Here is a 283,317-nt window from a genome sequence, read left to right as displayed (position 1 = left end):
CATTGTGTTTTACTACTCGTATACAGACTGTATACCATTAATGGTCCTTAAATCTCCAGACTACAGACAGCACTGCTGCCTTAAATAGTCCTCATCAAAGGCTGGAAATGGAGATATGGGAGTTGTCAGTCCCACGCAGCTCTTCTGGTTGCTCCTAAAACCCAAACCCAAAAATCCAGTCACATTAAAAAACACTGCATGAACCTATTATTGTTTGGACCTTGGTCTCTGGGACTACATCACTGAGGCTAGCCACCTTGGTGACACGTACGCCTATCCTGGACTTTGCCAGCTGCTTTGTTACATACTCCTCTGCCCAAATCCAGGGGACTGGGCACCTTCTGCCAACAAACATTGAACCCTTGAGAGGACTTCAGCATTCCAGTGATCTTTACCGCGTCGATGCCCCACACAAAAGTTAAAATTCTGAACAGCCAGAAATCAATGGATTGCCCAGGCAATTTTCCCCTTTTTCTCTTGCATCTATTTTAACAGGGCATGGTCCGAAATCAACTTAAATTTAAAAACTAATAAGTTTTGATGTAAAGCATCTAGAGTCTATTTAATGGACAAGAATTCTTACTTCATGATATTCAAATTGCCTCTTCTGAGAAAAAGAGGACTTAAACTCTATAACGCCACCTGTTGGAAGTAGCGATCCTACAAGTCACAATCAACCCTTCAACGAGTCGTGCAATATGAATTAGGATAAAAGCCAAATCAGTATCTCAATTCGCAGACACGGTGTTTCGGGCTATATATCCTACAACAAACCATGGAGTAAACAGTCCCATAAGCTAGTAATAAAGCAATATATTTTATTAACAATCAGTTAGATCACAAAAATACATACAGACTAACATAACAAGGTCCAAACAGAGTACATGTACAGGGGACACAAACTATTGTAATAGCAATAGGAGCATAATGAGCAGATCACTAAATAGTGCATATAGCAGAGCAAACATAAAAAACGTGCCTAGTGCATAATAAAGTGCCAGAATACATGCAGATCAATCCCTTCAGATACGTCAATGACAGAGTGCTCCTCCCAGTTTACCTCCTGAGACATGACAGCGCTCAACCTGACATCCAACGCATCCATCTGGACTATAAACTCCTTGGAGAAATCCAATGCCACCAACACTAGCTGTCTACAGAGGACTAGTTTCAGCTGTTGAAAGGCTCCTTTAGCTTCTGGGGATCACTTAGCCATAGCCAACTTTGTATATTTTAAGAGGTCCACAAGAGGGGCTGCTATTAGGGCAAAGTTAAAGGAAAACCTATGGTAATAAGCCCATGATGCCAAGAAACACTCTGACCTGATTTTTGAGAGGGGTAGTGGCCAACTCTGTATCACCTCTATCTTATTTATATGTGGTGATATCTCACCTCTGCCTACCACATAACCAAGATACTTGGTCTACTCCATCCCCATGGCAAATTTCTTTAGGTTGATTGTAAATCTCACCTTCCTTAGCGCATCAAGTATCAACTGAACTATGATCAGATGATGTCCCCAATCTTGGCTGAATATTAAATGTTATCTAAGTAGTCAGCTGCATAGTTATGTGATGGGCTAGGACTTGATCCATGGCCCTCTAAAAAGTGGTTGGAGCCCCCTGTAACCTGAAAGGCATGATGATCTACTGGTAACAACTGTCTGGCATCGAGAAGGTCATCTTCTCCTTGGCCTCCTTGGATAAGGGTAATCTGGGAGTACTGTTTTGTGAGGTCTAGGGTGGTGATGTGACAAGCAGACCTCATTGAGCTTCCTGTAGTTGTTACAAAACAGTTGCTCCCCATCTGGCTTTGGCACCAACACTATGGGACTGGACCAGCCAATCTTAGATTCTTCAATGACTCCCAGGTTCAGCATCCATTTCACTTCTTTCAAGATCACCACTCTGCGTGCTTCTGGAATCTAGTGGATCTTCAAATTGACACGAACATGAGGCTCCATGAGAACCTTATTCTATGACCTTAGTGAGACCTGGTAATTCCCAGAATGGGTCTCTATTTTGCTGAAATAACTCCAGGCACTACTGCTTTTGGGAGCAAGATAAAGTTTCTGCCTCCTTGACATCTTAAACTTTGGCTTCGGAGTAGGACAAAAAGCAAAGAGCTTTGAGAGGTTCCCTATCCTGCCAAGGTTTGATCAGGTTGAAATGATAAACCTGGTAAGACTTCCTCTTTCCTGAGTGCTGAATTTTTATTATTGATCTCATCAACCCTTTCTACCACTTCATAGGACCTCTGCATCTAAGCCAGGAACTTCCTCGCTACTGTGGGTACCAGCACACGTATTCGACTTAACCATGTCCTACCTGGTTCTGCAACACTCTATATATTCAAATATTATATATGCCAGTAATATCACCCTCGAACAAGATGGCATTTCTTGTCTCATTCAACCTCACTAAGGATTTTGTGATGACATTCTACATCCCCTTACATTGATATGCGAGCACGGATATAGGCACAGCGATCTGAACCTCTTTCAGGATGGCGCAAGTGACTTCAAATGTCACTGTGCATTAACAAACGCACACTGTACACCTGCTTTGATACCTTGACATGCACAGTTGGACAATTAGGATGCCAAATTTGTCAGTTTTTGATCATATTTGTTCCTTTTATGTTAGAGGGTGAGTCATCTGCTTACAGTATATCTAATTATTGCCATTCTCACCTTGTATTTACTTGTGTAATTAAGCACTATGGCACTTTATATGCGATCTGACTGCACCTATTAACTAATTAAATGCCGCTGTCAAACTCTGACAGTGGCATTTAACAAGAACTTCCGACCATCCGTACGGAAATGCGCGCATCGGTGACCCCCTGTCACATGATCGGGCGTCATCGGTGCAATGGCATAGCAACCTGAGGTCTTCTTTTTGGTTGTTGATGCCAGATTGATATGAGCGCCACCCTGTGGTCGGCGCTCATAACAATGCTGTAATTCTATTACATAGGGGCGATCTGAGAATCGCCTCTATGTAGCAGACGCAAACGCCATGGAGGCTATTGAAGCATGCCAAAATTAAAAAAAAATGTTTTTAAAAATATGAAAAAAATAAAAAAATATATAAAAGTTTAAATCAGCCCCCTTTAGCCCCATTCAAAATAAAACAATAAAAAAAAATCAAACCTACACATATTTGGTATCACCGCGTTCAGAATCACCCGATCTATCAATAAAAAAAGGATTAACCTGATGGCTAAAAAAAGAAAAACGCCAGAATTACGTTTTTTTTGGATGCCGCGACATTGCATTAAAATGCAATAACGGTGATCAAAAGAACATATCTTCTCCAAAATAGTATCATTAAAAACATCAGCTCTGCACACAAAAAATAAGCCCTCACCCAACCCCAGATCATGAAAAATTAGGACGCTACAGGTATTGGAAAATTGCGCTTTTTTTTTTTTTTAGCAAAGTTTGTAATTTTCTTCACCACTTACAGTAGATAAGAAAAACCTACACATGTTTGGTGTCTATGAACTCATAATGACCTGGAGAATCATAATGGCAGGTCAGTTTTGGCATTTAACCCCTTAGCGATCGCCGATACGCCTTTTAACGGCGGCCGCTAAGGGTACTTAAACAACAGCGCCGTTAATTAACGGCGCTGTGGAAAAAGTGAATAGAGCCCCCCAGAGTCGGATTTTCTCCGGGGTCTCGGCTGCCGGGGGTAGCCGAGACCCCAGAGAACATGATTCGGGGGGTTTTGTACCGACCCCGCATTTGCGATCGCCGATAATTAACCGTTTACCGGCGATCGCAAAAAAAACAAAACGCGATCTCTTTTTAATTTCTCTGTCCTCCGATGTGATCGCACATCGGAGGACAGAGAAAAGGGGTCCCAGGTGGCCCCCCAATACTCACCTGTCTCCCCCGATGCTCCTTGTGGCTCCCGGTGGGCATTTTCAAAATGGCGGGCGCATGCGCAGTGCGCCCGCCGGCCGGCCCCGTGAGAATCTTTGGGGTCTCGGCTGCCGGGGGTAGCCGAGACCCCAAAAGAGCATGATCGGGGTCGGTTTTACCGACCCCTGTTTTGCGATCGCCGGTAATTAACTGTTTACCGGCGACCGCAAAAAAAAAAAAAAGTAAAGTGTAATTCTCTGTCCTCTGATGTGATCGCACATCAGAGGACAGAGAAATAGGGGGATTCGGGGACCCTACAATACTCACCTGTGTCCCTGGATCCTCTTCCTGCTCCTCCTGGTCGCCGGCAGAAGAAAATGGCGGGCGCATGCGCAGTGCGCCCGCCATCTGTCTCCATCTGCCGGCCGGCAGGAGAACAGCAGTTGGGGCTAAAAGTAGGGTTAGGGTTAGGGGTAGGGTTAGGGGTAGGGTTAGGGGTAGGGCTAGGGTTGGGGATAGGGTTAGGGGTAGGGTTAGGGGTAGGGTTAGGGGTAGGGTTAGGGGTAGGGCTAGGGTTAGGGGTAGGGTCAGGGGTAGGGGTAGGGTTAGGGGTAGGGTTAGGGGTAGGGGTAGGGGTAGGGTTAGGGGTAGGGCTAGGGTTAGGGGTAGGGCTAGGGTTAGGGGTAGGGTTAGGGCTAGGGTTAGGGGTAGGGGTAGGGCTAGGGTTAGGGTTAGGGCTAGGGTTAGGGCTAGGGTTAGGGCTAGGGTTAGGGCTAGGGTTAGGGCTAGGGTTGGGGCTAAATTTAGGGTTAGGGTTGGGGCTAAATTTAGGGTTAGGGTTGGGGCTAAATTTAGGGTTAGGCTTCTTTCACACTTACGTCGGTACGGGGCCGTCGCAATGCGTCGGCCCGACATACCGACGCACGTTGTGAAAATTGTGCACAACGTGGGCAGCAGCTGTAGTTTTTCAACGCATCCGCTGCCCAATCTATGTCCTGGGGAGGAGGGGGCGGAGTTACGGCCACGCATGCGCGGTCAGAAATGGCGGATGCGACGTACAAAAAAACGTTTCATTGAACGTTTTTTTGTGCCGACGGTCCGCCAAAACACAACTGATCCAGTGCACGACGGACGCGACGTGTGGCCATCCCTCACGATCCGTCGGCAATACAAGTCTATGGGCAAAAAACGCATCCTGCGGGCACATTTGCAGGATCCGTTTCTTGTCCAAAACGACGGATTGCGACGGAATGCCAAACGACGCAAGTGTGAAAGTAGCCTTAGGGCTAGGGTTAGGGTTGGGGCTAAAGTTAGGGCTAGGGTTGGGGCTAAAGTTAGGGTTAGAGTTGGAATTAGGGTTAGGGTTTGGATTAGGGTTTGTATTAGGGTTAGGGTTGGCATTAGGGTTACGCTTGGGATTAGGGTTAGGTTTGGGATTAGGGTTGAGATTAGGATTAGGGGTGTGTTGGATTTAGGGTTTTGATTAGGGTTATGGTTAGGGTTGACATTAGGGTTGTTTTGGGGTAAGGGTTGTGATTATGGTTAGGGTTAGTGATTAGGATTATGGATCAGGTTGGGATTAGGGTTAGGGGTGTGTTGGGGTTAGGGTTGGAGCTAGAATTGGGGGGTTTCCACTGTTTAGGTACATCAGGGGGTCTCCAAACACGACAGCCAATTTTGCGCTCAAAAAGTCAAATGGTGCTCCCTCCCTTCTGAGCTCTGCCGTGCGCCCAAACAGTGGGTTACCCCCACATATGGGGCATCAGCATACTTGGGATAAATTGGACAACAACTTCTGGGGTCCAATTTCTCTTGTTACCCTTGTGAAAATAAAAACTTGGGGGCTACAAAATCTTTTTTGTGGAAAAATATATATATATATTTTTTATGACTCTGCATTATAAACTTCTGTGAAGCACTTGGGCATTCAAAGTTCTCACCACACATCTATATAAGTTCCTTGGGGGGTCTAGTTTCCAAAACGGGGTCACTTGTGGGGGGTTACTACTGTTTAGGTACATCAGGGGCTCTGCAAACGCAACATAACGCCCACAGACCATTCTATCTAAGTCTGCATTCCAAAATGGCGCTCCTTCCCTTCCGAGCTCTGCCGTGCGCCCAAACAGTGGTTTACCCCCACATATAGGGCATCAGCATACTCAGGATAAATTGGATAACAACTTTAGTTGTCCAATTTCTCCTGTTACCCTTGTGAAAATAAAAACTTGGGGGCTACAATATCTTTTTTGTGAAAAAAAAAATATTTTTTATTTTCACGACTCTGCATTCTAAACTTCTGTGAAGCACTTGGGCATTCAAAGTTCTCACCACACATCTAGATAAGTTCCTTGGGGGGTCTAGTTTCCAAAATGGGGTCACTTGTGGGGGGTTACTACAGTTTAGGTACATCAGGGGCTCTGCAATCGCAACATAATGACCACAGACCATTCTATCAAAGTCTGCATTCCAAAAAGGCGCTCCTTCCCTTCCGAGCTCTGCCGTGCGCCCAAACAGTGGTTTACCCCCACATATGGCGCATCAGCGTACTCGGGATAAATTGGACAACAACTATTGCAGTCCAATTTCTCCTGTTACCCTTGTGAAAATAAAAACTTGGGGGCTACAATATCTTTTTTGTGGAAAAAAAAATATTTTTTATTTTCACGACTCTGCATTCTAAACTTCTGTGAAGCACTTGGGCATTCAAAGTTCTCACCACACATCTAGATAAGTTCCTTGGGGGGTCTAGTTTCCAAAATGGGGTCACTTGTGGAGGGTTTCTACTAGTTAGGTACATCAGGGGCTCTGCAAACGCAACATAATACCCGCAGACCATTCTATCAAAGTCTGCATTCCAAAAGGCGCTCCTTCCTTCTGAGCTCTGCCGTGCGCCCAAACAGTGGTTTACCCCCACATATGGGGTACCAGCATACTCAGGACAAATTGGACAACAACTTTTGGGGTACAATTTCTCTTGTTGCATTATAAACTTCTGTGAAGCACTTGGGCATTCAAGGTTCTCACCACACATCTAGATAAGTTCCATGGGGGGTCTAGTTTCCAAAATGGGGTCACTTGTGGGGGATTTCTACTGTTTAGGCACATCAGGGGCTCTCCAAATGCGACATGGCGTCCAATCTAAATTCCAGCCAATTCTACATTGAAAAAGTAAAACGGCACTCTTTCTCTTCCAAGCTCTGCGGTGCGCCCAAACAGTGGTTCACCCCCACATATTGGGTATCGACGTACTCAGAATAAATTGCACAACAACTTTAGTGGTCTAATTTCTCCTGTTACCCTTGTGAAAATAAAAATTTGTGGACAAAAAGATCATTTTTATAGAAAAAAATGCAATTTTTTTTTTCACGGCTCTACGTTATAAACTTCTGTGAAGCACATGGGGGTTCAAAGTGCTCGCCACACATCTAGATAAGTTCCTTAAGGGGTCTAGTTTCCAAAATGGTGTCACTTGTGGGGGGTTTCCACTGTTTAGGCACATCAGGGTCTCTCCAAACGCGACATGGCGTCCAATCTCAATTCCAGCCAATTCTACATTGAAAAAGTAAAACGGCACTCCTTCTCTTCCAAGCTCTGCGGTGCGCCCAAACAGTGGTTTACCCTCACATATGGGGTATCGACGTATTCAGGAGAAATCGCACAACAACTTTTGTGGTCTAATTTCTACTGTTACCCTTGTGAAAATAAGAATTTGTGGGCGAAAAGATCATTTTTGTGTAAACAAAAGCGATTTTTTATTTTCACGGCTCTACGTTATAAACTTCTGTGAAGCACTTGGGGGTTCAGAGTGCTCACCACACATCTAGATAAGTTCCTTAAGGGGTCTAGTTTCCAAAATGGTGTCACTTGAGGGGTTTCCACTGTTTAGGCACATCAGGGGCTCTCTAAACGTGACATGGCGTCCGATCTCAATTCCAGCCAATTCTGCATTGAAAAAGTCAAACGGCGCTCCTTCACATCTAAGTTCTGCGGTGCGCCCAAAAAATGTCATGTGGTCCCTAAAAAAAAATGGTGTTGTAAAAATGAGAAATTGCTGGTCAACTTTTAACCCTTATAACTCCCTAACAAAAAAAAATTTTGTTTCCAAAATTGTGCTGATGTAAAGTAGACATGTGGGAAATGTTATTTATTAACTATTTTTCGTGACATATCTCTCTGATTTAAGGGCATAAAAATACAAAGTTTGAAAATTGCAAAATTTTAAAAATTTTCGCCATATTTTCGTTTTTTTCATAAATAATCGCAAGTAATGTCGAAGAAATGTTACCACTAACATGAAGTACAATATGTCACGAAAAAACAAACTCAGAATCAGCGGGATCCGTTGAAGCGTTCCAGAGTTATAGCCTCATAAAGTGACAGTGGTCAGAATTGCAAAAATTGGCCTGGTCATTAAGTACCAAATTGGCTCTGTCACTAAGGGGTTAAGGAACCTAGCAAAAAAAACCAAACAAAAAAACAAGTTTGGGATTGCACTTTTTTGCAATTTCACAGCACTTGGAATGTTTTTCCCGTTTTCTAGTATATGATATGGTAAAACCAATGGTGTTGTTCAGAAGTACAATTTGTCACGCAAAAAATAAGCCCTCACATGGCCATATGGACAGAAAAATAAAAAAGTTATGGCTCTGGGAAGGAGGGGAAAAAGCAAAAACCGATAAAGTGGCGGTCATTAAGGGGTTAAGGTACTTTGTTGTATACACATAAACAGTGGAAACCCCCCACAAATGACCACATTTTGGAAACTACAACCCACAAGGATTTTATCCAGGAGTATAGTGAGCATTTTGAACCCACAGATACGACTCAGAATCTGATAACATTAGGTTGTCATATTGAAAACATTCATTTTTTTCACAATAATCTTTTTTAGCCACACATATCTCACTTTTTTCGGAGGTAACACCTTATAGTGGATTCCACAATTTCTTACCCACTTTCTTACTAGCGCAGTGATACCCCACATGTAGTCAAAAAGTTCTGTTTGGACAAATGACAGAGCTCGAAGCGGAAGAAGCAATATTTGAATTTTGGAACATAAATTTGGCTGAAAGACATGGGGGGTATTATGTCGCTTTTGCAGGGCCCCCAAAGTGCCTAAACAGCAGAAACCCTCCACAATTAACCTCATTTTGGAAACTAAACCCTTCAAGTATTTTATGCAAGGGTATGTTGAGTATTTTGAACTCACAGGTACGGCACAGAATTTGATAACATTAGGTCCTCAAAGTGAAAAAGTTCATTTTTTCCACAAAAATCTAGCTTTAGCCCCAAATTTCTCACTTTTGCCAGAACACCAAAAAGTGGACCCCACAATTTGTTACCCACTTTCTTAAAACCGCAGTGATACCCCACATGTAGTCAAACATTTCTGCTTGAACAAATGGCAGGGCTCGGAACAGAAGGGGCAAAAGTGTACATTGCAGCGAGAAGAATAAACTGTACTGGAATAAAGGGCAAAATGTGGAGGAAAATGCAGCCAACTATGAGTTCCAAAGATTAAAAAGCACCAGGTCTAGAATTACAGAGACTTTCAGAGTCTGCTCGTACAACGTCCGTTTAGCTCCATCAATCCCTATATGAGAGACGAATGTGCCAGTAGACGTGGTACACCATAACAGGCTCCCATCTACCAAGGTAGGAACCGCTTCCATGGAGGAAGAGTAGTTGTCACTTGCTGAAAACTTCAGAGGCAGATTAAATTTCACTGCCGGAGCAAAGCAGGCTGTACGCTTTATCGGCGCTGATTGTTCTGCTGGCCATTGCTTCATTTTATACATATACATTTATATACAACATTTATATAAGTTCTCCGGGGTCTCAGTTACCCCCAGAAGCCGAGACCCCAGAAATTTTCCATTAAAAAGCAGCGCTGAGGAATAAGGCCCTTTAACTGCTGCCATTAAAAGGCGTATCAGCAGTCACCGACTGACCATCTAGCAGGGCCTAATAGGATGATGTAGATGGCTGACCCAAAAAACATTGGCTTCCAACTGCCCTGATATGATTATCTCAATGGTGTACAGAGAAAGATTCCTCTGTTTGTCAACCATCTAGCTGTCACTGTTACTATTGATGCCAGATTCCGGAGAGTACGGTATCAGCTGTAATATACACCAAACTCGCACTCCATGTACAAACATTTATAGCGGATGTCGAACATGAATTAATAAGGACAACTCAGCTTTCCTGTCTAGTCTGTTTCCATAACTAGTTGTTTTCACCATGACATATCAATTCTAGAGTATTTACATTTGCATTAGACTGGTCTCCTAAATCTAAATGCATTTGCTAAGAACCATGTGCTTACCTGTGCGCGAAGAATAAAACACCACATTGCTGGATAATACAACACTATAATGTACTGTATAATACACCGTTATGCTGTGTAATATAATGCTATACTGTAAAATACACCACTCTACTGTAAAATATACTACTATACAGTGTCATTCACCGCTATACTGTTATACACTGCTATATGGTATAATGCACTGCTATACTGAAAAAACATTACTATATTGTATAATACACCGCTGTATAGTGTAAAACACAGCTATACAGTATAATACACTACTATACTGTATAATACACCGCTATATTGTATAATACACCGATATGCTGTACCATGGTGACTTGCTGGTGCCTGCGCAGAAGATCCTTGAATGCAGTGCCCATTGAATGGAGGAAGAGGTATGGATTTTTGAGGGAGTTCAGGGTAAAGGTGTGGGATTCCGGGGCCAAAGCTGACATGCATGTGATGAAGGTAGTATTACAATGAAGACAGGAGGCAGGGATTTCTTCCAGGCACTGCATGCATCATAGCCTGGAAGAAATCATTAGCACAAGGAAAGAATATAAGATTTCTCAACAACAAGACCGTTAATATGAGGCATAGAGGTAGGACTAGTTAAATATTTCTATTGCCTGTATGTCCATATTAATAGGTCATATATATCCCGGGGGTGGGGGTGGGGGTGACAGATTCCCTTTAAATTCAGTAACATTTGTGTAAAAAGTGCAAACAAAAATAGTACTTACGCTGGGAAGAGACTTCTGTAATCTACAGTTGATGCCTCCAATAAAAACCATGTTTGGCATTAATGTTTTCGGGTACTCAAAGTCATATCTTAGGAGCCAAATAGAAGTTCGGCTGAAAAGCTGAACAGGGGCAATATCATTTTTTAAGAGCTCTGTAGCTAATCGCACCCAAGAAGAATAAATAACGCCACAATAATATGGCTCCAGCAGCTTGATCATCAGATTTTTCACACGTTCGATAAACGTCATTTTGTCAGAGAACTTACTAAATAGTCTAGGCACATATGACAGTGGGGTTTCACACTGAGCACTGTCTTAGTCATAGCCACAGGGCAACCCCCTAAGGAAGTTCACATTCGGCAAGTCAAGATGTTCTGCTAGTATTACACCACACAGTAAAAATGGATCTATGAATACTGCGTCAAACTTCTCATCCCGAAGTTTTTGAATTAACTGCTGGTTGAGCTCTAAGCTCTCACATGTCTGTTAAAACATATTAAATACAACTATCATACTATAATTCCTTTAAAACACCCACGGATAAAGACAGGTATTTTGGAGAAGTTATAAAACGCTTTATTTTGGGAATAAATGCACCAAAAACTAAAAGAGCCACCTTGTTAGAATGCAGCATTACTGCTGCACAAGGTGGCTCTTTTAGTTTATAATGGCTGGAGGGGGTGACAGTGGCCCTTTAACTTTAAAAAACATTGATTTAACCAAATTCTCTCTTTACGTATTTTCAAGTTTTTTCATATTTCATCAAGTAGGTGGGGGTAAGCTACTTGTTGTTCCCATGGATGGAAGTCACTGGCTCAGCATGCGTCTTGTGGTAGAGAAACTCATGCGAAATGGACATGATGTTGTTGTCATAATGCCTGAAAGCAGTTTAACCATGGGTGGATCAGAAAAATACACTATACTGACCTTCCCTGTTCCATACACCAGATAAGTGCTTACTTTCAGAACCTTAGTAATGAGCATTTTACGCTGCCCTCGCATTTCCTCTGGATTGCATCTGCAATTCTAGATAGTATGATGGTTATAAACAGATTCCACTGATACATAGTAGTTAAATCATAAGCCCATAAAAAGGGTCAATATGGACAATCATTGAGGACACTCCAAAAATATAATTCCTATAAAACACCCACAGAGTAAACAGTCCAAAGCTCATGTGAGTAGAAACGTACAAAATTTAATTATTTACTACATGAAGACATATAATAGTCTACAGACCGAAAAGACAAGGTACATCCAAAGCTCATATGTGGAGGACAGACCACCATTGAAATAACAGTGTGGGACAGTCACAAACGCATGTATATGTTAATCCACCCGGTAAAGCTGTTATACAATAATATGTTTAAAGGTGCATAGTGCAGATCCAAAAAAGAACTGGGCCTAAATGGTTGTTAGAAGCTCTCAGTGTAATTATTAGCGCATTACAAGTACATACGCAACCAAAGAGAGCATTCAATACTAACATGCAGGTCTTACCCATCAATCACTGCCAAGGTCTGTCCAGAAAGCAGCCCTGATGTGCATTTCGCGTGGGCTTCCTCGGGGGGCTGTGACTGTGTGTGTCCTAGGGGATATATATGAGAGACTAGCAGCTGTGTGTAATGATCAGCGCCATAATTGGCGAATGCGCGACGCAATGCCGGGCATATACAGTGCATCAACCCCGGCGATCCCCGTGCATACAGCAGGTAGAGGAAAATCCTCTTGACGTCACTTCCTGCTATGTCACATCCGGATACCGGGAGGGATGAGCAACACACCCAGCTGTGGTGCGCATCCGCACGCGCTGTAAACTCCATTTTACATCAAGGAACAGAAAAGGGCAGCATGTACGCATAAAAAAAAGGGGGTATCTATGATCAAAAGTGACAGACCAACGCGACATAGTGCAACATGGAACAAAACGCAATCTCATATCTATTTTAAATGTAGAAGAGTCCAAAAAAGAGAGATGGGAAGAGGGCAGCAGATATCTGGTAAGTATAATATGGAGTGAAAAAAACATTCACTCAATGTAAATATAAGTGAGGTGAATTATTTTTTATGCGTACACGCTGGCCTTTTCTGTTCCCTGATGTAAAATGGAGTTTACAGCGCATGCGCATGCGCACCACAGCTGGGTGTGTTGCTCATCCCTCCTGGTATCCGGATGTGACATAGCAGGAAGTGACATCAAGAGGATTTTCCTCTACCTGCTGTATGCACAGGGATCGCCGGGGTTGATGCGCTGTATATGCCCGGTAAGGCGGCGCGCATGCGCCAATTATGGCGCTGATCATTACACACAGATGCTAGTCTCTCATATATATCCCCTAGGACACACACATAGTCACAGCCCCCCGAGGAAGCCCACGTAAAACGTGCGTCGGGGCTGCATTCTGGGCACACCTTTTTTCCGTGATTGATGGGTAAGACCTGCATGTTAGTATTGAATGCTCTCTTTGGTTGCGTATGTACTTGTAATGTGCTAATAATTACACTGAGAGCTTCTAACAACCATTTAGGCCCAGTTCTTTTTTGGATCTGCACTATGCACCTTTAAACATATTATTGTATAACAGCTTTACTGGGTGGATTAACATATACATGCGTTTGGGACTGTCCCACACTGTTATTTCAATGGTGGTCTGTCCTCCACATATGAGCTTTGGATGTATCTTGTCTTTTCTGTCTATAGACTATTATATGTCTTTATGTAGCAAATAATAAAATTTTGTATGTTTTTACTCACATGAGCTTTGGACTGTTTACTCTGTGAGTGTTTTATAGGAATTATATTTTTGGAGTGTCCTCAATGATTGTCCATATTGACCCTTTTTATGGGCTTATGATTTAACTACTATGTACAGTATCAGTGAAATCTTTTTATAACCATCATACTATCTAGCATTGCAGTAGCAATCCAGGGGAAATGTGAGGGCAGCGTAAAATGCTCCTTACTAAGTTTCTGAAAGTAAGCACTTATCTCTTGACTGGTGTATGGAACAGGGAAGGTCAGTATAGTGTATTTTTCTGATCCACCCATGGTAAACTGCATTATGACAACAACATCATGTCCATTTTGCATGAGTTTCTCTACCACAAGACGCATGCTGAGCCAGTGACTTCCATCCATGGGAACAACAAGTAGCTTACCCCCACCTACTTGATGAAATATGAAAAAACTTGAAAATACGTTAAGAGAGAATTTGGTTAAATCCATGTTTTCTAAAGTTAAAAGCCTTTTGGGGCAAAATCTGTTTTATATTCACTAATGACCAAGAAAACATGTACTTATCTATTATCTATTGGGCGTGCTTAAATGGTCAGCAGAAAAAAGTGCCAAAATACACTAACCTCATATATTGATCAACCAGATACTTAACCCCTTCACACTAAGCTTGTGTTCACCTGACCAGGCCAAATTTTACAATTCTGACCAGTGTCTCTGGAACCCTTCAAAATATCTCAGTGATTCTGAAACCGTTTTTCATGACATTTTGTACTTCATGTAAGTGGTAAATTTAGGTTGATTTATTGGGGCATGTTTTTTGAAAATATCAGACTTATGGCATTTTAAAAATGTAGCAATTTTCAAACTTTTAATTTTTATGCCCTTAAACCAGAAAGTTATATCACACAAAATAGTTATTAAACTTTCCAATAGGTGGCACTAAAGTTCAAGTCCTCTTTCTCTCTGAAGAGACAATTTGCATATTTAATTTCCCAGAGGAGCATGTATGGCGTTTAAGTCTCCTCATGCTAGTGTGTCAGACCTGGCATGTCACTCTCCACAAGGAGAAACCTTATTCCTTAGATCCCAGTCTTAGCCACTCGTCTAGCCAAATCAGGTCTCATACTTTGCACTGACAAGGTGCAATACCCCGAAACACCATGTCTGCAAATTGGGATTCTGATTTGGCTTTTATCCAAGTCTCGTTAAAGAGTCGATACTGACTTGCAGGATTGCTATTTCCAATAGCTGCCACTAGAGTTCAAATTCACTTTCTCTACATTTGAAGTGACTTTGAGGAGACTATATGACAGGAAAATACTGAAAAGTGACACCATTTTAAAAATTGCACCCCTCAAAGTACTCAAAACCTCATTCAGGAAGTTTATTAACCCTTCAAGAATTTGACAACAATTAAAGCACTGTGGAAGGAAAAAAATGAGCCCCAAATTTAGCATTTTCCCAAGGGTAACAGGAAGAAATGGGCCATGCAACTTGTTGTGCAATTTCTCCTGAGCTTGCTGATTCCCATATGTGGTGGAAAACTTCTGTTTGGTCGCACGACAAGGCTGAGAAGGGAAGGATCACAATTTGACTTCTGGAGTACAAAATTGATGGGAATCGATTGTGGATGCCATGTCATATTTGAAGAGCCCCTGACATACCAAAAGAGCAGAAACCCTGGCTAGTGACCCCATTTGGGAAATTACACCTTTTGAGCAATTCATCTAGGGGTGTAGTGAGTATTTTTAACCCTCAGTCAATTCACAGAATTGTATAACATTGGGCTGGGTAAACGAAAAAAATACAATTTTTCTTTTCCTCTAAAATGTTGCTTTGGCCCCAAATGTTTAATTTTAAAAAAGACTAAGTGAAGAAAACGAATGGTACAATTTGTTAAACAATTTGTCCTAAGTACACCAATAACCCAGTACTTTAGTGGTACAGGGCATAGCTCAGCAGGGTAGAAGTGCCAGATTGGAGCTCAGACTTTACCGGAATGGTTTGAGAGTGCTATGACCAACTGGAAGAGCCCCTAAGGTGCCAGAACAGCAGAATCCCCCGTAAGTGACCCATGTAAATACCCCATATGTGGCTGTACAGTACTGCTTAGCGAGACTCGTGAGGGACAGAGCGCTGCTGCTGGCTGTGCCAGCTTTCCTGTCTAGTCTGTTTCCATAAATAGTTGTTTTCACCATGACATATCAATTCTAGAGTAATTACATTTGCATTAGACTGGTCTCCTAAATCTAAATGCAATTGCTAAGAACCATGTGCTTACCTGTGGCCTTTTCTATTCCCTGATGTAAAATGGAGTTTACAGCACGTGCGCATGCGCACCACAGCTGGGTGTGTTGCTCATCCGTCCCAGTATCTGGATGTGACATAGCAGGAAGTGATGTCAAGAGCATTTTCCTCCACCTGCTGTATGCACAGGGATCACCAAGGTTGATGTGCTGTATATGCCCAGCAAGGCGGTGCGCATGCGCCAATTATGGCTCTGATCATTATACACAGCTGCTAGTCTCTCATATATATCCCCTAGGACACACACAGTCACAGCCCCCCGAGGAAGCCCACGCGAAATGCACATCAGGGCTGCTTTCTGGACAGACCTTGGCAGTGATTGATGGGTAAGACCTGTATGTTAGTATTGAATGCTCTCTTTGGTTGCGTATGTACTTGTAATGCGCTAATAATTACACTGAGAGCTTCTAACAACCATTTAGGCCCAGTTCTTTTTTGGATCTGCACTATGCACCTTTAACCCCTTGAGCCCCAAGGGTGGTTTGCACGTTAATGACCGTGCCAATTTTAACAATTCTGACCACTGTCCCTTTATGACGTTATAACTCTGGAATACTTCAACGGATCTTGGCGATTCTGACATTGTTTCTCATGACATATAGTACTTCCTGATATTGGTAAAATTTCTTCTATATAACTTGCGTTTATTTGTGAAAAAAATGGAAATTTTGCGAAAATTTTGAAAATTTTGCAATTTTCCAACTTTAAATTTTTATGCCCCTATATCACAGAGATACGTCATGTAAAATTATTAATAAGTAACATTTCCCACATGTCTACTTTACATCAGCACAATTTTGGAATCAAAAATTTTTTTTGGTTAGGGAGTTATAGGGGTTAAAAGTTGACCAGCAATTTCTCGTTTTTACAACACCAATATTTTTTAGGGACCACATCACATTTTAAGTCATTTTGAGGGGTCTATATGATAGAAAATAACCAAGTGTGACACCATTCTAAAAACTGCACCCCTCAAAGTGCTCAAAACCACATTCAAGAAGTTTATTAACCCTTCAGGTGCTTCACAGGAATTTTTAGAATGTTTAAAAAAAAATTAACATTTAACTTTTTTTCACAAAAAATTTACTTCAGCTCCAATTTGTTTTATTTTCCCAAGGGTAAGAGAAGAAATAGGACCCCAAATGTTGTTGTGCATTTGTTCTGAGTACGCCGATACCCCACATGTGGGAGTAAACCACTGTTTGGGTGCATGGCCGAGCTCAGAAGGGAAGGAGCACCGTTTGACTTTTCAATGCAAAATTGACTGGAATTGAGATGGGACGCCATGTTGCGTTTTGAGAGCCCCTGATGTGCCTAAACATGGAAACCCACCACAAGTGACACAATTTTGGAATGCAGACACCCTAAGGAACTTATCTAGATGTGTGGTGAGCACTTTAACCCACCAAGTGCTTCACAGAAGTTTATAATGCAGAGCCGTAAAAATAAAAAATCATATTTTTTCACAAATATGATCTTTTTGCCCCCAATTTTTTGTTTTCCAAAGGGTAAGAGAAGAAATTGGACCCTAAAAGTTGTTGTGCCATTTGTTCTGAGTATGCCAATACCCCACATGTGGGGGTAAACCACTGTTTGGGCACACGGCAGAGCTCGGAAGCGAAGGAGCGCCGTTTGACTTTTCAATGCAAAATTAACTGGAATTGAGATGGGACGCCATGTTGCGTTTGGAGAGCCACTGATGTGGCTAAACATTGAAACCCCCCACAAGTGACACCATTTTGGAAAGTAGACCCCCTAAGGAACTTATCTAGATGTGTGGTGAGCACTTTAACCCACCAAGTGCTTCACAGAAGTTTATAATGCAGAGCCGTAATAATAAAAAATCATATTTTTTCACAAATATGATCTTTTTGCCCCCAATTTTTTATTTTCCCAAGGGTAAGAGAAGAAATTGGACCCCAAAAGTTGTTGTGCCATTTGTTCTGAGTATGCCAATACCCCACATGTGGGGGTAAACCACTGTTTGGGTGCACGGCAGAGCTCGGAAGGGAAGGAGCGCCGTTTGACTTTTCAATGCAAAATTAACTGGAATTGAGATGGGACGCCATGTTGCGTTTGGAGAGCCACTGATGTGCCTAAACATTGAAACCCTCCACAAGTGACATCATTTTGGAAAGTAGACCCCCTAAGGAACTTATCTGGATGTGTGGTGAGTAGTGTTGAGCGATACCGTCCGATACTTGAAAGTATCGGTATCGGATAGTATCGGCCGATACCCGAAAAATATCGGATATCGCCGATACCGATATCCGATACCAATACAAGTCAATGGGACATCAAGTATCGGAATGTATCCTGATGGTTCCCAGGGTCTGAAGGAGAGGAAACTCTCCTTCAGGCCCTGGGATCCATAGTGAGGTGTAAAATAAAGAATTAAAATAAAAAATATTGATATATTCACCTCTCCGGCGGCCCCTGGACATCACGATGGTAACCGGCCGGCTTCTTTGTTTAAAATGAGCGCCTTTAGGACCTGCGAATGACGTTGCGGCTTCTGATTGGTCGCGTGCCGCTCATGTGATCGCCACGTGACCAATCAGAAGCCGCGACGTCATTCGCAGGTCCTCAATTCCTAGAATTAGGAGTTTAGTGAATGAGAATGACGTCGCGGCTTCTGATTGGTTGCGTGGCGGTCATATGGGCGGCACGCGACCAATCAGAAGCCGCGACGTCATTCTCAGGTCCTAAAGGCGCTCATTTTAAACAAAGAAGCCGGCCGGTTACCAGCGTGATGTCCAGGGGCCGCCGGAGAGGTGAATATATCAATATTTTTTATTTTAATTCTTTATTTTACACATCCCTATGGATCCGATACCGATACCTGATACCACAAAAGTATCGGATCTCGGTATCGGAATTCCGATACCGCAAGTATTGGCTGATACCCGATACTTGTGGTATCGGAATGCTCAACACTAGTGGTGAGCACTTTAACCCACCAAGTGCTTCACAGAAGTTTATAATGCAGAGCCGTAAAAATAAAAAATTATATTTTTTCACAAATATGATTTTTCGCCCCCAATTTTTTATTTTTCCAAGGGTAAGAGAAGAAATTGGACCCCAAAAGTTGCTTTACAGGAATTTTTGGAATATTTAAAAAAAAAAATTAACATTTAACTTTTTTTCACAAAAAATTTACTTCAGCTCCAATTTGTTTTATTTTCCCAAGGGTAAGAGAAGAAATAGGACCCCAAATGTTGTTGTGCCATTTGTTCTGAGTACGCCGATACCCCACATGTGGGGGTAAACCACTGTTTGGGTGCATGGCAGAGCTCGGAAGGGAAGGAGCACCGTTTGACTTTTCAGTGCAAAATTGACTGGAATTGAGATGGGATGCCATGTTGTGTTTTGAGAGACCCTGATGTGCCTAAACATGGAAATCCCCCACAAGTGACACCATTTTGGAAAGTAGACTCCCTAAGGAACTTATCTAGCTGTGTTTTGACAGCTTTGAACCCCCAAGTGTTTCACTACAGTTTATAATGCAGAGCCGTGAAAAAAAAAAAAAATTTTTTCACAAAAATTATTTTTTAGCCCCCAGTTTTGTATTTTCCCAAGGGTAACAGGAGAAATTCGACCCCAAACGTTGTTATCCAATTTTTCCTGAGTACGCTGATACCCCATATGTGGGGGGGAACCACCGTTTGTGCGCATGGCAGAGATCGGAAGGGAAGGAGCCCCATTTAGAATGCAGACTTAGATGGATTGGTCTGCAGGCATCACGTTGTATTTCCAAAGCCCCTGATGCACCTAAACAGTAGAAACCACCCAGAATTTACACCATTTTGGAAACTAGACCCCCCAAGGAACTTATCTAGATGTGTTGTGAGAACTTTGAACCCCCAAGTGTTTCACTACAGTTTTTAACGCAGAGCCGTGAAAATAAAAAATCATTTTTTTCCACAAAAATTATTTTTTAGCCCCAAGTTTTGTATTTTTCCAAGGGTAACAGGAGACATTGGACCCTAAAAGTTGTTGTCCAATTTGTCCTGAGTACGCTTATACTCCATAGGTGGGGGGGAACCACCGTTTGGGCGCATGGCAGAGCTCGGAAGGGAAGAAGCGCCATTTGGAATGCAGACTTAGATGGATTGGTCTGCAGGCGTCACGTAACATTTGCAGAGCCCCTGATGCACCTAAACAGTAGAAACCCCACACAAGTGACACCATTTTGGAAACTAGACCCCCCAAGGAACTTATCTAGATGTGTTTTGACAGCTTTGAACCCCCAAGTGTTTCACTATAGTTTATAATGCAGAGTCGTGAAAATAAAAACTAATTTTTCTCCCACAAAAATGTTTTTTTAGCCCCCAAATTTTTATTTTCCCAAGGGTAACAAGAGAAATTGGACCCCAATAGTTGTTGTCCAATTTGTCCTGAGTATGCTGATACCCCATATGTTGGGGTAAATGCCTGTTTGGGCACACGGGAGAGCTCGGAAGGGAAGGAGCACTGTTTTACTTTTTCAACGCAGAATTGGCTGGAATTGAGATTGGACGCCATGTTGCATTTGGAGAGCCCTGATGTGCCTAAACAGTGGAAACCCCCAATTCTAACTGAAACCCTATCCCAAACACACCCCTAACCCTAATCCCAACCATAACCCTAACCACACGCCTAACCCTGACACACCCCTAACCCTAATCCCAACTATAAATGTAATCCTAACCCTAACTTTAGCCCCCACCCTAACTTTAGCCCCAACCCTAACCCTAACTTTAGCCCCAACCCTAACTTTAGCCCCAACCTTAACTGTAGCCCCAACCCTAAGCCTAACTTTAGCCCCAACCCTAGCCCTAACCCTAGCCCCAACCCTAGCCCTAACCCTAGCCGTAGCCCTAACCCTAGCTCTAACCCTAACCATAGCCCTAACCCTAATGCGAAAATGGAAATAAATACATTTTTAAATTTTTTAATTTTTCCCAAACTAAGGGGGTGATTAAGGGGGTTTGATTTACTTTTATAGCAGGTTTTTTAGCGGATTTTTATGATTGGCAGCCATCACACACTAAAAGATGCTTTTTATTGCAAAAAATATTTTTTGCGTTACCACATTTTGAGACCTATAATTTTTCCATATTTTGGTCCACAGAGTCATGTGAGGTCTTGTTTTTTGCAGGACGAGTTTAAGTTTTTATTGGTAACATTTTCGGGCACGTGACATTTTTTAATCGCTTTTTATTCCGATTGTTGTGAGGCAGAATGACCAAAAAACAGCTATTCATGAGTTTCTTTTGGGGGAGGCGTTTATACCCTTCCGTGTTTGGTAAAATGGATAAAGCAGTTTCATTCTTCGGGTCAGTATGATTATAGCAATACCTCATTTACATCATTTTTTATGTTTTGGAGCTTTTTATACGATAAAAACTATTTTATAGAAAAAATAATTATTTTTGCATTGCTTTATTCTGAGGACTGTAACTTTTTTATTTTTTCGCTAATGATGCTGTATGGCGGCTCGTTTTTTGTGGGACAAGATGACGTTTTCAGCGGTACCATGGATATTTATATCTGTCTTTTTGATCGCGTGTTATTCCACTTTTTGTTCAGCGGTATGATAATAAAGCGTTTTTTTTGCCTTTTTTTTTTTTTTACGGTGTTCATTGAAGGGGTTAACTAGTGGGACAGTTATATAGGTCGGGTCGTTACGGATGCGGCGATACTAAATGTGTGTACTTTTATTGTTTTATTTATTTAGATAAAAAAATGTATTTATGGGAACAATATTTTTTTTTCTTTATTTAGGAATTTTTTTTTTTTTTTTTACACATCGAAAAAAATTTTTTTTTACTTTGTCCCAGGGGGGACATCACTGTATAGTGACAGATCGCTGATCTGACACTTTGCAGAGTACTGTGTCAGATCAGCGATCTGGCGTGCCATGCTCCTTGGTTACCAGAGCCTGATCTGGACCTGGAAGTAGTCCCTGCAGGACCCGGAAGTAGCCCTGTGGCCATTTTGGATCCGGGGCCTGCAGGGACGAGACGCACGGTACAAGGTGAGTACCTCACCTTGTATCGATCGTCTCAGGGAAGCACGCAGGGAGCCCCCTCCCTGCGCGATGTTTCCCTGTACCGCCGGAACACTGCGATCATGTTTGATCGCAGTGTGCCGGGGGTTAATGGGTTAATGTGCCGGGAGTCAGCTGACACCCGGCCGCGATCGGCCGCGCTCCCCCCGTGAGCGAGGCCGATCGCATATGACGTACTATCCCATCACTGGGAATTAAGTCCCAGGTCACCTTGACGGGATAGTACGTCATATGAGATTAAGGGGTTAAACATATTGTTGTATAACAGCTTTACTGGGTGGATTAACATATACATGCGTTTGGGACTGTCCCACACTGTTATTTCAATGGTGGTCTGTCCTCCACATATGAGCTTTGGATGTATCTTGTCTTTTCTGTCTATAGACTATTATTTGTCTTTATGTAGCAAATAATAAAATTTTGTATGTTTTTACTCACATGAGCTTTGGACTGTTTACTCCGTGGGTGTTTTATAGGAATTATATTTTTGGAGTGTCCTCAATGATTGTCCATATTGACCCTTTTTATGGGCTTATGATTTAAGTACTATGTATCAGTGAAATCTGTTTATAACCATCATACTATCTAGCATTGCAGTAGCAATCCAGGGGAAATGTGAGGGCAGCGTAAAATGCTCCTTACTAAGTTTCTGAAAGTAAGCACTTATCTCTTGACTGGTGTATGGAACAGGGAAGGTCAGTATAGTGTATTTTTCTGATCCACCCATGGTAAACTGCTTTTAGGCATTACGACAACAACATCATGTCCATTTTGCATGAGTTTCTCTACCACAAGACGCATGCTGAGCCAGTGACTTCCATCCATGGGAACAACAAGTAGCTTACCCCACCTACTTGATGAAATATGAAAAAACTTGAAAATACGTAAAGAGAGAATTTGGTTAAATCCATGTTTTCTAAAGTTAACAGCCTTTTGGGGCAAAATCTGTTTTATATTCACTAATGACCAAGAAAACATGTACTTATCTATTATCTATTGGGCGTGCTTAAATGGTCAGCAGAAAAAAGTGCCAAAATACACTAACCTCATATATTGATCAACCAGATATTTAACCCCTTCACACCAAGCTTGTGTTCACCTGACCAGGCCAAATTTTACAATTCTGACCAGTGTCTCTGGAACCCTTCAAAATATCTCAGTGACTCTGAAACTGTTTTTCATGACATTTTGTACTTCATGTAAGTGGTAAATTTAGGTTGACTTATTGGGTAATTTTTTTGTGAAAATATCAGACTTGTGGCATTTTGAAAATTTAGCAATTTTCAAACATTTAATTTTTATGCCCTTAAACCAGATAGTTATATCACACAAAATAGTTATTAAACAACTTTCCAACAGGTGGCACTAAAGTTCAAGTCCTCTTTCTCTCTGAAGAGACAATTTGCATATTTAATTTCCCAGAGGAGCATGTACGGCGTTTAAGTCTCCTCATGCTGGTGTGTCAGAACTGGCATGCCACTCTCCACAAGGAGAAACCTTATTCCTTAGATCCCAGTCTTAGCCACTCGCCTAGCCAAATCAGGTCTCATACTTTGCACTCACAAGGTGCAATACCCCGAAACACCGTGTCTGCAAATTGGGATTCTGATTTGGCTTTTATCCAAGTCTCGTTAAAGAGTCGATACTGACTTGTAGGATTGCTAATTCCAATAGCTGCCACTAGAGTTCAAATTCGCTTTCTCTACATTTGAAGTGACTTGAGGAGACTATATGATAGGAAAATACTGAAAAGTGACACCATTTTAAAAATTGCACCACTCAAAGTGCTCAAAACCTCATTCAGGAAGTTTATTAACCCTTCAAGAATTTCACAACAATTAAAGCACTGTGGAAGGAAAAAATGAGCCCCAAATTTAGCATTTTCCCAAGGGTAACAGGAAGAAATGGGCCATGCAACTTGTTGTGCAATTTCTCCTGAGCATGCTGATTCCCATATGTGGTGGAAAACTACTGTTTGGTTGCACGACAGGGCTGAGAAGGGAAGGAGTGCCATTTGACGTCTGGAGTACAAAATTGACGGGAATCGATTGTGGATGCCATGTCATATTTGAAGAGCCCCTGACATACCAAAAGAGCAGAAACCCCAACCAGTGACCCCATTTGGGAAATTACACCTTTTGACGAATTCATCTAGGGGTGTAGTAAGTATTTTTAACCCTCAGGTAATTCACAGAATTGTATAACATTAATTAAAAATAAAGATTATTATTATTATTATTATTATTATAACATTGGGCTGGGTAAACGAAAAAAAATACAATTGTTCTTTTCCTCTAAAATGTTGCTTTGGACCCAAATTTTTAATTTTAAAAAGACTAAGTGAAGAAAATGAAAGGTACAATTTGTTAAATAATTTGTCCTAAGTACACCAATAACCCAGTACTTTAGTGGTACAGGGCATAGCTCAGAAGGGTAGAAATGCCAGATTGGAGCTCAGACTTTACCGGAATGTTTGAGAGTGCCATGACCAACTGGAAGAGCCCCTGGAAGGTGCCAGAACAGCAGAAACCCCCCATAAGTGACCCATGTAAATACCCCATATGTGGCTGTACAGTACTGCTTAGCGAGACTCGTGAGGGACAGAGCGCTGCTGCTGGCTGTGCCAGTCATTTTAATTTTTATTGCATAAATCAATAATACACATGGACATATGAAACTTTGTATTATATCTTATAAAAAATAGCTTCAATCACCTTCACATCTGATCTTTCACTCTCAATTCGTGAGTAAAATCTGTAAATTCTGCATTGAATGAGAAACAGATTTTCCCATTACTGAGATAGATGACAGTTGGTTCTTTTAAGTTCTATGGAGAGGGGAGGGGGAGAAGCTAGAGGCAGGCACGGAGATTCTTCTGCAACAACAGTTCATAGAACTTTATAAGCACTAACTGTCATCTATCTCGCTAATGGTAACATCTGTCTTCACTGAAAACACAGTTTAAAAAATGAATGATCAGTTCAACAGGAGAAAAAAAACAGATGTCTCTGATGACATATATCGCAAAGATTCTTATATTCCCATCTCCAAGATCCTATCGCAATATGTAGTAGGTGTAATAATAATATTAACAAATACCTCCAATTAGAAATGTTTATAGTCCATGTATTAATATACTTACCCATTGCCGTCGACTTCTGTTCTCCTTTGCACCACATGACTGCCAATAATCCTCACCGGATCACACAGCATCTTCTGTGTAGTCCTAAAGTCATATTCTCAATGCGAAACTATGATAGCTTCAATGTGCATCCCATAGACTTTCACAGAGAAAGTGACTACCAGACAACACAAAAGCCGTTATTGCAGTCACACGGCGCAGAAGAGGTCAGGAATGTTGATGAGAAAAGAAGAATATGGCGATCAGTATACTAATCAATGTATTGTGTATATAATAAATAAGGCTAAGGTGCTAGAATGAAAAAAAACACACAAGTGATACTAGGGTCCACAATATATGTCATATTAAAATTTGGGATACCAATATAAACTATATCACTAATAATTTCTAATATGCCTTGAAATAAACATACACTTTAGGACATTAGAATAAAGCAGAAATAAAATTTGCAATTGGTAATTACTTATACAGTATATCATGATATCATTATAGTATACTGTCTGTAAACATACTTATGAACATTCCTTCAAATACTAGTCAATTATCTACTATAAGCCTTACTTTGGTTAGATGTTTTTTTGATTCACAGTTGATGCCTCCGACAAACACCATGTTGGGCATTATAGGTCTTGGAAATTCAAGGACAAAGTCATATCGATTGAGCCAGATGGAAGTTCTGCTGAGAAGCTGCACAATCGTGACCTCTTTCTTCAGAAAATTTGAAGCTATTTGCTGCATTTGCAAGTATGTAAGTCCACAATAGTAAGTCTCCAACATACTGACCAGTACGTTCTTCACACGCTGGGAAAATGTCATCTTGTCCGAGTACTGAGTAAAAATTCTAGGCACATACGAAAAAGGACTTGGACATTGTGCGCTTATATAATCAAGAGTACAAGGCATTCCCCTTACATAGTTCACCGTGGGCACATCAAGGTGTTCAGCCAGTATCATTCCACATAACAAAAATGAATCGGTGAGTAAAGCGTCAAACTTCTCATCCTTAAGACTCTGAATAAGTTCTGTGTTATCTAGTAAGGCCTTACAAATGTTGTCAAATACCTTATAAACGTCTTGCATAGCATTAAACATTGTAATAGCCACACCAGGGAAGTAAGATTGGTTAAAGTGATCATATCCATACTTTTTTAAGAGTAATGCTAAATCTTGATCGCTGTAAGGGACAGAGTAAGTCTTGGTTGTATAGAGATCAGATTCACCAATTCTTATGTTGCTTTCACCTGTTACAACCACAACTTCGTGTCCAAGCTGTGCCAGCTTCTCCACCAGAGGACGCATGCTGAGCCAGGGACTACCACCAATAGGAATTACAAGCAGCTTGCCTCCATTAGCTTGGCTAAAAACACAGAACTCGATCATTAGGGCTCCACACAGAGACAACAGTGATAGCTTCATTGCTGCAGAGGATCGTCCAGGAATTAATGTTTATTTGGGCCAATTCACCTTGAATGACTTGCTTTATACAGTGAGCAGGCTTGGAAATTTGTCAAACTTGTTGGTTAACTCCCTGCTTAGCATTTATGTTCTTTCCCCGAGTACAAAATGTACCATAAATCATTGTTATGAAGTGTAAAAATGCGTACAATAAATAATCCATTTGAATAAACATTTGAAGAGGATTTGTCAGGGGAGCAATGAAGTGCCAGCTTCTACCACAGGTACCGGTGCCAGTCCAGAAATTAAATCTCTAGGTCATTTAGTGAGTAGTATAAACCCTCTCACCTGCATTAGATGCACAAAGGGTTATACTGTATATTAATAATAGTGCATTCTGTGAGCAAGCATTTATAGGGGGCACACTCTTTGGTAGCAGCCTAGATCCACACAGTCACGGATTTGAGGTCTCAAAACGATATTGATAAAGATAATGTCTCTGATAAATTTGCAAAACAAGCTATGCAGCTTTTCTTCAGCCAAAATGTAAAACAAGAACAAACAGTCCTTTTAGGTTAGGGCAGGAACAGTACCTCAGCACAGGCATAAATGTTCCACTCACTCAAAATGTGGAGGAAAATGCAGCCAACTATGAGTTCCAAAGATTAAAAAGCACCAGCAGGTCTAGAATTACAGAGACTTTCAGAGTCTGCTCGTACAACGTCCGTTTAGTTCCATCAATCCCTATATGAGAGACGAATGTGCCAGTAGACGTGGTACACCATAACAGGCTCCCATCTACAAAGGTAGGAACCGCTTCCGTGGAGGAAGAGTAGTTGTCACTTGCTGAAAACTTCAGAGGCAGATTAAATTTCACTGCCGGAGCAAAGCAGGCTGTACGCTTTATCAGCGCTGATTGTTCTGCTGGCCATTGCTTCATTTTATACATATTCATTTATACAACATTTATATAAGTTCTCCGGGGTCTCAGTTACCCCCAGAAGCCGTGACCCCAGAAATTTTCCATTAAAAAGCAGCGCTCAGGAATAAGGCCCCTTAACTGCTGCCATTAAAAGGCGTATCAGCGGTCACCGACCAACCATCTAGCAGGGCCTAATAGGATGATGTAGATGGCTGACGCAAAAAAATTATTTGGCTTCCAACTGCCCTGATATGATGATCTCAATGGTGTACAGAGAAAGACCCCTCTGTTTGTCAACCACCTAGCTGTCACTGTCACTATTGATGCCAGATTCCGGAGAGTATCAGCTGTAATATACACCAAACTCGCACTCCATTCCCGCACTGAACATGTACATTGCAGCACCAAACATTTATAGCGGATGTCGAACATGAATTAATAAGGACAACTCAGCTTTCCTGTCTAGTCTGTTTCCATAACTAGTTGTTTTCACCATGACATATCAATTCTAGAGTATTTGCATTTGCATTAGACTGGTCTCCTAAATCTAAATGCATTTGCTAAGAACCATGTGCTTACCTGTAAAACACCACATTGCTGCATAATACACCACTATAATGTACTGTATAATACACCGTTATGCTGTGTAATATAATGCTATACTGTAAAATACACCACTCTCCTGTAAAATATACTACTATACTGTGTTATTCACCGCTATACTGTTATACACTGCTATATGGTATAATGCACTGCTATACTGAAAAAACATTACTATATTGTATAATACACCGCTGTATTGTATAAAACACAGCTAAACTGTGTAATACACTACTATACTGTATAATACACCGCTATATTGTATAATACACCGATATGCTGTACCATGGTGACTTGCTGGTGCCTGCGCAGAAGATCCTTGAATGCAGTGCCCATTGAATGGAGGAAGAGGTATGGATTTTTGAGGGAGTTTAGGGTAAAGGTGTGGGATTCCGGGGCCAAAGCTGACATGCATGTGAAGAAGGTAAGAGCCACAACTTCATGAGAAACATGCCCATATAACAATAATGACAACATAAAAGTAATGATAGGCCATAAAGGATAAACTATGGGATAATCGCTAACTGAAAATATACTACCATAGAAAAACAACGATCAAATACCCAAACACTATATAGTAGAAAAATTTTTACTTTATTAAATATACATAAAACAGGGTATTCAGGAAAAAGCCAGGGGGGAAAGAATGAAAACACTCAGGTCACATGTGCAACCAGAAGAAGGTAGTATGACAATGAAGACAGGAGGCAGGGATTTCTTCCAGGCACTGCATGCATCAGAGCCTAGAAGAAATCATTAGCACAGGGAAAGAATATAAGATTTCTCAACAACAAGACCGTTAATATGAGGCATAGAGGTAGGACTAGTTAAATATTTCTATTGCCTGTATGTCCATATTAATAGGTCATATACATCCCGGGGGGTGGGGAGATGACAGATTCTCTTTAAATTCAGTAACATTTGTGTAAAATGTGCAAACAAAAATAGTACTTACGTTGGGAAGAGACTTCTGTAGTCTACAGTTGATGCCTCCAATAAAAACCATGTTTGGCATTAATGTTTTTGGGTACTCAAAGACAAAGTCATATCTTAGAAGCCAAACAGAAGTTCGGCTGAAAAGCTGAACAGGGGCAATATCTTTTTTCAAGAGCTCTGTAGCTAATCGCATCCAAGAAGAATAAATAACTCCACAATAATATGGCTCCAGCAGCTTGATCATCAGATTTTTCACGCGTTCGATAAACGTCATTTTGTCAGAGAACTTACTAAATAGTCTAGGCACATATGACAGTGGTGTTTCACACTGAGCACTGTCATAGTCATAGCCACAGGGCAACCCCCTAAGGAAGTTCACATTTGGCAAGTCAAGATGTTCTGCTAGTATTACACCACACAGTAAAAATGGATCTGTGAATACTGCGTCAAACTTCTCATCCCGAAGTTTTTGAATTAACTGCTGGTTGAGTAATAAGCTCTCACATGTCTGATAAAACTTATTAAATACAACCATCATACTATCTAGCATTGCAGTAGCAATCCAGGGGAAATGCGAGGGCAGCGTAAAATGCTCCTTACTAAGTTTCTGAAAGTTAGCACTTATCTCTTGACTGGTGAATGGAACAGGGAAGGTCAGTATAGTGTATTTTTCTGATCCACCCATGGTTAAACTGCTTTCAGGCATTACGACAACAACATCATGTCCATTTTGCATGAGTTTCTCTACCACAAGACGCATGCTGAGCCAGTGACTTCCATCCATGGGAACAACAAGTAGTTTACCCCCACCTACTTGATAAAATATGAAAAAACTTGAAAATACGTAAAGAGAGAATTTGGTTAAATCCATGTTTTCTAAAGTTAAAAGCCTTTTGGGGCAAAATCAATCTGTTTTATATTCACTAATGACCAAGAAAACATGTACTTATCTATTATCTATTGGGCGTGCTTAAATGGTCAGCAGAAAAAAGTGCCAAAATACACTAACCTCATATATTGATCAACCAGATATTTAACCCTTTAAGCGCCGAGGGTGGTTTGCACGTTAATGACGTTTTACAATTCTGACCACTGTCCCTTTATGAGGTTAGAACTCTGGAACGCTTCAACGGATCTTGGCGATTCTGACATTGTTTTCTCGTGAGATATTGTACTTCATGTTAGTGGTAAAATTTATTCAATATAAATTGTGTTTATTTGAGAAAAAAACAGAAATTTGGCAAAAATTTTGAAAATTTCGCAATTTTCAAACTTTGAATTTTTATGCCCTTAAATCACAAAGATATGTCATGCAAAATACTTAATAAGTAACATTTCCCACATGTCTACTTTACATCAGCACAATTTTGGAACCAAATTTTTTTTTTGTTAGGGAGTTATAAGGGTTAAAAGTTGACCAGCAATTTCTCATTTTTACAACACTATTTTTTTTTAGGGACCACATCTCATTTGAAGTCATTTTGAGGGATCTATATGATAGAAAATACCCAAGTGTGACACCATTCTAAAAACTGCACCCCTCAAGGTGCTCAAAACCACAGTCAAGAAGTTTATTAACCCTTCAGGTGTTTTACAGGAATTTTTGGAATGTTTAAATAAAAATGAACATTTAACTTTTTTTCACACAAAATTTATTTCAGCTCCAATTTGTTTTATTTTACCAGGGGTAACAGGAGAAAATGGACCCCGAAAGTTGTTGTACAATTTGTCCTGAGTACGTTGATACCCCATATGTGGGGGTAAACCACTGTTTGGACGCATGGCAGAGCTCGGAAAGAAAGGAGCGTCATTTGACTTTTCAATTCAAAATTGACTGGAATTGAGATGGGACGCCATGTTGCGTTTGGAGAGCCCCTGATGTGCCTAAACATTGAAACCCCCCACAAGTGACACCATTTTGGAAAGTAGACCCCTTGAGGAACTTATCTAGATGTGTGGTGAGCACTTTGACCCACCAAGTGCTTCATAGAAGTTTATAATGCAGAGCCGTAAAAATAAAAAATCATATTTTTTCACAAAAATGATCTTTTTGCCCCCAATTTTTATTTTCCCAAGGGTAAGAGAAGAAATTATACCATAAAAGTTGTTGTGCAATTTGTCCTGAGTATGCTGATACCCCATATGTGGGTGTAAACCATTGTTTGGGCGCATGGCAGTGCTTGGAAGGGAAGGAGCGCCATTTGACTTTTCAATGCAAAAATTGACTGGAATTGAGATGGGACGCCATGTTGCGTTTGGAGAGCCCCTGATGTGCCTAAACATTGAAACCACCCACAAGTGACACCATTTTGGAAAGTAGACCCCCTAAGTAACTTATCTAGATGTGTTTTGAGAGCTTTGAACCCCCAAGTGTTTCACTACAGTTTATAACGCAGAGCCGTGAAAATAAAAATTCTTTTTTTTTTTTCACTAAAATGATTTTTTATTCCCCAGTTTTGTATTTTCACAAGGGTAACAGGATAAATTGGACCCCAAAAGTTGTTGTGCAATTTGTCCTAAGGAAGGAGCGCCATTTGGAATACAGACTTAGATGGATTGGTCTGCAGGCGTCACGTTGCATTTGCAGAGCCCCTGATGTACCCAAACAGTACAAACCCCCCACAAGTGACCCCATATTGGAAACTAGACCTCCCAAGGAACTTATCTAGATGTGTTGTGAGAACTTTGAACCCCAAAGTGTTTCACTGCAGTTTACAACGCAGAGCCGTGAAAATAAAAAACATCTTATTTTTACCACAAAAATGATTTTTAGCCCCCCAAATTTTTATTTTCCCAAGGATAACAAGAGAACTTGGACCCCAAAAGTTGTCCAATTTGTCCCGAGTACGCTGATACCCCATATGTTGGGGTAAACCCCTGTTTGGGCGCACTGGAGAGCTTGGAAGGGAAGGAGCACTGTTTTACTTTTTCAACGCAGAATTGGCTGGAATTGAGATCGGACGCCATGTCACGTTTGGAGAGCCCCTGATGTGCCTGAACAGTGGAAACTCCCCAATTCTACCTGAAACCCTAATCCAACAACACCCCTAACCCTAATCCCAATGGTAACCCTAACCACACCCCTAACCCTGACACACCCCTAATTCTAATCCCAACCGTAAATGTAATCCAAACCCTAACCCTAAGTTTAGCCCCAACCCTAACCCTAGCCCCAACCCTAACCCTAACTTTTGCCCCAACCATAACTCTAACTTTAGCTCCAACCCTAGCCCCAACCCCAACCCTAACTCTAGCCCTAACCCTAGCCCCAACCCTAACCCTAGCCCCAACCCTAGCCCCAACCCTAGCCCTAACCCTAGCCCTAATGGGAAAATGGAAATAAATACATTTTTTTAATTTTTTAATTTTTCCGTAACTAAGGGGTTGATGAAGGGGGGTTTGATTTACTTTTATAGCATTTTTTACATCGGATTTTTATGATTGGCAGCTGTCACACACTAAAAGACGCTTTTTTATAGCAAAAAAGTTTTTGCGTGTCCACATTTTGAGACCTAGAATTTTTCCATATTTTGGTCCACAGAGTCATCTGAGGTCTTTTTTTTTTCCGGGACGAGTTGACGTTTTTATTGGTAACATTTTTGGACACGTGACAGTTTTTGATCGCTTTTTATTCCGATTTTTGTGAGGCAGAATGACCAAAAACCAGCTATTCATGAATTTCTTTTGGGGGAGGCGTTTATACCGTTCCGCGTTTGGTAAAATTGATAAAGCAGTTTTATTCTTCGGGTCAGTACGATTACAGCGATATCTTATTTATATCACTTTTTTATGTTTTGGCGCTTTTATACGATAAAAGCTATTTTATAGAAAAAATAATTATTTTGGCATCACTTTATTCTGAGGACTATAACTTTTTTATTTTTTTGCTTATGATGCTTTGTGGCGGCTTGTTTTTTGTGGGACAAGATGACGTTTTCAGCGGTACCATGCTTATTTATATCCGTCTTTTTGATCGCATGTTATTCCATTTTTTGTTTGGCAGTATGATAGTAAAGCATTGTTTTTTGGCTCGTTTTTTTTTTTTTTCTCTTACGGTGTTCACTGAAGGGGTTAACTAGTGGGACAGTTTTATAGGTTGGGTCGTTATGGACGCGGCGATACTAAATATGTGTACTTTTATTGTTTTTTTTTTTCATAAAGAAATGTATTTATGGGAATAATATTTTTTATTTATTTATTTAGTAATTTTTTTTTTTTATTTTTTTTACACATGTGGAAATTTTTTTAAAAATTTTTTTACTTTGTCCCGGGGGGGACATCACAGATCGCCGATCTTACAGTTTGCATAGCACTCTGTAAGATCGGCGATCTCACTCACATCGCTGCAGGCTTACCAGCACCTGCAGTCGACCCGGAAGTACTCCCTGCAGGACCCGGATGTAGCCCCACGGCCATTTTGGATCCGGGGACTGCAGGGAGAAGACGCTCGATACAAGGTGAGCACATCACCTTGTACCGATCATCTCAGGGAAGCACGCAGGGAGCCCCCTCCCTGCGCGATGCTTCCCTGTACCGCCGGCACACCGTGCTCATGTTTGATCGCGGTGTGCCGGGGGTTAATGTGCCGGGAGTGGTCCGTGACCGCTCCTGGCACATAGTGCCGGATGGCAGCTGCGATAGTCAGCTGACACCCGGCCGCGATCGGCCGCGCTCCCCCCGTGAGCGCGGCCGATCGCTATGACGTACTATCCCGTCGGTGGGAATTAAGGCCCACCCCACCTCGACGGGATAGTATGTCATATGGGATTAAGGGGTTAACCCCTTCACACCAAGCTTGTGTTCACCTGACCAGGCCAAATTTTACAATTCTGACCAGTGTCTCTGGAACCCTTCAAAATATCTCAGTGATTCTGAAACAATTTTTCATGACATTTTGTACTTCATGTAAGTGGTAAATTTAGGTCGATTTATTGGGCCATTTTTTTGTGAAAATATCAGACTTATGGCATTTTGAAAATTTAGCAATTTTCAAACTTTTAATTTTTATGCCCTTAAACCAGATAGTTATATCACACAAAATAGCTATTAAACAACTTTCCAATAGGTGGCACTAAAGTTCAAGTCCTCTTTCTCTCTGAAGAGAAAATTTGCATATTTAATTTCCCAGAGGAGCATGCACGGCGTTTAAGTCTCCTCATGCTGGTGTGTCAGACTTGGCATGTCACTCTCCACAAGGACAAACCTTATTCCTTTGATCCCAGTCTTAGCCACTTGCCTAGCCAAATCAGGTCTCATACTTTGCACTGAAAAGGTGCAATACCCCGAAACACCGTGTCTGCAAATTGGGATTCTGATTTGGCTTTTATCCAAGTCTCGTTAAAGAGTCGATACTGACTTGTAGGATTGCTAATTCCAATAGCTGCCACTAGAGTTCAAATTCGCTTTCTCTACATTTGAAGTGACTTTGAGGTGCCTATATGACAGGAAAATACTGAAAAGTGACACCATTTTAAAAATTGCACCCCTCAAAGTGCTCAAAACCTCATTCAGGAAGTTTATTAACCCTTCAAGAACTTCACAGCGATTAAAGTACGGTGGAAGGAAAAAAAATGAGCCCCAAATTTCGCATTTTCCCAAGGGTAACAGGAAAAAATGGCCCATGCAACTTATTGTGCAATTTCTCCTGAGCATGATGATTCCGACATGTGGTGAAAAACTACTGTTTGGTCGCACGACAGGGCTGAGAAGGGAAGGAGCGCCATTTGACTTCTGGAGTGCAAAATTGGCAGGAATCGATTGTGGATGTCATGTCACATTTGACGAGCCCATGAGATACCAAAAGAGCAGAAACCCCAACCAGTGACCCCATTTGGGAAATTACACCTTTTGAGGAATTCATCTAGGGGTGTAGTAAGTATTTTTAACCCTCAAGCAATTCACAGAATTGTATAACATTGGGGTGGGTAAATGAAAAAATACAATTTTTCTTTTCCTCTAAAATGTTGCTTTGGCCCCAAATTTTTAATTTAAAAAAAGACTAAGTGAAGAAAATGAAAGTTATAATTTGTTAAACAATTTTTCCTAAGTACACTAATAACCCAGTACTTTAGTGGTACAGGGCATAGCTCAAAAGGGATGAAGTGCCAGATTGGAGCTCAGACTTTACCGGAATGGTTTGAGAGTGCCATGACCAACTGGAAGAGCCCCTAAGGTGCCAGAACAGCAGAATCCCCCATAAGTGACCCATGTAAATACCCCATATGTGGCTGTACAGTACTGCTTAGCGAGACTCGTGAGGGACAGAGCGCTGTTCCTGGCTGTGACAGTCATTTTAATTTTTATTTCATAAATCAATAAAATGCATGAAAATATTCAACTATGTATTATATCTTATAAAAAATAGCTTCAATCACCTTCACATCTGATCTTTCACTCTCAATTCGTGAGTAAAATCTGTAAATTCTGCATTGAATGAGAAACAGATTTTCCCATTACTGAGATAGATGACAGTTGGTTCTTTTAAGTTCTATGGAGAGGGGAGGGGGAGAAGCTAGAGGCAGGCACAGACATTCTTTTGCAACAACAGTTCATAGAACTTTATAAGCACTAACTGTCATCTATCTCGCTAATGGTAACATCTGTCTTCACTGAAAACACAGTTTAAAAAATGAATGATCAGTTCACCAGGAGAAAAAAAACAGATGTCCCTGATGACATATATTGCAAAGATTCTTCTATTCCCATCTCCAAGATCCTATCCCAATATGTAGTAGGTGTAATAATAATATTAACAAATACCTCCAATTAGAAATGTAGTATAGTTTTTCTGATTTGCTGTCTCTTTCCTCATGAGCAGGCATTGCAGGACCATAGGTATCTATGGTTACGACCACTGATTTAGTGATGGTTAGCAAGTTGCTAGTGGTCATAACCATGGATACCTAAGTTCCTGCAATGCCTGCACATGAGGAAAGAGATATAGCGAATCAGAAGAACTATACTACATTTCTAATTGGATGTATTGGATAATATTACTATTATTTCACCTACTACATATTGGGATAGGATCTTGGAAATGGGAATACTCCCTGAATTTCTGGAAATGAAAAAAGTTAAATGATAGTTATACTTGAACCCTTTGGATTCTACCATAGATAACATTATTTTGGACCTTAAGTCCACATTGATTTTGTAGCATTTTGACCCCTTGTCATCCCAAGGCTCATAACTTCCTCTCTTTCTGTCTTCAGAGCTATAAAATGCCATGCTTTAAAAAAAAAGTAGTTTGTTGAGGCTACTTTAATTTAAATGTGAAATTCAAGCTCATAATATCAATTGTTTAAAATTCAACTTAAAATGATCCTACATATGTGTATGATATACTCCTTAGGGCCACGCTAATTTTTCATTTTCAGCGTTGGCCTCATAGTGTTCTATTGGATGAAATTGTAAAAATTCATTTATATTATTAGCCTCTGTAGTTACTGTTGATTAATACACAGCTCCCTTTTGTCCATGAACCCTGCTCGAAAATTGCAGCTTCAGATGAAGGTGAATAGCACTGAACTGGAATAATAAACCCATATACCGTATTTTGGATTAATACTAGATCTTAAAATTATCAGGCTCCACTAATGAGTATGGCCAGGTTGGCACTATAGTAATTGGAACCCTAGAGTTATATTTTCTATAAATTCCTATAGCATTTTGGGTAGTAACACTGTATACAACAGTGTTGTGAATTCTGTTGTCGGGCTCCCTCCTGTGGTCATGAATGGTACTTCGGCTGGTTCTGTCCATGGACTTCCTCTGGTGGGTGTTTCTGAGTTTCACAGGTGACGAGGTTAATTCGTTAGCTGCTGCTCTATTTAACTCCACTTAGATCTTTGCTCCATGCCACCTGTCAATGTTCCAGTATTGGTCTGTTCACTCGTGGATCGTTCTTGTGACCTGTCTTCCCATCAGAAGCTAAGTTCCAGCTTGTATTTCTTCGGTTTGCTATTTTTCTGTCCAGCTTGCTATTTAATTTGTTGTCTTGCTTGCTGGAAGCTCTGGGACGCAGAGGGAGCACCTCCGAACCGTGAGTCGGTGCGGAGGGTCTTTTTGCGCCCTCTGCGTGGTCTTTTTGTAGGTTTTTGTGCTGACCGCAAAGTAACCTTTCCTATCCTCGGTCTGTTCAGTAAGTCGGGCCTCACTTTGCTAAATCTATTTCATCTCTGTGTTTGTATTTTCATCTTTACTCACAGTCATTATATGTGGGGGGCTGCCTTTTCCTTTGGGGAATTTCTCTGAGGCAAGGTAGGCTTTATTTTTCTATCTTCAGGGCTAGCTAGTTTCTTAGGCTGTGCCGAGTTGCATAGTGAGCGTTAGGCGCAATCCACGGCTATTTCTAGTGTGTTTGATAGGTTTAGGGATTGCGGTCAGCAGAGTTCCCACGTCCCAGAGCTCGTCCTTATTATCAGTAACTATCAGGTAATTCCGTGTGCTCTTAACCACCAGGTCCATTATTGTCCTGACCACCAGGTCATAACAGTACAGGTGGCCCAAAGTACTAATGCATCTCAATAGAGGGATAAGAGAAGTTCTGAGACCATTTTTTTTTCTTTGCAGTGTGTTTTGTCTCTATTTTCCCCTTTACCTCTGGGTGGTTGAGGACACTGGTGTAAACATGGACATTCAAGGTCTGTCCTCTTGGATGGATAATCTCACTACAAGGATACAAAACATTCAAGATTTTGTGGTTCAGAATCCGATGTCAGAGCCTAGGATTCCAATCCCTGATTTGTTTTTTGGTGATAGATCTAAGTTCTTGAATTTCAAAAATAATTGTAAATTGTTTCTTGCCTTGAAACCTTGCTCCTCAGGTGACCCTGTTCAACAAGTAAAGATCATTATTTCTTTGTTACGTGGTGACCCTCAAGACTGGGCATTTTCCCTTGCGCCAGGAGATCCGCATTGCGTGATGTTGATGCGTTTTTCCTGGCGCTTGGATTGCTTTATGACGAACCTAATTCAGTGGATCAGGCAGAGAAAATCTTGCTGGCTCTGTGTCAGGGTCAGGATGAAGCGGAGATATATTGTCAGAAGTTTAGAAAGTGGTCTGTGCTCACTCAGTGGAATGAATGTGCCCTGGCAGCAATCTTCAGAAAGGGTCTCTCTGAAGCCCTTAAGGATGTCATGGTGGGGTTTCCCATGCCTGCTGGTCTGAATGAGTCTATGTCCTTGGCCATTCAGATCGATCGATGCTTGCGTGAGCGTAAAGCTGTGCACCATTTGGCGGTACTATCTGAGCATGGGCCTGAGCCTATGCAATGTGATAGGACTTTGACCAGAGCTGAACAGCAAGAACACAGACGTCGGAATGGGCTATGTTTTTACTGTGGTGATTCCACTCATGCTATCTCCGATTGTCATAAGCGCACTAAGCGGTTCGCTAGGTCTGCCACCATTGGTACGGTACAGTCTAAATTTCTATTGTCTGTTACTCTGATTTGCTCTTTGTCATCCTATTCTGTTATGGCATTTGTGGATTCAGGCGCTGCCCTGAATTTGATGGACTTGGAGTATGCTAGGCGCTGTGGTTTTTTCTTGGAGCCCTTGCAGTATCCTATTCCATTGAGAGGAATTGATGCTACGCCTTTGGCCAAGAATAAGCCTCAGTATTGGACCCAATTGACCATGTGCATGGCTCCTGCACATCAGGAGGATATCCTCTTTCTGGTGTTGCATAATCTGCATGATGTGGTCGTTTTGGGGTTGCCATGGCTACAGGCTCATAATCCAGTATTGGACTGGAAATCTATGTCTGTGTCCAGCTGGGGTTGCCAGGGGGTACATGGTGATGTTCCATTTTTGTCTATTTCGTCTTCCACTCCTTCTGAAGTTCCAGAGTTTTTGTCGGATTATCGGGATGTATTTGATGAGCCCAAAGCCAGTGCCCTACCTCCTCATAGGGATTGCGATTGAGCAATTAATTTGATTCCTGGTAGTAAGTTTCCTAAGGGCCGATTGTTCAATTTATCTGTGCCAGAACACGCCGCTATGCGGAGTTATATAAAGGAATCCTTGGAGAAAGGCCATATTCGCCCGTCGTCATCACCGTTAGGAGCAGGGTTCTTTTTTGTGGCCAAGAAGGATGGTTCTTTGAGACCTTGTATTGATTACCGCTTTCTTAATAAAATTACAGTCAAATTTCAGTATCCTTTGCCGTTGCTGTCTGATTTGTTTGCTCGTATTAAAGGGGCTAGTTGGTTCACCAAGATAGATCTTCGAGGGGCGTATAATCTTGTGCGTATTAAACAAGGCGATGAATGGAAAACAGCATTTAATACGCCCGAGGGCCATTTTGAGTACCTGGCTATGCCATTCGGGCTTTCCAATGCTCTATCAATATTTCAGTCCTTTATGCATGACATCTTCCGAGAGTACCTGGATAAATTCCTGATTGTGTATTTGGATGATATTTTGGTCTTTTCGGATGATTGGGAGTCTCATGTGAAGCAGGTCAGAATGGTGTTCCAGGTCCTTTGTGCGAATTCCTTGTTTGTGAAGGGGTCAAAGTGTCTCTTTGGAGTTCAGAAGGTTTCATTTTTGGGGTTCATTTTTTCCCCTTCTACTATCGAGATGGACCCTGTTAAAGTCCAGGCCATTTACTATTGGACTCAGCCGACATCTGTGAAGAGCCTGCAAAAGTTCCTGGGCTTTGCTAATTTTTATCGGTGCTTCATCGCTAATTTTTCTACTGTTGCTAAACCGTTGACTGATTTGACCAAGAAGGGTGCTGATGTGGTCAATTGGTCTTCTGCGGCTGTAGAGGCTTTTCAGGAGTTGAAGCGTCGTTTTTCTTCTGCCCCTGTGTTGTGCCAGCCAGATGTTTCGCTTCCGTTTCAGGTTGAGGTTGATGCTTCTGAGATTGGAGGGGCTGTTTTGTCACAAAGAAGTTCTGAGGGCTCGGTGATGAAGCCATGTGCTTTCTTTTCTAGAAAGTTTTCGCCTGCTGAGCGTAACTATGATGTTGGTAATCGTGAATTGTTGGCCATGAAGTGGGCATTCGAGGAGTGGCGTCATTGGCTGGAAGGAGCCAAGCATCGTGTGGTGGTCTTGACAGATCACAAGAATTTGACTTATCTTGAGTCTGGCAAACGGTTGAATCCAAGACAGGCTCGATGGTCGTTATTTTTCTCCCGTTTTGATTTTGTGGTTTCGTACCTTCCGGGCTCTAAGAATGTGAAGGCTGATGCCCTGTCAAGGAGTTTTGTGCCTGACTCTCCGGGTGTTCCTGAGCCGGCGGGTATTCTCAAAGAGGGGGTAATTTTGTCTGCCATCTCCCCTGATTTGCGGCGGGTGCTGCAAAAATTTCAGGCTGATAGACCTGACCGTTGCCCAGCGGAGAAACTGTTTGTCCCTGATAGATGAACTAGTAGAGTTATCTCTGAGATTCATTGTTCAGTGTTGCCTGGGCATCCTGGAATCTTTGGTACCAGAGATTTGGTGGCTAGATCCTTCTGGTGGCTGTCTTTGTCGCGGGATGTGCGTTCTTTTGTGCAGTCCTGTGGGACTTGTGCTCGGGCTAAGCCCTGCTGTTCTCGTGCCAGTGGGTTGCTTTTGCCCTTGCCGGTCCTGAAGAGGCCCTGGACGCATATTTCTATGGATTTTATTTCGGATTTCCCCGTCTCTCAAAAGATGTCGGTCATTTGGGTTGTTTGTGATCGCTTCTCTAAGATGGTCCATTTGGTACCCTTGTCTAAATTGCCTTCCTCCTCTAATTTGGTGCCATTGTTCTTCCAGCATGTGGTTCGTTTACATAGCATTCCGGAGAACATTGTTTCTGACAGAGGTTCCCAGTTTGTTTCGAGGTTTTTGCGAGCCTTTTGTGCTAGGATGGGCATTGATTTGTCTTTTTCCTCGGCTTTCCATCCTCAGACAAATGGCCAGACTGAACGAACCAATCAGACCTTGGAAACATATCTGAGATGTTTTGTTTCTGCCGATCAGGATGATTGGGTGTCCTTTTTGCCTTTGGCTGAGTTCACCCTTAATAATCGGGCCAGCTCGGCTACTTTGGTTTCGCCGTTTTTCTGCAATTCTGGTTTCCATCCTCGTTTCTCTTCAGGGCAGGTTGAGTCTTCTGACTGTCCTGGTGTGGATACTGTGGTGGATAGGTTGCAGCAGATTTGGACTCATGTGGTGGACAATTTGACATTGTCTCAGGAGAAGGCTCAGCGTTTCGCTAACCGCAGGCGCTGTGTGGGTCCCCGACTTCGTGTTGGGGATTTGGTTTGGTTGTCATCTCTGTCATGATCCGTTCCGCAGTTTAGTTCTGTCTGCCTTTTCTCTGGGTGGATCATGTCAAGGGTTAACTTTGATCTGCCTCATTCTGGACTCGGGTTTGCTATTTAGCTCCCAGGTATCCTGAGGGTGGTGTCAGCTATAGCTCTGTCTTTGGCGTGTGAACCTGACTCTGGAAGCCCTTGGTTTGTCCTACTGAACCCTGACTTGTCCTGTGTCTGTTATCCCCCCGCCTGCCCTTTCCCAGTGTCTCTTTGTCTGTCTGTTTATCTGCTTGACTCCCTGGTTATGATATCTTGGCTTGGCTCTTTGACTCTGTTTCAGCTTATCCCTTTGGTACCGTATTTTGCCCTTCCTGGTTTATTGATCCCTTGCTATATCCTGACTATCCATTCTGTCTGAATCCGTTTGTACTGTTGTGCTCTGACTTGGTTTTCCTGACCTTGCTCTCGCCACTAGGTGGCGTCTGTCCAGTTGCTCTGTGTGTGCAGTCTGGCTTCACTACCAGGCTCCCCCTGGTGGAGGTTGCGCTGTTCTGCACTGCAGCTGCATGACAATCTCGTTATGTTCCTATGAAAGTTTCCTCTCCTAAGTTTAAGCCTCGTTTCATTGGTCCGTATAGGATTTCTGAGGTTCTTAATCCTGTGTCTTTTCGTTTGACCCTTCCAGCTTCTTTTTCCATCCATAACGTGTTCCATAGGTCATTGTTGCGGAGATACGTGGCACCTGTGGTTCCATCCGTTGATCCTCCTGCCCCGGTTTTGGTTGAGGGGGAGTTGGAGTATATAGTGGAGAAGATTTTGGATTCTCGTATTTCGAGACGGAAACTCCAGTACCTGGTTAAGTGGAAGGGTTATGGTCAGGAAGATAATTCCTGGGTCTTTGCCTCTGATGTTTATGCTGCCGATCTGGTTCGTGCCTTTCATTTGGCTCATCCTGGTCGGCCTGGGGGCTCTGGTGAGGGTTCGGTGACCCCTCCTCAAGGGGGGGTACTGTTGTGAATTCTGTTGTTGGGCTCCCTCCTGTGGTCATGAATGGTACTTCGGCTGGTTCTGTCCATGGACTTCCTCTGGTGGGTGTTTCTGCATTTCACAGGTGACGAGGTTAATTCGTTAGCTGCTGCTCTATTTAACTCCACTTAGATCTTTGCTCCATGCCACCTGTCAATGTTCCAGTATTGGTCTGTTCACTCCTGGATCGTTCTTGTGACCTGTCTTCCCATCAGAAGCTAAGTTCCAGCTTGTATTTCTTCGGTTTGCTATTTTTCTGTCCAGCTTGCTATTTAATTTGTTGTCTTGCTTGCTGGAAGCTCTGGGACGCAGAGGGAGCGCCTCCGCACCGTGAGTCGGTGCGGAGGGTCTTTTTGCGCCCACTGCGTGGTCTTTTTGTAGGTTTTTGTGCTGACCGCAAAGTAACCTTTCCTATCCTCGGTCTGTTCAGTAAGTCGGGCCTCACTTTGCTAAATCTATTTCATCTCTGTGTTTGTATTTTCATCTTTACTCACAGTCATTATATGTGGGGGGCTGCCTTTTCCTTTGGGGAATTTCTCTGAGGCAAGGTAGGCTTTATTTTTCTATCTTCAGGGCTAGCTAGTTTCTTAGGCTGTGCCGAGTTGCATATTGAGCGTTAGGCGCAATCCACGGCTATTTCTAGTGTGTTTGATAGGTTTAGGGATTGCGGTCAGCAGAGTTCCCACGTCCCAGAGCTCGTCCTTATTATCAGTAACTATCAGGTCATTCTGTGTGCTCTTAACCACCAGGTCCATTATTGTCCTGACCACCAGGTCATAACACAACAGTAATTTAATCCTCTGCAAGAATAAAGGCTTTGTTGGTGTAATTATTTCTACACATCTTGATATAGAGTTTCAGGTAACTTGGTCTGATGCCAGCTGTACAATGCTGAGTCATTTCTATGGTGTCACATCTCGTGGTAAGTCTTTATCTTATATTTAGTCCCACTAGTATTTACAAAATCTTAAACTTTGCCTTATTTACCGCTTCTAAAACATACATATTGGCAGTAGTTTTAAGAATGTCATTATATTTTAAAATTCCTAAATTTAAAGGGAACCTGTCACCCCGGTTTTTCAGTAGGAGATAAAAATACTGTTAAATAGGGCCTGAGCTGTGCGTTACTATAGTGTATTTTGTGTACCCTGATTCCACCCCTAAGCTGCCGAAATAACTTACCAAAGTTGCCGTTTTCACCTGTCAATCAGGCTGGTCAGGTCAGATGGGCGTGGCGACATCGCTGTATCTTCCCCCAGATCGTGCATGTATTTCCGTTGGTGGTGTAGTGGTTTGCGGCGGCCATTTTCCTGAAGCCGAGTTCGCATCTCAACTTCAGGAAAATGGCCGCCGCGATCTCCATCTGCGCACGCGCGGCATCCCGCGGCCATTTTCCTGAAGCCCCGGGCAGCAGAGGACTCCATATGCGCACGCGTGGCCTCAGGAAGATGGTCGCCCCCACAGATCACCGGCCTCAGGAAGATGGTCGCCCCCACAGATCACCAGGGAAATAGCGCCGATCGCGCTTTTTTTCTTCTCCTGCCCAGTGGATTCAGAAGATGGGCATGCGCAAACCACTACGCCACCAACGGAAATACATGCAAGATCTGGGGGAAGATACAGTGATGTCGCCACGCCCATCTGACCTGAGCAGCCTGATTGACAGGCGAAAACGGCGACTTTGGTAAGTTATTTCAGCAGCTTAGGGGTGGAATCAGGGTACACAAAATACACTATAGTAACGCACAGGCCCTATTTAACAGTATTTTTATCTTGTACTGAAAAACCGGGGTGACAGGTTCCCTTTAAAATGAAGGGATTGTCCATTTGAAAAAAAACATGACAGTTACAGTCAATGGCTATGTGCACACGTTCAGGATTTCTAGCAGAAAATTCCTGAGAAAAACCTGAAATTTTCTGCAAGAAATCTGCATGCGTTTTTTGCGTGTTTTACCGCTTTTTGGTGCGTTTTTTTTTGCGGATTTTTCTGGACATTTCCCAATGCATTATATAGTGGGAAATCCGCAAAAAAATCTGCAAAATTAATGAACATGCTGCATTTTTTTACCGCGATGCGTTTTTTTCTTATTTTTAGGGACTCTATAGCGACAGGGTCTGTTCTGCAGGATTGGCGCATAGCAAATGTGGTGCCAATATTCAAAAAGGGCTCTAAAAGTGAACCTGGAAATTATAGGCCAGTAAGTCTAACCTCTATTGTTGGTAAAATATTTGAAGGGTTTCTGAGGGATGTTATTCTGGATTATCTCAATGAGAATAACTGTTTAACTCCATATCAGCATGGGTTTATGAGAAATCGCTCCTGTCAAACCAATCTAATCAGTTTTTATGAAGAGGTAAGCTATAGGCTGGACCACGGTGAGTCATTGGACGTGGTATATCTCGATTTTTCCAAAGCGTTTGATACCGTGCCGCACAAGAGGTTGGTACACAAAATGAGAATGCTTGGTCTGGGGGAAATTGTGTGTAAATGGGTTAGTAACTGGCTTAGTGATAGAAAGCAGAGGGTGGTTATAAATGGTATAGTCTCTAACTGGGTCGCTGTGACCAGTGGGGTACCGCAGGGGTCAGTATTGGGACCTGTTCTCTTCAACATATTCATTAATGATCTGGTAGAAGGTTTACACAGTAAAATATCGATATTTACAGATGATACAAAACTATGTAAAGCAGTTAATACAAGAGAAGATAGTATTCTGCTACAGATGGATCTGGATAAGTTGGAAACTTGGGCTGAAAGGTGGCAGATGAGGTTTAACAATGATAAATGTAAGGTTATACACATGGGAAGAGGGAATCAATATCACCATTACACACTGAATGGGAAACCACTGGGTAAATCTGACAGGGAGAAGGACTTGGGGATCCTAGTTAATGATAAACTTACCTGGAGCAGCCAGTGCCAGGCAGCAGCTGCCAAGGCAAACAGGATCATGGGGTGCATTAAAAGAGGTCTGGATACACATGATGAGAGCATTATACTGCCTCTGTACAAATCCCTAGTTAGACCGCACATGGAGTACTGTGTCCAGTTTTGGGCACCGGTGCTCAGGAAGGATATAATGGAACTAGAGAGAGTACAAAGGAGGGCAACAAAATTAATAAAGGGGATGGGAGAACTACAATACCCAGATAGATTAGCGAAATTAGGATTATTTAGTCTAGAAAAAAGACGACTGAGGGGCGATCTAATAACCATGTATAAGTATATAAGGGGACAATACAAATATCTCGCTGAGGATCTGTTTATACCAAGGAAGGTGACGGGCACAAGGGGGCATTCTTTGCGTCTGGAGGAGAGAAGGTTTTTCCACCAACATAGAAGAGGATTCTTTACTGTTAGGGCAGTGAGAATCTGGAATTGCTTGCCTGAGGAGGTGGTGATGGCGAACTCAGTCGAGGGGTTCAAGAGAGGCCTGGATGTCTTCCTGGAGCAGAACAATATTGTATCATACAATTAGGTTCTGTAGAAGGACGTAGATCTGGGGATTTATTATGATGGAATATAGGCTGAACTGGATGGACAAATGTCTTTTTTTCGGCCTTACTAACTATGTTACTATGTTACTATGTGCACAAAAATTGCGGAATTCATTCTAAATGATGGGATGCATAATGTATGCTGATTGACTCCGAGAAATTGGCTGCCGGGGCGGTGCATGCGCAGATGGAGATCTCAGCACCAAGAACTCGGGAGATGATGCAGTAGGTCTAGGAGGTACTGGAGTACTGTGTAAAAATGATTGTTTAAAGCCTAAGTGCTATGCTCAAATGTATGCTATCCTGGTTAAATGTAAATAATACATATCTCCTGGACATGATGAATATAACCTCCCCAATCCAGTGAGGCTATTCTATTATTTTCTATAATTTTTTATAAATTTTCAGTTTTTTCTATAAATCTATTGAATGATATACGGTAAGTAGATTTTTCCATGTATTAGAGGACCCTTTACATTGTTCATTCTTGGATTAATTGGTGTTTTATATTAATACCATTTTACTTTTGCAGAAACAGACGTATCCTGAGAAAGGTAACATTACACCCAAACGTTGAATTGTACATGTCTGTATTCCTTTGGGTCGATCATCTGAAAAAATTATCTTTGCATCAATAAATTTGAGAAATTTTGAGTGCCGGAGTTTACCATTTTTATTATACTCCAATGTAAGTTTATAATCCGGACTTGCATCTAGTGCCATCACAAGTGTGTCATATATTTTTGGTAGACCGCTTAGTAGCAGTGTAGGAACATGGAAATCATTTAGATCTTCTCCAATGCCCCAAAGCACTCCACAATTTATAGAATATTTCTTATAGAAGCTTCATGTGATTCATGACGTTTTTCTCTCTCACAAGCTTGCCTTCCTCGGCCTCAGAGAAACATGGCTAACACCCTCTGACACCGCCTCCCCTGCTGCGTTGTTACGGCAGTCTCCATTTCACCCACACCCCTCACCCCAGCAACAGACATGGTGGAGGAGTGGGTCTTCTCCTTTCTTCTAACTGCACCATTAACCCAATCCCACCTCTACCCTCCATTATCCTCCCCTCTTTTGAAGTCCACTCTGTCCACATCTACTCTCCCTCCAACCTCCAAGTGGCCATCATATACCGACCTCCAGGCCAAGCTACTGCCTTTATTGACCAATTCTCTACCTGGCATCTTCACTTTCTTTCCACTGATATTCCCACTATCATCATGGGTGACTTCAACCTCCCCATTGATACCCTTCAGTCAACAGCCTCCAAACTCCTGTCCCTTACTTCATCTTTTGGACTTGCTCAGTGGTCTTCTTCAGCCACCCACACAGACGGACATACAATAGACCTGGTCTTCACCTGTCTCTGCTCTCTATCTAACTTCACCACTTCCCCTCTCCCTCTATCCGACCACCATCTACTCACTTTCTCATCCCTGTCCTCCACACCTGTCACCCATGTCCAGCAACATGCGCACGCCCGCAGAAACCTTGCACACCTAGACACCCACATGCTCTTTGTCTCTGTTCTACCACTGGCATCCATATACTCTCCATGACACAGACAGTGCTACTGCTTTCTACAATGCCACTCTCGCTTCAGCTATTGATGTGGTTCCCCCTCTCGTTTATGGCAGATGCGACATATCATTAGACAACCCTGGCACAATAACACCACTAAAAAGCTCCGGCAAGTGTCCAGGGTTGCAGAGCGGCGTTGGAAGAAAACACATTCGGAAGACGACTTCACAGCATTCAAACAGGCAACATTCGCTTTCAAATCTGCTCTCACCTCTGCTAAACAAGCCTACTTCACAACCCTCGTATCTTCCCTATCTTACAACCCCAAACAGTTATTCAAAACTTTCAACTCCCTTCTCCACCCCCCACTGCCCCCTCTCTCATCTCTGCTGAGGACTTTGCCACACACTTTAAAAATAAGATTGACCAAACAAGGCAAGTCTTCATTGTTCAACCACCACAACCCCTTTGTATACCAGTCCAATGCCCAAACCCCATAACCTCCCTATCCAACATAACTTCCCTATCCAACATAACTTCCCTATTCAGCATCACTGAAGGGGAGCTTAATTGTCTCCTCTCCAAATCGCACCTCACCACCTGTGCACTCGACCCCATCCCACCTCCTCCCCAACCTCACCGCCACTCTTATCCCATCCCTAACCCACCTTTTCAACCTATCACTAACTTCTGGTACCTTCCCTTCTGCTTTCAAACATGCCACAATCAAGCCTATCCTTAAAAAGCCAACCCTCGATCCAACTGCTATTTCCAGCTATCGCCTAATATCGCTGCTCCCATTCGTTTCCAAACTCCTGGAGCAGCACGTCCACGGTGAACTTTCCTTCCACCTCTCATCTAACTTGCTCTTTGACAATCTACAATCTGGTTTCCGCCCCCATCATTCAACTGAGACAGCCCTCACCAAAATTACTAACGACCTACTTACAGCCAAAGATAACGGACAATACTCTATACTCCTCCTTCTTGACCTGTCCTCTGCTTTCGACACAGTTGACCACTGCCTCCTACTACAGATCCTCTCCTCCTTTGGCATCAAAGACCTCACCCTATCCTGGATCTCCCCATACCTTTCCAACCACACATTCAGTGTCTCCAATTCCCACACTACCTCCTCATCCCACCCTCTCTCTGTTGGAGTCCCCCAAGGCTCTGTTCTAGGACCCTTACTCTTCTCAATCTATACACTTGGCCTGGGATAACTCAAAGTCCCAAGGATTTCAATACCACCTTTATGCTCATGACACTCAGATCTACCACTCTTGCACAGACGTCCCTCTCTGCTGTCCAGAATCCCGGAGTGTCAATCAGCCATATCCTCCTTCTTCTCCTCTCGCTTCCTCAAACTCAATGTGGACAAATCTGAACTCATCATCTTTCATCCATCTCAAAGATCTTCCTTAGCTGACCTATCTATTGCAATTAACATCATGCTTTCCCCGTACCAGAAATCTGTGGCCCCAGAGTAACCCTGAACTCTGCCCTGTCCTTCAAACTGCAAATCCAAGCTCTTTCCACCTCCTGTCGCCTCCAGCTCAAAAATATCTCCAGAACCTCTCCTTTCCTCAACCCCCAATCTACTAAAATGCTTGTGCATGCCCTCATCATCTCCCGCCTCGACTACTGCAACATCCTTTTCTTTGACCTCCCTAACATCCTTGCACCTCTCCAGTCCATCCTTAACTCTGCTTCCCAACTAATTCATCTCTCTCCTCGCTGCTCCTCCGCTTCCCCCTCTGCAAATCTCTTCACTGGCTCCCATTCTCTCAGTGTATCCAGTTCAAGTTACTAATACTGACCTACAAAACCAATCATACCCTGTCTCCTCCATATATCTCTGAACTGATCTCCCGATATCTTCCCTCACGTAATCTCCCGATATCTTCCCTCACGTAATCTCCAGTCCTCCCAAGACCTCCTTCTTTCGTCCACACTTATTCGCTCCTCACCCAACCACCTCCAAGACTTCTCCCGAATATCCCCCAGCCTCTGGAATTCTTTGCCCCAACACGTCTGACTATCAACCACATTCGTATTCTTGAGACAGAACCTGAAAACCCATCTCTTCAGGAAAGCTTACAGCCTGCACTGACCCCCCTGCCTCCTCACCACTACTGGAGCTACCGCCTCACCAACACCGGAGCTCCTGCAACCCTCAAACTATCGTCTTCTTCCCCACCATCCTGTAGAATGTAAGCCCACAAAGGCAGGGTCCTTGCTCCTCTGTATCAGTCTGTAATTGTTAGTTTGCTTACTGTTAAGTGATATCTGTAATTTGTATGTAACCCCTTCTCATGTACAGCACCATGGAATCAATGGTGCTATATAAATACATAAATAATAATGTAATTCTGCATATCTTGGTTCTTATTTAGCTGAGACTGATACAGCTTTCTCATTAAATAGTGCTTATTGCTGAGATTTATCCTTTCATGTATGTGAGGATCTGATGTTGCAGATTAGAAAAATCACATAGGCAGGTTAATGATGCAACTATTGGGGTGAGGAGGGACGCTGTAGTCTTCTTACGACTGTATCGCTACTTAGGTAATATGTACTGGTTACTTCTTCATGATTAGACACATGGTGTTTGCTTATAAGTTTTTTCAGTATGTCACTTGACTTGAATTATACCTGCTAAGATATTTTATATCTATATGCAATTTATTTCTAATATGTTGGACTATGCAGAACAACCCAGCGTCCCCCTTAGTTAGGGCGCTCTTGCTCCTTACCAAAAAAGTGCATTTTAATTATCATTAATAAAGCATTTATATTTTAGTCATTCTCTGGATCTCTTCGTTCGGCAACCTAGTGTGTGAGACCGAAAAATTGTGCTTATCCATGGTAGTAGAACAAATCCATGTAGAAGACCAACATACAATGTCCTCAGTCCAGAAGTTCCCAATCTGAGATCAGTAGTTCAATTGGCCCCATACCAGGCGATACCCACTGTCTTCCAACTTTTGGTTGGCCCAAAGCTTTTGGTTTCTCCAGTCGGTATAATGTGCAGTCACAGCCTATGTTCCTCCAGACGATATCATGACCGTAGCTCATGGAAACCCCTCCAGCCAACAATCAATCTCCCAAACTCCATAGATCCATCTATCCTAGCAAGGATCCTCTCCCATCTAAGTCACTCCAACAACTGCTTGATTCCACCCCCTCTGTCTTTTTCTCCCTCCCTTTACACATTTTCTTTAGCTCACAGAACAAAGCATATTGCATCACCTGGGAATGCATGTGAGACCCCTGTGGTGACGGCTCCCCTGGGTCTACTATCTCCATCCACACAATGGGCCTAGGCTGGTAGAACAATGGATTGATAGGATGATTGCTTTACATTTTACCTTAACCCCTTTCTGACCTCGGACTGGATAGTACATCCGAGGTCAGAAGCCCCGCTTTGATGCGGGCTCCGGCGGTGAGCCCGCACCAAAGCTGGGACATGTCAGCTGTTTTGAACAGCTGACATGTGCCCATAATAGGCGCGGGCAGAATCGCGATCTGCCCGCGCCTATTAACTAGTTAAATGCCGCTGTCAAACGCAGACAGCGGCATTTAACTACCGCATCCGGCCGGGCGGCCGGAAATGACGGCATCGCCGACCCCCGTCACATGATCGGAGGTCGGCGATGCTTGTATATTGTAACCATAGAGGTCCTTGGGACCTCTATGGTTACTGATCGCCGGTAGCTGTGAGCGCCACCCTGTGGTCGGCGCTCACAGCACACCCGCATTTCTGATACATAACAGCAGATCGCTGCTATGTAGCAGAGCCGATCGTGCTGTGCCTGCTTCTAGCCTCCCATGGAGGCTATTGAAGCATGGCAAAAGTTTAAAAAAAAGTTAAAAAAATGTGAAAAAAATAAAAAAAATATAAAAGTTTAAATCACCCCCCTTTCGCCCCAATCAAAATAAATCAATAAAAAAAATAAAATCTACACACATTTGGTATTGCCGCACTCAGAATCGCCCGATCTATCAATTTAAAAAAAGCATTAACCTGATCGCTAAACAGCGTAGCGAGAAAAAAATTCGAAACGCCAGAATTACGTTTTTTGGTCGCCACGACATTGCATTAAAATGTAATAACGGGCGATCAAAAGAACGTATCTGCACCAAAATGCTATCATTAAAAACGTCATCTCAGCACGCAAAAAATAAGCCCTCACCCGACCCCAGATCATGAAAAATGGAGACGCTACGAGTATCGGAAAATGGCGCCATTTTTTTTTTTTTTTTTTTAGCAAAGTTTGGAATTTTTTTTCACCACTTAGTTAAAAAATAACCTAGTCATGTTAGGTGTCTATGAACTCGTACTGACCTGCAGAATCATAATGTCAGGTCAGTTTTAGCATTTAGTGAACTTAGCAAAAAAGCCAAACAAAAAACAAGTGTGGGATTGCACTTTTTTTGCAATTTCACCGCACTTGGAATTTTTTTCCCGTTTTCTAGTACACGACATGCTAAAACCAATGATGTCGTTCAAAAGTACAACTCGTCCCGCAAAAAATAAGCCCTCACATGGCCAAATTGATGGAAAAATAAAAAAGTTATGGCTCTGGGAAGGAGGGGAGTGAAAAACGAACACGGAAAAACAAAAAATCCCAAGGTCATGAAGGGGTTAAGCCATCTACTGTCTGACCTTAAGGTACCGTCACATTAAGCGACGCTGCAGCGATATAGACAACGAGCCGATCGTTGCAGCGTCGCTGTTTAGGTCGCTATAGAGACGTCAAACATGACGAATCACGCCGACCTGACGACCAAATAAAGTTCTGGACTTTCAGCTACGACAAGCGATGTCACAGCAGGATCCAGATCGCTGCTGCGTGTCAAACACAACGAGATCGCTATCCAGGACGCTGCAACGTCACAGATCGCTGTCGTTCTCGTTGGAAAGTTGCTGAGTGTGAAGGTACCTTTAGGTTTACATAAGATCCAGCCTGCTTACTGTCTTCCTCTGCTTACTGTCACTGAATGGAAAAATTGATTCCAGAGGATGAACTGATGAGTAAGAAAATTACTAATAAAACTCAGCAAGAAAATATCTAATAAAACACAACAATATCGGCGCAACTGGTGCTCCGTGCTGGAAGAAGTTTATATCTCATAGGGCTGTGGACTCTGCTCTATGTCCATTTGTTCTATAGTCTTTAGTAAGTGGCCATATCCTCACAATGTACTTTCTGCAGCTGTTTCCACATTTATTTTGCAGTTTCACATTTACATACATGCACAATCTTTTCTTCATCTATACTGAGGGAGAGAGTGCTTTGTGCTTTTTGATCCTTCTCTACTCAGTCTTCTGGTAGTTGGTCATGTCTAGACTCCTGTGTGTATTTCCATGTACCTTCTCTTATCAGCAGCATCTTTACCTTGAATTTTCCAGGATTGGTAGTTCTGGTTAGTGAGATTTGGCACTGTGAACTTCACAAAGTTGCTGCTGGCAACCATCTCTGCTTCTTCTTCTTGGTACGCTGTTGTTCTCTCTCCTCTGGGCTGTACTCTGGGGGTTTCTGGGCTCATAACCTGTTGGCATACGATTAATCTTTGTACTGTCCTGACATTCAACAGTGAATATATATGTCACGGGGATCACCGCAACAGAGGGGAGCCAGAAGTGTGCAGCGTCTGATTGCTCTTACTCCTGCGCTGAAAAGGCACTTCACCTTCTTTTTAAATGGTGTTAATTTCTTTTGGCAGAACAGGGGTTATTCGGCCATGTTGGGAGCTCTGGAAGTCTGATCTCTCAGCTGTGCCCGGTTAGCCACTCCTATCCCCTATATAATCTGGGTCCTGACTGAAACACATTGTCAGAGCTAGCTTATGCTGCATGGCTTGAAGGAGAGGTGTTTTGATGGTTATATGAGTAGGAGTTTGGAGGAATTATCTGTGACTGTTGTGTGGGTTTGTAAATGTGATAATTCCCTCCCCTCCTCTAACTTTGTTTTTTCCTCATCCTCCACTCCTTGGTGCATTCCTCTGTTATACGTGAGTGAATATTTGTATGCCTGGTATTTTCAGTTGCCCTTGTTTGTGTTGCCTTGCCTTGGTGTACTGCGGTACACCGAAGCTCCCCAATTTCCTGGGTGGGGGAAAGGAACAGACGGAGGGCGTATTCAGGAGAAAAGGCAAGGGTGGAGGCCCTGGCATCTTCACCTTCATAAGTATCCCAGGGAATAGGGCTAGCTAGGGAGCCCCCTAGTGTTAGGGACAGAGAAGAAGTCCCTGGTCACCCAACAACAGAGTTGTGACAATATATTTATTCAGGAACAAAATTAACACAGCTTACAACTGGTATTTCTTATAGCTTAGGATATAAAAAAAAAACAAAAAACGAATAATATAGGGGTATACTTAATCTATAAACCAAAAAAGAACAACACCCTTAAAAATATCTTTAATTGACCATATTAAAAATAAGATATATAAATAACTAGCTGAAGAGCCCGACGTTGCCTGGGCATAGTAAATATCTGTGGTTAGTTATAGCACCTCACTTCTCTTATTTTCCCATCACGCCTCTCATTTTCCCCCACACATATCTCATTTTCTTCCGTTACACCTCTCATTTTCCCCCTCACTCCTCTCATTTTCCCCCTCACTCCTCTCATTCCCCCCTAACACTTGTCATTTCGACCTCGCATCTGTCATTTTCCGATCACTCCACTATTTTCCCTCACTCCTCTCATTTTGCACTCACACCTTTTCATTTTCACCTCACACCCCTCATTTTCCCCTCACACCTCTCATTTTCCCCTCAGTATATACATGTTTGTCATCTCCCTTATATATAGTATACACCTGTATGTCATCTCATCTCCTCTGTAAATAGTATATACCTACTGTATGTCATCTCCTCCTGTATATTGTATATACCTATGTGTCATCTTTTCCTGTATATAATATATACCTGTATGTCATCTCTTCTGTATATACTATATACCTGTATGTAATCTCCCCTGTATATAGTATATACCTGCTGTATGTCATCTCCTCCTCTATATACCTGTGTCATCTCCTCTTTTATATAGTATATACCTGAATGTCATCTCCTCCTGTATATAGTATATACGTGTGTCATATCCTCCTGTATATAGTATATACCTGTGTCATCTGCTCCTGTATATAGTATATACCTGTGTGTAATCTCCTCCTGTATATAGTATATACCTGTGTGTCATATCCCCTGTATATAGTATGTACCTGTATGTCATCTCCCCTGTATATAGTACATACCAGTGTGTCATCTCCTCCTGTATATAGTGTATACCTGTGTGTAATCTCCCCTGTATATAGTATATATGTGTGTGTCATCTCCTCCTGTATATAGTATATATCTGTGTGTCATCTCCCCTGTATATAGTATATACCTGTGTGTCATCTCCCCTGTATATAGTACCTGTATGTCATCTCCCCTGTATATAGTACATACCAGTGTGTCATCTCCTCCTGTATATAGTATATACCTGTGTGTCATCTCCCTGTATATAGTATATACCTGTGTGTCATCTCCTCCTGTATATAGTATATATCTGTGTGTCATCTCCTCCTGTATTAGACTTCGGTCACACATTATTTGCTCAGTATTTTTACCTCAGTATCTGTAAGCTAAATTGGCAGCCTGATAAATCTCCAGCCAACAGGAAGCCCTCCCCCTGGCAGTATATATTAGCTCACACATACACATAATAGACAGGTCATGGCGAGTTTTGCGCGTGGCGAGTTTTATGTGTGGTGCGTTTTGAGTATGTTTTGTGTGAGGCAACTTTTGCATGTGTTGCAACTTTTGTGCATGTGGCAATTTTTCTGCGTGTGGCGAGTTTTCCAAGAGGTGAGTTTTGCATGTGTGGCTAGTTTTGCGTGAGCCTAGTTTTGCACGTGGCGAGTTTTGAGCGGCTACTTTTGTTTCAACTTTTAAGTGGCAAGGTTGGTGTATGTGTGGTGAAATGTGTGCTGAGGGTGGTATATATGTTCAAGCACGTGGTAGTGTGTGGCGCATTTTGTATATGTGTTCATATCCCCATGTGTGGTGAGTATCCCATGTCAGGGCCCCACCTTAGCAACTGTACGGTATATACTCTTTGGCGCCATCGCTCTCACTCTTTAAGTCCCCCTTGTTCACATCTGGTAGCTGTCAATTTGCCTCCAACACTTTTCCTTTCACTTTTTCCCCATTATGTAGATAGGGGCAAAATTGTTTGGTGAATTGGAACGCGCGGGGTTAAAATTTTGCCTCAACACAGACGCTCTTGGGGTCCAGATGTGTGACTGTGCAAAATTTTGTGGCTGTAGCTGCGACGGTGCAGATGCCAATCCCAGACATACATACACACACACACACACATACTGTACATACACACACATTAAGCTTTATATATTAGATAACCAACACCAAAAACCAAGATCAGAGTGGGATATTAGTGCAGCAAAAAATAAGCCAGAAAGACCTAGTAGGGGAAGGCAGTCTTGACTTTATCCCTAATTTCTTCCTAATGGACTGTACCTTCCTGGCAGTGGAGGTTGGCACCCTAAGTTCGACATGGCGCCCCCACTCTGCGTCGGCTGTCCCTTCTGGCCCTAATTGGACCCTAACAACTACCCATGCCCAAATCGTAACACCATACACACAACCACAAACACTTGGTCAGGCTAAAAAAGACTAATTGCAATAAATATTGCACAAGATAAAGTGTAGAACTAGTAAACCTATTGCACTTATGTCCACTTAAAGTCCAAACCTGTTCCCTAGGCTCACCCTTTTAAATATCAGGATATATATATATATACTAGCTGAAGAGCCCGGCGTTGCCTGGGCATAGTAAATATCTGTGGTTAGTTATAGCACCTCACTTCTCTTATTTTCCCATCACGCCTCTCATTTTCCCCATCACATCTTTCATTTTCCCTCTCACAGCTCTCATTTTCTCCCTCACTCCTCTCATTCCCCCCTAACACTTGTCATTTCGACCTCACATCTGTCATTTTCCGATCACTCCACTATTTTCCCTCACTCCTCTCATTTTGCACTCACACCTTTTCATTTTCACCTCACACCACTCATTTTCACATCAGTATATACATGTTTGTCATCTCCCTTATATATAGTATACACCTGTATGTCATCTCCTGTATATAGTATATACCTGTATGTCATCTCCCCTGTATATAGTATATACCTGCTGTGTGTCATCTCCACTTTATATAGTATATACCTGTATGTCATCTCCTCCTATATTTAGTATATACCTGTGTGTCATCTCCCCTGTATATAGTATATATCTGTGTCATCTCCTCCTGTATATACCTGTATGTCATCTCCTCCTGTATATAATATATACCTGTAGGTCATCTGCTCCTGTATATAGTATATACCTGTGAGTCATCTCCTCCTGTATATAGTGTATACCTGTATATCATCTCCTCCTGTATATAGTATGTACCTGTATGTCATCTCCTCCTCTATATAGTATATACCTGTGTGTTATCTCCCCTGTACATAGTATATATCTGTATGTCATTTCCTCCTGTATTAGACCTCGTTCACACGTTATTTGGTCAATATTTTACCTCAGTATTTGTAAGCTAAATTGGCAGCCTGATAAATCCCCAGCCAACAGGAAGCCCTCCTCCCTGGCAGTATATATTAGCTCACACATACGCATAATAGACAGGTCATGTGACTGACAGCTGCCGGATTTCCTATATGGTACATTTGTTGCTCTTGTAGTTTGTCTGCTTATTAATCAGATTTTTATTTTTGAAGGATAATACCAGACTTGTGTGTGTTTTAGGGCGAGTTTCGTGTGTCAAGTTGTGTGTGTTGAGTTGCGTGTGGTGACATGCATTTAGCGACTTTTGTGAGATGAGTTTTGTGTGGCGACATGCGTGTAGCAATTTTTTGTGTGTCGAGTTGCATGTGACAGGTTAGTGTAGCAAGTTGTGTGCAGCAAATTTTGCGCATGGCGAGTTTTATGTGTGGTGCCTTTTGAGTATGTGCAAGTTTTGTGTGAGGCAACTTTTGCATGTGTTGCAACTTTTGTGCATGTGGCAATTTTTCCGCGGGTGCAAGTTTTGCGTGTGGCAAGTTTTCCCATGAGGTGAGTTTTGCACGTGTGGCGAGTTTTGCGTGAGCCTAGTTTTGCATGTGGTGAGTTTTGCGCGTGGCTTGTTTTGAGCGGCGAATTTTGTGTTTCGACTTTTATGTGGCGAGGTTGATGTATGTGTGGTGAAATGTGTGCTGAGGGTGGTATATGTGTTCAAGCACGTGGTAGTGTGTGGCGCATTTTGTGTGTGTTCATATCCCTGTGTGTGGTGAGTATCCCATGTCCGGGCCCCACCTTAGCAACTGTACGGTATATACTCTTTGGCGCTATCGCTCTCATTCTTTAACTCTCCCTTGTTCACATCTGGCAGCTGTCAATTTGCCTCCAACACTTTTCCTTTCACTTTTTCCCCATTATGTAGATAGGGGCAAAATTGTTTGGTGAATTGGAAAGCGCGGGGTTAAAATTTCACCTCACAACATAGCCTATAATGATCTCGGGGTCCAGACATGTGACTGTGCAAAATTTTGTGGCTGTAGCTGCGACGCCTCCAACACTTTTCCTTTCACTTTTTCCCCATTATGTAGATAGGGGCAAAATTGTTTGGTGAATTGGAAAGCGCGGGGTTAAAATTTCACCTCACAACATAGCCTATGACGCTCTCGGGTTCCAGACGTGTGACTGTGCAAAATTTTGTTGCTGTAGCTGCGACGGTGCAGATGCCAATCCCGGACATACATACACACACACACACACATTCAGCTTTATATATTAGATTGTAAGGGACAGAGATAGGGAGCAAAAAGGCCTCCAAAATTCATTTTTTTTGAGGGAAAAATAAAAATAAAGTGCTCTTGTGCTAATGGTCTATTTGCATTCTACTACCATAATTGGTTGCATAGCTAAGTCCCCACGACCAAGTCAGATACTTATAGCAAGCTATATGGAAACTTCACAAATATATGGTTTCACTGGTCTCTCATGGCCTCGGCACAACAAATCGTATTACACATGTTACCACCATAGACAACCACAAGCATGCTAAAAGAACCGTAATCAGTTACTTATCTGGATAAATAATATAACAGGATTTGTCCAGTGTCTCCGTCCTCATGGGTTTCGCCCCCTCCTAGTATAGGGGCTCATCAGGGGACCACGTTTAGGAGCAAGCCATAGTGGCACCATAGTAGGATGTTGCTCCACTAATACCCCGCTCTGATCTTGGTTTTTGGAGTTGGTTATTATTAATATATCTTATTTTTAATATGGTCAATTAAAGATATTTTTAAGGGTGTTGTTCGTTTTTGGTTTATAGCTTAGGATATTAGCATCTTGTCTTGTCAGCTTGCAAAGTGAACATAAAGTGTGATCCAGCTACACACACAGTGAGTGAACAGGAACTTCCTGTTGTTTTTTTATCAATTTATTTATTTGGTAATATAGCACTATTGCTGGAGACAGAAACGAATGCACTAGTAAGAAGTAGTAAGTAGTTGATGTAACATATAGAATAATAAGCATTATTCCAATAACTTATCTTAAGCGAGAATAAAATGATAAACCTCTGAAAATCAGCATGCCATATTCCTTCCTACCCTTGACATCTCCTGCCCAGAAAAAGTCAGGAGGCCACAATGCAGATTAGACTGTCGGATGATCATGCCTATTTCGGGGGAGTTCACCCGACATCCCGTATGAAGGCCATAACTATATGTAAATATAAAACTTTGTTTTTTTCATTTGAATCTTTTCCCCCCAAAAAATGCAAACTAAAGGGTAATGTACATGCAATATATTCTAGTATGGCAATTATAAGCACAACTTGTCCTGCAAAAAAAATCAATCTTACATGTTGAAAATAATTACCGTAAACAGTTAGGAGGCAAAATGTCAAACATATGCATGATCCAGGTCATCAAATCCAAAATTGACCAGGTTCACAAGGGTTTGGGATGTGCCAATAGTGTGGAATGGGTCAATGAGGACTTTCAACAGTCACTTATCAGAAAGCTAATATTGATTGGTGCAATGATTAACTTAGTACTCTTAAGGTGCTGTGTTTTTTAACCTAAAATCTGTATTTTACCATAAATATTAAAAAATGTTTGGTTTTTTACAGGGGCCACTAGGACAGTAGTATAAATTTCTTAAAAATACATCAAATTATAAAACAGAATATTAAAGTGTTGTTCCCATTATAGGGCACTTGTTGGAACAGCATAGGTAGCTGTTTGGGAGTTATGAAAATTGCCAAATGCACTAGTAGATATGAAAATCCGGGATAGGGAAATATCTTTAATGGATCAGATGACAGGTCAATGTTGAAAATGGTTCTAAGGCATTACTCCTGTGTATGCTAACAAGATTTATTGTCATATACAGATACAGCTGTGGCAAAAATTAGAGACCACTGCAAAATGTTCAGTTTGTCTGATTTTTCTCTTTATAGGTATATTTTGACTAAAATATAAATTGTTAATTTATTCTATAAACTTCTGAAAATACTGTCTCCGAATTTCCAAACAATTAATTTTGTGGGTTTTTTTCTGAAAAGGAGAAATGGTCAAAATTAAAAAAACAAAACAAAACAGTGCTTTCAGACCTCAAATAATGCAAAGAAAACAAGTTCAGAATAATTTAGAAACAACAATACTAATGCTTTAACTCAGGAAGAGTTCAGAAATCTAAATTTTGTGGAATAACCATGATTTTTAATGACAGCTTTCATGCGTCTTGGCATGCTTTCCACCACTGCTTCTGGCGCAAACATTTAGGGTATGTGCACACGTTGCGGATTTGGCTGCGGATCCGCAGCGGATTTGACGCTGCAAATCTGCAGCTCTTTTCCATGCGTTTTGCAGTAGCATGTAAAGCTATGGAAAACCTAATCCGCTGTGCACATGCTGTGGAAAATACCACGCAGAATTGCTACGGTTTATTTTCTGCAGCATGACAATTCTTTGTGCGGATTCCACAGCGTTTTACCCCTATTCCTTAATAGGATCCTTCAGGTGTAAAAACGCAGGTTAAATCAGCCCAAAAAAAAATGTGCTAAATCCGCAGGTAATCTGCAGGTAAAACGCAGGGCGATTTACCAGCGGATTTTTCTGAATCTGCGCGGAAAAATCCGCACACAAATCCGCAACACGTGCACATACCCTTAAGCAGTTCTTCTTTGTTTGATGGCTTGTGACTATCCATCATCCTCTTGATTACATTCCAGAGGTTTTCAATGGGGTTCAGGTCTGGAGATTGGGCTGCCCATGACAGGGTTTTGATGTGGTGGTCTCTTATTTTTTGCTAGAGCTGTATTTGCATTCAATGTAATGTTACATGCTAGAAGGTTACAGACGAACTAATGAGTCAATCATAGTTGTGAATAATCCGAAACAATGCTCAATCCATCATAAAGGTTAGTTGAATTAAACGTGACTGTCGTTAAAAAATGACATGTTATAGCGACCTGTTAGAACTTTTTATCTGGGGGGTCGGATGCTGAGACCTTCACCGACAGCTGAAATTAATAGGCAGAGCACTGCTCTCCTCTGAGGCTGAAGATGAGCTCAAAAATAACCCTGTGTAACAACTCTGCTGGCATCACAGCATGGCCTCACATCTCAACACACAATCTTATCCACTGCTCAAGGCCATGATGTGGTTTCTGTTTCATGCCAGCTCCATGTTCTGTGTCTCTGCTCTGTGCATGCTTCATGGCTATGTGTATAGGGGGCCGGCGCCTGAACTCTCTGGTTCTTATAGGAATCAGGTGCATCTGTCTAATCAGTTCCTGACCAATTATCAAGAGGCCTCCTGTATATAGTGCAGCTCCACCCTGTGGTCTGGGCCTGTGCAATGTGTTAGCTCAGTTAGTGTTTAGCTGCTGAGTTTGCCTGGCCTTGCTCTGAGTTACTCCCTCTCTGGAGGCTTTTCTCTGTGCTATTGCCTTGATCTTGTAGTCCGCCCTCCAGGAGGCAGAATATCCTGGTCCCTGTGTCTTTGTCCCTGTGTCTTGTTCCATTGCCTTGTCTGTACTTTGTCTTTTCTTGGTCTCCTTGTCTGTGGCTTCCTTCCCTGCTTTGTCTTTCCTTGTGTTCTCAGTCTGCTTTCACTCCGCACTCTTGCGGCTCTGCACTCAGACCTTGCTTTGCACTCTCTGGCTTTGCTCTGTGGCTCCGCTCTTTGCGGTTCTATCTGGCTCCGCTCTTTGCGGTTCTATCTGGCTCCGCCTCCTGTGTTTCTGCACTTGGCTCCGTCTCTGCTCTTGGCTCCGCCTCCAGCGTCTCTGCTCTTGGCGTTGCCTCCAGCGTCTCCGCTCTTGGCTCCGCCTCCAGCGTCTCCGCTCTTGGCTCCGCCTCCAGCGTCTCCGCTCTTGGCTCCGCCTCCACAGCGTCTCCGCTCTTGGCTCCGCCTCTTGCGGCTCCGCCCTTGGCTCTGCCTTCTCCTTCTCTTCTCTTAGTTCCACCTTCTACTCGTACTCAGCCTCCTGCGTTTCTGTTCTTGGTTCTAGCTCTTGTGCTTTCGCTCTGCATCTGCTTTTGCGGTCTTTCTCTACTTGTTACTTAGTCCTCCTGTCTGAACAGGTTCCAACCTGTTTCACATACCTGCCTGCAGACCGGTCCCTACCGGTTCTTCCTATGTTCCAGCCGTACCCGCCTGCCTACCAGAGAGCCAGCCGTGTCCGCCTGCCCGCCAGTGTCTCTGTTGTACCCGTCTGCCTGCCTGTGTCCCAGCCGTGTCAGCCAGAGTACCAGCCGTGCCCGCTCCGTTCCTTAGTGGGATCAGCAGCCCCAGCCAGACATCACCCTGGATTGGCACCTGGTAGCTTCCTATTGCACAAGTCTGACCTCACCATCAGAGGCTCCAGCGAACACCTAGGAAGCTACTTGGTTACGCCCCTTCCAGGGAAGTTTGGTCTGTGGTCCAGTGGGGCCACACCCCCGTATGCCCGAGCCCACCAGTCTGGGCGCGTGCGTGACAGTTTGCACAGGCCATGGCCTCCGCTGTATCCCATGTCCTACCGCTCTCTGAGCATGATGAACTTTCTCTCTACCAGTATGAGCAAGCTGAAGAATTTGTTCCGCCCTGTGTCGTTCCAATTGAGGAGACCTCGGGCCCAATCATAGTTTCAAATGCTCTCTACAACCAACTTCTGGCCTATGAGGAAGAGCACAACCCAGCAGACCCACCTAGGTTCTATGGGAATCCAGAGGAATGCCAAAGCTTCCTGGAACAGTGCTTGCGCTACATCCTGCAGAATGCAGCTTGTTTTCCCACTGACCGGATTAAGGTGGGCTATATCATGTCCTACCTAGCAGGAGATGCTTTATTATGGATTTGTCCCCTCTGGGAAGCAGGGGATCCTATCGTCATGAGTCTTGGGGCCTTCCTGGTGGCCTTCCGTAAAGTCTTTGACAAGCCTCGTCCTGCTGCTCCTGTGAAGTCTTCCCCATCTAGATCTGAGAGGCGGTCCAGACGGGCGAAACCCGTGAAGAAATCGTCACGTCTGACCAAGTCTGTCCAAGACCCACCTGTTCCTCTACCTGTCCCAGCAGCTACCCAAGCAAAACCCCAGAAGGCTGATAAAAGTGGGCTGGCAAAGCAGCAGCCCAAATCCAGCCGCAAGAAGGGAACGCGGTATCGCTGCGGTTGCAAGGAACATTCTGACGGTCTCTGCCCTGTAGATCTAAAACTCCAAAACCCTGGGCCAGCAGGAGAGGCTGCCCTAGGTGAGAGTTCTTCCTCTCCATTAAAATCAAAGACTGTGTCTCTGTTTTCCGGGAGCTTTGGTGTGGTAAAGTCGCCAACCATTCGGAGTCGGTGTGTGGTCTCTGTCATACAGCTCCAGAACCCGGTAAGGGCGTTGTCTGAAGTTGGTCAAGCCCTACTCAAGAGCAGTCTAGTCCTGCAAGGACAACTACAGCTCCAAGTTGGAGCCTTATACACAAAGAAGTTTGTCTACCGTATGCTGTCTGTTATGCCCATGGGTCATTCTGAGCCAAGGACTCTACCACCCGCTCTGGTCAAGAGTTCCAGTAAAGTGCTTCGTTTGAACTTACCCAGTCTTGAGAAGTGTCTGGTTCCCATGCGTCAAAGACACTCAGCAGTGTCATCTTCTTCAGCTGGTCTGCTAGTCGTCGAGTCAAGGTGTGCTGACGTCACCGAAGATGGGGAAACGGTGACGATGTCTCCACACATCTCCAGTGACTATACCAGTAAACAGATAGTCGTCGAGTCAAGGTGTGCTGACGTCACCGAAGATGGGGAAACGGTGACGATGTCTCCACACATCTCCAGCGACTATACCAGTAAACAGTTAGTCGTCAAGTCAAGGTGTGCTAACGTCACTGAAGATGGGGAGGCGGTGACTATCTCTCCACACATCTCCCACGACTATTCCTGTAATCTGTTCCTAGGAACATCCCCGCCGTTTGGACGATTTCTTCTGGATAACGGGCAGAAGATGGTTCCTATGTGGATACCTTCTGCGTCCTTGTGGCCGGCTGGTGAAGATTTCAAAACAGAAGTTTGTTCACCTCAATTTTTCTCTGACCCGGTGGAGCTGTTGTTCTCCTCTCTCATCTCTAATGACTTTTCTTGTGTTCCGTATCTAAGAACATCTCTGCTACCTGTCAGGCAAAAGTTGAATCCTATGAGAAGGCTTCCAGTTTCCATGTGTCCGGCTGGTGAAGATGTTAAGACAGCAGCATTCAATTCCCTGTTACCTGTCTACCTGAAGGAGGTGGTCCAGCTCATTGTGGAAGCTAACCCTGTTGAGCACCAAGAGACTTTGTTTTATGAGATTCCTGGTGACCCGCCTGCCTTATTCTACCCTGAAGATGTCATGTTGGCCTGGACTATGTGTGCTCCTATCCTTCTTCTACAAGTTATTCTGGCGGGCTTGAAGAAGAGGGGCCGTAAAGGGGGGGGGGGTACTGTAACAACTCTGCTGGCATCACAGCATGGCCTCACATCTCTCACACAATCTTACCCACTGCTCCAGGCCATGATGTGGTTTCTGTTTCATGCCAGCTCCATGTTCTGTGTCTCTGCTCTGTGCATGCTTCATGGCTATGTGTATAGGGGGCCGGCGCCTGAACTCTCTGGTTCTTATAGGAATCAGGTGCATCTGTCTAATCAGTTCCTGACCAATTATCAAGAGGCCTCCTGTATATAGTGCAGCTCCACCCTGTGGTCTGGGCCTGTGCAATGTGTTAGCTCAGTTAGTGTTTAGCTGCTGAGTTTGTCTGGCCTTGCTCTGAGTTACTCCCTCTCTGGAGGCTTTTCTCTGTGCTATTGCCTTGATCTTGTAGTCCGCCCTCCAGGAGGCAGAATATCCTGGTCCCTGTGTCTTTGTCCCTGTGTCTTGTTCCATTGCCTTGTCTGTACTTTGTCTTTTCTCGGTCTCCTTGTCTGTGGCTTCCTTCCCTGCTTTGTCTTTCCTTGTGTTCTGAGTTTGCTTTCACTCCGCACTCTTGCGGCTCTGCACTCAGACCTTGCTTCGCACTCTCTGGCTTTGCTCTGTGGCTCTGCTCTTTGCGGTTCTATCTGGCTCCGCTCTTTGCGGTTCTATCTGGCTCCGCCTCCTGTGTTTCTGCACTTGGCTCCGTCTCTGCTCTTGGCTCCGCCTCCAGCGTCTCCGCTCTTGGCGTTACCTCCAGCGTCTCCGCTCTTGGCTCCACCTCCAGCGTCTCCGCTCTTGGCTCCACCTCCAGCATCTCCGCTCTTGGCTCCGCCTCCAGCGTCTCCGCTCTTGGCTCCACCTCCAGCGTCTCCGCTCTTGGCTCCGCCTCCAGCATCTCCGCTCTTGGCTCCGCCTCCAGCATCTCCGCTCTTGGCTCCGCCTCCAGCGTCTCTGCACTTGGCTCCGCCTCTTGCGGCTCCGCCCTTGGCTCTGCCTTCTCCTTCTCTTCTCTTAGTTCCACCTTCTACTCGTACTCAGCCTCCTGCATTTCTGTTCTTGCTTCTAGCTCTTGTGCTTTCGCTCTGCATCCGCTCTTGCTGTCTTTCTCTACTTGTTACTTAGTCCTCCTGTCTGAATAGGTTCCAACCTGTTTCACATACCTGCCTGCAGACCGGTCCCTACCGGTTCTTCCTATGTTCCAGCCGTACCCGCCTGCCTACCAGAGAGCCAGCCGTGTCCGCCTGCCCGCCAGTGTCTCTGTTGTACCCGTCTGCCTGCCTGTGTCCCAGCCGTGTCAGCCAGAGTGCCAGCCGTGCCCGCTCCGTTCCTTAGTGGGATCAGCAGCCACAGCCAGACATCACCCTGGAGTGGCACCTGGTAGCTTCCTATTGCACAAGTCTGACCTCACCATCAGAGGCTCCAGCGAACACCTAGGAAGCTACTTAGTTACGCCCCTTCCAGGGAAGTTTGGTCTGTGGTCCAGTGGGGCCACACCCCCGTATGCCCGCGCCCACCAGTCTGGGCGCGTGCGTGACACCCTGTAAGTGCATTTTCAGTCTTGAAGGAATGCAGCGTTAAACTGAGCGCTTTTGCTCTTCAGTTCCAGCAATCGGTTGCTCTTTCAGTACCTGATTCCCCACTGATAACATTTTTTGACATGTCAAGGAAAAAACATGGATATTGAGAACCAGCACTTAGGTTAGGATCACATTACGTTATGTGACTCTGTTTAACGGACTACGTTACACCACGGCATAACGCGGTGTAACGTAGTCCGTTAAAGCCGCCGTTGCCTGTAATGGCGAACGCATCGCTAGCGCACGCCCACATTGGGCGTGCGCTAGCAATGTGCCGTCATTTGAGTGACGGACCGCGAACGCTAATTGCAGCGTTCGCGGTCCGTTCCTCGCTAGCGCATATCAGGGATCTGGGCTAGCGGGATCGGCAAACACGATCCCTTTTGGGACATTGCGTTAGCGCAGTCCATAGCGCTATGCGCTATACAGACTGCCCTAACGCAATGTGACCCTAGCCTAAGATAAATCCAACATGGATGGGTGCAGACATCCACAGGGTTAACCCAAGACCACAGGAAAGCAATGTATAAAAAGATAAAATGGAGCAACACTAAAAGACAAAAAAAAAAACACTAAAAGAAGTGGTTTGTTGCTTCCAAAACATGTGAGATGTTTCATCTTTTCTATACAGACATTTTCAAGCTATATAAACTATTGTCAGTGAAAACATATATCCACATTCAGTTAGGATAAATTACAGAGCAATCATAGCAAAATCCAGTAAAGAACGTGATATATTTAAAAAAAAAATTACAATATCATACATTATAGATGTAATCGAATATTCAACATTATTAAGATGCATAGTGATCACCAAAAGTGCACATAACCATAAAGAACATAATCAATAATTTTTAATAATGCACAATTGACACTCAATATTATAAAATTCATTGTAAAGAGAGACCACATCATCTTCGGCGTCACTTAGGCTATGTTCACACGTAGCGTCGGGTCCCTGCGGGTTCTCCCACAGCGGATTTGATAAATCTGCAGGGCAAAACCGCTGCGGTTATCCCTGCAGATTTATCGCGGTTTGTGTTGTGGGTTCCGCTGCGGGATTTACTCCTACTATTGATGCTGCATATGCAGCATCAATAGTAATGTTAAAAATAATAAAATAATTATATACTCACCCTCTGACGTCCCAATCTCCTCGGCGCTGCAGGCGGCGGTCCTGTTCCAAAGATGCTGTGCGAGAAGGACCTTCGTGACGTCACGGTCATGTGACCGCGACGTCACCGCAGGTCCTGGTCGCATAGCAAACCTGAGACCGGACGGCCGTGTGCAGCGCTGAGAGGTGAGTATAGCATTAATTTTTATTTTAATTCTTTTTTTTTGACACAAATATGGTTCCCGGGGCCTGGAGGAGAGTCTCCTCTCCTCCACCCCGGGTACCACCCGCACATTATCCGCTTACTTCCCGCATGTTGGGCACAGCTCCATGCGGGAAGTAAGCGGATCAATGCATTTCTATGGGTGCAGAACCGCCGCGATTATGCACAAAGAAGTGACATGCTGCGGGTTGTAAACCGCTGCGTTCCCGTGCGGTTTTTCCCGCAGCATGTGCACAGCGGTTTGCGGTTTCCATAGGGTTTACAGGTTACTGTAAACGCAATGGAAACTGCAGCGGACCCGCAGCTGCAAAATTGCCGCGGTTCCGCGGTAAAAACCGCAAAGTGTGAACATGGCCTTACAGTTAACACGCACATTGGTGCAACAAAACTCAACAGCTCAGCGGTCAATTACGCACAGCGTCAAAGTGAAAAGTACAGGATCATGTGATCTGTCATAGATTTAGTCACAAGTTTACTTTAGCTTAGACACATTGTGATGTGTACTACGTCATAAAGTAGCCGATCACTTAACAAAATCATAGATCATATGTTTTGTTGAATCTTCTAACCCATTAGCAATAGTTATTACAAGTTACGTCCATAGCCCATGCATAATTACTTACAATTTGCCATCTTCTGTTTTCAGCGCCTATCCAGTACTCTTTTGCACCATATGACTGTCAATAATCCTAACCGGGTCCCACAGCATCTTTTCTGTAGACTGTAAGTCCCATTCTCAATGCAAAACTATGAGAGTCTCAATGGAAGTCCCATAAACTTACACTGAGAAAGTCACTTCTAAGAGACATCATGGTGATAACATGGTGCAGAAGAGGACAGAAATGGAGAAGGGAAGAATATGTGAGCCCCATCGGGGACAGCGATGAGAATGTGTGCAAAACTATAAAGCGCTGCGGAATATGTTAGCGCTATATAAAAAATAAAGATTATTATAATATGGCGCAATCTGCACATAATAACTATGGCTAAGACAATAAAAAAAAAAGAAAATCGCTGAAGTGCTACTGTAAAGTCCAAAATACGGTAAATGTAATATTAGGTTTTAAGGTAACAATATAAAATGAACAGATTATTTCTCATTTATATTACCAATCATTTTAACATGCCTTGAATATGCAGATATTTAAGACATTAAACTAGCGCAAAAATAACATTTGCAAACTGTAATGACATTAGAAATAAATAATATTCCTCCTAATGCTAGTCATTTACCTATGACAAGCCTTACCTTGGTTAGATGTTTTCTTGGTTTACAGTTGATGCCTCCGATGAACACCATGTTGGGCATTATAGGTCTTGGAAATTCAAAGGCAAAATTATAACGCAAGAGCCAGATGGAAGTTCTGCTGAGAAGCTGCTCAATTGTGATCCCTTTCTTCAGGAATTCTGAAGACATTTGCTGCCATGGCAAGAGTGTAAGTCCACAATAGTAAGGCTCCAACATTCTGACCAGTACGTTCTTCACACGCTGGGAAAATGTCATCTTGTCTGAGTACTGAGTAAAAATTCTAGGCACATACGAAAAAGGACTTGGACATTGTGCGCTTATATAGTCAAGAGTACAAGGCATTCCTCGTAAAAAGTTTACATTGGGCACATCAAGGTGTTCAGCTAGTATCACGCCACAGAGCGAAAATGGATCAGTGAGTAAAGCATCAAACATCTCATCCTTGAGACTCTGAATAAGTTCTGTGCTATCTAATAAGGCCTTACAAATATTGCCAAATACCTTAGAAATTTCCTGAATACTATTAAACATTGTAATAGCCACACCAGGGAAGTAAGATTGGATAAAGTGATCATATCCATACCTTTCGACGATTAATGCTAAATCTTGATTGCTGTAAGGGATAGAATAAGTTTTGGTGGTATAGAGATCAGATTCACCAATAAGTAAGCTGCTTTCACCTGTTACAACCACAACCTTGTGCCCAATCTGTGCGAGCCTCTCCACCAGAGGACGCATGCTGAGCCAGTGACTGCCATCGGTAGGAATTACAAGCAGCTTGCCTCCATTAGCTTGGCTAAAAACACAAAACATGATCATCAGGGCTGCAGACAGAGACAACAGTGATAGCTTCATCGCTGCAGAGGATCGTCCAGAAATTAATGTTCAGTTAGGCAAATTCACATTAATGATCAGTTGTATACAGTGGGATGGCTTAGAAATTTGTCAAAGTTGTTGGTTAACTCATTGCACAAGTGAATTTTGACCAGTCGATTGCAGAGTATAACTAACAAAAAAAAAAATATATATATATATTTATATATATACAGTATATATATATATATATATATATATTATATATATAATGACTGTGCCACACAGCACAGTGAAATGGTAAGAACTTCTATTGTCTAGGACAGCAACAATAATTATAAAAACAAAGTCGAGATGGTCCCTCCTATTACAGTCAGACAATAGTCTGCAGCAATACAGTCTCCTGCAATCCACCACGTATCCTGGAAAAGTACAGTCTGTCTAGCCTTATGATTTCTTAATATACCATATTTATGTTTCTTCAAATAGTTTAATTTACCTATAATGAGCCTTACTTTGGTTAGAGGTTTTCTTGGTTTACGTTTGGTGCCTCCAATGAACAGCATACTGTATATCAAATTATGAGGTCAATTCATTAAAGCTTTTCTGGGGTAAAATCTTTGAAAATTCACAACATCGTTGCACAACATAGAGTTGTGAAAAAGTGGTGTTCGATAACGTCATCATTCAGCGGCCGGCTGTGTCAGAGGAAGGCGATGGAGATGCTGCGGCAGAGCGCGAGGAGAGGTGAGAAAGGTGTGTGTGTGTGCGTGGCGCACTGCAGGGAAGTGTGCAGAGAAGTAAGTGGTGTGTGTGTGTAGGGGGAGGAGAGGGCAATGATGGGGCTGACGGGGAGAGGGCAATGATGGGGCTGACGGGGAGAGGGCAATGATGGGGATGGTGGGGGAGGAGAGGGCAATTATGGGGCTGATGGGGAGAGGGCAATGATGGGGATGGTGGTGGAGGAGGAAATGATGGAAGCAGTAGAATGGGCAAGGATGGGGATGGTGGGGGAGGAGGAAACGATGGATGTGGTGGAAAGGGCAATGATGGGATTGGGGGAAGGAAATGCAGGAGGTGGTGAAATGGGCGATGGGCATGACGGAGAAGGCAATGGTGGAGGTGGTGAAGAGAGCAATGATGGGGTCGGGTAGAGGACAATAATATGTGTGTGGACAATTTGAGTGGGGATAGGGGGATTTATTATGTGTGGGGAGAATTTGGGGATGGGGGAATTTATTATGTGTGGGGTGAGATTTGGAGTGGGGATGGGGAATTTAATGTGTGGGGGAGATTTGAGGACCCAAAATGAAGAGCAAAAGGGGAGATGGGGGCATATATGAGGAAACAGTACAGGGTAATGGGCATGTATGAGGAAACAATATGGGGGAATTGGAGGCATGTATGAGGAAACAGTATTGGGGAATGAGGGCATGTATGAGGAAACAGTATGGGGGAATTGGGGGCATGTATGAGGAAACAGTTTGGGGGAATTGGGGGCATGTTTGAGGAAACAGTATGGGGGAATTGGGGGCATGTATGAGGAAACAGTATGGGGAATGGGGGGCATGTATGAGGAAACACTATAGGGGAATGGGGGGTATGTATGAGGGAACAGTATGGGAGAATGGGGGCATGTATGAGGAAACAGTATGAGAGAATGGGGGCATGTATGAGGAAACAATATGGGGGAATTGGGGGCATGTATGAGAAAACAGTATTGAGGAATGGGGGGCATGTATGAAGAAACAGTATGGGGGAATTGGGGGCATGTATGAGGAAACAGTACGGGGGAATTGGGGGCATGTATGAGGAAACAGTATGGAGGAATGGGGGGCATGTATGAGGAAACAGTATGGGGGAATTTGGGGCATGTTTGAGGAATCAGTATGGGGAATTGGGGGCATGTATGAGGAAACAGTATGAGGGAATGGGTGCATGTATGAGGAAACAATATGGGAGAATGAGGGCACAGTATAAGGAGTAATGTGAAAAATGTATGTGGACAGAGTATGGGGAGTGAGGGTGATGGGATGTGTGCAGACACAGTATGGGAAGTTAGGTGAGCAGGTAGTATAGAAAGTAAGGGGGTAAATATATGAGACAGTATGGTGAGCAGGGGGATGTGAGAGGAGACAGTATGAGGAGGGAGGGGAATAGTGTGAGGAGACAGTATGGGAGACAAAAATGAGTGGGCACAGAAAAGAAACTGAATAGTGGGGGTGTAGCATGGAGGGACAGTGTGAGGGCACAGCCAGGAGGGGACAAGGAGGGGGAGTGTGATGATAGAGTACAGTATAAATACTGGGCCCTATAAGGGGGACATAGTATGAGAGGACAGTGTGAAGAGGGGGCCGGTATGGAAAGGAGAGGTCAGTGTGAAGAGCATGTACCATAGGAGGACCAGTGTGGGGGTCATATTTTGTGCAGACAATATAATGAGGGGAAATTTTTTATTCAGGAGCATTTTAATGACACTTGTATCTTTAAGGGTATCATGTGGAAATTTTCAGCAAAAGAGCGGAGAAGATAAAAGTCTGCAGAGACGAGCTGTGGATGAGAAAACGCATCATGGGATCTGGACAAGATGAAGAAAAGAAGGAGAATGACTCCAGAGACGACGTAATCTATAAGGTACCTTGATGTAAATGTTATGTGTGATGCTAACTAACTCTCATGTTATTATTTATGTTAGGAGCTTTAAAGGGGATGTTCAGGTTTGTAATGAGTCTGCAGTTATTCTTTGTGACTGCAGACTTCTGACTTCTCACAGTGCGCCCTGCACGCTGTCAGGATTCTCTCGTGCTTGCGATTTAGATACATGCGGTCACATGCTGACTAGACATGTGTGGCCTCACTCAATGAAAATGAACTAGTGAGGCCGGGCACGTCTAGTCGGAATGTGGCCAGACGTATACAAATCGCATGCTTGTGCTGACATGACTGTCCACAGGCAAGGGAGAATCCTAAAAGTGTGCAATGCATTAGTTGTGAGAATTCAGAAGTCTGCAATGTCAGGAGTCAGCTCTGCAGGTTCCAGTAGTCGTCACATGGACACTTCACTCATATGCGACTTTCATACTTGTGGTCCTGTGACAATGAGCTTCTCTTCCTGCTTCTCTCAGTTTTTCACTGATCATTGAGAGCATTAGGCCGGCGTCACACTCAGCATATAAAAATACGGTCCGTATATTACGGCCGTAATACGCAGAAAAGTCCCCAAAATAGTGGTCCGTAGCTCCTCCGTAGGCAGGGTGTGTCAGCGTATTTTGCGCATGGCATCCTCCGTATGTAATCCGTATGGCATCCGTACTGCGTGTTTTTCTCGCAGGCTTGCAAAACCAACATACGGATTTACAATGGATCCATGGGCTCAAAAAATCATAAAAACATACATACTGTCTATATATATATATATATATATATATATATGTCAGTAGACACATATATGCATATATATTAATATTTAATCCAGCGCGAGATAGCTTTAAAGCCGGTAATTCAATTACCGGCTTTTGCTATCTCCTTCCTAAACCCGACAGGATATGAGACATGTTTTACATACAGTAAATCATCTCATATCCCCATTCTTTTTGCATATTCCACACTACTAATGTTAGTAGTGTGTATGTGCAAAATTTGGGCTCTCTAGCTATTAAATTAAAGGGTTAAATGGCGGAAAAAATTGGCGTGGTGATGCGCCCTCTGCTGGATGTCCCTCGAGCGTGGGAACTTTCCTGGAAAGCTCCCAGGCTCGAGTTCATATGAGGAAATCCAGCAGAGGGCGCATCACCACGAATGAAGGTAAATATAGGTCATTGACCTACATTACCTTCATTCCCCGGGGTTTTACAGCCACGAGCACAGCTGCATTAGCAGAGCTTCTGGCTGTAAAATATTTTAACCCCTTCAGATGGATTTACATCGTGGGACGTTACAGATCAACGGAAGGTATGTATATTGTTGGTTTATTATTTTTTCTTTGTTACAGAGCGAGGGTCTTCAGGTGGATTGAGAGAACAATAAAATATTAAAACAACCTTTGTTTTTATTTCATTAAAATATTTTTTAATAATGTGTGTGATTTTTAACCCTTTCATTTAATTGGATTAATAATGGATAGGTGTCATAATTGACGCCTCTCCATTATTAATCTGGCTTAATGTCACCTTACAATAGCAAGGTGACATTAACCCTTCATTACCCCATATCCCACCGCTACACGGGAATGGGAAGAGAGTGGCCAAGTGCCAGAATAGGCGCATCTTCCAGATGTGCCTTTTCTGGGGTGGCTGGGGGCAGATGTTTTTAGCCAGGGGGGGGCCATGGACCATCTCCAGGCTATTAATATCTGCCCTCAGTCACTGGCTTTACTACTCTGGTGGAGAAAATTGCGCGGGAGCCTGTTATGAACTGGTGGTTTAGGAGCAACATGGACGAGCTCTGAAGGAGGTGGTACCTGTACTGACCGCAGTCCCTAAGCTCAACACAACACTAGAAGTAGCCGTGGGATGCTCCTGTCACTCCCTAGGCACCTCGTCACAGCCTAAGAATTAACTACCCCTAAAGATAGAAACAGGAAAACTATCTTGCCTCAGAGAAAATCCCCAAAGGATAGATAGCCCCCCACAAGTAATGACTGTGAGTGGAGAGGGAAAAGACATACACAGAATGAAACCGGGATGTAGCACAGGAGGCCAGTCTAGCTAGATAGATAGGACAGGATAGAATACTGTGCGGTCAGTATTAAAAACTACAAAAATCCACACAGAGTTTACAAAAGTCTCCACACCTGACTAAAGGTGTGGAGGGTAAATCTGCTTCCCAGAGCTTCCAGCTTAACTGAATTAATCCATACTGACAAGCTGGACAAAACATAGAATGCACAGAACGAGTAAGTCCACAACATGTGGACAGAAAAGAGCAAAGCAAGGACTTAACTTTGCAGAACTGGTCAGGATATCAGGGAAATCCAACAGAGATGTGAATCCAACCAGGAACCATTGACAAGTTGCACTGGCTGAAGAGAAGAGCCAGGCATAAATAGCCGAGCAGAAAGACAATCAGTGGAAGCAGCTGCAGACAGCTAAATCCAAGGAGCAGCCATCCCACTTAAAACCACCGGAGGGAGCCCAAGAGCAGAACTCACAAAAGTGCCACTCACAACCACCGGAGGGAGCCCAAGAGCGGAATTCACAACAGGAGCCCACGCTAATTTTTTCGGCCATTTAACCCTTTAATTTAATAGCTAGAGAGCCCAAATTTTGCACATACACACTACTAACATTAGTAGTGTGGAATATGCAAAAAAAAATGGGGATATGAGATGGTTTACTGTATGTAAACCATGTCTCATAACATGTCAGGTTTAGGAAGGAGATAGCAAAAGCCGGCAATTGAATTATCGGCTTTAAATCTATCTAGCGCTGTATTAAATATTAATATATATACATATATGTGTCTAACTGACATATATATATATATATATATATATATATACCTATTCTATGTGTACACATTTATTTTAGCTATTCTATTGTAAGCTGTATGTGTGATTTTACTGTACACCGCACTGAATTGCCGGCTTTTCTCTCTAACACCGCTGCGTATTTCTCGCAAGTCACACTGCTGGTCCATGTGTAATCCGTATTTTTCTGGCCCCCATAGACTTTCATTGGCGTATTTTTTGCGCAATACGGTGACAAATGCAGCATGCTGCGATTTTCTACGGCCGTAGAAGACCGTATAATACGGATCAGTAAAATACGGCTGATAGGAGCAGGGGCATAGAGAATAATTGTACCGTATGCAATCCGTATTTTCTGCACCTCTCTTACATCCGTAAAACTCGCTAGTGTGAGGCCGGCCTTAGGGAGAGGAGCTCGTCGGTACATGACTAAGTGTGAAAATCATATGTCCTTGGTGGGGGGGGCGCCAAAATGAATTCTTGCCCCTGGTGCCAGAAAACCTAGATACACCTCTGCCATCACAGCTTAACCAGACAAAATTGAGACACCATTGAAGATGTGATAATTGCTCAAGGACATCCCTGGAATCCTTTAAAACTCCAGGAGTTCTTTGTACCAGGGGTTGTAAAAGAAAATCAAACCGCTCCCTCAAACATTCTGTGACAGACCCAATACCAGAGAAAATGGGTTTCATAGGGGGAAGGTCCACTGCTTTGTCTACCTTGGGTAGTCCATACATGGAGGGCAATGATAGATTTTCAACAATAAGATAGTCCTTCTGTCTGATGTTAGGACCCCCAGAGCAAAGAATTTTTGAATAATCAGGTGAGTTTCCTTGGATAAAGAAGGCAATAGGTTGGAGGAGATTTTCTGACAAGTAGAGAGATCCTCCAGCATTCAGACTGTTAGATATCATTATCCAGCGCAACAATTAAACCGCCTTTATCAGAAATTTTTATGACTATGTCTTCTCTTTTCTTCAATTCCATTAACGTGGGGTAGATTCCCTAGAGGAGAGATTAGAATATTTGTATCCATGACCAACTGAGGCATACAAGTTTCGGTATATGGAGTCTGTGCAAGACTGGACCAGTTAAAAAAATAAATTGCTAGTTTTGAACATGTTTGCCGGGTTAATGGATAGAGAGGCAGGAGGATCGTCCATGGTTTGTAGCTTCTGTAAATCAAGAAGTGCATGTTGCTCTGTAAAATTATGCAGGTGATATTAATATATTGCAGTTCATTGGTTTCTGTTTGGTCAGAGGAATCTTCATTGAAAAAAATGTGTAGTTTCAGAAGTAAATTTCTAACAAATCTGTTAATGTCTAATAAGGTTCTCTGATCTCCAGCTAAAACGGTTTCTTGTGTCGGGTTGTCATTCCTTGTATATTTGCGGTGCTTTCAGCCACTGCGTTTTTTGTGGTTTTTAAATGAGTGCCATATTGTCATAAGAAAAATCCTGAACAGAGTTGTTGGAATCAAGTTCATTAGTGTTGCTGTCAGATGTGTCTGGTTCTGATGTACTGAAACTGACATGAGGTTTAGATGGAACTCTGTCTCAAAAATTTGTTTTCTAGGATTTTTTTTTTCATTTATTTTCTTGCTTCATGGCGGTGTCTTCTATATATATTTTTTTTTTATTTCTGTATTTGTGGTTTCAGTCAATTAATTGTTCTTTCTGTATTTTATCCACATCTGATGATTATGTTGTTTTTAATTGATCATGTGATTTTCTATACCTGTATCTATTGGTGGATTACTACCGTAATTAAATATCTTTTGATCAGTTAGGCTGCCGTCACACTAGCAGTATTTGGTCAGTATTTTACATCAGTATTTGTAAGCCAAAACCAGGAGTGGAACAATTAGAGGAAAAGTATAACAGAAACATATGCACCACTTCTGCATTTATCACCCACTCCTGGTTTTGGCTTACAAATACTGATGTAAAATACTGACCAAACAATGCTAGTGTGACGGCAGCCTGTATGTGCACACGTAGAATGGTCCACTGTGGATTTTTCCGCAGCAGATTTGATAAATCCGCAGGGCAAAAACACTGCGCTTTTCCTGCGGATTTATCGCGGATTTACCGCGGTTTTTGTGCGGATTCCACCGCCGTTTTACATCTGCGGTTTTCTATTATAGAGCAGGTGTAAAACCGCTGCGCATTCCGCACAAAGAATTGACATGCTGCGGAATGTAAATCGCTGCGTTTCCGCGCTGTTTTTTCCGCAGCATGTGCACTGCGGATTGCGTTTCCCATAGGTTTACATTGTACTGTAACTACTGCGGATCCGCAGCTGCGGAAACGCTACGGATCCGCAGCAAAATCCGCAGCGTGTGAACATAGCCTAAGATTGCAGCTCTGACAAGGAACACCATGTGCGTTTGAAACATGCTGCTGCTATGCTGTCCTTTTACTAATTTTTGTACATAAGTTTTGTACCTTCTCCTATATAATACATTTTTTGCAAACAATTCTGGAAGCTGGATCAACCCCTCTTTTCATCCACGTGATTACACCTTGTCCTATGGATCTCGTGACTCAGACCCATTTATGTTTCCACCTTTATTTTCATATTACTGATTTTTCAGTTTGGTTTTTAAATGCCCTTTCACGGTGGTTTGCTGTGTGAATTTTTTTTTTGCTTCACATTATGGTTGATTTGAAGGCTGACTCTCCCTCGCACTCTGACAATGTATCCGTTGAATTAAACAAACAAAAGAAATTATCAATCTTGGAAACAAAGATTTGGTGGGATCACATAACCCTAGAAAGTTATATAAAAAAAAAAAGAATATGATACCAAGTGGGTTGCGGTTGAAAAAAATCCCAACTATTTACTCACCAGCGTTTGTTGAAAAATGGAACGACATTTTGTCCAAGTGTTCCCTAGATTTCCTGTAACTAATTATGGAAGAAGAAGAGTCTAAACTATCGCACAGTCATACAGACAGTAATTGCATTAAAGCGTCACTCACAACACAAATGGATATTGCTTAGTATGAAACATCTATGCAGCAGATACAGGTTTGTGTGTCCAAATTGGAGGATATTGCCGCAAGATAAAAAAAAAAGTAAATTCTTGCAGGACAGCAATGATTATAAACTGAACCAGGTTTATGAATGGGAAGATGGGAAAAAAACTTTTCAAACTCCCAGATTCATCTTAAAAAAAAACAACAAATTTTGGAGTTCCATCTAAACCTCATGTCAGTTTCAGTTCATCAGACCCAGACACATCTGACAGCAACACTAGAGTTTGATTTCAACAGCTCTGTTCAGGATTTTTTGTTATTATAGAAAGGTAAAAAAATGTTTAAAACCCAAAAAAAGCGGTGACAGAAAGCACTGCAAAGATGCAAGGAATGACAATCCGACGTAAGCAAACATTTTAGCTGGAGATCAGTGAGCTAATGTCCTCAACCTCTCCAAAATTTCTCTCACAGCTGAACAGGTTAGTGTTCCTTCATATGGACTTAATTTTGTGCCGGAGTTCAACTTTGACTTGTTTGGAACCTTATCAGACATTAACAGATTTGTCAGAAATTTAACTTTGAAACATTTTTTTTAATGAAGATTCCTCTGACCAAACAGAAACCAATGAACTCCAACATACTAATGAATATCACCTGCTTATTTTTACAAAGCCACGTGCACTTCTTCATTTACAGGAATTACAAACCATGGAGATCCTCCTGCCTCTCAATCCATTAACCAGGTAACCGTGTTCAAAACTAGAAATCATTTTTTTTTATCTGGTCCAGTCTCACAGACTCCATGGACTGTTCCAAGAAGTGAACCACAGGAATTAAAGGTCTTGTATGCCTCAGTTGGGTCTGGATGCAAATGTTCTAATCTATCCTCTAGGGAATCTACCGCGTTAATGGAATTGAAGAAAAGAAAAAAACAACGTCATAAAAATGTCTGTTAAAGGCGGTTTGGTTGTTGTGCAGGATACTGATGTCTACCAGTCTGAAATGGTTAAAATGCTGGAGGATCACCCCACTTATTAGAAAATCTCCTTTAACCCATTGCCTTCTTTAACCAAGAAATTCACTTGATTATTCAATAATTCTTTGCTCTGGGGGTCCTAACATCGAAACAGAGGGACTATCTGTGGAAAATCCATCATTGCCCTCCATGTATGGACTACCCAAGGTAGACAAAGTAGTGGACCTTCTCCTGTGAAACCCATTTTCTCTGTCATTGGGTCTGTCACAGAACGTTTGGGGGAGTAGCTTGATTTTCTTTTACAACCCCTGGTACAAAGAACTCCTGGATTTTTAAAGGATTAAAAGGATGTCCTTGATCAATTATCACATCTTCAATGGTGTCCCAATTTTGTCTGGTTACGCTGTGATGGCACAGCGCTATACACGTGTATTCCATATGAGATTGCTTTAAAGGCATTGGAATTTCACAAGTCTTATTTCAGCTCATATATACAGCATATATAATTTCTTACATTCTGCACATTACTCATTTTTTTATGAACAACTATATTTTTATATATGAGGGTAATTTCTTTCTTCAACGAAAAGGCATTTCTATGGGTGCGAAATTGCCCCCCTTCGCCAATCTTGTTATGTCTTCTTGGGAGACAAAATGGTTGTATTTCCCCTCTAGTCCATTCTTGTTGGATGTCTTCTGGTATGGCAGATACATCAATGACCTCCTGTTCATTTGGGGGAAGGGGGGGGGGCGCGATGTATCTACCATACTGGAATTTGTATCCTACATCAATGACAATTCACACGGTCTCAATTTTACCTCTGTTATTCATAAATTCTGCATTTCTTTTCTAGACCTCAAACTGGAGGGATCTATACATGGCATAGTTACTTACACCCTCTCCAAATCTCTTTCTGGGAATACTATTCTGCATGCCTCTAGCAGTCATCCCAGGCATACCATTAAGACTATTCCGGCTGGTGAGTTCCCCCGTATCAAAACGGAATTGCAGTGCAATCGCAAATTAGAAGGTAAATTACGGGCCTGCAGCACTAAATTAAAAAAAAGAGGATAATCTGGCTGGACTCTTGATAGAGCCAAAAGCATTGCTCAGACTAAACAGCGCTGAGATCTCATTTCTGGTGTTTTTAAAAATCAAAATCAAATGCAAGTCAATTCTAAGCTAGTGTTATCCATTTGCTACAGTTTCCAATTTAATGATATTAAGAACATTGTGCTACAATATCTTCCTTTACTCGAAGAGGATATCATTTTATCTAAAATTCTGGCCCCTGGGTTTTCAGTAGTTTCCCAAAGAGCCAAAACATTGGGAATCATCCTCTCCACAAATAATTTCAACATTGCCGACCCTCGGCAATCGTGTCTCCACTGCAGAGGTTTCTATAGATGTGGATTAAATAGATGCAGAATGTGCCATTATGCCATAATTACTAAACAATACCAGAATAGTGGTAAAACCATGCTGGACATGTTTATGCGATAGAAACGGGTTTTCTCCCCTGAAAGGCGGAGAAACATCAGAAGGAGGCTCCGGGATCGCGAGGCATACTAAGGTTGTACCATCTGGACACCTGCAGCCCCAAGGGTTTAAACACTCACAAAGAACTCATGTTCTAGCTAAGAAGGCTTCTGGAGACTGCCACACAATTTTGGCACAATCTATGCTGGAAGATCAGTTTCACACAGGACAAGTTCACTTTCAACAGCACCAGCTATAGCGCAGGAGATACCTCTCTGCACTGTGACACTGAGCAAATGGTGCCAGCAAAACAATATGTACGCTTTTTATATGGCCAGAGACATGTGACTTCTGCAAACAATCACAGAAGACCTTGTGTCATGACATTGTGGATGGTTTCTGCTCCCTGATTGTTTGCCGAAATCAACACACATAAATCTCTTCAGACGCTCCTTTAACCTCTCCACATAACCTCAACTCATCAAACACATCCTCCCATCCTCCCGCTCATCATACAGCAACACTATCCTAGCCAAAGTAATACAAAAGCATTAGTGGTAACGCAATGATTTACCAAATAGTGACCGACTTTTGCTGACTTTGAGTAAAAATGCTCGTGACAGCGAACACAAATCTGAATGTGCTACATTTGTGCAGAATTTGAGATTGGCAAACGTTTTCCGAACATGTTCGCTCATCTCTAGTACACAGTACACAGCAGGGGCACATTTATTAGATTATCTCAGCACAGGAACATTTTTTTTTAAACGCAACTAGTGATGAGCGAGTGTACTCGTTGCTCGGGTGACCTTCGAGTATTTATGACTGCTCGGAGATTTAGTTTTCATCCCGGCAGCTGAATGATTTAAAGCTATTAGCCAGGCTGAGTACATGTGGGGGTTACCTGGTTGCTAGAGAATCCCCACATGTCATAAAGCACGCTAGTAGCTGTAAATCATTCAGCTGCCAGGATGAAAACTAAATCTCCGAGCAGTCATAAATACTCGGACGTCACCCGAGCAACGAGTACACTCGCTCATCACTAAACACAACCAATAGTGGAATTTATTTTTATTCTATTAATTAAAATCAACTATAAAATTACCTTTGTTAGTGGGAAAACCCTTAAAGTGTACAATCAAAGCTTTTCTGTACTATAAAAAAAACATTTTAAACACTGCTTCACATCTGCACCAAAAATGCATAAAAAAAGAAAGAAAATGCATAAAAAAATGCAGCAAAAATGTAATAATCAGAGATGATTGTTATTATGTATTTTGGTGTGAACACCTGCAGAAAACAAAAAACACAGTATTTATTCTATAGATCCTGTGTAGACCTGAGGCTGTGGGTTCTAATAATCACTGAGGCAGGTTAACAATACAGCTATTTTTTATTCCTTATATTCATGGTCTTACAGCATTTTCCAGGTAGATGGTCACAATGCAATATCCCCAGTCCACAAGATATCATCCTGGGGCCAACAGTTCCATTGCCCCCATACCAGGCGATACCCACTGTCTCCCAACTTTTGGTTGGCCCACAGCTTTTGTATCTCCTGCCAGTAGAGTCTTTAGTCACAGTCCATGCTTCATACCAGGACTGTAGCAGATGTTTACTGCTCCTGGTGCCAACGACATTCCTTATGATAGTTCCTCACATACAGACTATAGATATCACGACCGTAGAACGTGTATCAAGCTCCAGGGCTGTTCCTGAAGAGGGTCTCTTTGCAGAGGGAGCCAAAGACTTTTTATATCCACAGCTCCCATTCATGACATTCTTCCACAGGATTGGAGGAAGGTGGATGGAGGTGATCCTTCATTGTTCGATTGTTCAAATAATCTGCATATTTATCCTAAGTTGGGTAGGTTAGTAAACTGCAGTGGTCTGATGCAATAATCAGCATGCACTCACAAATTAACATACAACAAGAGTCAAGGTACAGTCTCATATGAAACAATGGCTCAACTGAGGCCTCTGAGACACTATCGCCATCTTATGTCTTATATATACATAACATCCATCCTGCACATCTTCCTCTGCTTACTGTCACTGAATGGCAACATTGACTCCAGAGGCTGAACACTTTCCAGGTGAAATTAGTGCACTTGAACTGACAAGCAAGCAAATCTCTAATGAAACACAGCAAGCAAATCTCCACTAAAAAACAAGTTTGAAGTAACCGATGCCCTGAGCTGGAAAAAGTCTGCATCCCTTAGAGCCGTGGATTCTGCTCTACGTCCATTGGTCCAGTAGGCTTTAGAACAATGCCAGCTCCTCAAAAGGTCCCAACTAAAGATGATTATGTGATGCATAAACGACGTCGCCCCCTGCCCTGGCTAATAAAAAGCAGCATTGGGACAGCGGAAGGTAAGAGATTTGGGGGCCTCCTGCCCAGCGGCTAGATACCACTGACCTGCAGTCCTGGGTGTCTGCTGAATGTCCGTCAATGCCACCGCTCCTCTGGCATCTCCTCCTGCCAGGGAAGAAAGAAATGGTAAATGGATGTGACTATGGTGGTGAAAATTTGCTGCGGAGCGCCACATGGTTTGGCCACGTGCACACGATGAGTATTTGGTCAGTTTTTTTTTACCTCAGTATTTGTAAGCCAAAACAAGGAGTGGGTGAAAAATACAGAAGTAGTGACTAGTGATGAGCGAGTATGCTGATTACTCGAGTTTCTCCGAGCACGCTCGGGTGGTCTCCGAGTATTTCAGCGTGCTCGGAGATTTTTTTGTTGTTGACGCAGCTGCATGATGCTAGACAGCTTGAATACATGTGGGGGTTGCCTGTTTGTTAGGGAATCCCCACATGTATTCAAGCTGTCTAACAGCTGCAAATCATGCAGCTGCGTCGACAAAAACGAAATCTCCGAGCATGCTGAAATACTCAGAGACCACCCGCGCATGCTCAAAGAAACTCAAGTAACGAGCATACTCGCTGATCACTAGTGGTGACGTGTTTCTATTATACTTTTCCTCTGATTGTTCCACTCCTGATATTGGCTTACAAATACTGAGGTAAAAAACGCAACTACTCAATGTGTGCACATGGCCTAAGTCTTGGAAGACCAAGGAGGAAATTAAACCCAGAAGCCCCATAATCCTGTAACTGGCACTTTCCCAGTTCCTCATTGTAAGACACTGTAGTCAACCATTAGCAGACTAGCCTGTGCTTCTTCTCTTGCTGCCCCCTTATCTTTTACCATGCTGCCCAGCAAGTTATGAAGAGATTCTGCAGCCCCCTATAGCGGAGCAGTGATTGCCTTGTAGAGTTTCGTCCGTAGTTTATAAAGTTATTCAAAGCTCTCTGTGTATTTCCCAGAGCGGAGAGGAACGCACTGCATGCCGGTATTTGTAGTTAGTTCGGCCGCGTTTCTTACTATTATTCTCTCGGATAAGACTACATTTCCCAGCAGCGCTCTAAGACTGACAGCATATGCATCAAAGATGGCGGCTCCCAGGTAGCAGATCTTGTTCTGGGAATCATTGCAGTGCGCTTGGCCGAGTTGCTAGCAGGTAAACTATTCTGACAGCCCTCTGCAGCCGCGCATCAGCACTGTGCAGTGAGTGCCAGGATTATAAGCGCGTCCATGGAGGAGCTTGTAGTCCCTGCACTTCCTCTATGTCGGCAGCAGTGATCCTATCAGCATAACGTGACAGCTGATCGCTAGGCTGCTCCTTATTGCGGCACCTTCCTGCAGCATGTTCTATGTGTTTTCTTTCTCCCTTGTCCGTGCATTATATTCTGGAGCATTTCTGTTTGATTCTGGGGGCGATCCTCCTTATTGTAAGAGGATACTGGTGACAAGAGCTACGGCCCCCATAATGTTACCCCCACATGTAGCCAGTGAGAGATCTGAATGTGCTGGTGATCAGGGCATGGCTGGTGTGTTATATCTCACATAGTAGGGCATGAGGGGTCTCCTGGGAAGTGTAACCCACCATCCCCAGCCCTCAGAGGCAACACAGGAATATTGATGGAAGCTACATTAACAGCATAATGATTTGATAGAAATAAATGATGTAATTTGGTTAAGTTAATAAGATTCTGTACTAACTACAGCATACCTTTATTCTCTTGCCGCAAGTTTGCTCACACATACTCCCTTTTATAAAAGGTTATAACATTAAAAATTAACTAAACTTTTTTTCTATGTGATTTTTCATATTTATTAGGCACTTGAATTTCCTGCAGATTGGGTGAGGATCTAGGTCCTGAGACCCCTACCGATCGCACAATAGCCCCCTGAGAAGTGTGCAGCTCGGCAGACAGGAACGCACACACAGGTCCACATATAGATTCAATAGAAAGCATAGTTCTGTGTGCACGCTCCTGTCTGCTGAGCTGGACACTTGTGGGGGGGCTCAGGGCCTGGACCTCCATCAATCTGGCAGGTAATTCAAGTGTCTGCTTAATTTAAAAAATCAGTAAGTTTAGTTTTTCTTTAGGATGTCACTTAAAGAGGCCATTAATAATATCACCTACCCACAGGACAGATGGTAAATGTTTGATCGGCAGTGTTTTCAAATGCTGGGACCCCCATGAATACTGAGAATGGTGGTCCCATGTATGAATGGAGCAGTAGTGTGTATGAGTGATCACCGCTCTGTTCATTGTCTATGGGAGTGGTGGTTGGGCACTTCCCATACAAGTATATGCAGTGATGTCACTAGAGATGAGTAAAAAGACCACAGCAGTCTTCACTACTGCAGCCAGCATCTTAGGCTACTTTCACACTGGCGTTTTTTGGAATACGTCGCAATGCGTCGTTTAGGGGAAAAAACGCATCCTGCAAAGTAGTTTGCAGGATGCGTTTTTGCCCCATAGAGTAACATTACCGATGCATTGCGACGTATTGACACACGTCGCAACCGTCGTGTTGTGGCGGACCGCCGGGAGCAAAAAACATTAAATGTAACGTTTTTTGCTACTGACGGACCGCTTTTTCCGACCACGCATGCGTGGCCGGAACTCCGCCCCCACCTCCCTGCACCTCACAATGGGGCAGCGGATGCGCCGGAGAAATGCATCCGCTGCACCCGTTGTGCGGTGCTACCAACGCTAGCGTCGGAATCTCGACCCGACGCAATGCGACAGGCCGAATTCCGACGCTAGTGTGAAAGTAGCCTTAGGTACCTCTTGAGTTTGCTAGGCCTTGTGATGTCTTGACGTGTGTCGCACTATCATGTAACAGGGACTAGTAAATGCCAGAGGATCCGAGTATGCCAGGCACAGAAGTGCAGACTGGTTGCCACAGAGAATCCAATCGGACTCTGGACCGGAGCAGTGTGACCCAAAGTACTTACCTCGAGTGGTCATACATGCACAGTACAGCTCCATTTATATGGGGGTAAGGACACCCTTTTTGGGATCTGTGGGGATCACAGTAGGAAGACCCCCACCAATAATACATTTGGGGTGGAGTGGGGTCTATTATTGCGGCGGGACATTGCAAAATATCAAACACAATCTTAGACCCTGTGAAATAGTGAAGTAGGAGATATGATAGCCGGGCTTTATTACCGAGATAAAATTACACTGGGGAACACAATTTTTTAGGAGTTAGGTCAGACAACTGTTCTTAACTAATTTTTGGATGCTGAATCCAGAAATGATCTCAGTTTTTGTCTATCACGTCACGTTTTTGAACTATAGGATTTTTGTCTTCTCAAAAATATGTAAACTACTGTACCTAAAAAGTGTCTTTTTTTTTTTTTTAAATAGTACAAATAGGCATTTACGACGAGAGGAAGAAGGAGCAGACATGATCTGAAACAAAGGAAATATGCACATATGTAAATACAACACTGAGATGGAAAGTTACAAGCTTTGAAAACTAGCAAAGAAAAAAATCATAAAAGATATATAAATTACAACTAAGCGCCCAATGTAAAGAGAAAAGCTATCACAAATCCTATTTATTCCTACTATGATAAATTTTTTGTGTAAAGATATTGATAATTATGACGTATTGGGAGCTGCACACACCTCTCACCACACTGTCTCAGTTGTGACTACTCTTACAAGTTGCCACGTAGCTCTATATGAGTCGAATTGTAATCAGATAACAAGTCTTATTACAGATATCAGTGCAATTGTGCTTCTCTGGCAGGTAAGTTGTGGAGGAAAAACTTGACGTGCTAGAAAAAAACTGACTACATTTTTGGAATCAGCATGCCAATTATTAGTATAAATCAGCTCAAAAACCTAACTCAACAGAAAATGTTTTTCAAATTGTTCCCCAGTGTTATCTGAGAACACAGATAAATAATTAAATGTGACCTCTTATTAACGGTGGGTCTGTTACCTATAGTCACTTGTTCTTTACTCTTTTTTTTTATCTTTTACACTTTGCAGATTTAAACTGTTCCATCAGAAATGTTTGGGGATCTTTTTGAAGAAGATGAAGACTTCTCATTCCTTTCAAACAATACTGCTAATAATGGCAGAAAAGCAAAATCCAAAGATGAAATACTGGAACCAAGGGGAGAAACCAGATTACGTGGCCTCCGGAACCAAGGAAGCACCTGTTACCTTAACTCCCTGCTGCAGACCTTACTTTTCACACCAGAATTCCGAGGTGCATTGGAAATATTATGTACAATGCTACTAGTATTTTCATGAAGGACAGGGAAATGATAGATCAATCCAATACCCTGCAGCAGTAGCCATTTGATGAACAACAAGCTTTGTGAACCGCTGTGTCGGCAGAGGTCAATCTGTCATAAATGTCAAAGTCTGTATTTTGCTGCAGGTTTCCAATGATAACTTATGGTCTACGTAATAAGGTTCCTATGTAATTTAACAGAAAAAAATCTTCTGTTGTTTGTAGATATCTCTGTAAGGAAACTAAGAAATATGTAATAAAGTACCGTATATGGTAATAGAAATGAAAATGCCTAAACAAACTAAGCTACGTCGAGCAGCAGTAGAAATCTTTCTCCTGCTGTCCATGAGATTGCTCCCTCTTTATTCTCTTACATTTTATCAGAATGGGAAGACATTTTAAAGATTTCTGCTAATAATGTGTTCAAATCAAAGAATATGCAGCTACAGAGTATCTGGGTTATCTAATTTAGCAAAAATCAAACCGTAATTCATATTTAAAAAGAAATACAAACTTTTTTTTTCTTTTCCCTGGTGATACAGCACAGAGATCTGGCTGGGTTTCTGGTTTTGGTTTGCTATATGCTGCACTGGTATACAATTGTATGGCACCACTGAGGCTTGATTGGGCTGTGTTCTGCAATATGTAAAATTTCCCTGTACTTTTCTGATATGCACTAAACAACTAGAAAACTATGAGAATATTTAAATCTTCAGGTGTTATACCATATCAGTAGGATCTCAGAAATGATTATGATGACTGAGAATCTTTTATTCATAATCATTTGTGCCTTTATTTTAACAGAAGCCCTTTTTGCTTTGCGTCCTGAAGAGCTTGGATCTCTAGACGAGAAAGATGTCCCTTATTCCAAGGTACCGTCATATTCCTATGTTTATTACATGCGTGTTATATTTTCTTGCAGGGGGTGTATGTTCTGTTTAGGTTATTGGACTGTGTTAGATGCAGTGTAAAAGTGGTTCTTAGCCAATGCACACACAATGTCTTTTAGATGCCGGTAAAGCCACCAGGTTTTCCCAGGTGAAGCTCTTTAGGGAAACGATCGCTGGTGTTTTCCTGAAAGTGGCTTCGCTGGCGGTTTTGCCGTTGTTCGTGCGCACCTCCAAAATCTTTTAATCTCTATTGTGAAATATAGAGAGTGAGCTTCTTTCCACTGGAAGCCGCTTAAAGAATGAGCATATCACTTTTCTCCTACGCCTCATTGGGGGACACAGAACCATGGGGTGTTATGCTGCTGCCACTAGGAGGACACTAAGTAATACAGAAAGAATAGCTCCTCCTGCAGTATACACCCTCCTGCTGGCTCCAAGTGAACCAGTTCTTGCTTAGTGTCTGTAGGAGGCACTTAGGTCTGCTTTCAGACCCCACCATTTTTATTTTTATTCTATTTTTCCCTTAACGGAGCGAATGGGGGCGACGGACCCTTTCTAGGTTCCGATCTCCCCCGAACCATCAACAGGCAAGAACGCGGTGCGTGCCTCCCCGTACCCTTTCCTGCAATGTTGGATGCCAGCCCTGAGCTCACTTTACGGGCGACGGTTCCTTCGTGTTCCGATCTCCCCCCTCCATAGCAGGCGACAACATGTGCATAGCCGGACATGATGTTTATGGCGTCCGTGCAGCCCCCCACTGCATCACCACTGTTATAGTGGATGATGGAAGGCGGCAGAAGCTCTCCACCCCCTCCCTGACTATGGCGACGGTGGATTCAGCACCGGCCCACCGCATCTACCGTGAGTACACCTGCGGAGCTGAGGCGCTGGGGGGTCCTGGTCCCTGGGATAAGGGAGGTCCGCAGATACCTTAAAGCCCGGGTCCGTGGGTTACGTCGCACAAATAGCGGTAGCGACGCTACAGGCCGCAACCGCAAGCTTAAAATTTAGCCCCCGGCTTTTCCCTCTCAGGCCGGAACGTTGACTCCGCCCACCGGCAGTTACCAGCTACTCTCTCTGGCGCTTCTCGTTCTGCGAGAAGCGCCTTCTCTTCCTGATCTCGGCGGACATCTTTTGACACCACACAGGCTGATGCTTCAAGGAGCGATTTCTGTGGACATTGCGGACCTCCCCTGGGGACTCAAGACACAGGACCTGGGTAAGCTGCAGAAACATAGCTTAACCCTTCCCCTGCTAGTGAGCGCTCTCCTCAAGGCTACACTATCTCAATCAAAGCCTAACAAAAAGTCTGTGAAAACCCGCACTGTGTTTTCTCCTTCGCCTCATTGGGGGACACAGGACTGTGGGTGTATGCTTCTGCCGCCAGGAGGCTGACACTAAGTAAACTTAAAAAAAAAATTAGCTCCTCCTCCATCGTATACACCCTGACACTGGCTACCAGAGACTCCAGTTCATGCTTAGTGTCTCAAGGAGGCACATCTCTGGGTCCTGGATCGATGGACCCGATTTTTCAACATCTTTGGATTGAAGGGGCGACGGACCTTTTTGAGGGTCCGATCTCCGCAAACCATCAACGGGCAAGTACGTGCGATTTTCTCCACGTATCCTTCCCCGCGACGTGGGATTCTTCACCGGACTTAGCCCTGACCACCCTGAGGTACCTAGACTCCAGGCTGTACAGGTGCCCATAAGATGTCCGTGTGTTCCCCCCTGAATTCTACACCCCTGCGGTGTTAGCTGGGGTGGTGGACGGTCCCTCTCCTTATCCTGGGGATAATGGAGATAGGGTTCCTGCACCGTCATTGGTTCTACCCCTCGATAGTGCGGTATGATGGGGGGGGGCTCCTGGCATTACCTGCGGGGTCCGGCGGCTGTGTCCTCCGGGAGTGCGGTGCCCTTTTTTTTCAGCGCTGCTGAGGCCGGCGTCTTGGTGTGGCGGCGCTGCGGCGTGGTCCGGCGCTGCTGCGTTGGGACTGCTGCGCTGCGACGTGATCCGGCGCTGGGGCGTTGGATCTGTGGCGCTGCGGCGCTGTCCGGCGCTGTGGCGTTATGTCGGGCGACGCTGTGGCACAGCTACACTGCAGCGTGGTCCGGCGGCGCGCGGCGTTAGGATCAGCGTTGCCGTCCCCCCAGAGGCATCGGCTCTGCCTGGCCGCTTCGGGCGTGGAGCAGCTTCCTGGAGCCGGGACTTCCGGCCATCGGACCGCGCTGTGGGGCTCCGCCCCTTCCGGCGCGTCACTTCCGGTTCCGGCTCTCCTCGCTCTAAGGGGGGAAAAATTGAGGCCCCGGCTTCGGGCCTGCTCCAGGCCGCAGCATCGTTTGGCGGTCCCTCCCCCCTAAGCCCTGCTATGCATATAAGACAGCGCTTTTGGGCTCAGCATCATGCTTTGAGGATCCATCTCGGTACTCGTGGGGACACAGGACTGGGGTAAGTGCTTCTCCCTCCATCTGGCTGAAGCATTCCTTTTTTCCCAGTCTCTGGCCCTGGGTATAGCATTACGGATCATTATGTCTAGAAGGGTTAAGACTCACACGGTTCTTTTTACCAGTTGTGTATCTTGTAGTGCCCTTTTTCCGCACGCCCAAAGTAATCGCCTCTGTGAGGCCTGTGACCCTGAACATGTCCAGGAGCCCCCCCCTGCCAGTCCTCCAGTATTCTCTCCAGCTCCGCTCCCTCAGCCAGATGCTGTGGTAGCTCCTCCGGAATGGGTCACGTCCTTGTCACAATCCATGGCGTCCCTTACTGAAGCGATCAAATCACTGCAGACCCCGGCGGTCGGGACCGGTAATCCGCCTGTCTCAGAGAGGGCCTCGGGGTCTCAGGAGTCTGCGGCCTGCAGGGGGCGCGCTCTCACTCGACAGACGCATGGAAAGCGGATTCGCAAAGCGTCTCCCAGGCACTCAGGTGCTTCCGCATCCTGGAGTTCTGTATCTCGCTCTCCTTCCCCTGCAGAAAGCGGTGAAGTTGAGACTGACTACGAGTCAGAAGGGTCTCTTAATTTTGATAAACCTGGGTTTCAGGAGTCAGTAGACAGCCTAATTGAAGCTGTCAATCAGTCTTTGGGGATAGAAGACGAGCTCGTCTCTTCCTCTGATCATAAGGTCTCATTTAAGTGGTCTAAACGGGCCCATAGGGTTTTTTCCTCTCATCCTGAGTTCGAGGACCTCATTCGACGCAATAGGGAGCACCCGGACAAACGCTTTTCAGGGCAAAGAGCTCTGAAGGCTAGGTATCCTTTTGCTTCGGAACTTTGTAGTGATTGGGCAGAAAATCCTTCTGTAGATCCTCCAGTGTCCCGTTTAGCCTCTAACACGTTACTATCTCTCCCTAATGGCTCATCGATTAAGGATCCTACGGATCGTCTCATAGAGAGCTTGGCTCGTTCCGTCTTTGAGGCCTCAAGCTCAGCACTTTTTCCTTCTTTTGCGGCAACCTGGGTTGCCAGGGCTATGATATCTTGGTCTGACTCGTTATCTAAGGCTCTCCAGGAAGGTAATGTGTCAGCAGAATTGGCTGAAATGTCTTCTCAGGTAGCTATGGCCGGTAGCTATCTGATTAACGCATCTCTGGATGCGGCAGATTGTGCTTCCTCGGCTGCTTCTAATGCTATTGCCATCAGAAGGGCCCTTTGGTTAAGGTCCTGGCGGGCTGATTCTACCTCTAAGAAATCTCTTACATCCCTGCCGTATCAGAGTGGTCGTTTGTTCGAAGAAAAGCTGGATCAGCTCATTTCTGACTCCACAGGAGGGAAAAATAAATTCCTTCCTCAGCAGAGGGCCAGACAGCCTTTTCGGCGCCATTTTCAGGCTCGCTTTAGAACCTTTCGCTATGTCAGATGGGCCCCAGCATCAGGTTCTCCTGCGCAGGGTCGGCCCAATCAGGACCGAGACGGTCGGACCCCTTATTCGGCCAGTCAGGGGGGAAGAATGCGTCCCCAGTCTTCTAGATCTAGAGGATCTAGGACGCAATGATTTTTGGCCAAGTGACTGGAGGCCTCTTCCGGGCATCTCCAAAAGGGTAGGCGGACGTCTACTTTTATTTCGCCAGGTCTGGCTTCAGGTAATCCACGATCAGTGGGTGGCAGAGCTCATATCTTCAGGTTACAAAATAGAGCTGGTCTGCCTTCCTCCTCCCCGGGCAGTGAGGCCTATTCTAGATCTCAAACTCTAAAACAAGTTTGTCCGCGTTCGACACTTTCGGATGGAGTCTCTGCGGTCGGTCATCGCCTATCTGGAAAAGGGAGAATTTTTGGCCTCAGTAGACATTCAGGATGCTTATCTTCATATTCCCATCTTTCCGCTCCATCAAAGTTTTCTCCGGTTTGCCGTAAACAATCTACACTTCCAGTTCACGGCATTACCTTTCGGACTGGTTTCCGCTCCCAGGGTGTTCACAAAAGTCATGTCGACTGTGGTGTCCATTCTGCACTCCCGAGGTATAGTTGTCTTGCCATACCTAGACGATCTGCTGATCAAGGGACCGACATTTCAGTCTTGCAAGGAAAATGTCGACATCACTCTGGACACCCTTTTCCATCTAGGTTGGTTGGTAAATTTAAGGAAGTCATCTCTACGGCCGTCTCGAAAAATCTCTTTCTTAGGCATGACCTTCGACACCTCTCAAGCCTTAACTATCCTTCCCCAGGACAAGGTCCTAGCCCTTCGGCGGGAAGTGAGGAACCTTCTACAGCCATACCCTCATACGATTCGGTCCGGGATGAGGGTGTTAGGAAAGATGGTTGCAACCATAGAGGCGGTTCCGTTTGCACAGTTTCATCTTCGACCCTTCCAACGTGCAATCCTATCAGCATGGAACAAAAATCCTCTCTCTCTCAACCGCAATTTTCGGTTGTCTTTTCAGACCAGACAGGCTCTCGCTTGGTGGCTAAACAGCTCATCTCTTCTCAGGGGGAAGCCCTTTCCCCCAACCAATTGGCTAGTGGTCACAACAGATGCCAGTCTCCTGGGTTGGGGAGCAGTGTTCTTCCATCACACAGCTCAGGGACGCTGGTCTCCTCGGGAATCAGAACTCCCCATCAATATCTTAGAGATTCGAGCGGTCCGGCTAGCCTTGTTACGTTTTCACCATCTTCTGGCGGGTCGCCCTGTCCGGATTCAGTCGGACAACGCTACAGCGGTAGCCTACATAAACCACCAGGGGGGCACCCGCAGCAAGGCAGCCATGCAGGAGGTAAAACTGATTCTACTCTGGGCGGAGAGAAATCACTCTGTGATCTCAGCGGTCCACATTCCGGGCGAAGAAAACTGGGCGGCAGATTTCCTAAGCCGTCAGGGTCTAGCCTCCGGGGAATGGTCTCTCCACCCCGAGGTATTTTTGCAGATATGCCATCTTTGGGGAACTCCAGACGTGGATCTAATGGCGTCCAAGGTGAATGCCAAGGTGCCCAGTTTTGTCTCTCGGTACCGAGATCCCCAGGCTATCGCCGTGGATGCGCTGGTACTGTCTTGGAACCAATTTCATCTCTCTTATCTGTTCCCTCCTCTGGCACTGCTCCCGAGAGTAATCAAGAAGATTAAATCAGAGAAGGTGCCGGCCATCCTGATTGCTCCGGATTGGCCACGACGGACCTGGTATGCAGACCTGGTACAACTTCTAGCCGGGGTTCCTTGGCGGCTCCCCGATCGGCCAGATCTTCTATCTCAAGGGCCGATCTACCACCAGAACTCAGAGGTCCTACGTTTGACGGCCTGGCCGTTGAATCTTGGGTTTTAACTCAGGCTGGTTTTTCTCAAGAAGTGGCTGATACCTTGATCAGTGCACGTAAGTCCGTTTCGGCCAGGATTTATTATCACACTTGGAAGGTGTTTCTTTCCTGGTGTAGAGAACGCGGGCTGCCCCCTTTGCGTTTCTCCGTTCCTAACATTCTAGCCTTCCTTCAAGCAGGTCTGGATTCTGGGCTGGCTCCGAGTACCCTTAAAAGGCAGGTTTCGGCTTTATCAGTACTTTTTCAACGCAGGATTGCTCCTAATCGTCAAGTCAGGACTTTTTTCCAAGGAGTCGCTCATAAGGTCCCTCTTTATAAGACTCCTTTGGAAGCTTGGGACCTTAATCTGGTCTTAAGGGCTTTACAGGACGCTCCTTTTGAGCCTCTTCAAGAGGTTTCTTTGATGTTTCTCTCTTGGAAAGTTGTATTTTTAGTGGCCATAACGTCCATAAGACGGGTATCGGAGCTGGCAGCTCTTTCTTGTCGTCCTCCTTTTTTGCGATTTCATCAGGACAAGGTGGTGCTCAGACCAGCTCCATCCTTTTTGCCGAAGGTTGTTTCATCATTTCACATTAATGAAGATATTGTTCTGCCCTCTTTTTGTCCGGCACCTACGCACCGTGTAGAAAAGGCTCTCCATACGTTGGATCTGGTGAGGGTTCTGAGGAGGTACGTTTCCCGTACGGCCCCCTTTCGCCAGACGGATGCTCTGTTTGTCCTTCCGCAGGGTCGCAGGAAGGGATGCGCGGCCTCAAAATCTACCCTGGCCAGATGGATAAGGGCGACCATTCAGGAGGCTTATCGCTCCATGGGCATGACGGTTCCGGCCGGAATCAAGGCTCATTCGACTAGAGCAGTGGGGGCTTCCTGGGCCGTTCGGCACCAGGCCTCAGCAGAACAGGTTTGCAAGGCTGCGACCTGGTCTAGTCTGCATACATTTGTCAAACATTATAATGTCCATTCCCAGACCTCTGCAGATGCAAGTCTGGGTAGAAGAATTCTTCAAGCGGCAGTGGCGCATTTATAGACAAACATTATCTGGATGTCTTTTTCTGGTGAGTGATTTTTCCCACCCAGGGACTGCTTTAGGACATCCCACAGTCCTGTGTCCCCCAATGAGGCGAAGGAGAAATAGGGATTTTTGGTTACTCACCGTAAAATCCTTTTCTCCAAGACGCTCATTGGGGGACACAGCTCCCTCCCTGGTAGCCTTATGGCTGCTTTGGTTATATCTGATTACATTAGTCAGTAGGATCTTTTCTAGACATAAAGTTTCTGTATTTATGCTGTTATATTATTTTTTGTGTTTTCTTTTGTTCTCCTACTGCTTTTTGCACCAAACTGGAGTCTCTGGTAGCCAGTGTCAGGGTGTATACGATGGAGGAGGAGCTAATTTTTTTTTTAAGTTTACTTAGTGTCAGCCTCCTGGCGGCAGAAGCATACACCCACAGTCCTGTGTTCCCCAATGAGCGTCTTGGAGAAAAGGATTTTACGGTGAGTAACCAAAAATCCCTATTTTTGCTGCTTGTACCTCTTGTAAGGTATCTCTACCCCGGGGTCACAATATTGCGTTATGCTAAGCTTGTGAACTGGTGACTGCTCAGGGACCACCTGTTACTGATACCGAACCCAGTGAGCCTAGTCCCCCTGAGTGGGCTACCTCCCTTACCCGGTCTATGGCATCCCTGTCCAAAGCGTTAGACTCATTCCGAGACCCTTCCTCTAACCAGGGCACTCTTACGGACAACGCTTCCGATGATCAGAACCCCTTGTACACTAGGGGTTCGTACCTTACCAAGGAGCTCTCGCTCTTCCAGGAAAAGGACTCATGCCATATCCCCAGTCCATCTCCGGGAATCGGGTTCTGAGAGCTCCATTTCTCGCTCCCCCTCCTTTGGAGCTAGTAGAGAACCTGTCTCAGAGGACGATTCTGACACGTTCCTAGATCAGGAATTTCAACACGATCAGGAGACTCTCGACTCTGAGTCAGTAAACAAGGCCCTGAAGTTAGATGAGAAACAATTATCTAAAACGGATCATGCTGTGTCCTTTAAGAGGATCAAGAGGGCTCACAGAGTGTTCACCAATCATCCCGAATTTAAGGAAATCGTTGAATCTCATAGGATCCATCCAGATAAACGATTCACAGGGCAAAAGCCCAAGGAGTCAAAATATCCCTTTGCTCCTGATCTAAGAAAAGATTGGTCACAGTCCCCTCCGGTAAGATCCTCCAGTATCGCGCCTGGCTACTAAATCTATTTTAACCACTTCAGAGGGCGCCTCGATTAAAAACCCCACCGATCGTCAGATCGACAATATGGCTCATTCAGCCTTTGAAGCCTCAGGAGCCACACTCTTTCCATCTTTTGCCGCTACGTGGGTGGCTAAGGCTATGACCCATTGGGCTGAGGTCTTGTATTCAGCTGTTCTGGATGCCAATCTTCCCCCTGTGGTAGCAGACCTTGCTACTCAGCCAGAGCTGGGGATTTTCTAGTGACTGCGTCTCTAGATGCCGCTGACTGCGCTTCTCAAGCAGCAGCAAACGCCATCACCATTCGGAGGTCCTTATGGCTCAGGGACTGGCGTGCGGATTCTGCTTCCAAAAAGTCATTGACTTCTTTACCATATCAGAGCGGTCATCTTTTTGGCGAAAAACTCAATCAATTAATTTCCGATGCCACTGGAGGGAAGAGTAAATTTCTCCCACAACAGAGACCCTTTCGGCCCTTTCGGAACCAGCAACAGCAGGCTCTGTCCCGATTTTTTTTTTTTTTTTTTTTTTTTTTTTTTTTTTTTTCGTTCCAACTCAAATTGGTCCTCTACTTCCACATCTTCCGGACCCGGCCGGGCACAACGTAGGGATAGAGGTCCCCAGACCTCTTACAAACCTTCCCCTTCATAGAGAGGCAGGCCTAGGCAGTCAGGATCCAGGGAGTCCAGACCGGGCAGATCTCCCACACAATGACTCCCTGTGGTATCCGGGGCACACCCTCAAAGTAGGCGGCCACCTGCTTTCCTTCAGCGACGCGTGGCTCTCGGTCGTTCACGACGAATGGGTCCGCGACTTAGTGTCCTCCGGATACAAGATAGAATTCTTCTCTCTCCCAACAAATCGTTTTTTCCTGTCTTCTCCTCCCAGGGTAAAGGCATCATAGTTCTTCCAATCCATAAGCTCTCTAAAAGAAGATGGGGTTATTATCCCTCAAAGCGAAAGGTTTCAAGGTTTTTATTCAAACCTGTTCATTGTTCCAAAGAAGGACGGTACAGTACGGCCCATACTGGACCTAAAACTGCTGAACACGTTCATCAGGGTGCGACGGTTCCGAATGGAATCGCTTCGTTCAGTCATCGCCTCCATTGAAAAAGGCGAGTTCCTGGCGTCTATAGACATCCAGGACGCGTACCTCCACATTCCAATTTTCCCCTCTTCGCTTCGCAGTTCAGGAACAACACTTCCAATTCGTTGCTTTGCCCTTTGGCCTCGCCACCGCTCCCAGGGTATTCACCAAGGTCATGTTGGCCGCCGTGGCCATCCTTCACACCCGATGCGTGGTGGTGCTACCGTATCTAGACGATATCCTCATCAAAGGCCCCTCTTTCCGCACCTGCAAAGAGGCCGTGAACATCACAATGGATTCTCTTTCTCGCCTGGGTTGGAAGGTAAACTTCAAAAAATCTTCCCCAGTACCGGCTCAGCTAATTTCCTTTCTAGGAATGATACTGGATTCGTCCCAGGGGTTGGTGCTTATTCCCCCGGAAAAGATCTCAGCCTTACAGCAGGAAGCTCAGAAGCTCTCTCAACCTCGCACTCACTCTCTGCCCTTCAGTATGAGAGTCCTCGGCAGGATGGTAGCAGCCTTGGAGGCGGTTCCATTTGCCCAATTACACCTCCGTCCCTTACAGCATGCCCTCCTGGCTGTTTTGGGACAGGAACCCGTCCTCCTTCGACCGTCGGTTCTCTCATCCCCAGCGAGTCAGACAGTCTCTCAGGTGGTGGACATTGAAGTCCTCCCTGAATCAAGGGAAGTCTTTTCTTCCAGCACATTGGCTAGTTGTGACAACAGATGCCATTCTTCTAGGCTGGGGAGCGGTGTTCCTACATTACACTGCTCAGGGCCGCTGGTCACTTCAGGAATCATGCCTTCCGATCAACATCTTAGAAATTCGGGCAATCAGGTTAGCTCTTCTCCAATCCCATCCCTTCCTGGCTTGTCGTCCCATCAGGATTCAGTCCGACAATGCCACTGCAGTGGCATACATCAACCGACAGGGGGGAATCCGCAGCATGGCCGCCATGAGCGAGGTAGGATACATTCTCCGTTGGGCCGAGGAAAACCGCTCAATGATTTCTGCGGTTGACATCCCGGGAGTGGACAATTGGGAGTCAGATTTTCTCAGTCGTCAAAGCCTCGACTCCGGGGAGTGGTCTCCCCATCCGGAGATCTTCCACCAGATCTGCTGTTGTTGGGGAACTCCGGACTTGGATCTGATGGCCTCACGGCAAAATTCCAAGGTTCCTGACTTCATAGCTCGGTCCCACGATCCAGCAGCAATTGGGGCAGATGCACTCGTACTCCTGTGGCATCATTTTCGGCTTCCGTACATATTTCCCTCGCTCCCCTTTACTGCCGAGAGTCATCAAGAAGATCAGAGCGGAGGGAGTACCGGTAATCCTGATTGCGCCAGATTGGCCGCGCCGGGCGTGGTACGCAGAACTAGTTCAACTAGTCGCCGATGTTCCCTGGCGATTACCGAATCACGCATACCTGCTATCATAGGGTCCCATTTACCACCAGAACTCCGAGGCCCTGTGTTTGACGGCATGGCCGTTGAGTCCTGGGTTCTAACCCAGGCAGGTTTCTCTCCGGAAGTCATCTCTACCATGATCAGCGCTAGAAAGCCTACGTCTATGCACATTTATCATTGCACTTGGAAAACCTTCTTTTCCTGGTTTAACGACCCGCGACGTTCTCCTCTTGAATTTTCCATTCCTTCCATCCTCGAATTTTTACAAATGGGTTTGGACTTAGGTCTCGCCCTTAGTTCTCTCATGGGACAGATTTCAGCCCTGTCTGTTCTGTTCCAACGCAGGATTGCTAACAGATTACAAGTGAAGACGTTCATTCAGAGAGTCTCCCATAGGGTGCCGCCTTATAAGATGCCGTTGGAACCATGGGACCTTACTCTGGTCCTCGGAGTCTTGCAAGAAGCTCTTTTCGAACCTCTGCAGGAGGTTTCCCTGTCTTTTCTTTCATGGAAGGTTGCCTTCCTGGTTGCGGTCACGTCCATTAGACAAGTCTCAGAGCTGGCGGCTTTGTCTTGTTAAGTTCCGTTTCTGAATTTTCATCAGGATAAGGTGGTTTTGAGAACATCCCTGTCCTTTTTGCCAAAAGTTGTCTCATCCTTCCATCTCAATCAGGAGATTGTGTTACCATCACTCTGTCCGGTACCAGTACATCGCTTCGAGAAGGCTCTCCACACACTGGATTTAGTGAGAGCTCTCAAGAGGTACGTCTCGCGGACGGCGTCCTTCCGCACGTCAGATGCCCTGTTTGTGCTCCAGGAAGGGCCAAGGAAGGGGTTTCCCGCTTCCAAGGCGACAATAGCCAAATGGATTAGTTCAGCTATTCAGGAGTCCTACCGAGTCAGAGGTCATCCTGTCCCAGCAGGGATTAAGGCTCATTCCACTCGGTCAGTGGGTGCGTCTTGGGCCATCTGGCATCAAGCTTCGGCAGCACAAGTTTGCAGAGCTGCGACCTGGTCCAGTCTACATATGTTTAAAAAACATTACCATATTCATTCGCAGGCCTCGGCAGATGCGACCGTCGGCAGACGAATTTTGCAGGCGGCTGTGCCGCATGTGTAACCTGTGGGTACAAGGAGCAATTACAGTTGATTGTTCCCCACCTAGGGACTGCTTTAGGACGTCCCATGGTCCTGTGTCCCCCAATGAGGCGTAGAAGAAACAGGGATTTTTGTGTACTCACCGTAAAATCCTTTTCTCCGAGCCAATCATTGGGGGACACAGCACCCACCCTGTTAGCCTAATGGCTTTGGTTTTCTGTGCTGGCTTGGTTTTGACATAGTTCATCCTGGTTAAATGTTAAGCTCCTACTGCTTTGTTACCGAACTGGTTCACTTGGAGCCAGCAGGAGGGTGTATACTGCAGGGGAGGAGCTATTCTTTCTGTATTACTTAGTGTCCTCCTAGTGACAGCAGCATAACACCCCATGGTCCTGTGTCCCCCAATGATTGGCTCGGAGAAAAAGATTTTATGGTGAGTACACAAAAATCCCTGTTTTTTAACCGCTTCAGGGATACCAAACTTTGAAGCAGTTAAAGGGAATCTTTCACCCCATTTTTGGCCTATAAGCTAAGGACACCGCCATCAGGGGCTTATCTACAGCATTCTGTAATGCTGTTGATAAGCCCCCAATGTAACCTGAAAGATAAGAAAGACGAGTTAGATTAGATTCACCCAGGGGCGGTCCCGGTTCGCGTTCGATGGGCGTCACGTTTCGGGTCCAGCGCCTCCCATCTTCATGCGATGACGCCGGGAAAGGTCAGAGAGACCTGGCGCCTGCGCACTGCAGTACTTTACGCTGCCCTCAACAGGGCAAATCAGTACGCCTGCGCAGGAGCTGTGACAGGAAGCAAAGTAGAGGACGTCATCGCATGAAGATGGGAGGCGCTGGACCCAGACCGCGATGCCCATCGGACCCGAACCGAACCTGGACCGCCCCTTGGTGAGTATAATCTAACTCGTTTTTCTTATCTTTCAGGATACATCGGGGGCTTATTTACAGCATTACAGAATGCTGTAGATAAGCCCCTGATGGCGGTGGTCTTAGCTTATAGGCCAAAAATGGGGTGAGCCATTAATAAAATAAGAAGTGTGTCTTAGACTAGACAGGTGAGGAGATACATGGGTGTTTTGTCCTACGATTGGTGGGAAAAGATTATCCTTTTTCCATTGTCAGTTATTGTATGGTACAGTTACCTTGAATAACTTATGACCGATTACCAGAATGGCAGTACCTATCCCCTGTTCCTCCTCACTATGGCCAGGATTGAGTGGAGTGGTATAGTCGCACATTCATGCTGCTGCTCCATTCATTTTCTGTTGGAGTAACTTAGATACCAATAATAAATAAGATAAATAATAATAATAAATAATAATAATACCAGAGTACCTGAATAGAATCAGGGTTGTGAAATTGAGAGGCAATAGAAGACAATGCTGCTGCAAAATTCTGGTCATGGAAAAGCAGTAATAAGACATACACTGTACTCATATTGTCACATAAAATGATTTTAAAACTTTTATCCTGTGTCTTGTTCTTCTCCAGGTTCGCATCATTCCATTGCAGTTACAGCGACTGTTTGCACAACTCCTCTTAGTGGATCAACAGGCGGCATCAACCTCTGACCTTACAAGCAGCTTTGGCTGGGATAATAATGAGGTTTTCTTCTCCTTTATATAGAACATTACATTTTTTTGGTTGAAATGCATTTCTAGTGTCAGATATAGGCAACAAGAGCATCATAGTACATGCTTGCCATGTTTAGTTTTGTGTCCGATTGCTGACTCAATTTTCCTTTTTAATACTGGCATTCTTGTTTGTTCTCTTGTTTACACGTTTGATACACAAGAACGTTAAATTGCTTGTACAGTGATAACTATTCACAGCATAGCGTCCCATAGGGATTGAATAAAGGGGAGGTCGCACTTCAGTTTCATTGCAACAGGGATAAAAGTTCCCCATTTGGCAGAACAGGGAATCTTTCTACTCATCTGTGCGTGTCCAGCTGTCAGACTTTCACAGATCAGTGGATTGTCTTCACCGGAGAACTTTTTTTTAACTTGTTTTATTGACGATTTTCCAACATAACAAGGTTACATCATAGAACAAAAGAACAGAATTTCTCATTGCTCATTCATGCTTTCTGGCAAACGTAACCCTGCCCTTGACACCCTTAGCCAAAACCGTAAGACACCCCCATGTCAAGCACCAAATGTCACATTCTTTATCATGAGAGAATCTTCCTCATCACCTGGGGGCTAATGTGAGTCAAAGGGGAATTAAACCAAAGCTTCTATAACTTATCACATTTTTCAGGACAATGTCTATTTTTCTGTACCATCCTCACATAGGAAGCTGCAGTATTTACCATATTGACCCAGTGTGAAGTTAGTGGGGGTCTTCTATCCATCCATTTCATGGTGATGGCATTGGAGCAAAAAAACAAGGGTTCCCTGAGAAGAGTGCGCAGATAGTGAGGCCAGGTCAAGGATTCCTAATAAACACACCTTAGGGCAGGGAGTTACACAGGGCTGTATGATCTCGATGAGGATAGCTATGATCTCTTTCCAAAAGTGTACAATATAAGGGGAATGCCACATTAGATGTATGAAATCTTCTGCCCCTTTCCCACACCAATGGCAATTTGCAGTGGTGGCTCTTCCCATTTTATATAACCTACTAGGAGTCAGGTAGCATTGATGAGCTATATACATTTGGACTAGATTGTTATTAATTGCCGGTGAAACAGATTGTGACGAGAACAAGGCCTCACTCCAATTCTCTTCTGATGTGAAGGGTAATACTATCCTCCATTTGGCCTCAACCAACAATGACAATGAGGAGCTTCTCCTGCTTAGTAATTAGGTGTATAAAAAGGAGATCAACCCCTTGGTCTTCGTTTCAGATACCTAAAGAAAGCATGTCTGGGGACTTGATAGAGTTCTTAACATTGATCAAAGGAAGCCACAACACCCTGCATATGTACCTGTGCCAATGTCTTCTTGACCCCTAAAGTTCAACCGAAGCTGAGCATATTGGGAATGTAGCAATTTGGGAAGAGCACTTTTTAGCCATTAGGGGGACTCGACTACAGTATCCTTGAATTGAAAAATCTTATATATGACTTTCCACACTTGAACCGCAAGTCTGAGAATTGGCATGAAGGAGCGTGAGTATTGTACTGATGCCTCCAAGAACCCATCGTAGACAATGAAGACTTGAACGGTGTGCAAGGTGGTGTTCAGAATAATGCAAATGATTATCTCCTATCCAGTGTTGAAGAAAGTGATGTTTGCCAGCTAAATAGTATAGGAAGTCTGGGAGTGCTGCAGCTGTCTCATACCTGGGCCCTGAAGAGTGGTCAGTTTCAGTTCGTGTCTGTTTGAGTCCCATATGAAGGATGCTGAATGGGAGTTGATCATGGCAAAGACCTTCTATTGGACTATGGAGGCAGAATGTTCAAGAACATATAGGAATTTAGGGAGGACTCTCATTTTAATGACATTGATTCTCCCAGCTACAGATAGAGGAAGGCTCCACAAATTCTAATTTTTTCCCCCAGGTATGACAAACTGGGATATATTTAAATCACACAGTGGCTTGTGATTTCTTCCAATGTGTATACCTAGATATTTAATATGGGATACTATTCGTAACCTGCAGAATTCATCACCTACTTTCCATCCCATGGTGCTTGCAGGTAACAACATGGATTTCTGCCAGTTTATTTTTAGACCAGAGAACAGGTCAAATTCATCAATCAGATCCATTATCAAAGCCAGTGTAACTCTTGGACTAGCTATAAACAGGATTAAAGCATCAAGCGGTCCTCACGGGAACCCACTTTAATCCTTCGATTAGTGGTTCCATGACAATATGAAACAAAAAAGGAGGACAGAGGGAACCCCTGTATGGTCCCACTCCCCAAAGGAATCAATGAGGACATAAAACCATTAATCAGGACCTTGGCTTTTGGAAATCGATACAAGACTGCAATGCACCTTTTTGAAGCCTGGTCCAAAGCCAAATTGTTGAAGGACCTTCTGAAAGTAAGCCCACTCAACCAAATCTAATGCCTTAGCAGCATCCAGAGATGCCAAGGCCCAATCTTCCTGTCCTGTCCAACCCAACTGTGCAATTACATTCACTTTCCTTATATTATTGTACGTAGACCGACCCGGAATAAAACCGCACTGGTCTGGGTGAATAATTGTGTGAATTACGGTACTTTGTTTAGTCTATTCTCTCAAATTTTGGTCAAAATATTATAATCTAAATTATTCAGGATATGGCTCTGCATGATGCACATTCTTCGTGAGGCTTATCTGTTCATAGTGATACCACGATGTTGGCATCATAGAAAGATTCCGATAGACAACTAGAAGGGGTGTATCCTATGTTTACTACACATTTCAGGTGGGGGAGAGGTCATCTCCAGTATTATTGGGGAATGATCTGAAATGCCCCTAGGCAGATATTCCATGTGTGACCCCAACGGAAGTGTCTCCACTAGTGATGAGCGAATATACTCGTTACTCGAGATTTCTCGAGCACGCTCGGGTGTCCTCCGAGTATTTTTTAGTGCTCAGAGTTTTAGTTTTTAGCGCCGCAGCTGAATGATTTGCATCTGTTAGCCAGCATAAGTACATGTGGGGATTCCCTAGCAACCAGGCAACCCCCACATGTACTTATGCTGGCTAACAGATGTAAATCATTCAGCTGCGGCAAGAAAAACTAAATCTCCGAGCACTAAAAAATCTCAAGTAACGAGTATATTCGCTCATCACTAGTCTCCACTCTTCCAGACTCCTAGTCAATTCTAGACAACGTGTTTCTAGGGAGCGTATAACGAAAACACTCTAGAATCACCGTTTCTCGCCCTCCAGAGGTAAAACCTGGAGAACATTTTTCATTTGATCTCATGACATAAATGGAAATTTCCAGCTTTCTAAACTACTTGAACTTACATTATTTTAAATGCTAGTGATGGTTTTTGATAATAGCAGACCACTTCCCTAATAAAGAACAAAAAATATTTCAGTATAAGTATAAAAAAAATATATCAACACGAGTTGTATTGCATAAGTTTTATTGTATTGTTGCACAATGTTTTCTTATATGTCCCTGTTACCTATCTGTTATTGATCCTTTAATTTCTGTCTCCTAAAGCAAACTGGCCAGCATGATGTCCAGGAGTTAAACCGCATTTTGTTTAGTGCCTTGGAAAGCTCTTTGGAGGGCACATCCGGCCATGATCTCATCAAGAACTTGTACCATGGAACAATTGTTAATCGCATCCAGTGCCAGGAATGTGGACATATCAGTGAGAGGCAGGTCAGGTCACCCTCAATGACTACGTTAAAAAAAATATTCCTACTACAAACAAGTGCATTTTTATCCAAGATCTACTTATTGATTGATCCAATAATGTAGCATATGTGATGGCATGAAATCAAGAGTTAAAGGGGTTTGCTTGCCACTCTTATTTTATGTGTTGGGGGCATGGTTTGTGGCACTTAGTTGTTAAGTTTTACAGGTTCTCCTCCTGCACTTCTGTTAGTCCTGCCTTCTCCACAGACTGCACAGTTCTTCTCTTCTCATTTTATACCGGGTCATGTGACTAGACCCGCCCATCACTCTCCTCCAATTGTTAAATGGCTTTCGGACTATATCGGTGATTTCTATTGGAGGTTGCTGTGCAGGTCTGGTCACATGCTCCTCCGTCAGCGGCCACTTTGTGGATTGGATAACTGTAGAGTCAGTGAGGAAGGCAACACTAACAAGTGCCGGAGGGGTATCTGTAAATTCTAAAAGAAAAAAGTGATCCAGCATATGACAAAAAAAAAAAAGTTTTCAACTTTTATTTGGATGCATATTAAAAATCCGTGATAGAGAAATAAATCTTGGTGGCTGATTTGAACACCACAGTGTGGTCTTAGTTGAATGCTATTGGTCATACAAACGTACATGTGATATATAGTACTCCCAATCAATGAAATCTTGTGAGATCTCATTCATCACAGTAATTAAAAATGCGCTGATGGAAGTGAGCTGGCAAATATCTCACGTTATATCAAGAATCTGTCATACTTTTATTTTAGTACTACAAAATTGTGTCCCCAGCACATCGGTTACAATAAAGATCAAATGGTCAGTCCCTTTAAGAGTATCAGCTAATATGTATATATTGGAGAGGTTTTGTAGTAAAAGCACTTGGTCTACCAGGACTTGAGTCTAGTGCTTTGTCTGTTCATTATATAAAGGAGAATAATGCATCCTAAGACTTGTCTCCAAACCTTGTGGGATTATGTAGCAGAAGAGAAGGGCTGTCGACCTTGTCACACATCATTGATATAGTTAATAATGTAACAATTTGGGTAAAATTTCTGCTTTAATTCTTTTTACTTTTATACAGGAAGACTTTCTCGATCTTACATTAGCTGTGAAGGACATGAGCAGTTTAGAGGAATCTCTATGCAGCTTGTATGTGGAAGAAGAAATGTTTGATGGAGACAACCTGTACCGCTGTGGAGCCTGTGACAAACTTGTCCCAGCTGCCAAGGTAATCGCGACTTATTAAATTGCCTCTCTACTGCTGTGACCGCAAATATACAACATTATCTTTTCTTACTTTTATATTGAGTGAAAATTTTTTTTAAATGGAACACAATTTGCTCTCAACTAATAATTACAGAAAATTAGAACTAGACTGGCTTTGCATCCAGTTCCTCCTCCATGGCAGCCGGACCCTTCACCGGCAATCCTATGTCCTTCATCCTGGGTACCTCTGCCATTTGCAAAACCCCCATGATGTCACCTACGGCCTAGTGACTGGACCTCACAATTTTGCTGAGCTTAGTAAGTGCCAGGGGTGCCCAGATGAACACTGCCTTGGTCCAGCTGTCACGGAGGACCAAACTGGATACCATAGCCATACCAGGGTAGTGTGAATCTTTTTGCTCATCTCTACCATTTATCTTATTAGAGTGACCATCAGAAATAGCATCCAAAACCTATGGGATATGTAGGATTACTGTAATTCAGACAGTTTACAGACAGTTTACAGAAGCAACACTTTTAATAAAGAGTAGCAAAACTTTGAAGCTGGTGTTTTTTCATATTTGGCAGAGACATTAATTTCCTGCAGATCAGTGGGGGTCTGGACCCTGAGACTCTCATTGATTTCTCAATTGACCCTCAAATAGCAGGCAGGAGCCTCATCCGGCAGGAGCCTCATCCGGCAGGAGCCTCAGCAGGCAGGAGCCTCAGCAGTGGGGGTCTCTGGTCGGGGTCAGGATCCTATCTACAGGCATTTAAAGGCCCACCAAATATGAAAAAACATGGACAAAGTTTAGTTAACCTTTTAAATTTGTCTCATGTCAAACTAATGGTCATAAAATGAAGCATCACTGTAGACCGGGTTTAGTCTACGATCAGAAGTTTCCATTTGTGCTTCAACTTATTTCTGTTATTTTATATCTTTACAGTCTGCCAAACTGGGAAAATTACCTCCCTTCCTCACATTTTCTCTTCTGAGGTTCAACTTCGACTTCGAAAAGTGTGAGCGGTATAAAGAAACCTCGCGAAACACTTTCCCTGACCGCCTCAACATCCGCCCATTTTGTGACCAGGTTTGAATGGGATTCACTTTTTTTTTTATTCTGTTTATCTGTGTGCCAGCATCCATGTCTGTGATGGGTTATACCCACTTTAAACGTTTTAAATACATTTTGTCAGTTTTTCTGGAATTTGCTCATATTTCCTTTTGCATTGTCAGCCACTCGTCTGTCCTCTTTCTTCTAGAATCACTTGGAGGACTCAGTGCAAATGTATGAGCTCTTTTCAGTTATCATACACAAGGGAGGATGTTATGGTGGCCATTATCATGCATACATTCGGGACGTAGATGAGCTGGGACATTGGAGCTGTGAGGTAAATAAATTACAAATTTTAACGTAATGATATATCCTAATTTTGTATAGAAGACGGTCATAGACATTAGATTTTCTGCAGATCCTTTAGACGTTAAGCCTGGCTGCGGTTTCCCAATGTCAGAGTGCATTTTAATCTGTAAGAATCTTATTTTTGCCAAGCACAAGGAGCATCAAAAGTGTCTGTCAGTCCTTTATTCCCCAACATTTGCCTTAAAGGTTCAGAAACATGTTACAGCAATTTCACCAATTCCACCGGTTTTTGGCATGACCAGCCGACTAATCCTTGTGTATGGAGCCTCATGACTTTCTATCCAAGTAAAAGTTGAATTTGAAAGGGGATTTCCAGGCTTGTGAATCCCCACTGAATGTCCAGTGTGTGCTGTCAGGTTTCTCCGCTGCCAAGACTGGGTAGTCATGTGGTCATTCTTCTACGATTTGCATACTTCCAGTCAAATTCCGACTAGACATGTCCGGCCTCGCTCAATACAGTTGTATTGAGTGAGGCTGCCCACGTCTAGTCGGCATGTGACCGCATGCATGCAAATTGCATACTTGCAGGCGTGCGCTCGGCCGCTGCCAGCATCAGAGAATCCTGGCCGCTCTCACTGTGGGACTGCAGACTTGAAACCCAAAGCCTAGACAACATCTTTAACACGCAATCCTTTCTCTATCGCCTTTCATTGGGGGACACAGGAACCATGGGTGTATGCTGCTGCCACTAGGAGGCTGACACTATGCAAATAAAAAAAGTCAGCTCCTCCCCTGCAGTGTACACCCTACCGACAGGAAGTAGGATATTCAGTTTAGCTTAGTGTCAGTAGGAGGTGGACACGGGTCTTTCATTAGACCCTTATCTACCTCAATGTGCGTCGTTCCTTTTCAGATTTTTCCTTAGGGGACACAGGGTGATTAGTCACACCTGTAATCCCACAAAGCGGACTATGAGTACGGCGTGTACTGCCACCCCGTATCCTCATAGATCCCTCTCCAGGACCAAGATCCTAGCACACAAGCGTGCTGAGAAGTCCGGTCCTGGCTCCGTCCCCCACCCACTCGCCCACCAGAGCCTGTCGGTTGGAGGTGACGAGGACGTCCATCACCAGCTCCATGGACGTCTCATCCCCCTCAGGTTAGTAACAGCGTGGGATGTTTAGGTGAGTATTTTCCATGCTCCCTTTTCCCAGATCACTCGCAGTGTGGGGGAGCAGAGGTCCCTGAGGCACGATTTTTACCTTTTATGTTAGGAATCCTAGAATAGCATCGCAGCGGGTCAGGCAGCAGCGCTCCCTTTTGAGCTGCGGTGATGGCAGGCTAGGTACGCTGGTTCTGTCTCTTCTTCTGCCGCCATCAGCGCGACACTCTGACAGTCTGCCGCACCGCTTCCCCCTGGGCCGCACTGTTCGTCGGCCACATTGCTTTTCTGTCCCTGCGCGGCGGCCTTGGCAGACTGCCGCGCTGCTCTTTCCCTGCGGCGTTCTGCTCCGGCGCCGCGGCTCCCTTATCCGGCGGCGCCGGCCTCTAATTTAGGCTCCGGCCGAGGCCTACTTCCGACGCCGCGACCCGACTCTTCGTTCCCTCGGGCGGCCCTGGCAGGCTGCCGCACTGCTCTGCGGCACACTGTTTCGGGGCCGTGGCCTCTTCTACCGGCGCGCCGGCCTCTAATTTAGGTCCCGGCTTCTGCCGGGGCCTACTTCCGGTACCGCGCTCCTCCACTTCCGGTTTCTTCGGGCGGGCTTTCTCCCGCCCGACAATCTCTTTTCTCCCCGCCCACCGGCGCCATCTTGGTGCTCCTGGGCCCATGATTCCTACACCGCTGCTTAGCGCCACATCGCAGCAGGGCGCACGTTCCAGCGACCTTTTCAGCGGTCTCCTTCTGCGGTTCTTCCAGACTGCAGCCAGGCCCTTTCTTTCCCCAGCACTCGTTTCCTCCGGCGGGGTCCCCTGCATCCTCCTTAGGTTGCCATCTCATCGCTGGTGCCCTGGATCTGTGCCATGATGCCGGTCGCAGCTACAGCCAGGAGCAGTCTGCAGGACCCTACTATTACTGTGAGTAGCTCTGCTATGCAGCCTATTACTCCCCTCTCCTGTTTCCCTAACCTTCGGACATCATTTAGTGGGTCTGCTCCCAGGCTTAACCCTATAAGGAGAGCGTCCCGTCCTCCTGCTTCCTCTTGTCAGCTGCAGCAACTCCCTGTCCAGGAGTCCCTAACCCGGGTGAGGCCGAGACCTCTATCCCTGGGTGGGCTTTCCTTCTGTCTCAGTCTGGGGCGGACCTCACCAGGATGTCACGACCTTGGTATCCGTGCCTGTCCGCAATCGCTAGTGGGTCACAGGATTCTCCGTCCAGCCTACAAGAGATACAGAACAGGGGGATACAGGGTGAACAGTCACACCTGCAATCCCACATTATGGACTATGAGTACGGCGTGTACTGCCACCCCGTATCCTCATAGATCCGACGGCAGGACCATGATCCTAGCACACAAGCGTGCTTAGAGGTTCGGTCCCAGCTCCATTCCCCACCCACTCGCCCTCCAGAGCCTGTCGGTTGGAGGAGACCAGGACGTCCACCATCAACCCCATGGACGTCTGACACCTGTCTTTCCCGCTCCATCTTGCCCTCCGGTCTGGACCGGTGAGATCCCTCTTCCTGATCCTCTCTATCGAGAGAGAGACAGGCTTCCTCGGTCATGTTTGCAGAGGAAGTTTCAGACTTGGATAGCCTTATTGTTGCGATCAACCAGACCCTAAGCATCATGGATACCTCTACAGAACCCGCAGAATAGGCGGTTTTCGTTTAGACGGTCAAACCACTTTCCAGGACCTTTGCCCCACACACGCTGAACAGGTGGTGGTACATGCCAGGAGAAATGCGAGCCATACCAGATGCTTGCAGACAGGGAAGCGTCTCGGCATCCTATATCCCTTCTCTCCTGAGCTCATCGCTAACTGGACTGATTCTTCGGCAGGAGGCGGGCAATTCTGGACTCGTCAGTTCCCAGACTGTCTACCAGCTTGGCACGGGTTCCAAGGATACTTTTATAGAACCGCTGGAAAAATCAGCCTTTTGTAACGGCTGCTTCTACTTTGTGCCTCGGCCATTGCCTCTACCTGGGTCTCAAGGACCATAGATAGATGGACCAAACAGCCTTGTAAGAGCACCCCGCCTGAAGCTCCTCCGGGGGAGCTAGCCGACCTGACGGACCGGATTTCCTATGCAGGGAAATATTTGGTATCTGCCTCCCTAGATGCGCAGCTTGTGCAGCTCACGCATCCAGCATTATGGTGGCCATCCGACGGAATATTCGGCTCTACACACAGCCCTTCCGGGGGGCCTGTTTCTTTGGCTACATGAGGGAACAAATTATTAATGACGCCACGGGAGGCACGAGTTCCCTTTGTCCCTTCGCTGTTTTGCGGCGTCGGAAGATTCCTCTAGCTAACACAGACTGCGATCTCGTCTGGCTAGAGAAAAGGCTTTCCTTTAAGCCTATCCCTTCCCGGTGTGCCCGCAACTCCCATGGTTGGTCCACCAGGCCTAGACCTGGCAGATCTTCTCCGGCATAATAACTCGTGCTAACGGCCCAGCGTTTCTTCCAGTTTGGGCGGGCATCTCCTGCCTTTTTCAGGGATGTTTGGCTAGCTTCGGTGGAGGACGCCTAGATCAGGGAGGTGGTATCCTCTGGATACAAGATAGGGTTCGCTTAGCGGCCCGGAATCGCTTCTTTGAATCCCGCCCTCTAAAAATCCTCCTCTGATCTTGGGTTTCTTTGCGTCCATCACCTTCCTTCTTTGTTCGGAGGTTATTGTTTCCGTCCCACAGCAGGTACGCTTCCCAGGTTTCTATCCAAACCTGCTTGTAGTGCCGAAGAAGAGCGGCGCAGTTCGACCCTTTCCGTCTCTGAACTTAGTGAACAGAAGGTTCCGCATGCGGCATTTCAGGATGAAGTTCCTCTGTTTAGTCCTGGCTTCCATGGACCCACAGGATTTCCTGTGCTACACGGATATCCAAGAGGCCTTGCTCCATGTCCTGATTTTCCTTGATGATCAGGGGCCTTAGTGCTCATTCCATACCTTGAAGTAATCCTCATCAAGCCTCTGCCCCTCTCTCAGGCCCGAGGGTCTGACCATCGTCCTAGACTCCCTGTCCTGTTTCTGGTGGCTGGCCAACAGAACAAAGTCTTGTCTTGTTCCAAGTCAGCGTCTCGTCCTCTTAGGCATGTTGTTCGACATCGCTAGGGATTTTTCTTCTTGAGAAGCGGGCAATTCTCCATACAGAGTTCGCTCTCTGCAGGGTCCTCGGCTGCCTTCCTTCCGTTCAGCTACGACGGTCCTGTGAGGCATGGTGACAGCTCCGTAAGCGTTCTCTTTTGCGCGGTTCCACTTGGGACCACTTCAGCAGGCCATCCTTCCTCAGTGGGACACGTCTGTGCTGTCTCTGGAACCTCCAATCCGACTTTCCATCAGATTCTAATAGCCTCTCAACTGGTGGCTGTCATCCCCTCTCATTCCTCATGTCCGGTGCTCCCCAAGGCAGGTGGTGACGACGGTCACCAGCCTTCCCGGCTGGGGTGCGTTTTCTCGCCATCCGTCATTGAAGGGGGCGTTGGTCGGAGCAAGGGTCCTCTCCGCCGATCGACACCATTGAGAGAGGGGCCTTTCTTCTATCCCTAGTCACTGGGAAAGGCTTCTCAGACGTCTGCCAGTCAGAATCCAGACGTCCAATGCCTCGGCTGTGGCTTATGTCAATCGCCAGGGAGGGAATCAGTCTCTTGGCTATGGCAGAGGTATCCAGGATCCTCTGGGCAGAGGCGACGGTTTCAGCACTATCCGCAGTGAATATCCCCGGCGTGGACAACTAGGCCGCAGTTTTTTCTCTGCCGTGAGGGCCTTGCGGCAGGACAGGGGTCCCGACTCAGGAGGTCCTCCTTCGAATTTTCCTTGGATGAGGAACTCCAGACACCGATCTCCTGGCGGCCCGACTGCTTAGGAAGAGTCCACCTTTTTGTTTCCAACTCCGCAATCCTCTTGTGGATACCGATACCTTGACCATTCCTGGGTCGCCATTTGTACTTACCTTTCTGTTCCTCCCTCCCCTTTCTTCCCAGTCTGTTGAAGATCTATGCGGAGGGGGTGCCGGTCATTCTGACCGCACCAGATTGGCCCAGAAGGTCTGGTTCGCTGAGATCGTTTATCTCCTCGCGGACTCTCACTGGAGGCCCCAGTCAGGTCAGATCTTCTGTACTAGGGACCCATCTGCCGCAGAATTCTTGGTGTCTCAGGTTAACAGCTTTGCTGTTGAAACCTTCCTTTTGGCCGTTCTCTCTAGGTGGGACTTGATGCTGGCCTTGTCCTTAGTTTTCTGAAGGGTCAGATAGCAACCCTTTCCATCTTTTTTCTGAAGTCCCTTTTCAGAGGTCCTTTGCTACTGGCTATCACGGTACAAAGATTTATATCCGTCCCGTTCTCAGATCAGGACCTTTCTTCAGTAGCGCATGCGGCTCCCTCGTACCACACTTCCGTGGATCCCTGGGACCTCAGTCTTGTTCTGGAAGCTCGGTGGACTTTCTCCCTTGAGCCTCTCCATGAGCCTCACTCTCTGCTCTGTCCTGCAAGGTGGCTTTGCTGGTGGCCATCTCCACGCATCTCGGAGTTGGTGGCTCTCTCCTATCGCCCCTTTCTTGGTTTTTCACCAGGATAGGGTAGTTTTACGGCCTTCGTCGCCTTTTCTTCCCAGGGTGGTGTCCTCCTTTTACTTGAATAAGATCGTCCTTCCCACCTTTGTCCTGCTCCGATCGATTCTCTGGGGCATTCTCTGAACAGGCTAGACCTGGTCAGGGCGGTGAGGATCTATTTGTGTAGGGCCGCCTTCTTTAGGAAGAAGGTCTGTCCTTTGTCATTCCAGACGGTACGCCAAGAGGCCTGCCGGCTTCCAAGATTACGATTGTTCTCTGGATCAGACCTGCCATTCTGGAGGCTCACCGGATCAAGAACAGAGTGACTCCTCCCTCTGCTTCGGGCAGTGGGCGCCTCCTGGGCGGTACACCATGGGGCATCCGCCCTACATCTTTGCTAGGTGGAAACCTAGTGTTCCGGTCACTCCTTTGCCAAGGGGTTATAAGCTCCATACCTACGCTTCGGCAGTTACCAGCCTAGGCGGAAGGATCTTGCAGGCGGCAGTGGTGATTCCTCCGACCTGAATGGAGTTTTTCTGCTGTTCCCACCCCAGGGACTGCTTTGGGACGTCCCATGGTTCCTGTGTCCCCCAATGAAAGGCGATAGAGAAAACAGGATTTTTAGTTGCTTACCGTAAAATCTGTTTCTCGGAGCCTTCATTGGGGGACACAGCACCCTCCCAAGTTGAACAGCTCTGTTTACTGTATACGTTTGAGTTCTTTGAACACTCTTTGAGTGTTTGAAACTGTTGATCTGTAAAGCGCCGTGGAGTTTGTTGGCGCTATATAGATAAAGTTTATTATTATTATATTATTATTCTTTCTCTTTTACACGTTGCTTCTCCTACTGCTTTCTCACTAACTGAATATCCTACTTCCTGTCGGTAGGGTGTACACTGCAGGGGAGGAGCTGACTTTTTTTATTTGCATAGTGTCAGCCTCCTAGTGGCAGCAGCATACACCCATGGTTCCTGTGTCCCCCAATGAAGGCTCCGAGAAACAGATTTTACGGTAAGCAACCAAAAATCCTGTTTTTGTCTTCAAGGAGGATAAACTAGAAGGAGGCGTCCGGGAGCAGATCACTAACTACCCCCCCCCCCCCCCCCATTGAGAACACATGTATGATCTGGCTTATTGAGCATGCATTTCTATGGGGAGATCACGAGAAATTACTATTGACTGAATAAGCCTTGGGCTGATGGAGATGGAGGGTTTTCTGGCACCATGTAGTATTATCCTGGAATAAAGTCAAATGCAATCGATTTCCAAAAATACTCGCTAGTCTGGATATTGACCCCTGAACACTTGCACATTAGATGCTTCTGTCTACCTGGTTGCCCATGGATACGTCCTACACTTCTATCCTGAAAGGTTGCACATGCTCAGTAGGTACCAGCTATTCCTCTATAGTGAGTATCCTCTTATTACTGTACAGAGACGCACAACATGTGTGACTGCACCGTCCTCGCTGCACAGGGTGGACATGGACACTGTGCTCTCACTGCTGTTAAAGGAGGGACAGCCATCTTCCTATCTGTATGACCCCCTCTTTGTTGTGTGACAGAAAATGCCGAGCAAGCACAGGAGCATCAGTCACTAAACCATCAGTGTTTTTTCTCATTAACACCATGAATATTTCTGTCCATATTTGTTATAATGGACATCGCCTATCTAGAAATACAGTGTAAATACAACTGCGCCATTGTCTATATCGTCTTATAGAGAAACTATCTCTGTTGCCCATAGCAACCAATCAGAGCGCAGCTTTCATTTTTTAAACAGCTCTGGTAAAATGAAAGCTGCTCTGCGATTGGTTGCAGTAGGCAATAATGGTATTTTTTGGAGCCAGGAGAGGACTCATAGGTAGACTATATCTAGAACACATACAGAATTGGAGGGGTAGAAAGCTTTATACACGTTGGTAGGGACAGATAAGGGTTACATTTAGTCATATAATATTAGGAACTGTACACAACACCAAGTCTCCTCATGTTAGCTCTGGCCCTGCGGTCACCAGCAGATCACAGAGGAGGTAGAGGAGCAAGGAGCCTGGAGAAGAAGCAGGGGGTTGTGGGAAATTAGTTCAGAGGGTCACATGGGCATCACTGAAGGACCGCCCACTTGTCACTGAGCAGAGAGACAATGATGGAGGAACTGCAGCCAGAGATATGTGTAAGAACTACTAGTTTTATAACTGATCGCTATTATTCCCACTGATTTCTACACAGGAAGAGAAGAAAAGCAAAAGAGGAGGAGAAATGGGGGATGACCAAGACTGCCCCGCTGCTATCCTTGCTGCTGTTATTGCAGAGGTACTTACACTAATAAAAATCAGAAGATGGCTGCTTTTCCAGTAAAGTGTAATTTTTTTGCCTAGTTTCTTAAAAAACAAACAAAAAAAAACATTTGAACTTTACAAAAATGGATGTAACTGTTTATCTGCTGTTTTACAAAGCTGGCATCTGTCTGTAACAGCGGCGAGCGGAGCTTGCTCGGATTGCTGTGTTTTAACCATTTAGATGCTGCTGTCAACAAAGTGACAATTGTATCCATAAAAATGTTATGGCTGTCCGAGAATATAAATTAAAAAAATATATATATTTTTTTTATACAAAGTTCTGAATTTTATTTAAACCACTAAAATAATAGCAAAATATATAGTTTTGGTAGCGCTGTAATCATACTGACTTGAACAATTCTATTGCCCGGTCATTTTTGACCATTCAAGCAAAGACATCAAAACAAAAGGGTCTTCTGCTCTGGTGGAATACTAAGGCTATGTGCACACGTATTCTTTAGGTTTGCGGATTTTTCCGCAGCGGATTTGAGAAATCCGCATGTAAAAGGCACTGCGTTTTACCTGCGGATTTGCTGTGGATTTACCGCGGATTTGCTGTGGATTTTGTGCGGATTCCACCTGCGGCTTGACACCTGCGGATTCCTATACAGGAGCAGGTGTAAACCGCTGCGGAATCCGCACAAAGAAATGACATGCTACGGAATGTAAACTGCAGCATTTCCACGCGTTTTTTTCCGCAGCATGGGCATAGCGGTTTCTGTTTTCCATAGGTTTACATGGTACTGTAAACTCTTGGAAAACTGCTGCAGACCCGCAGCTGCAGATCCGCTGCGGATCCGCAGCAAAATCCGCAACGTGTGCACATAGCCTAAAGGGCTGCAGCTAATCAGCAGCTGCAGATCGTCTGCAGCAGTCAGTGAATGTCGGCAGACACTGTGCCGACATCACTGGAATGGCTCTGATCTGGATGTGGGGGTTTTTTGTTTTTATTTTATTTCTAGCATTTAGGAAGAGATTGTCCTGTAGTGGACAGCCTTTTAAAAAAAAAAAGCCAGAATCCCAGCTACGTACATCACCCTAACCCCTTGCTAAGCAAAACATCAGTTTTGCTCTGAATTTTCATTTTATTTTATGCTTGACAACTTTGTTGTAAAAATTAGTACAGAATGAGCAGATACATCATTGTCATTTAATCAGTTACAGCTTTAATATACTGGTGGAGGCCTTGTTAAAAGGGTTGTCCAGGCATTTAAAATTGAGGCTATGATATTTACCGGTTGTTCTGAGACCTGACAACCCTGCTGATCAGCTGTTATTAGCTCCAGCACAAGAGGCTACCCTATTTTATCCTGCATTAAAGATAGACACGCCAAGAAAAAAGGTCAATGGCAGTTGCAGTTATTGGACTTCATATGCCTCATTATAACCAATGCCTGTGTTGGGCTTCCATCTAAAATCTGTTTTTCTGGACTTTAGATGGAATCCTCTAAGGTAACTTGCAAAAGACCCTAAACATAATTGAAGAAGGCTGTAATCCATCACTTTGCAGAGACTGTAATAGCCTGTTCTGATTTTGGTACCTGTTATAGCAGTTGATATATAGGACACCCGCAATGCCGTATGGCCTATACACAAAATACAGTGTGTGATACATTATGGCTGTTTTTTTTGTTTGTTTTTTTTCTCAGCATTATTTTATATTTTTTAACGTCTTAGGCTACTTTCACACTAGCGTTTTCTGCAATCCGTCACAATGCGTCGTTTTGTAGAAAAAACGCATCCTGCAAAAGTGCTTGCAGGATGCGTTTTTTCCCCATAGACTTGCATTGACGACGCATTTGCGACGGATTGCCACATGTCGCATCCTTCGAGCGACGGATGTGTCGTGCTTTTGCGGACCGTCGGGAGCAAAAAACGCTACATGTAACGTTTTTTGCTCCTGACGGACCGCTTTTTCCGACCGCGCATGCGCGGCCGGAACTCCGCCCCCACCTCCCCGCACCTTACAATGGGGCAGCGGATGCGCCGGAGAAATGCATCCGCTGCCTCCATTGTGCAGTACGTTAAACGCTAGCGTCGGAATCTCTCCCCGACGCATTGCGACGGGGAGATTCCGACGCTAGTGTGAAAGTAGCCTAACTGGAGTAAGATGTTAAATATATAAAATAATCCTTATTATAATCTTATTATATTATACCAACCGAATTTATTTGGAGAACTACGCAAAACTGTCTAAAAATGTCACTAAGCTTACATAGGCCAAGATGTCTTTGACTATGCACATCCACAGCTTTCTTCCAAAGCTATCAGCCTAGATGCAAACTTCCAAATTACTTCATTCCATAACACCTATTTTTTTCTTCCAATGTTATATCTCCCCATCTACTAGACGTTTTACCTCCTTTGGTGTATAAGCACCATCAGCTTTTCTCTATCGCCTCTCATTGGGGGACACAGGAACCATGGGTGTATGCTGCTGCCACTAGGAGGCTGACACTATGCACAAAAAAAGTTAGCTCCTCCTCTGCAGTGTACACCCCACCGACTGGCATTATGTATTTCAGTTTAGCTTAGTGTCAGTAGGAGGTGGACACGGGTCTTTTTATTAGACCCTTATCTACCTCAATGTGCGTCATTCCTTTTCAGATTTACCGGATGGATACTGGGTGAACAGTCACACCTGTAATCCCACATTATGGACTATGAGTACAGCGTGTACTGCCACCCCGTATCCTCATAGATCACTCAGCAGGACCAAGATCCTAGCACACAAGCGTGCTCAGAAGTCCGGTCCTGCCTCCGTCCCCCACCCACTCGCCCACCAGAGCCTGTCGGTTGCGGAGACGAGGACGTCCATCAGCTCCCTGAACGTCTCATCCCTTCCAGGTTAGTACCGGCGTGGGATGTTTGAGGTGAGTATTTTCCCATGCATCCCATCCCAGATCCTCAAAAGGGGGTGCTTTATTTAGGGGGTCTCAGATACGGGTCGCCTTACATGCGGGCAGAGGTAGGGGCCTTTTCCCGGGGCATATGCATTTAATAATGGGTCCCATCTCTCCTCAGCTGCCGCGCTGCTTCCGTTGCTGCGGCCACCCTGCCCCCTGTTCTGGCGCGGCTGTCTTTACGGACCACCGCGCCGCTTCTTGCTCCTGTGATCGCGCTGTTCCGGCCGCTCTCAGCGGCCACCTTGCTAGCGCGGCCTTGTCAGGCCGCCGCAACGCTTCGGGTCCCTGCAGCTGTGCTGCTCCGGCATACCTTTTCTTCAGCGCGGCGGCTTTGCTAGGCTTCCGCACTGCTTCCTCCCTGCGGCGCACCGTTCTGGCGCCGCGGCCCTTCATTGCCGGTCACCGGTCTCTAATTTAGGCCCCGGCTTCTGCCCGGGCCTACTTCCTGTGCCGGACTCCGCCCTCTTTCATCGGGCAAGCTTTTCTCCCGCCTGACAATTTCACTGCGGCTCCGCCCTTTCTCCGCCCACCGGCGCCATCTTGGGACTCCTGAACCACGAGTCCTCTCCTCTAAGTATCGACGTTTGTCACTACATCTCAGCGGTCACCATCCGCAGATCGGTCCAGATTGCGGCAGGAGCCCATACCACCCTCCTGCCTAAAAGGACTACTTCTCACCGGAGGCCCATCCCATCAAGCCGGACAGCTTCCTCTGGAATCCTTTTTTTTTTCGTCTGCCGTGAGTAGCTCTGCACTCGGTGACCTGAACTCTGTGGATGTACAGAGGCACACTTTTTGGCATCCGAACATCCCCCTTTGCATCACCACTATTTAGCAGATGATGCAAGAAGGCGGACGATCCCTCTCCACTTCCCTGTTAAGAGGATGGTGGATTAAGGGTTCATCATTTTAACTCAGCACCATCAAAAGAGAGCGGCGATTGCAAGAGATGAATTTTCCTGACCTTCTGGATGCAGCGGTGCATTCTGCCCCTTGGCAGATTAACCGGGTAGAATCTCCTGTGGTATACCTACCAGTATCCCTGCCCGATGGCGATGGGTCATCGATTAAAAATACAACGGCTGCCAGCAAATCTGGTGTGTTCCATCTTGCAGCCTCGGGTTCAGCGCTCTACCCTTTCTTAGCCGCCGTGTGGGTTGCTAGAGCAATGGTCTCCTGGTCGGAGACCTTAACTTCCTTGATTCACAACAGTAACCTTTTCCCGAAGACAGTACTGCTGGTCAATCAAATTTCTTGAGTGGGTGACTAGCTGCTTCTCACCTCTCGGAGGCGGTTACTTGTGCGGCGCTGTCAGCAGCAAATACCTTTACACTCAGAAGGACTTTAGTTCAGAGAATGTAAGCGTACTCTGCGTTCAAAAAGTCTCTGACATCACTCCCTTACTAGGGTGATCGGTAATTCGGTGAGAAGTTGGGAGCATTCCCCACGCAGGAACAAAGGATCGCATGCTTCCCAAAGACCCAACCAGCAGTGGATGAGTTGACCAGGACGGTCTAGATCTAAGGGGACCGAAAATTAAGACCGATCCTGGACGTCAAACTTCTACCAAGCTTGACAAGGTCACCCTTCTTCGGATGGAGTTCCTCCGCACAGCCACTACTTCAACGGAGAAAGGTGGAGTTTCTGGCATCCACCGACATTCGGGATGCTTACCTTCACATTACGATTTTTTTTTTCCCCCTCTTCAAAAATTCCTTCACTTTTCCATTCGCGAACAGCATATCTTAGAGAAGTTTTCCCTCATTTCCAGCTCAGCAGATATCCTTTTTGAGGATGATCCTGGACACTTCCAGAAGTTTGGTAATTCTCCCTTGAGACAAGGCCGTGGCCCTTCAACAGGGAGCTCACGCACTTGCTCACTCATCCTTTCATTCCATTCGATTTGCTAGGAGGGTTCCGAGGGAAAATAGTGACGACAATGGAAGCGGTTTCCTTCGCTCCTCTCGGTTTCTGCAGGTCAAACAGGCTTTCAGAGGGTAGTCTCTGAGCTCCTTCCTCATCCAGTGGAGATCCTTTCTCCCGGTTCAATGGTTATTAGTGACTACTGATGCCATCCCTCTTCTCCTGATCATTATTCTGGGAATCGGTACGGCTAATTCTACAGCAGGTCCATTGCCTTCTGGTGGGTCACCCCATCTCAATTCAATCGGACAATGCCATGGCTATTCTGCCACCGATATATGTGGATGATGTATCTGAGGGATGTGATCACGAATCGCTATATAAACAATGGCGGACAGCGTTACTCACTAACTGTGCTCCTAGTCCTTATCAGCTGTGCGTGGTGATCCGGAAGGATGATGCAGTGATACAGTCAACAGGTTTTATTTACAGTACCTTGGTGAGAGTGAGGACTGTAGGTTAGAGCTGTTACAGAATCACCAGATAGAGATAATAGAAGCTCCAGGTTAGAGGTAACAAAAGAATCCTTTCTCCAGCTCTGCAGCACATGTGAGATCCAAGATGGCACGGAGTACAAAACAGGAAAAGAAGGAAAAAGATAGGAGGAGCTAAAGACAGAAAGGTGTTGTGGGAAAGTACCATAACAAATATTACAATGTAGTACGGCAATGGCCAGTAGATGGCAGCAAAGTATAACAAATACAATAAATGATAGAACTGAGTATATTACCATTACATAAACGTCCATGTATGGCTGAAAGTCTATCTGAATAAACTGAACAGCACAATGGCTGTGCCATACGTCAATCATCTAGCAGGTACCCATGGTCAGGCGTCATGTTTAAGGTATTTCACATTTTCTGATGGGCCGAGATCTATCATTCAGGTGATCTTGGCAATACACATCCCAGGAGTAGAACTCTGGATGGCAGACGCCGTCAGGGTCCTGCCTCAAGTGAGTGGGAACTTCACCCGGAAGTCTTCCATCAGATCTGCCTTCTCTTGAGCACTCCAGATGTAGGTCGGATGGCGTGCAGACTTAACGCTAATGTACTCTAGTTCATGGTTCGGCCTCGAGATCCAAAAGGCATCGCAGTGCATGCTCTGGTTCTTCCATGGTACCAGTTTCTATAACCCCCTCTTCCACTACTTCCGAGAGCCTTTCGGAAGCAGTAAGGACCTCAGTGATCCTGGGAGATCCGTAATGACCACATCAGGTTTTTTTTCGTTTGCGGAACTAGTATTTTTCCGTCTTATTGCAACAAAACTGCAAGTAGAGACTTCCTCGCAGGGAGTTTTCACATGTGGTTCTTCCCTATCGCATACCGTTAGATCCTTGGGACCTTAATGGTCCTGGGAGTCTTACAGTAGACTCCTTTTGATCCGGACATGGAAGGTCACCTTTTTTTCTCTGCGATCTCGTCATCCTGACTATTCTTCGGAGCTAGCCGCTCTGTTCTTTCAGACTTTTTTTTCCCTTATTACCTTCAAGGCAAGTTTGTCCTCAGGCCATCCCAGTCCCTTGTTACAAAGGGGGTATTGTATTCCCACTGTTACGAGAACATTATTCTTCCCTCATCTCTTTCCGCACCAGTCCACAAAACGGAATAGGTTCCCCATATTCTGGGCGAAGTTAGTGCTCTGAGTAGGTACGTCTCGAGGACAGCGTCCTTCCAAAGGTTGGATGCTTTATTTGGGCTTCCTGACGGTAAGAAGAAGGCTTCCTGACGGTTACAGGAAGGGTTTAGCCGTTTCATCGGCCATGTTAGCCTGGTGGATTCGTTACACCATCCAGGAGTCCTTGCGTGTTAGATGTCAGCCTATCTTCCTGTCTATCGAGGTTTCTTGGGTTCTAGGCACCAGGCGTCGGCAAAGCACGCCTGCAAGCTTGCAGGTTCGTCCAGTTCACATGCATTCTTGAAGCAGTATCATTCCCAGACTTCCACAGATGTGAGTCTGGGCAGGCGGACTCTGCAGGCCACTGTGGCGCACTTGTAAGTAGCGGTTACACAGGGCCTGATCTGATGTTGTCCCCTCCCAGGGACTGCTTTTGGACGTCCCACGGTCTGTGTCCCCCAATGAGGCGATGGAGAAATAGGGATTTTTGTGTACTCACCGTAAAATCCTTTTCTCCGAGCTATTCATTGGGGGACACAGCTCCCACCCCGTTATTAGCTTGTGCTTGTTTTATAATTTGACATGCTATACTCTCATATATAATGTGACATGCTATACGCTCATATGTTGTTATTGATCTCCTCCTGCTTTTGCACCGAACTGGTTAGCTGAGAGCCAGCAGGAGGGTGTATACTGCAGGGGAGGAGCTATCTTTCTTTGTATCACTTAGTGTCAGCCTCCTAGTGGTATCAGCATACACCCCAAGGTCTGTGTCCCCCAATGAATGGCTCGGAGAAAAGGATTTTATGGTGAGTACACAAAAATCCCTATTTTCATATAATTTCCATTTATGTTGGTGTTTTCATAAAGAAAAAAATATTGAAAAAATCCTAAATGTCAGGACTTGCCACATCTTCTGCACAGGTATACCAGTACCCAAGGCCCCCGCTACCTTGGAAGAGATATCTAGCTCCGATGACAGTCAAATCATACCTGAACCAGATGACGAATCAAGTTCTGACTTCGAAGATGATAAAAGACCAACATTTTTTTTTCCCCAGGAGGAGACACAGGATTTAGTAAGAGACTTGAATCTCCCCAAAGATGCCGCTGAGTTACTCGGATCAAGGCTCAAAAGCAGGAATTTAATGTTAACAGGAGTGTCTTTTTCATGGTTCAGACATTGGGAAAAGGAGTTCATTCCTTACTATGCCCAGGAAGACAAATTGGTTTATTGAATCGATGTCAAAGATTTTGATGGGTCAATTCAAAATCCAGTATGATTCAGCGCAATGGTATCTTTTTTATAGATTCTTCAAAAAGAAGTCTCAAAGCAGTTTTACTCCACAACGGCGTTTTTCACGCTTCCATCTCTATAGGTCATTCCGTACACTTGAAGGAAACCTAAGAGTACTTAGAATTGGTTCTTCGTAAACTTAAATATCAAGACCACAGTTGGCAAGTGTGTGGGGTTTTGAAGGTCTTGTGCATGCTGCTCGAGCAACAAGCTGGGTATACCAAATACCCTTATTTTCTGTGTCTGTGGGACAGTCGAGACTGACAAAAACCTCTGGACCAAGAAGAGTTGGCAGCCAAGGGTGCTCAATCTGTGAAAAAAATGTCCTCCGAGAAACTTTGCTACCTCCCTATTAAGTTCTTCTATCTCCTCTCCACATAAAATTGCAGTTGATGAAGCAATTCGTAAAAAATCACTTCCAAGAGATGGGGAATGCTTCAAATACTTGGTTTTCAAGTTTCCAAGCCTCTCGGAGGCAAAATTGAAGGAAGGTGTGTTCGTCGGAACAGACGTTAGAAGGCTTATAGCTGATAAAGAGTTTGTCAATACCATGATAGAGCATTACTATAATATCAGACAACTGTTGAATGCTTCAGAGAGACATTCCAGATGCTACTCACAAGCGTAAATGTACCAAGAGGAGCATCACAGGGGGGAAAAAACGATTTTAGTGAGTGTTAGGGTACCGTCACACAGTGCAATTTTCATCGCTACGACGGTACGATCCGTGACGCTCCAGCGTCGTAACAATATCGCTCCAGCGTCGTAGACTGCTGTCACACTTTGCAATGTACGACGCTGGAGCGATAATTTCATGACGTATGTGCGATGTAGAAGCCGTTGGTTACTATGCGCACATCGTATACGATATATGTTACACCATGCAATCATGCCGCCACAGCGGGACACTAGACGACGAAAGAAAGTTTCAAACGATCTGCTACGACGTACGATTCTCAGCGGGGTCCCTGATCGCAGGAGCGTGTCAGACATTGCGATCTCGTAACTATATCGCTCGAACGTCACGAATCGTGCCGTCGTAGCGATCAAAATTGCACTGTGTGACGGTACCCTTAGTGAGCTTATTTCAGTTCAAAAATGTTTTTCATGAAAAATGTGTCAGATCAAATTAATTTTATAAGTCTATTTTCATTTATTTCGCTGTATTGCCTTATTTAACATAGTTACCTAAATTGTCAGGAAAAAATTGTCATTTTCGGATTCAGCGCACCAAAAAACATAAAGATTAGGTGGAATAACCAAAACCGCTCTTGAAATTTTATTTTTTGCTGACCCGTGTTATCCAACACAATCAGAACTTTCATATGGAACTTGGAAACCCACATATTCAAGAACGCTTACACCCATAATGACCCCCTGTATTGTATATCATCATGGAATCAATGGTGCCCTAAAAATAAATAATATGCACAGTAAGTGATATCTCATCAAGTGCACATGAGTGCATATTTCTATCCCCTTTGATATGCTGTTGTTTTGACACTTTATTTTTATGTCAATCTAAAAGTTAGAACCCTAATGAGCAGTTTGCATGTATCAGTGCTGTTAGGTTTTTTTATGTTGATGGAAATATTGTGTTTCCCCTTACAAACCTTTCCAAAAAATCAAAGCAGAACATATTGTCTTTCTTTTTCTTAGGCTGGGGTTGATAAAATGATCCCTATGGATCAACTGAGTCAAAAGTTACTGGAGCACACCGGATCTTCCTGGAATAAGGCTTATAGGAAGCAGCATGGAGTCCTCCGTAAGGTACAAGCAATGAATAGTCATGGTGTAGGGATCCAGACTATTGGTAGGTTAGATACATCAGTCTATATCTGTATAATTATAGTTATACCAACCCTATACTCAATATTTCTTCCTGCCTGGCTACCAAAGTGCTTCATATATCAAAGTACATAAGGAATAGTGAGCCTCCTAGTTTTGTGGATTCTGTAACCTCCAAGGTCCTTCGACCATAGACCATTGATTTAGACTTGTAGGAGTACTCAAAAGGGTTTTCCGGTTTCAGAAAACCCCTCTCTGGCCAGCACAGTTTTAAGAAAATGAAAAAAAAATATTATGGTGCTTTATTCGCCCTTCCCGGGTCCTGGCAATAACTGAGCTGCCCGATTTAATGGCGCGACCGTTGAACTTTGTTATTGGCTGCAACACTGTCAACGTGATGTCAACGCTGCGCACAATAACAGACATCGGGAGCAGCGGCGGAGACTCCGTGCTGGATCCCAGGAGGTTCATTGAAGCACAGTTTGCTTTTTTTTTTAAAGCAAACTGCAGTCGGAGGCATGGGTTTTCTAAAACCCTTTTTAGACCGCAGTAATTAAGTAATGGTTTATTCCCACATGACATTGCAGGTAAGCACTAGACTTGTTGATACAGGTTTTCTGAATGGGATAGATGCCTCCAATGGTGATTGGGAAGAGTATGTTTTGGGAATAAAGTTGCTCTTTAGCATTCCTATGTATGGAGACTTCTAAATTGCCATACAAAGCCAAAACACACTATTAGAGTATTTGGCAGTATATGTGGGACACTAACTGCTTAGGGTGGATTTTTCCAGTTTATTCTAATTACTGAAATTGAAATGAATTTAACATGTTGGACCGGGTTATCATGTCCTTGACATCTGTTCTGTGCTTTGATTGCAATACTCGACCCACCGCTGGTGTCACCTGAGACAGTTACGTAAGTCTAGGTTAGGAGACCCGCCGGCAGGACCTGGTACTGCGAACTGAGCATGGACCGTATATCATGGACGTGTGAACCCAGCATTATTATATTGAGCAATGTGTACCCACCCTTACATATAATGCTTTTTACATTGCCCTATTTAAAAAAATTGTTCTTTACAATAATTTAGTGAAAAGCTAGAAGGTATTGTAAAGTGAACCTCCACCCCTGCACTGAAAAGTGACTATATGTGTGCCATGTATTCTGGTCCAACATCGTCTAAGATGGCTGTGGCAGTTCCGTGGTGAATGCAGTGGGGAGTCTGGACTTTCCTCTTGTGTGGAGGAATGGTTCAGATTTACCACTGCTCCCATTGTCACTGATATTGCCCAAAATGCCGGTCTCACCTGGTCGAGGCACATCCAGGGCACCAGGTAGGGTGACTATGTATGACAAATGCATAGTCACTTTTCACTGCCATGGAGGTGGGTCGCTGGCATAAAATACTTTGGAGATAATCCTAGATTTTCTGCAAAATTGTTGAATCAATCCCTTTAAAAGAAAAGCTCGGCTAGGCCAGTTCCATGAAATGTAATTTTCCAGATTTTCAAGTGTTTTGTTTGCGCTCTTATTTCTAGTTCCTGCAGAACCATGCCTCGGTTTTTCACTTGAGCTCAGACGGTTCCCTTGTTGGCTTGGCACATTCGGTAAATGGCGCTGATCCACAATGTTGTAAGCCAAGTAATGTAGGGAAAACGGTCTCTGCACAAAGAAGTTCCAGTCACTGGTTCGACTTCAATGACTCGTCAGTACAGGGCATCCAGGAAAAGGACATTGAAAAACAGTTCCAGGGGAAAGAGAGTGCGTATATGCTCTTCTACCGCAGGAGCCAACTGAAGAGACCACAGAAGGGTAATACCCTGTGTAACATGTCACTCGTCCTCTCACATAGTGTCATATCGTGCTGCAATAGTATATGTAATAGAAAATATGCATTTCTTTCTAGCTAAAGGCAATGCTCGGTACGGAGTGCCAGACCACCTTCTGTCCCAGATGGATCAAGCTAATGAGGAGCTGCAGCAGAAAAGGCAAGTTCATGTTTCCAGTTCTCCATTTCTCTTCACTTGTGTCCTATTGATTATCTCTCCATCTCCATTTATGTGCAGACATATTTATAGATGAATAGATTAAAGGTTTCTCCAGCTACATGAAGTGCGTTAAAACAACTTTTTTTTAAGAAAAAAAAATCAATGAAACTTACTGATATACTTTAATGAAGGACAGTACCCCAATGTTGATATTTTAGCGCCCTTCACTGGGTTCAGGAACTCCCCATCTGCATTGATCTCCTCCATTGTGTTTGTGATGTTTTTTTTTAAAGGGGGCGATCTGGCAGTTCCTCAGCTAAGCCAGCCCCCTTCTCTTTACCAAAGATGATAAAGTGACCATCCCCTTTAAAGTCAGTGCATCATCTGCACTAGGGTGGTGTTTTTTGCGTATTCTTACTCAGATTATCTACAGTACATGATACAATCGAAGTGCCCACCATCAGGATGGAAGATTTTAGTTTTAATACAGGCTCTCGTGTTTTGAGCAGTTAGCACATAAGGCCTAACATTCATCGTTCAATTTCTGGATTGTGAAAAATGTAGTCCATGACACAGACCGCAGGACTGAAGGGTCAGGCACGAATGGAGCAGCATGGTCGGGCATGACTGTTGTTTCTTCATTCAGTATTTACAGGAGATTGACATCACTTATGATAGGTTTGGCCATCAGAATTAGATTTGGGAGGATATGACTCCTTGCACTCCTGACAGTCGCCATATTGCGGCACCAGTGAGCATCGCTCTCCCTTAATCGTTCAGCAGGCACAGCTCCAAACATGTTAGTAGATGCTATGGCCGTTATTACTGCTCTGTCTCGTTCACTTGAGTGGGACGAACTGCTTGTAGCTGTAAGTGCTGCGGCCCCTTCAAAGAGCTGACTGGCAATGGTGTTGAAGGTCAGGGACCCATCAGTCTAATTTTAAAGGGAATCTGTTAGCACGTTTTTGCAGCATGTTGTAGAGGCAGAGACCCCAATTCCAGCAATGTGTCACTTACTAGCTGCTTGATGCACTTTTGATAGAATCCATGTTTTTTTCTGTTATAGATTTAGCAGTGGTCAGAACACTGAGCTGTGCATAACCCTGCCCACACCCATGATTGGCAGCTTCTGTTGTACATTATTAGTAAGCTGCCAATCAGTAGTGGGGGTGGGATTACACTGATTAGCTGGACTGCCTTGCACGTGAGATCTAGTCAGGCAATAATAATCTACTGCTGATAAAACACTGATTGTACTTAAACTACAGCACAAAGTCTAATAAGTGACATATCTCTGGAAACACGATCTCAGCCTGCTGACAGATTCCCTTCAATGGCCTATCCTTTAGTCTTGCCATCATTTTGTACATGATGTTCAAAAACATTATGACTTTTTACCACTTAAAACCTGTCAGAAAATGCTTGATGAATTGGCGGCAAAGTGATAAGTGTATTTGATAATATTTGTGTCCATTTAGATTAGAGTCTGACAGGAAAGACTATTCCGTGAGCCTGCGCCTCCACTTATCATCCTGCTACCGCTTGGATAATGGTGCTCTACATCCAGTGACTTCCATAGGAGACAGTACCCTTGAAATCAGCGTGGACCGCCGGGGAAATGTAGAAGGCTTGAGGCAAACTATTTTCCAGGTTATATCATTATTGCTTATTACTAGTGATGAGCGAATACACTCGTTACTCGAGATTTCTCGAGCATGCTCGGGCGTCCTCCGAGTATTTTTTAGTGCTCAGAGATTTAGTTTTTCTTGCCGCAGCTGAATGATTTACATCTGTTAGCCAGCATAAGTACATGTGGGGGTTGCCTGGTTGCTAAGGAATCCCCACATGTACTTATGCTGGCTAACAGATGTAAATCATTCAGCTGCGGAAATAAAAACTAAATCTCCGAGCACTAAAAAATACTCGGAGGTCACCCGAGCGTGCTCAAGAAATCTCGAGTAACGAGTATATTCGCTCATCACTACTTATTACTTATCTGTATATGTTGGTTGAATTGTGTGTGTTCAACATTTTGAAATTCTTTCTTCTTCCTTCCATCTTTTTTTCCTTTGTGGATCTCTATTGTGGTCTTTAAATTGGACAAGACTAATGCATTCTGCCTTTTTTTTTTCCCGATGATCCGTGTAGAAAATTACCCATATGCACTAGCATACCTTAAAATGCTTTGAAAAGTCACAAAAATATTGCGCAACCAGGAGTTGTGCAAAAATGTTGTGACTTTTTCCGCTTTCACACGAAAGCGGCTCTGCTAGGGAGGAGCCAGAACAGGATGGGGCGTGGCTACACCCGCCTATCAGGTTTAGCAAAAGCACTGGCGTTTCTTACTCCAGTCACAGAGAAGATGCGCTGAATTCATTACATGGCGTGCACCTCATTGAATATGGTGCATCATACTCTAGCGAGCCCTTCATTAAGACTGGTATATAGAGCATCAACCTTAAAGGGCCACTGTCACCCCCTCCAGCCGTTATAAACTAAAAGAGCCACCTTGTGCAGCAGTAATGCTGCATTCTAACAAGGTGGCTCTTTTAGTTTTTGTTTCTGTTATTCCCACAATAAAGGTATTTATAATTCTGCTGAAATACCTGTCTTTGTCCATGGAGGCGGGTCTGAAGCCTCCTCTTAGAAGCGCCCAACTGCCGTCAGTCATCTCTTATGTAGATTTTCGCCGCCCCCTCAGCGCTGTTATTGTGTGAATTCCGGCGCCTGCGATCTGCTCTTCTGCCTTGCGCAGGCGCATAGAGCATTATCCGTCCGAGCGCTGGTGCCAGGTTCCTTTCTGCGCCTGTGCGGTCAGTGCGGCCAGCCTGTTACTGAATCCCCGCCCCGCACTGTGTTATGCAGTATGCACAGTGCGGGGCTGGGATTCCTGGGCATGCGCACTGCGCTTGTCAGACACTCCACAGGTCCCCCGCCTTCCAGCGTTGTTCTGTGTGGCTGTTCGAAACGCCGGCAAGGATACCTGTATATTCCGGCAACGCTGAAAGGCGGGGGACTTGGGGAGCGTCTGAGAAGCGCAGTGCGCATGCCCAGGAATCCCAGCCCCGCACTGTGCATAATGCATAACACAGTGCGGGGCGGGGATTCAGTAACAGGGTGGCTGCACTGCCCGCAGAGGCGCAGAACGGAACCCGGCACCAGCGCTAGGACGGCAAATGCTCTATGCGCCTGCGCAAGGCAGAAGAGCAGAGCGCAGGCGCCGGAATTCACACAATAACAGTGCTGAGGGGGCGGCGAAAATCTACACAAGAGATGAGTGACGGCAGTTGGGCGCTTCTAAGAGGAGGCTTCAGACCCGCCTCCATGGACAAAGATAGGTATTTCAGCAGAATTATAAATACCTTTATTGTGGGAATAACAGAAACAAAAACTAAAAGAGCCACCTTGTTAGAATGCAGCATTACTGCTGCACAAGGTGGCTCTTTTAGTTTATAACGGCTGGAGGGGGTGACAGTGGCCCTTTAATGAATCGGCCCCAGAGAAACCTATTCAAAACCCATGAGGAACATGCAGATATGAACATGGACTTGCATTAATGTAAGTGAAATATAGCAAGTTGGAATACATTTCAAGCTGAATATAATGTACTTTGTTCTGCCGTCTAATCGACACCATTTTTCACTTGCATTTTACAGCACATTGTAAATTTCTGACTCCTAAGAAATTCATTATAAATTAATTGTATAATTATAAAAAGCAGGTCTCCCTTATAATGATGAGAATTAAGTGTGTTACTCTCTCTATTCAATGTTTTTTTTTTTAACACCTGTCTTCGCATTTGTTAAAGCTTGTGGATCCATCTGTAGAAGGACATGTTCTGAGCATTGCGAAACTTCTGCCGGCAGGGTTACATGTCTTCCAGGATCTATGCGGTAGGTAATTAAGATAAAATACAATGTGAAAAGCTGATAATATATCATCGGTATTATTGGCGGTATTATTCTTCACCATGCCAAATGTTATATGAAATGATGGCCACCATGTCTCTAGGTTGCTTTATTGCACCCATTTTTTTTTGGAGACAACAAGTTTATTTTCCCAATTCTCTGGATTTTTCTTCTGATTCCTATGTCCAGCCTCCATTCACATGTTAAGACTTTGCATTTGTTGTTATAAGTAAACCTTATTCCTTGTGTTTATATGTTTTGGGCTTTTTTAGATGCTGAGCAGGATCTTGTGAGTGTTGGCGTACATAATGGGTGTGATATATTTGTTTGGGATGGAATGCAGGTAAGGCAAAACTTGAAAACTAATTTCACCACTGGTCCTGTCGTCTGATCCCCACAATCAAATAGGATTTAAATGGATATTTTATATTTTGGAAGTTATCTCCTATCCATGGGTTCGGGGAGAACTTCCTGTTTGCTAGGGGTCCGACCACTGGGACCCTCACTGATCTCAAAAACTGGGGCTCTGAAGAGCTTTGTGTGCATGGAGCGGTGTTTGAGCACTCCACTCCATTCTTTCCTAATGGGAGTGCTGGAGATGCCCAAGAACTGCGCTCAGCTGGTCTTTGGCACTCCCATAATAATGAACGAGGCGGCAGTGTACATGATTGACCACCACTCCTCTCACATGGGGCTCTTCATAGTCCCAATTCTTGGGACCGGTGGGGGTTACAGCAGTCAGTCCCCCAGTGATCGTGAGCTCAATATCTATCCCATAGGTAGGAGATAACTTCCAAACTTGACAATTCCCTTTTCTCCTTCGCCTCATTGGGGGACACAGACCGTGGGTGTATGCTGCTGCCACTAGGAGGCTGACACTAAGTGATACAAAAAAGTTCGCTTCTCCTCTGCAGTATACACCCTCCTGTGGCTCTCAGCTAACCAGTTCTTGCTTAGTGTCCGTAGGAGGCACACGGACTGGTCTGCCATTCAGACCCCAAAAACTCTTTTTACTTTACAACTGACGAATGGGGCAACGGATTCTTTCATGTTCCGATCTCCCCGAACCAACAACAGGCGAGCACGGGAGTGTTACCTCTCCTTATCCTCTCCTGCGACGTGGGAAGCCACTGCCTGAGCTGATTCTAGGGGCGACGGGCCCCTTCAAGGGCACCGATCTCACCCCTTCCTTATCAGACGAGCACTGGAGTGTCACCTCCAGTATCCTCTTCTACAGCCAGGTCTATTGCCGGACATTCAGCCCTGCCCACCAGGTTTTACCCTCGGCTGTTCAGAGGCACTTTCCAGCGTGGCGTCCGAGCAGCCCCCACTGCACCACCACGAAAATAGGATGGTACAAGGAGGCGGACGGTTCCTCTCCACCTCCAAAGGGACAATGGATTGAGGACTTTTCTTATCCCTGCACCGTCCAAACAGCAGCAACAGCAAAGGATCTCTTTCTACTTTGTGACCTGCTGAACAAGGCTGCATACTGGGGTAAGTGCCGGGGCGGTTGGAGGGCTCTGCACAACCGGCGGCTTTACTCCTCGTTTTCCCTTGTTCGGCGCCGTCTGGCTTCAAAATTTAGCCCCCGGCTTCAGGTTTGTGTAGGCCGCAACCCGGAACTCCGCCCCCTGCCAGGCAGCGCTTCAGGCTCCGCCTCCCTTTTCAGGCGCCTCTCATTCAGGACGAGAACTCTATTCTCGGCGGCCATCTTCTTCTTCCTGCCATTTCCGGACACAAGCTCATCCGGAAGTGGCTGCTGCACGCACCCGCGGTATTCAGCACTGAAGCAAGCGCTATTCCAGAAGGGGGACTCAGAATCCAGGTAAGGAGACAGCAATTCCTCCCTCCGCACCCCTTCCCCGCACGCACGGCAGCATAAAGGGACTAGCGTTCCCTGTTTGTTTAATGCTTGCGACCTACAATCTCTGATCTTAAAGGTCGTCCTGCATTTCCTGGTCTTAAGGGTACATGACCGCATCCCCTGGTCTTAAAGGCGCATGTCCAATAGTGGCTGGGCTTATAGGTACATGTCCAGTTTTCCCTGGCCTTAAAGACACATGACCAGCATTCCCTGGTTTTCAAGGTTCCCAAGTTTAAAGAGACACATGACCAGTTTTCTCTGCTCTTAAAGTCATGACCAGCCATAAACCGGTCGCCTTTAACAGAGTACTTAGCTCAAATCAGGAGCCCTCCTCTGCCGCCGATCCCAGATTTTCCCAGAGTACCTAGTTTCCCCCCAAGGGGCTTTGCATCTGGCGTAATCCATGGCTTCTCTGACAAGAGATTGAACCCTCTGGTTTGAAGTGCTTGCAAGACCAATATACTTAGATCCTCCCCTACATGGGAGCTTTAGGCTAGCAGAGGCCTCATGTATTCTAGAAACGGAACAAGACTCCGCATATGATTCAGACATCGACTTGGATCTGGACTCGCCAGAGCCTCTGAACAGGATCGATTCGCCCATTTAGGCCACAATCTCTGTAAATTGACAAGGTCTTCCTCTAGAGCACACAGGGTCCCTCAAAAACGGGAAGCCTTAGGAGTGCATTTGCAATTTTCCTGGACAGCGAGCATCCGGATAAGCGACTCACTGGCGAGCACCATGGTAGCGCAGTGGTAAACACCACGAATAATCACAAATGGACTTGCTCTAGAAATAGACTCTTCTTCAGGCATCATGAGATGCCTTGCCTGGTTTAACTGTTTTTTTAAGGGCGACGGGTCCTTCAAAGGACACCGATCTCCTCACACCAGCATCAAATGAGCACATGGTGTGTTGTCTCCACGTATACTCTGGGCGACAGGTCCTTCAAAGGACACCGATCTCCTCACACCAGCATCAAATGAGCACATGGACTATCGCCTTCACGTATACTTGCGGCGACGGGGCCTTCAAAGGATTCCGATCTCCTCATGTCATCATCAAATGAGCACATGGAGTGGCCGCCTCACGTATACTCTGGGCGACGGGTCCTTCAAAGGACACCGATCTCCTCATGTCATCATCAAATGAGCACATGGAGTGTACCCTCTATGTATACTCTGCTACCACCGGGCCTTATGTCATCCCGGCCCTCCAGGGGACTTGATCCCCGTAGATGTACAGATGCCTTTTTAACGTCCGAGCAGTTCCCGTCTGCATCGCCACTATTTAACGGATGATGCGAGGAGGCGGACGATTCCTCTCCACCTCTCTGTTAAGAGGCTGGTTGATTGAGAGTTCATCCTTTTACCTCTGCACGTTCAAAGACGGCAGCAACTCAAAGATGGGTTCTTTTTCCTCACCAGGCAGATGCAACCGTGCACTTCGCTACCTAGCACCTACCAGTATTCCTGCCCGATGGATCATCTTTTAATAATACCATGGACAGTCAGTCAATGACTCGTTCCGTCTCGCGGCATCGAGTTCAGCGCTTTACCCTTCCTTAGCCCACACGGGTTACCAGACCAACGGTCTACTGGTCGGACACCTTAGCTGCTTTCATATACAGAAAGATTGGAGTAGTGTCCGCAACACATAGGAGTGTCCTATGCAAAATATGCTATACACCTCACCATAGGGTGCTTGGTCTATGAAGTTTTTTGTTACTGATGGTTCCAGTGTTGGTCTATATTTGTTTGTTTCACATCAATTATCTCTCCTCCAGAGACAGTACAGCGGGCCATTCAAATCTCTTGAGCGGGAGGCTTTCTGGTGCACGCCTCTTTGAGTCTGCAGCAAATCCTATTTCATTCAGCTTTAAAAAAAAAAACTCTGTCATGACTGCCTTACAGAGTGGTCACTTATTCGGTGAGTAGTTGGGAGTGTTCCCCACGTGGGCACAAAGGATAGCAGGGTCCTATAGATCCAACCAACAGTGGAAGGGTTGTCCAGGACAGTCTAGATCTGAGGGATCTTGGTTCCAAAAAGAGGACCGAAATGTAACACCGATCCTGGAGCCCTAACTTCTAACAAGCTTTCAAAAGGTCATCCTCCCTTGGATGGAGTTCCCCCACTCGGCCATCACTTAAAAAGGAAAAGCTAGAGTTTTTTTTCTGGCATCCATCGACATTCGGGAAGCTTACCTTCCCAAGTTACGACCTTGCCCTTCGGCTTTGCTACTGCTCCCAAAGTGTTCGCCATTATCATGGCTGCTGTCATGCCCTTCTGACACTCTGGGTGCGTGGCCGTCCTCTCCTATCTGGTCGACTTCCAGCCGTCCTTCCAGGATTACGCTGAGTCGTCTATATACCTTACGATACCCTTCCTCACCCGGGCTGGCGGATAGACTTAGACTGGTCTTCTTCGTTTCCAGCCCAGCAGATACCCTTTTTAAGGACGATCCAGGACACCTCCATAGGGTTGGAATCCTCCCTTGAAACAAGGCCGTGGTCCTTCAACAGGGTGCCCCCTCACTTGGTCACTCATCCCCTAATTCCGTGCCGGAATGGCCATCCGGCAATTCTGGCAAATGCCAGAACGGCCTGTGTGGTCGTGGGCTATCTCTTCTGCTACGTCGTTTAAAGAAGCGGGTCCTCAAGACAGGGCTGAATTTCAGCCCCGGCCCATACCTGCCCTCATTCCATCCGATTTGCTGAGTAGCCTTGGATAGAATAATAGCAATGGAGGCAGTTCTCTTTGCTCCGCTTGCTTTTTTCTACAGGTCAAACAGGTTTCCAACGGGTAATCTTTGAGCGTATTTCTCATCCGGGGGAGATCCCTTCTTCGGGTTCAATGGTTGCTGTACTACGGAGCGTCCCAGCTCAAGGGCTCTGGTTATTTCGGGAATCCAGTCTCCCGATCAGTTTTTTTCTGGGGATCCCAACGGTACCTCTGCGCCTACAGCAGGCCCAATGCTCTCTGGCAGGTCTCCCCATCCAAATTTAGTTGGATATCATCACGGCTGTGCAATACGTCTTTTATCTAGCAGGTACCCGCGGTCAGACACCTTGACCTATGTATCTCACCCTCTCTGATGGGCCGAGATCTATCATGCGGTGATCTCGGCAGTACTCATTCCAGGAGTACAGCTCTGGGTGGCAGCTTCTCCACAGCAGCCAGAGTCTCGCCTCAAGTGAGTGGGAAATTCATCCGGAAGTCTCCCAACATATCTGCCTTCATTGGAGCACTCCAGATGTAGATCGGATGGCGTCCAGCCTGAATGCCAATGTACTCGAGTTTATGATTCAGCTTAGAGACCCAAGCCATCGTAGTGCATGCTCTGGTTCTTCTGTGATGCCAGCTCCTTCACGCCGTTCCCTCTAGTTCTGTGGGTCTTTAGGAAACAGGAAGACCCCAGTGATCCTGGACATCCGCATTGTCCAGGTCAATTCAGACGAGTCTTCGGAGCTGGCGACTCTGTTCCTTCAGATCTTTTTTCCTTATTTCCATCAAGGCAAGGTTGTCCTCAGCCCGTCCTCATTCCTTGTTTCCAAGGGGGTATCGTACTTCCACTGTTACGAGGGCATCTTTCTTCCTTCTTCTCTTTCAGCTCCAGTGCACAAAAAGGAATGGGTGCCCCACTCCCTGGACAATGTGAGGGCCTTGTGCAAGTATGTGTCGAGGACGGCGTCCTTCGAGAGGATGGACACCTCATTTGGGCTTCCTGGCGTTTTTCAGGAAGGGCTTAGCTGTGTCTTCGGCCATGTTAGTCTGGTGGATTCTTTACAAATCCAGACATCCTTCCGTATTAGACGTCAGCCTATTTTCACTCCACTCGATCGATCGAGGTTCCTTGGGTTTCTAGACACCAGGCGCCAGCAAAGCGCATCTGTCAACTTTGCGGGTTCATCCAGCCCGCATGTACCCTTGAAGCACCATAATTCCCAGTCCTCCGCAGACGTGAGTCTGGGCAGGCGGACTCTGCAAGCCGCGGTGGCTCACTTGTAAGTAGCGTTACATAGGTTTTGTTCTGATGTTATTCCTGCCCAGGGACTGCTTTGGGACGTCCCACGGTCTGTGTCCCCAATGAGGTGAAGGAGAAATACGGATTTTTGTGTACTCACCGTAAAATCCTTTTCTCCGAGCCATTCATTGGGGGACACCGCTCCCGCCCTGTTATCATATATAATTTCACATACTATGCTTATATATATATATATATATATATATATATATATATATATATATATATATATATATATATATATATATATATATATATATATATATATATATATATATATATTTTACATGCTATAATCTCATATATAATTTGATATACTATACTCTCATATGTTATTATTGGTCTCCTACTGCTTTTGCACCAAACTGGTTAGCTGAGAGCCAGCAGGAGGGCGTATGCTGCAGGGGAGGAGCTAACTTTTTTGTATCACTTAGTGTCAGCCTCCTAGTGGCAGCAGCATACACCCACCGTCTGTGTCCCCCAATGAATGGGTCGGAGAAAAGGATTTTATGGTGAGTACACCAAAATCCCTATTTTATATACCGTAATAGTGGTCAAATTGTACCTAAGATAGTTGTTCACTTAGTTTATATCGCTCACCTATTTCTCCCTACGCCTCATTGGGGGACACAGACCGTGGTGTATGCTGCTGCCACTAGGAGGACACTAAGTGATACAAAGAAAGTTCGCTCCTCCCCTGCAGTATACACCCTCCTGCTGGCTCTCAGCTAACCAGTTCTTACTTAGTGTCTGTATTAGGCACTTGGGTCTGGTTCAGACCCCAACATTTTTATTTTATTTTTTACTTTTCTGTAAATTTTTATTTTTAATTAACGGAGTGAAGGTGGCGACAGATCCTTTCAAGGTTCTGATGTCCCCCGATCAACAGGCGAGAACGCAGAGTGTTGCCTCCCTGTACCCTTTCCTGCGACGTGGGAAGCCATGCCTGAGCTCACTTCAGGGGCGACGGTTCTTTCACGTTCCCGATCTCCCCACACCAGCAGCAGGCGACCACATGGAGTGTCGCTTCCATGTATCCTCCCCTGGAGCCAGGCCTATAGCCGGACTACTGGCCCTGTCCACCCGAGGGCTGAACAGAGGCCCCTCTCTATGGTGTCCGAGCAGCCCCCACTGTTCCACCACTGTTAGAGCGGATGGCACAAGGAGGCGGATGGTTCCTCTCCACCTCCCTAACAAAGGGATGGTGGATTGAGGTTTATCCCTCTATCCCTGCACCTGCAGCAGAACAGTAGAGTGCGCGCGCTTTCCACGGCGCTGAAGCCCAGTCATCGCGGCGGCTCCATGCCGGGATGCGCACCGATGGTAAGTGAATCAGTGATGGGCCTCTGCAGTGGGATATTCACATGCTGACAGGCAGCCTCAGCCATGGCTTCCCTGTGGCCCACCTCCCTGAGGTAACGCTCCGGCCGGCTGCAAAAATTTAGCCCCCGGCATCGGCCGATATGTAGGTCGCATCCCAGAAGCCGTGCCCGCACTATGGCGTGCTAAGGCGGCTCACCCCACCTTTTCTGGCGCTTCCCTGGCACGGGAGCGATCGCTTCCCTCAGCAACGCTGGTATTGATAAGAAAGAGAGGGGGCACCACAGATTCCAAGGGATCCAACCAGGTCTATATAATATGAACCATTTCAAAAAAGAAGAGAAAGAAATAGACCAAAAATCGGGGATCACCGGAGGCACGGATCAAGTAAAAAAAGGGCAAATTTTATTCAAAAGTGTATAAACGGACACAGAAAACCACATAGAGCACACATTAAAAACATTTAAAACATTGGTCATCCATGTCAGGGGTCCCCAACTCCAGTCCTCAAGGCCCACCAACATGTCATGTTTTCAGGATTTCCTTAGTCTTGCCCAGGTAATAATTGCATCACCTGTGCAATGCAAAGGAAATCCTGAAAACATGACCTGTTGGTGGGCCTTGAGGACTGGAGTTGGGGACCTCTGATCCATGTGACCTATACATGGTACACTTAGGCCCAAAATAGAGCCATCCCCCTGTATGAACCAACTCCCCAGTATCAATAGATGACAAATATAAAGAAAATCCTAACTATTACCGAGTGTGATGTCTATGTGAACAGCACCTTATTTTATCATACAAAAAATATATTGAAAAAGAGAGCTAAATGGCAAGTACACAAATAGTCATATAGCTACCACATTCAGCATATGTCATAATGACTTGTAAGGAGATCCACAATGCCTAGATGCACCATGTTATAGTGAAGGCAGTATCCATGGTGCAAACACATAAAAAAAAAAAAGAGTCATCTAGACATGAACCCCAATTGCCATAGAAATGAATAAAGATACATATGGAGGTGCAGATAACCAGCCCAGCTGAGGGCACAATCAGGTTCAAAGACTAATAAATCTATTAGCAGAGTAAGTACGAGACTCAATGTGCCAAAGCTGCAGAGACTCCCATGCTGAAGAGGCATGCACACAGTTACCAAAGCCTCTGGGGCTAGATGACCAAAGCTCAATCACGGCATGTAAAATAGAGCCAAGGGCTGCTGGACACACTCAGGACCACCTGGGGAGTGGAGACAGGGGGTACGCTGACCCGACGCGTGTCGCCACACTCAGTGGCTTCGTCAGGGGTAACTCCTGTCAGTGTACTGCGTCCTAATATACTAGTTAATCACTTAGGAAATAGCTGCAGCTGTGCTGCTTACCAGAGAAGCATGTAGTCAGGAAACATGGAGGTGCCTCCCCCAGTGTCCAGGGAGAGCTGCCAGCACCTGCGCACACAGGCTTATCTCCTGTGTATTGTCTGGTCACACCAGGTTGTCAAGGGTGCCTGGCAACACCCCGCCCACCCCACATCATCGGATCTCCAACACAGTTGCAATGGGAGCACAGACGCTTGGGCTGGTACATCCCTGCGCCCCCTGGTGGAGTATTGCAAATACTTATGAATGTTTCAGTTCTAAATGCACAAAAACATAGCAAAAGGACAGTGGTGCGCATAACTATGAGGTGGCCTGTGATACCACACAAGATTGTATCCCCACAGAGTAAATTGAGCTCGCTGCATACATGAGCTCCATCCATTACATGTTATTGCACCCAAGCAGCAAGAATTCTGTGCCTGTAGTGTATCACCATACTTTGTATACAGGGTGCCGACAGACACCTTTAACCCCATGCGTGCCACCGCGCAGGGGAGCAGAAAAGTGGCACAAAAATGTACATAGCAAATGCCACATTTAGATCAAGATGCCAGAGGGGCCCAGCAACATTCCCCCCATACCACATCATCAGGTCTCAGGCAGAGTTGTCATGAGCGCATGGACACTTGAGCTGATGTGCGTCTTTGTGCCCCATGTTGGTGCACTACAGGCTCTTATGAGCATTGGATTGCAAGTGCCCAGAACCACCGTAAGCCTACAGATATACAAATACCAGTGAGGCAACATATAGTTTCGTATAGGATAACGATATCTCATTAGATAAGCCTCGGCACATTCAAAGTAAGTTATCATAGCTGCGTGCAGGGGCTTCACCTGTCACATTCCATTGCACCTAGGCAGCAGTTATGTAGCTGCATAGATGCATAGATGCCACACCTGTAGTATTTAGGACATACCCAGACATCCAACCCCACGCGTGTCATCGTGCAGGGGGGCAAACAGGTGTAAAAAATGTGCATTGCCAGTGCCCCATACATTGCCACATCGGGTAGAACCATAACTTTGTTAGAATGGAGCACGTAGTATAAAGCATGCTCTTCCAGTGCCCCAATCAGGACTATTACAAGACTTAAAGACTCCATACCTTATGTGCAATATCATATCATAGACACTCAAGTCATGCTATAACTCAGCCAGCATTGGCCCTATATGGGATTGCTGGGATTCCCCAGTTACACTTTGTCCAACCCCAAAAGTCTTAATCAGGGTGCAAATGTGGGCTCCCATCACGCTCCAGGCAAAATTGCCCGGGGCACGTGGAAACCTATGCTCACTGTATGTCAACACCAAATACGTCATTACAAACCAGTAATGGTAGACTTAAAATGGCTGGAAAGCATGACAAAAATAAATATTTACATGTAAAATTGCTGGTTTAATAAAGCAACCTAAAGCCTCTTTCAAGGGCAGAATAATATTATATATATATACATATTCCATGTAAACTCAAAGTGGGCCACAGATGGAATGTGGCACTACTACAAAAAGACAAAATCACTGCAGAAGCACCAATTATCAAAAGATATTTGGACATGCAGGTCAAGGGCATACGGTCTGGTGTTGTTGACAAAGACATCACATATAGAACCAGCAGGAGTGATACTAGTACGAAAGGTGCTTATATTAAATTAGAGTCCTAGTAGTGCTGTTCACATAGAGATCCAAATTCTACCTAGGCTACTGCAAGTTATTGCTAAACAGAAGACCTAGTTCAAAATATAAAAGTGATGAATGATGATAACAAAACCAGAAACATATAAAGCGTTCCTAGACATAAAGAGGCAACAAAGCAACGCACCAATAGTGGGCATGAACGAGTCTTTCAGGATTGCTTATAGAACCCTGTAAATAAAAGGTCCTCATTAAGGCCAAACGGAGCTTTACAGTTCAAATTGAAGATCCATTTGGACTCGCGTCTTAGCAATTCCAACGTGATGTCTCCCCCTCTGATGTCTGATTGGACCAACTCCAGGCCCATAATTCGTGTTCCCCTATGTTGGGAGTTGTGTACAGATAAATAATGCGAGGCCACCGAGGACAAGGTTTTCCCCCTTTCCAAGTCTTTCTTTGCTGTGGTGATGCTTGAGAAGTGCTGCTGTATTCTCTTTTTCAGTACTTGAGTCGTCTGACCAACATACGTTTTTGGACACGGACAGATAAGAGCATAAATCAGATTCCGTGTTTTACAGTTGAAGTAGGTTTTTGTCACCACCTGAAATGAAGAAGGGGATGGAATGAGAGTCACATCATTGTTGATAAATGGGCAAATGTTGCAGCTGCCACATGGAAATGTCCCAACGAGTTTAGTCACTCTGTTTAGCCGAGTTGTTGGGCGTTTAAAGTGGCTATGGCTCAGAGAGTCCTTAAGGTTTTTTGGTCTTCTGGCTATCAAGGTTGGCTGTGTGGAGATGTGTGATTTAAGTTTGGGTTCGCTACGTAAAATCCCCCAATATTTAGTGAGTATCTCTCGAACCTCCCGCCACTGGTTATTATAAGTTGTAATAACACCCAGAGGTTTATAAGGTCCCTTCACACGGGGCTGCAATAAATCCCCTCTGCCCGCATCTCTCGCTGCAGTGTAGGCACGTGCAATTACCTTTTTTGGATAGCCTCTATCCTTGAACCGGTGGGTAAGATCCTGTGAGTGCATCCGAAAATCTTCTTGGGTACTGCAATTTCGTTTTATGCGATAAAATTGCCCTTTTGGAATCCCTTTTCTTAGATGCTGTGGGTGAAAACTTGAAAATTGTAAAAGGCTATTGGTAGCCGTCGGTTTACGATACAGAGTGGTATACACGCACCCATCCTTAGGGTAAAGCTTGAGATCCAAGAATTCCACTTCTCTCTGTGACAGGTGTGAGGTCAGCCGTATATTCCAGGGGTTTTGGTTCAGAGTCATAATGAATTGATGACATTCTTCCAGGGTGCCTGTCCAGAGAAACAAGATATCATCAATATAACGATACCATTTGATGACATACATGGAAAAAGCCTCCAGACAGTACACCCTGGTTGACTCCCACCACCCCAAAAAGAGGTTTGCGTACGAGGGCGCACAACGTGCGCCCATCGCAGTACCTCTGGCTTGCCTATAGAAAACCCGGTCGAACACAAAATAGTTTTTATCGAGTACAAATGACAGTAGATCAAGCAAAAAGGAATCATGTAACCTGTCACCTGTTGTGTTCTGGTCCAAAAAGAAGGCAACCGCCTGAATCCCCAGATCATGCCGTATGCAAGTATATAGGGACTCAACGTCCAGTGTGACGAGGTACACATCAGGTGGAACACTCAGGTCCTGTAGCTGTTGGATCAAAAAAGTGGAATCCCTAACGAAGGAGTCCAAGGAGGCAACAAGAGGCTGTAAGAAAAAATCAATGTAAGTACAAGGACGCTCCAAAAGTCCCCCTATCCCGGACACAATAGGTCTACCTGGTGGTGTCTGTACGGATTTATGGACCTTTGGAAGTAGATAGAAGGTTGGTACTCTCGGATGGTGATTAGTCATAAAATCTCTCTCGCGCTTGTTTATAATACTCATGGTGAATGCCGAATCCAGAAGGCGATCCAATTTGGCTTTAAATACATCAGAGGGGTCCGAAGGAAGGACCTGATAACAATCGGAATCTGACAGTTGGCGTCTAGCTTCATCCAGATACAATTCAATAGGCCATAAAACCAAGTTACCACCTTTATCAGCCTCGCGGATGACAAAGTCTCGATTTGAACCAAGTTTCGCAATAGCTTTTTCTTCGGCCTTATTAAGATTTCTCCCTTTATTAGGGTCTGGTTTTAGGCCCTGTATCTCATCACATACTGCATTAAAAAAGCTCTGGATGGCTGGAAAAAAAGACAAGGAAGGTGTAGCCTGTGAAGGTAACCTACCAGGGAACTTTTTCTTCTTTTGATGTCCTCCTTCATTTTCCTCCAATAGGTCCAAGAGGTCCCTAAAAACTTGTCGCTCTCCCATGGGTAAATCATCCAAAATGGATGGTTGATGATATAGCAGTTTGAACGCCAACTGTCTGCAGAAGAGATAGACATCCTTTATGACAGTAAATTTGTCCATAATGTTGGTAGGGCAAAAGGAGAGTCCCCTCTCCAATACCGAGATCTCTACATCAGACAAAATATAGGAGGACAAATTAATAATGGAGAGCTTACCAGATTGTACTGGACCAGCCGGCATTGTGGGCACATCTATCGTTTCCTGTTCTGTCGTGTCTCCCGTCTGTATTTGGGGGACCACACCCTGTAGTTCTTGTTCCGTTTTCTTTTGGCCGTGTCTCCTCCTTCGGCCCCTCCGGTTATGCCTTCGGCCTCGCTTTGTTCGGACGATAAAAAATCGCTTGATGTAAGTTCATGAAGGTTCGCTATACTTTTATCCATTGGCACATTGAGGTTCGTACCTCTCTTGTTGCCCTTATGTGTCCATCTATATGCTCGCCCATTTTTAAAATCCAACTGATCTCTTTTAAATTTTTGCTTCTTACCCCCTATAATGTCTTTTTCAAATTTATCAATTATATCCTTCAGCTGGCCCTGAAATGGCTCAACTAAGGTTTTTTTGTCAAACTTTTCCAACTTAATTTCACTAGTCTTTATTTTCTCTTTAATAGCAGACAAAATTACCCGATCATGTTCAATAAGCATCTCTATGAGGATATTTGAGCACTTCAATAAGCCGTTCTCCCACGTATTTTGGAAGTTGGCATCTGCTTCCCAGGCCGGAAAAATTTGGACTCTAAGTCCTCTGGGCACCAGGCCCACCTTTCTGTACTCCTCCAACGTTTTTATGTTCCACCATGTTTTGGTGAGTGACTTATGCAATCCAATTAATTCACTAGATACTCCATGAAAATCCAGATCCTCATTACCACTAATGGCCACATTGAGGGGGGTATCCTCAAAGATATTACCCATTTGACTATTCCATGCTGCTTCCCTAGCTGCCAGATCCATGCCAAAAATTGCTACAATAATATACAATATCTATCCAAAAAATAAGTCAATCAGTTATAGAAGACTATCAGCGTGCCACGCCCAGAAAATGCGGGAGAAAAACAGACAGCCGCATACAAACTGAAGGCTTGATAAGAAAGAGAGGGGGCACCACAGATTCCAAGGGATCCAACCAGGTCTATATAATATGAACCATTTCAAAAAAGAAGAGAAAGAAATAGACCAAAAATCGGGGATCACCGGAGGCACGGATCAAGTAAAAAAAGGGGGGCTGGTATTGCTTACGCCGGCTGCAGAAATTTAGGCCCTGGCTTGGGCCTATTCATGGAAATCACGAGGCTCTGCCCACATCACGTCTGTGGCCCCGCCGCCCAATTTGGCACCTCTCGCTCTCAGCGAGACTTTACCACCTCTGCAACTCCCGGTGGCCATCTTGGTCCACTCTGCCGACACACACACACACACACACACACACACGCGATTGTTTTGCATTAAAGGGGCACAATGACTCTGCAACCGGGTAAGGAAGTACTGCTCTCTTCCCCTGCATCTTCCCCCTGTACTTAACATGACCAGTATTTCCTGCCACATGACCAGTATTCCCCGGTCTTAAATGCACATGACCAGTATTCCCTGGTCTTAAATGCACATGACCAGTATTACCCATTCTTAAAGGCACTTGACCAGTATTCCCTGGTCTTAAAGGCACATGACCAGTATTCCCTGGTCTTAAAGGCACATGACCAGTATTCCCTGGTCTTAAAGGCACATGACCAGTATTCCTGGTCTTAAAGGCACACGACCAGTATTCCTGGTCTTAAATGCACATGACCAGTATTCCCTGGTCTTAAATGCACATGACCAGTATTACCCATTCTTAAAGGCACTTGACCAGTATTCCCTGGTCTTAAAGGCACATGACCAGTATTCCTGGTCTTAAAGGCACATGACCAGCATTCCCTGGTCTTAAGGGCATATGACCAATCTGTAGCCGGTCACACTAAATGAGCTCAGTTGCCCTCCGCCGCCCTAGCTTATCCCAGAGTACCTAGTTCCCTGAGTGGGTTTCGTCACTGCCGCAACCCATGGATTCTCTGACAAGAGATTGAATACCTTCGTGAACCCTCTGTGGCTCGGAGTGCTCACAGGAACGATATAGATGTCCCTTTCCTTCATGTGAGCCGTCAGCTAGCAGGGGCCACAAGTATTCTAGAAACGTACAGGCGCCTAGAAAACGGAAGTTTCATTTCCTGATCCCTCACCAATGATTTGCTGAGATCAAGTCTCTGAATATGGATCGGATATTTCCTTGGTTCTGGACTCACCAGAACTTCAGAAAAGGATGAATTTGCCTATTTATATCATCAACCAATCTCTGTAGATTAACGAGGGCTTCGGTTCTACTCTATATCACGCAGTGTCCCTCATGAGGAAACTAAACTCCCTCGCAGAGCATTTACCATTCACCCGGACAGGTAGCGTCCGGATAAGCGATCCACTGGACAGAAACCTCTGCAAGCGCGGTATCCTTTTTCAGCCAATATGCAAACACACGGGGTGTTCCCTCCCTAAGACATGAGATGCCATGCCTGGGCTGATTCTCTTAAGGGCGTCGGGTCCTTTTAAAGGACCCCGATCTCCCCACACCAGCAATAGACGAGCACATGGAGTGTCGCCTCCATGTATCCTCTTCTACAGCCAGGCCTAATGCCGGACAACCAGCCCTGTCCACCCAGGGACTTTAACTCTGTGGATGTACAGAGGCTCCTTTTTTTTGGCGTACGAACACCCCCTCTGCATCTCCACTATTTAGCAGATGAAGCAAGAAGGCGGACTATCCCTCTCCACTTCCCTGTTAAGAGGATGGTGGATCGAGGGTTCATCATTTTATCTCCGCACAGTTAAAAAAGAGCGGCGATAGTAAGAGACGGTTTTTCCTCCTTGCATTCTGCAACTTGGCATATTAACCGGGTAGAATCTCCTGTGGTATACCTACCAGTATCCGATGGGTCATCAATTAAAAATACAACCAACTGTCAGATAGCAAATCTAGTTTGTCTATATCTCTTGCAATACCCTCTCTCTCCTGGGCTGGCAGCTAAACTTAGACAAGTTTTTTCCTCATTTCCAGCCCAGCAGATATCCTTTTTGAGGATGATCCTGGAATCTTCCAGAAGTTTGGTGATTCTCCCTTGAGACAAGGCCGTGGCTCTTCAACAGGAAGCTCGTGCACTTGTTCACTCATCCCCTCATTCCATTCGATTTGCTAGTAGTGTTTTGAGGAAAATTGGTGACAACAATGGAAGTGGTTTCCTTCGCTCCTCTCGTTTTCTGCAGGTCAATCAGGCTTTCAGAGGGTAGTCTCTGACCTCCTTCCTCATCCTGGGGAGATCCTTTCTCCCGGTTATTAGTGACTACCGATGCCAGTCCTCTCCTCCTGATCATTGTTCTGGGGATCCGAAAGTACAGTTACTTCTACAGCAGGTCCACTGCCTTCTGGCGGGTCACCCCAACCGATTCAATCGGGCAATCCCACGTCTGTGCCATACGTCAATCATCTGGCAGGTAGGCAGGTACCCACGGTCAGGCGTCATGGCCGAGGTACCTCACATTCTCTGTTGGGCCATGATCTATCATCTGGTGATCTCAGCACTACACATCTCAGGTGTAGAACTCTGGGCGGCGGACGCTGTCAGGGTCCCGCCTCATGTGAGTGGGAACTTCACCCGGAAGTCTTCCATCAGATCCGTCTTCTCTGGAGCACTCCAGATGTAGGTCGGATGGCATCCAGACTGAACACCAATGTACTCTAAGTTCATGGTTCTGCCTCCAGGTCCAAAAGCCATCACAGTGCATTCTCTGGTTCTTCCATGGTACCAGTTTCCTTCACCCCTCTTCCACTACTTTGGAGATCTTTTCGGAAGCAGGAAGGGCCCCAGTGATCCTTGGGAGATCCGCACTGACCATGTCAGGTTTTTTCTCATTTGCTGAACTAGACTTCCTCGCAGGGAGTCTTCACAAGTGGTTCTTCCCTATCGCATACCGTTAGATCTTTGGGACCTTAATGTTCCTGGGATTCTTACAGTAGACTCCTTTTGATTCGGACAGACTTTTCTATCAGGGAACATCGCCCTTTTTTCTCTGCGATCTCCTCATCGTGACGAGTCTTCGGAGCTAGCCGCTCTGTTTTTTCAGACCTTTTTTCCCTTATTACCATCAAGGCAAGGTTGTCTACAGGCCATCCCTGTCCCTTGTTACCAAGGTGGTATTGTAGTCCCACAGTTATGAGGGCATCGTTCTTCCCTCATCTCTTTCGGCACCAGTCCACATAACGGAATGGGTTCCCCATATTCTGGACGAAGTGAATGCTCTGAGTAGGTACGTCTTGAGGACGGCGTCCTTCCAAAGGTTGGACACTTTATTTGGGCTACCTCTCTGTCAGAGGACTGCTTCCTGACGGTTACAGGAAGGGTTTAGCCGTTTCATCTGCAATGTTAGCTTGGTGGATTTGTTACACCATCCAGGAATTCTTCTGTGTTAGAGGTCAGCCTATCTCCCTGTCTATCAAGGTTTCTTGGGTTCTAGGCACCAGGCGTCGGCAAAGCACGCCTGCAAGCTTGCGGGTTCATCCAGTTTGCATGAATTCTTGAAGCAGTATCATTCCCAGACTTCCACAGATGTGAGTCTGGACCAGGGGACTCTGCAGGCCGCGGTGGCGCACTTGTAAGTAGCGGTTACACAGGGCCTGATCTGATGTTGTCCCCACCCAGGGACTGCTTTGGGACGTCCCATGGTCTGTGTCCCCCAATGAGGCGTAGGAGAAATAGGGATTTTTGTATACTCACCGTAACATCCTTTTCTCCGAGCCAATCATTGGGGGACACAGCTCCCACCCTATTATTAGCTTGTGCTTGTTTTATAATTGACATGCTATACTCTCATATATATAATGTGACATGCTATATGCTCATATGTTGTTATTGATCTCCTACTGCTTTTGCACCGAACTGGTTAGCTAAGAGCCAGCAGGAGTGTGTATACTGCAGGGGAGGAGCGAACTTTCTTTGTATCACTTAGTGTCAGCCTCCTAGTGGCAGCAGCCTACACCCACGGTCTGTGTCCCCCAATGATTGGCTCGGAGAAAAGGATTTTACGGTGAGTACACAAAAATCCCTGTTTTTAGGATAGGTGATCGATATCAGAATGATGGGTGTCCAGCACCCGATACCACCACTGATAAGCTTCAGCCAGCTCCAACAATGACCAGATGTAAAGGTCTATTGAGCTGGAATAGCACAGCTCTGTACGCTGTAAATTGGCAGCTATTGGGCTCTTCAGCTCACCTACTATTCAGATGACTTTTCTTTAATCATGAGCTTTATAGTGGTAGGTCTTTTTCCCATGATTGCTCTGTTGCAAATGTACTTAAATCTCCTTTTATTTGTAATGCAGGTTGGAGGTCTGTGTGTGCAGAGTGGACCCGAATTTGCTCCTCTTCTTCTAACAATTATGCGTCCGTGTAAAACCGAAAACAATGGTTGCTCGCAGAAATACTCAGAAAGTCAGAGAGTTTTCCCTTCCAACTTTCAGTTGAAAGACCTGCAGCAGACATTAGCTGGTAGCCCCTCAAAAGAGTCGTTATTGTGCTCCCCGTCCACAGAAACCAGCGAGGGCTGGAGTGTTTTTGCCATAGAAGATATGAGCAAAACCCTGAAAATGTTGGGCCTTAGAGATGGAAGCTCCCTACTTCTGCTAGATTCTCAAGAAGAGGGGTAAGAACTCGCCATATGTAATGTTACATATACATTTCACTTATATTACACATAGGGACTTATTCTTCACATATTACTGTGGTTGCCGCAGTATATAAAATATGATTGCCAAGACACATGTGGATAACTTTTCATTCTAGGGAAATGGTTGTTGCTGCGGGAAAAGAGATGACTGTTGACCTCAGCTTAAACTACCTGAAAGTCCAGGACTGGTGCGGCTCAGAGTCTCAGAAGAGAATCGTTCAAGTTAAAGCAGACCCGGACTCTGTGAGTAGCGCAGATCTGATATTCTTAGTTAAAACGGTTACACTGATATCTGACCACTAAGTATAAATGTAATTTCCTTGGGAAATCTGTAACAATGTAATATAATGCAGCTATAACCTCACCTTGCATGGAATATATGTGTTAGAATTAAATGCAATAAATGAGAAAAAAAATTTGAGCTGCCCTGTTCCGGCGTCCAGTCTGGTCCATCACAGGTTGGACCAGGGCAGGAATCACTTTTGTGCCAGCAATCCTCTACATATCATCCTGAGGTACATATACCGCTTATTGGGCCCTACAGGTGACCCAATCAGACAGTGAACCAGTGGAGTTTTAATCTTTGTTTGCTCATCTCTATTAAATACTTACAGTATGTAAATATGTTACATGTTGCATAGCACATATAGTTGCATGTTTTGGCAAAAACTTTTAAATGAGATTTCCCTACTGTCACATCGGAGTATGGATGCCTTACACATTAGATTATATAACTGATTTTGCGTCCTCAGTCATTTACTCCTTGGAAAATTAAGCTGCTGCCAGAGCTTGTAAATGATCAGTTCTTGAGAAATGGCTGCCAGCAAATCAAGTGTTCGGTCTATAACTATCTAAGGTATGGTCATCTGTCAAGTACCTTACCAACAGAGCTTACAAGATAAACTTTAAGAAGTAGAAGAATAATAGAAAAAGTATTTTGCAGCTTTTTTTTTTTTTTTTTTCCAGACTATCTTAAGTATCCGCAGAAAAGCAGCAGAACTGTTGGAACTTCCTGGAGATGCTGGTAAGCCTTTCAGTTATGCATTAACATTTCTTTTATCGTACAGCTTTGCCCTCCCCCTAATGAACCTGGCTTTTGTTGTATGAAAAAAATTAATTCCACTATTTGGATTTTTTTATATATATAAGGTGACACATGCCTCAGACCTGTGCATAAAAGCGGAAAGCTGCTCCCACCAGGTGAGAGATATGACCATCTATGCCCATTGCTAATGGTGCAAATTACCGGTATCTGAACCTTTGCAAATGTTGTAAGTCAAATGTGGTCAGAGATGGATGCAGATAGAAGTAAAGCCTTTCTAAAAACAAAATACAGTCGTGGCTAATATTTTTAAGAGTGACACAAGTTTGGTTTTCACAAAGTTTGTTGCTTCAGGTTTTATAGTGTCAATTTGCATTAACTGTAGATTATAAAGAGTGATCATATAAATTGCAAACTAATTAGTTGCCATGAAAATTAACTTAATCAACCCCTTTTTCACTGATTTTCAGCCCTGCCACAAAATTACTTGCTTAGATCATATAAGTGCTCTTCTCGCTAGCTCGGGGGGGAAAATGTTTACTGAGGGCAAATCTGATATCACTCTGCCATACTGTTTGAATTTACTGATGTGGATATACCATGGTTTAGGGGCTATGCTGCTGGAAAGAAAAATCATCAACCAATGCCAATGAGGTTTATTATTTCAACATGTTTTGGTGCGGAATATTTGTTTTTTGTTGTATTTTTTTTCTCTGAATAATTGCATTGAAACGAGTTGAAATAAAAAAAAAAAAACGTTTTCAGCGCCAGTAGAGGATTCTTCTTTCCAGTAGTGCAGCCCCTATACAGTCTATATCCATATCTGAAAATTCTCTTGGAGGATTTATTCTCCGAGCCATAGAGCAGCAGCAGCTGATGTCTATGGTTTTTACAGGAGTTGTGCCTTTGCACAACGACGTTCTGCACCTGTTTTCTCCCATTTTGCTATTCCACCATTTTGTGCACTTTTGGGTTCCACCCTAGCTCATCCCTCATCATTTTTTAAAAAACATGAAAAATCATTGTGTATGAAATCACTGTTTTCTGTTAACTATGGTTATCTCCAAGGAAACTCATGCAGTCAGTGTTGTTTTGCGTCAGATTGGCTTTACAAGCAACAACATTGTTTGATTTCCTCTAAATCAACCATTCATTGGACCTTCAAGAAATTCAAGGAGATCGGTTCAATTGCTGTACAGGAAACTTCAGGTCATCCTAGAAAGTCCAACTATTGCCGGAACCATCTCTTAAAGATGAATCAGCCTGGTGATCAATCAAGTAGCAGTGCAGAACTTGCTCTGGAATGGCAGCAGGCATCAGTACATCTGCATGCAGAGTAAGGTGAAGGCTTTTGAAGGCTGGCCTGTTGTCAAGGACAAACTCACATTTTGCAGGAAGTACAAGAATTAGACTGGGGTAAAGTAATTACCTGTGATTCAGCCCTCTTCTCTTCCAAACGTTTGGAACATCTGTGAGAATCATCATCCAAACAAGAAAAGGTGTCTGCTAGCATGAGTCTTGGATCATGCCAGCAGTAAAGCATCCTGAGACTGTCCATGTGTGGGGTGGCTTTTCATCCAAGGGAAGTTGGGTCACTCACAATTTACTTCACCATTTCCTAAGAAGACTGACATGATTAAAGAATACCCAAGGGTATGAACTTGGATATAAACTGGTGTGCATGCAGTGTATAAGCGCATGTTCAGACAGGCTGCTGAACAGAAAGAACCAGACAGAAACATAATGATTAAATACCCTGCAGTAAATAAATACATAAATAGCATAGTGCATGAAAATAGTATACAGCACTTGGTTAACAACATGTTTTTTGATCAAACAAATGCGAAAAGCCATCCAGCCTCGTCACGGCGACCATAATTGGGACAGTCCTAACTCTAATATTAAAAACCTTACCGTTTGTCAAGGGACATGCATGTGGATAAGGGTTGAGATGTCCGGGCCCAACTAGTGGAAACGGACATATGGGAAACCACATCAATAATGCCAGCTCAAAGGCACGGTAGGCCTTACCTTTATATGCACATGATGCAAACAGACAGAAAAAAAACCAAAAGTGTGAACTGGGATATAAACTGGTGTGTATGCAGCGTGTAAGTGCACGTTCATACTAGCCACTGAACAGAAAGAACCTAAGACAGAAATAATGATTAAAAACCCTGCAGTAAATAAATAGCATAGTGCGTGTAAATAATACACGGTACTTAGTTAACATATTTTATCTATCGCTTCATTGGAGGACACAGGAAACCATGGTGTATGCTGCTGCCACTAGGAGGCTGACACTATGCAGGATAAAAGTTCGCTCCTCCTCTGCAGTGTACACCCCACCAACAGGAAGTAGGATATTCAGTTTAGCTTGGTGTCAGTAGGAGGTGGACACTGGTCTTTCATTAGACCCATGTCTACCTCAGTGTGCGTCGTTCCTTTTCAGGCACCTTGGAGGGATACACTCTGAACAGTCACTACTGTACTCGCACAAAGAGACTGAGTACGGGGTGTTCTGCCACCCCTTATCCTCATACGTCTAGTCGGCAGGACCCCAGCCCCTAACACAGAAGCGTGTTGAGGTGATCCGATTGTCAGCCCTGCCCCCGTCTCTCGCCCACCAGAGCCTGAGCTGGATTATCGGACGTACGATCTTTCTTGGATGGGGAGGTACTTTCTCTCTCCCCCCAGGTGTGGCGAAGAAGATAAGATCAAAGAAGAAAGAAGACCAATTTTTCCTTTACTTTAATAGTGACCACGCCGCTCCCCCCATGCTTCAGCGGTCATCAGAAGTAACCTAGGTCCCGGCTTCTCCCGGGCCTAGCTGCGGAGTTGGGCATTAGGGACCTTTCCACCCCTAAATTTTGAGGGTATTGGGGGCTCCAGACTTTCTTTTGCAGCGTTTTTAGATCCTCCACGCCGCTCCCCCATGTTCCGGCGATCACCAGCAGTAATCTAGGTCCCGCCTTCACTCAGGCCTAGCTTCAGCGCTGGCTCCGCCCCCTTCTTCCTGCTCTTCAGGCGGGCTTTTTTCCCGCCCGTTGCTCAGTTCCTCCTGGCCTGTGTAGCTTGGCACACCTGGCCTGTTATAGCCCCGCCCCTCTCAGCTTCCTTTCTGCCTCTAAGCCGGCACAATCTTTAGCCTTCTGAACCCGGCGCTTGGCTCTACCCCTCTTCCAGGCTTGTCAGTCTCCTTGTACAGAGTGGGGTTTTTCAGCGTCTTTCCCTGTAACGTGCGCTTTTACACTCCGGAGTCAGGGCATCCTCTCACGGCCGCCATTTCTCCTACGCCTCACAGGACCATGGGTGTTATACTGCTTGCCAGGAGGACACTAAGTAAACACAAAAAGAATTAACCCCTCCTCTGCAGTATACACCCCCTGTCTGGCCAGTTCTTGCTTAGTGTCTGTAGGAGGCACTTGGGTCTGTTTTCAGACCCCAACGTTTTTTATTTTTATTTCCTGTAGATTTTTATTTTTTAATTAACGGAGTGAAGGGGGCGACAGATTCCTTTCTAGGGTCCGCTCTCCCCCGAACCATCAACAGGCGAGCACGGCGAGTATACCTCCCCGTACCTCTCCTGCGACGACTGGGGCACGCCTAATCTATGCTAGGGCGACGGTTCCAATTCGGTCCCGATCTCACCCCCCTGTAAGATGGCGAGCACATAGAGTATTGGCTCTTATGTGCATCTCCCGGGCTCCACCGCAATCAAGCCCTCACCTGACGGCGTCATGTAGTCCCCACAGTAGCCGTAAGTCCCCTGTGGCAGGCACATATGAAGATGGACGGAGGCTCTCCATCCCCCGGCAAAGGGAGGATCGATTGAGCTTATTCCCTCGCAATGGAGGCTGCATCTCTGCTTGGTGGCGGTGAGTCGTTTCCTTCCTCACGCTGCCTGCGTGGGAAGGTGCAGTCCTGGTCCCCGGGGAGAGGTGCCGCTGGCATCCAGCAATCATTCGGGGCTACGTCGCGGCCCGCCGGCAGGCTCCATAAATTTAGTCCCCGGCTTTTTCAGCCGGACTAGGCTGCAGTTGAAATCCCCGCCCACCGCCGGAGCCTCTCCCACTACCCTGGCGCTTCTCGCTCTGAACAAGAAACACCCTGCAAATCTTGGGCACCATCTTGGGACTCCACTTCTGCGGGGAAATCGGCCGAAAATGCTAGCCTAACTACTCGGAAAGGTGCAATCTTCTCTCTTTCTCCCTGGGGACCCAAGCACAGGACCGTGGGTAAGCTGCTTCACACTATAGGAAAAAGCTTAACCTCTTCTCTGCACCCATAGCCCTGCTATCGCAGTTTATTGGAGAGAATAGACATACACTATGTCTCAATCTAAGGAGGCAAAAAGGAGCAATAAAAAGCACACTGTGGTTTTTACTTCATGTGCCACTTGCAATTCTGCTTTGCCATGTGCCCACAATACTCCATTGTGCCTGAACTGTGACCCTGTCTGTGCGCAGCCGCCTTCTGTCTCCACCTCCAATGTCCCCGCTGAGCCTAACCCTCCTGAGTGGGCCGCTTCCTTGTCGCGATCTATGGATGCTTTGGCCAAGGCATTGGACTCTTTCCGGGGATCCTCTCTAAGTCAGAACCCCCCCCCCCCCCCCGTCGACCGCGGCAGAATCTGGCACCGGTACAGAGCCGTCTGACCACAGGGGGCGTACTCCGTTACGGGAATCTCGGGGTTCCAGGAAAAGAACCCATGCCTCGCCTCCCGTGCACGCTCAAGCTTCAGCAACTGCGAGCTCAACTTCTCGCTCCCCTTCCCCCGAGGGTCGCAGCGCACATGACTCGGAATACGACTTAGTCTTTAACCCAAGACGCCTCGATCGGTCAGGAGACACTTGACTCCCTTATTGAGGCAGTCAACAAAACGCTAATGGTGGACTAGGAACCTGTATCCACTCAGGAGCACGTCGTGTCTTTTAAAAAGACTAAACGCGTCCAAAAGATATTTGCTAATTATCCTGAATTTAAGGACATTGTCCAAAAACACAGGGAACACCCGGATAAGTGATTTACAGCTCAAAAGGCCACGGAAGCCAAATATCCTTTCGCCAAGGACCTAATGAAGGAGTTGCTGCACTCTCCTTCTGTGGATCCTGCCGTATTGCGACTCGCATCCACAACAATCCTATCTCTGTCCGACAGTTCATCAGTCAAAAACCCTACTGTCCGTCAAATTGACTACCTGGCTCGCTCAGTCTTTGAGGCCTCAGGAGCAGCACTCCTTCCATCTTTCGCTGCTACCTGGGTGGCTAAGGCAATGGTCGCCTGGGCAGAGGTGTTAACCTCTACCATCCATGACAGTAATCTTCCCCCAGAAGCGGCCAGACTCGCTAACCAGATAGCTCAGGCCAGAGACTTCGTAGTTAACAATTCCATAGATGCGGCTAATTTCGCAGCGCAAGCGGGTGCAAGCACAGTCTCCATCAGGAGGGCCTTGTGGCTCCGGGATTGGCGAGCAGTTTTGCTTCTAAAAAGTCGCTGACTTCTTTACCTTACCAAGCTGGTCGTTTATTTGGAGGGAAACTAGACCAAATCATTTCTGACGCTATCGGAGGGAAGAGTAAATTTCTTCCTCATCAAAAGCCTGCCCGGCCCTTTCGGAATCAGCAACAGTTTCGGTTCCGGTCCTTTCGTAACAACTCCAATTGGTCATCCACTTCCTTTGCTCCCGATTCGGGATGTCAGGGACAGAAATTGCCAGGTCTCACACATACCTAACCGTTCCAAAACCCAGACTGAGACCTTCTGGCCCTAAGGCATCCGCACCCCTTAAACCTTCTACACAATGACTTGTCGACGTGTCCGGCAGACACCAACAAAGTAGGCGGAGGTCTTTTTTCGTTCCGTCAAGCTTGGCTCTCGGTCGTTCACAATGAGTGGGTCAGAGAGCTCGTATCCTCCAGATAAAAGATCAAGTTTTCTTCCATTCCCCCCTCACGCTTCTTCTAGTCCTCTCCCCTCAAATCAAGAGCATCAGATATTCTTCAGGCCATACAGGCGCTTCGAAGGGACGGTGTCATCGTTCCGCTCCCTCGAGACCAAAGGTTCAGGGGGTTTTACTCGAACCTATTCGTGGTCCCAAAGAAGGACGGGACTCTACGGCCCATACTGGACCTCGAGCTGTTAAACAAGTTTGTACGGGTTCGACACTTCAGGATGGACTCCCTCCGTTCCGTTGTCGCATCCCTGGAAAAAGGAGAGTTCCTAGCATCCATAGACATCAAGGATGCTTATCTCCACATCCAAATCTTTCCCTCTCATCAGCAGTTCCTGCGCTTCGCAGTCCAAGACGAATACTTCCAGTTTGTGGCCTTGCCCTTCGGCCTCGCCACCACCCCCAGAGTTTTCACGAAGATCATGGCAGCTGTCATGGCCATTCTTCACGCTCGGGGAGTGGTAGTTCTTCTGTATCTGGATGACCTATTAATCAAGGGTCCGTCCCATTCTGCCTGCGAGGAGTCTGTAAATATCACCATGGATTTTCTTTCTCGCCTGGGCTGGAAAATCAATCTCCAGTGCCAGCTCAGCAAATCTTCTTCCTGGGCATGATCCTGGACTCTTCCCGCGGGTTATTCATTTTCCCTCCAGAGAAGGTCTTGTCCTTACAACAGGGAGTGCGCAAGCTCTCCCGCCCAGTCCCTCATTCCATTCGCTTTACTATGCGCATCCTCAGAAAAATGATTGTGGCGATGGAAGCCATTCCGTTTTGCGCAGTTCCATCTCCGTCCCCTGCAACAGGCGCTGCTGTTAGCCTGGGACAGGAGTCCGTTCTCCCTTGACCGTCGTTTTTGCCTGTCCCCACAGGTCAGGCAGACCCTCAGGTGGTGGACGATGAAAGCTTCTCTGAACCACGGGAAATCCTTCCTCCCGGTGCGCTGGTTAGTGGTGACCACCGACGCCAGCCTTTTGGGCTGGGGTGCAGTTTTCAATCACCACACGGCACAGGGTCGTTGGTCCATACGAGAGTCGCGTCTCCCAATCAATGTCTTGGAAATTCGAGCGATCACACTGGCATTACGCAATTTTCACCACCTTCTCGCAGGCCATCCCATCAGGATCCAATCCGACAACGCTACAGCGGTGGCGTATATCAACTGGCAAGGGGGAACCCGCAGCAGGGCGGCCATGCGCGAAGTCACTCACATTCTACGCTGGGCCAAAACCAATCATTTGCTCATCTCGGCGATCCACATACCGGGTGTGGAGAATTGGGCGGCGGACTTCCTCAGTCACCAAGGTCTTGCCTCGGACGAGTGGTCCCTCCACCCGGAAGTCTTCCAGCAGATTTGTCTTCCCTGGGGGATGCCGGATGTGGATCTCATGGCCTCAAGGCTAAACAACCAGGTTCCCCAGTTTATTGCTCGATCCTGTGATCCTTGCGCCATCGGAGTGTCGGGGTTGTCACGACAATACCCTTCATCCACCAGTCATTCCAAATCAGATTAAAAGCATGTTGGTACCGGATAAGAATGAATCAGACACAATGCTGGTTCAAACTCATTGCATGCTCGTGTGTAACGTCACAGCAACAACTGAACTTTATTTCCTGATACACAACATTACATGATCTATTGGGGGAAGGTGTGCAGAGGGCGGGGATATGCAGGGGTTTAAGCAATGTATCTAGTATTCAGTCCTTCTGGTTGGCTCTGACGTCATCTGATGAATCTTCCTTTGTCCACATCTTGTCCACATCGCTTTAAGTATCATTTCAAGAGAAATGATACTTGTCCTTCTGGTATGTGTAACTTGTTCCTTCAGCCGAGTGAAAGTGGGGCAAAGGTGAATACTGGCAGCCATCTTAAATACAATTACATGTGCATTAATAAGCATGAAGGGGAAAAACTTATTGTTTCACAGCATAAGAATACATAAAGTAAAAAAGAGTATAAAAACATATATTTTCACCTTGACAATCCCCCCTAAACACTAAGTTTTTCCCTAAAAAGAAAGATCCTTCGAGACTGTCCATGTGATGGGGAAAGGGGAGGTGGATTTCTTCATCCAGACACCTCAGAAGCTCTCCCCTTGTGAGAGGCCACCAGGCAGCTGAACCCTTCACTAGCTTCACATGGAGTTCTCCCGCTGTCCCTAAACTAAATCTCTTAGCATCATCTGAGAATTAGGGGTTTTGTCTAACTTCTTGAGGGGGACGTACTTGGGGATTTCCCCTGGATCAGTGCCATTGTACTCTAGTGGGTCTACTTCTTGGTTGAGGAAGGTGCCAGTCGGAGTTGCCTCAGTGATAACCTTTTTATACAGGGGAATAACACAACAGAGGATTATCGATCCAACTACAAGAAGGGCAATCAGTACTAGACAAGCTTGTTGAAGGAATCCTTTGAGCCCACCCAACCAACCGGAAAAGAAAGATGTGTCTACTCCTGCATTAGTTTTTAATTCTGCTGCTAACCCATTTATCTTCTTAAGGGCTATCATGGTCTTTCCATTTACCCCAGAGTTCTGAGGGATATAGGTACAACATTCCTCTCCCACCATCCCACAGACTCCTCCTTTCTCAGCTAAGATCATATCAAGAGCTAATCGGTTTTGGAGGGTCATTCTAGTGTTAGGGCCCAATTCCTCTACTATACCCTGGAAAGCATCACAGGTAAAATTGACAAACCTTTGTTCACTGTAATATATGTAATTGATCCAATCAACATTTTTATTAATCTGCACCTATGGATTAAAGAAACAAAGCTAGCATAGATCTGGTTCTGGGCTTTAAATTGGTCAGGCACCCCCCTTGGCACTCCAATGCCATCGACCTATACCAATGGATTTTCTTCATAACTCATGTGGAGCTGATCGAGACTTCTCCTCTTTCTGGTATATTCATCAGGTATCTCCGGATCCCAAGGTAAAATCTTGAACTGCATAGCTAGTTAAACAAGGGTGCATTGACCTGTCCAGGTATTAGGCAACCTAGGATGGAGCTTACCATCTCCACATAACGAATAAATGTCGTACATATACTGTGTATGATTAGCTAGCAAGTCAGTATCTATAGAACTGTTTTCTTTGCAGAAACCTGTATCGAAGACCCCTACTGGTGTACCTGTAGTGTCGTGGGAATTATAGCAGGTATAATTATCAGCTAATACAGTTATCCCCCCTGGGACCTTTAGTTTAGGTGCTTCATGAATTAGTGGGACATAATCTGAGCAATCAGTGGGCTTTAGACCCCTCAACAGATTCATAACACAGGCAGTGGTATTGTCATCAGGAAAAAACAATGTATGTGTGTATAGATGTGTATTCGCTGCAGCACAAGCAATACATCCTACAGAGATATTCTGGACTCTTACATTGTATCTTACCCATTCTAACCATAATTTTTTCCTTGGGGCTGTTTGTGTTTCTATGGAGAAAACTTCTAACACATATATAATACTGGATGATTCCCTCTACCACCCGTTGAGTCTCGGGGCACTTGACTACATTGCAGAAATCAAATCTCCAGATTTTTACCGGGGCCGTTAGATTTACCCAGAGAATAGTGGCACTGGTATTCTTATTTACAATAGGGGCCGAAAAGGTAGGGGCGAGGATGGCCCCCAGCCTCAGGACCAAAAACAACAGCAACATTTTCCTTCGATCACCACTGTGACTAAGCGCTGGTTCGGTCTCTTTTGCAGTGTGAAGCGTAGATCCAGGTGCTCTTTCCTTCAAGTTTTACTGACATAGCTTTTCACAACCATAAAACCACCAGGCTTCAAATTGTGACCAATATCGGTTTCTGCTGAATCTGGAAGGGAAGAAGAAACTAAAACATAGGTGTTAGCAACATTTTTTACTAAACTGAATAACATATTGAACAGCACGGTCAGTTTCCTCTATAACTACTGAGACTGAAAATTTGCAACTGAGAACCTAGCACCAAACAATATCTCATATGGGGACAGGCCATGTTTTGCAATAGGGGTAATACGAATGTATAAGAGCCCTGGCCATGGAGCCGTAGTCTCCTGCATCAATTTGGTCAATTGTCCCTTCAGCGTGCCGTTCAGCCTCTTAACTTTCCTACTAGACTGTGGCTGGTACGGAGTATGGAGAGCTACAGTGGATCCAAGCATTGTCAGAACCTCCTGTTACACATGAGAAGGAAAGGCCGGGTCTTGGTCACTTTCAACAACTTCTGGAACACCATATCTGCATATAACTTCCATCACCAGTTTCTTTGCTGTGGTCTTTGCAGTCACGTTGGTAATGGGGAATGCTTCTGGCCAACTGGAGAACATGTCGACAACCACCAGACAATATTCATACCTTCCAGACTTAGGCAACGTAATGAGGTCCACCTGGAGCCTTTGGAAAGGATAGTCGGGCTTAGCAAGGTGCTTCAGGGTTACACGTTGAAGTTGACCGGGATTGCAGGTCTGACAGATACCTCGATATGTGGGCCCATGCGCCCACATGGCAATAGCAGGGTACATCCGCTTAGGGAGACACACAAGTTGGTCCTTTTTCCAGCGACCATTGTCCATACGTGCTCCATCAGCTTTCCACTGCTTCACTTCTTCCTTTGGAGATATTCTCTGCATCGTCATTAAGCGGTCTTGCGGGGTCCGGCAGAAAACCTCAGTCTGTCGTAGATCATCAGGTTCCTGTAGAGTTAGTGTTTCTTGTAACTGTTTACGCTGAGAGCATGTGGTCACCATAGCTGGTATGGTCAGTTCAACAGGCAGAAGAGCAGCGGCTTTTGCTTGCTTATCCGCAAAGGCGTTACCACCAGTCTGTGGTCTGTTCCATGGTACCGTGCTCCTTAACTTTGATAATGGCCACCTGAGTAGGTAATTCGATTGAGTCCATAAGGGCTTTAACAGCTTCAACATTCTTCACTGAGTCCCGGTGGTAGTAACAAATCCTCGATTGGCTCATAGGGCTCCGAAATCATGAGCAATACCAAATGCATACTGTGAGTCCGTGTATATATTAGCCCGCCTGTTTTGGCCAGAACACATGCAGTAGACAGATCCTGAAATTCTGCTTCTTGTCCTGACAGGATGGGAGGGAGTGAGTGCAGCTCCGTGCACTACAGTGTCTTCCATAGTAACAGCGTATCCTGTGTGGAGTCTGCCAAAATCATCAGCATATCTTGAACAGTCTTTCAGGGCTTTGTAGAGAAATTGCATTATGCGGGATGCGTCTGGTATTCACTGACAACAATAAGTACATAGTCCAAGGAAACGCTGGAGCTCAGTCTCATCCTTTGTAGCTGACGGCTATTTTTCTTTCTTCTGTGAGGTGTCTGGCACCCTGAAGGAGACAGTGACCCAAAAATATCACTTGACCAAGGCAGAACCGAAGTTTCGAGGCCGAAACCCGACAGTTCAGATCTGCCAGATACTTGAGAAGACTAACAGTGGCAACAATGGCTTCCTGCTCTGTCTGTACACACAAGAAAAAAATTACCAAAAATTACCCACATACTGAAGCAGCGTAACATAAGGATATTCTAACTGCCAGGGTTAGAGACACTATCCCCCCTATTTTTTTTTTTTTTTCAAACTGATCGGGAAAGGGCATGTAAGATACACATCTCATTATACTCATCTACATAGGGGTTATATAACGTAAGGACCATCTGACCATCATCTTGGCTCACCAACTCTCTAGGTCTGCTCAGGTGCACTTATACGTCCATCATATTATCTTTGTCTGTAAAATGGGAAAGGTTTGTTCTCAGGGTCAGCCAATTATTTTAGCGTAGCTAGCTAGTCAGAGGGCTTCCAGGGATAATACTCCTGTATCTGTCTTACACTACCTGATGTGGTTGGTTCTCTGGTGGTGGGGGTGACTAGATGACCGGTTGGGGGTGACATGACATGCTGGTCTACAGCTCCTTCCCAAAAGGATTACTGTCAGCTTACTCCCAAAAGTTAATGTCCCCACTACCCACAATCCTGTGTCAGCTTCTTACATCACTACATGTGATCTTATCTGGACAGGATTCAGCGTAATTCACTTAGGTTGGGTTGCAGCACAGATTATACAAGTATTTCTCCAGTCTGGGTTTGTCTGACCGCAATGTTTACAAATCCATCTGTCTTGTCTTGGTCTGAGAATTAACATGGCGACGGAGATTTCCAGACACAGGGTTAAAATGGATATTGGAATATGACACTGGATTTGTGTAAGGGAGGGGGGCTGGAGCTGAAATCTGTTTCTTGGGCCACTGATAAGGAAGCGAGCTGCGAGCTGTGTCCTTGAAGCTGCGGGGGCTAGAGAGCGGTGTTGGCCAAGAGCGCAGCTGCTGATACAGAATGGGTTAAGTTCTTCTGGAATCTTTGTACTACTTTTAATGCATCGTCCGGACACCATATTTCACTTTAAACTTACAATAATTCTTTCTAATTCAATACAACATTGTACTATTGCTTCAAACAAAACACAGATTCTCCCAGCGCGTTCTACACCAAGGACATTGCCCCCTCCATACCAGAGACACAGAGACAAGAACATCACAGCATTCCTCAACACAAAAGAAAGCAATAATGCAGCGGTTTGACCCCTCCCATCGGGTGTCTCGGAAAACCACACAGAGTAACGAAATACAGCAGTTCTCAGACTTAATTAATTTCTACAAAACCTTCACACAACTCATATGCCAGAGCACCCTAGAAAAACTAATGATTGAGATATTTTATAACCAAACACGGGCTCTGCATCCTTTCATCTTTCCTCTCCATCAACCTTTTTCCATTCCTCGTTCTTTAAACCTTGCGCAACTCGCAGATGAGCTTGCGCTTGTTCTAACAGTCCTTTATCTTTCAATATGCCCTTTTTGTTCTCTATGAGATTGTGCCATGTAGACGGCTGCAATCTCCCTGTCGAGGGCAATCCTACATGCTTGTACAACCTCTCAACATTCTTGACTGCCTTCTTGCCCTCCCGTGACTCTACTATTGTCTTGACTTCCACAGCATCCTCACTTAACTCGTGGGGCACGGACTTCTTCTGCTTCAAAAGACGCAACATGAGTCACAGAATACTACGCCCTGCTGCAGCCCAGGATCGCTGACAGCGGTAACAACACGTGTGTTCTAACACGGAGCCTCACGTTCGACGTGCTATGAATAAAGAGCCTCGCGCTCAATATTTTTCCCTAACCTGAACACCAGTGATTAACAGTCTACTCTGTCACGATATTCTTAACAGTCGGGAGGCGGTCTCCTAGTGAGAGCCCTCCACAGAAAAACAGGTGGTCCCCTCTCGGGACGTCTTAATTACCTAGTTGGTACAATATCACAGAGGCTGCGTCTCCTGTCCCTTTCTCAAAGCCGCCCCCAATCCACAAACTTCCTCAATCTTTCGCTCTATCACTACTAGGCAATAGTCACGGGTAGGGTGGTTGAATGGAGTACAATGACCGGTTGAGGAGGTGTGGTGTACACGAGGACGCGCAGATTGCGACGTCTCTCAGTTGCTGGTTCGAAGCGTGGCACGGGATCGCGCTCGGTCTCACCACTCGACCGGTCACTCCCCAGACCCAAGGAGACCACAGACTAACCAATAATGGCTGAAACACTAGCAAGTGTGACACATACATAGTATGTGATCTCCACTTACCGTGTTTAGAGGGTGATCAGTCCTCGAGGTCAGCCACTACGGGTGTCGTCCACGGACGTCCAGGCGGTCTCGGATCGCGGGCCACGCCCCACGTTGGTTGCGCCAAATTGTCGGGGTCGTCACGACAATACCCTTCATCCACCAGTCATTCCAAATCAGATTAAAAGCATGTTGGTACCGGATAAGAATGAGTCAGACACAATGCTGGTTCAAACTCATTGCATGCTCGTGTGTAACGTCACAGCAACAACTGAACTTTATTTCTTTATCGCCTCTCATTGGGGGACACAGGAACCATGGGTGTATGCTGCTGCCACTAGGAGGCTGACACTATGCAAATAAAAAAGTTAGCTCCTCCTCTGCAGTGTACACCCCACCGACTGGCATTATACTCTTCAGTTTAGCTTAGTGTCAGTAGGAGGTGGACACGGGTCTTTCATTAGACCCTTATCTACCTCAATGTGCGTCGTTCCTTTTCAGGTTTCCGGAGGGATACAGGGTGAACAGTCACACCTGTACTCCCACATTATGGACTATGAGTACGGCGTGTACTGCCACCCCGTATCCTCATAGATCCCACAGCAGGACCAAGATCCTGGCACAGAAGCGTGCTCAGAAGTCCGGTCCTGGCTCCGTCCCCCACCCACTCGCCCACCAGAGCCTGTCGGTCGGAGGAGACGAGGACGTCCGTCACCACCTACACGGACGTCTAATACCTTCCACTTCTTAAGGTTAGTACCGACGGCATGGGAAGTTAGGTGAGTATTTGTGCCCCTATCAGTTAGGGGGCCCTGTGGATCCCCTACGTTTCCTGCGCAGTTTTCCTTTTGAGCAGCGCGGTGCCTTACTGGCAGCCGCACTGCTATTTCTACGGCCGCACTTCTCCACCTGCGGCCGCACCTTTTTCCGAGACCCACCGATCTGGGTGACACTTAGGCCCCATTCCTTCCCGCAGTTTTCCACCGCGGCCGCGTTTTCACAGGCAGTCGCACTGCCTTACCTGCGGCCGCATCCTTTTAATCTTTGCGGCGCGGCCCCCTTCAGGCAGCCGCACCGTTTTCCCCGGCAGCCGTACCTTGGGAGGTGACGCGCGGCCGCGGTCCTATCCAGCGGCCGCCGGCTTCTAATACAGGCCCCGGCTCTTCCCGGGCCTACTTCCGGCGCCGGCATCGGCGCTCCCCCCTTTCCTGCGGCGGCTGCCGCGCCTATCAGCCGGGCGGCGCCCGCACTGTTTTTTGCGCCGCACCGGCGATTACCATCTTTTTGGCGGTCACCGGCTTCTAATTTAGGCCCCGGCTTTCCCCGGGGCCTACTTCCGGTGACGCGCTCGCCCACTTCCGGTATCATCGGGCGGGCTTTCTCCCGCCCGACAAACTCCGCATTCTCCTCCCACCGGCGCCATCTCGTCTGGCTCCGCCCCTTCCTCCACGCCGCTGCTGGACGCTTAGGGCACGAGTCTCCTTCATTCTGCCACGCTCCTGCGCCGGGAAACTTCGCAGAGCGCTCGGTCCGGGGACGCAGCACGCCATCTGCGCCGGGGATCCTCAGCATCTTCCTGCAGCTCCTGGTATCCGGGCTTTTCGTCTGCCGTGAGTAGCTCTGCACTGCAGACTGACACCCTCCTCTGCCCCACTGTCCCCTAACCTGCTGGCATTTTCTTCAGGGACCTCTTCAAAATGTCTAACTCTAAAGGGGGCCGCTCTCGTCCTCCGACTTCTTCATCTTCTGCCCTAGTCACCTACTTTGCATGTTCGTCCTGTAACAGCAAACTTCCCTCAGGTCAGTCCTCCCCGCTGTGTCAGTCCTGCAGCAACCCGATTGTTCCCACCGCCCAGGATCCCCCGGCTGTTCCGCCCGAGACTGACCCCCCCATCCCAGGCTGGGCCGCCTCTCTGTCACAATCGGTGGCGGATTTAACACGGGTATCTCAAACCCTGGTGTCCGCGCTGGATCGGTTACCCCTGCAGACCCCTGCCGTGGCCAGCGGGTCGCAGGAACCGCCGCCCGAGCCCTCCTTGATAAGCCACAAAAGGTCCAGACAGGAACGTCGGTCTGAGTCCTCTTCGCGCTCCATCTCGCCACTCGGCCCTCCCTTGCGGTCGGCATCTCCTCGACCCTCCTCCCCTGAGTCAGGCAAGGCACACTCTGATGCGCCCTCGGAGGATATTTCGGAGCTGGATTCTAACCAAATCGCCACCATGAGGGAGATGGTCCAGAATCTCATTGTGGCAGTAAACCAATCTTGTGGCATAAAGGATCCCTCTACGGAACCCGCAGATCAGGCGGTTTCGTTTAGACGGGCCAAACCACCTTCCAAGTTTTTTGCTCCTCATCCTGAATTCGAGGAAATCATGTCCAGAGAGAGAGAGAACCCCACTAGGCGTTTTCAGAGGGGAAAACGCCTGGGTGTGCTATATCCCTTTTCTCCAGAAGTTACCGCCAATTGGACGGTCTCTCCCTCGGTGGATCCACCTGTGTCCAGGCTGTCCACCAACACGGTGCTTCCTCTGTCAGGCGGAGCATCTCTGAAGGACTCTAACGATAGGGCTATAGAATCCTTTGCGAAGTCAGCTTTTGAAGCGGCTGCAGCGGCCATATGCCCAGCTTTTGCTTCCACTTGGGTTTCTAAATCCATCTCCAAATGGGCCAAAGAACTCCGTCGAGGTATCCTGGACGGGGCGCCTCCCATGCAACTAGCGGAGCTTGCCAACCAGATTTCCCACGCCGGTGAATACCTGGTCTCTGCCTCCCTGGATGTCGCGTCTTGTGCGGCTCAGGCTTCCAGCAATGCCGTTGCCATCCGCCGCACCGTTTGGCTCAAGGCCTGGCAGGCGGATTTATCTTCTAAAAAGTCCCTCACTAGTCTGCCCTTCCAGGGCTCTCGTCTCTTTGGTTCCCAGCTGGATCAAATCATTAAGGACGCCACCGGGGGTACAAGTTCTCTTCTCCCCCAGGCTAAGCCTCGTCGCCCTCCTCCTAGACGGCAGTTTCGCTCTTTTCGGCCCTTTCGTCGCTTCGCTGCGTCAAACTCCTTTTCCCAGCAGCAACAGAGGCCACAGGCACGTCAGGAGAAGAAGGCGGTGTCCTTTAGGCCCACTCCGTCCTGGCGTCCTCGCTATTCCCAGGGTAGATCCTCCAGGCCCAGGACTGGAAGATCCACCTCGGCATGACTCTCGGCAAGACCCCAGCCCACCTCCCAGGTTGGGCGGCCGTCTTCTCTTCTTCAGGGACGTCTGGATTTCCGCAGTGGAGGACGCATGGGTCAGGGAAGTTGTATCCTCGGGATACAAGATAGAGTTCGCCTCCCGACCCAGGGATCGTTTCTTCCAATCCCGTCCTCCAAGAGATCCCGCTCTAGTTCCGGGCTTCTTCGCAGCCATCGCTTCTCTGCTCAAATCCGGGGTAATCGTCCCCGTCCCAGAGAAAGAACGGTTCACGGGTTTCTACTCGAACCTTTTTGTGGTACCGAAAAAAGACGGCAAGGTTCGCCCCATTCTGGACCTCAAATTGCTGAACAGGAGAGTTCGCCTGAGACACTTCAGGATGGAATCCCTTCGTTCAGTAATTGCTTCCATGGAGGCCCAGGAATTTCTATGCTCAATAGATATCCAGGACGCCTACCTCCATGTCCCGGTATTTCCCGGACATCACCGTTTCCTGCGCTTCGCAGTACAACAGGAACACTTTCAATTCGTCGCCCTGCCGTTCGGTCTCGCAACCGCTCCAAGGGTGTTCACGAAGATCATGGCGGCGCTGATGGCAATATTGAGAGTCAGAGGCCTGGTCCTATTTCCATACCTCGACGACATTCTCATCAAGGCTCAGTCCTTTGCTCAGGCCCACGAAAGCCTGTCCATTGTTCTCGACACCTTAGCCCGTTTCGGGTGGCTGGTCAACCGGAAGAAGTCCTGCCTTATTCCTTCTCAGCGCATCATCTTTCTGGGCATGCTTTTCGACACTCGTCAGAGCAGAGTCTTCCTTCCCAAGGACAAGAGATCCACTCTTTGTCGGGACATACGCTTGCTCCAGGGTCCTCGGCCTCCCTCCCTCCGATCGGCCATGAAGGTTTTGGGGAGGATGGTGGCTACCTTGGAAGCGATTCCCTTCGCCCAATTTCATTCGCGACCCCTTCAGCAAGCCATTCTGTCTCAGTGGGACAGGTCTGTCTTCTCCCTGGATCGGCCGATCATGCTCTCTTCTCGGGTCAAGCGGTCCCTCAACTGGTGGCTGATGTCACCTCTCATCTCCCAGGGCAGGTCCTTCCTTCCAGTTCACTGGCAGGTGGTGACAACGGACGCCAGCCTGATCGGCTGGGGTGCGGTTTTTCGCCACCTGACGGTTCAGGGCCGTTGGTCGTTGCAGGAGTCAACTCTGCCAATCAATGTCCTCGAGATTCGGGCCATCTTTCTGTCCCTCCGCCACTGGGAAAGGATCCTCAGGGGCCTTCCAGTCCGGATCCAGACGGACAACGCCACGGCTGTGGCGTATGTCAACCATCAGGGGGGGACCCGGAGCTCCTTGGCCCTTGCCGAGGTATCCAAGATCCTCCTTTGGGCAGAGGCAACGGTTCCGGTGATATCCGCGGTGCATATCCCCGGCGTGGACAACTGGGCCGCCGACTTCCTCAGCCGCGAGGGCCTCGCGGCAGGGGAATGGTCCTTGCATCCGGAGGTCTTCCATCAGATTTGCCTTCGATGGGGGACTCCGGATGTGGATCTCACGGCGTCTCGAATCAACAGGAAGGTTCCGCAGTTCGTCTCCAGGTCCCGCGATCCTCTCGCAGTGGACGTCGATGCTCTGGCCATTCCTTGGTCACAGTTCGAGCTGCCCTACCTGTTCCCACCCCTTCCATTACTTCCCAAGCTGTTGAAGAAAATCAAAGCGGAAGGGGTGCCGGTCATCCTGATCGCCCCGGATTGGCCCAGGAGAGCTTGGTTCGCGGAGCTCGTCAACCTTCTCGCGGACGCTCCCTGGCGCCTTCCAGACAGGCCCGATCTGCTGTCCCAAGGTCCGATCTGCCACCCGAATTCTCGGTCGCTCAGTTTAACGGCGTGGCTGTTGAGACCGCGGTTTTAAGAGCGTCCGGCCTCTCGGACCGGGTGATTCACACTATGATTCAGGCTCGGAAGCCTTCGTCTTCCAGGATCTACTACCGCACCTGGAAGGCTTACTTCCGTTGGTGCGAGTCCAACCGCGTTCCGCCTATGGTTTTTTCCCTGCCTTCTCTTTTGGCCTTCCTTCAGGCAGGACTGGATTCGGGCCTGGCGCTTAGCTCCCTGAAGGGTCAGGTCTCTGCGCTTTCCATCCTCTTTCAGAAGACCTTGGCCTCTCGGCCACAAGTTAAGACCTTCTTTCAAGGGGTAGCCCATGCTGTCCCGCCGTACAGGGCCCCTGTGGAGGCATGGGACTTAAACCTGGTACTGGACGTTCTGAGGGTTTCCCCCTTTGAACCTCTTAGGGAGATTCCTCTATCAGTTCTATCTTGGAAGGTGACCTTTCTTGTGGCCATCACGTCTATTCGCCGCGTTTCCGAGTTGGCGGCCCTGTCTTGCCGCCCTCCGTTTTTGGTCATTCACCAGGACAAGGTGGTCTTCCGGCTCCCACCTTCCTTTCTTCCTAAGGTGGTTTCCACCTTCCACCTCAACGAGGACATCGTTCTACCTTCCTTTTGTCCAGTTCCGACTCATCCTCTGGAGCGATCATTGAACAAGCTGGACCTCGTCAGGGCAGTGAGGATCTATCTGGACAGAACGTCCACTTTCCGGAAGACGGATTCCTTTTTCGTCATTCCTGATGGCACGCGCAGAGGCCAACCGGCTTCTAAAGCGACTATTGCTCGCTGGATCAGATTGGCAATTTTGGAGGCTTACCGGGTCAAGAACAGAGTGCCCCCTCCTGGGATTAAGGCTCACTCTACCCGGGCAGTCGGCGCCTCCTGGGCGGTGCACCACAGGGCTTCCGCCTTACAGCTTTGCAAAGCGGCAACTTGGTCTTCCATCCACACGTTCGCCAAATTTTACAAGGTCCATACCTACGCTTCGGCGGACGCCGGCCTAGGCAGAAGGATCTTGCAGGCGGCAGTGGTGAGTCCTCTGAACTGATGGAAGTCTGTCTTTCCCACCCGTGGGACTGCTTTGGGACGTCCCATGGTTCCTGTGTCCCCCAATGAGAGGCGATAAAGAAAACAGGATTTTTGGTTGCTTACCGTAATATCTGTTTCTTGAAGCCTCCATTGGGGGACACAGCTCCCTCCCAATGTTTCTGTTATCTGTTTTATGACTGTTCTCACGTTTACAGTTCTCAAGTTTGTGGTTATGGTTTTTCAACCTTGTTCTTTTCTCCTACTGCTTTCTCACTAACTGAAGAGTATAATGCCAGTCGGTGGGGTGTACACTGCAGAGGAGGAGCTAACTTTTTTATTTGCATAGTGTCAGCCTCCTAGTGGCAGCAGCATACACCCATGGTTCCTGTGTCCCCCAATGGAGGCTTCAAGAAACAGATTTTACGGTAAGCAACCAAAAATCCTGTTTTCCTGATACACAACATTACATGATCTATTGGGGGAAGGTGTGCAGAGGGCGGGGATATGCAGGGGTTTAAGCAATGTATCTAGTATTCAGTCCTTCTGGTTGGCTCTGACGTCATCTGATGAATCTTCCTTTGTCCACATCTTGTCCACATCGCTTTAAGTATCATTTCAAGAGAAATGATACTTGTCCTTCTGGTATGTGTAACTTGTTCCTTCAGCCGAGTGAAAGTGGGGCAAAGGTGAATACTGGCAGCCATCTTAAATACAATTACATGTGCATTAATAAGCATGAAGGGGAAAAACTTATTGTTTCACAGCATAAGAATACATAAAGTAAAAAAGAGTATAAAAACATATATTTTCACCTTGACAGGAGCAGATGCTCTGGTTCTGTCGTGGCATCGGTTCCAACTGCCGTACATCTTTCCTCCTCTTCGCCTGCTCCCGAGGGTCATCAAGAAGATCAGGGCAGAGAGGAGACTGGTGATCCTTGTCGCGCCGGACTGGCTGCGCCGAGCATGGTACGCGGAACTCGTCCAAATGGTCGCCGATGTTCCCTGGCGGCTTCCAGATCGCATGGATCTTCTCTCACAGGGCCCGATTTGCCACCAGAACTCCAGGGCCCTGATGGCGTTGTCGTTGAATCCAGGATTTTAGCCCAAGCCGGATTCTCTCCAGTCTTCTACCATGTCATTGGTGTCTTCTACCATGATTAGTGCTAGGAAACCCGCATCCATGCGCATTTATCATCGCACCTGGCGGACTTTCTTCTCATGGTGCAATGCGCATGGATGATCCCCTCTGGTGTTTTCCATTCCGTCCATTCAGGAGTTCCTCCAATCAGGTTTAGAGTCAGGCCTTGCCCTAGGCTCGCTCAAGGGACAAGTGTCTGCATTGTCAGTACTATTCCAACGAAAGATCGCTTCCAGACTGCAGGTTAAGACGTTCATTCAAGGAGTTGTTGCATACGCAGCATCAATAGTAAAAAGTTGGTCACACAGGGTTAATAGCTGTGTTAATGGAGTGTTACACCGCGGTCCATTAACGCTGGCATTAACCCTGTGTGAGGGCTGACTGGAGGGGAGTACGGAGCGGGCAATGACTGCGGGGAGGAAGGAGCGGCCATTTTGCCGACGGACTATGCCCGTCGCTGATTGGTCGTGGCAATGGTTGTGGGCGTTTTGCCACGACCAATCAGCGACTTGGATTTCCATGACAGACAGAGGTCGCGACCAATGAATATCCATGACAGACAGACAGACCGAAGTGATCCTTAGACAATTATATAGTAGATTGTTAAAGTTTGAGTTTTCTTTCTCTTTTACACGTTGCTTCTCCTACTGCTTTCTCACTAACTGAATATCCTAGTTCCTGTCGGTAGGGTGTACACTGCGGAGGAGGAGCTAACTTTTTTATTTGCATAGTGGCAGCCTCCTAGTGGCAGCAGCATGTACACCCATGGTTTCCTGTGTCCCCCAATGAAGGCTCCGAGAAACAGATTTTACAGTAAGCAACCGAAAATCCTGTTTTTTACTGTCCCAGTTACGGTCACCGTGAAGAGGCGAGATGGCTTTCGCATTTTATTTTTAATCAAAAAACATGCTAACTAAGTTCCGTATATTATTTTCATGCACCCTGCTATTTATTTATTTACTGCAAGGTATTTAGTCATTATGTTTCTGTCTTTGGATCTCAACATGATTTATGAATGGCAGACATACTCAAGGAGCGACGTCTCCAAATTATCTAGAAGCAATTTGGTGATGAATAATGCTTTTTCCAGCATGATGGAGTCCATGTCACAAGACAAAAGTGATAATTAAGAGGCTGGATAAACAAAACATTTAAATTTTGGGTACATGGCCATGAAACGCTCCAGTTCTCAATCCCATTAACAACCTGTGGTCAGTCCTCAAAAAACGGGTGGCCAAAAATTGTGATAAACTCCAAGCACCGATTAGAAAAAATGGGATGTCATCAGTTATGATTTAGCCCAGAAGCTGATATCCAACATGTAAGGGCGAAGGCCAGAAGTCTTGATACATAAGGGACAATGCTGTAAATATTGAATCTTTGCATAAACTTGATGTATTTATTAATAAAAGTTTAAAAGCTTATGAAATACTGATACTTCAGGAACCATAGGAATATCTGACTAAAAGATCTAAAAACACTGAAGCAGCGAACCATGTGAAAGCCAAAATTATTATCAGTCTCAAAACTTTTGGCCAAGACTGTAGTGTTGTAGCATTAAAGAACAATGGTAGGAGGACAGTCTAGGAGAGAGCATTGACACTTAATGGCAGTTGAATAGATAAATTTTATCATTTAGTCGCTAGTGAAGCTTTTTCTTTATCTTAAAGGGCCACTGTCACCCCCTCCAGCCGTTATAAACTAAAAGAGCCACCTTGTGCAGCAGTAATGCTGCATTCTAACAAGTTGTCTCTTTTAGTTTTTGCTTCTGTTATTCCCTCAATAAAGCTTTATATAATTTTCCCCAAATACCTATCTTTAGCCGGGGAGGCAGGTCTGAAGCCTTCTCTTTGAAGCGCCCAACTGCCGTCAGTCATCTCTTCTGGGGCGCTGGTCGCCGCCCCTTCAGCGTTGTTTACGTCTGAAATCCGGCGCCTGCGCTGTGCGTGCCTGCCAGGGGCAGGCGCATTGAGTAGTGGCCGTCATAGCTCAGATGCCGGGTTCCTGACGGCGCCTGCGTGGGCAGTGCGGCCACCCTGTTACTGAATCCCCGCCCCGCAGTGTGTTATGCATTATGCACAGTGTGGGGCTGGAATTCAGCTACAGGGTGGCCGCACTGCCCGCACAGGCGCCGTCAGGAACAGGGCATCTGAGCTATGACGGCCACTACTCAATGCGCCTGCCCCTGGCAGGCACACACAGTGCAGGCGCCGGATTTCAGACGTAAACAGCGCTGAAGGGGCGGCGACCAGCGCCCCAAAAGAGATGACTGACGGCAGTTGGGCACTTCAAAGAGGGGGCTTCAGACCTGCCTCCCTGGCTAAAGATAGGTATTTGGGGAAAATTATAAAACGCTTTATTGAGGGAATAACAGAAGCAAAAACTAAAAGAGCCACCTTGTTAGAATGCAGCATTACTGCTGCACAGGGTGGCTCTTTTAGTTTATAACGGCTGGAGGGGGTGACAGTGTTTATTTAAATAAACTTTCCAGGACCAGATGGTAATTAAAGTAAATGGGAGCTGCAGTACAGCAGAATGGCCAATACACAGTTTAAGGATAGAGATGAGCGAATATGTTCGGGAAAACGATCGCCTCATCCAAATGTGCCATATTTGTGCCGATTTTATGTATGATGATCACTCCTATCGACTCCAGTGGCGTTCGGCGAATATTGCAAATACGGCAATCGTAATCCGAACCGAATATTGAAATATTTGCTCATCTCTAGTTATGGATCTGCGCTGTTATGATTCTATACAGTGCGTACATCTGGCCACCGCTAAATCTGCAAGCAGTTAGTCATTGGGGGTCTGGGGTTTTGTATTCCCAAATGATTTGTTATTGGAATAGGTCATCAATATGTAAGTTCTGGAAAACCTCTTTAATAAACATTTCTCCTTTTTCCCAGTTTCTGAGGATGTCACACTGCAGGAGGCTGATATTAAAGCTGGGAGCATTTTGGGTCTGTGTAGAGGCAGAGCGCCTAAGGCCTCAGAGGTACATGTTTAATTTTTTTTTTTTTTAGTCCAATAGTCATTAGGTGTGTAATATAAATCATGTATTAAAGTTATATTCTACTATTTGGGCGCATGCATGTCTTGGTCACGGTTACTTACAGCTGATCACCAGTTTTTTTACAAAATAGTTCATTTTGGATTCAGTGGAATTGTAATATGTATAGACAAGCGCAATAATTTTGCGATCAACAAGGGGTACCAGCTTATACTCCATCTATGCCATCGTCTGATATCCGTCATCTGGAAGATTGTTTAAAATGCTGTACAACGTTTATTGTGTATGCAGTTGACGTACCGTAAAAGCCATATTGCTGGCACCCGACATCTGCAAACCTTACTGATTGCTAGAGTGTGGTGTATAAGTATGGTGTACGTGGAGTTGGGAAGGTGTTTTTTCCTAATATGAGGCAATTATGAGATGTTTAGCTTCCAAAGATGAACTTACGGTGTGTCTACCTTGATGATCTTTCATCTGTATTGTCATCTATATTTCCATTTTTTTCTCCCTTCTCCTCTCCACTCTCCTCTCTTGTATATATATATATATATATATATATATATATATATATATATATATATATATATATATATATATATATATATATATATATATATATATATATATACAGTATATATATTACTAATTTTTTTTTCAGTGAATGAGATATCCAAAAACCGTTTCCTATGCTTTGTATAAGGTCCACAAATATCTGATGCCAAACGGTTGATCTGTATGGGATCCGATTTTTATTTTTTATAGCTCATCTATGGACTTGTATAGGTCTCATCCAAAATGTGTAAGCGTATAATGCATGCTGCAATTTTTTATTTTTTTAATGCGGACTTTCATTCTACGTGAAAAACCACTCGCCTTAACAGCCAAATCGAATTGATGTGAATATAGCCTTTTAGTCAATGGGAGGTACAGAAAAATCCAAGTACTTTCACTGGTCTATTGATTTTAATGCCCTATAATATATTGATATTGCTAGTTTAGTGTTGGTAGATTATAAATGGAGGCATCTAGGTACCTTGTTCACATTGCATTTGTACATCACACAATAACTAATAGGTTACAGTACCCATTCTAATGTTTTCTTTCTGATTTATGGATATAAATGGATGGCAAGATTGGGCACCATTGAGCTCTCATTTTGGAACTTAAGTCTCAGATGGCTCTGATGAACCATTGGAAATATGAGTGTCCGCACTAAGCAATTTTGAACCTGTTGTATTAGCTACATTATTTGTATGTTGTATGTATCCACAGGTCTTCTTATCTTTTATCCTTGGAAGTGATCTTCAGGAGGGACAGGAACAAGACATTATCCTGGATGAAAGTCTAACAGTAAAGAAGGTATATCTTGCTGAATGGAAATCATTTGCAGTCCCTTTGTAGTTCTAGATGTGCTCTAGGGTAGATTTATTAGGAAATCTGTCAACCAGTTTTTTGCCACCTAATCTGAGAGCAGCATAACGTAGAGACAGAGCCCGGATTCCAGTGATGTGTCTCTTACTGGGCTGCTTGAGGTAGTTTTAATAAAGTTACTGTTTTCAGCAGGAGATTATCCCTAGAGGACTAGTAAATCTGCTGCCATATAGTCCTCTATATTCTTGAGCTCTGTATAATTCTGCTGTGCAAACAGAGAAAGCGGTTATTACATTTCATACAGGAGTAGCCCAGAACAGGCGGGTTACTCCTGTGTGAGACATGTAGACTGCAGAACGATTACAAGTTGCTTCAGGAGACAATCATTTTCACTATATACTGCAATACAGCTGCATTGCAGTATATAGAACAAAGGATCGCAGCTTCAAGTTAAAAAAAATAAATAAAATTCAACGTTGAATCACCCCCTTTACCTAGATTAAGAATAAAAGTAATTAACCAAATTATTATATTTCATATTTCATAAAAGTTTGCTCTGTCAAAATATAAACTTATTTAACTTGTAAAATAAATGCTGTAAAGTAAAAAAAAATATTGAGACACCAGAATTGCTGTTTTTCAGTTGTAGCAATTTCCCCCCCAAAAAAAAATAAAATGAAGCAATTATAAAAACACCACGTGATCCCCACAAAATTAAAGCTCACCACACAAAAAAATAAGTCTTTATATAGCTCCATTGACCAAATCAAAATAGTTATGAATCTCAGATGATGGCGAGACAGATAAACAATTTTTAATTTATAAGGTTCTAAAAGCAAATTCTAGCCACTAAAATCTAAAAAATAACTGTGCAATTTAGCAGAAATACCAATAATATGGCCCTGAAGAGTCATTTTACCAGAAATGAACATCCCAAAAGCAAAACTCAAAAAGTGTCAATTTTTTTTTTGTCCTTCACTATTTCACCCCATTTAAAATAAATTCTCCCAATTTTTATCAGTGTATTATATGGTGAAATGATTGCTGTCATTCAAAAGTACAAGAAGTACATTGTCAAAATGGTGGCTGAGTTTTAGTCATCAGGTCGTTGCTTGGAATTATTTATTTAATTCTGTTTTGTTTCAGTGCTTGGATCAGATGCTGCTGAGAGCAGGCTTACCAGGTGAGAAATGAGAATGTGTTAAATATAATAATCACGTGTTCCCCATACCCCTTCCCCCAGCAACCTGATGTGTGTCACTTTGTAACGATACATAGATACATTTTGCCACTTTGACCCCAGATCAGCACATTCTATATTATATACGGTAGATCATACAGCGCCAATCACCAGATCACCTTTGATCCATAATACAGGCCAGAAACGTCTTTAATTTTTTTATCGAGATCAACTAAATGGATAAACCATATAATGAGGATGCAAGGATGAATCTAAGCTTTACCCTTTTTATAATGTTCATTAATGTTCGTTTAGGAAAAGTATAAAAAGCAATTTTGCATAAAAAATGTCAAAACGGGCTATATTCCATGAGGTTTTGTATATGGCGGACTGTGTACAGTATAGACAGGTTATACATACATACACATATGGGTTAATACGACATAGGAGCTATTTAAACAAAAACCTTTTTAATAATACTTCTCAGGGTCTCGAAATTCCTCAACATCATTCAGTTCAGTAAAGCTACAATTTTAGTTTTGAAGCTTTTGATTCATTTTAGCTTTTTTTTTTCCTCCCTTCTTTTTAGGGGACGCAGGCTGGCACCTAAGAAAGATGGACTGGTGTTATGAAGCTGGAGATGCTGTGACTGAAGAGGTACAGGCACCAGTTGTTGCTTCCTTTGTATACTGTGACTTTTGCATTTTTTTGCTCCTTTTTATCCTTCTTTGTCATCAGTCACGTCGTTTCTTCTTATGATTCCTACATATGCGCCATATGCACTGTCAACATTTTAAAAGGGATTTACCAGTCTTAGTAAATTGATGACTGATCCAGTGGATAGGTAATCAGTATCGCATCAGTGGAGATCTGACACCACCAGTCAGTGGCTAGCCGCTCCAGCAGACAGTGGCCAGATGTAAGCGGTGACCAGATCGAAAGAGCACAATGCAAAAAGGAATAGGCGCTGAGCTTCAGTTTCTGGAAATGGACACCGCGTAGTGAACGGATCTATACTATTCAAAGACCTTCACTGTCTACATCTGGGCACTGCCAGAACTGAAAACAGCTGATTGTTGGGGGTGACGGATGTCGGCCCCCCACCACTATTATTTTAGTTACCTATGTGAAGGACAACATATATTTCAGTCCAGCGCAAAAAAGGAGGTACCTAAACAAACGCGCTAAGTGTAGATACAAAAGAATCCCCTTCCCACCACAGGAATCTATAGTGTGAAGGTTGTTCTTGTAAACAGCATGATTTAAAAAAAAAAATGGAAGTCAGGCGATCATTTCTTTTCACACTAAAAAGGTCAGAGTATGTGCGCCTTCACTCATGCATCTTTTCCTGCATTTTGTTTAAGTCAGAACTCAGTAGATATTCAAAAGAAAGTAGAAATATGTTCTTAAATGTTTGAATCAAAAGCTGCTTATGTTATTCTGGTCTTCTCTAGGCTCCAATCACTAGGCATTAAGGACACTGCCCTCCAGGTTATCATTTTATCTTTCTGACCGCTCCTTCAGGATTCTGTTCTCCGGCTCCACTTCATCTCCTCTTCCTCTCACTGTCGGGGTACCTCAGGGCTCAGTCCTTGGCCCCCTTCTCTTTTCCCCCTACACAGCCCCAATTGGACAGACCATCAGCAGATTTGGCTTTCAGTACCATCTTTATGCTGATGACCCACAACTATACACATCCTCCCCTGACCTTACCTCCGCTGTACTACAGAACGCCACTGACTGTCCGCATTCTCCAACATCATGTCCGCTCTCTATCTGAAAATCATCCAACTGGCTCATCGGTACTCGGACGCGTCCGCTCTTCGCCAGTCATTACACTGGCTGCCCATTCATTATAGGGTCCAATTCAAAGTACTTGCTCTCACCCACAAAGCTCTCCACAGTGCGGCACCCCCATATATCTCCTCCCTCATTTCTGACTATCGGCCTAACCGACCGCTGCGCTCTGGAAATGACTTTCGACTAACCTCTGCACTAATCCGTACCTCCCACTCCTGACTCCAAGACTTCTCCCACACTGCGCCAATCCTCTGGAATGCTCTACCTCAAGAAATTAGTACTATCCACAACTTGCATAGTTTTAGGCGCTCCCTCAAAACACATTTGTTCAGAGCGGCCTACCACTTTCCCTAATCAAAGTCATTTTATGTGTAAGAGCGTTCGTGTGTAGCCCATTCACTATCCCCATCTATCCCCCCACCCCCTGAATATGGCTGGACCATCATTGTAGATAAGCTCCTGTACTTTGTATCTCACCCACCTCATTGTAGATTGTAAGCTCTTACCAGCAGGGTTGCTTTATTTTGCTTTAATCATTATGTTATTGTTAACACCGTTACTTATGAATGTTGTGTTTAAAACTGTTTAACTGTAAAGCGCTGCGGAATATGTTGGCGCTATATAAATAAATATTATTATTATTATTAGAAGGTCATAACCCGAAACCTTCCAGAGAAGTAAGTACTTCTAATATATTTTTTACCCTTATTATTTTGCATTTTCAGGACTCTTCATTGAAGGATCTAAAAATTCGATCTGGGGACATTTTTGTTATAACAGAAGGAAGACTTCCACCTAAGGTCAGTATTTGTACTTCTAACTTCGTTATCTCATTGATTTTTCTATAATAACATATAAGAGATGTGATTGTATTTGGTCACTTCCTCATAGGGCTTCCTGAAGTTACCAATATGGCTGTACTGTCCAAAGACTCAGCAAACTTCTGTAAATCATGTGAGCACTCATGCTGCTGCACTGCAGCTAAACCCTTCTGGAGGTAGGCTTCTTGGGCAGCTTTCTTTGTTTTGTCTAGTCCTTTTGTTCCAGATTACAGAATACAAGCAGTCCTTCAGACAAGATTCTACTTTCTGTACATTTCACAGATAATTCGGTCCATGAAGACGTGGAGTCTGACCTCTGCTTTGTGTGCCACATAGAGATATCCAAGGATGCTTCACTCCAGGACCTTAAATTACAGGTATCTGCACATCAGCAACTAATACTTGTGAATTGCCTTATGTCAAAAGCAAATCGGTTGAATAGATCTTCCATGTTTTCTTAGCATTATCCAATGTGATTTTCAGATATTTATCCTTTTTCATTATTTCTTCCTCTGTTCAGATCATGACATTAACAGTTTTTGATGCTCTTGGGATTCCTTCTCCTGAGTTCCTTCGTATTTGGACCTTGGACAACAAGCGTTTGGGAAAATTGCTGCGGTTAAATCAATTGCAAATGAGGTGAGTTATTAGGGCGTATGCACCTTCTAGAAGAGGGGCCTCCTGTATTGTAATACCAAGGGACCACCCATGTAATACCACATCTTTACAGGGCTCAGCAGCTCTGGGGTCTTTGGTTCAAATCACCACCATGTTTGCGTGGGTTTCCTCCGGGTTCTCCGGTTTCCTCCCACAATCCAAAGACATACTGATTGGAAATGTACATTGTGAGCCCAATGAGGAGAGGGATCATAATGTCTGTACAGCTATAAGTGAAAGTGGCAAAAAAGCTAATGAAACTATATTTTACAAGAGTTATAGGTTTCATATTGACTGATAGGCCTGCAATGACACTGCCTATAGCATCCTTATGTTAAATGGACAGATTCAGAAAAGCATTGACTGTTTGCTTCCATAGCTACAACATATTCCATAGATAGATATTATCTGCATCTCTGTCCCCAATGGGGCTCATAATTTAAATTCACCATCAGTATGTATTTAGGTGTGTAAGATTAACACAAAGGAAACCCTGAGAACACTCTCTTCTTAACCCCTCCCGGACGTAGGACACATGGATCCCAGATTGTCACACCACCGGTATCTGTCTGTAACAACCGTGAATGGAGCTAGCTCCGAATACTGATTAACTATTAAAATGCCGCTGTCAATCACTAACAGTCGTATTTAAATGGCGCGATTGCCCCTATTGCAAGAGAATCATAAAGTGCCGATGGATTATCATGGCAGTCAGGGGCCTACTGTCGCCCTCCACCACAGCCATCTTAGTCCTCCTAAATGACTGGAATTCACAAGAGAACATTATTTTGACTCTATATTGCAATCCAGTTGTGAGTGTATATATTTTTTATGTGTGTATACAGACATATGTATTTTATTTTTGTTATAATTTACTGAATTTTTTCCACCTCTTAAATAAAAAAAAAAAAAGCTGCTTTAGTATCACTGCAATCGTAAAGAAGCATCTTTCCGCACATCAAAACCCCCCAAACAATGGCAGAGTTGCTTTGTTTTTCACCATTTCACCGTACTTGGATATTTATTTTCCCCATTTCCCAGTACATTATATGGTAAAATAAATTGTCATTCAAAACTACAACTCATCCTTATGAAAAGACAGCCCTCATATATCTATATATTGAAGGAAAAAAATAAAAAAGTTATGGCTCATGAAAGTAGGGGATTTTGGTTGAAACTAGTGCATGCTGTGATTTTATTTTTTTTTCCATGCAGATTTGAACAACTTTAGTCCGAGTGCTGTCCTTTTTTTTCATGTACATTACTTGAACTGAAATTACGGTCATGTGAACGAGCCCAAAGGATGAGATCCAAGTTCTCAGCCACAGTCAAAAGGGGCGTCTGTGACCCAGTTCTTTAATATAGGTTTGGGTCCCATCTCTGGAATCTGCACCTTTCAGACAACCGTGTCAGATCCTATAAATGTACCATAAATGTCTGAGATCCGTGCAGTGTTGCCCATTATAGGACTTTTCTATTTTTTGCAGTGACTACAAAATGGGCATTAATACGACACTTTGTGTGGAGCCATTACAGCAGGAGGAGATCCTGGGGTGAGTATTGTACTACAGCAAAACCAAAGAAATGAGCCAGAGCACAAGTTGTTATACGTGCAATGTGTAAGCGCACGTTCACACTGTGGCCATTTCACGGACAAAACCCAAGAAAAAAACAAAATGAGCAAATACCCCACAGTAAGTAAATAGTAACAGTACATGTAAATAACCGAACGTACTTGGTTAACACAATTTTGATTTAAAAAAAAAAAAAAAAAGCGTAAAAGCCATCCCAAAGCGACAAGGTGTACCCAATTGGGAAAGTCCCATCCTGTCCTTAGTATTAAAACCGGCTGACACAAGGTGAGGTTTTACTATTAGAAACAGGATAGAACTGTCTCGATGGGTACACCTTGTCACGGTGGGATGGCGTTTACGCTTTTTTGATCAAAATAGTGTTATCTAAGTACCCTATGTTATTTATATGTACTATTTACTTGAGTATTGTACTAATCCACATAATATTGACAGGCATGTAGTTTGAAATTATTTTAATCATTTTAGGATTTCCCTCTTGATTTAGACCTCAGGATCTCCTTCTACGGGTTCAGCTTTCTGTCCCAGGGGAGTGTCGATACTTCCCATCTGTGGACGTCGCTTGGAATATCTCTCGTGGGTGCACTGCATCTGCTCTGCGGCAGAAGATTGCTAACCATTGCTCTTTATCTGTGGACAACGTTGAGATTGCAAAGTATTTTCCAGATAAAAATGAATGGCTTCCGATATCCAGCTGGGTCAGTATATTTATACGTTGCTGATGATATAAGGAGTTTGTTCTAATCTGTTCTGTTACATCCTGACATTCATGTAATTTGCCACTCTACCCTTTAGTTCTATCTACAACATGGCGATCTCTTTTAATAATAAAATATCATAGAAGTGTTACTCCAATTTGATCAAAAATCAGATAAATGTATATATACAATAAATATTGATTTTGAAATATACAACTACACAAGAAAGGGAAACGTTAATAGTAAAAAAAATTAAAGCAAGGGGAGGCCGATGAGAGACACAAAGTAGTGAGGATAATAAAACAATAGAAAAAATAGCCACAAGATGCCAGAACACTTCCAAAGAGTGATAATAACATCTATGTATATGCACATATATACAGTATATCAACTAAGTTAATTGCAATGCTATTCACTAAATTAGATATAGAGAGAATTGGTGTACAAAAAATAAAATCAATAGTGAAGAGAGAATATGCAATATAACATTATAATCAGACATACCCAAAAAATAATAGAAAGTGTCACCACATCTACCTGCACCTTAGACCCCGATACGCGTTTCTACCCTAAGCTGTGTGGGGGATTTAATAATGAACTCTTTTTCACAATGGATTTGTCCACAAAAAAGACCCATTCATTTTATGTCAGGATTAAACCGAATATTATATATATGTATATAATATTTCTGAGTTGTTTTATTCTACAGACTCCGCATGTTTCCAAGAAAAAGAAGAAAAAAAAAGCAGACAGCCTACAGGGGGCACCGTATTACCTAAAAGATGGCGACATTATAGGGGTAAAGGTAAGTTGCATCTGTGGTCTGACTACGTGGAAAAGGCTGTTGGCACCGACTCATTGGTTGTTAATGTTTTTGACAGAACCTTTTATTAGATGACCGAGCCGACTTTTACTCTGAAGTTGATTTCATTGCTAAGGAAAAGCAAAGGCAGAATGCAGAAGGCAAAAAGAGGTAAAAATCACACTTGTATGTATGTCAATGGGATCTTCAAGTGGTCCAAAATAACCACTGGTTCCAAAGATGTCAGGTTAAAAAATAAAAAAAAATTAGAATTGAGAGTCCTCAGTGGTTGATACCTTTTTTAATGGCTAACTGAAAAGATGGTAACAAATTGCAAGCTTTCGAGATTACTCGGGTCTCTTCATCATCCAAAACACATAAAAAACTCTATTGTCTCCATCTAGAACATATAAAAAACTCTATTGTCTACAGCCAAGCCATCAGATACAGTCGTGTATGTTCCAAGCCCATGGATAGGGATGAACACCTTGGTCGCCCCCTTCTAAAAGGTTAACAAATAGTCTTTCTCCTTCACCTCATTGGGGGACACAGACCATGGGTATATGCTGCTGCCACTAGGAGGCTGATACTAAGTGATACAAGGAAAGTTCTCTCCTCCTCTGCAGTATACACCCTCCTGCTGGATCCCAGCTAACCAGTTCTTGCTTAGTGTCTGTAGGAGGCACACGGACGGGTCTGCTATTCAGACCCAAAACTCTTTATTTTATTTTTACCTTTTACATTTTTGATTTTACTTTCTACAATGAAGGGGCGATGGATCCTTTCAAGGTTCTGATCTCCCCGAACCATCAACAGGCGAGTACGGAGAGTGTCGCCTCTCCGTACCCTCTCCTTCGACATGGAATGCCAAGCCTGGGCTGATTCTTAGGGGCGACGGGCCCCTTCAAGGGCACCGATCTCCCCACACCCTAAACAAACGAGCACATGGTGTGTCGCCTCCACGTACCCTCTTCCCCAGCCAGGCCTAATGCCGGACAACTGGCCCTGTCCACCCGGGGGCTGAACTCCGTGGATGTACAGAGGCCCCTCTCTATGGCGTCCGAGCAGCCCCACTGCACCACCACTGTTAAAGCGGATGGCACAAGGAGGCGGATGGTTCCTCTCCACCTCCCTAACCAAAGGATGATGGATTGAGGTTTATCCCTCTATCCCTGAACCGTCCACGCTGCAATACTTGACCTGCAGCAGAACAATAGAGTGCGCGCACTTTCCTCAGCGCTGAAACCCAGTCATCCGCGGCGGCTCCATGCCGGGACGCGCACCCATGGTGAGTGGATCTAGTCAGCGATGGGTCTCTGCAGTGGAATATTCACATGCTGACAGGCAGCCTCAGCTTCCATGTGGCGCACCTTCCTGAGGTAACGCTCCGGCCGGCTGCAAAAATCTAGCCCCCGGCTTCGGCCGATGTGTAGGCCGCATCCCGGAAGTCGCACCCGCACAATGGCGCGCTAAGGCAGCTCAGCCCACCTTTTCTGGTGGTGGTCGCCTGGCATGGGAGCACTCAATTTTCTCGACCACTACAACGCCATTCACTTCTACCGTTGGTATCGCTCCCACCGGCTGCAGAAAGTTAGGCCCTGGCTTGGGCCTATTCATAGAAGTCTCAAGGCTCCACCCACATCGTGTCTGTGGCTCCGCCCCCCGAATTGGCGCTTCTCGCTCAATGCGAGATTTTATCACCTCTGCAACTCCCGGTGACCATCTTGGTCCACCCGGCCGGCTCACACAGGGGCGTCAACTTTGCATTAAAGGGGCACAACGACTCTGCAACATCAGTACCCGGGTAAGGAAGTACCTAACCAATATTCCCTGGTCTTAAAGGCACATGATCAGTATGCCCTGGTCTAAAAGACACATGATCAATCAGAAGCCGGTCACCCTAAATGAGCTCAGGAGCCTTCCGCCGCTGATCCCAGTTTATCCCAGAGTACCTAGTTCCCCTCAGTGGACTTCGTCACTGACCGCAATCCATGGTTTCTCTGACCAAGAGATTGAATCCCACTGTGATCCCTCTGTGGCTCGGAGTGCTCGCAGGACCAATTATACATGGTCCCTCTCCTACATGGGAGCCGTCGGCTAGCAAGGGCCGCAAGTAGTCTAGAAACGTACAGGCATCTAGAAAACGGAAGTTTTCATTTCCTGATCTCTCTCCCCAATGATTTGCTGAGAACAAGGCTCTGAATATGGATTGGATATTGCCTTGGATCTGTACTTGCCAGAGCTTCAGAATAGGATGGATTCACCGATTTATATCATCAACCAATCTCTGTACATTGACGAGAACTCCGGTTTTGCTCTACACTACGCATTGTCCCTCATAAGGAGACTAAGCCCCCTCGTAGAGCATTTGCCTTTCAGTCCGGATACGCAATTCACTGGACAGAAGCCTCTACGTGGGATGCCATGCCTGGTCTGATTTTTAAGGGCGACGGGTCCTTTAAAGGGCACCGATCTCCCCACCATCAATAGACGAGCGCATGGAGTATCGCCTCCATGTATCCTCTTCTGCATCCAAGCCTAACACCAGACAGCCTGCCCTGTCCACCCGGGGACCTGAACTCTGTGGATGTACAGAGGCACCCTTTTTGGCGTCCGAGCACCCCCTCTGCATCACCACTATTTAGCAGATGATGCACTTCCCTGTTAAGAGGATGGTGGACCGAGGGTTCCTAATTTTTAACTCTGCACTGTCAAAAGACAGCGGCGATGGCAAGAGATGGCTTTTTTTTTTGCTGGATGCAGCCGCGCATTCTGCTACTTGGCAGATTAACCGGGTAGAATCTCCTGTGGTATACCTACCAGTATCCCCGCCCGATGTATCATAAATTAAAAATACCATGGAATGTCAGATAGCAAATCTGGTTCGTTTCGTCTTGTGGCTTCGGGTTCAGCGCTCTACCCTTCCTTAGCCGCAGCATTGGTTGCTAGAGCAATGGTCTCCTGGTCGGAGACCTTAACTACTTTCATTCACACCAGTAACCTTTTCTCGAAGACAATGGAGCTGACCAATCAAATCTTCTGAGCGGGAGTCTAACAAAGGATCGTATGTTTCCTACAGACCCAACCAGCAGTGTAAGGGTTGTCCAGGACAGTCTAGATCTAAGGGATCTTGGTTCCAAAAAGGGGAACGAAAAGTAAGACCGATACTGGACCTCAAACTTCTAACAACCTTTCACAAGGTCCTCCTTTTTCGGATGTAGTTCCTCCACTCAGCCATTACTTCAACAGAAAAAGTTGGAGTTTCTGGCATCCATCGACATTCGGGATGCTTACCCTCACGTTCCTATTTTTCCCCTCTTCAAAAGTTCCTTCGCTTTTGCATTCGCGAACAGCATTTTCAAGTCACAACCTTGCCCTTCGGCCTTGCTACTGCACCCAGAGTGTTCGCAAGGGTCATGGCGGCTGTCATGTTCCTCTTGCACCCTAGAGGTGTGGTCGTCCTGCCCTATTTGGTCGACTTTCTAGCCGCTCTTCCAGGACTATGCTGATTCGTCTATATCACTTGCAATACCCTCTCACCTGGGCTGGCAGCTAAACTTAGACAAGTTTTCCTCATTTCCAACCCAGTAGATCCTTTTTGAGGATGATCCTCCACACTTCCAGAAGGATGGTAATTCTCCCTCGAGACAAGGTCGTGGCCCTTCAACAGGGAACTCGCGCACTTGATCACTTATCCCCTCTTTTCATTCTATTTGCTAGGAGGGTTCTGAGGGAAAATGGTGACGACAATGGAAGCAGTTTCCTTCGCATCGCTCGTTTTCAGCAAGTCAAACAGGCTTTCAGAGGGTAGTCTCTGAGCTCCTTCCTCATCCAGGGCTTTTCTCCTGGTTCAATGGTTATTGGTGACTACCAGTGCCAATCTTCTCCCGATCATTTCTCTGGGGACCCGAACGGTGCGGCTAGTCCTACAGTAGGTCCACTGCCTTCTGGCAGGTCACCCCATCCAAATTCAATTGGATAATGCCACAGCTGTGTCATACGTCAATCATCTAGCAGGTACCCACGTTCAGGCGCCATGGCCGTGGTACCTCATATTCTCTGATGGGCCGAGATCTATCATTCGGTGATCTCGGCAGTACATTTCCCAGGAGTAGAGCTCTGGGCGGTAGACATATTCAGCCGTCAGGGTTCCCCTCAAGTGAGTGGGAACTTCACCCGGATGTCTTCCATCAAATCTGCCTTCACTGGAGCTCTCCAGTTGTAGATCGGATGGCGTCCAGACTGAACGCCAATGTACTTGAGTTCATGGCTCGGCCTCGAGATCCAAGAGCCTTTGCAGTGCATGCTCTGGTTCTTCCGTGGTACCAGTTTCCATAACCCCTCTTCCACTACTTCTGAAAGCTTTTCGGAAGCAGAAAGGGCCCCAGTGATCCTCGGGGATCCGCACTGACCAAGTCAGTTTTTTGTTTGCGGAGCTAGTATCTTTGCGTCTTCTTGCAACAGGGAGTTTTCACATGTAGTTCTTCCCTATCGCATACCGTTAGATCTTTGGGACCTTAATGGTCCTGGGAGTCTTACAGTAGACTCCTTTTGATCCGGACAGACTTTTCTATCAGGGAAGGTAACCCTTTTTTCTTTGCGATCTTGTCATCCTGATGAGTCTTCAGAGCTTGCTGCTCTGTTCTTTCAGACTTTTTTCCTTATTACCATCAAGGCAAGGTTGTCCTCAGGCCATCCCCGTCCCTTCTTACCAAGGTGGTATTGTATTCCCACTGTTATGAGGGCATCGTTCTTCCCTCATCTCTTTCGGCTCCAGTCTACAAAACGGGACGGGTTCCCCATAATCTCAACGAAGCGAGTTTTCTGAGTAGGTACGTATCAAGGACGGCATCCTCCGAAGGTCGAACACTTTATTTGGGCTTCCTGACGATAAGAAAGCTTCCTGATGGTTAAAGGAAGGGTTTAGCCGTTTCATCAGCCATGCTAGCCTGGTGGATTCGTTTCACCATCCAGGAGTCCTTCCGTGTTAGATGTCAGCCTATCTCCCTGTCTATCTATGCACCTGGGATCTAGGCATCAGGCGTCGGCAAAGCACGCCTGCAAGCTGGTGTATTGGTCCAGTCCGCATGTATTCTTGAAGAACTATAATTCCCACACTTCCACAGATGTGAGTCTGGGCAGGCGGACTCTGCAGGCCGCGGTGGCGCACTTATAAGTAGCGGTTACACAGGGCCTGATCTGATGTTGTCCCCACCCAGGGACTGCTTTGGGACATCCCACGGTCTGTGTCCCCCAATGAGGCGAAGGAGAAATAGGGATTTTTGTGTACTCACCGTAAAATCGTTTTTCTATTCGCCACGACAGCACCCACTAGAGAGAGGATCCGCCCCTAGGAACAGGAAACCTACAGAGAGATAAAAGGGGCGGCCCCCCCTCGCTCCTCAGTTGGTTTCCTGTTCCTAGAAGGGAACCCACAGAGAAAACTCTATGGCTAAGAAGAGGAAGGCCTGCCTGGGCTACCGCCTGTACCGACTCTGCTGAGTGACAGGGGTCCCAGAGCAGGTGGACAGTGTCGGGGGAATGTTCCTGCGGGCTCCCCCCTCATCTGGTGCGGCTGACAGGGAAGCCTGAAGGTGCCAACGGTCTCCCTGCTGGGACACCGTTGGGTAAGTGCTAATGAATGCACGGCGCAGTGTGGATACCTGCGGTAATGCCCTCCTAAGTGGAGCTGAGCAGCGGTGCGGCGTCCCTGGGCGGAATCTTCCCTCCGTTCCCTCCAGAGGTAAGAGGCGACATGGTGTGGGAAGCAGCGCTTAGGGCGCTTCCGGTATGCAGCAGACGCGGGCGCATGCGCAGTAGCGTCGGCGTCCCATGGAAGGAAGCTTGAACTTCCGGGGTCGCGGTGTCAGAGGACCATTTCCGGGGGAACCGCCATATTGGATTCCCCCATGCGATCCCAGTGTCCGGACGCCGGACTTGTGAGTAAAAAAAAAAAAAAAAATTTAGGAGGGGATGTATGCAGGAGTGGCTACACTATAAAGGTCAGGATTAGAAGTGCAGTCAGTGTGCATTATGTCGTCCCAAGAGGAGGTCCGTGTGCACTCCATGGAAGAGCCACTAGTACCTAGTAGCGAAACCAGGAAAAAGAGCAGTGGACACTCTAAGATAAGTGACTCCACTGATAAATCGGGAAGGAAATCGTCCCGTTCCACATCCCAAACTAAGGCAACCCCGCAGCCGGTAAAATTAATACGCTGGGTGAGTGTACACATAGCTTCACTGAAGCATATATTGATTCCTTTGCTTGTATTATTCTAGGCAAAGAGGACGGGGAAGAGTAAGCACAAACAATGTGCTATATGTACCGAACCCCTGCCTGACTCCTATACTAAGAGTCTATGTCAGGCATGTATAGATAACACCTTACGGCAGGAGGAATCGGTGAAAATGAATGAGATACGGCTCATAATTCGGGAAGAACTTCAGTCGTTAGGGGGCGGTTCTTCCTCGATTAATATCGAGAAAAAGAAAAGAAGAGTATCCTCACCTAGAGCTGACACGTCAGCAGAGAGTGGGGAGGTCGACTCTGATGTCTCTCAACTGTCTGACTCTTCAGGGGAAGAAGACTTTGTTTGCTTTCCAACTGAAGGCATAAACAACTTGGTTAAATCGGTGAGAAATACGATGGGGGTATCTGAGTCAAAAGAACCCCAAACACCACAGGAAATCATGTTTGCTGGTCTTTCCCAACGGAAAGGCCACGTGTTTCCAATAAACCAGGCCATAAAGGACCTCGTTAAGAAGGAATGGGGTAAAGGTCAAAAAGGGTTGGTACCAATACCCTGTAAGAGGCGCTACCCCTTTGATGACGAAGATTTGAGTACATGGACCAAAATACCAAAGGTCGATGCTGCAGTTGCATCTACATCTCGCCGGTTCTCCTTGCCCGTGGAAGATGCAGGTTCCTTATCAGATCCCATGGACCGAAAATCAGATGCGCTCCTTAAAAAATCGTGGGAGGCCTGTGTCACGGCATTCAAACCGGCAATTGCAGCCACATGTACTGGCAGGTCAATGTTAGTCTGGCTGGATCAGCTGGAGCAAAATATTAAAAATGGTGTATCCAGGGAGAAGTTACGAGCATCTATCCCTTTGATCAAAGGTGCGGCTGCCTTTATATCGGATGCCTCTATTGACTCCCTACGACTGGCGGCCAGAACAGCTAATATCTCCAATACGGCTAGGCGGGCTTTATGGCTAAAAAACTGGAAAGGAGATGCCTAATCTAGATCCAAATTATGTGCCATACCCTGTCAGGGTGAGTACCTGTTTGGAACAGTCCTTGACGATATACTCACGAAGGCAGGTGAAAGGAAAAAAGGATTCCCTAATCCCTTTGTTCCATCTTACAGAAGGGCCTTCAGGAAGCCACCATTCGGAAAGAAGGGAGGCTTCAGAGACAGATGGAACAATAAGGATTTTAAACAAAAAGGAAACCTGTTTAATAAACGTCCATTCAAGCCAGCCGACAAATTCCAGTAATTATATTCCTCCAGTGGGTGGAAGATTAAAACAGTTTAGGCAACAATGGGAAGAGATAACAATAAATACTTGGGCCATTAAATTAATATCTTCAGGCCTCACATTAGACTTTATTAGAACTCCACCGGACTCCTTCCTCCTTACCACCTTAAGATCCAGGCCTCAGCAAGAGGCGCTTGAAACAGAGGTTAAAACCCTCCTACGCAAACAAGTCCTAGTGGAAGTCCCATCTTCCCAGAGGGGGAGGGGATTTTATTCTCCTTTGTTTCTGATTAATAAGCCGGATGGCTCTTTCAGAACCATAATTAATTTAAGAAAGCTGAACTCCTTTATAAGGCCTAAAACATTCAAAATGGAATCCATTCGTTCAGCCATAAAGAATCTATTTCCAAACTGTTACATGGTAGTATTGGATCTTAAGGATGCTTACTATCATATTCCTATACATCATTTATTCCAGCAGTTCCTTCGGGTAGCAGTCTGTATAGAGGGACAAATTCGTCATCTACAATATAAGGCGATGCCCTTCGGATTATCCATGGCCCCAAGGGTTTTCACAAAATTGCTATTGGAAGTTATGTCTTTCCTAAGAGTAAAAGATACTTTAGTCATTCCATATCTAGATGACCTATTGATTGTGGGTAAAGACCCCCTACAGTGTGAGCAGAGGTTACGGGAAGTAGTGATTTCCTTACAATCCCTGGGGTGACTGGTTAATTGGGAAAAATCTAGACTTCAGCCTGTTAAGTGTCAGAAATTCCTGGGGCTCCTTCTAGATTCAGCTGACCAGATTTGTAAGCTGCCTGAGGATAAGAAATTCTCCATAGTTGATAAGGTATCCTTAGCAATAGAAAATCGTAGTATGTCACTCAGACAGAGCATGTCATTACTAGGTTCTCTGACATCGTGTATTCCTGCGGTCCAGTGGGCTCAGGCTCATACTAGGCGTCTACAAAAATTTATATTAGAGGAAGACATCAAGAATAGAGGCTGTCTGGATAGAACAGTTTATCTAACAACGGAAGTATTACACTCCCTTAAGTGGTGGTTAAATCAGAAAAACCTTTCAAGGGGGGTTCTCTGGGTAATTTCCCCCTCTAGTATAGTGACCACAGATGCTGGTCCTAAAGGCTGGGGGGCACATTTTAAGGATCAGTGGGTTCAGGATCTTTGGTCTAGTTCGGAACTGGATAGTTCTTCGAATGTCAAAGAGTTGAGGGCAATATATTATTCCCTACTTCACTTTCTTCCTCAGCTCAGCGGCTCTCACACAAGAGTGTTCTCCGACAACACCACGGCAGTAGCTTACTTAAACCATCAAGGAGGTACGCGGTCGGACAGACTCAGGGAGCTGGCATCAGACATCATGGAATTAGCCGAAGGTCATCTGCTATCACTATCAGCAGTTCACATCAGGGGCACAGACAACTTTCGTGCCGATTTTCTGAGCCGTCACACCCTCCATCAAGGGGAATGGATGCTAAACAGAAAAATTTTCAAAATGATAACAGCGCAATGGGGTGTTCCTCAAATAGACTTGTTTGCCACAAGAGCCAACCGACAGGTCAGGGCGTTTGCCTCTCTAAACAGGGAGGACAAGCCGGACATACTCGATGCCCTCCAAGTACCCTGGACTTTCGACCTGGCATATGCTTTTCCTCCATGGAATCTACTACCTTTGGTAATAAGAAAAATAAGGGAAGAAGGAGCAAGAATTCTATTAATAGCCCCATTCTGGCCCAAAAGGCCATGGTTCTCATGGCTGAGGGCGATGTCAGTGTCGGACCCGTGGATTCTGCCTCAATCCAAGGACCTGCTCTCTCAGGGTCCGTTCCTTCATCCTCAGGCAAAGGGCATGAATTTAACTGCATGGAGTTTGAAAGGCAGTTACTAAATCTCAGGGGGTTTTCTAGTGGGTTAATAGATACTCTGATGAAAAGTAGAAAACCCTCAACTACCAGGATTTATGTTAGAATTTGGAGGAAATTCCTTCAATTCCATACTACACAACTTTCCGCTGATATTCCTATATTTCCAATATTGGAATTTCTACAAAAAGGTCTGGAATTAGGTCTTTCAGTAAGCACTCTGAAAGTACAGGTGTCAGCCTTAGGAGCTCTTTTTAATTTTGATGTAGCAGGTAATAAATGGATATCTCGGTTTATATCTGCCTGTGAGAGATCGAGACCAATTAGCATACCTCGGGTCCCTCAGTGGGATCTATCGATAGTCCTAAATGCATTGACTCAATCACCTTTTGAGCCTCTACATGCAGCCTCACTAAAAAATATTTCTTTAAAAACGGTATTATTAGTGGCATTAGTTTCTGCCAGAAGAGTAAGTGATCTTCATGCTTTATCTATAGATCCTCCCTTTTTTGTGGTAACATCAGATAGGATACTTTTAAAAACAGATCCTTGTTATCTCCCTAAGGTGGCTTCTACCTTTCATAGATCCCAGGAGATCCTGTTACCTACCTTTTATGAGAACCACTCAACTCCAGAAGAAGAAAGACTTCACACCCTAGACGTAAAAAGGACTGTCTTAGCCTATTTAGAGAGAACTAGGGACTGGAGGAAGAGTAGGGCTCTCTTTGTGTCTTTTCAGGGTAAAACCAAGGGTGCCGGAGTCACAAAGAACACATTATCTCGCTGGATCAGAGAGGCAATAATCTTGGCGTATAAAGCTGGAGGTAGAGATCCTCCAATGCATGTGGGAGCGCACTCTACAAGAGCCTTGTCGACTTCCTGGGCAGAAAGGGCAAATGTGCCAATAGACCTTATATGTAAGGCTGCAACTTGGTCTTCACCGAATACCTTCTATAAGCATTATAGATTAGATCTGTCCTCTGCTTCTGATCTAACTTTTGGTGTATCGGTCCTTGACTCAGTAAACCCACCCAGTCTATAGTCTCTGCAATTCTCTCTAGTGGGTGCTGTCGTGGCGAATAGAAAATACCGGATTACGTACCGGTAATGCTCTTTTATAGAGCCCACGACAGCACCCGTTCACATCCCTCCCTTTTCTGTATATAGCTGCACATGGTGCTTTTTTGGTGAGGTGTAAATATTAGAAGATATAGTATGAGGTTGTAAATATGTATATATATGTATATACCCGAACCTGTTAACTAAAACCTGGCGGCGGTTCCTCCTATTCTCTGTAAAACAACTGAGGAGCGAGGGGGGGCCGCCCCTTTTATCTCTCTGTAGGTTTCCTGTTCCTAGGGGCGGATCCTCTCTCTAGTGGGTGCTGTCGTGGGCTCTATAAAAGAGCATTACCGGTACGTAATCCGGTATTTCTCCGAGCCATTCATTGGGGGATACAGCTCCCACCCTTTTATTAGCTTGTGTTTTTTTTATAATTTGACATGCTATACTCTCATATATAATATGACATGCTATACACTCATATGTTGTTATTGATCTCCTACTGCTTTTGCACCGAACTGGTTAGCTGAGAGCCAGCAGGAGGGTGTATACTGCAGGGGAGGAGTTAACTTTCTTTGTATCACTTAGTGTCAGCCTCCTAGTGGCAGCAGCATACACCCACGGTCTGTGTCCCCCAATGAATGGCTCAGAGAAAAGGATTTTACGGTGAGTACACAAAAATCCCTATATGGCACGTCACACATTTTACTACGCAATTAAAAAAACAATAACAAAAAAATCGTTTAATTTCCCAATGTGCAGAAAAACTTCACAGCTCAAACAGTGTGACAGGAGTCAAAAGCTAATAAGACATTCAATATATTTGCCCCAATTTTCTTCTATTGAAGCCTCATTCCGGTGTCAGGGATTTTTAGCACCCCTGAAAAAACTCACTGATGTTCATCAGTGTTTTGGATCAGTTTTTCATCAGTGTGATCAGGTTTTATTTTACCATGAGTGTTTCATCCTGTTTAAAAATGATGAGGGTTTTTCAAGTTTCTCCTGCCAAACAGTAAGTGAAAACCTGACAGCGCATCAATACATCAAGGATGCTATCAGTTATCAGACCCATTGGTTTGAATGGGTAAGTTTCATCTGTGACTCAGATAAAAAATTTACATGACTCAATTTTTTTTTTTTGCAGACACCTAGTCCACAAAAAAAGTTCATGTGAACAGACCCATATGCTATGAGTACACATTCTGTCTACCAAGAATGCAGAACTCGTACGTGAAAAACGGACATCTTAAATGAGGCCTAAAGGAATGAATAACGTGGTTTTCAGATTTAAAATCACAGTTACGTGCACATGATGAAAGAGAAACTGGAGTAACCATAAACCATACCAATATGTTTAATACAAAAATATTTATTAGAAATAGTTAATTAAAAATAGTAAACAATATGTCAAAAATGAGGATAAACAGACCGATCCACCAAGTCAGTCCAAAATATCAAGCAATGTATAGTTTATACAAAACCTATACACCCACAATATATAGTAGAAGTCCAATACACATAGAGTGAGACAAAAGGCTGGTTTATAGGTAGTACTGCTTACCCATAATGAGGGGAGGAAAGAATACTTGGTGGGGCTCTGCCAGCACTACCCCGACGCGCGTTTCACGTACAGCTTTCTCAACCATTCCCTTTTATATTAGTAGATCATCATTAGTTTCAGTAATAATTGTTTTGACCTCTCCTTCTTTATTCCCTTTCTCTTTTACAGTTCACAAGCACTTTGCAATGATAAAGTCCGACCAAGAGGGCGGAAGACGGAGACCCCTCTCTCCATCCGAGTGGGAGTTTTCAGATAACAAAGACTTGCTCCAGACGATGGAGCATACACTCTGGGATATGGTTTCCCTTTTTCCTCAGGGATAAGCATATACTGTCACTATAAGGCAGTGTGACTGTGGTATCTCGGTTTCTTTCTACCCCTGGAGGTCACAATCTGGTGCGGCGCCATCTCTAATTGCTTTATACCAGCGCTTGTCACTGACCCTTTTCTGTAAACCATCAGGGACATATTCTTTCTATGTGGATGTGCCTCATCATCTCCTGCAAATCACTTGATGTAACGGTTCTTGTTTGGTTAATTCTCCGGGATAAAAAGAAATCGCATTTATCATTTCACGTTCGATATAGCGACGCATGATGATTCCTTTCATTGTGGGATGACACGGTTAAGGTTTATGTTCCCACTCATTACTGGGGGGAATAAGCTGCTCTTCCTAAATGAGGGAATGATCATAGTCAATGCAATCATTTAATCCATAGAACTTTTAAGGGCTTAAGACACAGTTTTGGCGTTTTTGTTGCAGGGCTTGGTAACAGTCATGAATATACATATATATTGGTTTTATAAGTCTCCTTAATGTGCCTTCACCTGTTTTGCTGTCCTTTCCACCCTGCTGCAAGAATGACAATGTCATAACGATCCAAACTTGGTCACATTGTGATTATATGTCAACATTATTCCATTAAGGCATGAAAATTAACATAAGAAATCAAAAAAGGCCAACTATAGAAAACAATTGATTATTTATGTATCAAGAGACTAGAAGTAGCACTGATGATCTGCAGGTTCAGGGTTTCCTTTTTGTAAACCACATTATAGTTCTGTAATGGTCGTTTACTGAGCGCTTTGGTGCCCAAAGTAGATACTTAAAAGTTTTTCCATGTTTTATATGAGTTTGTTTCTGGAATTTCTACATTTGGTACAACATCTTTTAGGTATAGGGAGGCTTAGCAGTTAGGCTACGTTCACATTTGCGTTGTTCGCCGCTGCGTCGGCGACGCAACGTACAACGCAAATAAAAACGCACCAAAACGCATGCAAAAATGCTGCGTTTTGCGACGCATGCGTCCTTTTTTGCCGAAATTTGGACGCAAGAAAAATGCAACTTGTTGCGTTTTCTGCGCCCGACGCTTGCGGCAAAAAAAATGCATGCGCCGCACAACGCAGCACAAAGCATGCCCATGCGTCCCCCATGTTAAATATAGGGGCGCATGAGGCATGCGTCGCCCGACGCAAACATGCAAAACACTAATGTGAACGTAGCCTTAGTGAACTTTTTACACCGTGCTGAGAATCGTTGAGTTAATGATGTTTCACAGCTGATGGGGAAAGTGGAGAGTAAAGTTGGTTAGTAAGAGCGTCTCTCACTGTGGAGGACTTGTCCGATCCTGCATTACACATACAACCCATTGATTCATATGGGGATGTGTGTAATGCTTAGTTCTTCCTGAGGTGGCGCTGCAGGTACATTGAGCGCTTACTGCCAGGTTCTCCCATAGAGAACAGCACAATGATGGATGTCCTGGCAGTGGATGCTTTCTGATCGGTGTATTGTCCGCGAGTACCAAATAGAGCCCTAAAACATTGCAACGCACCTTTTTATAATGTTCTGACGTCGTACTTTGCGCTTTGATTTGCAAAGGCTACACTTCCTTTTGTGCAAATCATCATAAAAGCTCTATATAGACTCTCAACTCCAAGCAAATTCTGGAAAATATCAAACTTGACATCCACAGAACTGTTAATGCAGCTCTGGATGACGATGGGCTCCATAGAAGATAAGATTGGTGGCTTAGATGAGCCTTCAGATTAAACAATAAGGTTCACTGCCCTTTTTAAAGAGATTGTCCATGTTTGGATAACCCTTTATTTATGGGACCAGGGAAGTTGGAAAAAAAAATCCTTACCTCCTAGACTGGTGCTACTCCTCCTTAATTCAGTGACGTGTCTCCTGGGATCATAATCTGGTGTGGGCGTCACGTGCTGACTTGTAGCAGCCACTGATCGGCTGCAGTGTTCACATTTTTTCCAAACCAAAAGAAAATGGCGTGGGACATAGCACCAAGTATGCAGAAGCACCGATCTGAGACGCGAGTATAGTTTTTCAGCTCCCTCCCTGTGCACATTTAATAGAGGGTTGTCTGGAAGTGGACCTCCCCTTTAAGGACATAAAAAAAATCTATTTATATTGTTGATGTTATGAAATATCAATGCATGGTAAGACATTGGATAATTTATCAAGGAAAAAGCAAAAGTATACGTAAGTAATGTGTGGAAGTGGAAATGCTCAGCAGCAATATATTGTATGTCCAGGAGGTAACAATCAAATCATTTCAGTTAAGAGTTTGAAAAATTAATATTTTTTTTTCTGTGATAAATGTCATGTCTGTCATTTCTTGTGTATAAAATAAAAAATACTCCTAGTGGGTATTTGAGAATGCTACCTGCAGCTGTCATCTGCATCACGTGTTTAAAGTGTTTTATTGCCAATATATTAGCATTTAAAGTTAACTAATTATGTGTTATAACCTAAATCCTGATTCCAGCGATGTGTCACTCACTGGGCTGCTTGCTGTAGTTTTGATAAAATCTTGTTGCAGATCTAACAGCGATCAGACTGCTGAGCTCTGTATAACCCCGCCCACACCACTGATTGGCAGCTGTATACACACTGCATAGGCAGAAATTTGCTAATGAGTGGTGGGGGCAGGGTTAAAACAGTGATTTTATCCAAACTAAGTGAAGCAGCCCAGAAAGTGACATATTTCTGGAATCAGAGTCTTTGCTCCTATGTTATGCTGTTCTCAGATTAGGTGGCAAAATCCTGGTGACAAATTCCCTTAAACAGGGATGTCAAACTCAACGACAGAGGGACAAAATTAAAAACTTGGATAAAGTCATGGGCCAACCTTGATATTTATTTTAAAAAAATGGCGACAATTGAGGAGGTTTTTTTTATCAAATATAACGATGAACCTTTTCATACGGAAACAAACTTGAGAGGTTGTCCCATGAACAAAGCACATTTTAATTAATCAATCTTAACAGATCAAATGACTGAAGCATTGGGTATTTCCTCACGGGTGGGGGTGTATATAGAAATCTTGGGGCACCATAGCAGATGTTCTAATTGCCCCCCCTCCCCCCCCCACACACTAAAAAAAATAAACACATGAAACCTTAACATTCATTGCAGTCGCAGAAGAGCATATCTCACAACTTTGTATCCCTTACAAAGTAATTTCCATCCTATTAAAGTCCCTAGATTGCCCTTTCATTGGCCCCATAATGTATGATTCCAACAAAGGGCCCCCCAAACACCGTGTGATACCCCCACAGTGAATTCCTCTACATACACAGTAGAATGATCCTACTGTACCCCCGCTTTAAACCCACCGTCAATGTACGGTGACCCCATCACAGTTTGATGCCCCAACTGAGATCAGCACACAGCCCTCCACACTGTATAATGGGCCTCACATAGCCCTCCACACTGTATAATGGGCCTCACATAGCCCTCCACACTGTATAATGGGCCTCACATAGCCCTCCACACTGTATAATGGGCCTCACATAGTCCTCCACACTGTATAATGGGCCTCACATAGCCCTCCATACAGTATAAGGGCCCCACATAGCCCTCCATACAGTATAATGGCCCCACATAGCCCTCCACACTGTATAATGGGCCTCACATAGCCCTCCACACTGTATAATGGGCCTCACATAGCCCTCCACACTGTATAATGGGCCTCACATAGCCGTCCACACTGTATAATGGCCCCACATAGCCCTCCATACATGTCAATATATATAAACCCAGACTCATACTGCAAAGTGTCCAAAAACCATGTCCTGGACACTACCAAATCCTGCTCCGAATGGCAATGATATCATTCAGGAGAACAAAGGAGCTTACAGATTACAAAATTAAAAAAATACAAAATTTTATTGAAATACTGAAAAGCTTGAGAAAGCTAATAGGACGCTGGAGCGAAACGCGCGTCGGGGGTGTCGCCCAACTTTATCCATCTCTCTACCTGGGTAAGAGGAATATTTGGAGACTATCCTTACTGCGCTCTTTACGCCATGGGCATTTACAGTACCGGCAGTTTGGCTGGTCTCCTATAGTGTGTCCTGGACTTTGGATCGCTAACAGGATAATACTATTTATAAGTTGTACCTAGATCTTTATATTGGATAGTATATACAGTGCTGTGAGGGGTACAGCTTATTTGATCCATTGTCCATATAGGGACATGGTAATTCCTCTGTACTATTATGTCATACGATTCCTAGGATAGGGTGGGTTTAAGGGATGGTCTTTAGTGTCCTTATTTTATATGTGTGTTTGTATGTGTTCTTTTCAGTATTTCAATAAAATTTTGTATTTTTTTAATTTTGTAATCTGTAAGCTCCTTTGTTCTCTTGAATGATATCATAGCCCTCCAAACAGAATAATGGGCCCCATATAGCCCTCCAAACAGAAAAATAGCCCCACGTAGCTCTCTATATAATGTATATTGGGATCTACATAGTCCTCCATATAGTGTAATGGGTCCCACATAAAAAAATAAGTACGTTTCCTTGTTCCCCCAATGCTCTGATTCTGGCAGCGAGCGCTCTGAAGCTTTTCACTGCGCGGCACAGCTGGCGTAAAATAGTGACGTCATCGCACCCACTACTGAGACGTCAGCTGCAGAGGGAGAATGATGGAGGAGGGAGCGTCAGCTACCAGCTGCTTTTGCTGGTACTATAAAACGCAGCTTCTAATCCACATGAGAAAAAAAAAAAAACGCACCCAAAAAAAACACTGCATGTCAAAATAACCTGAGACTATATTCACATTCTGTAGCTATGTAATAAATACTGTATCTAAAAATCAGCTATGATGACGTAAGTCTAGGTTCACACTTATAGTGTGCTCTAGGCCAAGCGCTACATGTGGGTTTCCATTGGAATTCACAAAACGTACCTATTCACTTCAATGAAGCCTCCGTCCTGGCACTAGTGGTCTTTTTATAACAGGCACAAAATCGTGGTCTGGTACATCTTTGTACATGATTGAATAGGACCAATACTGCGGAGGCCACACCGTGTCTACCTAGCCTCTCCCCTCTGTCAAGCCCTTCACTGGCTCCCCATCACCCAGAGACTCCAGTACAAAACCCTAACCATGACATACAAAGCCATCCACAACCTGTCTCCTCCATACATCTGTGACCTGGTCTCCTGGTACTTTCCTGCACGCAACCTCCGATCCTCACAAGATCTCCTTCTCTACTCCCCTCTTATCTCCTCTTCCCACAATCGTATACAAGATTTCTCTCGCGCATCCCCCCTACTCTGGAACTCTCTACCACAACATATCAGACTCTCGACTACCATCGAAACCTTCAAAAAGAACCTGAAGACCCACCTCTTCCTACAAGCCTACAACCTGCAGTAACCACCGATTGACCAAACCGCTGCACGGCCAGCTCTATCCTCACCTACTGTATTCTCACCCATCCCTTGTAGATTGTGAGCCATCGCGGGCAGGGTCCTCACTCCTCCTGTACCAGTCGTGACTTGTATTGTTCAAGATTATTGTACCTGTTTTATTATGTATACTCCTCCTCACATGTAAAGCGCCATGGAATAAATGGCGCTATAATAATAAATAATACCTGGACTCCATCGGGGATCTGTTGCGGTTCCCATTGGAATTCTGTTTTTCGGGGATCCTGACAGAAACTCCCACATAGTGCTGGCCAAAAGCAATGTATAAGTGTGATCCTCATCTAAACGTGAATTTTTATTTTATTTTGTTTTTACTGGCATGTGCATGGATTCCTGCAAGACCAATTTAGATAAATGAGGCAATATGTTTAATTTCTCTAACAAATCCGCCACATGTGAATATACCGAGCATTTTGCTCCTCTCTGTCTGTATTTGCCCTTGTTTATCCCTATATACACCAAACAAAGCAATAAAAAAATGGATATAAGTGAACACAACTTTTAGGGTAAAATATGTTTATTTTTTTTTTACAATACATAGTAAATATTTTGTATAAAATGTAAAAAGTTGCAGAGGTGACCTGTTGACCTGAACAGAATACCAGCAAAGAGGAGTAAATGAGAATCTCTAGTTCCCCCACAGTTAATACCATGTTCTGTGTGCGGAATTTATAGAACTTGAGGATCATAATCGGCAATACAATATGTGAAAAGAGAAGAGCAAAGACCACAGTGAGCGTATTAAGAGCAGTGTATCTGTAACGTTAACTGTAACATTTCATACAGATGTCGTCTCCTCTGTTGCCAACTCAGTGCTCAGTGTGTATGTTGTTTTCTTGGAGAATCGGTTTTGACAGAAGGTTATTTTCTATGTTTGCTTGAAAATGTAGGGTACAAGAGGTTATTTTAATGGAGTTCGTACATAAGGAAAATGTCATTTTACCAAATTACATAAGCAGAGAGAAAACGAGATGTAGCAAATAAAAGCTGTAGTCTATACAAGAGGTAGAAAAAGTAACCATAGGAAATAGTGATGAGCGAACATGCTTGGATAAGGTGTTATCTGAGCATGCTCCGATGCTAACCAAGTGTCTTCGGCGTGCTAAAAAATATGTAGAGTCCCAGTATCTGCATGTCTCGCGGCTGATTGACAGCCGCAACACATGCGAGAATTGTCTATTTGTTAGGCAATCCCCGCCTGTGTCGTGGCTGGCGATCAGCTGCGAGACATGCAGGTGCAAGGGCGCGAACATATTTTTTGAGCATGCCGAGACACTCGGCTAGCACCAGAGCATGCCCAGATAACCCCTTATCCGAGCATGTTCACTCATCACTAATAGGAAAGACTTCTTATACTATAGCCTAGTATAGCAAGTAAGCTAGAAATATTTGCCACTGTGAGTCGGTTGCCATAAGGACTTTTTTTTTTTTTCGATGGGGCTACTATAGTGTCTTGTTACTGGCGGTGTCCAGTACCTCGTGGCCATAGTTTCTGCACTGCAGATTTTCCACAATGATCACACACCTACAATTCGGTCTTCAGGATATTCTTGGCTTTCTTCATGTTTGTGACCACTGTCGATTTAAAGAAGAATACAGATATTATTACAACATAACAGACTTGTTACTATCAAATAACTGTGACCAGGGCATATAGAATTCATAGAGTCCACCCCTAAAATGTAGTGTCTCTGGCCGACTTGTAGTGCACAGACAATTCTTCATCTAGATGACTACCACTTAAAGGAACCGGTTAGGGTATGTGCACACGTAGAAAGCTCCTCTGCGGATTTTTCCGCATGCTGATTTGATAAATCCGCGGTGCAAAACCGCTGCGGTTTTTCCTGCGAATTTATCGCGGTTTCTATTGCGGATTCCGCTGCGGTTTTACATCTGCAGTTTTCTATTGGAGCAGGTGTAAAACCGCTGCGGATTCTGCACAAAGACTTGACATGCTGCGGAAAATAAAACGCTGCGTTTCCGCGCGTTTTTTTCCGCGGCATGTGCACTGCGGATTTGGTTTCCCATAGGGTTACATTGTACTGTAAACTCATGGGAAACTGCTGCGGAAATGCTGCGGATCCGCAGCAAAATCCGCAACTTGTGCACATACCCTTATGTCTCCAAATGTTAGTAACCTGCAGTTATAGGATTAATCTGCAGGTTACTACTGTTCCAAAAGTGAGGCTATCAGGAGCCACCTACTTTCACTCATAGGGGCATGCACGGAGCGGCTTCAGTCACTCAGTCCACAATAAGTAAAGTCTGTGAGCACGCACCAGCGCTTTGACCGCTTGCTCTGCAACACAACTATGCAGAGCGAACTACCAAACAAAGTGCTGGCGCGTGTTTGCAGCCACTAATCACAATGCTATGAGCAATGACTATAGCCGCTCCGGGCAGACATCTGATTGAAAGGCGCCTTCTCCAAGGAGGAATAAAGTTAATCTCCCAGTAGCCACACGTCTAGTAAAGCGGCCAGAAGGAATTTTACACCTGCGGCTTAGCCTTATCTCCACTAGTTAATAGCACTTGGTGACCTGACAGGTTCCCTTTAAATACACACCATACAATACTTACACTCTGGAATATCCCCAGCTTCATAGGCATACAGTCTGTTTGAGTATCTCCCTGCTAGATCTGTCCTGACAGTCATTGATGGATCTGTTATAGAATAGATAATGCATTAGTCCAGACTCTGAATGGCTCGGAGACTTTTACGGTCACCTAGTGCACTTCTATTATATTAACCCAGATGGAAAAAAATGTGTAAACTAGAGACTAAAATAAAAAATATTTTATAAAACTTCACAACTATTAATTGCTTAATAAAACTCACCCACAAACAGGACTCTGGGTACATAGAGTCCATCTGGAGACTGGTTCTCATCAGCCACAGGGTGCTGTGAAGACAACATATTGTAGAGGTCACATCTGATTTACTTAGAGGGGTTGTCCATTTGGAACAAGTTATCACCTACCCACAGGATCGGTGATAATAACTTGTAGATCAGTAGGGATCAGACTGATCACCAGAAAAGGGCACTCTGTTCCCATACAGAATGGCAGTGCCGTTATCGGCTTTCTCCAGCAGTCCCATAGGGAATGAATAGGTCGAAGGTTGAGACTTTACACATTCTAACCAGGAAAAATGTGCCCCATTCTGCCGATCGGTGGAACGATCCTTTTTATTTTCTACTAAGAGAAGATCAGCAGTTGCACATTTTATCACCCGCTGCATCTGACCAGGACTTTGGTTGACCTTGTGTCTTGCATGTCTACTAGTATCTAGATCATAGAGATTTTGGTCTAATTATTGATGGCGAATTTCTATAGATATATACATATAGACCTATATAAACTTTACACAGACTGAACTTTGTTAGGAGGGCTCCTTCTGAGTCAGACAAGTAGCCAAAAGCATTAATTTTTTCTAGTTTGTTACATTTTGATGCAGAATTACATGACAGCACCCATGACTTTAACCCCTTCAAGACCCAGCCTATTTTGACCTTAAAGACCTTGCCGTTTTTTGCAATTCTGACCAGTGTCCCTTTATGAGGTAATAACTCAGGAACGCTTCAACGGATCCTAGCGGTTCTGAGATTGTTTTTTCGTGACATATTGGGCTTCATGTTAGTGGTAAATTTAGGTCAATAAATTCTGCATTTATTTGTGATAAACACGGAAATTTGGCGAAAATTTTGAAAATTTCGCAATTTTCACATTTTGAATTTTTATTCTGTTAAACCAGAGAGATATGTGACACAAAATAGTTAATAAATAACATTTCCCACATGTTTACTTTACATCAGCACAATTTTGGAAACAAAATTTTTTTTTGTTAGGAAGTTATAAGGGTTAAAATTCGACCAGCGATTTGTCATTTTTACAACGAAATTTACAAAACCATTTTTTTTAGGGACCACCTCACATTTGAAGTCAGTTTGAGGGGTCTATTTGGCTGAAAATACCCAAAAGTGACACCATTCTAAAAACTGCACCCCTCAAGGTACTCAAAATCACATTCAAGAAGTTTATTAACCCTTCAGGTGCTTCACAGCAGCAGAAGCAACATGGAAGGAAAAAATGAACATTTAACTTTTTAGTCACAAAAATTATCTTTTAGCAACAATTTTTTTATTTTCCCAATGGTAAAAGGAGAAACTGAACCACGAAAGTTGTTGTCCAATTTGTCCTGAGTACGCTGATACCTCATATGTGGGGGTAAACCACTGTTTTGGCGCACGGCAGGGCTTGGAAGGGAAGGAGCGCCATTTGACTTTTTGAATCAAAAATTGGCTCCACTCTTTAGCGGACACCATGTCACGTTTGGAGAGCCCCCGTGTGCCTAAAAATTGGAGCACCCCCACAAGTGACCCCATTTTGGAAACTAGACGCCCCAAGGAACTTATCTAGATGCATAGTGAGCACTTTGAACCCCCAGGTGCTTCACAAATTGATCCGTAAAAATTAAAAAGTACTTTTTTTTCACAAAAAAATTCTTTTAGCCTCAATTTTTTCATTTTCTCATGGGCAACAGGATAAAATGGATCCTAAAATGTGTTGGGCAATTTCTCCTGAGTACACCAATACCTCACATGTGGAGGTAAACCACTGTTTGGGCACATGGTAAGGCTCGGAAGGGAAGGAGCGCCATTTGACTTTTTGAATGAAAAATTATTTCCATCGTTAGCGGACACCATGTCGCGTTTGGATAGCTCCTGTGTGCCTAAACATTGGCGCTCCCCCACAAGTGACCCCATTTTGGAAACTAGACCCCCCAAGGAACTAATTTAGATGCCTAGTGAGCACTTTAAACCCTCAGGTGCTTCACAAATTGATCTGTAAAAATGAAAAAGTAATTTTTTTTCACAAAAAAATTCTTTTCGCCTCAATTTTTTCATTTTCACATGGGCAGTAGGATAAAATGGATCATAAAATTTGTTGGGCAATTTCTCCCGAGTACGCCGATACCTCATATGTGGGGGTAAACCACTGTTTGGGCACTCGGCAGGGCTCGGAAGAGAAGGCGCGCCATTTGACTTTTTGAATGGAAAATTAGCTCCAATTGTTAGCGGACACCATGTCGCGTTTGGAGAGCCCCTGTGTGCCTAAACATTGGAGCTCCCGCACAAGTGACCCCATTTTGGAAACTAGACCCCCCAGGGAACTTATCTAGATGCATATTGAGCACTTTAAACCCCCAGGTGCTTCACAGAAGTTTATAACGCAGAGCCATGAAAATAAAAAATAATTTTTCTTTCCTCAAAAATGATTTTTTAGCCTGGAATTTCCTATTTTGCCAAGGATAATAGGAGAAATTGGACCCCAAATATTGTTGTCCAGTTTGTCCTGAGTACGCTGATACCCCATATGTGGGGGTAAACCACTGTTTGGGCGCACGGCAGGGCTCGGAAGGGATGGCACGCCATTTGGCTTTTTAAATGGAAAATTAGCTCCAATCATTAGCGGACACCATGTCACGTTTGGAGAGCCCCTGTGTGCCTAAACATTGGAGATCCCCCAGAAATGACACCATTTTAGAAACTAGACCCCCAAAGGAACTAATCTAGATGTGTGGTGAGGACTTTGAACCCCCAAGTGCTTCACAGAAGTTTATAACGCAGAGCCATGAAAATAAAAAAAAAAATTATTTTCTCAAAAATGATCTTTTAGCCTGCAATTTTTTATTTTCCCAAGGGTAACAGGAGAAATTTGACCCCAAAAGTTGTTGTCCAGTTTCTCCTGAGTACGCTGATACCCCATATGTGGGGGTAAATCACTGTTTGGGCACATGCCGGGGCTCGGAAGTGAAGTAGTGACGTTTTGAAATGCAGACTTTGATGGAATGCTCTGTGGGCGTCACGTTGCGTTTGCAGAGCCCCTGATGTGGCTTAACAGTAGAAACCCCCCACAAGTGACCCCATTTTGGAAACTAGACCCCCAAAGGAACTTATCTAGATGTGTGGTGAGCACTTTGAACCCCCAAGTGCTTCATAGAAGTTTATAATGCAGAGCTGTGAAAATAATAAATACGTTTTCTTTCCTCAAAAATAATTATTTAGCCCAGAATTTTTTAATTTTCCCAAGGGTAACAGGAGAAATTTGACCCCAATATTTGTTGTCCAGTTTCTCCTGAGTACGGTGATACCCCATATGTGGGGGTAAACTACTGTTTGGGCACATGCCGGGGCTTGGAATTGAAGTAGTGACGTTTTGAAATGCAGACTTTGATGGAATGCTCTGCGGGCGTCACGTTGCGTTTGCAGAGCCCCTGATGTGCCTAAACAGTAGAAACCCCCCACAAGTGACCCCATTTTGGAAACTAGACCCTGAAAGGAACTTATCTAGATGTGTGGTGAGCACTTTGAACCCCCAAGTGCTTCATAGAAGTTTATAATGCAGAGCCGTGAAAATAATAAATACGTTTTCTTTCCTCAAAAATAATTATTTAGCCCAGAATTTTTTATTTTCCCAAGGGTTACAGGAGAAATTGGACCCCAAAAGTTGTTGTCCAGTTTCTCCTGAGTACGCTGATACCCCATATGTGGGGGTAAACCACTGTTTGGGCACACGTCGGGGTTCAGAAGGGAAGTAGTGACTTTTGAAATGCAGACTTTGATGGAATGGCCTGCGGGTGTCACGTTGCGTTTGCAGAGCCCCTGGTGTGCCTAAACAGTAGAAATCCCCCACAAGTGACCCCATTTTAGAAACTAGACCCCCCAAGGAACTTATCTAGATATGTGGTGAGCACTTTGAACCCCCAAGTGCTTCACAGACGTTTACAACGCAGAGCCGTGAAAATAAAAAATCATTTTTCTTTCCTCAAAAATTATGTTTTAGCAAGCATTTTTTTAGATTCACAAGGGTAACAGGAGAAATTGGACCCCAGTAATTGTTGCGCAGTTTGTCCTGAGTATGCTGGTACCCCATATGTGGGGGTAAACCACTGTTTGGGCACACGTCAGGGCTCGGAAGTGAGGGAGCACCATTTGACTTTTTGAATACGAGATTGGCTGGAATCAATGGTGGCGCCATGTTGCGTTTGGAGACCCCTGATGTGCCTAAACAGTGGTAACCCCTCAATTCTAACTCCAACACTAACCCCAACACACCCCTAACCCTAATCCCAACTGTAGCCATAATCCTAATCACAACCCTAACCCCAACACACCCCTAACCACAACACTAACCCCAACACACCCCTAACCCTAACCACAACCCTAATTCCAACCCTAACCCTAACCCTAACCCTAAGGCTATGTGCCCACGTTGCGGATTCGTGTGAGATATTTCCGCACCATTTTTGAAAAATCTGCGGGTAAAAGGCACTGCGTTTTACCTGCGTATTTTCCGCGGATTTCCAGTGTTTTTTGTGCGGATTTCACCTGCGGATTCCTATTGAGGAACAGGTGTAAAACGCCGCGGAATCCGCACAAAGAATTGACATGCTGCGGAAAATACAACGCAGCGTTCCCGCGCGGTATTTTCCGCACCATGGGCACAGCGGATTTGGTTTTTCATATGTTTACATGGTACTGTAAACCTGATGGAACACTGCTGCGAATCCGCAGCCAAATCCGCACCGTGTGCACATAGCCTAATTCTAAAGGTATGTGCACACGCTGCGGAAAACGCTGCGGATCCGCAGCAGTTTCCCATGAGTGTACAGTTCAATGTAAACCTATGGGAAACAAAAATCGCTGTACACATGCTGCGGAAAAACTGCACGGAAACGCAGCGGTTTACATTCCGCAGCATGTCACTTCTTTGTGCGGATTCCGCAGCGGTTTTACAACTGCTCCAATAGAAAATCGCAATTGTAAAACCGCAGTGAAATGCGCAGAAAAAAACGCGGTAAATCCGCCATAAATCCGCAGCGGTTTAGCACTGCGGATTTATCAAATCCGCAGCGGAAAAATCCGCAGAGGACCAGAATACGTGTGCACATTCCTAACCCTAACCCTAGCCCTAACCCTAGCCCTAACCCTACCCCTAACCCTACCCCTAACCCTACCCCTAACCCTACCCCTAACCCTAGCCCTACCCCTAACCCTAACCCTAACCCTACCCCTAACCCTAACCCTATTCTAACATTAGTGGAAAAAAAAAATTTCTTTATTTTTTTATTGTCCCTACCTATGGAGGTGACAAAGGGGGGGGGGTCATTTATTATTTTTTTTATTTTGATCACTGAGATAGATTATATCTCAGTGATCAAAATGCACTTTGGAACGAATCTGCCGGCCGGCAGATTCGGCGGGCGCACTGCGCATGCGCCCGCCATTTTGGAAGATGGCGGCGCCCGGGAGAAGACGGACGGGACCACGGCTGGATCGGTAAGTATGATAGGGTGGGGGGGGACCACGGGGGGGGGGATCGGAGCACGGGGGGGGGGAATCGGAGCGCGGGAGGGGTGGAACGGAGCGCGGGGGGCGTGGAACGGAGCACGGGGGGGCTGGAATGGAGCACGGGGGATGGAACGGAGCACGGGGGGGGTGGATCGGAGTGCAGGGGGGGTGATTGGAGCACGGGGGGGTGATTGGAGCACGGGGGGAGCGGACACGAGCACGGGGGGGAGCGGAGCACTGGACGGAGGGGAGCCGGAGCAGTGTACCGGCCAGATCGGGGGGGTGGGGGGGCGATCGGAGGGGTGGGGTGGGGGCACACTAGTATTTCCAGCCATGGCCGATGATATTGCAGCATCGGCCATGGCTGGATTGTAATATTTCACCCGTTATAATGGGTGAAATATTGCAAATCGCTCTGATTGGCAGTTTCACTTTCAACAGCCAATCAGAGCGATCGTAGCCACGAGGGGGTGAAGCCACCCCCCCTGGGCTAAACTACCACTCCCCCTGTCCCTGCAGATCGGGTGAAATGGGAGTTAACCCTTTCACCCGGCCTGCAGGGACGCGATCTTTCTATGACGCCGCATAGGCGTCATGGGTCGGATTGGCACCGACTTTCATGACGCCTACGTGGCGTCAAAGGTCGGGAAGGGGTTAAACTAAAGCTTTGGGTGGTATTTTCACAATGTGCCTATCAGAAAATAAATGGTTATGATTTGTAGGTTTTAGTTGTCAAAGGTGAGAAAAATTGTCCTGGCAGTGAAAGGGTTACTTACTGCATTGCGTCTTGCGGTCATCTTTTTAGGGTATGTTTCCACGGTCAGGAAACACTGCGTAGAGCCGCAGCGTCAAAAACGCAGCATCCAGATGTTACAGCATTTCATGAAATCCCGTCTCCACTATGCATTAAAAGACGCATGCGGCAGACCCGCGAAAACGCACATGCGGCGCATCTTTTAAGAACGCAGCATGTCCTTACATTGCAGAAGAAAGGCAAGGACAGCGCAGGCGACCTGCCAGTGACCTCTGGTGCAGATTTGGTCAGGATTTTACCTGCATAAAATCCTGACCAAATCCTGATGCAATCCTGAACGTGGACACATACCCTTATAGGCCTTGATAAATGAGGCCAGGTTTTAGTGTCTGTGTTATTTCCTTAAAGAGTAGATGTTGTTTTGATTTTTATTTCATAAATCAATAGTACATATGAGAAAAAGCAACTTAGTAATAGATCTTATCAGAAAAATATCTACTACTTTCCTCTTCTAGATTGATCTTTAACTCTCGATACATGGGTATAATCTGTATTCACTGAAGACAGATTTTTCCACTACTGAGATAGATGACAGTTGGTGCTTTTACAATTCTATGGAGAGGGGAGGAGTAGACAGACATTCTGCTACAAGTTCGGCTACTTTCACACTAGCGTTAACTGCAATCCGTCACAATGCGTCGTTTTGCAGAAAAAACGCATCCTGCAAAAGTGCTTGCAGGATGCGTTTTTTCCCCATAGACTTGTATTGACGACGCATTGCGACGGATTGCCACACGCCGCATCCGTCGTGCGACGGATGCGTCGTGCTTTGGCGGACCGTCGGGAGCAAAAAAACGCTACATGTAACGTTTTTTGCTCCTGACGGACCGCTTTTTCCGACCGTGCATGCGCGGCCGGAACTCCGCCCCCACCTCCCCGCACCTCACAATGGGGCAGCGGATGCGCCGGAAAAATGCATCCGCTGCCTCCGTTGTGCAGTGCGTTAAACACTAGCGTCCGAATCTCTGCCCGACGCATTGCGACGGGGAGATTCCGACGCTAGTGTGAAAGTAGCCTTCTCCTGTCAGGACAGTTCTGCATAGAACTTTATAGGCACCAACTGCCATTTAGCTTAGTATTGGGAAAGTCTGTGTTCACTGAAGACAGATTTTACAACTTTTACCTTTAAATTGAGATTGAAAGATCAGTCCAGGAGAAGAAAAGCAAATTTCTCTGATAAGATATATTACACAGTCGCTCATTTTCATGTTCACTATTTATGCAATTTAAACTAAAACAATGGTTACTTTTTTGGAAACGAGACTCCTAGTTATTCAAGGAGGATGAATTTCACTTATCCCCACAAGGTTGCATTTTGATCTAAGAACAGTTTCTCTAAATCATAGTTAGTCTGTGTTTTGCAATTGTACTTATGTCATTCTGATTTGCAACCTTAAAGGGAATCTGTCATCAGGTGTTTGACTCAAGTTTGAGAGCAGCATGATGTATGGGCAAAGACGTTGATTCCAGCGATGTATCACCTACTGAGCTGTCTGCTGTAGTTTTGATAAAATCGCTTATTTATCAACAGAACATTATCACTAGAGGACTAGTAAACCTGCTGCCATGTAGTCCTCTATATTCATGATCGCTATATAACCCCTCCCCCATCACTGGCAGTTTTCTCTATATAGTGTGCATAAGCGGCAAGCTGCCAATCAGTAATGTGGGCGGGGTTATACAGAGCTCAGCATTTAGAGAACTTCTAGATCTGCAGCAAAGAAAACAGTGATTTTATCAAAACTACAATAAGAAGCCCTGTAAGTGACACATCACAGGAATTAGGATTTCTGCCCCTACATCATCCTGTTTTCAGATGGGGTTGCAAAAATCTGGTGATAGATTCCCTTTAAAGGATTTTACGGGGCTAAATATAAATTTCTGCGGGCATGCAATGTGACTGCAAATTTCAAATCATGACTGTGCGCAATGTGCAAATGTTGAGGATTTCCTTCTATTTCCAGCTTCAGCAGAAGGTCACATGGCCACAAGTTTGCAATTTGCATTTCTGTAGTCATGTGCGGACTAGCTTCTCTTCTTCTCTGTGTTCTATAGAAGCGGATGAGAAGCTAGTGGGGAACTGACAGCAAAAGCTGGAACTAAAGGGGAAACCACACAGTGTGCACAGTGTCCAGATTTGGTAAACTGCAATCGTATAGAGCGACTGTGGAAATGTATGTTGAATCTGGAAACCCCCTTTAATCAAACCTCAGTGATGTACGACTATACATAACTAAGCGCACAATTATTAAATGTTTATCACTAGGGCAGTTCTGGCTTATCTGTTAGCATATTTCATGTACCAGGTACTACATGACGCTCTTCTTAAAGTGTTATCATACATTCTAGAGTAGGGATGTCAAACTCAAACCCATAAAGGGCCAAACTGAAAAACTTGGACAAAGTCACAGGCCAACCAGTATTCAGTTTAATGGACCCACATAGTCTCCTATACAGTATAATAGACACCACACAGTCCTCCTTATGGTATTATGGGCCCAACATTGCCTTCTTTACAGTTTAATGGGCCTCTCATAGTCTTCCTTATAGTATTATGAGCCCCACATTGCCTTCTATACAGTATAATGGACCCTACATAGTCCTCCTTATAGTATTATGAGCCCCACAATGCCTTCTTTACAGTATAATGGGCCCCACGTAGTCTTCCTTATAGTATTATGAGCCCCACAATGCCTTCTATACAGTATAATGGGCCCCACATAGTCCTCCTTATAGTATTATGAGCCCCACAATGCCTTCTTTACAGTATAATGGGCCCCACATAGTCTTCCTTATAGTATTATGAGCCCCACAATGCCTTCTATACAGTATAATGGGCCCCACAAAGTCGTCCACACAAAATACTGGCCCCACATTGCCCTCCATACACAATAATGGCTCCACTTGGGAAGGGGGGGGGTTCGGGGGCCAAATATAATTACCCTATGGGCCAGAGTTTGATATGTATGTTATAAAGGAATAACCATAAACTCACCACAACATTTAACATAATGAAATCATCCCGAGCCAATTTCTGTGCCATCGCATCAAGAGAAAAAGCTTTCTTTAATTCTATATGTAGGAGACAGAAATTGTAAGTGTCTTTTTAAAATAAAAAAATATATATGTATTTTTTTCTAAGAAAAATGAGTAGACATTTTGATATGTACAAGAGATTGTAGTGCATCCATTGTGCATTAGTGATAGATGATAATTGCTGATCGCTGGGCTATATATCTGCTGGGACCACCACCGTTCCCAAAAGCAGGGCTCTGAAACTCCCCATAAGAATTGAGCAGTGGCCACTAGTGATGAGCGAGTGAGCTAGTTACTCGGGTTTTCCGAGCATGCTCGGGTGATCTCCAAGTATTTTGGGCGTGCTCGTAGATTGTCTTCGCAGCTGCATGATTTGTGGTTGCTAGATAGGGAATCAACACATGTGTTCAGGTTAACAAACAGGCAATCCCTGCATGTATTCAGGCTGTCTAGCCATCTCAAATCATGCAGCTGCGGGGACACAAACAATCTACGAGCACGCCCAAAATACTCGGAGATCACCCAAGCATCACTAGTGGCCACGCATGTACACTAACTCTTTTAAAGGTTAAAGGGACACTGTCACCTGAATTTGGAGGGAACAATCTTCAGCCATGGAGGCGGGGTTTTGGGGTTTTTTATTCACCCTTTCCTTACCCGCTGGCTGCATGCTGGCTGCAATATTGGATTGAAGTTCATTCTCTGTCCTCCATAGTACACGCCTGCGCTGTGCAAGATTACCTTGTGCAGGCATGTACTATGGAGGACAGAGAATGAACTTCAATCCAATATTGCAGCCAGCGGGTAAGGAAAGGGTGAATCAAAAACCCCAAAACCCCGCCTCCATGGCTGAAGATTGTTCCCTCCAAATTCAGGTGACAGTGTCCCTTTAAAGGCTATCTTACAAAGGCAACTCCTTGTTCTATATATCCAATAAGGACAGAGGGAATCACTAACAAGAGTTGCTTTTGCTCCGAAAGTCGCTGCCTATCCATGTACTACATACATATGGGGGCAATTAATTGAAACACCAGCTTTTATTACTAGACTTTCCCTACCTCGGATTGGATGTCATCAACAAAACATCTTATATCTCCTTGATTCAGTCATATTCTCAATATGAAATTATACAAATGTAAGGCCTTAAAGGGAACCTGTCACCAGAAAAAAAACACTATTAACCTGCAGAGAGATGGCGTTTATTAACTTGCCTGGTGCTTGCACTTTCCTGAATGTTGCGGGGAGAAAATGAACTTTATTCTTCCCAGCAGTGTTCCCATTTCAATCACGGGGCGGCACTGGCACTGGTTCAGTCACCAATCTGAGTATACAGTGCCGGTTCTAACCGTGCCACCAGCAGTCGTGACTGACAGCCGTCCATAATAGCTGGGGCTTGATTACAGCCGCCACTCTGTACTTTTAGGCTGTGTGCCCACGTTGCGTTTTTTATGCGTTTCTGCCGCATTTTTTGCCTCAGTGGAAATGCATGAAAACACTTAAAAACTGCATTCCCATGCCATCCGATGGGATTTCGCAGTTGCTGTGCCCATGCTGCAGATTCTCCAGCTGCGGAATCACATAGCGGTAAAATACGCAGCATGTTCATTATTTCTGCGGAATCGCCATAGGATTGCATTGAAATACTCTTTTTATGCACGTGGCTATGCCCACCATGCGTAAAGTGAGTGCTTCATGTGCAGATGGTACCCAGGATCTGGAGGAGAAAAGTCTCTCCTCCAGGCTATTGGGAACCATAGTTCTGTAAAAAGAATTAAAATAAAAAATAGGGATATACTTACCTTGCGATGGCCCCCGGAGTCCTCCCGCCTCTCAACGGTGCACGCGGCAGCTTCCGTTCCCAGGGATGTATTGCGCGAAGGACCTGGGATGATATCACGGTCACGCGACCGTGACATCACGAAGGTCCTTTGGCAAAGTATCCCTGGGAACAGAAAATACCGGGAGCGCCGCTGAGGAGATCGGGGGCCTTCGGAAGGTGAGAATAACCATTTTTTTTTATTTTTTCTATTATTTTTAATATTCTATCTTTTACTATTGATGCGGCATAAGCAGCATCAATAGTAAAAAGTTGGTCACACTTGTCAAGCACTATGCTTGACAAGTGTGACCAACCTGTCAATCACATTTCCAAGCGATGCTTCAAATCGCTAAAAACGCTTGCAAAACACTTGTTTTGCAGGAAAATGCATGCGAATTCCGCATGCGTTTTACCCGCGGCAGGGAGTTGCGGAAATGCTGCAGACATTTCCGCAGTATTTCTGCAATGTGGGCCATAGCCTTAGTGCGGTGACTGAAACAGCTCAGGCGCTACCCCCGTGACTGAAAACCACGCCCCCAGCCCTGATTGACACTCTCTCTGCATTAGCTGTCAGTCAGGGTCGAGGCCGCAGTTAAGGTACCTTCACACTAAACGACGCTGCAGCGATCCAGACAACGATCCGGATCGCTGCAGCGTCGCTGTTTGGTCGCTGGAGAGCTGTCACACAGACCGCTCTCCAGCGACCAACGATGCCGGTAACCAGGGTAAACATCGGGTTACTAAGCGCAGGGCCGCGCTTAGTAACCCGATGTTTACCCTGGTTACCATCCTAAAAGTAAAAAAAACAAACGCTACATACTTACCTACCGCTGTCTGTCCCCGGCGCTCTGCTTCTCTGGTCTGGCTGTCAGCGCCGGGCAGCCGGAAAGCAGAGCGGTGATGTTACCGCTCTGCTTTCCGGCCGCTGTGTTCACAGCCAGACCAGAGAAGCACAGCGCCGGGGGACAGACAGCGGTAGGTAAGTATGTAGCGTTTGTTTTTTTTTCTTTTAGGATGGCAACCAGGGTAAACATCGGGTTACTAAGCGCGGCCCTGCGCTTAGTAACCCGATGTTTAGCCTGGTTACCAGCGAAGACATTGCTGAATCGGTGTCACACACGCCGATCCAGCGATGTCAGCGGGAGAGCCAGCGACCAAAGAAAGGTCTGGCCCTCTAGCCCCGACCAACGACATCACAGCAGGATTCTGATCGCTGCTGTGTGTCAAACTAAACGATATCGCTAGCGAGGACGCTGCAACGTCACGGATTGCTAGCGATATCGTTTAGTGTGAAGGTACCTTTACACTCGCCGAGCCGTGCCTGAACCAGTGCCGGCGCTGCCCCCCGTGACTGAAATGAGAAAGCTGCCGGGGGAATAAAGTTCATTTTCTCCCTGCAGAGTTCGGCTAAGTGCGGGCGCTGGCCAGCATAACACTATTAAAGGGACACTGTCACCTGAATTTGGAGGGAACAATCTTCAGCCATGGAGGCGAGGTTTTTGGGTTTTTGATTCACCCTTTCCTTACCCGCTGGCTGCATGCTGGCTGCAATATTGGATTGAAGTTCATTCTCTGTCCTCCGTAGTACACGCCTGAACAAGACAATCTTGCCTTGTGCAGGCGTGTACTATGAAGGACAGAGAATGAACTTCAATCCAATATTGCAGCCAGCATGCAGTCAGCGGGTAAGGAAAGGGTGAATCAAACACCCAAAAACCCCGCCTCCATGGCTGAAGATTCTTCCCTCCAAATTCAGGTGACAGTGTCCCTTTAACTTGCAAATTAACCCCATATTTGCAGGTTAGTAGAGTTTTTTCTGGTGACAGGGTCCCTTTAGCAATAAATTAAAAAGGGCTGTACAGCCAACAAAGGTAAAATTTACCACCTCACTTCTGTACTTTTTTTGCCACCCAGAAACCTTCAATAATCTGATTTTCCTATATCGGTCTTGTAATGTTTCTTTACTAGTATTATTTTAGTAAATAGCAGATAATCATGGGCATTGCAATTAGTTGGGTTACATGGAGTGTATCGTCGTAAACGACAAAAGCTGCCAAGATCTGTCAACAGCAGCTAATTTAGCTTCCAGTTAGCAAAATAGTTTTTGCTTTACTGCATAAGAAACAAAAAGTGAAAGGAAAATTACTAAATTAAGATCATACAATTTATAGACAATATAAATTAAATAAAGAGATCTAAAACCTGAAATATGAGATGGGCATTGGATACATCAAGTTCAATATTATCAAATATTTCTTTATCAATTATTTTTACATTACCTTGGCTGAAAGGGCAGTCTTCTAAGTGATGGATCACCATGAGAGGTTTCCCTCTGCAAAGAGAAGTTGAGAAGTTAATTGGGAGAGCGACGACTTAGAAAGCAAAAGTAAAATATAAAAAAAAAATAATTGGGATGTGATTAAAATTCTTATATGAAATATTGACTGTAAGTGAATAAAATATTATACTATAAAATTGTTTAGTTCTACATTGTGTTCTCATACTTACGCTTCCCTACTCTTGGCCAAAGCCTCTTCATAAGTCTGAGCCCAGTCAATGCTCTCACCCCAGCCTGTAGATAACAGACACATATTGTCATGTATGCTGGACACTGAAATAGGCTGATAATAATAATTAAAAACGTATCTTTAAATATGACATCATTAAAAGCAAGTAGCATTCAGCAGGGGAGTTTTCTCTGAATACATACAGCTGGGAGCAATAACAAAAGCCAGAAAATATCAAAGAAAATCAAGGAATGTAGGTAATACTAAATTAAACTCACATTGCTGAGTATTCTGGCTAAAGGGAAGCCAGTCAGGCGAAACGGTGCTGTCGGGGTAGCGGAGGATCACCTTTAGCCAGGATACTCACCAATGTAAGTTTAATTTCTCTTTATTCATGCTATGGACAGCAGATTACAGCTAGGCACTTTGCACTTTACAATGCTTAATAGTGTGTTCAAAGCACCATAAGAATTTTCAGGGCCCCACATGGGGATGATACCATGTAAGGGCAGTCTCACACGTCTAGATAATTCCGGTACCGGAAAAATCGGTACCGGAATTATCCGTGCCCGTGTGTTTCTGGGGCACACGTGCGGCACACGTGTGCCGACTGGGTACCACACGCACCGTGCAGGAGACAGCGCTAGAGATAAGCGCTGTCCCTCCCCCCCACGTGGTGCTGAAGCTGCCATTCATATCTTCTCTGCAGCAGCGTTTGCTGTAGAGAAGATATGAATAATCCTTTTTTTTGTTTGTTTCTGGTGTTTAACATAAGGATCCATGTCCCCACCCCCCTCCCACCCCCTGTGCGGCCGCCCGTTGTTATTAAAATACTCACCCGGCTCCCTCGCTGGTGCTGCTTCCTGTCCTGGCCGCACCTTCTACTGTATGAGCGGTCACGTGGGGCCGCCGATTACAGTCATGAATATGCGGCTCCACCTCCCATAGGGGTGGAGCCGCATATTCATTACTGTAAATGAGTGGCCCCACGTGACCGCTCATACAGTAGAAGGTGCGGCCAGGACAGGAAGCAGCGCCAGCCAGCGAGGGAGCCGGGTGAGTATTTTAATAACAGTGGGCGGGCGCACAGGGGGTGGGAGGGGGGTTGGGACATGGATCTTTATGTTAAACACGAGAAACAAAAAAAAAAGGATTATTCATATCTTCTCTACAGCAAACGCTGCTGCAGTGAAGATATGAATGGCAGCTTCAGCACCACGTGGGGGGGACAGCGCTTACTGTAGCGCTGTCTCCTGCACGGCACACAGACTGTACGTGTTTTACACAGACCCATTGACTTTAATGGGTCCGTGTAATCCGTGCGCTCCCACGAACACTGACATGTCTCCGTGTTTGGCACACGGAGACACGGTCCGCAAAAAATCAATGACATTTGCACAGATGCATTGATTTCAATGTGTCTACGTGTGTCAGTGGCGACGGTACGTGAGGAAACTGTCACCTCACGTACCGGAGCCACTGACATGTGAAACCGGCCTAACTATATGCTTCACTCCAATTTAGCACTTTGCTGAATACCTGGGGTGGAACTAATTTAAGTGGACTCCCCCACGGTGCAGTTCTGTTGTTTATCTACACGTGTAGATTATTATGTGTCTCCTGCCATTTAGTATTACCTACATTGCTACATTCCTTGATTTTATTTGATTTTTTCTGGCCTTTGTTATTGCCACCATGGGTGGAGTTTCAGCAACATGGCCAACTGTACCGTCTGGTCTCACTCTTAAGCAACCCATCAGCATGAATAATCTGATGTGCCATCACTGGGAAAATGAACTATAAAGCCACATGCAAATTACCCTGGAAGTGCATTGGGGCTGCCATCATAGTTCATTGACCTGCCCAAATGCACTTCCCGGATAATTTGCATGTGGCTTGAAAGTTCATTTTCTCAGATTACTGCAAAACATGTATTATTTTAATGTTATTCTTCCACTAGATTGAGTAGTAAAATTCTCCTACAGGTTTAACATCTTTAACATTTCCCACCCTATAACAGACACTTGCCTCTTGCAAGGGTTTTTGGCTGAGTGACAGGAGAATCCACAGGTTCAGAATCGGGTTTGGCTGTGCTGCTGGCATCGGGTGTTGGCTGCTTCTTTGGCTTTCTTGTAGCTGCCTCTCCCAGCACTGAACAGAGGAGGAGGAGGCAACAAACGAACAGGTTGCGCTTCATGGTGTCTGCAAGAGAACTTCTATTACTTAGCGCACAAAACCTGTATTTGGACACGTAATGTTACCGAGCAAACATCAGTATACAGATGAGCAAACAATGTGCGGAATTGTCAATAGAAGGATCCTGCCAATCTTTTACTAATTGTACATTTCCTCTTTCTTGAGAAGATGGCATTGATCCCAAAATGTGTAGCTGCTATGTGGAAAGAGTCATGATTGTTAGAAACCTGGACTTTTGCAGGAGATGATTAGATTGATTGATTGGTGGTGCCTTTCATTTTTTTACATTTTAGTGAGGAATCTGAGGCTAGCACCCAAGTTTATACATTTTTTTAAATTAGTTGTGTTCTGATTTTTTTAGGATGTCATATGTAGCTACCCATTTGTTATTCTTGCTGATCTTATCCCAACTTCATAACATATTTTAATTTTCATTCTAAGTGCCTATCTAGTTAATGCCATAATCTTATCTATTTTATAATATACTTTAATTAAAAAGTCCTTATCCTTCCCTAACTACACTGCTTTTTTTTTTTTACTGCTTGTTTTTTTTTTTTATTACTCTTCATTTGGTCACTGCCACGGCCTCTGCCCCCTTCCTGAAATGAAATGTCATCACTGACCTTCATTTTAGAAGCTGGGCTAGTCCCTGCTCTACTGAGCACGTGTAAGTTGTCAATTCTGATGTGTTCTCAGTAAATTCCTGCTACTGAGTGATGTACACAATGACAGTGCGCTCTCTCACTGGCTCAGATCAGAAATAATCAACAACAGAGCGCACTGTACTATTTGCTTCTATAGCGCTATCATATTCCACAGCTTTTTACAGACAATATTATCGCTGTCCCCATTGGGGCTCACAATCTAGATTCCCTGTCAGTATGTTTTTGGAGTGTGAGAGGAAACCGGAGAACCTGGAAGAAACTCAAACAAACACAGGGAGGACATACAAACTTCTTGCAGATGTTGCCCATGGTAGGATTTGAACCCAGGACCACTGAATCACCGTGCTGCCCTAAGGTACATATTATACGATGAATACCCAGCTTGTAGAGACCAATGCCGCTCCGCCAGTGACCTCACTTGTGGGGACAACCCTGGTCTCTGCACACTGGTTAATTTTATTACAACGCACACTGACAGTGCACTCTGTTGCCAGCTTGTTACTTCTGATATGACAGGGCGAGAGAACGCACTGTCATTGTGCATATCAAACAGTGACAGGAAGCTAATGAGGTTATGACAGAATAAACAACCGACACATGCTCAGTATAGCAGGGACTAGCCCAGCCCCTAAAATGAGGGTCACTGATGAAACCTCATTTCAGGGAGGCGGTAGAGGCAATGGCAGTGACCGCAACCTCTGCTCCCTGATGACACTTTGCTTGAGTATCTCAGCATGCATTAGGATTCTCAAACGAAGCAACATAAAAGAGAAAATAGCAAAAAAAAGTAAAGTGAATAGTGATGGAACGATTGGGATTATTTAATTAAAGTATATTAGAAAATAGATTAGATTATGGCTGTAAATAAACTTAGAATGAAAATTAATCTGGGTTTTGGACCACCTCATTAAGTGTCAATTTCTCAGAAATAGATGTCAAAAGCTCTTTGCATTATATTACACATACACATTTTTTTGTAGTGTATTTTAACTCTATTAAGTAATATTTTATTTCATACCAGAACAAATACAATATATAATGCATCTTTTAACATTATGTAAACTCAGATCATCTTTGCAGCTGTGACTACAACATGCTAAGGTGGCCAATGAGTTGCTAATGTACTATGACTAATTTTTGCCCTACAGATATCATGTCATGTCATGTTAAACACATCCGATAATAGGGAATGTAATATAAAGAGTGCAGACCAGAATACAGCCATTCTTGCCTTATCAGTAGGTTACCTGTACACGCTTCATGCAGTCACTCACCTGTCGTTCTGCACCTTTTTCAGTGTGAGGAGAACACCTGGATGATGAGTGTTATAGATCTGAGATGATGACCTATTTATACTCGGAGGAGGCAGAAATCATCGTCAGCTTTAGAACCAGGATGTCCTGATCCTTGGAGTCAGCCGGCCCAGCCCAGTGACCAGCTCCAGAAGAACTGCCCCCATCACACCTTTCCATGTCTTTAGGTTTCTATTGTTTGTCTAGTTCAGATATGTAGCCGACACACCCGGCCTCACTCTCTGCCCTGGATGTGTCCTAAACTTATTGGCTGAATTTATGTCTGCACCTTTCCTCCATTAGTATAGCAAAGAAAGTACACCTGCTGATTAACAGTCAGTGCCATGAAGATTCTCAATAGCAGCACATTGGGCTTTAGTGTGGACAGCTATAATAATTTCACATGATCATTAATAAAAGGCATGTTACAAAGGTTTTCATCTACAAGCCTTTTAATCATAGCCATGGGCAACCACAAACTGGTAACAAATATGTATAGCTGCAGGGGTGTAATTATAGTAGGTGAAAGGGTTGCAATCGCATCCAGGGAGCCCAAAAAGTCATAGACTCATAGAATGTTAGCGTTGGGCGAGACCTCCAGGGTCATCGTGTCCAACCCCCTGCTCAATGCAGGATTCACTAACCCATCTCAGACAGATGTCCGTCCAGCCTCTATTGAAGGAGAACTCACCACCTCTCGTGGCTGCCTGTTCCACTCATTGATCACCCTCACCGTCAAAAAGTTTTTTTTTTCTAAAATCTAATCTGTATCTTCTCCCTTTCAGTTTGTCTCTTTGGCCTATATGAAAAGACCAACGCTGTTGAAGACTTTCTGCCGAAGACACAGGATGGCAGCGCAGTTAATTATAATATTTTAATATTAATATTGATCAGAATTGATTTCAGCCTATTGGTTCGGCCTCTACAATAGTCACGGACTGTCATATGGCCCCTTGGGAAAATTAATTTCCCAGCTCTGCTCTATTATATATAGCGCTTTATAGTGGCGTACATAAGGGAAGCGTTTGCAGGCTACACATGCCGCTATCTCTGTAATTTTCCATCTACAGATGTGCACTATAGCGCCTGTCTGTTACTCACATGACCTATCACATGATCTATCAAAGGGGGTCATGTGTCATGTCACATGATACACTAGGTACCCAAAGGGGGGCCCATGCCTTCTAAACTGCTCGGGGCCCTGGCTACTCTTAATCTGCTCCTGGTTACTTAGCACCGCCTCCTCTTGTTTGCCTGACGGCTCGTTTAAATGAAGTGACCCAGCATAGACGCTGCCTGTCGAGGAGGAGGAGGTGGCGCTGGGAGAATAGAGCTGGAGTGACAGAGGCTTCTACAAATAGTTCTTCAGCATTATTTGTGTGTAAATTCAGAAGCTGATTTCTCAGTAACAGAGGAATGGACTGACCATTTAACTTGTCTCTGAAAGCTACAAACGCATAAATAGTTTGAGGTGAAATTCTTTTGACAGATTCCCTTTAAAAGGAATCTGTCAGCACGTTATTGCTATGTAATCTGACAGCACCATCATGTAGGGCCAGAGACCCTGATTCCACTTGGTTTGCTGGGTGCAGCAGTTATGATAGTCACAGTTTTCTCTCCTGCAGATCTAGCAGAGCTTGGTTGTTGAGATGTGTATAACCTTGTCCACACCACTGATCGACCGCTCTGTGTATACAATGTACAGAAAGCGCTAATCGGTGCTCGGGGCAAAGTTAGATGACCCTACATGTGCCAAAGTTGTCTTGTAATGATAATCTCCTGCTGATAAAACACTGATTGTATTGAAAATAGCAAAATGCAGCCCAGAAGGTGATTCATCCCTGTAATCTGGATGGCTGTGGCAAAGGCGAAAGCGCTGCAAAAAAGTGTTTAAAACGCAGTAAATCGGGCATTTTTTTTGCTGCCAAGACAAGGGTTTTCGCTGCAGGAAAAACGCTGCGTGTGAACATAGCCTTATTCACTTTTTACATTTACAGCTGTTAGTAAGAATAAATAGCAATAAAAGAGGATCTGTCACTAGATTTAATGCAGTCAGGTTTTACTCTTTAGGCCGGGGTGACACTTGTGAGTGCAATTCGAAACTCGCACGAGTCTCTCGCATCAATACCCGGCACTGCCGCCGGCACTCGGGACCGGAGCGTGTGGCTCTATGTATTTCTATTAGAATAAAGTGGGAATAAAACAATAGAGAAAACTGTCTCCTTTTGACATGGTGTCAGGGCCTTTTGAAGTGAAGCCTAGATATCTCTTTATGATTATAATAAACGGAACATTTGTATGTTATGTTACTATGTTTTAATATGTTTATTATGTTTTATTAATATGTTTATTATGTTTTAATAATCAGAACATTTTTATGAGCCCTCATTCCCAAGTTATGCTCTTCTTGTGCCAAGTAAACCTAAATGTAGTAAATCCAATACTTATTTAGAAGTGCATACTTTGCAACTATAGTAACCCAACTGATCTATGCATTATATATAGTGTATGTGTAACTTTATGCCACTTTTTTCCCCACTTTCTGTAAATGTAGATGGTGTGCTGGGTGCAGCGGCCGGCTGAGCTGTAAGTGCAATCATTTTCTGTTCAGGGACCAGGATGCAGATAACATTCACAGATAAAACCGTTCTCAAAGTAGGAGCGGCCGAAAAAGTAGATTACTAGACAGGTTATGAGAGTGAGAATTGTGGACAGATGGTGAGAAGTTGCTGAATGTCTTCTTATTAGGGAGTAGAATTGCAAGAATGTTAAATTAAACTGTTTAACCTCTTGTAAAGCTCAAAAAAATAAAGGGAACACTAAAATCCCACATCCTAGATATTACTGAATGATATAGTCCAGTTGTAAATTATTCTTTTTAATGTATATAGCACCATTAATTCCATGGTGCTGTACATGAGAAAGGGGTTACATACAGGGTTATACATATCGTTTACAGTAAACAAATTTACAATGATAGACTGGTACGGGGGGGAGAGGACCCTGTCTTTGCGGACTTACATTCTACAGGATAATGTGGAAGAGACAGAAGGTCGGGGGTGCAGCAGATCTGGTGGTGAGGCGGCAGCTCTGGTGCTGGTGAGGCGGCAGCTCGGGTGGTGGTGAGGCAGCAGATCTGGTGGTGAGGCGGCAGCTCTGGTGCTGGTGAGGCGGCAGCTCGGGTGGTGGTGAGGCGGCAGAATGGTTATTGCAGGCTGTAGGCTTTCCTGAAGAGATAGGTTTTCTGCTTGATTTTTTTTTTAATACTCTTCATTTGGTCACTGCCATGGCCTCTGCCCCCTTCCTGAAATGAAATGTCATCACTGACCTTCATTTCAGGAGCTGGGCTAGTCCCTTCTCTACTGAGCATGTATAAGTTGTCAATTCTGACGTATTCTCAGTAAATTCCTACTACTGAGTGATGTACAGAATGACAGTGCGCTCTCTCACTGGCTCAGATCAGAAATAATCAACAACAGAGCGCACTGTACTATTTGCTTCTATAGCGCTATCATATTCCACAGCTTTTTACAGACAATATCATCGCTGTCCCCATTGGGGCTCACAATCTAGATTCCCTGTCAGTATGTTTTTGGAGTGTGAGAGGAAACCGGAGAACCTGGAAGAAACTCACACAAACACAGAGAGAACATACAAACTTCTTGCAGATGTTGCCCATGGTAGGATTTGAACCCAGGACCCCAGCGCTGCAAAGCAACAGTGCTAACCACTGAATCACCGTGCTGCCCTAAGGTACATATTATACAATGAATACCCAGCTTGTAGAGACCAACGCCGCTCCGCCAGTGACCTCACTTGTGGGGACAACCCTGGTCTCTGCACACTGGTTAATTTTATTACAACACACACTGACAGTGCACTCTGTTGCCAGGTTGTTACTTCTGATATGACAGGGCGAGAGAACGCACTGTCATTGTGCATATCAAACAGTGACAGGAAGCTACTAAGCTTATGTCAGAATTAACAACCAACACATGCTTAGTATAGCAGGGACTAGCCCAGCCCCTAAAATGAGGGTCACTGATGAAACCTCATTTCAGGGAGGCGGTAGAGGCAATGGCAGTGACCGCAACCTCTGCTCCCTGATGACACTTTGCTTGAGTATTGCAGGCTGTAGGCTTTCCTGAAGAGATAGGTTTTCAAGTTCTGTCTGAAGGATCCGAGGGTGGTGGATAATCGGACGTGTTGAGGCGTGGAATGCCAGAGAATGGGGGATATTCGGGAGAAATCTTGGAGGCGGTTGTGTGAGGAACGAATAAGTAAGTGTGGAGGAGAGTAGGAGGTCTTGGGAGGATCGGAGATTATGTGAGGGAAGATAGTGGGAGATTAGTTCAGAGATATAGGGAGGGGAGAGGTTGTGGATGACTTTGTAGATCAGTGTTAGTAGTTTGAACTGGATTCGTTGGGGAATTGGGAGCCAGTGGAGGGATTTGCAGAGAGGAGAAACAGGGGAGGAGTGAGGAGAGAAGTGGATAAGCCGGGCAGTAGAGTTGAGGACAGACTGGAGTGGTGCAAGAGAGTTAGCGGGGAGGCCACAAATGAGAGTGTTGCAGTAGTCGAGGCGGGAGATGATGAGGGCATGCACAAGAGTTTTTGTAGATTGTGGGCTGAGGAATTCTTTATTCATTACATAGTAGAATGTGTTGAGAACAATAAAACCTAAAAATGATCAACGTAAATCACAACTAATATCCCACGGAGGTCTGGAGTTGGAATGATGCTCAAAATCAAAGTGGAAAATGAAGTTACAGGCTGATCCAACTTCAGTGGAAATGCCTCAAGACAAGGAAATGATGCTCAGTAGTGTGTGTGTGTGGCCTCCACGTGCCTGTATGATCTCCCTAAAATGCCTGGGCATGCTCCTGATGAGGCGGCTGATGGTCTCCTGAGGGATCTTCTCCCAGACCTGGACTAAAGCATCCGCCAACTCCTGGACAGTCTGTGGTACAACGTGACGTTGGTGGATGGTGTGAGACATGATGTCCCAGATGTGTTCAATCGGATTCAGGTCTGGGGAACGGGCGGGCCAGTCCGTAGCTTCAATGCTTTCATCTTGCTGGAACGGCTGACACACTCCAGCAACATGAGATCTGGCATTGTCCTGCATCAGGTGGAACCCAGGGCCAACCGCACCAGCATATGGTCTCAAAAGGGGGTCTGAGGATCTCATCTCGGTACCTAATGGCAGTCAGGCTACCTCTGGCAAGCACATGGAGGGCTGTGCGACCCTCCAAAGAAATGCCACCCCACACTATTACTGAACCACTGCCAAACCGGTCATGCTGAAGGATGTTGCAGGCAGCAGATAGCTCTCCACGGTGTCTCCAGACTCTGTCACATGTGCTCAGTGTGAACCTGCTTTCATCTGTGAAGAGCACAGGGCGACAAAGGCGAATTTGCCAATCCTGGTGTTCTGTGGCAAATGCCAAGCGTCCTGCACAGTGTTAGACCATGAGCACAACCCCCATCTGTGGACGTCGGACACTCAAATAATCCTCATGGAGTCAGTTTCTAACCATTTGTGCAAACACATGCACATTTGTGGCCTGCTGGAGGTCATTTTGCAGGGCTCTGGCAGTGCTCCTCCTGTTCCTCCTTGCACAAAGACAGAGGTAATGGTTCTGCTGCTGGGTTGTTGCCCCCTTACCGCCCCCTCCACGTCTCCTGGTGTACTTGCCTGTCTCCTGGTAGCGATTCCAGCCTCTGGACACTATGCTGATAGACACAGCAAACCTTCTTGCCACAGCTCACATACATCCTGGATGAGCTGCACTACCTGAGCCTCTTATGTGGGTTGTAGAGTCTGTCTCATGCTACCACGAGTGTGAAACCACAACCAACATTCAAAAGTGACCAAAACATCAGCCAGAAAGCATTGGTACTGAGATGTGGTCTGTGGTCCCCACCTGCAGAATCACTCCTTTATTGAGTGTGTCTTGATAATTGCCAATAATTTCCATCTGTTGTCTATTCCATTTGTACAACAGCATGTGAAATTGATTGTCAAACAGTGTTGCTTCCTAAGTGGACAGTTTGATTTCACAGAAGTTTGATTTACTTATATATATATTTACTATAGCTATAGCAAAAAACTATGAATCAGTTCAAATTCTATTCAAATGGCCTATCCTTGTCTGCCTCGACAGAAAATACTAACTGATCACTGTCTTCCCTGGTTTCCAGAGCTGATCCGATCCTCCTCTGATCCACTTGACCTGAAAATAGACTTGCCAGCTGACACAAGGGTTTATTTGTAGAGCAGAAGTGGCTTTATCGATATGAGACTATGGAGCTTTGCTTTGGTTCTCATAGTCTTACATTGGACAAAAAGAGCCACCCCATACAGTGTAAGCTGACAAAGTAGAAGATCGGTCATGTACGCCAGAAGGGGACCAGAACAGTTCTGGAAATCAGAGCGTAGTCTTTTTGCAAAACTCAGTGGGTACATCAGTGTCTAAAAGATGTTGCATGCATATATCCTAAGAGTGTGTTCACACTGTCTTTTTCCACCATTATTTTGCTTGGAAATTGTCACGAAAAAGCTAAATATAAAATGCTCTAAAGTCTAAAGAATGAAAACCTCAATGAAATGCAGCACGGTGGCTCAGTGGTTAGCACTGCAGCGCTGGAGTCCTGGGTTCAAATCCCACCAAGGGCAACATCTGCAAGGAGTTTGTATGTTCTCCCCGTGTTTACGAGGGTTTTCCCGGATTTTCCCGGGTTCTCCGGTTTCCTCCCACATTCCAAAGACATACTGATAGGGAATTTAGATTGTGAGCCCTATCCGGTACAGTGATGATAATGTGTGCAAACTGTAAAGTGCTGTGGAATATGTTAGCGCTATATAAAAATAAAGATTATTATTATTAAATGCTGAAAAAATGCACTAACAAAAGTATTGGTGCAAAAGAAAAAGAAGTTAAAAAAAAACTGGAGGCAAAAGCGATGGAAAAAAGCTCAGGAAACAGCCAAAAGAAACAACTAAAAAAAAAACCAACATTTTAGGTTTATAAAACTCTTGAAAAAAGGAGAGATTCCTGAAGTGTCTTAGGCCGGTTTCACACGTCAGTGGCTCCGGTACATGAGGTGACAGTTTCCTCACGTACCGGAGCTACTGACACACGTAGACGCATTAAAATCAATGCATCTGTGCAGATGTCATTGATTTTTTGCGGACCGTGTCTCCGTGTGCCAAACACGGAGACATGTCAGTGGTCGTGGGAGCGCACGTATTACACGGACCCATTAAAGTCAATGGGTCCGTGTAAAACACGTACCACACACGGACGTTGTCTGTGTGCAGTCCATGTGCCGTGCAGGAGACAGCGCTCCAGTAAGCGCTGTCCCCCCACGTGGTGCTGAAGCCGTGATTCATATCTTCTGTGCAGCAGCGTTTGCTGTAAAGAAGATATGAATAATCCATTTTTTTGTGGTTTTTGTGTATAAAATAAAGGTCCATGTCCCCACCCCCTGTGCGCCCCCCCCCCCCCCCCGCTGTTCTGAAAATACTCACCCAGCTCCCTCGTTGGCTGTCGCTGCTTCCTCTCCTGGCCACACCTTCTACTGTATGCGGTCACGTGGGGACGCCGATTACAGTCATGAATATGCGGCTCCACCTCCCATAGGGGTGGAGCCGCATATTCATTACTGTAAATGAGCGGCCCCACGTGACCGCTCATACAGTAGAAGGTGCGTCCAGGACAGGAAGCAGCGACAGCCAACGAGGGAGCTGGGTGAGTATTTTCAGAACAGCACAGGGGGTGGGGACATGGACCTTTATTTTATACACGAAAAACCACAAAAAAAAGGATTATTCATATCTTCTCTGCAGCAAACGCTGCTGCACAGAAGATATGAATCGCGGCTTTAGCACGATGCAGGGGACAGCGCTAAACTTGCAGGGGCACGCTCCGTACCCAGTGGGCACACGGGCGGCACATGTGTGCCGCACGTGTGCCACACTGATGTGCCACAGAAACGCAGGGGCACACGGACACGGATAATTCCGGTACCGATTTTTTCCGGTACCGGAATTATCTGGACGTGTGGGACTGCCCTTAACGAGTGAAAAAAAACGCAATATGAACACAAGGTCTTAATGAATTGGGTCCTTAGTCTTTGACGTTTTGAGTCCCCTAGAAAAGAGTAATCCAAGAGGTCAAGTATCAGACAACTCGCCATCCATCTATACCCTTGGAATACGCTTGTTTTGTAAAAATTTTCTTAATTGATACTAGATGTGTATTTGAGTCCACAGCCAGGAATAAGCAGATATTGGCCTTGAAAGTAAATGGACTTTTCATTAATATAAAAGTTAGTCTATTAGCCAAATAATTATGTTTATGAAAAGGAAGTGGTATTATTTAAAAACAAATGCAGATTTCTATAACTCGTAAAGTGACACAATAAATATTGACTTATGTTTATCTGTATTATAATGAAACCACTGAAGGAAGAATAATATCAGAGACTTGGCTTTATTCTCTAGTACACGTCACTTAGCTTTTAGACTGTGTTCAAACTTTTACTATCAATACCATCCAAACTGAAGTCATCATATAGCAATGCCAAAATATCCCATAACTATATGTCCACAAATGGCAAAAATGGATAAATACTGGAAACTCCACTAAGATATAGATACTCGAAAAGAGACTAGGAGTATCAACCAGATTATGAAAAAGTATGACATTTTATTATCAATAACAAAACATAATAAGAGGTAACATGCAAAATATAAGGTTAAAGGCAAAGGCACATGGTGTCAGAGAACTACCTATCTATGTACACAAAAATGACAGGTTAGGAATTGATATAAAACCTATAGCAGTTCACAGCAGTGGTGCTTCCTTATAAAGTATAATATGTGGCCTAAATATCATACAGTCCTCACAAAGAGGGGCACCCACAGCAAAAGACAATGATGACCACCATGAGGTACAAGTATTAGTCACAATAATAGTATCTGTGAAAACACCACCTTAAGTCAGCATTACATAGATAAAAAAGGAAAATATCTGAAACATAATGACCTGTGTGCACAGGTGTAGGCAGCGGTAGCCCCAACGCACGTTTCGTATGGGCTTCCTCGGGGGGGGGGGGGAGCTCCAAAAAAAAAACCAGACGATTATTTTCTGTAGGCAAGTGAGTTGGCGGTGCTGTCCTCCCCAGCTACAGTAGATATGCTTAGTAGATGCTCTCCCTGTTCAGTTGGGCAAGCAGCATTCATGATAAGCCATTGCAGCGGACAGTGATTGATTTCTTAAGACCCTCTCGGCTATTTTGTGATGACAAACTTTGAGGAGCAACACACCCACATCAAATTCTGTTTCCTGTAAAATAACCAGAGGGAGAATGTCTGAGGGTGTGTCAAGAATTGAAATAACTGCCACAAACTGACCGTGATTGTAACGAACGGGAGCCGGGGGATACAGATATCCCACCGCCGTCACCAATCCGTGGCGGAGCTTACACTCTCTGGCACCCCCCTTACCCTAGGGTTTGTCAGGGAACTGCACCTAGGATAAGTAGTTGCCAGAGAGACTGCCCTGTTACATACTGGTTATTGAGGCGCTCTGCAATGAGGGCGGTATATATATCACCAGTCCCAGGCCAGAAATATACATATATAAACCTCTAGTCTGTCACTGCCAGGATCCCCCAATAACACTAGAACAGTATGCTGCCACCAGTTCCTCATTACATATAACCCTGGTACATTAACAACCTCAGAAACCAACCCCGGGTAGCACATAAGCACTAGCCGGACTCACGTACATGGGAAATTGGGATTCGAGGTAAAAGCAGCCCAAAATTAACTGATATTTTAATTGCCAAAAAGGTGCACTAGATAATACAAATATATACAGAGTAGTATACAGATATTACAGTCAGAAGTACATATAAAGGTAGGGTACAGGTATGGGATTACAGTTAGCTGTATGTGTCAAGTTACTGGTCCTCGTCGTATGTGGATCCAGGGAAGCACTATAATCCACAGGTACTTTCTTTGTTTGTGGTCCATCTCCACGCGTGATGTGACGCAGTTTCTGTGGCAGAACAATCACACTGGCTAAAGGCGTATAGCTAGTTTTCAACCCCTAGCTTGCCCCCTCCCATATTTGCCACTGCCTCTCTGGGCCGAACTGAAATCTCCTCCCCTGATCTCCTAGCTGAAATAATTCCCAATATCTAGGATGGGTCATGACTTCCTAGTGGGAGGTCCAAGCGGGGCGACTGATGTCTCAACGGTTTTGTTGGGGCTTGACCAATATGGAGAATCGAAACTTGGGTCGGCTATGGGGTTTTGGAGAGCCAGTCTTGATAGTTTAGTATCTGGGACAGCTAGAAAACGATGAAAATCAGGTGTGGATGGAGCGGGCTCCCAGGATTCTGGTGGCATATTGGACTTAACCCTGAGATGCATGGTACTCTCATAATTCATCTCTATATGTCGGTGCCTCTCTGTCTAGGGCCTCCATCGTTAGCTGTCAGCCCTGCACAAAAGACAGCAGGGGGGGTGCCAGTTATTTTCCTCCTCGCATTAATTAACATGGGGCTTCTAATTCTCTTGCCATATGGCAAGTTCCTGTTCTTTTGAAAATGTGAGTGTTTATCTCATGGGTGGGGACCACAGTTCAGGGAGCAGAGGGAGAGCTCTGGATAATATATCGGGCCTGAAATTAATAAATCAAGATGGTGTCTCCCTTATCCCTCATACTGATCTTTTGTAAAAAGTCATCACAAGGGATGAATCTTGGTGTTATTCCTATAATCCTGAAACAAACCAGCAGTCTGGCCAGTGGAAGACAGCTTCATCACCCAGACCAAAAAAATCACGGGAAGTGAAATCAAATTTGAAGTCTATGATGGTTTGTTTTTTCAACATCAATGGTGTTGATAACATTGAATTTGTTCCTCAGGGCACCACGGTGACCCAACATTACAATCTGCAAGTGCAAGTGCTGAAGCAATTGTGTGAGGCAGTGAGAAACAAACAATCTGAATTGTGGTGATCGGGTGACTGGTTGCTTCATCATGATAACGTGTCTGTAGTGATGAGTGAATATACTCGTTACTCGAGATTTCCCGAGCACGCTCAGGTGTCCTCAGAGTATTTTTTAGTGCTCGGAGATTTAGGTTTTTTCGCCGCAGCTGAATGATATACAGCTACTTGCCAGCTTGATCACATGTGGGGATTCCCTAGCAACCAGTCAACCCCCACATGTACTTATGCTGGCTAAAAGCTGTAAATCATTCAGCTGAGGCGATGAAAACTAAATCTCTGAGCTAAAACTAAAAAATACTCGGAGGACACCCGAGCGTGTAACGAGTATATTCGCTCATGACTACGTTTCTGCCCACACAGCATTGAAAATCGACCCGTTTTTGGAGAAAATCAGCATTATACCAGTTTCTCATCCCACTTACTCGCTCAACCTAGTCCCTGCGTCTTCTTATTCCTGAAAATGAAGAAAAACCTAAAGGGAAAGCATTTTCAGGATATAGAAGAAGTTAATAAACAATAGCTGGAGGCACTAAACAGCATTAGTTCAGAAGAATATAAAAAATGTTTGCTAAGTGGAAAAACTTTTGGGACAAGTGTATATCATTTATAGGACAGAACACTTACTCTCACTTCCGGTGCCAGCGCTGTGCCATCGTTATCAACACCAGCTCTCCCTGGACTCATGCAACATTATGTCATATGATGCCTGCAGCCAATCAACGCTGGCTTCATTCTCTTCTCCTACGGCTGTAACTTACATATGGAGGAACTAAGATGTCAGCAGCAGCTTTCACTTCCTCCGGATGTCTTGATTTGCCCAAACGAGTGGAGAATTAAGCCAGCAGGGATTAGCCACAGGGATCACGTGACATAATGCCACACAAGCCCCGGAAGCACCAGTGCCAACACCGCTAGAACAGCATCGCCATCGGAGATGAGCATAAGTGTTATTATTTTACTCAGGGGAAATCAAAAGGATTAAATAGGGGTTGTCTGAGTAGTGGACAACCCCTTTAATGGAAAAATCTTCATTAAAAAATGCTCCTGAATACTGTACAACAAATATGTACACTCTTTCTCTTGTAAGAACTTATTGCAATTCTGCTGTCTTTCATTTCTTTAATATAAACAGTCATGGAGCGTTTTCTGTTAATGTTTGACCCACAGTGTCCTTTCACTCCGTCGCCCATGTCTCCTGGACACTCACCATTAAAGAGCCCTCCCATCGCTCTCTCTGCTCATAGAAAGACTTGAGTGAATGAATGTCTGTAGTTTATATGAGAGGACCTGATATAATTAACCTAAAGCATGTTTTTCCCTCAGGAAAGAAGATACATATGCACATTGTTTATTGAGTAATAATGACTGATATTAATCAGAGAAAATCTGCAGAAGAGCGTAATCTTTGCATCCAATAAGTGGCCAAAGCAGTGACATGTTGGAGTGGACAACTCTTTTAATTATACTGTTACTGTTTGTTTTTTTTACAAATTATGACATTGTGATGGTTGCATTCATTTCCATATGTAGCATCTGGGCTGTATTGATCTGTTTGGACACTTTAGCCTGCAGAGAAAAATTGGGGGGCAAGCATTACGTCTAGTGTAGAATAGGGTGGCACATGAAATTCCTATGAACCTGTAAAATGGACCCGTAGTCTTCCATATGGGGGATGGAGGAGTTGTGTGACCCGATTAAATTTCAAGTGTGTATTTTAGATTCATTGCTAATCCCTGGTAAAACTCCACCGCATCAGTTCTGCCACATTTACTTGTAATGTAATCCTTTAGTTTGCTGCTCTGGCATTTTGTCACCATCCCCTAAATGCTTGTGCCAGAGACATATTTAGTTGTGACATTGCCTTAGGCATTGTGAAAAAAATATGTTTTTCGTTTGGTAATGTGTACCCAATTCAACAAGCGAGCAACAAGAAAAAGTCTTCACAATGGAAGAGCTTAGCATTTATTTTGGAGGGTGTCTAACCCTTGTATTTAGACACAGGGACATCATATATGAGCAAAACAGGAAAAAATATTCCCATCATAGCAAATTATTGTCAAAGAGGTAAAACGTAAGTTATCAATGGTTCCACCTGACAGCAGACATCTAGGTTCCTCTAACAAACCCAATAGATTTTCAATTTAGAGTGATCACTCAGAAATTGTCAAAATGTATCAGCTTCAATCCAATTTGTATGGGCGGCTTAAGTCTGAGTCAGCGTTAGATTCTAGAACAATCAGCATAGTAATGTTTCCGTATTGTGTATGGAGGTATCCTGCTCAGCTGCAAGAAATACAAATATGTGAGTGGAAAGGTACACAAAGAATAGGGTGTGTTAAATCACCGGTAAAAGTTCAGAGCCTAGGATCCAGTAATGGCAAAGTGAAATCCACAAGCACATAAACTACGACAGACAATAGCCAGAGATTGAAAAGTCCTCAATGGGCACTCAAACATTTACTTTATTCTATAAACGAAGATGTGAATAATGGATATTGTAAAGTAAAATGTTATAAAGCGTACGTGTATGTTTATTGAATCTACACTTATATTGCAGAGGCAATGATTCTTTTTGCCACGGTTTTAAAAACAGGATTTTTGGTTGCTTACCGTAAAATCTGTTTCTCGGAGCCTTCATTGGGGGACACAGGAACCATGGGTGTATGCTGCTGCCACAAGGAGGCTGACACTATGCAAATAAAAAAAGTTAGCTACTCCTCTGCAGTGTACACCCCCCGACTGGCATTATGAACTTCAGTTAGTGAGAAAGCAGTAGGAGAAAAAAACAATTAGGTTGAACTAACATAACCACAAACATGAGAACTGTAAACATGAGAACAGTCATAGAACATAGAACCACAGAAAACTGCACAACATGGGAGGGTGCTGTGTCCCCCAATGAAGGCTCCGAGAAACAGATTTTACGGTAAGCAACCAAAAATCCTGTTTTCTCTATCGCTTCTCATTGAGGGACACAGGAACCATTGTACGTCCCAAAGAAGTCCCTGGGGTGGGAAAAGCAGACTTCCATCAGGTCAGAGGACTCACCACTGCCGCCTGCAGGATCCTTCTGCCCAGGCTGACATCCGCCAAAGCATAGGTATAGACCTTGTAAAATTTGGCAAACGTGTGGATGGAAGACCAGGTTGCTGCTTTGCAAAGCCGTAGGGCGGAAGCCCTGAGACGTATCGCCCAGGAAGCGCCGACTGCCCGGGTAGAGTGAGCCTTTATCCCAGGAGGGGGCACTCTGTTCTTGACCTGGTAAGCCTCCAAAATTGCCGTTCTGATCCAGCGAGCAATAGTCGCCATGGAAGCCTGCAGGCCTCTATGCGTGCCATCAGGGATGGCGAAAAGAGAATCCGTCTTCTGGAAAGCGGCCGTGCTAGCCAGGGAGATCCTCACTGCCCTGACGAGGTCCAGCCTGTTCATCGATCGCTCCAGATGATGAGTCGGAGCTGGACAAAAGGAAGGTAGAACGATGTCCTTGTTGAGGTGGAAGGTGAAAACCATCTTAGCAAGGAAGGCTGAGGACCACCTTGTCCTGGTGGATAACCAAGAAAGGAGGTCGGCAAGAAATAGCCGCCAACTCGGAAACATGGCGGATCGAAGTGATGGCCACAAGAAAAGCCACCTTCTGAAATAGAACTGACAGGGAAAACTCCCTGAGAGGCTCAAAGGGGGGAACCCCTAAGAACGTCCAGCACAAGCTTTAAATACCATGAATCCACAGAGGCCCTGTACAGAGGGACAGCGTGGGCTACTCCTTGAAGGAAGGTCTTTATCTGTGGCTGAGATGATAACGTCTTCTGAAAGGGAAGAAGTGCGCAGACACCTGGCCCTTTAGGGAACTAAGATCGAAGCCTGAATCCAGTCCTGCTTGAAGGAAAGCCAAAAGGGAAGGCAAGGAAAAGGACATAGGTTAAAAGCGGTTGGACTCGCACCAACGGAAGTAAGCCTTCCAGGTACGCTAGTAGATCCTGGAAGATGAAGGCTTCCTAGCCTGGATAATAGTGTGAATCATCCGGACCGAAAGGCCGGACGCTCTTAGAACTGCAGTGTCCACAGCCACGCCGTTAAACTGAGCGACTGATAATTTGGGTGGCAGATCGGACCCTGAGACAGCAGATCGGGTCTGTCTGGAAGGCGCCAGGGGGCGTCCGCGAGAAGATCGATGATCTTCGCAAACCAAGAACTCCTGGGCCAATCCGGGGCGATCAGAATGACAGGCACCCCTTCTGCCTTGATCTTTTTCAACAGCTTAGAAAGCAAGGGAAGGGGTGGGAACCGATAGGGGAGCACGAACTGCAACCAAGGAATGGCCAGAGCGTCAACACCACTGCCAGAGGATCACGGGACCTTGGGACGACCAGAGGGACCTTTCTGTTCAATCGGGACGCCGTGAGGTCCACTTCCGGAGTCCCCCCTCAAAGAGAAAACCAATGGGAGACCTCCTGAAGTAAGGACCATTCCCCTGCTGCGAGGCCCTCGCAGCTGAGGAAGTCGGCAGTCTAAATGTCCATGCCGGGGACATGCACTGTGGATCTCACCAGGAATGTTGCCTCTGCCCAAAGGAGGGTCCTGGAAACCTCGGCCGAGGCCAGAGAACTCCGAGTCCACCCCTGGTGGCTGACATATGCCACTGCTGTGGCATTGTCTGTCTGGTTTCGATTTGGAAGACTCCTGAGAATCCTTACCCAGTGAAGAAAAGACAGAAAGATGATCTGTAACTCGAGGACATTGATCGGCAGACAGCACTTCTGCGCCGGCCACCGACCCTGAAAAAAACACGTGACAAAGCCCCGTGCCTCAGCCGAGCAGGCTGGCGTCCGTCATCACCACCTGCCAGAGAACTGGAAGGAAGGATCTGCTCTGAAGGATCTGCTCTAGGATATGAGAGGTGACCTCGGCCACCAGTCGAGGAACCGTTTGACCTGGGAAGAAAGCCGGATAGGACGATGCAGGGAGAAGACAGACCTGTCCCCCTGTGATAGAATAGCCTGCTGAAGAGGTCTTGAATTAAATGGGCGAAGGGACATCGCTTCCGATGTTGCAACCAACCTCCCCAGGACCTTCAAGGCCCATCGGAAAGGAGGGAAGCCGACAACCCTGGAGCAAGCGAACTTCCCGACGGAGGGATATCTTGTCTTTGGGAAGGAAGACTCTGGTCCGACAAGTGTCGAAGATCATGCCCAGAAAAACGAGGCACTGAGAAAGAACAAGACAGGACTTCTTCCTGTTGACGAGCCACCCGCAACGACTAGAGTGTCGGGGACGATGGATAGATTTTCGGAAGCCTGAAACCAAAATTCCTGAGCCTCCATGGAAGCGATTACTGAACGAGGGGATTCCATCCTGAAGTGTCTCAGACGAAACTTCTTGTTCAGCAATTTGAGATCCACACTGGGACGAACCTTGTCGTCCTTTTTCGGTACAATGAGATTTGAAGAGAAGCCTGGGAACCGTTCCTGTTCTGGAATGGAAATGATTACCCCGGATTTAAGGAGGGAAACTATGGCTGTAAAGAAACCCAGGACTAGAGCGGGGTCTCTTGGAGATCGGGATTTGAAGAAACGATCCCGGGGCCATGAAATGAATCTATTTTGTATCCAGAGGATACAAGTTCCCTGTCCCATGCGTCCTCTACTGAGGAGACCCAGACATCCCTAAGGAAGAGGAGACGGCTGCCCAGCCTGGGAAACGGGCTGGGGTCTAGTTGTGAGCCATGCCTAGGTGGATCTTCCAGTCCTAGACCTGGAGGATCCACCTTAGGAGTAGCGGGAACGCCAGGAAGGAGTGAGTCTGAAGGATACCTTCTTCTCTTAACGTGCCTGTGGTCTCTGCTGTTGGGAAGAGGAATCTGATGCCGCGAAAAAGGCCGAAAAGACCGAAGTTGCCACCTAGGGGGAGGTAGGCGAGGTCTGGAGAAGGGAACTGGTGCCGCCGGTGGCATCCTTAATAATTTGGTCCAGCTTGCAACCGAAAAGACGTGATCCTTGAAAAGGCAGGCTGTAAGGGACTTCTTTGATGACAAATCCGCCTGCCAGGTCTTGAGCCAAACGGTGCGACGGCTGGCAAACAACATTACTGGGCGCCTGAGCGGCAGAAGACGCGGCATCCAGGGAAGCGGAGCCAATTATTCCCTGGCGTGAGTAATCTGGGTGACAAGTTTCGCCAGCCGGTCTAGTGGAGCTCCGGCTTGAATGCCCCAACAAAGTTGTTTAGCCCATTCGGATACAGACTTCGAAACCCAAGTGGAAGCAAAGGCCGGGCATAGGGATGATGCGGCAGCTTTGAAAGCCAACTTCGCGAAGGATTCCATGATTCTATCGATAGAATCTTTCAGAGACGTCCCACCGGACAGCGTGAGGACTGTGTTGGTAGCAAGTCTAGAAGCTGGCAGATCCACAGAGGGAGAGGACGTTCTCTATTGCCTCTCATTCCAGTTGGTGATGAGATCTGGAGGAAAGAGATATGAGACTCCAAGACGCTTGTCTCTTTGAAAACGTCTGGTCAAATTCTCTCTTTCTCTGGCCAGAAGCTCCTCGAATTCAGGATGTAGAGTGAATACCTTGGGAGTTAGTTTAGATCATCTAAACAAATCCACCTGATCTGCGGGTTCCGTAGAGGAATATTTGATGCCACAGGTCTGATTGGTCGCTCCAAGGAGGCTTTGAACCATATCCCTCATGCTAGTGATTTGGTTCGAATCCGGCCCCAAATTATCCTTTGAAGGCGCATCAGAGAAAGCCTCGCCTGACTCCGGGGGGGGAGGACCAGAGGGAAGTAGATCACAGAGAAGGACCGTGGGCGAGATGGACCGAGAAGAGAACTCAGACCGGCGTTCCTGTCTGGATCTTTCGCAGCCTGTATTGGAAGTCTCGGACGGAGCTTCTTGCGACCCGCTGGCTACTACGGAAGTCTGCAGGGGAAACCAATCGAGCACGGACACAAGGGTCTGGGACACCCATGTGAGATCCGCTACTGATAGAGACAGAGAGGAGGCCCAGCCTGGGGTGGGGACATCACTCTCAGGTGGAACAGCAGAGGGGGTCCTGGGCTGGTGAGCATAATGTGTGTTGCTGCAGGCCTGCCTGAGGGAAGCTTGCGGATACAAGACGAACACGGAAAGTGTGTCATTAGGAAAAAGTAGGAGGCAGGGAGCGACCCCCCTTAATATTAGACCGAACGGGCCCCTGAGGAAAATGTCAGAAGGTTAGAGGGGAGATTGTCAGTCTGCGGTACAGAGCTACTCACAACAGATGCTGCGGTTTCCAGTTGGAAGGCTGCGCGGTTTGGAAGTTTCTCCTCAGGAACAATAGCCCCTAGGAGAACAGGCAGTCACATCTGGGGCACCCTCTTGTCCGAAACTTGCTGCAGGCCTGAAGAACAGCAGTAGGGAGATGCGAGGATGCCAGAAATTCATGCTCATAAGATGGGCAAAGAAAAACGTTTCTGGCGCAGAAATAAGTAACTGCGGCTGCACGGGGAGTGCTGGGCGGGGCTAACTGGCAGGCCAAGAGCACCAAGATGATGCCGGTGGGCGGAGCTCGCCAATGATAGTCGGTTGGGAGAAAAGCCCGCCCAAGGGAAAGGAAGTGGGAGGAGTCACGTGCCGGAAGTAGGCCCCGGTAGAAGCTGGGGCCTAAATTTGAGGCCGCCAGCCGCCAGGAAGGGCCGCAGCATCGGAAGAAGCAAATGCCCAGAAAAACGATGCGGTTGCCTTCAAGGCCACCGCGCCGTGACAAAAGGGCACAGTGTGCCCGCAGGAAAAGGCGCCACGGTTGCCTACAAAGCCGCCGCGCCGGGACAGAAAGCAGTGTGACCGCAGGTGAAAGCAGCTGTGCCATGTCAGAAAAGAATAGTGCAGCTGCAGGAGGAAAGTGCCGCATCAGAACACAGTGCGGCAGGAAAAAGGCAGCACGATTGCCTGTAGGGCCACCGCACCAGACTAAAGGATGCGGCCGCCAGAGGAAGTACTGCCACACGTGGGGCCAATAAGGTGCCGACCAGGCCAAGGCAGCCTGGAAAAAACTCTGCGCCGCAAGGTGAAATGGGAGCGACTGCAGGATCCAAAGGGACTCCCCAATGACCACTCAGGATCTGAGGAGGGTAGGGGTAAGTGGAATACTCACCTAACACATCCCACGCCATCCTTACTAACCTCAATCCGGGGAAGATATTAGACGTCCAGGGAGCTGATGGACGTCCTCGTCTCCGCAACCGACAGGCTCTGGTGGGCGAGTGAGTGGGGGACAGAGCTCGGACCGGACTTCTAAGCACGCTTATGTGCTAGGATCTTGGTCCTGCTGTGGGATCTATGAGGATACCGGGTGGCAGTACACGCCATACTCATAGTCCATAATGTGGGATTACAGGTGTGAGTGTTCACCCTGTATCCCTCCGGAAAATCTGAAAAGGAACGACGCACAGTGAGGTAGATAAGGGTCTAATGAAAGACCCGTGTCCACCTCCTACTGACACTAAGCTAAACTGAAGTTCATAATGCCAGTCGGTGGGGTGTACACTACAGAGGAGGAGCTAACTTTTTTATTTGCATAGTGGCAGCCTCCTAGTGGCAGCAGCATGCACCCATGTTTCCTGTGTCCCCCAATGAGAGGCGATAGAGAAAAGAAATCATTCCAGGAAAATATTTTATTTGGTGTTTGTATTTATTGTATTTGCTGTCATGAGAAATAAAGACCCCAAAACTATCATGAAAATGGCACTAGCGGGCTATCCTGAGAACTACAGTGGGGAAAAAAAGTATTTAGTCAGCTACCATTTATGCAAGTTCTCCCACTTAAAAAGATGAGAGAGGCCTGTAATTGACATTATAGATCAGTGTCGGACTGGGGTGCCAAGGGCCCACCAGTGACACTGACTTTGGAGGCCCACTTTTCACCTGCATCCAAATATTGCATGAACCTGATGTTAGGTGTCGAGTTCCCGCCAATGAACAGCGGGAATCTGGAACCACCTCAGCTGCGGTCTCCCATTCTTCTCCAGCCGCAGTGGAGCCTGCTCAGCGGAGACATCAGTCCTAGCATCTGGCTCAGGCAGATACTCTGCCCTTGGTTAGGCTACTTTCACACTTCAGTTGTTTAGTATCCGTCACGATGCATCGTTTGGGGCAAAAAACGCATCCTGCAAATGTGCCCGCAGGATGCGTTTTTTCCCATAGACTTGGATTGTTGACGGATCGCGACATATGGACACACGTTCCATACGTCGTGCACTGGATGTGTCGGTATTTGGCAGACCGTCGTAGCGAAAAAACGTTCAAGGGAACATTTTTTCGTACATCGGTACTGCAATCCCTACCACGCATGTTCGGCCGGAACTCCGCCCCCTCCTCCCCAGGACTTTAGAATGGGCAGCGGATGCGTTGAAAAACTTATTCTGCTGCCCACGTTGTGCCGAATTTTAACAACGTCCGTCGGTATGTCGTGCTGACGCTTAGCGACGGCTGAGTACCGACGGAAATATGAAAGAAGCCTTACTGCTGCCCTTCCAGGCTCAGCCATTGTAGGCAGTACTGGTCAGCAGCGAGCAGACGCTTCTGAGACTAAGTCCTGCTTTTCTCCTTCTGAGCATGCCCAAGTGAAGACCTCTCATTGGAGGTCGGGTTTCACATGCTCAGGTCCTGTAGCAGCTCCTATTGGTCCACTAGTAAGGTCCTGAAGAAGCTGCAACTATAAAAGGTTTGCATGGCCGCACGGCTATGTGTTAGTATCATTTGTTTATGTCTAATGCCAGTGGATGCTCTACCACTCTGGTTACATGTGGTGTGTCTAGATCTGGGACTGTACGCTCAAGCAAGCAGCTAGCGTCAGTGGGGGCAATTAATCGCTTGGCTTAGCATCTGGTTCCTACATGTGTGCGATTAGCATAGAAGAGTTCCAGAGCAAGCACAACCCTAGTTAGGGTATTACTCTCTGAGTATCTTGCGACTCTGTGAAGCAACAGAGCTCGCTACTACTTCACACGGGCTGAAGTCGAACCCACATGTGAGTTCAGCATCCATCCACCATTACATAGCAGCAGGTACCATCTCTGCACTGTGGATCCCAGGCTGCGACCGCACCTTGTATCTATCCCTTTATTTGGTGCGTTCCGCTAGCCCTAACAGTATACAAGCGCCAGGGTCTGGCTAGTAATGGCGGACGAACAGCAACTGCTGCGGGACATTCACCAGCTGGAGGGCAGGTTGGCGGCTCTCGAGCGCACAACTTCAGCTGTGGATGTTGCCGCAGTAGCTGTTTAGGCTGCTAGCGTGGCTGCAGCAAGTTTGTCCATTGCCTCCCCTGTTCCGACCTTATCTCGCCTCCCGCTGCCAGATAAATATTCTTGTGATAGCCAATCATGTAGGGGTTTAGTGAACCAGTGCACAATACACCTCGACCTCCTGGCTACACGTTTTCCCACAGAGCAGGCAAAGGTAGGATTTATTATATCTCTCCTGTCGAACAGGGCGTTGGAGTGGGCTACGCCGCTGTGGGAGCGTGGCGATCATGTGGTGCAGAGTGCTCCACTGTTCTTGAGCACTTTGAAACAGGTCTTTTTAGGACCTCGAGTCACCCATGATACGGCGATCCAACTGTTGGCATTGACTCAGGGCTCGTCCATGGTCAGCCATTTTGCTGTCCACTTCCAGACTTTAGCATCTGAGCTGGATTGGTCGGTTAAAGCCCTCATCCCTGTATTTTTTGGGGGGCTGGCTGACCATGTGAAGGACGATTTGGCCACTAGGGAGATTCCCGCCACACTGGAGGAGCTAATAGTGGTATCAACTCGCATAGACCTTCGTTTTAACGAGCGAAGGTTGGAGCGCGCCCAGTGTAGGCAGAGGTTTGGCTGGCTCCCACCTTCGCCAAACCCTTGGAATCTCCGGTCCAGGCGCCCGAGTCACATGAGGCCATGGAGGTGTCACGAGTGGGACCGCTTGTGCACACAAGGTCTGTCATGTCCGCCGGCAGTCAGGACATCTTGCCTCCAGATGTTCCCAGCAGTCGGGAAAACGTCAGCATCTAGTGGTTGTAGGAGGAGGTGCACTAGACACAGATCTAGGACTGTACGCTCAGGCAGGCAGCTAGCATCAGTGGGGGCAATTAGCCGCTTGGCTTAGCATCTGGTTCCTTCATGTGTGCGGTTAGCATAGAAGAGTTCTAGAGCAAGCATAACCCTAGTTAGGGTATTACTCTCTGAGTATCTTGCGACTCTGTGAAGCAACAGAGCTTGCTAGTATTGCACACGGGGTGAAGTCGAACCCACATGTAAGTTCAGCATCCAACCGCCATTACATAGCAGCAGGGACCTTCTCTGCACGGTGGACCCCAGGCTGCGAACACACCTCGTATCTATCCCTTTATTTGGTGCGTTCTGCTAGCCCTAACACCTGATTCACAAATTTACCTATATCACTATATAATAATAAACTGGGTAGTTTAGTTAGTGAATGAGACACTGCTATTTTCTGTACAAAGTGAATTAAGTGAATTATGACAAGTACTGCCCATACAGTAAGGTTGGGGGTCCAGATTTGCACAGGGGCCCACCGGGGGATTCCCCTGTACCCCTATGGGCCAGTCCGAGCCTGTCATAGGTAGACCACAACTATGAGAGTCAAAATGAGAAAACAAATCCAGAAAATCACCTTGTCTGATTTGTCAAGATTTATTTTGCAAATTATGGTGGAAAATAAGTATTTGGTCACCTAAAAACATGAAAGATTTCTGGCTTTCACAGACCTGTAACTTCTTCTTTAAGAAGCTCCTCTGTCCTCCACTTATTACCTGTAATAATGGCACCTGTTTGAACTTGTTATCAGTATAAACGACACCTGTCCACAACCTCAAACAGTCACACTCCAAACTCCACTATGGTGAAGACCAAAGAGCTGTTGAAGGACACCAGAAACAAAATTGTAACCCTGCACCAGGCTGAGAAGACTGAATCTGCAATAGGCAAGCAGCTTGGTATGATGAAATCAACTGTGGGAGCAATAATAAAAAAATGAAGACATACAAGACCACTGATAATCTCCCTCGATCTGGGGCTCCACACAAGATCTCACCCAGTGGGGTCAAAATAATCACAAGAACGGAGAGAAAAAATCCCAGAGCCACACGGGGAGACCTAGTGAATGACCTGCATAGAGCTGGGACCACCATAACAAAGGCTACCTTCAGTAACATGCTATGCGGCCAGGGACTCAGATCCTGCAGTGCCAGACGTGTCCCCCTGCTTAAGCCAGTACATGTCTGGGCCCATCTGAAGTTTGCTAGAGAGCATTTGGATTATCAAGAAGAGTATTGGGAGAATGTCATATGGTCAGATGAAACCAAAGTAGAAGTGTTTGGAAGCAACAAAACCCTTCGTGTTTGGAGGAGACAGAATGCTGAGTTGCATCCAAAGAACACCATACCTACTGTGAAGCATGGAGGTGGCAACATCATGCTTTGGGGCTGTTTCTCTGCAAAGGGACCAGGACAACTGATCCGTGAACATGAAAGAATGAATGGGGCCATGTATGGTGACATTTTGAGTGCAAACCTCCTTACATCGGCAAAGGCATTGAAAATGAAACATGGATGGGTCTTTCAGCATGATAATGACCCCAAGCACACCACCAGGGCAATGAAGGAGTGGCTGTGTAAGAAGCATATGAAGGTCCTGGAGTGGCCTAGCCAGTCTCCAGATCTCAGACCCCATACTGTAGAAAATCTTTGGAGGGAGTTGAAAGTCCGTGTTGCCCAGTGACAGGCCCAAAACATCACTGCTCTAGAGGAGATCTGCATGGAGGAATGGGCCAACATACCACCAACAGTGTGTGCCAACCTTATGAAGACTTACAGAAAACGTTTGACCTCTGTCATTGCCAACAAAGGATATATAACAAAATTTTGAGATGAACTTTTGTTAATGATGTGAGATAGCGCTCCCTGAGTGTGTTGGGGACACTCGCTTGGCAACAGGATTTAAGCACATAGGCACAGTTTCTCACATCAACAGTCTATTCCAGTTTATTTAGACTCATAAACCGCATAACGTAAAGTCCATTACATCACACTTTATACGACTTCGACTCACAGTCACTAAACACACCGGACTTCTTACTTCGTCCAGTTATCATGGGTGACCACACAGTTCATAAACATCCATAAGACATCATAGACACTAACAGTCTGTTCCACTGGCAGATACTCATCTGCCCACAACCCCCTTTATCTGGAGTTACCGTACAGGAGCTCCTGCTCCACATGCTGACTCCTCATCAGTCCTCTCTCCCAGGGAAGCTGCCTAACTGGGATCATCATCCCGGATAATACCTTGCTCACCAGGCCACCCGACAGTTCCAGACCCACAGAAGAACGGTAGCTTCCCCAACACAGTAGCCGTCACAGGCTCTGCAGGACCATGGCCTCACCCTGTGCTCTTCAGGAATCCAGTCCTATTCCCAGGACCTTCCAGTACAGAGGCCATCCAGGTCCATGGCCTCTCCATGTGCTATTCAGGACTTCTGTCCTACTCCCAGGACCGCCCAACACACAGGCCTTCAGGTACGCGGCCACTCCATGTGCTATTCAGGGATCTGGCCCAGACACAGGACCTCCCAACACACATGCCTTTATGTCCATATACTCTGAACACAGACCATGTGACCCAAACTATGGTCACATTATGTACCTGTAGCCACCCCCATAGGTGGGAGGTGTGTGTGGTTAGTCAGACCCGCCCAGCTCTCTGACTAACCCTGTAAGCCTCCATTTACAACTACACAAACAACTTGTGGGACTGGAAATCCCAGAACAAAATTTTGGGCTTACAGCGCAGAGGACAACCTCTGTCTCTGCGACATATACCGGGCATTCACAATGACGTCAGACACTGTATCTCAATGACCAAATACTTATTTTCCACCATAATTTGCAAAATAAATCTTGCCAAATTAGACAAGGTGATTTTCGGGATTTGTTTTCTCAATTTGACTCTCGTAGTTGTGGTCTGCCTATGACTTTATATACACCTATACACCTACAGTACCTATGACTGTATGTACAGTATATATATATATATACACACACAGTATATATGTATATTGTAAACAAAAACCAAAAACGACAGGCACCTGAAGTTGGTTCCATAATCAAGTCTCAATTAGTTTTCTTGTCCTCTGATCGGGAGACATTGCTGATAAGATTGGAGGCATCCATGGATTCTATCACTTCTATGTGTATCACACGTATGCTCATTCATGAAAACAAAACTGCCTATCATTTACTCTTTGCGTGGCTACCATTGGCTTTATGTGCGGCAATTACCCATGGCCCAAAGACATCCAAACCCACATAAGTTAATGGTGGCTCTGTGATCGTCCTATTAGTTGGCAAATCAAACATTTGTTTGTTGCAGTTTTCCTCTTGTTTTGTGAGACTAATCACAATGGAGAAAGAATTAGGATAAGTCTCCACGGGCCGTATTGTCGGCGCTTTGGATTGAGCGGAAACCCTGCTCCGCCCAAAGCACCGCCCCCTTCTGTAAGCACGATGGTTCCGGATGTGTTCATTGAACACATCCAGAATCGCTGCACCCTATACATATGACTGTGTTATTTACGTTGTGGAGACGGAGGGTCACCGCAAGGTAAACAGACATGCTGCGGTCTAAAAAGACCACTTTTCATCCACTTTGCTGTAACATCTGGATGCTGCGGATTGAACACTGCGGCTGTACGCAGCGTTCAATCTGCAGCTAGTCCGGATGTAATCCGGCCTGTGGAAACCTACCCTTAGGTGGGAAAGCCCTATTTTTACTCCCACAATCCAATGGCCTGCAGCTCTTTAAGCATCTTACTGAAATGTATGTCTTGATTGTGGTAATGGCTTGTCAGTATTGTGGTGATGTGGTGATGGTCAGGAATAGTTACATACTCTTCTTTTCTACATCCTCCAACTTGGCCTTGTTTACATGACCACCAACCCTTAGCATGCCCTGACTGTCGATTACTGGATTTACTTTGATAATGGGGCTGTTTTTAGGAATATCTCTCTTTTCACATATACAGAACATTTCAGTTCCTTGTCAAACATATTCTGCTGCACGTTATGCATCACAATGGACTCATGAACATACAAATTCCATAAAATTACCAAAATATAGGGGATATGTTAATCAGCAATAATCCCTTCTTTGTTTGTAAGAAACTATGCAGGTTTAGCAAAAAGCACAGGCACTTTAATATATTTCTTACCTTGAAGGACCATTGATTATCTGGCTAAAAATACCTGCAGGTTGTTGCACCAAAAGGGCAGTAGACTTGTTATGGAGTCATTATTTTGCATCCTTTATCACCTCCTTCATTAAGGTGCAGTGACCTTAGAGTAAGGCACAGCATAAATTGTTGATATGCTGTCAAACAGACACAGTTTGCTAGTTGCCCTTTATTTGCTCTTCTTTTACACTTGTCTATCTAGCTATTAGGCTACAGTTCATATAAAGTATGAGTGTTGTTCTCTCTTAACTCTCACTAGTTCGATTATAGGGACTCTTAGGCTGGGGTCAGACCTAACGTATAAAAATACGGTCCGTTTTTTACGGTCCTAATATGCAGAAATGTTCCATGAACAGTGATCCGTATGTCATCCGTTGGCAAGGTGTGGCTGCGTATTTTGCCCATGTAATCCTCCGTATGTCATGCGTATATCTTCTGTATAGCGTTTTTTACTCGCAACCTTCCAAAATGGACATTTAACGGTTTTGAGGCCTGAAAATAATTTAAATCATCATCAGCAACCCTATTTATTGCCTCTACAACAGGTGGCAGCCTCCAATCTGGCCATTTTGTTGCTGTGCTTGTGTTGGTGTATTGGTGGTTAGTTGGCAACATGTCAGACAGACTTAGGTTCACCCCAACTGAGCGTATCCTATACAACTGGGTTTTGTCACGCCGCGTTGGGCAGCCATATCCAGTGATAGTGGATCCGAGGAGGAGGAGACGAATGTGGGTCCATCCGCTTTTGAGGCAATGTCTCACTAAAGGCCATTTCCACAGTCTCTATGCATGTCTGCGGACACATCCCCACAAGTTTTATTAATATTGTCACATGAGCCTTGCCACCTTGGATATTTTGTTGGAGACAGTGCACCCTGGGATCACCTTTCAGGACGCATAAATGTATATGTGCTGAGGAGCGTTTTCTCCTTACGTTACGGTATGTATTCCTCCTCCTCATACTCTATGTTGATGATGTGTCTCTAAATGTCTTATCTAGTTCTGCTTACCAGTTTTGTTTCTTTTATTCTAAATATATCTCAAATCTCTACTCTTAGTAACAAGAATATGTTATTTATATTAAATTCACATAGCCAGTGTTAATTTTTTTAAGGTAGTGATAGCCTGGCTTGTTAGTTCCACACAGTACTTGTGCTGTATATGAATGTTTTCAAAGCTTCAAACACTTTAAATGTTTTTTTTTTTTGTTTTATTTTAGCTGTCTGACAACTGGTCTTTCATATGCAGCACTCCATCATGAATTTTTGATTGGGAGGTCTACAATCTCAGGCATAGTCCGGTCTACGTGTTCAGAAATCTCGTCCAGACTTCATCAAATGGTCAAGCCTGAGCCCAAGATGGAAGACTGGTTGCGGATTGCCTGTGGATTTGAGAAACGATGCCAATATCCCAATTGTATTGGAGCACTTGATGGGAAACACATCCGTGTGCGTAAGCCGACGAACTCAGGGTCCCAATTCTATAATTATAAACAATATTTTTCTGTAGTGTTGTTGGCTCTGGTTGACAGTCACTACAGGTTTATATTTGTAGACATTGGGACCTATGGGAGAACTGGAGACTCTAGAGTCTTCAATTCTTCCATTATGGGTCGGCGGCTGCGCAATAACCAGTTGGACCTACCACCACCACGTCAGCTTCCAGGCGCCAATCAAGATTCTGTGCCTTATGTCCTTGTTGCAGATGAGGCCTTTCAGTTAACCAGGCATGTAATGAGGCCATATCCCCGTTGAATCCTGGACCACCGGCGTGGGAACTTTAACTTGCGCCTATCACGCTGATGGCATCTGGTGGAGTGTGCCTTTGGCATTCTTTGTGCCAAGTGGCGGGTCCTCCAGTCAGCCATTCAGCTGAGTGAAGCCAATGTAAATGAGGTCATCAAAGCATGTGTGATTCTACATAACTTCACCCGACTTCATGAATGCTCATCATCTGATGGTGCTGAAGGTGTGTTGGGCAATGTGGGTAAGCCTAGACCACATGTGATCCCTCAGCGTCGTCCGCTTTCCAAACTGAAAGTACGTGATATTTTCACTAATTATTTTGTCACACCTCAGGGTGCTACTCCCTGGCAAGAGCATGCTGTATCTATGTTATAAGTTTAAAATGTTTGTGTACATAAATATATTATTTTCATTTAAGTTGTTGTGTGTGTTCATTTGGTTTATGTAATAGATGTTTTGTTTTGTCATTTTGGTACCTTGTCTTAATAATTGCAAGAAGAGACAAAAATTGGCATTTCAAACTTTTTTATAAAGCCAAAACATATTTTTTGCATAAAACCATATTGTAGTCATATGGCTTTTGAGGCCTTCGAAATTTGGCCATACCCATTTTTTAAATGTAGTTTCACATAAAAATAAAACAAACATTATTTTGCAACAGCAAAATCAAATACCAAAACAAAATTATAGATTTTGGAAAGTTGAAGGAGGTGATGGCGGGAGTCCAGCCTCTCTTTCTTGCTGGCTTCGTTGTCCAAATTGTCCTTCACCCTGTGTGGGTGCATAATCTTGGCCATGCTGTATGTTGTGGCCAGGGTCAGATTGCTGAGTTGCAATGTGACCATATGGAAATTGGAGATGAGACTCCTGGGAATTGTGGAACCCACAAGACTCATACCCCTCAATATGGCCATGTCGTCCAAACCCAGGTTGGGACCAGCCTCCAACACTGGGTCTGTACAAGTGACCATATTGGGTAGGCTGGTTATAGGATGCAATTTGGGCCTGTTGTGGCCATGGATGGTTTTGGGGGGGGGGTTGAGGTGTAGGCACCCGTGGAGGAGGTGCGTCAGATCCATGTTGAGCATGCACTTGTGGGTTTGGTTGAAGTCTCAGCAGGTCAGGTGTGATAGCTGCCACCTCTCCAAGAACTCAAAGACCTCATATGGGGTATTGGGTGGTGTACATGCATCAATAAGGATCTGTATTGATCCTCGCACACGACGTAGTCTCACCTCATGGGGTAGGGGATGAAGGTACTGGGTCAGACTGTGGGAATATGCCTCCTCACCCTCATCCTGGGCAGCCCTGGACAGGTAGTTGAGAACCCCTGTGTCAACATTCCTCCTGGTATCAAAGGCAGAGATCTCTCGCCTTCGTCGCCCATTGCGGGATAGGACAGCAGGCTGGGGGGAGGCCTCCATAGGTACAGTGGGGCTGCTGCTGTTGCCTGGTTCTTCAAGGCAGATGGGTGCTGTTACAGCCGCTGGTGCTGGTGCAGGTGGAGCTACTGGTGCAGGTGGAGCTGGAGCTTGTGGGATGCAGCTGGAAGGCTCAGAAGATGGGCCAGCCACCTTTTCACCTTCCTTGACCGGATGTATAATGGCCTCAGAATCTGACCCTGTCTCCCTCTCAGTGAAGTTGGATTGAGTTCTGTTTGGAAATTTTCCTAGACATTTTTTTTTAAGACATATGACCCTAAAAACATATGTGTAATGTGGTGTGATGTATGTACTTACGGTCTGAGATCCATACTGGGAGCCAGAAATGCCAGGCGGTCAAAATAAATGTATTTCCGCTTGGTCGGGGCTGCATCACCACTCCTGGCCCGCTGCTGACGTTCCCGCCTATATTGGTCCCGGATTCTGCGCCAGCGTCTCATAACATCTTCCACTACAATAACAGACAATAATAATGTATAAGGACATTGCGCACATTGGATCAACAAGATTATTGAGATTCTACATAGTCATGTGGTATAGTAAGCTGTATTTTCAAAACATAATCTTAATTAATAATAATAATAATAGCATAAAAAAACCACATACTAGGATTTAAGGGGATAGTGTGAAAACATGTTATTTAGTGCAGTTAATAATATTATTTTCAAAACATGAGTGAACTTACTTATTTGTTGCTGTCCCTCATGTGGACGGTCTGCAAAATCTGCAAAAAGTAGCCCACAGATCCTCCTCCATGCCGCTTCTTTTCTGACCCGGTCGGAGTAATGTGCATCCCTTTGGTCCCAAAGCTCAGGCCTTTCTTGGACCAGAACAATAAGCATCTCTACATTGATGAATGAAGACATGCTCCAGGACTCCGTGGAGGCGTTCTTTCGGGATGTCTGGAGCGGTTTTTAAGCTAATTAGCATGTCTAAGCTTCCTGATAATGGCTTGGCCCATTTCCTGTCACCTGGAAAAATTTTACTTATTTCTCGCAAGTCACACGCATGGTCTGTGTGTAATCCGTATTTTTCTCGCCTACATAGATTTGAATTGGTGTATTTTTGTAGGAATACGCTAACAATCGCAGCATGCTGCGATTTTCTCAGCCCGTAAAATACGACCGAGAAATATACGGCTGATGGAAGCTGCCCAATAGAGAAACATTGCAATGCGTTGTTTTTGCGCCTCTCCCTCATCCCTATTTCTCTCTAGTGTGACCCCGGCCTTAGGGTGATAGGACAGACACCGAAGAGCGGGGGGCCACTACTTGTTATCTACGTAGGGTGCCAACCTCCCCTTCTAGGCAGTTTAATAAGATAGGGGCAACATTAGGGTGTGTATCAGGGTTTATTTTTTTCTGATTATTTTTTATATTTGTTGTTTTGATTTTAAATAATCAAATAAAACTGGTAATTTTAAGTTTTTTTCGTATGTCCTTGCTCTACAGTTAACCTTACTACAATTTGTTTATTGTTGAGATCACAATGGACTCCCTCAGAGCACTGTCTTCTGCAGAAAACCGCTTATGATAAATGTCCCAACTACAGCAAACAGCGTTACTGTCCTTATTGCTATAGCACTATCCAATATGGACATAACTTGAGATGGCATGAACAAACCTTGGCCATCTTGAGAAACACTTAAATTGCTGACAGCCCAAGCCAATGCTTTCCCCCAATATGTCAAATAGTGTACTGACTTCAGGACAAATCTCTGGATCATTGTCAGGATCTTGGGGGCTGAAAACTTCTTCATTGGTAGTCTCTTTGATCTAATCCACCAAGAACTACGGACCTGTCAACCAAGAGGAATTTGCAAAGGAACTAATAGACACTGGCCCAAAGGCATGGTCAGAAGACTTTAAATGAAATGGAACATACTGCCATTGTTCAGGTTTAGGAGACTGCCTGATCCTTTCAACACGCTTACATGTATAAAGCATTTTGTCTGCTTGTATATGTAACCCAAAATAACCTTGCTGTCTGTGTATGGGGGAGAAACTAACCAGGTTTGCCTTATCCGTAACGGGTCTGGAACCGTTGGGTCTGTCACCTAGGATACAGGGGGAGAGCTTGGGGCGTCAGAGGTTCCCTGTGCTCGAGAGAAGGGGGTGAGGCTAAGCAGACAGTTAATGCATGTGCAGAAATTCAAACACTTCAGGCAGGGGGCGTGGCTATGTAACTTTAGAGAGAAGTCGCACCTCGTGGAGCTCCGGCCATCCTGACTCGTATCCTGCCATAAAAAACCCCTAAACCACTGATTGTACCGGCCGGAACGGTACTCTCAGGACCTCAGGAGCCCGGTGGTCTCTTTGACTGGCAGTTTTGGAGTCCTGGGGCGACAGACGTGGAGGCGGCCTGGAAGGGCGGCAGAATCCCTGGGCTGCAGCGGCCATCTTTGTGCACACGCTCCGGTGGGCAGGACGCAGCACCAGCCGGGTGTCTCTTCTCCCAAGACACAGCAGATGCCTGCGCTGCAGTGAAGGAGCGCTGGGGAGCGCAGGATTACAGGTGCAGGGTCTGGAGTGGTCGGCAGTGCCCGGGGAGGCAGCAGACCTTATCATAGCGCGCACTCCAGCAGCAAGGACAGCGGTGCTTTACAGTTCACCAGCGGTGCAGCTTGAGGAGTGAGCTGATAACCTGAAATAGTAGGGGGGTGGTGCGGTGTGTGCCCTGGAAGATTGGGCCCTGCATCCCCCTTATCAGATAAACCCCTGCTGGCGCCATAACTCTGGAGGGATTGACCCCCTCCCTGCTGCTCTGCCTGTGGGGGCTGTGAGGCTGCTTCAAGGCACAGTGCCTGGACGAATCCTCAGTTGCTACTTCATTAACCCCTGACAATCTTTCTGCCTGGCCAGTAACCCTTCTAGGATCTGCTTGGATATTTAACTCTGCTGGGACTGTTGCTGTGGAACTGTGGAATAGACTAGCCATAACTATAAAGGTGATCCTTTTGTGGGGTCCTTCTGCTGATCACTATGCATCATTCCAAAGGTGCTGGGGCTGCTGACAAATTAAGGAAATATGCCAGAGAAGATGCCCCTGATAATATACGCACTCTCAGAAATAATCCTACACAGAACCAACGGGGGAAAAATCGTCTCTCTGACAGTAATAAGGAGGGAGAGCAAGACGATCTGACTCTTAAACAAGCGTCTGAGCAATTAATGCAGGCCATATCCCTCACTAGATCTTCTCTTACTGAAAAGATAGAAGACGTACACACAGAAGTGGGCCGTCTGCGCCACGAAATGCCAGCTATGAGAGGACATATCTCGGAAATTGAAACAAGAATGTCTCATATAGAAGACACCATTACCCCTATGGAAGCTAAATTGTCAAAGGCTGCCGGTTCTGTAAATGCCTGGAAACAACAAGCAGATGACCTGGAAAACAGACTGCGCCGCAATAATATTCGAATCATCGGCCTACCGGAACGTTCGGAGGGTCAGCAACCTGAGCAATTTCTAGAGGATTGGCTTAAAACCTCCCTGGGAGATGGATTCTCCTCAACATTTTCTGTGGAGAGGGCTCATAGGGTCCCAACCAGACCTCTTCCCCCCGGAACTCCGCCCCGGCCTTTTTTGGCGCGTCCCCTCAATTGCAGAGACAGAGATGCGATCCTTCGCTTGGCGCGACAGAAGGGCCCTATTAAGTTCAATAATGCTACAATTTCAATCTTCCCTGATTTCTCCATGGAGCTCCAAAAGCAGCGGGTTTGTTCATGGAAGTTAAGAAGCAGCTCAGGGATAAAAACATTGTCTACTCCATGCTTTATCCAGCTCGGCTCCGCGTTGTCCATGAGGGTTCTTCCCTGTTCTTTACAGATCCGGCGGAGGCAGCCGAATGGTTGCGGTCATACAAGGTGTCTGGTGTACCGGACTCCTGAGCTGTTATACTTGTTCAATGGCAACACAAATTGGAGCTCTCCATATAGGTGCTGAACTTATCAAAAATACCGGACGCTGGTTTCAGTGAGGGTATCCCCTTTTCTATCTGACTGTAGGAGTGTAGGATTATACTCCTCCACTGTTCAAGTTTTGTTTTGTATGGGTTTTTATACCAGTTTTGATTGTTTGATAAGTTTGTTAGTCGCCATTGGTAATTTTGTGCTCTGCGGTATGTCCCTGATTCCTGTTCAGGTTATGGTGTATATTTTTCCTTTTTCTAAGTGTAGATATGGGGTCTGAGATTATATGCATGACGTGGAACATACGGGGTATTAAGACTCCCTGAAAGAAAATAAAGGTCTTTTCGCAGATTAGCTCTTGTAGAAACACATCTGACCAGAGACACAGTTAAATGTACACAAAAGCCCTGGGTGCAATGGTCCCTTCACGCATTCCATACCAGTTATTCAAGAGGGGTCTCACTGCTGATACATAGGAATATTAGATGGGAGGCTAAGGAGGCATGACGAGATCCTGAGGGTCGCTTTGTTTTTGTACACGCCTTTATTAACACACAGGAATATGTGATTTTATGTGTCTATAACCCCCCCCCCCCCGGCTAATATATCGATCCTTCGCATGACAATGGGTTTCTCCCTAAATTATCCTGATGCTAGCGTTATTTGTATGGGGGATTTTAATTTAGTCATGGATAATTCCATGGATAGATTGAGGCTTGACGACGTGATATCTGGAGGGCCTTCTCCCCAGTCCCCCTCACAATTGGCACTGTTTATGGATGGTAGTGGATGGTTGGACTTGTGGAGAATACGTCACCCTGAGGTAAAGGAATACACTTGCCATTCATCAACTAAGCGGTCTCTATCTCGTATAGACTACATATTTGGATCTTGCGGCCTGGCATTATGGGTGGATAGTGTTGAACATGGCAATAGGGGGGTATCGGATCATAGTCCAGTGATTCTTAAACTTAAATACGGTCAATTAAATAATAATAATATACCCTGGAAATTGAACCCCTTTTGGTTGAAATTAATAGATTCTAGTGATAGAACGGTTGATCAGCTGAAATGCTTTATCTACACTCATCCAGACCCTCCAAATCTTGGTTTATTTTGGGATACTCTAAAAGCATACTTAAGGGGATGTCTATCCTCCACGATCTCTTATATCAAACGGATAACGGCGGGGAAGTTGGGGAGATGGAGCGACGGTTGAGAGACTCGGAGGCCGCCTATGTGGCTAACCAAACTAGTGGTAACAGGGCGGAATGGCTTACTTCCCAGAGGTTATATACTCAACATATAGACACTAAATCAAAACGCAAATTATTCTTTACCCGTCAATCCTACTTCGAATTGGGGAACCAGGCCAGTACATTTCTAGCTTTTTTAGTACGCCAACATAACACCTCTAATACAATATTACAAATCCGGGCACTTGACGGTACATTGGTATCCTCTACTGAAGGGATTCTCCGGTGTTTTCATGATTATTATAAATCATTATATAGGGCTAGTAATGATCTTGGTGTCCCAGAATGTTTAGACTATCTATCGGATATAGTGTTCCCCTCACTGAGTCCAGCCCAGCAAGCCTTCATGGAGGCTGAGTTTACCTTAGAGGAAGTAGAGCAAGCTATCACGGATATGGCCACTGGGAAGGCCCCGGGACCTGACGGATTTCCCGTTGAGTTATATAAGAAATATCGAGGCCACTTGGCACCACTTTTACTGAAGGTACTTCGGAATATATGGGAGGGAGAACTCATGCCCGAAACATTTTACGATGCAAATATTATTGTACTTAAGAAGGAGGGAAAAGATCCTCTGGAGTGTGGATCGTATCGCCCCATATCTCTTGTAAATGTAGATTACAAAATCTTCATCAAAATTTTAGCTACTAGGCTGAACACAATCATACTGGACCTTGTACACCCAGACCAAACCGGCTTTATGCCTGGAAAAAGCACTTCCATCAATATCAGGCGGGTCCAATCGGTGATTCAATACAGTTCTCTGGAGTTAGATAATAATTGGGCATTAGCATCGCTAGACACGGCCAAGGCGTTCGACTCTCTTGAGTGGCCTTTCCTATCTGCGTGCCTACGGAAATACGGTTTTGGGGATAAATTTATTAGAGGGATAGACACATTATATAAGAATCCCAGGGCGCGTATAATTGTGAATAACTCCATCTCTGATTCTTTTACCCTGCACAGAGGAACCCGCCAAGGATGTCCTCTGTCCCCGGCCCTTTTTGCCCTTGCAATAGAGGCCTTGGCAATACGCATAAGATCCTCTATGGATCTTAAGGGAATAAATATTGCGGACCGTGTGGACAGTATAGGACTCTATGCCGATGATATGATAATATTTATGGATAAAATGGAAGAAACATTGCCACAAGTAATAGCGACCATAGATAAATTCAGTAAACTCTCTGGTCTTTATATAAATTGGGATAAATCTGCCCTGATGCCTCTATCTCACACTCCGATGCCCGGTCTCGAGGCTCTATCGCCTCTGCCTATCGTTTCTAATTTCAAATATTTAGGTATCCATATGTCTCAATGTAGCCGGCTGGACCTTCAATTTAACATCTATCCGTTACTGGATATGGTCAAATCTAAATTCAAAACTTGGAGCAAACTCCCTCTCTCTGTTGCAGGCCGCATTAATTTAATCAAAATGAAATTGCTTCCCAAGCTTAATTACTGCTTTCAACATAGTGCTATGTCAATACCTAAGTCTTTCTTTACAAAATTAAACTCCTTAATCACATCCTTTATATGGGGGAAGACTAGGCCTAAATGTAAATTATCTACTCTGCAGAGACCGAAAAAAGGGGGTGGGGCGGCCTTACCAAATTTTTATTTGTACTATCTTGCTGGACAAGCTAAGGTGATAAATAAATGGATGCCCAATAACTCTCTGCCCAACTCTGAGAGTCATTTACTTCACTCTGCCCGGATTGATTGCCCACTGGGGTTCTTGGAGATAGAGAAAGTCAGTACTCCTCGTTTACTACCTTTACTCCGATTGGCAAGATTAATATGGAGACAAATTAAAAGAGTTATTAAATTTGTAGATATAGTAGCTGAAATGCCATTGTGGAATAATAGTTGTATCCCAGAGCTACTGAATCACCCATCTAATGATTTCTGGATCTCATATGGTGTTCTCTCGGTAGGTGACGTACATGCCCAAGGGGTTTTTGTATCCTTTGAACAACTGCAAAATACTTATAACATCCCGAGATCTCAATTTTTCCGGTATCTACAGCTAAGGTCAGCTTTCCAGTCGCACATGCGAAGTGTTGGTACAGGTCGAGCGATTTCATCTTTACCTCTGATAGGCATCCTCAAATCGCAGGGACCCCAAGGACTCATTTCCTCTTTGTATACATATCTATTATCTGTCGGAGATGGGTCCACCATCAATTCTATCAAAGGGAAATGGGAGGGACTTCTTCCCGATGTACTGGGAGAGGAATGGGAGGAAATTTTGGAATCTCCAACTAAAGTTTCTCCTTCAGTATACAATAAGATGACCCAGTTATATATTATATACCAGACATATTTGACCCCGACAAAATGGGTCGCCTCCTCTCGTCAGATTGTTTACGGTGTCGTACACATGATGCGGATTTTATTCACATGATTTGGAGGTGCCCGGTAGTTCTACATTACTGGAAAGAGGTGATGACACTACTAACATCTTTATTGTCGATTCCTGTCCCACTTGAGCCATTGACCTGTTTATTCGGGGTATGGGATGCGGAAACGTGGGATCACTATACTGGGATCTTCCTTCGTGAGATACTCTTCATGGCACGGAAGGTGTTGGCATTAAGATGGATGGGTGGTTCCCCCCCCCCCCCGACTCTTAGGGCTTGGATGGATTTGGTGAATTCGATTATCCCGTATGAAAAAACACTATACCAAAATAGAGGATGTCCAGGTAAATTTGAAAAGATCTGGGGTAGATGGAACTCCTCTTATCATACTATATAATCTACACGGGCTAGATGTGTGTGCGGGGAGGTGGATGGGTGGTTTTGGGGACATCGTTTGCAAAGCAGGATTTGCGTATGATTTTCCTTTTGGCGACTTACTATAGATGGTTAAAGTAGTTAAAGTTAATAATAGGTATTTCATAAGGTACTAGTGATTTAACATGCACAATGTATTACCCCTGTAAATTTTGGATAGGATATATCTCTGTAATTATCTGTATCCTATGGTATAACTGACAATGACAAATGCAATCTGTGTAATGTTTGTTTTATTCTGAAATTAATAAACGAATTTAAAAAAAAAAAACACTTCAGGCAGGAACGGCGGACGTGCGGGAGTCCTGCCAGAAAAGACCAGCTGTGAGGCGACGGGGCGGCGCTGACTGGAACCGGGGATGAGAGGACGCGCTGACAGGAGCCGACAGATGGGGTCCCACTGACACACCGGAGAGACCGCTGTCCACACTAACACCGCTGTTCCCGCTTACATCGCGGACCTATGAGAGACTGCTGACTTAGCCGACGATGCTGACAAGACTGGGAGTACTGACCGTGAGAGGCAAGGTCAGTGTACGGGATACAGGCGCTCATCGGTACAGCACAGCGGACCGAGCTGGCCATTATAGAGTGTGTCGGGACAGTGTCACAGGGTCCGGCAGTGTAGGGACTCTCACCACTGAGAGAAGAGACTATTCCATCTTCCTCCCTTCATCCGTTGGGGCCAGTGCCCATGATAATACCACAGACTGTCACCATCATTGCCAGGTTCACCAGAGGACACCGCCATCATCAGGACAACAGGAGGACACCGTTAACACCAGGGAAGTTTCCTTTATTTTTTCACAGAACTGTGACAGATCCTTTTTTTTGTCACGTAATTTAAACATCCTCAGTCACGGTCAGGAGCACACCCGTGGCTGATGCCCAAAGTTTTAAGAGTATTATTTGTATTATTCTCCCCTGCTCGTTAAAAAACCTTCCCCCTATTAGTTCTCTCTGTATTAAGTATAACCTTGCTCCTTGTGTACATATCACCCTGTTTATTAAACCCCTTGTTAACCCTTGGTCTGCCTCCTGTCCGTCATTGCATCACGCTACCTGCTTATACTTGTACAGAATTTTGGGTCATCCACATGAATGGATTGCTTTCTCTGTATGAAATCTGCAATCTCTACAGCTAACAAAGTTCTGGAGAGTTCAAGTCTAGGTAAAGGTGTACTCAGGTCTGGGAGCTAACTTAGCCTTTCCAAAATGAAATCCAATACGAGCTTCATTGTTAGAGTTTATAATGTTTAAATAAGGAACAGCTTCAAAAGCTTTAGTAGAGGAATCTGAGATCATATGGATCTCCTTCCTTTCACTCCTAGCAATGGATGTTGGAGTGTAACAGTATGTGAATCCTATGTATGTGAATGGTATGTGAATCCTATCCAAGGAACAAAGAGATTACCTCCATTCTTTAATAGCCCCTGAGAAGTGTCTTAACAGATGTTCACCTTGTATAGTGAAGAGTACAACAAATCTCAATTGATCATATAGACTGTTCACCACAGACAAGATTCGACACTTATTAAATGTCTTTTTTTCTGTACAATCGAGCCAAAGGAGTTGTTTAACAAGTTCTATATCAAGCCCAGACTGCTCACTACTGGTGGTTTTTCTGAGCCTTGATTCAAGTCTCTGAATTCTGCAGCATGCTCAAAAGGGTGAAAGACCTTCATGACAACAGCACTGTTGGATGCAATTTTATGCAACCTCAGATGAGCTTTGGAAAGCATACCTTCAGTAGCGTAGCTACCGGGGGGCAGAGGGTGCGCCGATACAGTTCCATTTTGCGGCAGAGCAGGGAGAATCGATCTTCCTGCTCTGCCGCCCGGCCGCCATGGGGCTCCTGAGCAGGCCGGGCAGCAGCCGATACAGTTACATTCTGCGGCAGAGCAGGGGGAATCGATCTCCCTGCTCTGCCGCTATCGGGCCCCTGAGCAGGCGGGGGGGCCCGGTGCCAGCATTGGGCCCCCCGCCTTCATCGGAAGATCTGCTGTACCGGCATTTAGCCGATACAGCTGACTGCAATGATGGGAGAAGGAGCGCTGCGCTCCTTCTCCCATCATCCCCCTGTCAGTGTCGGCATCTGACATCGCCGACACTGACAGCGGGCGCGATGACGTCACTGCCTGGCACCCGCTGTCAGGAGATCAGCGGGAGAAGCGCAGGAACCAGGAAGAAGAGAGGCGAGTGGTTATTTTTTATTTTTTTAATGGGTGCCTTATTACGGGGTCTGCTTATGGGGGGCTGCCTTATTACGGGGTCTGACTATGGGGGCTGCCTTATTACAGGGTCTGACTATAGTGGTGCTGCCTCATTACAGGGTCTGACTATGAGGGTGCTGCCTTATTACAGGGTCTGCCTATAAGGGTGCTGCCTTATTACAGGGTCTGACTATGGCGGTGCTGCCTTATTACAGGGTCTGAGTAAGGGTGCTGCCTTATTACGGGGTCTGACTATGGGGGCTGCCTTATTACAGGGTCTGACTATGGGGTGCTGCCTTATTACAAGGTCTGACTATGAGAGTGCTGCCTTATTACAGGGTCTGCCTATAAGGGTGCTGCCTTATTACAGGGTCTGACTATGGGGGTGCTGCCTTATTACAGGGTCTGCCTATGGGGGCTGCCTTTTTACAGGGTCTGACTATGGGGGTGCTGCCTTATTACAGGGTCTGAGTAAGGGGGCTGCCTTATTACAGGGTCTGACTATAGGGGTGCTGTCTCATTACAGGGTCTGACTATGGGGGATGCCTTATTACAGGGTCTGACTATGGGGGTGCTGCCTTATTACAGGGTCTGGCTATGGGGGCTGCCTTATTACAGGGTCTGACTATAAGGGTGCTGCCTCATTATAGGGTCGGACTATGGGGGTGCTACCTTATTACAGGGTCTGACTATAGGGATGCTGCCTTATTACAGGGTCTGACTATGGGGGCTGCTTTATTACATGGTCTGCCGCCTTATTACAGGATCTGCCTATAGGGGTGCAGCCTTATTACAGGGTCTTTCTATGGGGGCTGCCTTATTACAGAGTCTGACTATGAGTTGCTGCCTTATTACAGGGTCTGCCGCCTTATTACAGAGTCTGCCTATGGGGGTGCTGCCTTATACTACAGAGTCTGCCTATGGGGGTACTGCCTTATTACAGGGTCTGCCTATATGGGGGTGCTGCCTTATTACAGTGTCTGCCTATTGGGGCTGCCGTTTACTATAGAGTCTGCCTATGGGGAGTGCATTATACTATATTGTGGACTATTTGGTGCATTATGCTACTGTATATGGAGGCTATCTAGGGGGGCATCACACAGTATGGAGATTACAGTTTGGGGGTCATAATACATTGTTGGAGCCATCAAACAGTTTGGGGGCTACTAAGGAGTCAGTATACTGTGTGGGTGCATTATACTGTGTATAAGAGAGCATTATGCTGTGTATAGGGGAGCTGTACAGGGGGGGACTCGGGACTTTATTAAATGTAAAGTGGGCACTTATTGTTATAGGGGAACTCAAGTTACTGTGGCTATCAAAGGGGCACACAGAGGGCATTATTACATTCTAGGGGGAAAATATGGGCACTGTTTTCTAGGGCACTTGTACCTGGCATTACTATATTGTAGAGAGTTGCTTTAGAATTTAGAGGGCACAGAGAACCACACATCAGGTGCAGTAATAGGGACACATACAGCAGCAGTGGCTCAGTATTGGGGTATCAGGTGCAGTAACAGGGACACATATGGCAGCAGCAGCTCAGTATTGGGGTATCAGGTGCAGTAATAGGGACACATACGGCAGCAGCGGCTCAGTAGTGGGGTATCAGGGGCAGTAATAAGGTCACATAGGGCAGCAGCGGCTCAGTATTGGGGTATCAGGGGCAGTAATAGGGTCGCATATGGCAGCAGCGGCTCAATATCAGGGTATCAGGGGCAGTAATAGGGTCGCATACGGCAGCAGCGGCTCAGTATCGGGGTATCAGGTGCAGTAATAGGGTCACATATGGCAGCAGCGGCTCAGTATTGGGGTATCAGATGCAGTAATAAGGTCACATAGGGCAGTAGAGGCTCAGTATTGGGGTATCAGGGGCAGTAATAGGGTTGCATATGGCAGCAGCGGCTCAGTATTGGGGTATCAGGTGCAGTAATAGGGTCACATACGGCAGCAGCGGCTCAGTATTGGGGTATCAGATGCAGTAATCGGATCGCATACGGCAGCAGCGGCTCAGTATTGGGGTATCAGGTGCAGTAATAGGGACACATGGCAGGAGAGGTTCAGTATTGGGGTATGTGGTACAGTAATAGGGACACATACGGCAGCAGCGGCTCAGTATTGGGGTATCAGGTGCAGTAATTTGGTCACATACGGCAGCAGCGGCTCAGCATTGGGGTATCAGTAGGATGATGAGTTTGTGCAGGTTGGGAATAGATGGTGATGGGGCTGGAATATGAGAAGTGAAATGTGTCTTTGTTGTATTCTCTGCAGGTGAGTCATTGCTGGAGGAAGTTGTCATGTCGGTCTGGGCCAGATGGAAAAGACAGGAAAAATGAACGATTCCATCAGAAAGGACGTCAGCGGTAAGACATTATCTGTAACTGTGCAGTGATCTTTTATATGTTCTGTAGGGCTGGTATCTACCACTGACCATATGGCGGTAATATCTATATTGGTCTTTATATAGAGATTATCTTCAGTAACAGCGCGGTCATCTGCTGAGGTTCTCCTCCAGTATTAGGGAGCGTCACCGAGTTGTAATCAAGGTTACCTGGTTAGGGGCCCACTCAGAAGTTTCACCCCCCCCGAACCAAAACCCTTGCTATGCCTCTGCATACCTTTCATTGATTTGAGCCGCTCTATGGCCGCTTTCACTGTGTACAGTGATTTGAGTCCATTATTCATGTAGACATTTTTTTCAACAAATTGTTGGACATCCCTTCCTTACTTTGATTCACCATCTGAGGCTGTAGTACATAGACCATATGTTGCAACTGCAGGAGATGGACCGTTTCCAAATATTTTCACTTTCATTTTGCATTCAACCATTTATTTGTTGGTGTCATTGTCTTTGTGCCATTGAAACCTCAGACAATTTTTGTGATCTTGTCGTACGATAAAACAACGGAGCATTTGTTTGATGTCAGCAGTTTTAACAACTGTCTCTATCCTGTATCTCATAAGTTATCCTACCAGGTTATTGGTCAGGTTGGAACCAGTGAGGAGACCATGGCTCAGAGATACACCATGATGCCTTTCACTTAAATTAAACACAACCTTGATCTGTTTAAGCTTTCTCGTGTAATATTCTGCGAAGAAAGTAAGATACCAGTACTCTTCATTCTCTTGGTAGGGTGGAGCTGGCTCTGCATGGTCATTACGAGATATTTTATCCATAAAAGCCACAAAATGATTCTTCATTTCAGACTTGTCTATTAAAGTTTGATGCAGTGAGGTAAGCCTGGATAATGCCTGTTATTGTATGTTTGGAAGCTTGGCTCTAGCAGCCTTGAAGAGTAAGAATGCAACCCATTGGTTGGATTCATCCTTAAAGAATCCATTGTCCATAAATTAACAAACTCCTTGTCTTCTATACATTTTGTTGTGATCTTGCATTGTCCAAAACACTGTTGTCCCTAAGTCGCCAGCATATGGAGTGGGAATGATGTCAGGCTCCTGGATGAGGTTGAAGCATCTCTCTTTCACCTCATATTGATAAGGACGTTACACAACCATTTTGGAGCACATAGGTTTTAAAGCAGTAGACTTCAGGTGGTTTGTGACTCTTATCCAAACATACAACACCCACAATTATCCAACCTAGATCAAGTCTTTGAACATATGGAGCATCATCTGGGTTGCTGCATTATTGGCACACCTTGTGATTCATCATAATATCCCTCCCAAGTAAGATAAGAATATCAGCATTTGTGTCCATAGGGAGAATTTCATTAGCTACGTGCTTCAAGTGGGAATGATGAAGAGAAGCATTTGGAGTGGGTATTTCTTCCTGTCATCGGGTATCTGGTCATATTCAATTAAGCTTGACAAGGATATGTGCATATTCCCTTTGATTGAAAAGACAATGTATCCAGAGGCTCTTCTGCCAGAAGTTTCGATATGATTAGAGCAGGTGTTGAGGGCATACGGAGTCATTTGTACCTTTATATTGAAGATCTCACAAATAATTTAGGTTTTGTTAGAGACCTGTTGATTTGATCATCTACAATGGTATACATTCTGGTAGCTTTGTCAGGTTGTTCTTCTGGATAGACCTTGACCAGACATACGTTGGTGCAGCTTTGGTATCAGCACCTTCCCCACATACTTCAATGCATGAAGAGGATACAGTGGTTGTAGTTGAGTCAGGATAAATTAGCTCCCCACCATACTTTAGTGCAGGTTTAGATGCATCCAATGTGGAATGCATAACTGTAATACACTGAGCAGCAAAAGGGTAACAATGTTTTGAACTTGTGACTTCCAGGCTCCATGTCTCAAAATCAACTACAGCTTCAAACGTAAGACTACCATTATTTTATACACAGTCATCTTGGCTATCTCATATATAAATTTGACTTGCAACTATTTTTCATATGATTAGTTATGCCGATTCGTGTCATGTCACTGCATTGTTACTGTTTTGCTCCTGGTGGTGGAAAATTCTCTTTCTTTCTGTATTCAACAAATTACAACCTGTTCTCACATTCCCTAAAAACTCAGTGTATTATTAGGTTGATATCCAAGCAAAAGGTCACGGATTCAAATCGAGAAGCAACCATGAAGAACATTTCCAAAGAAAAGAGAAACAGCATCACCCAGCTCATCAATTTCGGTCTCTCAGCCAAGAACATTGCCAATCTACATCATGTGAGTGCCATGACAGTTAGAATATACAAAATTAAGTCTGTCTATCCATTCAAAAGCCAAGAGATGGACATCCAGGCAAAAAAGTCAGCTCATCACAAGGTCTATCAGTTCTGGCACAACAAACAGGGCAGTGGAGGTGGCTCATATGCTTTGTAATAATGAGATCACAGATGTTCATACAAGGACTGTGTGAGGTACGTTACATAAGTCTGGAATGGAGGCCCAAAAAATGGTTAAGAAGTCTCGACTTCAAAATCGTCATAAGAAAAGTTGGTTTGGGTTTGGAAAAAAGTATGAACAGTGGACCCTAGAAGATTGGAAATGGGTGATCTGGAGCGATGAGACGAAAGTCAATAGACTACATTCTGATGGGTGAAAATGGGTCTGAAAGAAGCAATTATAAAAGGGGCTAACAGATGAAGAAATTGATGGAACTGTCAAATTTGGTGGAAGAAACATGATGATATGGGGTTGTTTCACAGCCAAAGGTGTTGGATACTTGACCAGGGTCGATGGTGGTTTCAATGCTGAGCTATATGGGAGTATCCATCAAGAAGAGTTACTTTGTACACTCGAGTACTATGAGCATGAAAAGGACGACATAGTTTTCCAGCCAGACAACAACACAAAGCATGTGTCGAGATTGGCCAAGAAATGGTTCAATGACAATGAAGTAGAGGTGCTGGATTGGCCCCCACTGTCCCCAGACCTCAACCCAATCGAACACTTGTGGGTAGAGTGGAAGAAAAGTTGTATACATACCAAAGTGACTCGAGCAGTTTGCACCAACTTTGGGAACATATATATACATATACCAGAAGTGATAATATGTAAGGACCATATTAGGGGAAAACTCTAAAGAGTAATGCAGTAACCATAAGAAAAAAAGAGTTACAATTCCCAACTGCAAATTTGCAGATGGGAATTGCAACTTTGGGAACATGTAGAAGAGACCTGGGATCAGATTCAGTCGACACGTTTGAATCTGATCGAGAGCATACCCAGAAGGATTCAGGCAGTACTGAAAGCCAAAACTGGATTTACAAAATACTGACAAAATAATAAAAATACAAATTTAGATTTTTAGGAGCAAAATGGTAACAATTCAGATACATGACAAGAATCTGCATAACCAATCATATGCTAAATAATTGCAAGTCAAATTTATGTAGGAGATAGCCAAGATGATTGTCTACAAAATAATGGTAGTCTCACGTTCAAAACAGTAGTGGATGGTGAGAAATGGGGCCTGAAAGTGAAAAATTCAAAACATTGTTACCCTTTTGCTCGTCAGTGTATGTTTGTCACTACTATATTCAGTGCACTTAATAACAGCTTTACATTCCTTTACAATGTGCAGCTCTCTCTTCCTCTTGATGTAGTGATTTGTTCGAAGGCATGGAAAATTAAACAGTTGCTGATTGGCTGTAGGGATTGCATGATGTAACAATATCACGCGATCGCCAGGAGAGTCGACACCGACAGTGCTAAAAAAGCTCAGGCACCAGAGGTATTGGAGCATAAGTTAATTATTTTAATGAGGGAAACCATACGGATTGAGAAGGGGGTTGAAATTAAATCAGCACACAATTTTTTAACTATTTAGATGAATAAAACTACGGTAACTGGTTTTCCAAATGGTATTTTAACATTAATTGTGTAGCTCTATCTATCTCTGGTCCCTGCAGATTACTGACAATTGACTGAATGCATGCATAGGTGTAAACACACTTGTGCAGGCAAAACAGAATTGCACTTGTCATTAATAGGCAACAATAATGCCTAAATGACACTACTGCAGTATTGCTCAACATAATACAATCAATATTTTATGGCAGTCAATGAGCCTTTGCAGTTACCTTCCTCTTCCTGTCCTCCTATTTGTCATTAGGAATCCACACAGGGGAAGATATCTGTAGAGAAATCAATTACTGATTGTTGTTTTTCTTTTTAAGTGAAGGGCTATTGCCATACCGTACCATAAATGGTATATTTGCTAAAATGCTGCCCTCTGCAGTTAGAAAATGTTGCTTAGTAGATAAGAATAAGATGTTAACTCTGGCGCCACTTATTAGAAGTAGCAATCCTAAACATCAATATTGACTCTTTAACAAGCTTTGTCATTTTTCTTAGGATAAGGGCTCCTTCTCACTTGCGAGAAATACGTGTGAGCCTCGCATGTTAAAACCAAGCTCTGGCGCCGGCACTCCAGAGCGGAGCGTGCAGCTCCATGTGTTGCTATGCAGCCGCACACTCCGCTCTGGAGTGCCGGCGCCAGAGCTTGGTTTTAACATGCGAGACTCGCACGTATTTCTCGCAAGTGAGAAGGAGCCCTTAGAAGACAAATCAGAAACTCTATTTGCAGACACGTGTTTTTCAGGGTGTTGCCCCTCTGATTTGGCTAGGTGAGAGACCTCTGCTCAGTAAAGGGTTGATAGTGACTTTTAGGTTTGCTACAGCCAAAAGGTGGCATCAGAGATTAAGTCCTCTTCATTCTGAAGAAGTAATTTGCATATTTAAATTCCCAGAGGAGCATTGCATCGCCTATAAGTCTCTTTACTTTACTTTGGCTTGGCACTCTTCACAAGGAGAAACATTCCTCCTTTGATACTTAGCAGATAAGTAGCTCACTTCAAACATTGCTGCACCTACATGTGGCTACTAAAAGTATGACCAATTTAATTGCCATTTTTTCCATTCTTTGTACAAATTAAAAGGGTTTTCTGAGACCCTCCACACAAAAAAAGTCCAGTGTGTCAAGTCATGACACCAATGATTTTAGAAAAATCTGTAATTATTGATATCAGTGTTCCGAGCACATTTTATTTGGTGAAATTGCTGGTCTTCCAGGGTGAGATGTGTCTGTTATCCTAGCTTCAGGCTGAGGCTACACTGCTCAAAGTGCAATTTATCTGCTGCTAATGCTGTCCAAACTATTCAGTGCATGTTCTGTGCGAAGGAGGAGAGTCCCATGCATGCCCATTCATAGCAGCATAGCTGCATACCCAATGGAATGCAACCCTTATTTTTTTTTCTTGAATATGTGCCTGGTACTCTTAGGCCGGCCTCACCCTAGCGTGTTTTACGGACGTAAGAGAGGTGCTGAAAATTCGGATTGCATACGGTACAATGCTTCTCTATGCCCCAGCTCCTATCAGCCGTATTTTACTGATCCGTATTATACGGTGTTCTACGGCCGTAGAAAAATTCAGCATGCTGCGTTTGTCACCGTATTGCGCAAAAAATACGCCAATGAAAGTCTATGGGGGCCAGAAAAATACGGATTACACACGGACCAGCAGTGTGACTTGCGAGAAATATGCAGCGGTGTTCTAGCGAAAAGCCGGCAATTCAGTGCGGTATACAGTAAAATCACACTGACAGGTTAGAATAGAATAGCTAAAATAAATGTCTACACATAGTATAGGGGGATATATATATAGATATATATATATATACAGTTAGGGCCAGAAATATTTGGACAGTGACACAAGTTTTGTTATTTTAGTTGTTTACAAAAACATGTTCAGAAATACAATTATATATATAATATGGGCTGAAAGTGCACACTCCCAGCTGCAATATGATAGTTTCCACATCCAAATCGGAGAAAGGGTTTAGGAATCATAGCTCTGTAATGCATAGCGTCCTCTTTTTCAAGGGACCAAAAGTAATTGGACAATGGATTCTAAGGGCTGCAATTAACTCTGAAGGCGTCTCCCTCGTTAACCTGTAATCAATGAAGTAGTTAAAAGGTCAGGGGTGGATTCCAGGTGTGTGGTTTTGCATTTAGAAGCTGTTGCTGTGAGCAGACAACATGCGGTCAAAGGAACTCTCAATTGAGGTGAAGCAGAACATCCTGAGGCTGAAAAAAAAGAAAAAATCCATCAGAGAGATCGCAGACATGCTTGGAGTAGCAAAATCAACAGTTGGGTACATTCTGAGAAAAAAGGAATTGACTGGTGAGCTTGGGAACTCAAAAAGGCCTGGGCGTCCACGGATGACAACAGTGGTGGATGATCGCCGCATACTTAATTTGGTGAAGAAGAACCCGTTCACAACATCAACAAGTCCAGAACACTCTCAGTGAAGTAGGTGTATCTGTCTCTAAGTCAACAGTAAAGAGAAAACTCCATGACAGTAAACACAAAGGGTTCACATCTAGATGCAAACCATTCATCAATACCAAAAATAGACAGGCCAGAGTTAAATTTGCAGAAAAACACCTCAAGAAGCCAGCTCAGTTCTGGAAAAGTATTCTATGGACAGATGAGACAAAGATCAACCTGTACCAGAATTATGGGAAGAAAAAAGTTTGGAGAAGAAAGCGAACGGCACATGATCCAAGGCACACCACATCCTCTGTAAAACATGGTGGAGGCAACGTGATGGCATGTGCATTCATGGCTTTCAATGGCACTGGGTCACTTGTGTTTATTGATGACATAAGAGCAGACAAGAGTAGCCGGATGAATTCTGAAGTGTACCGGGATATACTTTCAGCCCAGATTCAGCCAAATGCTGCAAAGTTGATTGGACGGCGCTTCATAGTACAGATGGACAATGACCCCAAGCATACATCCAAAGCTACCCAGGAGTTCATGAGTGCCAAAAAGTGGAACATTCTGCAATGGCCAAGTCAATCTCCAGATCTAAACCCAATTAAGCATGCATTTCACTTGCTCAAATCCAGACTTAAGACGGAAAGACCCACAAACAAGCAAGACCTGAAGGCTGCGGCTGTAAAGGCCTGGCAAAGCATTAAGAAGGAGGAAACCCAGCGTTTGGTGATGTCCATGGGTTCCAGACTTAAGGCAGTGATTGCCTCCAAAGGATTTGCAACAAAATATTGAAAATAAAAATATTTTGTTTGGGTTATGTTTATTTGTCCAATTACTTTTGACCTCCTAAAATGTGGAGTGTTTGTAAAGAAATGTGTACAATTCCTACATTTTCTATCAGATATTTTTGTTCAACCCTTCAAATTAAACGTTACAATCTGCACTTGAATTCTGTTGTAGAGGTTTCATTTCAAATCCAATGTGGTGGCATGCAGAGCCCAACTCGCGAAAATTGTGTCACTGTCCAAATATTTCTGGCCCTAACTGTATATATCAGTGAGACACATATATGTATATATATATATATTAAGATTGCGCTAGATAGCTTAAAAGCCGGTAATTCAATTGCCGGCTTTTGCTATCTCCTTTCCAAACCTGACATGATATGAGACATGGTTCACATACAGTAAACCATCTCATATCCCTTTTTTTTTTTTGCATATTCCAGACTACTAATGTTAGTAGTGTGTATGTGCAAAATTTGGGCACTCTAGCTATTAAATTAAAGGGTTAAATCGAGGGGAAAAATTGGCGTGGGCTCCCGCTCAATTTTCTCCGCCAGAATGGTAAAGCCAGTGACTGAGGGCAGATATTAATAGCCTGGAGAGGGTCCATGGATATTGCCCCCCCCCCCCCCCCCGGCTAAAAACATCTTCCCCCAGCCACCCCAGAAAAGGCACATCTGGAAGATGCGCCTATTCTGGCACTTGGCCACTCTCTTCCCATTCCCGTGTAGTGGTGGGTTATGGGGTAATTAAGGGTTAATGTCACCTTGCTATTGTAAGGTGACATTAAGCCAGATTAATAATGTAGAGGCGTCGATTATGACACCTATCCATTATTAATCCAATAGTATGAAATGGTTAAAAAACACACACACATTATTGCAAAGTATTTTAATGAAATAAACACACAGGTTTTTGTAATATTTTATTATACTGGTAATCCACCTGAAGACCCTCGTTCTGTAAAAAAAGGTAAAATAAAAAAACAACAATATCCCATACCTTCCGTCGTTCCGTCACGTCCAACGATGTAAATCCATCTGAAGGGGTTAACTAATTTTACAAGCAGAAGCTCTGCTAATGCAGCTGTGCTCCTGCCTGTAAAACCCCAGGGAATGAATGGAATGTAGGTCAATGACCTGTAGTTACCTTCAGTAGCGGTGATGCGCCCTCTGCTGGATGTCCTCATATAAACTCGAGCCTGGGAACTTTTCAGAATATTTTCCCACGCTCGAGTTCATAGGAGGACATCCAGCAGAGGTCACATCACCGCGACTGAAGGTAACTACAGGTCATTGACCTACATTCCATTAATTCCCCGGGGTTTTACAGGCAGGAGCACAGCTGCATTAGCAGAGCTTCTGCTTGTAAAATTAGTTAACCCCTTCAGATGGATCTACATCATTGGACGTGACAGAACGACGGAAGGTATGGGATATTGTTTTTTTATTTTACCTTTTTTACAGAACAAGGGTCTTCAGGTGGATTACCAGTATAATAAAATATTACAAAAACCTGTGTGTTTATTTCATTAAAATACTTTGCAATAATGTGTGTGTGTTTTTTAACCATTTCATACTATTGGATTAATAATGGATAGTGTTGTGAATTCTGTGGTCGAGCTCCCTCCTGTGGTCATGAGTGGTACTTCGGCTGGTTCTGTCTATGAGCTTCCTCTGGTGGATGTGAGTGGGGCTGCGGCTTCTTAGTTTCCTTCCTCAGGTGACGAGGTTAAGTCGTTAGGTGCTGCTCTATTTAACTCCACCTAGTTCTTTGTTCCTTGCCTCCAGTCAATGTTCCAGTATTGGTCTTGCTCTCTCCTGGATCGTCTTGTGGCCTGTCTGCCCTGCATAAGCTAAGTTCTGCTTGTGTTACTTTTGTTTGCTATTTTTTCTCTCCAGCTTGCTATATTGGTTTTTCTTGCTTGCTGGAAGCTCTGGGACGCAGAGGGAGCACCTCCGTACCATTAGTCGGTGCGGAGGGTCTTTTTGCGCCCTCTGCGTGGTTGTTTGTAGGTTTTTGTGCTGACCGCAAAGCTATCTTTACTATCCTCGGTCTATTCAGTAAGTCGGGCCTCACTTTGCTAAAATCTATTTCATCTCTGTGTTTGTATTTTCATCTTTACTCACAGTCATTATATGTGGGGGGCTGCCTTTTCCTTTGGGGAATTTCTCTGAGGCAAGGTAGGCTTATTTTTCTATCTTCAGGGCTAGCTAGTTTCTCAGGCTGTGCCCGAGGCGCCTAGGTCTGGTCAGGAGCGCTCCACGGCTACCTCTAGTGTGGTGTGATAGGATTAGGGATTGCGGTCAGCACAGTTCCCACGTCTCAGAGCTCGTCCTATGTTATTAGTAACTATCAGGTCACTTTGTGTGCTCTTAACCACCAGGTCCATTGTGTTTCTGAACCACCAGTTCATAACAGTACTGGAGGCCCAAAGTACTAATGCTTCTCAATAGAGGGAAAAGAGAAGTTCTGAGACCATTTTTTTTTCTCTGCACTGTGTTTTGTCTTTCTTTTCCCCTAGACATTTGGGTGGTTTAGGACACAGGTGTAGTGATGGACATTAAAGGTCTGTTTTCTTGTGTGGATCATCTCGCTGCAAGAGTACAAACTATTCAAGACATTGTGGTTCAGAAATCTATGTTAGAACCTAGAATTCCTATTCCTGACTTATTTTCTGGAGATAGAGCTAAGTTTCTGAATTTCAAAAATAATTGTAAACTGTTTCTGCCTTTGAAACCCCGCTCCTCTGGTGACCCAGTTCAACAAGTTAAGATCATTATTTCTTTATTACGTGGCGACCCTCAAGACTGGGCATTTTCCCTTGCGCCAGGAGATCCTGCATTATGCGATGTTGATGCGTTTTTTCTGGCGCTCGGATTGCTGTATGATGAACCTAATTCAGTGGATCAGGCAGAGAAAAATTTGCTGGCTCTGTGTCAGGGTCAGGATGAGGTAGAGATATATTGTCAGAAGTTTAGGAAGTGGTCTGTGCTCACTCAATGGAATGAATGTGCGCTGGCAGCAATTTTCAGAAAGGGTCTCTCTGAAGCCCTTAAGGATGTCATGGTGGGATTTCCTATGCCTGCTGGTCTGAATGAGTCTATGTCTTTGGCCATTCAGATCGATCGACGCTTACGTGAGCGTAAAAATGTGCACCATTTGGCGGTATTATCTGAGCATAAACCTGAGCCTATGCAATGTGATAGGACTTTGACCAGAGCTGAACGGCAAGAACACAGACGTCGGAATGGGCTGTGTTTTTATTGTGGTGATTCCACTCATGCTATCTCCGATTGTCCTAAGCGCACTAAGCGGTTCGCTAGGTCTGCCAACATTGGTACGGTACAGTCGAAATTTCTTTTGTCCGTTACTTTGATCTGCTCTTTGTCATCCTATTCTGTCATGGCATTTGTGGATTCAGGCGCTGCCCTGAATTTGATGGACTTGGACTTTGCTAGGCGCTGTGGGTTTTTCTTGGAGCCCTTGCAGTATCCTATTCCATTGAGAGGAATTGATGCTACGGCTTTGGCCAAGAATAAGCCTCAGTACTGGACCCAACTGACCATGTGCATGGCTCCTGCGCATCAGGAGGATATTCGCTATTTGGTGTTGCATAATCTGCATGATGTGGTTGTGTTGGGGTTGCCATGGCTACAAGTCCATAACCCAGTATTGGATTGGAAATCTATGTCTGTGTCCAGCTGGGGTTGTCAGGGGGTACATGGTGATGTTCCAGTTCTGTCTATTTCATCATCCACCCCTTCTGAGGTCCCAGAGTTCTTGTCAGATTACCGGGATGTATTTGATGAGCCCAAGTCCAGTGCCCTACCTCCGCATTGGGATTGTGATTGTGCTATCGATTTGATTCCTGGTAGTAAGTTTCCTAAGGGTCAACTGTTTAATTTGTCTGTGCCTGAGCACGCCGCTATGCGGAGTTACGTAAAGGAATCCTTGGAGAAGGGTCATATTCGCCCGTCGTCGTCGCCGCCATTGGGAGCAGGGTTCTTTTTTGTGGCCAAGAAGGATGGTTCGTTGAGACCTTGTATTGATTATCGCCTTCTAAATAAAATCACAGTCAAATTTCAGTACCCCTTGCCGCTGCTGTCTGATTTGTTTGCTCGGATTAAGGGGGCTAGTTGGTTCACCAAGATAGATCTTCGTGGTGCGTATGATCTTGTGCGTATTAAACAGGGCGATGAATGGAAAACAGCATTTAATACGCCCGAGGGCCATTTTGAGTACCTGGTTATGCCATTCGGGCTTTCCAATGCTCCATCAGTATTTCAGTCCTTTATGCATGACATCTTCCGAGAGTACCTGGATAAATTCCTGATTGTATACTTGGATGATATTTTGGTCTTCTCAGATGATTGGGAGTCTCACGTGAAGCAGGTTAGAATGGTGTTCCAGGTCCTGCGTGCAAATTCTTATTTTGTGAGGGGGTCAAAGTGTCTCTTTGGTGTTCAGAAGGTTTCATTTTTGGGTTTCGTTTTTTCCCCTTCTGCTATCGAGATGGACCCTGTTAAAGTTCAGGCCATTTATGATTGGACTCAGCCGACATCTCTGAAGAGTCTGCAAAAGTTCCTGGGCTTTGCTAATTTTTATCGTCGCTTCATCAATAATTTTTCTAGTATTGCTAAACTGTTGACTGATTTGACCAAGAAGGGTGCTGATGTGGTCAATTGGTCTTCTGCTGCTGTAGAAGCTTTTCAGGAGTTGAAGCGTCGTTTTTCTTCTGCCCCTGTGTTGTGCCAGCCAGATGTTTCGCTCCCGTTCCAGGTCGAGGTTGATGCTTCTGAGATTGGAGCAGGGGCTGTTTTGTCACAAAGAAGTTCTGATGGCTCGTTGATGAAACCATGTGCCTTCTTTTCCAGGAAGTTTTCGCCTGCTGAGCGTAATTATGATGTTGGCAATCGAGAGTTGTTGGCCATGAAGTGGGCATTCGAGGAGTGGCGTCATTGGCTTGAAGGAGCTAAGCATCGCGTGGTGGTCTTGACTGATCACAAGAACTTGACTTATCTCGAGTCTGCCAAACTGCCAAACGCTTGAATCCTAGACAGGCTCGTTGGTCGCTGTTTTTCTCCCGTTTTGACTTTGTGGTTTTGTACCTTCCGGGCTCTAAGAATGTGAAGGCGGATGCCCTGTCTAGGAGTTTTGTGCCCGACTCTCTGGGTTTGCCTGAGCCGGCGGGTATTCTCAAAGAGGGGGTAATTTTGTCTGCCATCTCCCCTGATTTGCGGCGGGTGCTGCAAAAATTTCAGGCTAATAGACCTGACCGTTGCCCAGCGGAGAAACTGTTTGTCCCTGATAAATGGACGAGTAGAGTTATCTCTGAGGTTCATTGTTCGGTGTTGGCTGGTCATCCTGGAATCTTTGGTACCAGAGATTTGGTGGCTAGATCCTTTTGGTGGCCGTCTCTGTCGCGGGATGTGCGTTCGTTTGTGCAGTCCTGTGGGATTTGTGCTCGGGCTAAGCCCTGCTGTTCTCGTGCCAGTGGGTTGCTTTTGCCCTTGCCAGTCCCGAAGAGGCCCTGGACACATATCTCTATGGATTTTATTTCGGATCTCCCCGTCTCTCAAAAGATGTCGGTCATTTGGGTGGTTTGTGATCGCTTCTCTAAGATGGTCCATTTGGTACCCTTGTCTAAATTGCTTTCCTCCTCTGATTTGGTGCCATTGTTTTTCCAGCATGTGGTTCGTTTACATTTCCGGAGAACATCGTTTCTGAAAGAGGTTCCCAGTTTGTTTCGAGGTTTTGGTGAGCCTTTTGTGCTAGGATGGGCATTGATTTGTCTTTTTCCTCGGCTTTCCATCCTCAGACAAATGGCCAAACTGAACGAACCAATCAGACCTTGGAAACATATCTGAGATGTTTTGTTTCTGCTGATCAGGATGATTGGGTGTCCTTTTTGCCTTTGGCTGAGTTCGCCCTTAATAATCGGGCCAGCTCGGCTACTTTGGTTTCGCCGTTTTTCTGCAATTCTGGGTTCCATCCTCGTTTCTCTTCAGGGCAGGATGAGTCTTCGGACTGTCCTGGAGTGGATACTGCGGTGGATAGGTTGCAGCAGATTTGGACTCATGTAGTGGACAATTTGACATTGTCCCAGGAGAAGGCTCAACGTTTCGCTAACCGCAGGCGCTGTGTGGGTCCCCGACTTCGTGTTGGGGATTTGGTTTGGTTGTCGTCTCGTTATATTCCTATGAAAGTTTCCTCTCCTAAGTTTAAACCTCGTTTCATTGGTCCGTATAGGATTTCAGAGGTTCTTAATTCTGTGTCTTTTCGTTTGACCCTTCCAGCTTCTTTTTCCATCCATAATGTATTCCATAGGTCATTGTTGCGGAGATACGTGGCACCTGTGGTTCCATCCGTTGATCCTCCTGCCCCGGTTTTGGTTGAGGGGGAGTTGGAGTATATATTGGAGAAGATTTTGGATTCTCGTATTTCGAGACGGAAACTCCAGTACCTGGTTAAGTGGAAGGGTCATGGTCAGGAAGATAATTCCTGGGTCTTTGCCTCTGATGTTCATGCTGCCGATCTGGTTCGTGCCTTTCATTTGGCTCATCCTGGTCGGCCTGGGGGCTCTGGTGAGGGTTCGGTGACCCCTCCTCAAGGGGGGGGGTACTGTTGTGAATTCTGTGGTCGAGCTCCCTCCTGTGGTCATGAGTGGTACTTCGGCTGGTTCTGTCTATGAGCTTCCTCTGGTGGATGTGAGTGGGGCTGCGGCTTCTTAGTTTCCTTCCTCAGGTGATGACGTTAAGTCGTTAGGTGCTGCTCTATTTAACTCCACCTAGTTCTTTGTTCCTTGCCTCCAGTCAATGTTCCAGTATTGGTCTTGCTCTCTCCTGGATCGTCTTGTGGCCTGTCTGCCCTGCATAAGCTAAGTTCTGCTTGTGTTACTTTTGTTTGCTATTTTTTCTGTCCAGCTTGCTATATTGGTTGCTGGAAGCTCTGGGACGCAGAGGGAGCACCTCCGTACCATTAGTCGGTGCGGAGGGTCTTTTTGCGCCCTCTGCGTGGTTGTTTGTAGGTTTTTGTGCTGACCGCAAAGCTATCTTTACTATCCTCGGTCTATTCAGTAAGTCGGGCCTCACTTTGCTAAAATCTATTTAATCTCTGTGTTTGTATTTTCATCTTTACTCACAGTCATTATATGTGGGGGGGCTGCCTTTTCCTTTGGGGAATTTCTCTGAGGCAAGGTAGGCTTATTTTTCTATCTTCAGGGCTAGCTAGTTTCTCAGGCTGTGCCCGAGGCGCCTAGGTCTGGTCAGGAGCGCTCCACGGCTACCACTAGTGTGGTGTGATAGGATTAGGGATTGCGGTCAGCAGAGTTCCCACGTCTCAGAGCTCGTCCTATGTTATTAGTAACTATCAGGTCACTTTGTGTGCTCTTAACCACCAGGTCCATTGTGTTTCTGAACCACCAGTTCATAACAGGATAGGTGTCATAATTGACGCCTCTACATTATTAATCTGGCTTAATGTCACCTTACAATAGCAAGGTGACATTAACCCTTCATTACCTCATATCCCACCACTACACGGGAATGGGAAGAGAGTGGCCAAGTGCCAGAATAGGCGCATCTTCCAGATGTGCCTTTTCCGGGGTGGCTGGGGGCAGATGTTTTTAGCCAGGGGGGGGGCAATAACCATGGACCCTCTCCAGGCTATTAATAACTGCCCTCAGTCACTGGCTTTACCATTCTGGTGGAGAAAATTGAGTGGGAGCCCACGCCAATTTTTTCCGCGATTTAACCCTTTAATTTAATAGCTAGAACGCCCAAATTTTGCACATACACACTACTAACATTAGTAGTGTGGAATATGCAAAAAAAAGGGATATGAGATGGTTTACTGTATGTAAACCATGTCTCATATCATGTCGGGTTTGAGAAGGAGATAGCAAAAGCCGGCAATTGAATTACAGGCTTTTAAGCTATCTAGCGCTGTATGATATATTAATATACAGTATATATTTACAGTACAGACCAAAAGTTTGGACACACCATCTCATTTAAAGATTTTTCTGTATTTTCATGACTATGAAAATTGTACATTCACACTGAAGGCATCAAAACTATGAATTAAAACATGTGAAATTATATACTTAACAAAAAAGTATGAAACAACTGAAAATATGTCTTATATTCTAGGTTCTTCAAAGTAGCCACCTTTTGCTTTGATGACTGCTTTGCACACTTTTGGCATTCTCTTGATGAGCTTCAAGAGGTAGTCACCGGGAATGGTTTTCACTTCACAGGTGTGCCCTGTCAGGTTTAATAAGTGGTATTTTTTGCCTTATAAATGGGGTTGGGACCATCAGTTGTGTTGTGCAGAAGTCTGGTGGATACACAGCCGATAGTCCTACTGAATAGACTGTTAGGCTTTGTATTATGTCAATAAAAAAGCAGCTAAGTAATGAAAAACGAGTGGCCATCATTACTTTAAGAAATGAAGGTCAGTCTGAAAAATTGGGAAAACTTTGAAAGTGTCCCCAAGTGCAGTGGCAAAAACCATCAAGTGCTACAAAGAACCTGGCTCACATGAGGACCGCCCCAGGAAAGGACGACCAAGAGTCACCTCTGCTTCTGAGGATAAGTTTATCCAAGTCACCAGCCTCAGAAATCACAGGTTCACAGCAGCTCAGATTAGATACCAGGTCAATGCCACACAGAGTTCTAGCAGCAGACACATCTCTACAACAACTGTTAAGAGGAGACTGTGCAGCAGGCCTTCATGGTAAAAGAGCTGCTACGAAACCACTGCTAAGGACAGGCAACAAGCAGAAGACTTGTTTGGGCTAAAGAACACAAGGAATGGACATTAGACCAGTGGAAATCTGTGCTTTGGTGTGATGAGTCCAAATTTGAGATCTTTGGTTCCAACCACTGTGTCTTTGGGCAACGCAGAAAAGGTGAACGGATGGACTCTACATGCCTGGTTCCCACCGTGAAGCATGGAGGAGGAGGTGTGATGATGTGGGGGTGCTTTGCTGGTGACACTGTTGGGGACTTATCCAAAATTGAAGGCATAATGAACCAGCATGGCTACCACAGCATCTTGCAGCGGCATGCTATTCCATCCGGTTTGCGTTTAGTTGGACCATCATTTATTTTTCAACAGGAAAATGACCCCAAACACACCTCCAGGCTGTGTAAGGGCTATTTGACAAAGAAGGAGAGTGATGGGGTGCTACGCCAGATGACCACCAGACCTGAACCCAATTGAGATGGTTTGGGGTGAGCTAGACCGCAGAGGGAAGGCAAAAGGGCCAACAAGTGGTAAGCATCTCTGGGAACTCCTTCAAGATTGTTGGAAGACCATTCCCAGTGACTACCTCTTGAAGCTCATCAAGAGAATGCCAAGAGTATGCAAAGCAGTCATCAAAGCAAAAGGTGGCTACTTTGAAGAACCTAGAATATAAGACATAATTTCAGTTGTTTCACACTTTTTTGTTAAGTATATGATTCCACATGTGTTAATTCATAGTTTTGATGCCTTCAGTGTGAATTTACAATTTACATAGTCATGAAAATACAGAAAAATCTTTAAATGAGAAGGTGTGTCCAAACTTTTGGTCTGTACTGTATGTGTCTCACTGAAATATATGTATATATATATATATATATATATATATATATATATACATACATACAATGCCTACAAGTAGTATTCAACCCCCTGCAGATTTAGCAGGTTTAATAAGATGCAAATAAGTTAGAGCCTTCAAACTTCAAACAAGAGCAGGATTTATTAACAGATGCATAAATCTTACAAACCAAAAAGTTTTGTTGCTCAGTTAAATTTTTATAAATTTTAAACATAAAAGTCTGGGTCAATTATTATTCAACCCCTAGGTTTAATATTTTGTGGAATAACCTTTGTTTGCAATTACAGCTAATAATCGTCTTTTATAAGACCTGATCAGGCCGGCACAGGTCTCTGGCGTTATCTTGGCCCACTCCTCCATGCAGATCTTCTCCAAGTTATCTAGATTTTTTGGGTGTCTCATGTGGACTTTAATCTTGAGCTCCTTCCACAAGTTTTCAATTGGGTTAAGGTCAGGAGACTGACTAGGCCACTGCAACACCTTGATTTTTTGCCTCTTGAACCAGGCCTTGTGTTGTGGATTCTGTTTTTGGCTCCCTCTGGTGGTTACAGATGGTACTGGGTGACTTGTGTTCTCTGCGGTCTCTGGTGTCCACCTGTTCTATCAGGATATGGGAGTTTCCTATTTAACCTGGGTTTCTTGTCATTTCCTCGCCGGCGATCAATGTAATCAGTGTATCTTGTTACCTCTGCTTTCCGCTTCTGTAATCATCAGGACAAGATAAGTTTTTGATTTTCCTGTTCCACGTTTTGCTTTATTTTTGTTTTAGTCCAGCTTGCAGTTATGTGATTCCTTGTTGCTGGTTGCTCTAGTGGGCTGATATTACTCCTCATGTTCCATGAGTTGGCACATGAGTTCAGGTAATTTCAGGATGGTTTTTTGTAGGGTTTTTCGCTGACCGCGCAGTTCACTTTTGTATCCTCTGCTATCTAGTTTTAGCGGGCCTCATTTTGCTGAATCTGTTTTCATTACTACGTATGTGCTTTCCTCTCATTTCACCGTCATTACATGTGGGGGGCTGCTATTTCTGTGGGGTGTTTCTCTGGAGGCAAGAGAGGTCTTTGTTTCTTCTAATAGGGGAAGCTAGTCCTTCGGCTGGCACGAGACGTCTAGAATCATCGTAGGCACGTTCCCCGGCTACTGCTAGTGTTGTGAATTAGGTTCAGGATCGCGGTCAGCTCAGTTTCCATCACCCTAGAGCTTGTTCTGTTTTTTGTGTGCTTGTCCTTTTGTGATCCCCTGCCATTGGGATCATGACAGTATCGCCGGCCCGAAAAGTGGTAATCGTATTGGCTGAAGTAGGAGGAAAATTAGTCTGAGGAAGTTTTTTTTTTTTTTTTTTTTTTCCTTCCCTCAGAGTTTGCTGCCTAGCCTTAATTGCAGCCTGGCTGCGTCTTACCTCCTCTTAATCCTTGAATGGCTCTGACCTCAGCTTTTTATCATGGACGTCCAGAGTTTGGCTTCCAGCCTGAATAATCTTGCTGCTAAGGTTCAAAATATACAAGATTTTGTTGTACATGCTCCTATGTCTGAACCTAGAATTCTTATCCCAGAGTTTTTTTCTGGAGATAGATCTAGCTTTCTGAATTTTAGGAACAATTGCAAGTTGTTTCTTTCTTTGAAATCTCGCTCCTCTGGAGACCCTGCTCAGCAAGTCAAAATTGTAATATCTTTCCTGCGGGGTGACCCTCAGAATTGGGCATTTGCATTGGCACCAGGGGATCCTGCGTTGCTCAATGTGGATGCGTTTTTTCTGGCATTGGGTTTGCTCTATGAGGAACCTAACCTAGAGATTCAGGCTGAAAAAGCTTTATTGGCTCTCTCTCAGGGGCAAGATGAAGCAGAAATATATTGTCAGAAATTTCGGAAATGGTCGGTGCTTACTCAGTGGAATGAGTGCGCTCTGGCTGCAAAATTCAGAGATGGCCTTTCTGAGGTCATTAAAGATGTTATGGTGGGGTTCCCGGCGCTTACAGGTCTGAATGAGTCTATGACTATGGCTATTCAGATTGATCGGCGTTTACGGGAGCGCAAACCTGTGCACCATTTGGCGGTGTCTTCTGAACAGGCACCTGAGACAATGCAATGTGATAGAATTCAGTCCAGAAGTGAACGGCAAAACTATAGGCGGAAAAATGGGTTGTGTTTTTATTGTGGTGATTCAGCTCATGTTATATCAGCATGCTCTAAACGCACAAAAAAGGTTGATAAGTCTGTTGCCATTAGTACTTTACAGTCTAAGTTCATTCTGTCTGTGACTCTGATTTGTTCATTATCAGCCATTTCCGTCGATGCCTATGTGGATTCAGGCACTGCCCTGAGTCTTATGGATTGGTCATTTGCCAACCGCTGTGGGTTTAGTCTGGAGCCTCTGGAAGTCCCTATTCCTTTGAAAGGAATTGACTCTACACCTTTGGCTATGAATAAACCTCAGTACTGGACACACGTGACCATGCGTATGACTCCCGTTCATCAGGAGGTGATTCACTTCCTGGTACTGTATAATTTACATGATGTCTTAGTGCTTGGTCTGCCATGGTTACAAACTCATAACCCAGTCTTGGACTGGAAAACGATGTCTGTGTTAAGCTGGGGATGTCAGGGGGTTCATGATAATGCACCTCCGATTTCTATCGCTTCATCTACTCCTTCTGAGGTTCCTGTATTTTTGTCTGATTATCGGGATGTTTTTGAGGAGCCTAAGCTTCCTCCTCACAGGGATTGCGATTGTGCTATAGATTTGATTCCTGGCAGTGAATTTCCTAAAGGTCGTTTGTTCAATCTGTCAGTGCCAGAGCATACTGCTATGCGGGATTATGTTAAGGAGTCCTTGGAAAAGGGACATATCCGTCCATCTTCATCTCCTTTGGGAGCAGGTTTTTTTTTCGTGGCCAAAAAAGATGGTTCCTTGAGGCCTTGTATAGATTACCGTCTTTTGAATAAGATTACGGTCAAATATCAGTATCCTTTGCCATTGTTGACTGATTTGTTCGCTCGCATTAAGGGGGCTAAATGGTTCACTAAGATTGATCTTCGGGGTGCGTATAATCTCGTGCGGATTAAGCAGGGTGATGAGTGGAAAACCGCATTTAATACGCCTGAGGGCCATTTTGAGTATTTGGTGATGCCTTTTGGACTTTCTAATGCTCCTTCTGTCTTCCAGTCCTTTATGCACGATATTTTCCGTGAATATCTGGATAAATTTATGATTGTGTATTTGGATGATGTTTTGGTTTTTTCTGATGACTGGGAGTCCCATGTTCAGCAGGTCAGGAAGGTGTTTCAGGTCCTGCGGGCCAATTCTTTGTTTGTAAAATGTTCAAAGTGTCTCTTTGGAGTCCAGAAGATTTCTTTTTTGGGGTATATTTTTTCCC

The 283,317-nt window shown here is 45.0% G+C and overlaps 3 protein-coding genes and 2 pseudogenes across 3 annotated transcripts; 1 reads left to right on the top strand and 4 right to left on the bottom strand.

Moving 5' to 3' along the window:
- Positions 1-25,690: 25,690 nt before the first annotated feature.
- Positions 25,691-26,634, bottom strand: LOC138644678 (UDP-glucuronosyltransferase 1-6 pseudogene; annotated as a pseudogene).
- A 41,781-nt stretch (positions 26,635-68,415) lies between these two features.
- LOC138646091 (UDP-glucuronosyltransferase 1-6 pseudogene) lies at positions 68,416-69,294 on the bottom strand (annotated as a pseudogene).
- A 14,295-nt stretch (positions 69,295-83,589) lies between these two features.
- On the top strand, positions 83,590-197,447 carry USP40 (ubiquitin specific peptidase 40). The gene is made up of 32 exons (XM_069733301.1): positions 83,590-83,679; positions 86,522-86,744; positions 87,576-87,643; positions 100,758-100,871; positions 104,382-104,546; positions 105,628-105,774; positions 106,700-106,843; positions 107,016-107,144; positions 115,050-115,133; positions 124,562-124,672; positions 126,232-126,505; positions 126,600-126,681; positions 128,160-128,331; positions 130,490-130,574; positions 130,862-130,932; positions 148,614-148,933; positions 149,074-149,200; positions 149,924-149,981; positions 150,107-150,157; positions 173,724-173,812; positions 175,103-175,189; positions 176,348-176,384; positions 176,971-177,038; positions 178,907-178,981; positions 179,073-179,178; positions 179,285-179,379; positions 179,523-179,641; positions 181,147-181,212; positions 181,739-181,949; positions 182,659-182,754; positions 182,831-182,922; positions 194,914-197,447. The coding sequence occupies exons 2-32, from the start codon at positions 86,543-86,545 to the stop codon at positions 194,999-195,001; spliced, it is 3,633 nt and encodes a 1,210-aa protein (XP_069589402.1). The 5' UTR covers positions 83,590-83,679; positions 86,522-86,542; the 3' UTR covers positions 195,002-197,447.
- Positions 141,022-143,422, bottom strand: LOC138645749 (uncharacterized). The gene is made up of 3 exons (XM_069735272.1): positions 142,377-143,422; positions 141,796-142,127; positions 141,022-141,411 (listed from the first exon to the last, which is right to left on the bottom strand). Exons 1-3 carry the CDS (start codon positions 143,386-143,388, stop codon positions 141,022-141,024), a joined length of 1,734 nt encoding a protein of 577 aa, XP_069591373.1. The 5' UTR covers positions 143,389-143,422.
- Positions 197,448-200,986: 3,539 nt separating the features above from the next.
- Positions 200,987-221,355, bottom strand: LOC138644677 (anterior gradient protein 2-like). The gene is made up of 8 exons (XM_069733302.1): positions 221,153-221,355; positions 219,046-219,219; positions 217,019-217,082; positions 216,790-216,842; positions 212,651-212,727; positions 203,327-203,390; positions 203,068-203,151; positions 200,987-202,062 (listed from the first exon to the last, which is right to left on the bottom strand). Exons 2-8 carry the CDS (start codon positions 219,212-219,214, stop codon positions 202,013-202,015), a joined length of 561 nt encoding a protein of 186 aa, XP_069589403.1. The 5' UTR covers positions 219,215-219,219; positions 221,153-221,355; the 3' UTR covers positions 200,987-202,012.
- Positions 221,356-283,317: the final 61,962 nt, after the last annotated feature.

This window comes from Ranitomeya imitator, chromosome 7, assembly GCF_032444005.1.
Source record: "Ranitomeya imitator isolate aRanImi1 chromosome 7, aRanImi1.pri, whole genome shotgun sequence".
Taxonomy (NCBI): Eukaryota; Metazoa; Chordata; class Amphibia; order Anura; family Dendrobatidae; genus Ranitomeya; species Ranitomeya imitator.
This window is presented reverse-complemented; position numbering and strand designations above follow the sequence as displayed.

Bases quoted from the DNA above. Each gene is read 5' to 3' on its own strand.
- USP40 (XM_069733301.1), top strand. From the start codon at position 86,543: ATGTTTGGGGATCTTTTTGAAGAAGATGAAGACTTCTCATTCCTTTCA. The intron at 100,872-104,381 runs GTTTTCTTCTCC...TGTCTCCTAAAG, and splicing joins TTGGCTGGGATAATAATGAG to CAAACTGGCCAGCATGATGT. The intron at 181,950-182,658 runs GTCAGTATATTT...TTTATTCTACAG, and splicing joins GGCTTCCGATATCCAGCTGG to ACTCCGCATGTTTCCAAGAA.
- LOC138645749 (XM_069735272.1), bottom strand. From the start codon at position 143,388: ATGCCGGCTGGTCCAGTACAATCTGGTAAGCTCTCCATTATTAATTTG. The intron at 142,128-142,376 runs GTGACAGGTTAC...TTCTCTGGACAG, and splicing joins TTTGGACCAGAACACAACAG to GCACCCTGGAAGAATGTCAT. The intron at 141,412-141,795 runs GTAATTGCACGT...TCTTCATTTCAG, and splicing joins ATAGAGGCTATCCAAAAAAG to GTGGTGACAAAAACCTACTT.
- LOC138644677 (XM_069733302.1), bottom strand. From the start codon at position 219,214: ATGAAGCGCAACCTGTTCGTTTGTTGCCTCCTCCTCCTCTGTTCAGTG. The intron at 216,843-217,018 runs GTAAGTATGAGA...TTCTCTTTGCAG, and splicing joins TTGGCCAAGAGTAGGGAAGC to AGGGAAACCTCTCATGGTGA. The intron at 202,063-203,067 runs GTAAGTATTGTA...TTAAATCGACAG, and splicing joins AGCTGGGGATATTCCAGAGT to TGGTCACAAACATGAAGAAA.